The sequence below is a fragment of the Miniopterus schreibersii genome (assembly GCF_964146895.1).
Source record: "Miniopterus schreibersii genome assembly, chromosome: 7".
In the NCBI taxonomy this organism is placed as follows: domain Eukaryota; kingdom Metazoa; phylum Chordata; class Mammalia; order Chiroptera; family Miniopteridae; genus Miniopterus; species Miniopterus schreibersii.
In genome coordinates this window covers 8682584-8970941 of record NC_138108.1, presented here as the reverse complement: position 1 = coordinate 8970941, position 288358 = coordinate 8682584, and the positions used below count along the sequence as shown (strand labels likewise).

Here is a 288358-nt window from a genome sequence, read left to right as displayed (position 1 = left end):
GGGCCACTCCTGCCCCACACCTGCCGCACCCGGGGTCAGCGAGGCCCCTGCGGTGCGGCCCAGGGGGTGGGGGTTGCAAAGGGAAAAGACACAGCTCCTGTCCTCAGGGAGTGGACAGTCCACTGTGGAGGAAAAGAAAAGTATATAAATAAACACAGTGCAGGGAAGCACATCAGAGATGTCTGAAGGAGGCTTTTCGCCAAAGTGCCTGGAAATCAGGAGGAAATGGTATTTGCACACAAGCCGGGTCCTTCGAGTGCATTGCAGAACCCCCCCTTGCACAGTTGTCTTCAGCACCTGCCGATACCCTGTAACCGTAAACTCAACCCGGTTCCAGTGCTTTCCTAAGAGCCAGCCTCGGCTGAAAAACTGGCCGTTTCACTTGGCGATCGCTGTTCAGCCGTACAGCTCGTTGTTTATCCTGCCCCTTCTCTCATTTGGCCAGGTGCCCCTGTGGTCTGGGTCGGGGTGGCAGTGTGCCTTCTCCTGGGGGAAACAGGCCACCGGGTCCTCAGCTTGCTCTGGATTCTGACCACGGCACCTGGGGGTGACTCCCACTTATATTGATTGGAGACGTGATGCTTCTCCAGCAACTTTTCAATCACCCAGGTAAGTTCTTTTTTTAAAATTATTAACAAAAACTTTCCGTTACAGTTTATATTCAGTATTATTCTAATTAGTTTCAGGTGTACAGGAAAAAATGGTTAGGAAATCATGTACTTTACAGAGTAGTCGCCTCTCCCCTCCATGTGTCAAGCCTCCCACCCCACACATAACTGTTATGATATTATTGACTGTGTTCCCTATGCTGTGATCTACGTCTCCACGACCATTACCTAACTACCAATTTGTACCAATAATCTCTTTACCTTTTCCACTCAGCCCTCTGACAACTGTCAGCCTGTTCTCTGTACCCATGAGTCACCCAGATAACTTCTAAACCTCCTAAAAAGTTATGACTTTTCTGTGTACTTTATGTCCACAAATGAGGCTGGAGGGTCTTTCTCCCCCACCCACCACCCTATTTCCACCCTTCTTCATCTCAAGTCAGGGAGAACTCTGAGCCGGCCCCCCTCCGTGTCCCTCCCTAGACTGCTCCCTCCCCTTCTCCGCATTCTTTGCTGGTTGCCGAATCTCTCTCCACCCAGCCTTCAGCGCTGGGTCCTCGGGACTTGCTCCTAGGCCCTCTGTCTGCCCCTGAGACCTCCAGGCTTGTCCAGCTATTTCCCTGGATTCATTCTCCATTGCTTTCCCCTCATTTGTAAAAACTGAGGCATAACTTGCATTAAAGTGCACACCTCTTAACTACGCAGTGTGGTGAATTTTAATTATGTGGGTGTACACCCACATAGCCACCACCTAGACCAAGAGGAGAACATTCCCAGCCCCCAGGAAAGCCCCTTCATGACCCCCTCAGTCAGAACCCCACAGGGGGCCTCTATTCTGACCTCTATCACCATAGATTACCTTTGCCTAGTTTTAAACTTCGAATGAATGGAATCATATGGTATTTACTCCCTTTTTTTGTTTCTTTCCCTGAACATTATGCCTGTGAGGTTTACTCATGTGCTGTGCATTGGTAGCTTGTTCTTTTCATTGACATGTAGGATTCTGTTATAATAATATTTCAGAATGTATGTAGTCATCCTACTGTTGATGGACATTGAGGCTGTTCTCAGTTTGGGCCTGTTCCAAATAGATCCGCTAAGAGCATTCTTTTGGTGGACATAAGAATTCTTGGGCATATGCCCAGGGGTGGGTCATAGAAGACATATATTTAGCTCTTGTAGGTGTCACCACACACTTTCCCAAAGTGATTGTACAGATATTTATATGCTCTCCAGGAGTGTAAGAGTATTTCATGTACCTCTTATTCTCACCAACACTAAGGACTGTCACATTTTTAATTTTATCCATTCTGGCGGCTATGTAGTAATATTTCACTTGCTTTAATCTGCATTTCCCAGGTGATTAATGGTGTTGAATGCACTTTCATACATTTGTTGGCCATTTTGATATCTTTTGGGGCATGCTTGCTTACACCTTTTACCTGCTTTTTAATTGAGTTATTTGTTTTTATTTGAGTTGTAGTTTTTCTTTAATACACATTTTGGATATAAAGGTCTGTTGCTTTTTAAATAAAATCCACAATCATCAAAATGCTCTTTAGGCACTGCCTACGACTTCAGCCTGGTCTTGCACCATTTTCTCTCTCTCTTTGCTTCCTCTCTGACCTTCCTCTACAGCCCTTCCTGCCTCAGGACCTTTGCATTTGCTGTCCAATATGGTCCATTCTACTGTTGGTAAACATTTAGGTTCTTTTCCTAAACAACTAGTCTTTCCATCTCCTGTTAACCAGCCAAATCGTACTAACCCTCAAGGTCTCAGCTTAAACTTTACTTCCTCCCAAACTAAGTTAAATCTTCTAGTTCTATATTCTCATCCCACCTGTACATAATCTTCATATTATTTATTGCAAGTTTCAACAATCATTTATACAATTCTTTGGTAGAACTGCCTTCCCAGTTCTGCTGGAAACTTCCAGAGGGTCAGGAGTGAGCCTGTTTTGCTTCCTCTTGTATCCACACCACTTACAACGGTGCTAGGCATATAGAAATCACTCAGCAAACATTTTTAAGAAGATTTGAAAATGAGAACATGAACAAAACGATATTTGATCTCAGCTCTGTCGGGATCCACAGTTTGGGTTAATTATCTTTTTTACCAAGAAGCTTGCATTGCTGCTGGAAACTGTACAGGGAGCAAAATCTCTAAAACTGTGCGTGGGTCAGAGACTCTCTGATCCTGAGTGCGAGATCATGTGTGAGTGATGATGCCACCAGCAGAGCTAGGGCATGGAGGGCATGGGAGAATGCCAAGTGGGGGAGGTGAGGGTGAGGAGAGGGTGCTGTGGTTGGAGTGGGAATGGGAGGGGGAGGTCAGGAAGGAGAGAGAGAGAGAGAGAGAAGGAAAACATTGTAGATATGATAAAAATCTCAAGCCACCTCAGTTGCTCCCCATCGATGGCAGTGTCCTGTGAGCATGAGGTCTCATACAGGCCATGAGGAGAATTCCAGAGTGTACAGTTGCACTTGGATAAAAATATAAATAACACCAAGTTTGCTGACTATAATGGCTTGGGAATTCAAAGATATTTTGAGGATTTTAAGATGATCTCAGGCAGTAATGAATCTTTGGGGGTTAAAACACAGCCCAGGGCCCTTTGAGTCCACTGGTACTTGAAGTTGGGGGAGGTGGTTTCCCTGGAGGGGAACAGTGTCCACAGCAGAGTGCCCAGAGCCCTGGTGTTCGGTATAATGTGGTTGAACTGTTGTACTCCTAGACTGACACAGCGCGATTTGAGCAGAGATGGGACCTTGTGGTCTCAGGGAATATAAATTTTTGTTAGGAACCAATGGATCAGTTTGTGCACCAAGCATACTCATGAATACTGCATCTTGAAAATGTATTTACTGCTACTTTTCTGATGGGAATAGATGCTTTTCTAATTAGTAAAATATACATGTATTAAGAACATCACCGGGTGCATTGCTTTCTGCCATTTAGATAGTTTTTGGAATGAAGCAATAGGAAATGCACAACCTTGCTCCTGTGGGAGGGTTTTGGAAATTCTCTGGTGCTAAGGTTCGTCTTTTATAACAACCATCTCAGTTTGGTGAACATGGAGAATGTTTAGGGCTCAAGATGTGCTCGTGGGATGTTGACCAGATGAGGAGATGGTGTTCCTGGGAGAGTTTGTGAGTAGACGAGGGTCTCCTTGCAGCGAGTGGGAAAACCATGGTGGATGCCTGGTCTCATGACCCCAGGAAGGCCTAAGTTTTACCCCTAAGGTTCTTCGTGGATAGTGGCTCCCGGGGAACAACCCTCGCCTCATTATGTGTCTAGGTCTCTGTAACTAGGCTTTCTCCTTTGTATACCACTGAATTCTCCAAAAAACCACGGAAAGTTTTAGGCCTATGATTGAAAACAATATACCGTTTTGTCATAGTACAGAAGGTAGAATTTAGGGGCAAATGTTGTTTTAAATAGAATAGTGTTATTCTTTTTTAGTGATTTGATTTGAGATGGTCAGAAGGTTATTTGTGGACAGGCAGCTTAATTTGTAGTTACCTAGCAGCTGGTCTCCATCTAGGTCATGCTGTAAAAGCTCCGTGGGGCAGCCTGACCCAACAGAACTGCTCTCCAGCCACTGCGAATGCTTGTGTCCCTCTGGGAGCCACGCTGCTCCTCCCCCATCTGTGAGGCTAGTCCCATGAGACTTGTTCTCACCCGGGAGGCTCTGATGTGGCGTCTACGATGCTCAAAGGCTTCTGGGACAAACCCCAGCCCAGCTCTAGCCCCTTTGCCTAATGCAGCCCTGAAGAGTGTGCCGTGTCCCACCTGGGGTGCTGAGGGAGGTGGCTCTTCTCTGCCCTGCACTAAGAACCTCCCCATTTCCTTCCCTTTGTGCCTAAGGGTGTGGTGAATAGCCTGAGACCCCTCTCCCTCTCTTTAAAAAAATACTAGCTATTATTTTTTTAACAGCTCTATTGACATACAAAAACTTGCACAGGCTTAATGTGTGCAATTTGATGAGGTTGGACATATGCATACAAAAGTATAAAACTCGATTTTAAAGGTAAATACAAAGATAGTTAGAATACGGCATAGTGTAAAAGTCGTATGTTAAACACTATTAATTTTAGTGTAAAAGTTAAAAGACAAAAGAATTAAGAATACCCATAACTTCAAAAATCGATTAGTGGAGAGACAATAAAAAAGCTGTAAATTATGGCATCGGTTCCCCTCTCTGTCACTCAGGTCTGCCCAGCCTGTGTTCACAGAGTGGGGCACACTCTCTCCGCAGGAAAAGGCCCTTCTCTCAGCTTCGTCTGAAGCACTGGGCCTCTTTCATCTTTTACTAAACAGATTACAGATACAAGTTGCCTTAAAAAAAGATTCAGAAGTGAGGACCGAAAAACCAAAACAAGCAAAAGGAAACAAGACAAGATACTACAAGACAAATCTGTGGTCGTTTCTTGAGTGCAGCATGTTTTTATTTCTGGTCTATGGCTTAAACGTTAATTTAAGGGATTTTTTTAAAAGCTTAAAATAAATCTCTTTGTTGTAAGAATAAAGAGAATTTCCCATATAAATTAAAATGAAAAACTCAGAAAAGGAGGCAACATTACCAGCTAGCTTTCTCCCATTGGCTACACCACCGACATCTTCGAGCCCCAGGATCTCAGACGGAACAACTTCTGACAGTCTCTTCGTCTCAAGTCCCGTTTCTGCATGTCCTGCGCTGGGTACAATCGCTTTGATTTCCGCACAGCATCCGGCAGAACCGAGCGCAGCCCCAGTGCCTCGCACAAGCAACTCCCCTTGTGACAGACTCGCTGCTTTTTTCATCTTGTCCTGCTCTTACTTTGTCCTCTGACCCTCGAAGGTAGACTGGCCTGTGCGGAAACCCTGCATCTCTGTGCTCTGAAGTCAGGGAGAGCGAAGGAGTCCCGAGACCATGACCAGGTGGCCTTCAAGGGAATCAGGCTGGATTTGGACTAAAATGAAGATTTTTAAGACGTGGAAGCCTTGTTTATCTACTGGGACTCAGATTTTACAAATGTCACAGTCAGTAGACATCTTCTGATCTCCAGAAGCGCATGTTGTAAGTTCTGGGTCACTCACCTTCCCACGGCGTCCTGAGTTTTCCCAGAACCTTTGCTGCTCTCAGCGAGCCTTAATGAAAACCACTTCCTCTGGATGCCTGCCCCTGTCTCCTGCTCCTTGCCGTCTTCCCAGCTGCCCTTTTATAGTACTCCCACTGTCGTCACTGTCCCCACCGCTTCCTCTCTCTCCACCTGCTCGCTTAAGAACTTGACCTCGCCTAATTGCCTCTTCAGGGAGGGGAGCAGGGTGGAGAAATACTCGTCTCAGTCATGCTTCTCTGGGGGACTGCTAGGAGCTCTGAGAGCTTCACCCAGGAGGACATCGGCTTTGACTGGCCCTCTCTCAGCAAAATGCTTTAAACAAAAGCCCTTGCACAGAGCTAGGGCCACTGTGCATGGGGGCCTGGGAGCTCTTTCCCAGTGGCCAGGGGAAGGCCTCCCCCCATGGAGCGATGACCTTCTCTTGAAGCTAACCTGTGCCTCTGAGTCTCTGCGACCTTGACCTTTCGTGGTTGCCCTCCTTGGCTAGCTGGCCTGCAGCTCGAGCATCTGATGGATGTGTATAAAGGTTCTACTCATTGCCCTGCCGCCCACCTTTGCCCCTTGCGGGGGCAGTGTATCGGTGCTGAGGAGGAGAGAGAGCTCTGGGGGCCTGAAGGGAATCGTGGATGACTAGCTGTGTGACTTGGGGCACCTTAATTAGTGGCTCTGTGTCTCACCTACCACCTCTGCAAAAAAACCAGTCCCCTCCCCACTTAAAAAAACAAACCAGTTCCCCCCCATTTTTAAGTTTTAGAAATACATGATAAAAAGTTCTTTTGACTTTGGTGGCTTACTTTCCTCATTATTGCCCCCCTACTGTGTATGTACGAACCACTCATTCATACCTATATTTTTATTTGGCTAACTTCTAGGGATTGCAAATCTTCACTGTTACTGTAAAAGAAATTTGAAGGTGGTGGACAAGGGGAGGGGCAGGGAAGGAGGCCTTTCCTGGTGGGCAGAAGAAAAGCACAATTGGAGCAAGGTCAAGACTTCCGTAGTTCAGAGTTCATATTATCAGCCCAGAGGTTTTCCAGGACATACCAGCAGTTCTCATGTCTCCTATCCTGTGTCTCCTCATGGTTCTTTGAGATTTAATTTTGATCAGTGAGTTTACCTCAGGTCACACGCTTTTGTATTCTAAGCAAAGGCTGCCACAGGGAAAAGAAAACCGAGGATTCCCTTTTAGATTTTCAAGGTATCTGGGATTTGCAAAAAGGTCAAGCTTGTCTTTCTTTGATACTGCTTTTCACGTGGGTAAGCTCTGTGGTCTGTGGGGCTCTGGTCTATACTGCACAGCTGACTTGCAAGGGAGACTCTATCCATGAGGGAGGCCAGGAGAATTTCACAGGCCCGGACAGTCTGCGGGCAGACAGCTCTTTCTTTGGACTTCCTCTGTGCGGCCCATTTCACTGCTGGACAGGATATGCGGATGTGAGATTTGCTGTTGGCCTGGCATTTGCACTGTAGCAAAGAAATGGCAGCCGTGAGTCTTCTGGGCGTTGGAGGAACTAGCCCGAAAGAACTGACTCTGCCTTGGGATGAACCCTCAGCTCCTGACCCTGCAGACCACATGAGGACAAGGGGAAAGACCTTGGCACGTGAAGCTTTATTGCAGCTTATATTATTACTAGAAGAGCTGTAGGCCAGGAGGGTATCTGGTTCTTGCTCGTGAACTTGAGGGTATGTGCTAACCTTATTTATGTTGTAATGTCAATGATTCCTTGACTTTGTGAGGGGAAGTTTCCCTCATAAAGGGAACCTTCTGCGAGTGCAAGTTATACATGTTACTTAAGTTTTCTGCTTTCTGGGAAAAGCTCATGGCTCCCACTAAGCTGATAAGCTCTTTTGATATGTACATGTCATTCCCCTTCTATGTCTAAATCTTTGAATTTGATGGGGTCTTAAGAAATGTAACTTCATACACTGTAGAACCCTTATAGCCTTTTATATTCTTAGGACCATACAATACTTATATCCTATCGTTAGGTAAAGATACCTAAAGTTATATCCTATTCGATTTTGGATATTTTCTATGGCTTTGCCTGATTTGAGACCAGAACCCTTTGGATCATTCTACTATTATTCCTCTTTGAGTTAAAAACTGCTTTTTAACTGATGTATTTACATTTACTATTTCTGTTCTTTGCTGATACACTTAATGAATCAGTTACATAAACATGGTTGAACAAGACTCAACGGAAATACATTGGAGTATTTCACTCCTTTCAGAATGTTTTATATTAACTTTTTCTCACTTTGTGTACAAGTATCCTTCTAAAACACTCTGTTTCTCAGACCCCTTTGGGAATCTGATAAGCTACTGACCCCCTCTCTAGAAAAATATACACATACATGCCATTTTTCCTGGTTCTTAATCACTGGTCATTACTGGATCATATTAATTTTTAGTCTGTGCTTCACTGTTGGTTGTATTTCTATCTTCTGATGGCCATAGTTTCTCATTAATTTGTACATTCTCTCAATCACTTTTTCTTTCTTTCAATGTGATATCGCAGGACTATAACAGTTTTGAGCACAGTGTCATGGGCACATGAAGTACTAAACAACCAAGTCTACTCCAGGATCAGATACGTTTGAAAAGAGGCAGCAATGACCTTGGAGCTAAAAACTGAGAAATGAACTGAAGTTTCCCAGGCAGACTGAATGGAGGAAAAGACTCCTAGTTATATAGGACAGCATGTACAAGGGCAAGGGATGGTGGAAAACTTGGTGTAAGTTCGGTGGGAAGGGGCAGGGTAGTAGAGAAGTTTGGGAGTGTGGTTGGAGCAGTAAAGAGCAGAGTAAATATCAGCAAGAATGCATATAAGGAATGCATATAAATGCATTTTATATTTAACTTCCAGGGTCATTAAATCAATAGATGTTTCTATTCTTTGGTTTGGATGTTCCTCAGTGCCTGGGGGTTTCCTGGTTGAACTGAAGGCAAGAATGGCCTCAACCAATAATGGTAAATTTATCTCTGAAGATTCAGCCTCAAACCTTTTGTGGGACTAATTGTCCAATCTTAATTCAGGATAGCTTGAAGTTTAATTTCATATTCTACATGGGTTGTCATCATCATCACCATCAATGACAACCCACCACCACCTCCAACACTCACTTTGTGTGGAGGAGTTTAGCTCAAGCTGAGGACAAGATAATTTTGAATAAAGATAAGCAAAGAAAACACACAATTCTTGACTTAGGATGCAGATATTCTCTTGTCTGATTCCATATTACAGTATAAGGGAAAAATGTTATCTTGGAACTGAATGACAAGATGAAACCCTCTTCTCCAAACCCACGGCCCCGCCTTACTTCAGGCCCTCATTACCTCTGGCTGGGACTTTTCAGTTCCTCCTCACTAGTCTTCCTGCCTCTGATCACCAGCACCATAGCCAGAGGGATTAAAAAAATTTCTTTTTAAATTTTCACCTGAGGATATTTTTTTCATTGCTTTTCAGAGAGAGCAGGATGGGGGTGGAGGGGAGGGATGGTGGAGTGGGAGAAAGAGAGAGAAACATCGATGTGAGAGAGACACATCTATTGGTTGCCTCTGGCTCGCACACCGATCAGGGCCGGGGATTGAGCCTGCAACCGAGGTACATGCCCTTGGCCGTAATCGAACCCTGGACCCTTCAGTCTGTAGGCTGACTCTCTAACCACCGAGCAAGACTGGCTAGGGCCAGAGGGATTTTTTAATATGCAAATTTGATCATGATGCTTTGTAGCTTAAAACACTCCAGTTTCTTTAATTTCCATGATCCAATGTCCAGACATCTAAACACAGAGCACAACGCTCTTAGCCCTGCCTTCTACCTACTTGCATGGCCTCATTCTAATATTGTTGTTGAATACAGTCTCCTGAATACATAAGTTATTTTTCATCTTCTCATGTTTTAAGACAATTTTTCTTTATCCTGATAAGCTCTTTTTTTTTTTTTTTTGACTGCATAGAAAATTCGTATTCATCCCTCAAGAGCCAGCTCAGATGCTACCCCTTGCAAGAAGCTTTCCTCAATATCTCTGGGAACAATTTAAAAGTTTATTCCACTGTATTCCAACAATGTCTTGCTCCTATCTGTATAAACACCGTAAGGCACGCAAGCAAGTTATTATAACACTAGGATTCCAAGGGTAGCAGGGTTAGTACTCCATTTACCTTGATATCTTCTGCACAGAGCTGGCTACAGAGTTGGTGTTTAATAGCTATTGAAAGAATGAAAACACATGTTCTTTAAGAAAATCTCTAAGGATAAACACTAAAAGTTTATTTTTGTGATGAGAAAGTTATACTTTTTTCCCCCCTCCTGAGAATTCTCTTCCCATTTACTGTGGTGAGAATGGGCTGGAGGCTAAGAGCAGAGCTATGCAGGACAAAGAGAGGGAGGAGATTGGGAGATTAACGTATGGAGATGGACATTTGAGACAGGAGGGAAGTGAAAGCAAGGCTGTACCTCTTTATACTAGTACATCAGGTTCAGGGCCAGGGGGAAGACTCCCCATGGATTTTCAGAAAGTGGGCTGGGGTTCCCAGTCTGACGTGTGGTGGGGCCATGTCTGCCTGTCCCTCCTTCTGAGGGAAGAGAGGAGAACATGGGAGGTCTCTCTGGACAAAGTTCAGAAGGAACTTGGGCTTCCACACTCCAGCTGTCTCTCCACTCTGTTTATTTTCCTTTTTGTGCTCTCTTCCAGCACTTAGGAACCTTCCCTTTCAGCCTGTTTCACTGAGTTCACTGGAACACATAACCTTTGCAACCCCAAAGGGCCTATGGGGCCCATTCAGGCTTCCTTTACTCCCAATCCAAGAGCTGAATATTAATTGTCTTCCCTGACGACGCGTTTTGCTTAAGAACTACGTGTCCCATGTCTTGGTTGTGCTCAGTAGCCATATGGAAATTTGTTGGCTTCTCTAGTGGAGGAAGGACTGGGTGGTCATCCATGTGGGTGGCACTATTGACGTGCCTAAACTGGGGAAGCAGGTTTAGATGACAATTGTTAAGCGCTGTGTCTTTTTACCCTTTATATATGAATACAGTCTGGAAAAGGAACTCTTGGAGCACTCTCTAGCTTAAAGAAGAGAAGGTCGTGGTAGAGACGAGGGCACCTGGAGCCTGGCCACCCACATCATTGACAATGATCTTTCAGGAAGTTGTGCTCCTGTGTTTAGCTCTGAAGGCAGAAGCTACCTCACTCACGGTAGATTCTGCTTGGAAAGGGGCCGAAGGCTTAGAGTGGTTTTTTCTGTTCAGGAATATTCAGACCAATTGCTCTCTTTCAGAGCCATGGCTCCAAAGGGCCAGAGGAGAGGAAAGGGTCTAATCCCTCCCCTGAAACAGGCATATGGGTGGAACTGGTTAATGAGAATGTGCAGAGTAGATGTGCTCAGTAAACCAAGAGCATTAGCATCAGGAAGTATAGCTGGTGGGGAGACGTGCTTCTGAGAGGAGGGACCAGGGAGGGATACAAGGGGACAGTGGATGAAGGCAGCAGTAAGATGCCTGTAGTTGCATTTTAGGGACTAACAGACAGTAAGTAGTTCTCTTCCAACCGCCAGCTGACAGTTGCCTGCTTGTCTATCTAGCTCCACGAGTACCTGCGACTCCGCTCCCCCAGGGTGTTCATCTTGGTGCAATTGTCCCTATTTGCCCTTTCCTAGGAATGCCTCAGCCTGCTACCCACAAATGGAACATAAGAAATGAATATTAAAACATTCCAATGTATGGTTTATCCACCTGGTTGCTAGGTTCAAAATCTCCAGTTAGTAGGACATTTTGACCCGAGCGTATTCTACTTACCTGGTCTAACTTGCTACCTATAGACAAAGGTTATGTTTTCCTATGGGCTTTAGTACTTCAGAAGCTGGAACTCAATGGAAACACTCCACACATGCACATATCCGCATTTTTATGGTTACGGCTGTTATGGTGGAAAAGTAGGTAATATGCATTTGTTCATATAATATTTGTTGAGCACCTTTGTGAGCCAGTTTCTCTGCTAGGAGCTGGAATGTAGCAGGAATAAGTCAGAGGGTCTTTACCCTCATGAGGCTCAAAACTAATATAACATTAGGTAATAAATGGAAATCTCTATTTTCTCTCCAATACAACATTTCAACTGACTTTTGTTTCCTCTTTTCTTCTCTGACACAGGAGTCCTGTGGGCCCTGGCACCTCTACGATCTAGAGTAGATGCACCGAGGCACAGTCCGGGACATGCACCTCGACACCGACTCATGTCTGCCAGGTGAGTGGATGAACCAGTGGTGTCTCAGGGGCTTCCGTTTCCACAGCTGTGTAAGGACAGTCAGCTGACACCCGCCCTAGCTGCGAGGGCCATTCTGTTGACTTCCAGTGTTGCTGCCGCTCTAGAAAGCATCTGTGATGTCTGTGCCCTTTTGTGTTTCATGATGTCTGTCCAATGTCCCTGGATGTGGTGGGAGGGCCACCTGGTCAGAGGGGACCAGCTCTGCCTCAGGGTGGAATCCTGGCTGCTCCCTGCCTCTTGTTTACAAAGCTCAGTCTACTCAGCCTCAGATGAGAGGAGAGCTCCAGTCAGTCCTGCTGGCTGCCCTAGTTCCCTCTGCAGAGAGTTCTGGTAATTTTCCTCTGTGAGCAAAGGGGCTGGTTGCCAGCTGCAGTCTGAGGGCCCTCTGCGTTCCGGCCAGTGTCAGCTGATGAAACAAGGGCTTTTGATTTCCTTCTCCGTGTTGTCTCTGACGAGGAACCACCAGGGAAATGCAGCTGAAAACTTTCAGGCTGTCCAGGCAGCTGAGGAATATATCACAGAGACGGGAATATTAGACTTACTAAATCCCAGAGCCCGAATCACAGTGGCTCCTCATGCTTATGCAGGTGTCGTGCCCCTGGGGATGTGCGAGTGTGCTCCCTTATGTGCGTTTCCCCGACGTTTGTATCAGACGGGAAAGGTTCACACCCCCTTTGCATTAGTGTTATTTTTCTGGATGAAAAGCAAAAGCAGCATCCAGCTCTTGGCCAAACAGAGTTTCTCTCCTGCACATTTTTAGGGCAGGGTTTTGTGGAGAATCTGGGCACTCCATCTTTTCTTTTTTAGATTCCTATATTCCAATTATTGTGGGGACACTTCCTCTTGGAAAAACGTAGTGGCTTTAGGATGTCTAGCACTTCACACGCCAGTAGATGCACTACCCTTCAACCTTCTAGCGTATTTCACCACAGCAACTATGCGTGTGTGTGTTTTAACAATACAGTCTATCTTACATAGGGAAAGTGTCATTTCTCTCATCATTAAGACTTCAATTCTTCCTCTCTTTGCTAAATATTGTAATAAAGTGAATATTACTTCTCTAAGGAGATTGGATTCTTGTGCTTATTTACCTTAAAGGACCTACCAGGCGCTGAGAAATGGCTCTGTGTGAGCCTTCTGAAACCAGCAGGGCCAACCTTAAATAGATTTATTTCTGATTCTCAGCTTTCTCCTATGATGGAAGGGGGCATGGGGTTCAGTAAACACTGCCAAAAATCTTTCAATTGTGGACACATCTACACGTATACGCAGTTTAAATACATTTGTCAATTTGTTCCATTGATTTAAATTAGTAAAATATACACGGAGACAATGAAATATACACTTAGATTGATTCCTCCACATTATGGTGGCTGGAATGGAACCAGCCATTTCATGGTAGTGGCCACAGCGGGCATCGTATAGCCTAAAGCCATTCAATCGGTCAGTTATGGTGACATTACATTTCTAAGCTGTTCAAACAACAAAATAATACTGCTTTTAGGAGTTATCAGGGGATCATTTTATCACAGCCTGTTGGGATCTGTAAGCAAAAACCCTGAGAAATCCTGTCACCTGAAGGAACATAGTGTCCCTCTCTCATAGTCAGCTGAGGTGCCGGTGGGATCGTTCAGCTCAGCGATATGCAATCGTTCTGTTTCCGTGACACTCTCGTCTCAGGAGCTGCACTTGTTGCCATACCTTACTGGTAACCATGGCAACAGACACAGTGCTGACAAGCTCTGTGCCTACTGTTATCAGAGATGCCACCGTCTTGTCAACGACAATTAATTGGGATTTTTCCCTGGGATTTGTCAGGCAATTGACATCAGCATCTCCAGGGTTCAGATAAAGACATTTTGGATGTGCAAAAAACCAGACTTCATTTTAAAATCACGCCATTTACTCTGAGGGGATCGCTCAGGAGGCAAATACAAATGAGGACGCATCAGTCTGGTCTTCCTCTCTCCTTTCAAAAGAAGGGAACTTGTCGATGTGTCTGTGGGTGACATCTGAGCCTATGGCCTTAGACGTATCCGTGGGTGAAACTGCTACTTATTTTCTTGCAAGATTTAGAGAGAAAACATCCCAGAAAAAATTTTCAATAGTGATATAATATTTTGGACAGCCCTCAAGATGGCTTTTTCTCAGCTTTTCTAATGAGTTGTTTGCAGTTTTATTTCTCCAGGGTTTGTGGTAAAAAGTGGTCTGGTTATCTTGACTTTCAAACTCTACTTAATGGTATTTTGATGTGTCAGAAATCCTTAGGCAAGGAAATATGGCTTCGAAAGAGCTCTGTTTTCTGGTGTATTTAGTACCGTGATAGGGTAATGAGAAAAGCTTATCTTGGTTCCTGTTGTGAAAAGCTCAGAGGTCCCCAGAAAGAAATTCAGCAGATTCCTGGTTACTAACCACTTATTGAGTACCCATATGTACCTTGAATAGTGCTAGGTACTTTTACATTTTTTTCCTTACTCAAAAATTTAGTGTCTTTATTAAGGTAAAAAACAACAACAACAACTTTTAAAATACACTTGAATATATAGAGGGTGTCCCAAAAAGTGTATGTACACTTTGAATAATTATTAATTCCAATGGGTTAAATCTGAAAAGAAAGAAACATCAATTGAGCTATCAGCTGTTAAAGTGTGCATACATTTCTGGGGACACCCTGTATACTGTACTTCTTGATCCAACGAGATAATTAACAAAGGGTAAAAAAGAAAAAAGGACTTCACTTCATGGAATCTGAATAGAATCGGATTCAGAAAAACAAAGAAACATAGAAACAGTTCATCAAATGTTTGGATGGTCTACTTTGGTCAACTCTGGGCCCCTTACACCTAAGACTTTCTCTGTTAATGTGAGAGGCTATTTATTTCACCACGTCTTCAAGGTGGGAGTTTTTTCAAAGATGTTTGTTTCCTGGAGATTGGACTTTACTCAACTGAGTTCTTGCTCTAGGAAATTACTACAAGGCCAGTGATTAATTAAAACCTTGAAACCTCAGGCTCTACTTATCAAGTGAAACCTGATTTCTCCTGGAGCTTAGAGTCAGAGTGAGAAGAAATCAGGCATTGGGCTTCATTATTCCCATACCGATAGACACTCTGAAATGTCATTGTTTTCTACTGTAGAAATTTCCAGAAAATGACTCCTAGACTGGAAGCAATAGAATGTTGGGTTTGAAGCTGGAAGTCAGATTTGATCTTGCCCTACCCTGCCCTCTCTTTGTGACGTGGGTCAGATTATATCACCTCTTTCTCATTTTCTTTCTTTCCTTATAAATATATCTTTATTGATTTCAGAGAGAGGAAGGGAGAGGGAGAGAGAGAGAGATAGAAACATCAGTGATGAGAGAGTCATTGATCGGCTGCCTCCTGCAGGCCCCCTGCTGGAGATCGAGGAACCTGCAACCCAGGCATGTGCCCTGACCGGGAGTCAAACCATGATCTCCTGGATCCTAGGTCGATGCTCAACCGCTGAGCCATGCAGGCCGGGCACCTCTTTCTCGTTTTCTAATCTTAGATTGAAACATGTAAGAATTAGGTTGATCTAAATTTAAAAGGAGATTAAGTACAAGATTTCTGTAAATTCTAAAATGCTTTTGGAAAATGCACGATTGTGTAAAACTCACAAACTCATTATTGGGAAGAATTAGAAAATGTGATCTTGGGGTCAGAAAGGGGGCCAAGTGGTTGGTATTGGTGTAGATTTTTTTGCAATGCATTTGTGGGTAAGATACGTGCAATGCAGTCAATTTCTGTTGCTTGCAACCAACACACCCTGATTGATTTAAGCAGTTTCCAGCTTCCCAGCCCCCACCAGTGTTTTAGGATGTATGGCAGGTCAGTAGCTGATCACAGAGAAATTTTGAATGTTTATTTTAGAGAATGAAACTCCCTACACTTTCCTTACAAGCAGACCATGTGGTCTCACTACTTTAGTCATAGACTGAGATGTCTGGAAATTGAGTGTTCCTCTTTATGACTCAGTTTTACATTTTGCTGCCCATGACTCCTTGAGAAGTCCCACTCAGAATGCTGCTGAGAAGATGTGAATATAATACCAATCATCCTGTAGACTCTTGAGAACAAAGACATAGTCTGATTTAAAAAAAAAGATCCTTAATGCCATAGCCCCATCTCTTGCTGTGGTGTTGCCCTCCACCATCCTTTCTTAGCCCCACTAACTTCTCCACCAGCTTCATCTCGTGCTGCTTACTTGGAACACTCCAGTGTTTGCTTCGGATGAGTGCTAATTGAACCACGCTCCTCATTTTTTCTCATGAATCCTGGGGGAAGTTCCATTTTTCTCCCCAAGGGAAAATAAAAACACGGCAGAAGACTGAAGTAGCTATTATATAAACAAGAGAGAAATCATAGGACAGATTTCTGTGGCCTTTGTGCAAAAGGAAAGCGGACGGAGAAGAGCAACTGGAGTCCGGGGCTATCCACGTGGACTAGTCTTTGCCAGCGGTAGCACCGCATGAGAAAAAAGGAGGGCTTGTCTCAGGAGCAAGTGCTCCCTGTGAAGTCGCTGAGGAAGGACCTGTTATCACCGACCTTCATGGCCTAAAGAAACTAAAAATGGTACAAATTCGAGAGGATCTGTCTGAAAATCAATATGATCTTCAACAGTTCGATTCTCTCTCATTGGTCGATAATGAGAATAAGTGTATTTAGCAGATAGAAAATAAGCATAAACTCGGGGAGTGAAATATGCCCTCTGGCTTCAAGGCCAGCGTCGTACCCTTTGGTGCTTTGAGAATCATCTACTAAGTCTCACTCCCGGCTGCTCTTCCCATCATGCACCTTATTCGAACCCTTATCATTCCTGACAATTTTCTATGGTCTCTCCTCTCCTGGTTTCGCCCCTCCTCTATCTCTCCTCTCTCCTCCCAGAATAAGCAAGACATGGTCATGTCAGTCACCTGTTTGAAGACCTTTGAGGCCACTCCTCAGTCAACAGGATCAAGTTAGAATCTTACCCATGACAAGATTCTACCCATGTGGTCTCCACACGCTTTCCCAACCTCATCGTTTGCTACTCACTCCCCCTTTTCCCCTACACTGGTCTCCTTGCTGCTCTATAAGCTTGTCACGTACTTCAAGGCCTCTGAGACCTTGCCCATGCTTCTTTCATTTTGGTCTTTTTCTCAAACTTCCTCCAGAGAAATGTCTTAAAGACCAACATTGATGTCAAAATCTCTGCCCAGTAGAATCTATTGCCTTTTCCTCTGTGCAGAACTCTTTATATAGATACCACACACATGGCACATACATTATATCAGTGCATCCAACAGAAACATAACATGGGCCAAATGTATAATTAAAATTTCCCAGTAGGGAAAAAGGTAAAAAACTATGCATAGTTAATTTTAATAACATATTTTACTTAAACCAATATATCAAAAAATATCATTTCGGCATATAATCAGTGTAAAACTTATTAAGGAGATATAACAAATTCTTTGAAATCTGGAGCATGTCATACATGTGCAGCACACCTCAGTTTAGAACAAGTACATTTCAAATGCTCAGTAGTGACTTGTGGCCAGGGCTACTGTACTGGACAGTCAACATTATGTTATAGATCATCATACCCTTGTCTCTCCTGTGGTTCAGTGATGCATTTCTTCAGGAGTATGCGTTATTCATTCATCTTTTGATATCTCATATATAGTTTCATGCAAGGGACATAGCAGCTGAATGTATGCTGAATAGAAGAATAATTTTTAAAAGTCTTGGAAATCTACAGATGTTGGTATCACAGATAAACTATTCTATTTTATTTTTTGTCAAATTCCCTTTGTGGTCTCAGGTCAGGCTATCAGAGAATATTCAACAATTTCCTTCAATCAATTGCCAAATGGTCAATGAGGCGGTGGGAAGATTAGTGGCATTGTTCAAATTCTATTTGGCTATGGTGAAATTATCATAAGAATTCAACTATATTATGACTGCAAATTATTAGGTTGTAATTGTGCATCTTTTGGGTATTTTTCTCATGACACTGACCTGAATGAATGACCCATGCACACAGGATCTAACCAGTCATGGGAGGCATCCCTGAACGTATTTAGACAAGATGAGAATGGAAAGGAAAGGAGATTGGTTAACTCCAAAATTCAAATGTTATTTGGTTACATTCTCTGAACTCCGGTAGCATTTATAACCCATACCAGGTAACATGCGAACACCATGATCCAGTGGGTAGAGGGTCACAGGAAAACCTGTGGAATCTCTGAGAGCAGTGTTCACACACCACTGGCGGCCTGTTCTTTAATCCCACGCTGTCACAACCTCCCCAGTATGAGAGGGGTAGAGTCCGTGGTGGAGACTCTTGTGATTTTGGGATGAAATTACACAATACAAATACTGTAACATGCATCTAATGTATTATAAACAACTTCTCTTCTTTCCAGAATAGAGTTCTTAAGAATTATTTAATGACTCAAACTACAAATGATCGCATCTAAAATCATGATCCAAAACACATGGTTCTGCATGCCTTAGCTAAAATAAAATCCCATTTCTGTCCACTGGCAGATAACATTTGGATGACACTCTAGTCATGTCTGTCACTATATTCACCACTCCATTTTGACTTTCTCAGGGTTTTTACGTTTTAATCTGACATACCATCTGCTCATTGATTCGAAAGAAAACCTTTTGTGTCAAACTATTAACGTCATCACTTGCACTATGATTCACATCAGCCTTGGAAACAATGAAAACTAGTCTAGCTAATAATTTGGAGGGTGTCTGTTATTTTTCAACATATAGACATGACTGTGAACAGTTTTATTTATGTTGTAGAAGAATCAATAGCTGTAGTCAAAGGGAAGTAAGTTAAAAATAGGCAACATTAGAATTTTGGCTCCCTTCTCTCTTCTCTCTGTGGAAGAAATCCTGGATGCTGAGAGCCAGACTAGACAGGGTCTTGGTGGACAATATCTAGTCATGTGCGCCAGTTGTGCCTCCAGCTGTGCAAGAATATAATTACCTTGGCAGGTCTCAAGGCCTAACAGAGCAAACTCATTCATGTGCTGGGGAAAGAAATAGCCCAACATGGAATAATAATGTCATTTTTCAGGCCATTTTAAATCTCATCATTAAAGCAATAATGTAGCCAATATTTAAAAAATTAAAAGTTCAAATTCAGCCCAATTATTTAAGGATATATTTTAAAATTTTAATTTATTTTTTATTTAAGTATAGTTGGTGTACAATCTTATCTTGGTTACATTAGTTTCAGGTGTACAACATAGTGATATGACATCTCCATACTTTACAATGGGATCGCTCCACTAATTCAGTAATCACCATGTGAACTCATCACAATATTATTGACTGTGTTCCCCTTCCCCTTTTCATCCCTTCCCTTCTGGTAACCATCCCTTTGGTCTCTGTTTCTATGAGTCTTCTTTTGTTTTGTTTTGTTTGTTTATTTTGTTTTTAGATTCCACATATAAGTGAAACCATATGGTATTTATCTTTCTCTGCCTGACTTACTTCATTTAGCATAATACTCTCTAGATCCATCTATGTTGTTGCAAATGGTAAGACTTCATTTTTAATTGCTGTATAATATTCCATTGCATATATGTACCACCTCTTCTTTATCCATTCATCTCTTGATGGACACCTAGGTTGCTTCCATATCTTGGCTATTGTAAATATTGCTGCAATGAGCAAAGGGGTGCATATATCTTTTCCAGTTAGTGTTCTTGTTTCCCTAGGATAAATACCCAGATATGGAATTGAAGCATGTATGCTTTAGTAAGGCTTTTTTTTTTTTCTCTAGACTTAGACATTAATAATATGAGTGAAATTTGGGACTTGTCTAAAATATAAATCAAAATCTAAAGGTGATAGAGCATGTGGTGTTTGAAGGACTATCCCACATGTCCCCCTGCCAGGACAGCTCTCATGGTTTGTTGGAGAAACGCTGCCGGTTCCATAGTGTGTCCCTGCCTTGCTTTCGTCCTTCCTCTGGACATCCCATCATGTGGTGCTGAGTGGAGGTGGAGGCAGGGGTTCTGGTGTCAGACAGACCTGGGCTGTTTATGCAGCTTCATCATCTGAAGACTCTGGGATTCTGGACACAATAATACTATTTGTTCAAAATATGTCTGCAAATTCTATGACATTTCTCCATCAAAAGGTGGATCTAATTCCCCTTGAATGTGGAGTGACCAACTTCCAACTGATAGAATGCACTGGAATATTCCACACGACTTCTAAAGACTTTTCTTTCTATTGGCCTTTATTCTTTTCAGTTGTGTGTACACATACCACCTCAAATTAATGGTAAGCATTCAAATTTGAATATTTTAAAGGAATTTGAAGAATAGCAAATTTAGGTTAGTTTCTTTTCTAAGAGCTTAACAAGGGGAAAATTTCTACTTCCTCATTACAGGCTACTAACTTTGGGCTACTTATTAGACCACCAACAATGGTTGGTGTGGTTAATTTGGAACAGCATGAAACTAAAACAACTTTTTTTGGGGATTCTCTTTGACTTGGCTAATTTCCAGGACATAACGTACCCCTGTGGTCAAGGTCAAGTATCGAACACAATAATAGTTTGCTCCCAATTTTAGAAAAGCTAATAACAAAATTAAAACTTACTAAGCATATGAAATAGGGAGTAGTGATTTTCTCTGACAAGGCATATATTTAGATAATGATTTAGCCTTGGGTTCCTTTAAATCAAACATTCTCATAGGAGCTGGTTCTGCCCTCTAGGGAGAATTTTGAGTGTGACAATAATTGAAGTAGTGTTACTGGCATTTAGTAGGGAATTGGTGGTGCCTGACTGTCTCAAAGGCCAATAGTCTTGCACAAGTGACTGGTCTCTCGGCCTTCACCATTGTCAAATGTCCAATGGGACATTCATGTAGGTGTAAAACCTGTTTTCAATGAGTTGAGCCTAGAATCTAACTCTATTTTACATATAAACACAATGTTGATTTTGGGGTGGTTGGTTATGTAGCAATGGAAAACTGGAACAGGCTTTGTTGGTATTTGCAAAGCCCTTTCTTTGATGGAATTAGACTTGTTCTGTGCCCTCACCTTGCTCTCCAGGTCTTATTAGGGTGAGAGGTGTCACTCTTCACTCTGGCAAGACCACTTGAGTGTGCTGGACTGATGCCTTCCCTTGGAGCTTTGTTTATCAGGCCTCACTGATTTATAACTTGCTAACTGGAGGAGTTGTAGTTGCCAGCCCAATACAGAAAGTGTGCAGGGGTACATTGTAAGGTGAAGTTGGTTAAAGGACACGGGAGTAGAGAAGCCTGTATTTGCTTCACTGCCTGGTGAGTCTACATAGCACACTCTGCATCTCCAAGGGTTCTTTAAATCTTCTCCTTCTCCCACAAATTCCTGGCACGTTTGGACAAATGCCAACTAGTGCAATTCTAGGCAGACCAGGGCTGGGATTTCAAGTCTCCTCCAGTGATCTTTCTGCAAGCTTCCCAGCTCTGACACAAGCGAACGTAATGAGCAGGTTATCATTGTCCTCGATACAGTCAAGTGACCAAGAAGGACAGTCCTGGTTCACAAGTAGGCCCTGAGCACCCGGCTGCATCCTGGTGGAAGACACTGGGCAAGGTGCCAAAGGTCATAAGTACTTTATGTGACCTGCTTTTCAACAATCAACCTAGAAGGCAGAATGAACAAATATTGTGGTGGTGGATGACGCATCTTGTCTTCTTTGAAAGCACTTTCCTGTGTCAACTTTCACGTATTTCCTTTCCAAACGGTAGCCCTGTACAAAGATCTCTTCCTCACCCAGAGTTCAGTTACAACCAAGCTGAGAGGAGGTTGGGTGGTCATGGGAGTTACGATTTTCTAAAAAATTATGAGCGAACACATCTTGCAGCAGCCCATTGTTTGCAAGAGCCATGGGCTGGGAGCCTGGAGACAGTTTTCAGTCCTGGCCCAACCACTAACTTGCTCAGTGGATGTGGGTGTGTTGCTATGCCTCAGTTTCTTTCTTGGTAATGGAAAGGATTGACTAGATGGATGGTTTTCATAATATAATCTTTGGAGCCCAAGTGTTTGTCAGAGGAACCCTAGGGGGTACCATAGAGAAGAGGGGCAGTGGTGGAGGGGCTCCAGGACCCCCAACTCGGTGTTAATTGCAGCAGCTCAGAATTTGCCTACTTGCTTTATTTGATTTTTCTGTGAGCTCTCTTTAGAAATATGGACTCCAGGATACTATGCAGCTATAAAAATGAAGGATCGCTTACTCTTTGAGACAGCATGGTGGGACCTGGAGAGCATTATGCTAAGCAAAACAAGCCAGGCAGAGAAAGACAAGTGTCACATGATGTTACTCATACATAGAATCTAATGAACAAAATAAACCAATGAACAAAATAGAACCAGAGACATAGAAGCATGGAACAGACTGACAAAGCTCACAGGGAAGACTGGGGTGGGTGGGGAGAGATTAACATAAGAATTTATATGCATATATGCATAACCCACGGACACAGACAGTAGTGGGGTGAAGGCCTGGAGAAGGGGTACAAGGTACAAGGGATCAATGAGGGAAAAGGGGGGACATCTGTAATACTTTCAACATTAAAGACAAATTAAAAAAAAAGGAAAGAAAAGAAATATGGGCTCCAGGGCTGAAAAAGTGTTTGAAAAGCACTGGGCTTTGCTTTAAGTCAGGCTGGAGCTTCAGGTCCCTGAGCTAGTGTCTGGAGCCCCTGGAATGAACTTTTGGTGATTCTCCTGAATTTAAATGCAATGAGAACGTCATAAGCATTTAATTCATTGGTCCTCCTTCTCTGCAGCTAAGAACCGGAGGTTCAGGTGAGCAGATGGGGGCTGAATAGTAAATACTGGACCACGGTAAGGCCACTATTTAATTTAAATAAACACAGCTGAGCAAGCGGAGGGCTTTAAGCCAGGGCTGTATTTACAGCAGCCATTTCCTCAGTGGGTCATGTGCCAAATGAATTCAATGGCTCTTTGACTTTTTTCCCTTCTGATTTTAACTATGACCTGTTTGACTAAGTTGATGAAATCGAATGAAAAGCCCAGTCATAAAAAACTGGGGAACCTTTTTGTAAAGGGTATTTTGTAGCTAAGCCTTTCATTATTGAGTGGGGTAGAACAGAGGGTCTAGGGACTTCTGGAAATTTAAAACAGAATGACTTGTGTATTTTAATAGTCTCTGCATTTTTTTTTATCCCACTTAAGAAAGGGTAGAAATCATTTTGGGGTTGTTATGTTGACACACTCTGGCTGCTGTAACTTGGCCAACTCAACAGAATCATCCATAGTGGCTCCTGTGGGTTTTCCTGGGACTGACCTGAGTTAGACTGTTGCTGTTTCTTAGGTGAGAGCCCTGCTACCACAGCCTTGGGAACTGCAATCTCATCATTTAATGAATAAACAGAGCATGCAGACAGGGCCTCTGTGTAATTTACTGGCTTTGGATATATTTTTATGTTTTTGAGATGCTTCTCATTTGATTTATGTGTTAGTAATAATGCAAGCTTCTGTAACAGCTGAAACCCTAAACCTCAGTGGCTTACCACAATAAAAGGGATTGCTCACTCCTATAAAGTTTAAAGTGGGTTTGGCATCCTGCCTTCCATGTGGTGTTTCAAGGATCCACCTCCCTTCCACCTTGCAGATAAGGCACACGGGCTTCTTACCCAACCTAGCTGTGACATCCATCACTTTTGTTCATGCTCCATTGATGAGAACCGACCCTCCCAAGTGCAAGACAGAATATCACCCTGGGTTGGCAGCCCTTTCCCCCAAAAAACTATACAATGGAAAGAAAGCACAAGTTTTGGTGGACAGCTAGTTATCTGGGCTACAACCGGCAGCAAAAAACTAAGGGATGTTGGGTGATTATCAACTAATCGTGAAATTTTGACTACTTAAGTCCCAAACGGTCAAGTTGATGGTACTTTTGACCTTAGTCAAAGCAAGAGGAAAAATGCCTAAGGAAAGGACACATTCTGAGGTTTGTAGAAATGTCCTACCCATCCAACTTGGAATTACTTTGGGTAAAAACTCACCTTTGTGAGCAGCAGGAGAATGTATGCAAGCGAAGGCCAGTCTCTTCCATGTAGATCCAAGGAATCCCTCTATCTGTGCCTTGGAGATTTTTCTAGGGAATGAAATTGTTGGATTAGATCTGATACCTACATCCTGGTGATATGAGTTTCATTTCTCATGTTATTGAAACTGTTGAGATGAACGTATCTGTCTTCAGTGAGATTGATTTAATCGTGGTTCTTCAGGAAAGACATAGACATAGACTAATTTTCCTCTGAAAATTAGTCAGAGGAAATGGGGAGCTAAATGTTTGCTTTAAAAAAATGAATCTTGGCCTTGTTTCCAAACACTTAAATGTAAAATATGCATCATTTAACCACAACTTCAGTGCTAAGAGCAAACATGAAGCAGATGGTTAAATGGCATGTATCTTAAAGTTTTAATCCCAAACAACCTACACAGGCAATTTTCAAATAAGAATAAGCCTGTTAAGTTTTCCTAAATATGAATTTTAAGAATTATTATTTGATCAGTCTCAGATCTAATTTTTCTAAGAATAAATTTTCTCTCCCACTACTTCATGTCCTTGTTAAAACAGGAGAGATTTGTGATGCACAACTGTTGACAGATAAGATACTCTATGCAGTTAGTTGTGTCTTCTCCATGGGCCAGTGAGGAAGAGGGTCAGACCTCACTCAGCCGCAGGGCAGCTTGTTTATAATAAACATACTATTTATTTACTTTTTTTATATTTCTGAAGCTCTTCACTCTTGGGATTTTTTTTTTTTAAGTCTTTTTTTTTTTAAACATATCTTTATTGATTTCAGAGAGAGGAAAGGAGAGGGAGAGAGAGATAGAAACATCAATGATGAGAGTCATTGATCGGCCGCCTCCTGCACGCCCCCTGCTGGGGATCGAGCCCACAACCGGGGCATGTGCCCTGACCGGGCATTGAACCCTGATCGCCTGGATCCTAGGTCGATGCTCAACCACTGAGCCATGCCCAGCCGGGCACTCTTGGGATTTTTAAAGGAAGGACTGGAACCTTAACTCCTCTCTGACCTCTTCATTTCAAGTGGCATCATGGTGCAAGAAATCAGCAGAGTACTGGGGTCAGAGTCACCTGGGCTTGACTTGGGTGTCTGCTACCCAATAGTTTTCTGAACATAGGTGCTCTGTGCCTCAGTTATCTCATCTGTAAGATGGGTCATTGTAAGGATTAAATAAGGTAGTTGATGAAAAGCTCTTGACACATAATAATAATTCTATCATCAATCTATTTATCAATCATCTATCTATAATCCATCTCTCAACTAATCTACCCATCTATCCTATCCAGTCTCTGTTACATATACATGTAAAATATGGATCATATGCAGATGGGTAGACAGTGAGAAAGACAGAACGGAGATAGAGAGGGAAGAGGCAGTGGGAGAGGTGTTTCAATTCCTTCAGAGTCACTTTGACTTAGTTTTCTGGGGGGGAGAGGTTATAAAATATTTCAGGCGTACACAAAGTTATAGTAATATTATTGCACATACGTATGTATTCACCATCCAGCTGAAGAAACAGAACCAGAGAGTCAACAGAGCCCCCTTCATATCCTTTGCTAATCTCCCCCCTTCTCAGACATAAGCACCAGCTTGATGGGCTGATCACTACTGTGCAAGTGTTTATACTTTTTCTATTAAGTCTGTATACAGCAACAACTTACAGTATTTTCCACATGTTTTTAAGCTTCAAATAACTGACATAATACTGTATATATTTCTGCAATTTGCTTTTGATGTCTCTTATTTTTAAGATTTATGTGTTGAAACATGAATCTCTACTATATTCATTTTAACTGCCGTGTACTATTCCAGGTGTTTTCCTTTTTTTTGTTTTTGTTTTTCCTGGTGGAGTTTCTTTCTCCAGGCTTCCCTCCTCCTGCTTTAGTCCCTTTGTTCTTCTTTTCAATATTTCTCCTCATATCCCACCAATGAGATGCTGCATCCAGATAGAGGACCAAAGAAGCCATGCTTGATTTATGGTTGACCTCTGAGAGTTCTTTGTTCTGGTCTCCCTGATGGATAAACAGCATTTGATATGGCTTAAAAACACATCATTCACCTATCAGGCATAAAATATTCTAAATAACATATGCAAAAGCTATCCTCACCCCTGAGGAGGGATCCAAATGGATATTGTGCACATTGTGTGACAATAAAAAACAATGACAATAAAAAACAATGCTTAAACAGCCTTCTCTAAATGACCTTCTTTGCTAGGATAAACCCTTATAAAAGCTCTCAGGATGCTTTCAATCTCCAATTTCCCTCTCTCCTCTTTGCTTGAGGGAAAGAATGTAGGTAGAAGTCACTCACATGTTGTTTCCTTTATCATCTTTTAAAAATATTACATTTGATACATATGAAAATGATGATGTATGTATCCATTATAAAGAAATAACATTCATTATGAATGTTATGAAGCTATCAGTCATCTTGAGAACTAGAACATACATCAACATGCATCAACCCATAGGCTCCACACTGGAACATCCTGGAGCGGAAGATATTTAAGATATTTCTTAGCTCTTGTCTTGAGCTTCTGTACTTCGGTGAGGATGTGAAGTATCAGGGAGCAGGTATAGGAAGAACCCTTCTGTTTTTGCCTGAAATTGTAAATTGCAGAAGACCAGACGTGAGCCCAGTTAATGACGCTGGAAATTTAAATCTGTGAAGATACACTTAGGAGACTGTTTAATTCACTTCTTCTCTTTGAGCCTCAGATGTCTTGTCTCTAAACGGAAAGGGCTGAGATGATCTCTGAGGTCCCTTCTATGTGTTGAATAAAACACATGTTTCTGTAAGTTCTCAATGGCTCCAGTAAGGTAGTAACAGTCTGCAGAAAACTTACACTCATCGGCTGGGGGCATGAAAGCATCACCGGCTGCTGTGTCCAGTTACAGAATGTACTTCCTTGGGTGCCCTTTGAGGGAGTGATCAAAGTCCACTCTTTTCCCTAAGCATTCCAGGAACTTGTGTCTTTCTTCCCTGCGAATGAATCGTAGAATCATGCCACTGGATCTCATCCAAACCTCAGGCCAATCCAAGCCATTCATTGTCTTTGAACTCAGATACCCCCCCCCCCCATGTCTAGTTACTGAGTCAAGATTATGGCCTCTTTCAGACTATGAGTATGTTTAAGAAGAGGCAGGAGAGCTTTGAGCTTTGAGGAGGGCAGGCAGCCGCTGAATGTTGACTTCAAATATTTGGTGGCTGTCATGTTGAAGATGGAGGTTTGTTCAGGTGTGGGCATGACCTTAGTCCTTTGTGTCCAGCAGGTTGCAGTATGCAAGGAAACTTAGACTCCCTCTCTCCCTCTCTGTCTGTCTCCGTCTCCCTCTCTTTCCCTATTATAGTCCAGTGCAGAAGGCTATGCCTGAAAAGAGACCACACGGTGTAGTAGTTAGGCCCAAACACTCTGGGATCAAAATCTCAGATCTGGTTCCAATGCCAGCTCAGCAATGTATTAGCTGTGTAATCTAGGGCAGGCTACTTAAGCCACTCTATGCCTCAGTTTCCTTATCTGCATAATGGGGATGATAATTGAGGCTACCTCATAGAATTTTTAGAGAGATTAAATCAGATATAATTTATAAAGTGCTTAGAACAGCCCCTGAGACACTTTAGGCATCACAAGTATTTGTTAAATATCAGGTGAAAAAAATGTTTGAATAGTAAATAACGAAGATCAGTTCATGGCAACTTTACCGGGCATTCTTTAATTTCTGGAGTTCTGGGCTCTTCCATTCTAGTCAATTTTGGATGATGTCCAGGAAGAACTTGCCTACAGCGACATCCCCCTGAGACAACGCCAGTGTCCTAGAGGGTCTGAAGATCTTACTAAGCACAGCAGAACACCCAGGCCTGTTTTATTCCCAGTGCTAAGAATGCTAACAAGCAGGAGTCTAGGAAGGGTGACTCAGGGTATTAGGAGGGATGAGCGCAGCAAGAGTTCCCAGACACAGCTTTTCAGAAAAGGTTTCTGGGAAAACCAAAACCAGGGCTGGCATCGGGGGCACATTTTGCAACGCTCTGCCAGTCCTGCAGCCTGGCTCACCCATGTCTTGTTTTGCTCTGGTCCTTACTGTCTACGCAGGGAAGGGATAACCGTGTGGATTATGGGACATTCTGGGTATCCTGAGACAATTAATTATCCTGCTCTTGACATGCCTGAAACACAGAGAGATTATGCAACTCAGCCGGTCACGTAGCACAGCGAGGCCGAGCTGGGTCAGATCTGCGGCCTCCAGATTCACGTGTAGCCTGATGAGATTCACTGCCGTGCTGCTATCCCAGCAGGGACTTTGTTTAGTCACAGAAGCTGCTCACATAATTTCAGAAATGTGTGGCCAGGGAATCCCAGGTCATCTGGTGAAAATGACATTACCAGGAAATTAAAACAAAGTTTCTGGAGGAAGCTGTGCGTCAGGATCAAGTAGAGGGAAAAAAATCAAAACAGAACCAGAAATCAGCTGTGTATATAAACAAAAGCATTACTACTTTGCTGATACCTTCTAGAACACATTAAGGTTGGTGCAGCCTCCAATATTTAAGATAGCACGAATGCAGAAGCAGCAAGTTGTAATTGCAGGTTTGCATTGATGTTTGCATAACAGACCACTTAGGAATGCACTTAAAAATAGTTTTGTAAAGGCTCAAATGAAGTTGGGAAAATACCCGTCTTTTATTTCCTATTCCTTCCTGGTTCCCAGTGAGCGGGAAAGAAGGTGGTGGAAAGAGAATGGGGTCTGGAATTGTACAGACCTAGGTTTGAATTCTTCCTCTGCCACTAAAAGTATGACCTTGAGCAATTTGCTTAGCCTGTTTGACCTTCAGTTTCCTCATTTACAGAATGGTTATAATACTGACCTCACAAGATTGAAGTAAGCAAAGCCTCTACCAAGTGCCTGGTACATAATAGACACTCAGTTAGGTCTGGACTGTAGCGTATCTCAGGCTCATGTAAAATGCAAGGGTAGACAGATATGTCCACAGAACAGAAAAGCTCAGAAATAAATCTGCACATATGTGGTTAATTGATTTTGCAAAGATTCCAAGATTATTCAGTGGAACAAGGACAGTCTTTTCAACAAGTGGTGCTGGAACAATTGGACTTCCACGGGCAACAAATAAGTGAACCTTGACCCATGTCTTGCATCACATGTAAAAAATAATTTGAAATGTACTATAGTCCTAATTGTATGAGCTAAAGCTGTAAAACGTCTCAGAGAAAATTCGGACAAAATCACTGTGACATTGGGTTAGACAAAAATGTCTTAGGATACTGAAAGCATAAACCATAAAAGTTTTTGATAAATTGAACTTCATTAGTATAAACAAACGTTTGTTTTTCAAAAGACGCTGTTAAGGAAAGGCAAATGCAAGGCACAGACTAGGAGACAGTATTTGTAAAAGGCCTCTATTTCTTCAGCATTGCCGTCTCCCGAAACTGTTGCCCGGAGTAGATGTGGTTAATAATTTGTGTGTGTCTCCATCCCCCCCAGGAATGCACTTTCTAGATGCTGTTCCCGCCTTCCTCACTACTTATGCTATCTTCTCTGCCATGCCTCTCATAATCCCGTCATGAGTGGGGCTGGAGGGAAGATGGAGCTCTGTGTTTTGACACTGCAAGCCCACGCCTTCAACTGCATCCCTGGCAAAGCAGAAAGGAACAACAATGAGAAAAGTCTGGAGACAGGCATATGCCCATTAAGAAGCAGCCTGAAGCCCGTGGTAGCAACAGGACACTCTCAGCAATGACAGCGAAAAGCATAGACTGAGCATACGCGTACTGCCAGGCACACGCCTGAGTGCTGCACTTGCATCATTTCATTTAACTGTGGAAGAAACATCCACGCGCGGAGCCAGCACAGAGTCCCAGAGGCAGCAGGGTCGCCAGGCAGGCGGCCAGCAGAGTTTCATTCGGGCTGTCCCTGCCTTGATACCTGCAATGGGCTTTGTTCTTCCCATGTCTCTGAAGTGCTTTATCCCCTGGACTTCATTTTGGATTCATCCATGTCATGCCTTGTCTTGGGACTGTTGGCTCAATTTAGGGGATTTCTCTTGTTCGAGAATTCAGCCTCTGTTTGGCTTCCTGGCACCAAGCTTTGCTTGCTCCTTAATTCTGGTAACCCCTTCCCCCACCCTATCTCTGCTTCCTCTAGGCTTCTATTTTCAGTGCTTGAACATCCCTGGTGATTGTGAATCTCATATGTCCCCAGATACATAATCAACAATATTGGGATCAACCATCAATAGGCATCACCACGCTCATAGGTCTCTCTTTTCTATGGAAGTCTTCAGATACTTAAGATAAATACAGATTGGAAAGGTCACATCTACCTTTGCCAAGATAGTTGTGCAGCTTTTTAAGTATTAATATAACCGTGAGGATGTCTTTTTTGGTGAGCAGATTTCCCATGTATGGGTGGTCTTGGTGTTGGATTGTCAGCAGCTGATACCTTGGAGCCAGCTGGGGACTTATGGGTGAGCCCAGATCTTAAGAGGAGTGTACCAGTGGGGACCACAGCAGGAGGCGCTCATCACCCCGCTCTTTGCACAGGTATCCTAAAAGAATTCGGGCCAGGTGCTAACCCAAGTGGGTTCATGTAGCAGCACTGGAAGTCCCAGGGCCTGGGCTACATATGTTCCTGGTGGGACAGAAGGATGTTGCCAGGCTTCTGCTCAGCTTCAATTTAACAACAGCTGAACCACAAGAGAAGCTTTCTCTAGAGCTGATTCCCCAAGATAGTCTGACTGCAGTTTATGGGCCACAGACAACTGGGGGCAGAGCAATATTCCCAGTTTACTTCAACTTAACATGAGAGGCTCTCAGAATAAACATCCCGGGAAGCAGATGAACTGACATCAAAGACTTCAATTCCTTTTCCAATTTTGATCACAGCAACCCTTTCCACACAGGTCTACAGAGGTTTTCAAAGCTTGAACTGTGCTCAGCTGCTCCTCCTGTGACCTGCTGGAGAGGCAAAGAGATGTGTGAATGGTCTGTGTGTGATGCTGCGAAGAGCACAGTGCCCGCAGAGCTGGAGTGAAACCAACCACAGTGTCTTCACAGTAACCGGTTTCCACTTCACGCAGACTACTGAAAAAAATCTAAAAGATTATATATATATATATATATGGTGTCCCCAAAAATGTATACATACCTTAACAGCTGATAACTCACTTAATTTTGAAAATGAACTGTATATTAATAAACAAGGACTTTATAATCATTCAAAATGTGTGTACATTTTTTGGGGGGTAGCCTGTATATATATATATTTAATTATAAAAGTGGATTAATGAGCTGCTTGCTGCGGAAGACAGGCAGGAGCTCTCTGTGTTTCTCAAGGGCGAGCCTGCACCAGCAGCCTTACGCCTCAGTGTCATTAAGCTGAGGGGCCACACAGCTCTTGTAATTCTTTGTGATGAAGCCCCCCCAGGCCTAACCATTTTGCACCCCAGGAATCAGAGGTGTGGAAAGGTTCGGCGAAGGTTGAAAAATTTGAACCGCTGGCGGAAGAACAGAGGCTTAAGCTCTAGCTTCTTCACAGGAAATCCTGCACTTGCTTCCAACTGTCTTACATCCAGATGGTGGGTCTTTGTCTTTGAAAACCTGCAGAGGGGGCGTCAGGGTTATTCCCCAGGAGGGAGAGGAAACTGAGCTCATTTTCAGTGAGAGAGGCCTTTGGGGAACAGCGCTAACCAGGCAGGCTCCTTTCCCGTCTCCTGGCTCATTTTCGTGGCCACCTGAAAACTTTGGCTGGGCGCTGGGAGCCAGGAGCCATGCGCCCGGCTCCCAGCCTCTCTCTTTTCACAGCTGCACAGCCGGGGAGCTGCCGCAGCGCTCGGAGTTCACTGCTCGCTCTGCCAGGCCGACCTCTGTTGTAAATTTTCCTCCCAGGACACGTGACGATGCGTTTCTAGACTATATATCCCGGCTGCAGCCGCCCAGCTGTCAGAGCGCGAGCCCGTGAGCAGGACGCCCTTGGACTTGGCCTGCTGGGGAGTCAGGGCCTCGGACGCCTTTGCCAGACTTTGGTAAGTCAGCGATGCTCCTTGGCTTCAGAAATACCCCAAAGAAGGCTACTTCTCGCAACCAGTGGGCGAAGTTTTCCTTTCCTTTTTTAAAATATCTTGCTCTAAGGGAACTTTGTTTTTGAATTAAAAACAGTTTTACGTTGGAGAAGCAAAATGCAAACTTTCTCTTTTCTGCTCAGTTCCAAACACTTTCTCAGGGATTACGAGGCTATTTATTTTCTCTGTGCTTCCTTGTCTAACACTGATCCCCCCCCCTTTGCTTTTTAAAATAAGCAATGCTTTTTTGCACGCTCGCTCTATGAATTGCAAATACCGTGGATGTGACTAGACTAAAAAAATGAGAGTCCTTCTTATACCCTCCCTCTCCCTGCCTTCCCCCCCTGCACCCACCCCTGGGCTGTCGGTGGGACCCCCGCCTGCCCTTTCTGCGCGCGCCCCGAAGCGCCTGGACGGGGTCCTCCGGGCCGACGGGGGGCGCTCACCGGCGGCTCTCTCCGCAGGCCCGGCTGCGCGCAGCGCTCCGATGCTGGAGATGGAGCCCCTCAACAGCACGCACCCCAGCACCGCGGCGCCCGTCACCCCGCTGGAGTCCCACAGCCCCGGCGGGGCCGGCGGCCACGGGAACGAGTACTTCTACATCCTCGTGGTCATGTCCTTCTACGGCGTGTTCCTGCTGGGCATCATGCTGGGCTACATGAAGTCCAAGCGGCGGGAGAAGAAGGCCAGCCTCCTGCTGCTGTACAAGGACGAGGAGCGGCTGTGGGGCGAGGCCATGAAGCCGCTGCCCACGGGGCCGGGCCTGAGGCCGGCGCAGGTGCCCGTGATGCTGAACATGCTGCAGGAGAGCGTGGCGCCCGCCCTGTCCTGCACCCTCTGCTCCATGGAGGGCGACAGCGTGAGCTCCGAGTCCTCCTCGCCCGACGCGCCCCTCACCATCCAGGAGGAGGGGGCCGACGACGAGCTGGGGGAGACCTCCGAGACGCCCCTGAACGAAAGCAGCGAGGGCTCCTCGGAGAACATCCATCAGAATTCCTAGCACCCCCCGGGCCTCTGGAGGTGGCCCCGTCCGCCGGCTCCCCTAGAGAGAGGAAGGACACGTTCCGTGTCTGGGTTCACTGTGGCAGTGCAGCTGCCGCTTTGAAGGGACCCTCGGCCAGCCCCCTGAAGGGGGGACGCTGGGGGACCCGGCTCAGCCGGAGCCAGCAGCAGCCAGGAGTCCGAGACGTGCCTGTGGTGTGAACCCGCCGCTGCAGAAGCTCCGAAGACGTGCAGCGCGTGCATTTCCTTGGGGCCTGGGGCTCGGGGGCCCTGCTCAGAATTTGGCAGGTCCGGGGTCTTGCTCTCGTGCTCTCACTGGATGCCCTGGGTAACCCCTGCAGCCCCTGCCCACTCCCAGGGCTGCCCAGTGCCCAGGACATGCTGGGAAGCCAGCTGTGGTTTGCTAACTTGCCTAGAGCTTTGTTCTTCTAGACCTGACTGGCTGTAAGTACCTCCGCCGGGTGCCTGTGGTATGAGTTGGCCAGGTACAGTGCTTCTGGTCTTTTGGGTTGGGAGGGGGCCGTTTAGAGGAAGACTTTCCACGGGAGAAAGCTGGAGATTTGAACCCGGCCCATTTGCATATCGTAAGGGGGTGGGGGGGGAGGAAATGCAACCTTTAAATTTGTTAACATTGGCTGGGATTATAAAACATGACCCTTTCTCTAACCTATGACCTTGAACTCTGACCTGGGACCATCCAGCATTCCATGCTGGCATGAAGTTTTTCCAGTTGGAAGGGCTTCTCCAGAATCTAACCTGCCCTCCTAATGGCGGTGCAGGGGGCTCTTCCTGATCTTTCCAGAAGGGGTACTGGTGGGGTTGAACCAAGCTAGCAGTTAGCTCTGTTGCTGCTCATTTCCCAGCCTGGTTTTCGGAGCTGGGAGGGGACATAATGTGGGCCTCGGTGCTATGGCCTTTCGTTACGTAGCTGAGACCTAGAAGGGCAGACTCAGGCAGCAATCGCATAAAGCTGGGGTCCAAGTTCTGTTTCCTGATCCCAAGCCCTGACACTGGTTTGCTGTGTGGTCCTGGGCATGTCATCAAGAGGTTTACCGCCTCCATGAGACTCCTGATGATCTGCATCCCCAGGGGGCTGGGAGGATGTCTTCAGATTTTAAGACTCTGATAAATCCTGCATGGCCTGGTGTGAGGAAGCTTGGACACAATATTTCCCCCTTGAGCAGTCAGTCTGAGAAAGGATCTGCTTATTTAAAGGAGCAGTTGGAGACTAGGAACTGGGAAATTCAGGGCAAATCACCAACTCATCTAGGCTGCAGACATCGTGTTTTACTCTGCAAAGCTCTCTGGGCGCTGGAATGTTAACCCTCCGGCTAGGGGAACGAGAAACCCAAAAGGAAATAAATGCTCAGGAATGCTGCCGACCTCCCGTGTATTCCTGCGGGCCATGGCTTTGCAGCAGACCCTCAGGGCACTCGAACGCCAGGAGGAAGAGAAACACACCAAAGGTCAAATTTGATTCTAGTAAAAACAAAAAACTTCTTTTTTAAATTAAAACAAACATACTCTCCCTCGTTTGGAGACAGCAATAACTACTTGTTCCCACGGAAGGGTTAACAGTGTAGGAGCTGGTCTATCAGCTCTCCTTAGCACAGTGCTAGGGGAAATTTATGTTTGGGGGCGGGGGGAAGGGGGCCTCTGTTCACTTTAAAATTCAGAGTGTGGATTTACTCCAAAGGGGGCTGTTTAAGGTGAAAGAAGCCAAGTTAAGTTGGCCCCTTGCCTGGAATCACTTGAATTCTGCAACTTGACTGCGACGGACATGTGCGTGGTCACATTTTCCATTGCTTCATCCTGAAGTTTGGTGCAAATCTAGTTGCGCCTATTAAACAGTGATGTATATACTTCCTTCTTGTTCTGTGAAGTTGTATAAAATTGTTCTCTGTATTTAACAGTTTGTCATGTTCACGATATTTTTTAATTTAAATAAACAAACACATTTCCCTGAGGAAGTTCTGAGTTCTTTCTTTGACTCTGCAGCATAATTACTAGTTTCTGAGACATGCCAGGCACATTCTCCCAGCCATCTCCGGATCTGATCCGGGTCCTTTTCCAAGTTAAGACTCCCACGAAGACATATTTTATTCCTGCCTTAATCACGCACTGAACAGGGCTGGGCTTTTCCGTCTTGTGACATGCTTTGCAATGAATGAAAAACAAGTTGCAGAGAGTCTTACATCAATTTCGCTTTTTAAATTTGATGGCCGTGGGGGCCTTTGAACTTGAACCTGAAACTGCTACAAAGATGTTGCTCCAAATTTGGTTGCCAGAATGCGTTTGGTTTGCGTGTCAGCTTGGCAAGTATTATTCGCACGTGGCCGCAGCGGCACACACTGATGGGCAGGAGTTGCTGTATATATAGCAACACAAACTTAGGAAAATGCTGGAGCACAAAGGCTGTGATTTGGGGCGGCGCCTTCCTTTTCCCCCCGTCACCTCGGCACGAAGACTGGCTTTCTAAGCTCTTCCCACCTGGTCTGGTTGGAGCTCTGGCCCACAGGCTTTATTATTTTATTTACACAGTCAGAGGTGCTAAAGAAAAATGCCCTGAGCCAGTGACCCATTTTGAAGCAAGCAGATGATACAGAACATCCTTACTTTTATGTTTCTCTGTGTCCTGTGAGTTTGGCTTTTCTGATTCAAGTAAATGTTTCTATTAGGTGCACAAATAACTGTCTCCCTAAAGGATTTTTCTGGCAAAGGTACAGGGGAGCCTGGATCCTTCCTGAAACACATCAAGGATCTTCATCCATCAGTTGGTACTTTGACAATGTAAGACTACAAGATATTTAAAAGACAAGAAAGGCCTTCAATTTATCCCAGTTTATTCTTGGTAAGGAAATAGTTAAGGAAAACATTTTTACCATGGGCGGAAGAAGAGGGAATTCTAAACTCTAATTGTCCTAAAAATATGCAGAGTACACTATGTCGTTTTAATGGAATATTTGTTTTCTTTAAAAAAACACACACAAAACTTCTAAGCAGAACCTAAGGCCCAAGGGGTTTAATCTGTGTGGATTTACTCATGCATGTGAAAAACAGAGAAGGGAATTTGGCTCCGTGCACCTAGGCTATTAGAAACATATTTTAAAGCACTTAAATGTTAGGGATGAGGTAAATGGCTCATCCATGCTGTTCTAATTACACCTTTGTACGTCAAAGTCAGGCAGGGATGCTGTAGAGAAAACTTTCAGGGACAGAATCATGGGATCCAAACTACCCGGAAAGGCTGAAGTTGGGCCAAGGAATGAGAGCTCTTGGCTCATGGCTCTGGTTGGAGAGTAGACGCCGTGGTACATTCGAGAGCTGCAATTGGAAAGTTTTGTGGTCAGGCAGGGACTTCCAGGGCTCAGCCGAAGGTCATTTATCATCCTATAAAATGCTGCCCTGATCCTAGACGTTGTGGAACAGACAGAGCATTGAGCTTACAATGCAACTGATACTACAGGTGTAGGCCCAGCACATATTTGCTCCATGGCCTTACCTCAAACCTGGGCGTTGAGCTGCAGAAAATCACATGGCGTATCATGGGTCAAGGTCAGGAGGTGGCCTCTAGGGCTGGAGGGAGGCATATCAGCTGATGAGCAGGGGAATGGGTCGGGCAGGTGAGGGACCTCAGGAAGGAAGGCAGCGGGTTTAGTAGAGGCTCAGCCTTGCCATGTCTAGCTTTCTAGACTACCTCTGCTATTGCTTTGCTCTGTAGCTCTTTCAAAATGAGAGGACATGCTGGCCTTCCTCTTCAGGGACTTGTTAATGAGAAGAAGGGTCAGACATTGAGATACTGAGCTCTGCTTGAACCTAAAGGCAAAGCAGCTTCAGGCCTCTGCTTTGTAAAATGTGTCCTGGGCATTCGTCTGCAAATAAGTCACCAAGACCTCCTCTTCCGTGGACGGTCTCCTCAGGAGACAGTGATGTTTAGGAAAAAGATATGATTTGTTAAAGGAGAAGGGTCATAAGAGAGAAAACCACTGTTCACGTCTGACTTTCTCCATTTCTGAAGTGTTTCCTCCCACACAGGAAGGAACTGTTTGGGATGGGAGCTGTTACTATGGAGATAACCAGCCAAGGTCCATGGCCCCACAGCACTGGATTAGAGTGACTTTATGAAGTTGGGATTTGGTCCTCGGCTCAGGCGACGAGCTTTGAGCCCACGCAGCCTCCACTGTGACATGGAGGAGGAACGCAGGTCAGCACACTGCCCTCCTTTTGTCGGGGACAAACCCTTCTTTCTTCTCCTTGCACCTACCCTACCCCATGCAATACAGGACTAAGCTTTCGTTCTCTCTGTTCTAGGAATTTATTTTTTTACCTTTTATTTTGTTGCTAGGAAACACAATCAAAGAATTCACATCAACAACTGTACTCTTTCCCTGTCCTGAATGATTTTGCACCTCTTGTTCAAAGATGGTGAGTGGCATGTTCTCTCTTGTCTTAGTTCTGGCTGCTATAGCGAAGTACCGTAGACTGGCTGTCTCATAAACAACGTGCATGTATTTCCCACACTTTCGGAGGCTGTAAGCCTGAGATCAGGGCTCCAGCATCGTTGGGCTCTGGAGAGGGCCCCTTCCTCCTTGTAGAGGGTTTTCTTCTAATTGTATCCTCATGTGGCAGAAAGAGAGCAAACTAGCTCTCTGGCCTCTTCTTGCAAGAGCACTAATCTCATTCATGAGGGCTCCACTTTCATGACCTAATTACTTTCCGAAGGCCCATCTTCAAATACCACCACACTGGGAATTAGATTTCAACATATGAATTTCAGGGGGACACAGATTTTCAGGCCATAACATCTCTTTTCCCAATGTCCCTCCCTTGTTTCCTCTCTCACTTCCTTTTCTTACCCAAAAGGAATAAAAATAACAGTAGCTACAATGCATATTTTTTAGCCATTTATGACATGCCAAGCACATACTACATCCAATCATTACAACCCTGTGCTTCGAGCTTCTACTTTCTTCTAGGCACTTCTAGGTGCTGGGAAAAACAACACCTGCCCAACTCCAAAGAGGTCATAGTCTTCATATAGACAAATTCCAATAAAAATAATTCTATATCTGGTCAATTTATAACATTAGTTGAGTATTTCTATGTGCAGGGCCCTCTGGCTCTAGAATGATGTAAGAATATGTGGTCTTTGAACAGTTGAGGACACCGTGATGTGATTAACTGAACAAAATATGTTGTTTACCTAATGTTTGCTTTGCTCTGTGATAGGTGCTTTCACTTTAATTATCACTTTTTCTTTATTATTGAAAGTATTACAGATAGCCCCCCCCCCCCCCATTGAATCCCTCCACCAGGCATACAAGCCTCCCCCAAGGAAACTCTAAGCTAGGTCTCTAATATTGTTAATGCAGATATGAAAGTTGAGGTTCAAGGGGATGGTTGCTGGCCAATGAAATGAATGATCAGGGTTTCAATGTAGGTCTTCTGATATCAAATCTTTATATCAGAATCTCCTTACATCATTAAGAAGCAGAGAGCCAAAGATGTGGAATCTAGACCTGTTCCAGACATTAGGCAGCTCTGTGACATGCATATGTTGCTCAGTCTTTCTGGGTATGTTTTCTCACTGGTAAAACTGGAGATAATAAGAGCTTCTCTACGGACCTCCAAATGTTGTCAGAATTGTTTATGAAGCAGCTGAAAAAATAAAAAAAGTCTTTGTCATTGATAGGGAGCTTTGTGTAGACATTTCTAGCATTCACCAATCTCAAGTATTTCCAGTGCTCAACCCCTTCTCCTGTCCCTCCTCCCATACCACCAGGGGTCAGGCAGGGATAGGACTCCTTGTGGCTGATATAAACTGAGCGGAAATGATGTATGTTACATATGAGCTGAGTCAGTGAAAAGCCCATGTATGATTCTCTAGTCACCCTCTCTACCTGCATGTCACCAATGAGACCATATGGTCAAGATGGTATAAATAATAGACACAGCCCGTGTCAGCCTGAAATAGTGAGATACTGCGTGGAAGGTAATTGTTCTGGAGAGCTGCCCAAACCTGCAGCTGGCTTTGCACGAAGCAATAATAATCTAAGTGATGGTAAATATTGAGAAGTTGGGGGTTTTGTTGCGGCAGCGTAACCTCAACCATCAGATTTATACAGAGTGGGACCACATTAGAGAGACACAGAATATTGGAAGGTGCCCACTAGATCATTAACCCAACTCCTCTGCTTAATAATGGGAAATTAAGGCTCAGAGTAGTTAAGTGACTTGTTCAAAGTCATGTTGGGAGACAGGAGCAGAGCTGGGGTTGCAACTCAGGTCTCCTGGCATCTGGCTCAAGGCCTCCATGGGCACATGGCTGTATAGGCCTCTGCCAAGGCTTAGTGAAAATAAATGACCTAGAGCATCTTCTCCCTTGAGCCTCTCACCTTGGGCTTCTCTGAGCGGCATTGAGTCACTGGTGCTCTCTAGTTACGGCTCCATGAGCCTTGCTGAGAAGTGGCTTCTTTTTTTCCTGGACAGACCCTGGCACTTACTGCCCTTTGTGGGGGGTCGGATCTGAGTGGGCAGAAGTAAACACATTCCCCTAAAGCAGTGCCCTTTGACATCACTGGGAATTTAATAGAAGGGAAGAAGCTATAAATAGGAGGAAAGAAAGATTCAAACAGGGTTGAACATAGTTGTTCTGCATGCAGCTCACTGGCTTTTGGTTTTCAGTTTTATTTGTTTGCATGTGTTGGCTTAGCTCCAGTGCCAGAGAGGGTCATAGGCAGAATGCTTTCAGGACTGATGTCCCTAGGTATCAGGTAAAGACCTTTGAAGGTCAACGCTGGAGATTCAGCTCTAGACCGAGGTCTCAGATGATGCAGAAACCAACAGACACAGCACTGACCGTTATTTTCATATTCTTAGCCCTGATATGGAAGGAACGGTCTCTCTCTCATCTGTCTTTTTTCACTCAGAACTTCTGCCAAAGCCCTGGGCATGGTGCTTGGATGGAGGGATTCTGTTTCTTTTTCAAACTGTTCTCCTTTTTTGCACTCCCATCATAGTGTCTTCATGCCTCGACTACAGCAGAAGTTATACTCTTTCCCTATATGGTTATAAACCTCCTGAAAGTCAGAACCATATATATTATTTCTGTAGTTAGGGCTTACTTTGGGCTGGAATGCCTCTGGACTCTCTCTCATTATGTTCTTTTCTTTGTATTTTATATTTTCTGTTTGGGTGATCTCAAATCTCTATTAACTCATATGTAAATATTTATAACAAATACTTATTTAGTGCTTACCATGTGCCAGACTTTGTTCTCATGCTATTTGATTCACACGACAAGTTACGAGATAGGAAGGGATTTTTTAAGCCCATTCTAAATGCGAGGGAAGAGAGGGACACAGACGTTAAGAACACTGACTAGGTTTACACAGCTAGTTAGCAGCAAAACTGGGATTTGAACCCGGCAATCTGGCTCCAGAGTCGATACACCCAACTGCCCACTGTGCTGCCTCTGTGTCTCCAAGCCCCAATCATTCAGCTCTAGCCTAGACTTTTCTCATGAGAACCTGTGCCTGTGGCTATATCCGCCCGATGTCCCTCAAGCACTTTGAATTTCTGACATCAAAACTCAAACTCTTTATCTTTCCTGCAGAACCTCTCCCCCAACTTATATTTTGCAGGTGTCAGAAACGTGGGTAGAACCCGAGCTTTTCTCCTTCCCTTAGGTCACCAGGCTCTCTCTGTGATCTCACTCCATTAACGTGTTCGTTATTTAACCCCAAAAGTATTTCATTGATCAGAAAAATACTGAGGCCCAGAGAAGTGTTGGAACAGGAAAAGAGAACATGATCAGAGTTGTGCTTCCTTAAATAAAAAATTAATATTTCGATGGAGTGCACAAGGCGCTGGTTGTACAAGGATAAAAACCGAGTCTCTGTTATCATGGGGCTTATAATTTCCCCCATTTTGTAAGATGAACTGAAGACAATAGAGGAGGGAGGTAAAGAAAGTAGGATTTTGGTGACAGGTGAGAAGTGGCTGGACTGGGGCAATGGCAGGTGAAATGAAGACCTAGAAGCGAGAAATATGGCTGAGTTGAGATCGAAAAGATTTCACAGCGAGGTGGACAACAGAGAATGGTGAAGAGGGGGGGATGAAAGGGGACCCTAAGGTTTGAGTCTGCATAATTGAGAGGGTGTAGGGGCACACAATAAAAATGGGTAGTGAATCCTTGAAAGGATTTATTGTATTGTGCATTTTGAGTTGGAGGTATTGACATGATATCCAGAAAGCATTTGGAAAATCAGTATGGAAGCTTTTGAGAGAAGTTGGAGCTAGAGACTAGACTTGGGAGCCATGCACATGAGATACACGGACTTGAAACCTGCGGCATGGCTGAAACAGCCACGGAGAAGTGGGAATAGAGGAGAGCAAAGGGCAGCCCTTCAGGGACCAGCTACTTCTTGGGGGTTAGAAGAGGAAAGGCAGAAGGAACAGGAACAGGCCAAGAGCAAAAGTCAGGATGGCAGAGTGCCCAGGAGCCAAGCAAACAGAGGTTTTCCAGAAGCAGGAGCTCAACCACAGGGAGATGGAGAAAGCAGCTTCCTTTCGATGACTTGCAGGCGATTAGTATCTATAAATTGCAGACTATGGAGAGAGGTGGGATGAAGATGCTACAAGTACAGAAGCCTACAGGGCCACCCTCACTATCGACTAACTCGGGGGGTTTGGCTGTGAAAAGCACAGGATGGTGTGGTTAACTCAAGGAGCTGGAACAACTCAGAGCTCGTGTTCATTTTTACTTGCCATGACTTACTACTCAGTTAAGGCTGCAAGCTTGCTTTCGCTCCCTTTGGTAGTAAGGCACGCCTTATTTTTTTTCTGTGTGTGCTTCTGTAGGGGTTGATGTTTTCCCAGGTGGATCTCCATTAAAGATGCCCAAGGAGGGTGTCAAGGCAGCCTGGAGAAGATGTGCTAGGAGGCAGATTCAGGGAGGTTGAAGTGATACAACATTTTCTTGCTCAGTGCAGACAATAGGACACAAATATTTTGCTGCCAAATCTCTGCCTTTCTGTGATTTTCTCTTCAGGTTATTTAAAGAAACACCAAAGATAACAGGGCGACCTAAGTTTCGCACTTCTCCAAAGTTATGTTTATTCAGGAACTTAATTTTTGTAGGTGCTTGAAAACTACGTGGGTGTATGGTTTTATATACTGGTGCTTTTTTATATAGGAAATATCATAATGAAGTCAAGATGTTATTATATCAGAGTATGTGTAATTTCTGGGTGTTGAAAAAATGGTAAAAGTATTTTATGTATATTAGTTATGACTTAAATGACTTTTAAAAATTCAGGTTTCTGAATAAGTGACTGGCTAATGTGAAAAAACATTTCTGGTGGCAAGTGGATATCTCTACAGGATTCATGGTCTCGTTGTGGCCTTCCACCATAATAAAGCACAACACCGAGAATAACTCACTGGGTCATGAAGAGGCATATGCCATTCCTGCAAAATCACACACACACACACACACGATGGAGAGGAGGGTGGCTTTAGGCTACCCAGAGGCAGATGTTATAGACCAGAGAAATGATGCTGCACCAGGACCCACAGGTGAATTTGGGCTAGTTCGATTCTCTTTGTAATTTAATGAAAGGCTTTGTTTTGCGGCTATAATGGTTAGACATTTGGACTTTGAGATACTTGGAAAAACCAGAAGGCTAAAGGCATATTACTGTAGTTCAATTAAAAAGATAAAAAGAGACAACAGAACAGTGGTTACCAGAAGGGAAAGGGGGTACAGGGAGGGTAAATTGGGTAAAGAGGCCAAATACATGGCAACCAAGGAAACCAGGCTTTGGGTGGTGAAAACACAATAGGGTATACAGATGTTTAACTAGAAAGTTGTATAACTGAAATTTATTTAATGTGATCAACCAATGTCACCTCAATAAATTTGATTTTAAAAAATTAAAATGTAAAGAAGAAGGATCTCTTACCCTTTGGGACAGTGTGGATGGACCTGGAGAATATTACGCTAAGCGAAATAAGCCAGGCAGAGAAAGACAAACATCACATGATCGCGCTTATATGTGGAATCTAATAAACTGATGAACAGAATAGATTCAGTGACATAGAAGCATGGGACAGACTGATGAATCTCAGAGGGAAGGTGGGGGCGTGTGGGGAGAGATTAACCAAATAATTTACATGCATATATGCATAACCCATGGACACAGACAATAGTGTGCGGAAGGCCTGAGGTGGGGAGTGGGTGAGGGGTGGAAGAGGTCAAGGGGGAAAAAGGGGACATTTGTAATATTTTCAACAAAAGATAAAGTTTAAAAAAATGTAATTTTGTCTTCAGATAAAACAAATGATACTGTTAAAATGAAAACAAAAACCAGGGGGAAATCTAAAACTGGCATGTGAATGTCAAATGTTTGTATTTTACTAGTGGAATCCCTATTTTTAAAAAATATGTTTTTATTGATTTTAGAGAGAGAGGGAGAGAGATAGAGAAAGAAACATCATTGTGAGAGAGAATCCCTATTTTTAATAGAAAGTGGGGTTTAATTTTACTTCAGGGATTAAGTTTTAAAATCAGAGTGTAAGGCAAAATTATCCTTCAAAGCCCCTTAATTGCTCTTAAAATGTAAACTTCTGTGGTTTCTCAGAGTGGCCTCCCTGTCCCTGGATAGTACAGTCTAAGGGGGACTTTGAGCAGAAGGGCTTAGGGGGACCCCCCACCCTCACGCACACACACACACACACACACACACGCACACTCTTGAATTCCCATATGTGTAATGTTCCTGGATTTTGCTATAAAATAGATGAGTAATTTCTCTGTGTTGTGGTTGTTTTTTGTCCTGAAAGCAATCCATCTTGCTGGCCTATGCTGCTCCCTAAGTAAGAGACACTGTATATCAGCCACAGTATTTTTTTTTACAAGAGAATATATAATTCAATTTATTTAGAAATATATATGTCACAAACCAACTGTTTAAAAACTCACCACAGAGTTTTCTTTTTTAAATTAAATTTATTCAGGCGACATTAACTGATTAATAGAATTATATAGGTTTCAAGTGTATGGTTCTATGATACATCACCTGTATACTGGTTGTGTATTCACCGCCCAAGGTCAAACTCCTTCGACCCCCTTTACTGTCTCCCGCCACTCACTTTTTCCTTTGGCAACGACTATAGTGTTGTCTGTGTCTGTGAGTTTTTATCTGTTCGTTTTCTGTGTGTTGTTGGTTCATCTGTGGTTTCAGTTTTATATCCCACGTGAATGAAATACGGTTCTTGCCTTTTTCTGTCTGACTTCTTTTGCTCACATATTCCTGGTTACAGAGAAAAATAGGCCACCTTTTTTTTAGGGTTGGATATGTTAAGTATCTAACAGTGATGACGAGATGGTACCTTCAAAGGGATTGGAAACGTATTTTAATTAAAAAAAAAAAGTCATTAATTTTGTGTGCCAAGGGGCTTACTATTGAACAAATTCAAGTGAATTTAGTTTTTATGGAAAGAGTCAACCAATTCCTGTCTTTTTCTTTTCCTTTTTAATGGAAGTTTCCATTCCAGCCCTGGTTGGAATTCATTTGTCAGGTTCATACTCTGTCTTATCTACCAAATCTTCTCCAGCTCCATGGTGACAGACAACACAGCGAGGGAAAACATTTTGGGCCCAAGTTTGGGAACAGTGGCCTTAGATGAATTCACTCTAAGCACAGTTCTAGATTTTAGAGTGCATGTTGTCGTTAAAAAAATGTAACCCTCATTTTTTTTTAGCCCCTTACACTGTTAGTCAAAATGTCATGATAAAAAACGATTTGACGTCTAAAGAATATTTTCAGTTTTTTAACTGTGTGATTTGTAAAACTGGAGCATCTCGATAGGCTGTGGGCAAGAAATCTGGAAAGAGCCCTGGCAGGTGCGCACCCAGGGCCGGGCGCGGGGCCCGCGCCGGGTCGGGGCCACCCTGGGTCCCAGATCCGACCCCCGGGGGGAGCGCGGAGGCAGCCGGCCAACGTCTGTCTCTCTCCCCCTCGCTCTAAAAATCAATAAAAAATCCAAATCTTCGGTGATGATTTTAAAAAATTAAAAAAAAGAAACCTGAAAACGAAGATTGTTAGGAGAAGTTTGAAAACTGTTATTTAAAATATTATTTGTTTTGTTTTTCTTTATTTTTAATTGAAAACCTTTCTGGCTTACCAGTCAACTTTATTTCTTCCCCAGTATTGTTGAGATATCATTGCCATGTAACATTGTGTAAGTTTAAGGTGTACAACGCAATGATTTGATTTGCATATACGTAGTGAAATGATTACTAAATATAGTTAACATCCATCACCTTTGTTCTTCACTCAGTCACAAGTGGAGGCGACAAGGGTCAACTTGTAAAATCAAGTTCCAGGTTTTAGAGATAAGCATAAAATAGATGCTTTCCAATTAGTTAGATGAGTTAATACACATATAATTCTTAGAATAATGCCTCATATATGGTAAATACTCATAATAGGTAGTTACTGTTACTATTATGTTTATGTTTACATTACTACAAAAAATACTTATTATTGTATTTTAATTTCCATAAATTATAATATTCTATTATACCAGGAACTGTGCTGGCTTATTACAGTTTACTTTGTAAACATTCTCTTTGTTCAAAGAACATGAAACCTTAAGATGCTCAGTTTTTAGTGCCTGGGACTCATTGTGAGTCTAGAATTTCAACTGAATTTTACTGTCACCATTTCAACATGCGTATGGAGAAACAATGTATTTAAAGTTCACGTTTATTCAGATTCTCAACCCAAGTTCAACCAGTGATCACTCTTTGGGTAGCCTCTATGTGCTAGGATTTGGGGGTACAGAGCTTATGGTGTTGAACTTAGGTAGTTTACAATAAAAGTGGAGGAGAGAGGTGTATAAACAAATACATGGCCTGTGATGGGATCAGAGCAGAGAGCAGCCTGGAGAGGTGGCGAGAGTCTCTCCAGGGCAGATGACATTTGATCAAGGTATTAAAGGCTGAATAGGAGTTGCCTCAATTTCTTTATCTGTACCCAGTTGGACAGGAATTCTTCATGCTCCAAACTTCCATGATTTTAATGCTCTAGATCCCACTTGGTCAATAATGAGGGACATTGGCATTGGGCCTTTGCATTTTGTTTTTTGCAGAAGAGCTTATCTGCACAAGACTAAGCCTCTCAGTCCACAGCAGAAGCATCAGACGACTGTTCAGCTGTTCTGCTGTCCTGCCAAATAGCTGAGCTTTTAGATTTAGGGACGAAGAATTCACACAACTGGCTGCATGTTTCACTTTTCATCAGGATATTTTGGCATTAAGTAGAAAATAGCCATGGATAGATTTCAGGAATTTGAGTGATTTGGATTGAGTATAGAGAAAATAATAGCTTAGATTCTGATTTGAAGTGAAGCTCAATTATTCTGGGCCAAAAATTAGCCTTTCTTCTTCCAAGTGGTCTAAGATGCTCATTAGCTCTGGCTTTGGTCCTGGGGTATTTTTGTAATGAAGTCTGCTGGAAGGTTGCAGGACAGATGGAGTTGCCATCCTTTATGGGGCTGTAGAGGAGAGCAGAGCTGAGTTAGAAGCAGGAAGTAAAAAAATTCAATGAGTAGAAAGGACCAAATGTCACCTGAGTGATTGTATCATTGGGCCAACCTCTGCCTCAACATTTCCTTGTTAATTGTAGTGGTACTTTTTTTAAACCAGCCTTATTGAGGTAAAATGCACGCATTTTATAAGTGAAAAGTTCTTATAGTTTTGACAAATTTCTGCACCCAAGAAACCATCACATAATCAAGATATAGACTACCACCATCAGCCAAAAAAACTGGATTTCTTCACAGCCCTTCTCCATCCTACACGCCAAACTTAGCCACTGATTTTTATTTAATCACTGTAGATTAGACGTGCCTAGTCTAGAATTTCATATAAGCGGAATCAGACAGTAGACTCCTTTGAGTTTGTCTTCTATCACTCAGCATGTTTTTGAGATTCATCCATATTGTTGAATATATCAGTAGTTCTTTCCTTTTAATTGCTGATTAGTATTTCTATGTATGTAGTACCACAATTCGTTTACCTGTTCATGGACACTTGGGCTCTTTCCAAGTTTGGGCACTTTTGACTGAAGCTGCTGTAAACATTCATGTGTGAGTCTTGGTGTAGACATATATTTTCATTTCTCTTTTTAAGTACTTCAGAGTGAAATTGCTGGGTCATATGTGGTAATGATATGTTGTAACTTTACAAAAAAATGCCAAACTGCTTTCCAAAATGGCCATATTGTTCTGTATCCCCACGAGCAATATTTAAGAATTCCAGTTGCTCTGCATCTTTGCTAACCTAGTCTTTGAAATTTTAGCGTTTCAAATAGGTGTGTAGTGATTTTACATTGTTGTTTTACTGTGCATTTCCCTGATGATTAATGATTTGGGCAACATTTCATGTGCTTAGTGGCCGTTTGTGGAGTGCCTGTTCCTGCCTTTCCTGCAGTGGCTTTGAAGTTTTTACATGATCCCATGTGGTTCAATGAATGGGCCGTGGGGCTTGCACGCTGGGTGGCTGGGTTCTGCCTAAGGTTATTTTGAAAACAAGGTTCCAAGGTTAAAAGAAAAAATTGAAAAACATTGGTTTAAAGCAAAATTGGAAAGGAGATAAATTTGACTTTTGGTGTTTCCATTCATTTTTTTCTTCAAGGGTCTGTGCAGTAAGTAGGAAAGTTCTATGCTGGGCCTTGTGGGGAGAATAAGACTTAGCGCTAAGGCCTCTGAGTTCCTGGAAGCCTTGCAGAAGAGAGAAACCTGCCCTGGCGCTTGAGTCACAGAGATAGGAGTTTACATCCAGATTCAACCACTTGTTAGCTATGCAAACTCGGATTCAGGTATTACCGCCTTAGAGCCTGTAGTTTCATCACTGTAAAAGAATACAGCTATTATAGTAATGTTGTCATGGGAATAATACTACCTGACCAACAGGTTTTTCTGAGGGCAAATGAGAGAATAAATGTAAAGTGTGTAGAAGCGGGCCCAGCACACAGTAGCTGTGCGTCAGATGTTTTCCTTTTCTGTCCCCCCATGCCTCCGTCGCTCTGCTCTCCTCTCTTTATTTTAAGATCGCACGACTTTTCACTGCGGAGCTCCATCCTTCCCACCCTCAGGGCTCTGGACTTAGAGGAATCCCTCCTCCATTCCAGTGGCGCCTCTCACAGAGTAGCCCATCTAACCAAACGTAACTTCTGTTAAGGTGGTGATTGTTGGGAGTGTTTCAGACTTTGATTAGGTATCTAGTCTAATGAGTGGGAACAGGGAACAGTGAGTAATGGGAGAATTTGAGGCTGGGGAAGGCTGATTAGGGTAGGTACTGTTTTTGGTATGGCTGACCTTTCCCAGAACCCCATAAATCACATTACATAAGTTGTTTTCTCCAGGGAGTTTGCCTGCATTTGGATATTTTCAATTAGCTGATTCCTTTCAAAAAAATTTCCCCCTGTTTTATGAGGTTTTTCCCACCATCTCCTAGCAGGCCAGATCCCTATGAATGACTTTATAAGCCAAGCAACGGTTCTTCACTCAATGCCTTGTTTTTCTCCAAATCTGTAGTTTTGCCATGCTCCAACACTCATTGCTCGCTTGTGATTTAGTGGCACATTTCATAAGAATTTAAAGCTTCTAACAACGCTGTAATTATCTGTAATTGTAACAAAACCCTGACTGAGGAGGCTGACCTAAAATAGGTCCTCTGGATTATACTTTGGGAAACCAGCTAGCATTTAGGCCAACAAATCTTCAAGGGCAATTTGGATGGCAATGAGCTCTACCTCAAAGATTGTACAACTATAAAATAATACAGTATTATGTATGGAAGGGCCTTTGCGATCAGTTTGTCTAACCCCATGTCCAGGTTTTAGGTATATTATTGTGAAAAGGAATTTCTTTTAAAGCAGTGTCTTTGTTTAAAAAAAATTTATTTTATTTTTTAAAAAATATATCTTTATTGATTTCAGAGAGAGGAAAAGAGAGGGAGAGAGAGATAGAAACATCAGTGATGACAGTCATTGATCGAGCCCACACCCTGGGCATGTGCCCTGACCGGGAATCGAACCCCGATCGCCTGGATCCCAGGTCGACACTCAACCGCTGAGCCACGCCTGGCTGGTCGAAAAGGAATTTCTTGATGAATGTTGATCTGTCTTGTTGGTGATGATGTTGACCTAAATATCACTGCTGCTAACCATGTTTAGAGATAGGTGATTCGTTAATTTTTTTGGATGTCACTTTGCATAATTAAATTCACAATCCCTGATTCTGGTGACTGTTTAGTTTTAACTTGCCTTATTTTTCTGTTGTTTGGGAGCCAGAGAGCTCTGCAGAATATTAACATTATGCAAATGAAATCATGTTACCCACAATACAACTCAGGTCCTGATGTGAGCTAGCTCCTTCCTTGTCAAATTATCTTTAGGGACAAGTAAACAAATGACTGAAAAAAATGTTTGTAGCTAATGAGATAGCTGTTCATGAATGGCTTCTTACTCTGAAACTTTAGCCACTTTACAAACAACAAAAAGATGTTTTTCTAGATGACCGAAAAAGATTGCCTCCAAACAGGGTAGCTGGACTGGTATCCTTCCAAGTTATCTCAAGTGAATATTCCTGGAAAACTCACTCAGCTCTGTTCTGAGAATGAAAAGTTATAAGGGAAAGGGAAAGAGAGTTTGGCACTGTCTGTTCTTAGCTGTCGCATTGGGCAACTTTTTGTGGACCACCTCAAAGAATCTTTGAAAAATTAAAATGCCTTCCTAAATGGTATACACCTCCACCCACCGGACACAATTCGTCAATATCAAATCCTTCTTGGGGAAACAGGAGGCAACTTAGGAAAGCAGCAATGGGCCAGTTGTGGTGACTTGGAACCGGACAGCAGGAGAGTGTTGGGAAGGAGGAAGATTTACCATCCAAGTGCTAGGAGTGTGGAAAGAGGATTACATTTTTAAGAAAATTTAAACATCATTTTTTCAATACTCAGAAACAGTAAAAGAGGAACTTCAGCTGTGCACACGTGTCCAATTTGGATTCGCTGAGCATTCCGGCTGCAGCCTCCGCCCGGAGTCCCTCTAACCCATCCAGCCCCTCATGGGCTCACGCGGCCGGCGGAGGCTGAACCATCCCCTCGGGGTAGGCGCCTGGCCTGTCGTGGAGGATGCGGCCCTTCCCCACGGGGCCGGGCTGCATGCTAGTGGTTTCACATTGTGTGAGACGCTGGAGAGCCCTCGGAAGGAGGTTCTGTGAAGGCAGGCGCTTTAACATGGAGCCAGTCATGAAAACAAGCCTCAGAATATGAGGAAATTTACTGGAAAGAACCCTCATTAGATTAGCTTATAAAGTGGAATCAAGCATGGTTGTCATTTAACCAAAGAGCGTAAAAGAGAGAAGCACAAAGTATCTTTTAAACCCTAAAACTTGGAGAGGCTAAATTGAAAGAATTTTTGAGGGGAGGGGAGATTATAAAGTGAGTATTGAGTATTGCTCACAAAACTTCAGGAGGCCTGGCTGACAGGATAAAGATTTCCTTTTGGGATTTGTGTTGACATCGACTTTATTTAATTAATTAATTAATTAATTAATTTATTTATTTATTTTAAAGGAAAAGCCTAGAGGGCTGGTTAAAACTCCCATTGCTGGGTCCCACTTCCCAAGTTTATGAATCAGTGGGTCTGGAGTTGGGTCTGAGAACTTGTACTTCTAACATGTCCCAAGATAATGGTGCTGCTGCTGCTGAGTGTGGACCACACTTTGAGAACCAGTTGTTGGCCCATTCCTTCACTTTAGAGAAGCGAAACTCAGAAAGGCTCGATTATATTATCTTCACAATAGGAGCAGAGTTACATGGTTAGGTCTGGTCAAACCAGGACCCTAAGTCTCTGGATGTCAATTCCATAAGCATTCAATAGAAAAGGTAGTTCTAGAGAAAACAAAACAAAACACCAGTATTTTCAAAACAGGAATCATTGACTTCTAATCTGAACCTTAGGACTCAAATGTATGGGAACCAATGGCAACAATACATTTTAGGCCAGCAAATATGTTCAGTAGAACAGGAGAGTGGATTTAGTTTGAGGCAAAGGCTAGAGCAGAGCTAGGGGAGGGTCTTAGGACCTGCAATTCTCTATGAGTTATATTTTTAAGAATAATTTGCTTATTTATTTATTGGATGTCTCCCCCAACTAGAATGTAAGCTCCCAATTAGCAAAAATTTGTATCTAATTTCCTTGTAGCACCTCCAGCTTACCGTGCCTGGTAACACGGCCAGAACTCAATCAGTATTTGTTGAGTGGGAGTTGTTTCTGTTTTCTATTGCTGTTTTACAACTACCTCAACACTTTGTGGCTTAGAACAAACAATAATGTCTTATTTCTCGTATTTCTGCAATCTAGGCCGGGCTCTTCTGGATGGTTATTCTGGAGGGGTCTGCTGGGCTAGAATGTCTAAGAAGGTTTCTTTATTCCAAAATCTGGTGCATTGCTTGAGGTGGCCAAAGGAGCTGGGAGCCATCCCCCGACCCTCGCCCGTCCCTCATTCTTGCTCCCATTCTCAGCAGCTTGGGCTTCCTCATAACAAAGTGGTTTCAGAGCAGTTGAACTTTTTTTACATGGTGGCTTCTCAGACAACAGAAGCTACCTGTTCCCTTAAGGCCTGAACTCAGATGCCCCAGAATAATATCACTTCTGCCATATTGGTCAAGAGCAAGTCATAAGGCCAGCCCAGCTGGAAGGGAGGGAGAAAGGGTCTCTACTTCTGGATGAGTGGACCAGCGTGCATGCAGGAAGGGAAGGAAATGATGGAGCAATCCTTGGAGACTATCTCCCATAAGAATGTTCTTGAATGATTTCAAGAATATATATTTTATTTCTCAGTTAGATTACACTCACCTTAAATCCTGGGACAATGTATTTTCTCTATATTTTTTACTCCCACCTACTGCTCTGTAAATACCATGACTCGACAAATAGGTATCGGTAAGCTAGTATTAGCATAAAAAGTCCGAGGTTGAGCAAGTGTGGAGAGAGTAACTGATCTTTTTAAATGGGAGAGAATCCAGGATACAGGAAAACAAGATGGAGATTCTTTTAGGGGAGCTGTGAGTTTCTATGCTGTCTTGACTTTTAGGGAACAATATACATCTTTAAAATTTCCTTCCTTTCCTCTCTTATTTCTTCCTTTTTATTCTTTGCTAGGTAACTGATCTCCAGTTTCAGAGGAGAAATGAGGGGATGAGCTCACGGGGCTGGGCCACCTCTGCATGTGTTACCATGGTGACAGGAGGAGCTCTTCCTACAGCTCCAGCCTGCAGGCACTTCTTTTAAAAACCCAAGGCTTCCTTTGTTTTTCATCAATTCTGGACGCTGGCATTTGATTGTCACACAGCCTCTTTCTTGAATTGTATTTCAAAGATTAATGGTTTGTGAAAGATCATTCAAGGTTTAGATTTCCATCAAGAGACTCATAAAGTAAGCATGTAAAATAGAGCTCTGGAAACAGAGCATGGTTCCTGCGGATCTTAAAATGAATCTAAAGTTGTTTACATGCGGATCTTTATACACTGGGAAATAAAATGGTCCAGCTTTTGCATCGGAGTGCATACAGCCTTTGGGCTCAGGGTTACCAATGCCCTTTCGTTATATGTTCTAGGAAGTCCTTTACCTAGTCTCTGGTGGGCACCCATGGGTCGTAAATGTTAAAAAGGCAAGAGGTGCAGCGGGAAGGACTAGTTCCCGCCCTGTCCTGTGGTTGGGAGATGTCAGATGCTGGGTTCCAAGGCTTTTGCTTCACCTCAGAGGTTTTGATTGTCTAGGTCTCCTGAACAGAATATACTTGTCATGAGAGCAGGCACTGGGTGCTGGAGTAGCATGAGGGAGACTCACTCATCCTTGCTGGGGGAACACAGAGGGGCGAGAGGAAGATATCAAGAGAAGCTTCTTTCTGGGAGCTGAATCTGAAAGGCTGAGTAAGAGTCCTTCCATCTTGGCAATTTCCTACGATGTTTTAGATTTGGGTTTAGTCTACCAGGAGCCCATGATTTCAAGAGAGTTTGCCTTTGTTTATTTTCATACTTAAGTCAGAGCTGTGATTGAGCCTACATATATGATGAACAGGTGCCAAAACACCACCTTGTTCGACACCTAGTTAAGGTGTTGAAAGTAGACAGACTATAGTTTCTAGCACTTTCTATCACTTAAAAAATTAATTAATTAATTAAAAATTTTTAGTTGACATACAATATTATATTGGTATCAGGTGTACTTTTATATACCTTATGAAGTGATCACCATGATAAGTCTAGTAATCATCTGTCACTGTACAACATTATTAAGATATTATTGACTATATTCTCTGAGCTGTATATTACATTTCATGACTATTTTATAACTGAGAGTTTGTACTCCTTAATCCCCTTTACCGTTTTTACCCATTCCCCCACCTCCTCCCCTGTGGCAACTCTCAGTTTGTTTTCTGTATCTGTGAGTCTATTTCTGTTTTGTTTTCAGATTCCACATATAAGTGAAATCATATGGTATTTGTCTTTGTCTGACTTATTTCTCTTACCATAGTACTCTCTAGGTCCATCCATGCTGTCACAAATGGCAAGATTTCATTCCATTACTTTTTGATTGTGTAACCTTGGGCAAGGCACTTAGTTCCTCCTAAACTTGGTTTCATTGTAATAAAAATGGGCTAGTGTGCACTCACGACCCTGGAGTGTGAGCATCACTATAGCTTAAGACTCACTGTATCCAGCTTCTCACCCCCTAGGCCCTTAGGAAGTATTGCTGAGGAAGAGGGAAATGAGCTACTTGTTTGGGGTAAAGAGTTGGGAGGCCCGAATTCTAGTCCTGGTTCTGCTACTGTCCTCCTACGTGTCTTTAATCAAGCCCTTGAACTCTTCAGGGCCTCAGTCTCCTCATCTTTAAAATGAGTCTATCAAACAAGGTGATCTCCACGGCCCTCCCCAGCTCTGATGCACTAAGTATGGTCTCATGGCTTCTGTCTCTGCTCAGAATTAGCCAATTTCTTCCACCACCTCTGCCACCACCTTTCCTTTCAAATGCCTTTTAATTTTTTCTCTTTGAAGTCGGTCCTCACTTTGGATTTCAGTTGAGTTGGAAAATATACATGGGTCATTTTTCTTCTCAGTTGTGACAACTAACATCTTGGACATCAATCTGTGAGTAAACCAGATTTCTAGGTAGAAGAATAACAACAATTTGTGTCAAAGACTAACCATCGCAATTTCTCCTACCTACTTAAGAATCTCAGCTTCGTCCTGCCTCAGGGCCTTTGCACACCCTGTTCCTCTTGGCACTCTCTAGAAGAGCACTCATTCCTCTGCAACAATTGTGCTTCTGTTTTGTTTAGTAATCATCTGTCTCCTGCTGGCAGAGCATTTGCCCCATGAGGGCAGGGACCTTGTCTGCCTCATTCATTTCCACACCTACAGCACCTGAACAGTATCCCCCTTGGCCAGAACTCAGTTTAGGCACTGACCCTGTGTTCCTAACCACTGCCTTACACTGCCGTTACAAATGAGAAATGCAGGCAGCCATAAGAGAGAGGACCCCGAGGGCACTGGCTCCAAGCCGGGCTTGCCAATAGCTAACTGCTAGTGAGCTGTGATTTAACTTCTCTGGACCTCATACTACGCATTTTTAAAATCCTGTGATGAGTTGGATTACTAAACTAACACCTCACATGTGCGGAGCCGTTTTTCTGTGCCAGGCGCTTGTCCAACATTTTGCAGGCTTGACCTTATTTAGTCGTCACACCAGCCCTTTGAGGTAGGGTCTATGGTTGTCTCCCTTTACAGAGGAACCCGAGACTGAGAGAGAAAATCCTGCCCCTGTTAGTCTGCTAGGGCTCCCATAACAAAATACATAGACTGGGGGACTTCAACAACAGATATTTATTTTCTTGCAGTTCTGGAGGCTGGAAGTTGAAGATTAAGGTGTCACAGGCTTGGTTTCTCTTGAGACCTCTGTCTTTGGCTTCCAGATGACCACCTTCTGTCCTCACATGGTCTTTCCTCTCTGCACACATATGCCCGGTGTCTCTTCCTCTTCTTATAAGAACACCTGTCCTATTGGATTAAGGCCCATTCTGATGAGCTCATTGAACTGTGATTACCTCTTTGAAGGCCCTATTTCCCAACCGTCACAGTGGGGGCTAGGGTTTCAACATGAGAATTTGAGGAGAGGGTCACAATTCTGTCTGCAATGCTGTCCAAAGCCATTCACCTCATAAGCCATGGAGACATTATTTGAATGTAGGCCCCATGCCCATGTCCCTAACCACTCTGTACAGCCACGAGGGTGTCTCCCCAACTGCCATCCATGAAGTTTGGAAGAGCTGGAGCCCTCGCCTTCATCTCTGAGGGTGGGTATCGGGAAGGGGAGGGCGGGTGGCTGAGGACTGCAGCCTTGAGGAATGACTCTTGGATGTGCTCGGGCTGGGCAATGACGTCAATGCTGCCATGTCCCATTACTCACCGCGTGTCCGACAGGAAAATGACCCTTCGCAGGAGTTACTGGGCGCTGCAATCAGCCAGAAACCTCTCCCCACCTCTCCTACAATTACTGGAGGGCATATTTCACTTTCGTTCTCTCCTGCGTGAAGTGGCAGTCACCCGGGCGACAAAGGCTGGGAAAGCTTAAAGTGGCGGAGCTGGTACAGGCAGGAGGGTCTCATCGGAGCCCGTCCCCTGGGCTGACAGAAGGAGCGAGGGCTACACACAGGGCCCAGGGTGTCAGATCTTCCAGTCACGCTCGCTGGACGGCTGAGCCGCTGGGCTGTCCTTGTCACTTCTTCAGTAACGTCCTCTGAGCAGCTACTAGGCACCAGGTACCCTGCGAGGAGGGGGTGATTTCTGTCCGCTTTAGCAGATGAGCTCAACATCTAAATAATTAATCACACCGCAGGGCGATGCATACTCCCTGAGTACCACTGAAGGAACATTCCAGAAACCCAGATAATAATTTTAACGATATCACCTCCCTTCTCCTTCTGCTCCCATCCCTCTTGCTCTTCCTCCCATCACCCCCCCTCTTTCCATCTGCTGCGCTAGCACTTGCTAGACGTGGTCCCACTTCAGCCTCATCAGATCCACATAAGGTGCTTCTCGCTGTCACCACCGTTCTGTATATAGAGCCAGGCGACCGCACAGTCCAAAGGGGGTAAGGCTGGCGCAGCTCCGTTCCTCCGGGCAGCGCCCGCGCTCTGTGGGTGGGCCGCGCCTGGGCTGCTGGGGAGAAGGCTCCTCGATGACACCGCGAGCAGTTCCCTAGCTCCCTGTTTCGCTTCGATTCTTTAGAACTTCAGCCCCATCCCGAACTCCTCTCTGACCTGCATCCCTAGCCCAGGACACCTATGAGTCCATCATCCTGTAAAGAGAGTCTTTACGTGCGATTCTGCCTTAGTGAGAGCTGCCTTTATGTCACGTCACACGAGGTCAGCGGCTCACTCTCAGGACTCCTTTCCAAACGCAGTGTCGAGGCTTCATGCAGGCTGCTCAGGGAGGGGTGCGCAGTAGGGTGGGGGGCTTTGGCGTTAGCTGTTGGTTGTGAGATGCTGTAACTACCAGCTTCTTGAGCTCTGTCTCCTACTACTATGGCCAATCTCATATAAGGACTTTGCTCTTTTCTTTGCACTTGGAAATATTTAGAATTGTTCAAATCCTTTACTGTGTGAGATAGACGTCTTGCAAGGTGCTGGGGCTCCGTTTACATGGCATCATTCCTTCTCTTGATCATTTGAGCATGAAAGCAAGATGTTTTGGGGCAGAGAAGAAGATGGATCAGTCTCACAAATTCAAATTTGTGGTAATCCTCAGTAGACTGCTTAAATAGGACGTCAAACATTTTTTTGGAGTTCTCTATGTATTTTGTGAGTCTAAGGGTGTCTGGCTTTAACCAAAGTCTCGCCCATTATGTTTAGAAAGTAAATGTCAGAAAAATTTAAATCAATTTAAATGTAAGAAACTTAAGAGGATTATAGCTGTTCTTTGGTTTCAGGAAAATTAGCTTTCCAAAAAAGTTTTTTAGATTGACTGCATTTTTAAGAACACTAAAAATTAAATTGATCAAAATATTGAAAAACCTTATGTAAGCCAAATAGCAAGTATTAAAATATATATTTTAATTCCATAATCAACATTCTAAAATTTCATAACATATCAATTTTGTATATGTTCACTTATATTTAAATATATTTTGAAAATAGATATTCAAGCTATAAAAGTCTATAATACACTTTACAATCTATTGATTTAAATTATGTTTAAACATTTGTTTTTAGAAGTAAGCATTATTTTTCTGTCTAGAAAATAGTTATAAAGTTCTATCAAGACTCAGACTTGAGCTAATTGTTCACATTTAAAGCCAATATACATTATTAAAAAGTGAAGAAGAAACAGTTAAGAAAATAAAATCAGTTCTATTCCATTTTGGAACATGTAATACCAGATAACGATAACAAGAATAAAAATCACATATGGCTCTGTTATTTGTAGAAAATGTTGTGGAAAACAGGATAAAAGAAAATATTTTACATGCACTCCCAAAATGAAACTCATCGCCAGTGATAAATAACTGACTGAAGTGAAAAGCAGTTTAACTGGGATGATTCGCCAAGATGGTCAAAGGGAGATGTTACTTGGTGCAGTCCCTCCATGCACTAAACTAATAGCTACTGACTTCAGAAACTTGTGGAAAGAACCGTACAAATGGTTTTCAAATACAGTTTCCATTGTTGGAAGTATTTGAATGGTTTTAAGCATGGAATTTAATTTGTAAACATTCTGTAGCTTTTCCCCATCAGCTCTGAGCACAAGAGAAAGCCGTTGCTTACCAGTTGGGAGGGCTGCATCGTTGAAGGCCCGTCGGATTTCCCATGCGGGGGGGGGGTGTGTGTCTGGGGGGGGAAGTCAATGCTTCCCTGGCTTGTTAGAACTTTCAAAGCCCTTATGCATTTGGTGCTGAGCATCCAGACATGGTCATTTTGTGAACCAGAGAAGAGGGCTTCTTGGAATATGTCTGGGAGCTGTGGAAATATAATAGGTCGTAACACAGCAGTATGGCTGCCATTACCACTGTGTGTGGGGGGAGAGTGTGTACGGAAAACATTCCCTTAGCAGTTAGCACTTGGATTCTTCTTAGGGAGAAAACCGTCTCTGTTTATAATAACACTCTGCTAAGACATTCAGGAGAGCAGGTGCAAAAGAGCCCGAGGTCAATAAAATAAAGCCAAAGCAATAAAAGAGACAGTGAAAGTGCACAGAACAAGAGAATAAAAATTGTTCTGCTCTCAGAGGAGCAGAGCGAGTCTGCGTGCCGCAGGGGGGAGCTGGCCAGTGGAAATGCACCATAGGCAAGTGGTTTGATGTTTAAATAACTTGGGAGTGGGGATGCCTCATTTTTTAATGGGTTGTCTGTATTTCTGTTTATATTTCTTGTATCCCTTTACCATCCCCATTTCTTTTAGAAATTGGGAAAACGTAGGAAGGGTTGAGTTTTACATCTAGGTCCATGAAAGGGGCAGGTGGGGGGGGGGGAAGGATATGAAATGACAAAATGATCCATCAACCGAGCAAGCCAAAGTTAGTGCCAGAAGCTCCTCCAGGAGTTTGTAGAAATTATGGAAGATGGGTGTGGACTTGCATAGGGTTTAGAATTGGAATTTTGATGTAATCTTATATAGATCTCATGAAACATAGAAGTACCACCTGAATCTTGGTTACATACAAAAAGGAAAGCAGATCCTAAATGGATAACAAAACAGCAGTGATCCATTTATTAAAGAAATATCCTTTTGACATTAACTTTTAATAGCAGGATATTAGCATGAGAAGAGACTGCCCAGATACTCTTCCCTAATGTATTAATATTTTGCCAAGGAGGAAACAGGTCCAGAGAGATGAAATCCTTAGCCAGATACCCTAAGTTAAGAAATAAGTACACTCGAAACAAGTTTTGTATCATGAAATTGTAAAATATTGCCTCAAGAGGAAAACTGCCAGTATCCTAAAATGTATCTGGCATAGAAAGGAGAGACATCATTAATCCACAGAATGATTTGTCCTGCTAAGTCGGCAGGAGGAAACTCACTTTCTGTTCCCACATATCCTTCTGGCAGATCCAATTCCTTTGGCTGAATTGCATTTTCTTGGGACACTTAATATCTCATTACAGGTGAGAAAGCTGATAAGAGCTGCATCCATTCATTTCTGGTGTTAGGGCTGACTGGGGATCTGTATGCGCAGCCAGAGCCGAAATGGACTTTCCAGAAACATGAAGTACAAAAATCAATTCCAGGTTCATGATTAATTTTGTCAACCTCTTTTTTTTAGGATTGCTTTTTTTGGAAGAAAAAATACACAGTAAACTTAAAGACAACATCACATTCTGATGACCAAATTACTCTTTAGAGATACTAAAAATGTGCTTTATTGTATATATTCTATAAAATATATCAAAATATATATTTGTCAGGATTCCCTAGAAAAACAGAACCAGTAGAATATATGTATATATTCTATTAAATATTATGTAAATATATACTTACAGATATAACATAAATATATATATACTTATATATGTATGAATTCTACTATTACATATATATGTAAAGAGATTTATTATAAGGAATTGGATCATGTAGTTATGGAGCCTGACAAGTCCCAAGATCTGTATTCAGCTAACTGGAGACCCAGGAGAAGTGATAATGCACTTCCAGTAGAAAGGCTAGCAGGCTCCAACCCAGGAAGAGCTGATGTTTCAATCTGAGTCCAAAAGCAGAGAAATAAATGATGTCCCAAGTCAAAGAGAGTCAGGCTGGAGGAAAGCTCTCTTACTTGCAGGCAGGTCAGCACTTTTGTCTGTTCACGCCTTCAACTGATTGGACGAGGCCCCCCTACATCAGGGAGGGCAATCTGTTTTACTCAGTCTACTGATTTAAATGTTAATCTCATCAATAAACACTCTCCCAGACACCCACAAAATGTCTGACCCAATGTCTGGGTGCTCTGTGGCCCAGTCAAGTTGACACATAAAATTGATCCTTGTAGAATTATTCACAAAAGTCAAGATATGGAGACAATTTAAGTGTTTGTCAACAGATAAATGAAGATCATATATATATATATATATATATATATGAAATATATAAGAAAGAAAGATATTTTGCTATTTGTGACAACATGGATGAACCTCAAAGGCATTATGGGAAGTGAAAAATGCCCGAGAAAGACAAATACGGTATAATGTCACTTATATGTGGAATCTAAAAAGCTGAATTCATAGAAAGAGAGGCTAGAACGATGGTAACCAGAGGCTGGGGGTGGAGCAAATGGGGAGATGTTGGTCAAAGAGTACAAACTTTCAGTTATAAGATGAATAACTTCTGGGGATCTAAAATATAGCATAATATTAGAGTTAATGTATTATAGACTTGAAAGTAGTTAAGAGAGTAGATCTTCAATGTTCTCATCACACACAAAAATAAATGGTAATTATGTGAATGATGCAGGTGTTAGCTAACACTATGGTGGCAATCATTTTGCAATGTATAAGTTTAACAAATCAACATGTACACCTTAAACTTAAACAATGTTATATGTCAATTATATATCAATAAAGCTGGAAAATGACCTTGTTTAGGCAGAACTTTAAAAATACCTAATTATGAGCCTCTATCAGGAGAGGCAGCCAGCATCCAGAGAGGCTGCCAGTAGAGGGGGAGGCCGCTCCTGCAGGGGGAGGCAGGTCCTACCCTGGGCGGCTGGACTGGGCTGTGACAGGCATCTACACGGCCATTTCCAGGGTAGATGCAGCTTCTGAAAGAACAGCGTCTCCTGGGCGACCTAGGACCTTGCAGAGGAAGGAGGGACCGGTGAGGAAAGGAGAGAGCCACCGTGCCCTAGGTGCCGCCCCCGGTGCCAAGCGTGGGGAGATTCTGCGGGCACTTGCCGCATGCTGAGGGCTGGGGTGGTGAGCGCCACTCCTCTCCCGGGGGATCCTAGCCCTGGGGGAAATCGGCCAACCAGTCGGTGGGCCCTGAGGCCTGCTCGGGCCCACCCTGGCGGCAGCACAGCTCAAACCACGCTGTGACAGCCCGCATCCCCTGTCCCCCTGCCGCACTCCTCTTTCCATGACCCCCCGCGTCCCCCTCTGTCCCAGGCCCTGTGGAACCCCAGGCTCCAGGCCTCGCTCAGCCCTCCCGGGCTTGCCCGTGGCCCTCCGGCCATGCCCTGCGGGCCCCCCATCTCACCGGCTTCTTCCCTCTGTCGTGAGGAGCCCCGGGCGGGCCGCTTTCCAGAGCCTATTCCCGCTCTGCGGGGCGGCCCAGGCGGATCCGAAGCTGGTGGTGCAGGTGCTGAAAGTGGCACCCGGGGTGCCCGGGGCAGCGTGGACAGTGCTCACGGGTCACATGCGAGGATCCTGCGCTCTCGCTCCTGGGAACCAGCTCTACAGACACATTCGCAGAAACGTACGAATGCACGCGTGCGGTGGCACTGAGCACGGCTGGTGACAAGCACTGGACATGGCACAACTGCCTGGCGCGCAGGGCTGAGTGAGACGAGCAGGGGGCTCCGCGGCCGATAGAGGCAGGGTGAGCCCCTGGGCACGGCCTGGGCATGTGTCCACCACACTGCGCGGTGGAAAAGTTGCAAAAGAGGAGCTCCACGTATTTTCTGTAAAGAAGTTAGAAAGTGTGTGTGTGTGTGTGTGTGTGTGTGTGTGTGTGTGTGTGTGTGTGTGTGTTTGTCAACATAGGAAACTATCGGAAAGGACAAGCCTTAGATTGCTGATAGCGTCCGTCTTAGAGGAGGGCGTCTAGGCCTGGGGGTAATGGTCCCTTTTAATGTCACCTATCTGTATTGTTTGAATTTCTTACTGTGTGTATTGCTTATATAATTTAAAAAAACAATAATTTTTTGGAATGAGATAAAAAAAACCTGTTTAGGCATTTAGAAAAGTATATCACTCCCTAGGAAATTTCAAATAGTTTATTGATTTAAAAATTTGAATGTAACTACGGGTTTTCTTTCCCTCCCCCTCCTCCTTCTCCTCACACGGGCAAATTGAAATAGAAGATGTGACATCCATAATGTAATTTTAACCCATTCCAAATAAGTCAGATAATTATTTTACCTTTAACAAAAAAATAAAACACCTAATTATTTTCCCATCCATGTCTGGTTCGAGGAACTTGCTTCTTTTACTGGGTGAAATTTCTAGGTTATAATGCATCTGTGATTTGTGAAAAGGCTATTCCATAAGATTTGAAACATGACAGGACCCATTCTTTAGAAAGGTTTTCAGACTGTAATGATCTGAGAATTATTTTTCTGTTCTTTACTCAAAATCTATGAAGCTAAATACAAAAACATACAACTGGTTATTATTCTACCCAACTCTGTTCATGGATTTTTGTCTCTCTTTTTCCTTCTGGGCACCATTCTCAGGTGGACGCTGCTCTTCTGCTTATCCCAGACTTTTAACCCCCCTTCTACCTTGAACCCCGCTGGCTTCTCAAGTGTTTCCAACTTTTTTTTGTTCTCGTTGAGCCTTTCATCCACCTCTGGTCCCCTCTTGCTCAGGAATGACATCATTTCCTAATTTCTGAGATGGGCAAAGCTGACGGGCGTTCCCCAGCCCCTCCTTCAGCCCAGAGGAGCCAGTGTGGCCAGTCCTTTCTGTGCCCTTCCTTCCCAGAGAGAGGACTTCTCCCCCTCTCTGGTGAGCGCCTCCTGTGCTCGCATCTCTTCTGCCCTGTGTCCCTCATGGCCACTCTTCCGTTACTGCTCCCACTGCACTGAATTCTCTTGACACTAACGGTGTTCTCTTGGGCCCCTTACCCTCAGTCATGTGGGTGAGTCCACACCTGTGCCCCCTGTTACAGGGATAGCCAGCTTGACACCTGCCGCAAACCCAAGTCACCACGTCTCTCCTTGTCCTCTCTACTTAACCATCTCCTCCCCCTTCTCTTAGAGTTTCTATTTCGATCGGTAGCACTGACATCATTCCCGTAACCCAAGCGGGAAACGCTCCCTCCCTTATTCATACTGTTCTCCTCAGTCATAGCCCCAGTCCACCACTTGACTTGACTTAACATTCACAATGTTTCTCTGTCCAGCAACTTATTTTCATCCCGTTGCCTTAATTTCAGCTCACATTTTCTCTTCCTGGAATATAGCCACACTCTGGGCCTCTTTGTCTCTCCATGGTGTTGCTGGAAACAGAATATGGGACCACCCAGTGCAAGCCACAGGGACCTGGAGGAAGCACTTTGGTTATGAAACACACTACAAGGGAGAGGACTTCCACCTACTGAGTGTCCATTTGGCTCTGGGTTCTCTAGACAAAAAATAGGTCCAGGGTCTTTGAATCCTAGAAGAGCTGGCCATTTCCCTCAAGACAGGGCTGAACAACTATAAATTCAGACTCCAATGGGGCACCAGAATTGTGGTAAAAAGTTCTTTTGCAAGTTATGATATTGGAACAGAAGCATCAAATTGGCATTATGGGCTAGTTTTTACTTTTGTAATGTTTTGTCCTTACTTTATGGTTTAGTACAATTATAATTTGGAACGATGTTGATGGTGGAGATGGCGGTTGATAGGAAACATACTCTTCTCAGTACTTAGGGCCTCTGAAGGTCTTAAGCTGACCTTGCCTTGAGGACAGCTCAGATTGCCATGGTGACTAGTTCAGGAAGGATCCCATGACATCATCAGCCATGAGCATTTCCAATACTGGGGCTCTAGTTTTAAACCCAGACCACCCAACTAAACTCCACCTTCCTACTTCTGGGAAGTTTCCTGTCTGGTTGTTTTATTTCCTTACTATTGGCCCCAATCTAATAGTCTGAGCTTAAAACTTTTAACCTAAAAGAGAGGTATCTGGAACTACTTCCCTGTCTCATAGAAGGGTCCTTAGACACCAAATAAATTCATAGTTTCAAGCTAGTTGATTGGGAGGGACACAGGCATTTTGATTGCCAATAGAATTTGAGTCCAAGGCCCAAACCCAATAACACTCTTGAACTTTCCCCCAGTGCTGCTGAAAGTCACTTGCTTCAACATTTATTTATAAAGGGACATTTCTGGTGAGCTTCCTGAAACAAAGCGTCTGATCTCAGGTGACTCCCTGTTTCCATCTCCTAGAGTAGAAGCTGCTGCAGCAGGTCTCAGAAGGAGTGAGAAGGCTGGTTTAATTGTACCCTAGCGCCTATTTTATTCTTGAGAAAACAAACATTTGTGTTGTTGAGTCTGTGATTTTCCATCTGGCTTTGACTTTGGTCTGCTGACTTCTTTGACTCCACCCTTGACTGGAAGGAGGGCCTCATGGGACATGCATATCAGAATTATGCTAACAAGGCTGCTGAGTGCCAGTTTGCCTGCCCAAGACACCACACTCTACAAATCCTGCTGGGCAGATTGACAAAACCCAGTTCCCATTCAGTCCTTGGAGAATGTAAAGAAAAAAACAAAACTACCTTGGTATATTAAACACATTTCCACATGACTCAGAAAAATGGTTTGGCCAAAAAATCATTTGGTTTATTTAAAAATTCCATTGTCTTATCACTGTGTGAGGATTTGACACTGGCAGCTACATGGATGTCTTACATGCTTTTGGTGTGTCTTTGAAACATGAAGAAGATAAGCCAATTCCTTGAAATTGGCTAACAAAAAATTTTAAAAATGTAAATATTTATGATGATTATTTTTTAATATTTGATTACCTTCCCCGAGATTCTACCAGATTTGTATAAAGGAATGGAAAGCAGAATGATTGTGAAGCACCAATGGCCTGAAACTTTCAGACTTTCTGTAGACAAGTGTCAGAGAGTTTGCTTCCATAAGAAATGTAGGTTGGGCTCTGATTTTTATAGTTATCAGGGGACCTATATTTTAGATAAAAGTTGGAATATTATTTTCAAGAGAGAATTTAAAGTACTTAACTGTGGCCAAAAATATCTCAATAGAATATTTTTTCAAATAAATTTATACTTTTCCAAGGTATTAATAGAAGAAATGGTCAAGATCAGAATGAGCTATCATATGCTGACTACATAAAATGAAACTTTTTCATTGATATAATTGGTTTAAAAGAAGAAAACTGAAGGCCTTAGAATGTAAGAGGATAATGGGTTTTTTAATCTATGTCTTAGATTACAAAATCCATGCATGCGCCCCTGAACCCTAACCACTTCCACAAGGTAGCTCCATTACTCTCCAGTTTTCATACTAAAAGGTATCAAAGGTAATGTTTTGGGGGGCCTGTTCTCATAAAAGATTAATAACAATGTATGAATAACATTTAGATTATGCTATCTCTTTAAAAACTCTGAAATAATTTCAAAGTGAAATTTTTTTCCCTTGAAATCTTGTCTAAAAATAGCTAATTTGCTTCCTAAGTCTATTTTCATAAACACTAGAAAGTGTACTATATAACCTTGCTGATATTATGTTTTAACTTGGGGTTTAACAAAGCATTTACATATTTGTGAATATATCTTTGTAGTTTGTAGAGCTTGAGAAATTAATTTACTTCCTTTTAGTTTAATGAATAACTCTCTAAAACTATTCATGCATGGATGGAATGAAATGGAAGACCTTTTCTCTAGGTGGAGAAGTCTTTGAAGATAAATAGAAAACTGGAAATGAAAGATTTGAGCATTCGTACTAGTTCCAATAATAGTCTTGTCTCATGATAGTAAACATCTGAGAGGCATGACTGAGGGCCACTGTTACATTTCAGACAATGAATGTCAGAACCTCAATGTTAACAATCATTTCCTCTGTGTTGGAGGTTTTAAAATGTACAAGATTTGGTTGATATTACCAGTAATTACTTTTATTGAAAATTGGCGAGGCTCTAGGCTCTGCTTAGGCTTCCTCCACTGTTCTCCATTAAGCCACTGAACCACACTTCGAGGGAGGTGTCCCTAACCATCAAGCTAAAGGTGGGGAGAGGGGCTGGCCCAAGGTCACACGACAGGTGCATGGCAAGACTGGAATTTCCTCTTGACTTTGCATTTGAAGAGCCTCAGAGATGGTGGAGAGGATGGCTTCAGAGTACTTCAAAAAGGCATCATTAGGTTAGGTTATAGGGAAACTGAGGCAAGTTCAATTATGTTACCTAGAGTCCTCAGTGTAATTAATTGGTGATATTTGCCTTTTAGCCAAATGCTGTTTCTTTTGGATAACTGGTTGTCAGACTGCTCTATACAAGTCTTGAATTCTGTGGATTATCTCTAGGGGATCCTGAAAAGAAGTGAGAGCCATGGTTGACCTGAGGGGTTTTGTATCCACAGGGGTTTGAACGAGGTTCAATAGAGAAAACTCCTACCTCAGTGCTGGACCAGAGTTGATGCCCGTAGTTGAATCGAGCTGCTGCGTCACCTTCGGAAGCCTATCCAAGGACTTGGGGTGGTGAAGGCGTGGCAGAGTACAAAGTGCTATGATAGGTTTGCTTTCTTTTATCTTTTTAAAATGATATTTAACTTAAACTTTATTAAAATATTTACATATAGATTTTACCAATAAAGATTAAATACATATATGCAAGACTGCCCTTGGGTTAATGAATCAAACCCAAGTTATCATTGCACCCATGTAGAAAGTGGTGAATTCTAAGGTGAGTGATAAAGGTGCCCCCCCCTTTAATTTATTACTTTTACCACAAAACTAAAGGTTCATATATTTTTCTTACATGTACAACAGAACTACTTATTTTTAAAATCAGTATTGGTCAATGGTAATAATAATTCAGTGGTTCGGGTTAAAGTTTATAGGCAGTAAGCCTGGCTTCAGTTTTTGCAAACTTCTCAAGTCCTATGTGATTTGGAACCATTCTAGAATATATTTTCATAATTTTTTCTTGTTATCGAATCTATTGGGGTGACACTGGTTAACTAAATTATACAGGTTTCAGATGCACAGTTCCACAACACATCATAGTGTATTGTGTGTTTACCACCCAAGTCAAGTCTCCTTCCATCGCCGTTTCTCTGCCCCATACCATCCACCTGCCCCCAGCAGTCGCCACACTGTTGTTCATGTCCGTGAGTTTCTTCTCTTTTTTCCTTTGTGCTCAATCCCTCCATGTACCCTCGGCCCCCTAACACTTCCCCCCACAGTCGACAGCTGTCAGCCTGCTCTCTAATTGTGAGTGTGTCTCTAAGTTTGCTTTCATTTGGACTTTGGGAAAAGGGCTTCATGTAGAGTCCTTTTTAGAGAGTTTGTTTTCAGGAGAACCTAGAGCCCTAGTGAGAAGCCACATTTACCTGTAAAATGGCTACGCTTTCTGAACTTCAAGGGCACCGTCACTGAACCTTTTGATAAAGCAATGAGCAAACTCCTTCCACACTTCCTTCTGTGATGTCTTTCTCCCTCTCCTGGGATAAGGCCTGATTAATCCAACTGGTGGGATGGGCAAAGGGAAGCATGCGACACACAGTGCTCAGGCCCCCAAAGGCTCTTTCCTTCAGAGCTGCTTCCCGTAGCCTACTCTCCTTGTACAAGGTTCACCAAGGCAGGACCTTGTGGGAATGGGGCAGGCAGGTGTCCAGCTCTTCCTTCTCTCCCTGGGTCATTAGGCTCATCTGGGAAGGGGGACAGGAGGGAGAAGGGAGCTTCTATTGGCCCCAGGCTTAAGCTAAGACCAGGCATAGAGCTGGTATTTGAATCATGATTTGACTGGATTTTTCTGTCTACTTGTACATTGGCCCAGAAACCATAGGGCTGAGAAATGTTCAGAAACAGACTCTTAAATACCACATGCATGAACTCACACTTACCTAGTTTGTTTTCATAATTTCACATAGTGTTGTGCTACTTGGTGTACAAAACAGTGATGGTCCCTGCCCTCAAGAGCCTGGCAGGCACATTTCAAGGTATCATGGGCCTTAAGCACCCTCTTCTGACTCTGGATGCACAGTGTTCCACTGCTAGTCTATGGAGAGGAAATTTCCTCCAGTTCAGTACTGTACATTCCCCCAAGATCTTCTGAAGCATTTGGACTGAAGCCCAGCACTCTTGGGGAAATCACTTGGTCATTCTGTCCAAGCCTCCCTCCCAAACATGTGGCAGTCAAGGAGAATATTCCTTTTATGATCTTGAGTCAACGTGGAGTAAAACCAGCTCCGGCTATAAGAGGAGGCTGCAGGCAGGGCAAATAAATCACCTGCAGAGCAGACAGTTGGCCTCCCCTCCCCAGGCCCTGGTGGGCCCCTGGCTAGGCTGCCAAGCTGTTGAAGGACAGAGAAAACCAGCTGATCACTGAGCAACTGGGTGGCCCCCTCAGGTTACAAGAGGGGACCAAGCCTTCCCTGTCCTTTCTTCACCCCACACAAAAGTCCAGTGGTGAATGGTTATTACTGTCTCTTGTCTCCATTCCCCTGCCTGCCAGTATCATCTGTTTTGGGAAAGGCATTCACAAACACAGCTGGCAGCTTCATTTTGAGAATGAATTTTCTACTTTCCTAAGAAGAAAACAAAGTCTAACGGTAGCTTCTGAACCTTGCAATGACCAATCAGTATTTACCATTTCATTATTAAGTGGTTAGAAGAACAGGTCCCTCAGACCTGCATTCAAGTCTGCATTTCAGGGAAAGCTTTCTTTTGGTTGGGACAGGTGGCCCTGGTGCAGGAGAAGAGCCTTATTGGTAATGACCTATGAGAATTCTAGACTGATGTCCAGTTAGGAAGACTGACCAGGTGATCCCTTGCTCTGGGCTGGCTCCTGGCACTGTCCCTGATTGCCACAGTCATCCTGTTTGAGTGGAATCTTCTCGGGCTGTTAAAGACTTGTCCTCTTTTTTTCATCAACAGACTGGCCCTCTGAGAAGAGAAAATAAGATTTGGAGTTCATGATGTGATAGAAAGAGTACTAGGCAGAACTCAGGGGTCCTGGTTCTAGTTCTGACTTGGTCATTAGCTGAAGGGCTTTAGTGAAGTCAGTTTTCATCTGTATCTCTGTTCGCCTATCAGTACCACTAGCTTTTGGAACAAGCGCACCTCTATTTCCTCTCCAGCCTCACCCTCTAGGGTTTATGAGTGCTCTAGCTTGTAAAGGGAAAGGCAAGAACACTAAATGCGAGGCTTTGAGACGGACACTTGACTCTGTGCTCTCCTTTGATCTTCAGGCAACACCATTCCAGTTTTGCAGATGAACTAACCGAGGCTCAGAGAGGTTAAGGAACTTGTGTAGTGTCACATAACTGATGCATTAATGAACAGACTTTTTGTTGCAAGTGTCATAAAATCAAAGTTAAGCTAGTTCAATAAAAAAAGAGAACTCACTGGCTCTTATAGTGAGAGGTTTCTAAGGCCCCTGGCTTGGTTAGATCCAGGGGTTTGAAGATGTGGTCAAACACTGACTTCTCTCCATCTCTCAGCTCCTTTTCCTTTGTGCTGGTTTCATTCTTGGGTTTCATGTGGTAACAGTAGGACTGCAACAGCTCCAGCCCTCACATCCAGCACTCACAACTGGGGTAACTAACCACTCGGGTTTTCCCGGGATCGAGGGTGTTCCCTGGACAGTAGACTTTCAATTTTAAAGTCAAGAAAGTCCCAAGCAAACTGTCACTTGTTGGCGCCTGGTAGCAGGTTAGCTTCAAGTTTAGCTGGATAAGCATGCTTATTTGAGTAGCTCTCACACACTATTCTGACTTGCTCAGACCCACTGTCCTAGACCGGTGGCCATCCCTAAACCGGTGCCCCACAGCCAGGGGAATGCAGGCGTGCCGACTGGCTTAGGTTTGGGGAGAGCCCTGCGCGCACCACATGCATTGGAGGTGGTGGAGGGGAGGAGCCCCGAAAGAAAACAGGGATTGTGATCAGGAACGGGATTGAAGCGTCCTGTGGAGGTGAATAGAAATGACCCCTCTGCTGGTAAATGGCAAGATCAAGTTTCAGACATGCCCCCCTTTCCCCCCCAAGAACCACAGGGAGGTGGAGGACTCCAAGAGACGCTGGGGCCCCTTGCCAGGCAGCGTCAAGAAAGAACACAAGGCAGAGTTAGAGAATGGTGATTCTGACGCAAGAACTTTGGGAGTTCTTGGCTTCATGGCCTTTGACTAGAGAACAGATCCATTCATTTCCTGGCCCCTACACCACAGTAGGATTTATGGTGGTGGGATGCTGGGGTGTGTTGTGTTGGGGGTGCCTGGCTGGATCTTACTATGTGAACATATTGGCAGTGAAACCGAGTAGGGCTGAACTCGGTGCATCCATTCTGCAACTGGGAGGCTCCGATTCATCGCCAAGGGCAGAACCAAGCCTATTTCTTTCGGAAATACAGTTTCCTCAAAGGGAGATGGACATCTGCCTGGAAGACTGATCCCCAAAGGAATTTAACAGATGCCTTCTCTGCACTACCAGCGTGAGGGCCCTGGCTGCTAATTCCACCTTTAATTAAAGCTTCCAGCAGCACTCACTGGAGAGCTACTAGGCTAAAAGGAAAGATTATTTTTGGCTCTCATACTTCCTGTTTTAGGAGAAAATTGTGTTCCAGAAAGACCTACAAAGAGGGGAAAAACTGCTAACATAATCACATGGAAGACAGGAGAGAAATTTCACACTGAAATTTTTACTTCAAGTGAGAGAAAAAGTGTGAAAATTGTTATACCGGTGATGATAGAAACATGCTGTAATCAGGAAACAGAAATATGTTCTACTTAAAAAGACCTAATGCTAGAGGTGTCCTGTATGGTTTCAGGGCCAAGTTCATCTTCTTGCGTACAGAAAATTTTTAGGAGTGTTACTAACAGGAATGAGTCTCCAGCAAATGATTATTCAAAACTTTCCTTGTATTGGAACCCCTAAAAACTAGAGTAAGTGACCTGTAATGAATTTCAATGGACATGTCTTGTTTCTTGCCCGCCCAGCATCTGTTCTCTCTTTTGCAGCAGCCCATATATGCTGGTGGCCAACTCTGCCTGACACCAAAGATGCTGAGAGACGCAGTTCTCATGGTATTACTTAAGCACCAGGATCTGGCCGCGCCTGAAGTGGATGGGCTTTTCAGAGGTATGAGTCAATAGATTCCCTGTTTTGCTTAAGCCAACCTGCTTTGGTCTTGGGTCACTTGCAAATAAAAGAGTCCTAATGAACTGATGATGAGAGTATAGTTAACCATATCATTTATTTAGAACTCTGCTGTCTAATTGACTGCCAATGTGCAACAAAGATTACTGCAAACTGAGTAGGAGGAAACTCTGAAGAGCCAAAAGCAGTGTCTCATAATATATGCTAAAGATTTTGTGATGGGCTCCATGGCAAGTCTTTTATTTAAGATTGCATGTGAAGTAAGAATCAGGATGCTCTGAGCAGTTTTGCTATTTAGTTTTCAAACCTACAGCAGATCAGGAGCAAATCTCAAGGCAAGGAGGGAGCCACTCCAAGGCAGGGAGAGAGAAGTGAGGAGCAGCCTAACTACTGGAGTAGCCTAACATGGAAAGAGCCAGAGCAACGATAGGGTTCCCAAACTCAGCAAAGGTTTAAAAAGGTCCTGTATTACACGGATATTCTTGATAATACCCGAGTCACCAGGAAAAATTGCTGGCTGTGTCACATTTGGAATCTAATGAGCAAAATAAACTGAGGAACAAAACAGAAACAGAGGGATGGATACATGGAGCAAATTGACAGCTGTCAGAGGGGAGGGGGTGGGGGGACTGATGAAAGAAGGCGAAAGGATCAGCCAAAAAGCATATATACACGACCCACAGACAACAGTGTGGTGATGACCAGAGGGAAGGGGGGGTGGGGGCTGGATGGAGGGGGTCACAGAGAGGGAAATAATGACATCTGTAATAGTGTCAACAATAAAAATAAAGAGAAAAAAGATGAGAAGCCCATCACACATTTTTAGAGAGAGTTCCTAATGTCTTCTTTTTTAAAAAGAAATTTTGGTTGTAAAAGGATACATTTCACTAACTGGCTCTTGCTAGTGTTTTTCACTAGCTCTCCACCAAGACTGACTTCCTGAGGGTAATGAGTAGCCTAGAAATGCTTTCGCATTGATTTAAAAGTAATGGTGCCTGAGAGCTTTGACAGTTTACCGCTAAGTGGGGCAGATTGTTTCCTGAGTTTTCTCCCCTTCAGTTAAGCGATAAGATGATTTGTGTCGGTGGTGAGGGAGAGAAAGACATGCCAACATGGTAACCAAGCTGAGCAGGTCACACTCAAAGGGAGGGGACACGTGTGCCAGCTCTTTGAGCACTTGTTTTAGGTGTAATACTGGGGTTGATAAGTAGATATTCTCTGGGCTTCCTTTAAACTCAAAGGATCTATAATTGCATGCTTGGTTTAAATTTTTTTAAGTAACCATTTAGTTTTAAGTAGTATCCCATTGAATAAGTCTATTTCCTCAAGTTTGGGTTTTAGAATGCATATGGTACCATGACATTCTTTTGAAAGTCATTTCAGCCATAGATAATGGTTTTGAGGACCTACCAGCCTGTTTTTCAGAATGGCTACACCGTTTTGCATCCCTGCCAGCTGTGTTTAAGAACTCCAGTTTCTCTACATCTTTTCCAACACTTGTGATTGTCCCTTTGACCACAGTCATCCTAGCGCAGGTGAAGAGACAGCTTCTTGTTTCCATTTTCATTTCCTTGCCAGCCAGTGCTTTTGAAGACCTTTTCATGTGCTTACTGGCCATTTGCATATCTTCTCTGGAGAAATGCCTGGTCAGGTCATTTTAATTGAGTTATTTATCTTTTTGTTATTGAAATTTTAGTTCTTTATATGTTTTGGATACAAGTCTCTTATCAGATATATGATTTGCAAATATTTTCTCCCATTCTGTGGGTTGTTTTTACACTTTCTTGATGGTATTTTTTGCAGCACTCCATGACATTTTATAGCCTCCATGACCTCAGAATTTTATTTACCCATTTATTTATTCATTCAAAAATTCACTGTGGTGATGAGCCCAGTCTTGATTGATTTACTTTCTTGACTTATGAGGTGGAGGATTTTCTGTGGCATGAACCAAACTTAATTGAAGACATACTAGAGAATATGTGTTTTCACTGATTAAATAATATAATCCTTATTTAAAGGGATCTTGTGCATTGAGGCATAAGGCCATTCCTGACAACTCACTTGCAAGAGAATGTGGCTTTGGAAAACATGTCAAGAAATCAATATCCTTTTAAATAGTGACTTCAGTATTGCCTATATTCCAATGACAGATTAATACACTCTCAGAAAGCATTTAATTTAAAAGGTTTGTGTTCACTTTCCACTCCACACACATCACTCCTTTCATCTTAAAAAACAACAATAAAAATACTCCAAAACAACTTGCCTCATTTCCTTTGGGAAGGTCTGGATCGATCAGAACACTCTCAGTTAAACTGCACTCACTATATTCTGTTCAACTGGTAAGTGCAAATAGTTAAGCGATGCTTAGTTTGCTCACTCAATGAGAGAAACAAAGTGTGTGACGACACTGAGTTAGTGGTGCCTTTTTCTTTGACTTGCAATCTTTGGCTTACAGCTGGCCTCAAATTCCTCATTTGTATCATGAATATAACAATACTTACCTTGTAAAGTTTTAAGGAAGATTCACTATGTGTACATGCTGTGATCAGTGCCGTCTTAGAGTAGGTGCTCAATTAATGTTTATTAACTTTTATCTTTTCTTGAATTTGGGCACAAAGGGGCAGACCTTGAGAATGTGCCTAAATAAATTCAATTGAAAAACAACTGTGGATCAGGCATGTCTATACCAAGAGAGAACATTGCTAGTGTTTGCTCCTTGAGGATTGGGTGAGGGTGGAGATATGCAGTAAGATATGCTTCGAAATGCCAGATTCTGACTCAGACCACAGCTTGCCTGGTGCCCCATGGGTGGTCAGTGGAGATACAACAGATCAGAGGGCTGGCTCTGGCCCCTGGCTCCCTGTGTGATCTCTCCAGGAACGTCTGCTTTATGGGAAGAAGCAGATCTAATGGCTTAAGAAAAGATCAGGGTCAGATGGGAAAAAATGAAGTTGCTTAAGCCCTGGGCTTAAATTCGTTTTCTTAAAAAGGCACGTGGTGTACTTAATAGCATTTTTCAGAGGAATGTAATTCCTGGACAATGGTGTGACTGTCTGGGGTGTGCTCCTGAGTCAAGATGGGTTGTGTGGCTTGAAATAAAGGCAGAGTCTTCAGATCAGGTGGAGTGAATGGGGAAGTTGTTGTTCGTGTTTTATGATTCATGACCTTGCTCAGCTCTGGGTGACTCTTTCTGATTCGAATGTCTTTTCTCATTCGCAGACCTGCAGACAGAGCGTGTTCCATGTGATTGAGCTTCATGCCTACTGTTTCTAGTAGTGTTTCAGATTACACAGCTAAAGTGCTTCAACGGGAGGTTTTCCTTTCTGGGCTTTTCTCATCTTTAATGCCCTAGGTACAACAAGCTTCTCATTTTTATACGGAAAGCTGAGGAAATATTCATTTTTCCTCAGAGACTTCCTCTAAAAATACCATGGGATCTGAGATGTAGGTGCACTGTTATTTATAGTTTTCCCTGGTTAAGTGTTTATCATGGAAGGACAGAAGAGTTTATTGTCTTTCCTGTTGTGAATTTTATGTGTGCATGGGGTCCATAGCTAAAGCATATTGCCTTGGCGACAAGGAACAGGTCTTTTAGCTTTATTTTATTCACAACTTCCACATGACCTCAGTGCCTTACAGACCGATTGCTGGGAGGTTCAATCTGCATTGAGAAATTTTCTGTTTCCAGTGTTATACTGAGGTCTATGAATGAAGGAGGTAGTTGGACCCGCTTACTTCTATTGACTCCATCCATTTAATTACTCAGAAATATTCATTAATTTGTTTAATGAAGATTGAGGCCCCGATGAGCCAGGTGCTCTGTTGAAAGCTTTGGGGGGTGGGGGGGAGTGGTGAGCAAGGCAGACATGATCCCTACACTCACGGGACTTAAGTTATAGTTAATGTCATATAAACAATGAGGTTCATATGATGTTAAAAAAATATTTTACATGTACAGTTGCAAGGCACCCTCAAATTTTGATTATATTTTGAGGTTATTATCCACTTTCCCCTTTGTACCTTGCTTATACCATTGGGTCTGTAAATTACTCCCCACCCAATATCCAATCTAATTTTTTTCAATGCATTTCTGACATTTAACTAAAATGTTGGATTTTCATAAAAGGGTAAGATATGCTGTCAAAACTTTTTCTATTGAATTTTATTGGGATACTACAATGGTAGGTAATTACTATACCATCTCATTTGAAACATGGAGAATATTTCTCTACTTTTTTTTAGAGCTTCCTGTGAAAGTCAAGAATGCTATGCAAACTTGATTTCATGGGCCTGTGCACTGCCGGAGGAAAGAGGTCCAAAGGGAAACATAATCTGTAGCAGAAAAAACACCATGGAGATGAAAAAAACAAGTATCGAGACACTTGAAAAGAAGGAACGGGTCCTAGCCTGCCGAACAGCTCTGAAGACCGGAAAACACCAAGGGTTAGCATAGCCGAAAATACTTACAAACATATTTTAGTTTTGAGAAATGGCTCATAGGAGATTTAGTGGCTGTGAAAAGCCCCCTTTCATTTCACATAGGAAGGGGACTTAAAATAGCCCATTTATAGCACTGGGAAATCTCATCCCCATGGGTCTCAGTTTACTTGAGCTCAACTAGCAGTTGGAGAAAACCTGCCCAGGGCAGGCACAGTGCTCCGGATGGAGACAGGAAGCCGGAGACGCAGACCCCAGCCCGGAGTGACTTTCAGTCCATTGTGGAAGCAGATGTCTGAGCAGGAAGCTTCTTGATACTGTGATAAGACCTGTGATGCAGGCAAGCCCAGGGGGCCATGGCTGGCCTGGAGGGTAGGCGTGGAGCCTGGTAGGGGGATGTGGGGAGAGGTATCATAGAAATATATCTGGAGCAGTGACACCTAGGCTGAGTCTCCAAAGACTGGATAATGAGAAGCCTTTGTCAATGAACTAGTATTTTCATTATAAACCATTTTTTGAAAAAAAAGGGTAAGGACTTCTATGAAATGATGCACATAATGTTGAAACTTTCAAAGCTGAATACTAAATGCAGTAATCACATCCCAGGTCTGCTGATAACTCCCTTGCCAAAGAGCAGAGGCAAAACCATTGAAAAATGCATGTAGTAATTTACCTGCAAGTATGTTCATATAGATTCTGCCAACTGGATTCCTGAGTAGCATGTTCTCCCCAGACGGGGGCCTGGTAATCAACAAACTAAGGTAGTTTCCTAATCAAAGAGTCCTGTTGCCAGAGCTCCTTCTTGTTGCCAAGTGACCAGAATCATCTTTGTGAGAGTAACTGCACTTTTGACTTTCTTCACTCGGAGACCTGTTTCAGGTTCACAAGCTTCCATGGGGTTAAGTTAGGATAGCTAGGAAAATAGGTGGTGATTCCATTAACCCTTTCTCAGATGGTATTAATTATTCAAGCCTCATCAGGAATCACCAGTTTGTTTCATTCATAAACCCTGTTGCTGATAAGATGGAATTAATTGCTTTTCATCCTCAGGAAATAAAATAAATCATGTCTAAGTCAACAGTGGTGTAAACTCATGACCCCTTCCTGGTTGGGAAACTTTCCCCTTCAGAGAAATGCTTTAGCGGCACACGGTGGTTTTGGGAATGGGAAGTAGGGGTCTCTTGGCTCTCTGAAAGTGCACTGTTCTGAGAAATACTCAAAAATAATTGAATTTCTGAATAAGTCTTTCACAACATTTAAACAACTTAAGAATTTGGGGATTTTCTTCATAATGCTCTTATGATAGAAGATTCTCTATTCACACTTCTCTCCATCCTTTCACTTCTGCCAAAAAAGGGGGTGGTGGTGGAAATGACCGAGAAAGAAGAGTTTCCCATCACCATCGAGCATATTGAACTGCCTTTTATTCAGTCATCAAGTTCATGTTCATTTTGGAAACACCAGTGTTGGGGCAATGGTATGGCTTGGAAGGGCTTCAGGCCCATTGGAATCTTCATCAGACCCACTCCAAATAAGTATACATTATAAATAAAAACCGAGTGCTTGCTATGCACACAAAGCTTCAAAAGGAGCATCCTTACTACCGTAGTGCCCACCCTCTGTGTGCCAGTCAGCACTTTAGAAATTCTAGCACACATTTGCAGAGAGCAGCTGTGCCCTATGTCTTTGGAGCCTAGGGCAGGTGCAGTGACTTGAATAAGAGACAACTGTTTTCAATCAGCCTGGCATGATGCTTTAATTTCGTACTTTGCCAGGGTTCCCTTTAGAGTAGTCTAAATCCTATTAAGCTGTCATGGGGTGTATTTCTGGGTTTCTTTTCTCAGTTTTTCTTATTTTGAGAGAGTTGGCACAGGACCCAAGTCAAGACATATGAGTCCAATCCGTAATCCTGCTGTTCTTACTCAACTCATTAGGGTCTGCTGAAGCCAGCTCGAGCTTCCTGTCCCTGCAGAATGACAATGTTGAGCAGCGTGTAGATATGACTTGGACATGCTGAGGGGAAATCCCATTCACATATTTTAGACGGCTTCCTATAACCACTGGCAGGCAGAATTAGAGGTCAATGCCCTTGTCCTTTCAGCCCATGTGGCTTTGCTGCACACTCAAACATAACTTAGACTCATGTCTTCACTGTCTCTATCTGAAAAGCTGTTTGCTTTTGTTCTCACCGGGTGTTATGAATCAGATGCTTGTGTGCGTCTTTCCCCCTCCTCCAAATTCATATGGTGAAGCCCTAGCCTCTAAAGTGATGATGTTCGGAGGTGGGGCCTTTGGGAGGTAAGCAGGTTCATGAGGTGGAGACCTAATGATTGGATTTGTGTCCTCATAAAAATAAGACCAGAACTGTCTCTCCCCCGTGTGAAGGTTCAGTAAGCGCAGTAAGAAGGCTGCTGTCGGCAAGCCAGGAAGAGGGGCCTCACCAAGAAATGAATTTGCCGGGACCTTGATCGCTTACTTCTCAGCCTCCAGAACTGTGAGAAAATAAATTTATGTTATTTAAGCCACCCAGTCAGTCTCTGGCATTTTGTTACAGCAGCCTGAGCAAACCGAGACAAGCGGCATTGCTATTAGCACCTTCATTGTAGGACCCCGTTGGAAGACCCAATTCGTGGTATAGTACAAAACGAAAGACCTGAACTTCTCAGTCAAGGAGCTTACAATATTTATTCATAATATACATAAAGTTTTAATAAGACTAAAATTCATTTCCTGTGCTTATATAAAAAGGTATTTTTAGAGTTGTAGAAAGTCGATTTACTTACTATCTACTGTGTTACTGAATTAAATATAATGATATCAAAATATTTCAGGGGACTTCTCATTCGCCTTCCTTAAAGAAAGAAACATCTACATGGGAATAAAAGTGTATTTATTCCATCCAATTTTTACTATTTTAAAGTTTTAAATCTGTCTTCGCGAGTTGAAATTGCCAAATAAATTGTTTCAGAATAGGCTGAAAAATCACCCTCAGTTGCCTTTGTATTTTATATACATTTGCTGAAAAACTACTGGGACAAATTATCGTAGTAGAATCTTGTTTTCGTTTCATCAGTATTGTAGCAAGATGATACTGTTGTCCTCAGTCAATTGGGGAGTAGAGGACACACTGGACATGTAATTTAAGATTTTTCTTACAAACCATTAAACTCCGGTTTGAGCTGTCACAGGAAGGCCAGGCTGGAAATATTACACAGTAGCTCAGTCCCTCCACATGGAAAAGTACACGAAGTCTCAATACGTGCGACTGCAATAGCTCCTTGGCTCCAGTTCAGAAAGCAGGCTTGCCAGCCTCCCGGTGCCTCTTCTCAAATATAAAAATGGACCCTCTCCATGTTCACACACTTCCTTCGGCTCAGTTGTGTTGACAGTTCTGCCAGTGATGACTTGTCCTCATGAGAGTTGTGAGAGGTGACACTTAGAGACTTACTTTGTAAGTGATCTTTTTTCAGCTTAATTATGCCAGTAGGTCTTTTCTGTAAATTAACTGCTAAGTTAAAACCTGGGCACAGCTGAGTTTCCATAGTCATTCAGTAATCCATTTGCTCATGTGTCAACTTGATTCGTCCAGCCGAATATTTATTGAATGACTACCTGGTGCCCAGCACTGTGTTAAGCCCAGGAGAGGACAGTACAGCAGACAGTTCTGACAAAGATCTTGGGAAAATCAATCCTCTTATTATTTGGGTGGCCTGACCATGTGACTTGGTGCCTGCCTACGGGAAAATGACACATTCCCAGATGTTACCATGTGATTTGTTTTGACCCATAAAACGGGCAAAAGTGACACACATCATTTTTATCTGGAAGCTTTAAGTACAGAGTCTTGGTCAGCCATCTCTTCCTCTATATTCCCTCTTTTGTGGGCCCAACAATGTCCCCAACATGGACTGCTCCTGCCATTTAGGTCCAGGAGTGGGGGCAGGGAGGAACAGATGGGAGCTGACAGCTGATGGCCAAGGGATCATTCGTGAGCTTTTTGGACTCATTTCACCTTGCCCAGCCCGACCTGCGCAGTGTGTTACTGTCGCAGGTGCACACTGTGGCTACGGCACTGCCTCTGGCTCTGCGACTGACATCTGAAAGGTCACTCCTGGTACGCTCCCACCCTGTCCAGGCCCATCAGAGCCTGCGTCATCCATTCAGACAGGTTCTTTGCCTTTTGAAACTTTCCCAAGTGAGCCCTGAGTGCTGCAGCTCCCAGTACTCACGGGTTGCTCTGCTGTGCTCTGAGGGAGGAGCGGGAACCTGCGGTGAAGGGGGTGCGGAGAGGGCCAGGGAGGCGGAGCGCCGCTGGGAAGAGCTAAAGGAGTTGCTTCACGGGCTGCATCTGCAGGGACTTCTGCTCGAGTCTTGCCCCAGATGTCACAGCCCACAGCTGCTTCCAATCACTAGATGCACGCATTTCCTGTCCAAGCCAAATAATGAAAACGAAGAGGCACACACCACCAGAAGCCTCATCTCCCTTCCCCTCCCCTCCGCGTCTCCAGAGTTTTATTTCTGAATTTAAAACAAACACATTTGGAAAGATGTAGATTTTCAGTTTGCAAAAAACAAGATGCTTTTTAGAAATTATTTTATTTTCTGAAAAAAAGAGCTCCTCCTGGACTCCAAAGTGACTCCTGAATTGGTGGTGAATTGTTCCATCGACAGTGGGTGCTGGCCTCAGGATGCAGTGCTGCCCGGGCTGTGCTCTGGCCTGGTCTCCAGGGGGAGGGAGGGGCTGAGGAGCCCTGGAGGGAAGCGGAAAGCCTGAGGCCAAGGCGCTCTGGTTTTTAACCTCTATCATCCTTTAGCCCACGGGTTTGGTGCAAACAGGATTAATTCAGTCACTCTACAAATATTTACTAAGCACCTACTGTGTGTCATGCTCTTTCTAGATGCTGGATATAGTGGGTTATTTATTTATTTATTTCTCTCTGGCTTCTCAATGAACACACAAAACACACTGCCACTTTTTTTTTTTTTTTTAAATGCTCTCATCAGAATTATATTGAGGTTCCTTAAGAATCCAATTCATCTTTAAGATGACCACCAACCTGCTTTGGATGGTTGAGTTTCCAAGGAAATGGATTCTGATACTGAACTTGGTACACACACAGTTTATCGGGGAGAGTGTCTACAGCAATGCCTGTGAGAAAGTGAGGGATGTGGGATTGGGCAGAGGGAGAAGTTGGGCTGTGATACAGCAGCTACGGAGGCTCAGCCACTCCACTGGAGCTGAGGAGCCGAGGAGCCGAGGAGCCGAGGAGCCGAGGAGCCGAGGAGCCGAGGAGCCGAGGAGCCGAGGAGCCGAGGAGCCGAGGAGCCGAGGAGCCGAGGAGCCGAGGAGCCGAGGAGCCGAGATGGCTCTTTGATATTCCGCTTTGGGGTAAGAGGGTTTCTCTTCTCCTCCTTCCCAACATCTACCAGTGGGTGGAGGTGGGTGGCTCCGGGTAGGGGAATGGAACCTCAGAAGAGGCTCCCTTTGCTGGAGGGCAATTCCAAAGTTCCCCTCGGGTCAGCAGCCGTCACTTCCAGGAGCTGGCAGGCGAGTGCCTCCATCCCTAGGGCACCCTGGGCAGCCCCGCGCAGCAACTACTACAGATGGGATCAAGGCAGGATCATTCCTTACCACCGTTTTCCATAAAGGATCTGCCTGAGTCAAGCTTGTGAGCTGGTAGAACTTGCTTGTCTTCAACCCTCACATTCTCACTTTATATCTTTCCCTGGTGTTCTCATTTTACTCACTGAGAAGCCAGTGATCAGGTGAAAAATTCTTTTCAAAACGTATTGATTTTTGAATTTGCTTGGAGGAGGAGACTATCATCCTGGGAGAACGTGCCTGTACTAATGCTTCAAAGAAACAATGTTTATGTCTAGACTGCACTTTAGCGGTTATAAAATCCACACGCATGTTGGTTATCCTTCCCAGAAATGCTGTGTTAACCAGGTGGGTGTGCCACACACACAGCACTGAGGCAGGAAGAAGTGAAAGGTCATGTCCAAGGTGCCCCAAGTGCTGCACGCAGGACTTGAGCCCAACCCAAGCACGTTCCACTACTGCAGGTAGCCGCTAAATTCCAGGCACTCAGCAGGTGGGCAGGGGAGAGACTGCAGGGCCAGGAGGCCTTTCTGCCCAACCTTGACCTTGTTTTTAGGTTGCAGGGTTACTTAGGTACAAGGCCACTTTCTAAGCTATGTGGGTTTGCTTTCTTCTTTCTTATTCTCTGGAAATAAATGTCCATATTTGACTTTTAATTTTTTTAGATTTAAAGGCGTTTTATTTTTTACTTAAAAATTTGTCACATGCTATTCATTCTCTGGGTGTATAGACATGCTGTAGATCCAAAGGCAATAGTATTGACTTATATAGTCTTCCAATACTTTTCTAATTTTTACAGCCCATCTTGGATGGGTTCAGTGGATGGAAGCCACCAAGACCATTCCTCTTTAAGATAAGAAACTCTCAGATATGTGTCTCTGAATGTCTTTGGAATTAAGTGATCCATGTGGTAATGAATTTTCTTTGTAGATATTCAACTAGCATCACAGTATCTCCACATCAGGGACTCAGCACCAAGAATTTATTTTGAGGAAAACTAGGTAGATCTGATGGCTTTTAAACTAAGATTCTTTTTCAACTTTGAGATTCTGCATTTCTTTCTTTTTTTAAATTTAAATTTTTTATTTTATTTTTAAGTTTCTTTTTCTTTATTGTTGAAAATGTTACAGATGTCCCCTTTTTATCCCCACTGAACTTATCCCCTCCACCCTGCATCCATCCCACCCCCAGGCTTTCCCCAAACCAATGTCTGTGTCCATGGGTTATGCTTATAAACATATAAGTCCTTTAATTAATCTCTCCCCACCCACAATCCCCTCCTCACCTTCCTTCTGAGATTCCTCAATCTGTTCCATGCTTCTATGTCTCTGGATCTATTTTGCTCATCAGTTTATTTTGTTTCTATTTTTGAGAATGTCCCACGTGCACTTGAGCAGAATGTATATTCTGCAGCTTTGGAGTAGAATGTTCTGTAAATGTCAGTTAAATCCATCTGATCTAGTGTGTCATTAAGGTCACTGTTTCCTTGTTGATTTTTTGTCTGGAAGACCTATCCAGTGAAGTGAGTGGGGTGTTAAAGTCCCCGAGTATGACTGTATTGCTGTCAATCTCTCCCTTAAAGTCCTCTAGAAGTTTTTAAAATGAATTTAGGTGCTCCTATGTTGGGTGCATATATGTTTATCAGGGTTATATCCTCTGGTTGGATTGATCCCTTTAGTATTATGTAATGACCTTTCTTGTCTCTTGTTATGGTTTTCATTTTGAAGTCTATTTTGTCTGATATGAGTATTGCTACTCCAGATTTTTTTTTCATTTCCATTTCCATGGAAATTTTTTTCCATCCCTTCACTCTCATCCTGTGGGAGTCTTTTGTTCTGAGGTGGGTCTCTTGTAGACAGCATAAATTTGGGTTATGTTTTTTATCCACCTTATATTTCTTTATTGGGACATTTAATCCATTTACATTTAAGGTTATTATTGAAAGATACTTATCTACTGCCATTTTGTTTATTTATGCCTATGTTTCTCATTCTCTTTATTTCTACTTCTAATTATAGCAGTCCCTTTAACATTTCCTGTAATGCTCTTTTTGTAGTGATAAAGTCTTTAGCCTTTTTTTTTTTTTTTGGTCTGGGAAGCTCTTTATTTCACCATCTATCTTGACTGATAATCTTGCTGGATAGAGTAGTCTTGGTTTCAGATCCTTATTTTGCATTACCTTGAATACTTCATGCCATTCCCTTCTGGCCTGTAGAGTTTCTGATGAGAAGTCAGCTGACAGCCTTATGGGAGCTCCTTTGTAGGTAACAGATTGCTTTTCTCTAGTTGCTTTTAAGATTCTCTCTTTGTTTTGAATTCTGGGCATTTTAATTATGATGTATCTGGACGTGGGCCTCTTTGGTTTCTTCTTGCTTAGGACTCTCTGTGCCTCCTGAACTTGTGTGACTTTTTCCTTGACCAGGTTAGGGATGTTTTCTGCCATTATTTCATTAAACAGGTTCTCTAACCCCTGCTTACTTTAGACCTCTTCTGGCGAATACTGTTACGTTTTATGCTGTCCCTCAGCTCCCTTAGACTGTCCTCCTGTTTTTTAATTGTTTTTGTTTTTGGGTCTCTGATTGAGTGATTTTTTTCTATCCTGTCTTCTAATTCACTGATCCAATAATCAGCTTCCTCTACTCTGCTGTTTATTCCTTCCAACGTATTCTTTATTTCTGCTATGTCATTCCTCACTTATGACTGGCCATTTTTCATAGTTTCCATATCTTTTTTCTTGCCGTTGAGCATCCTTACAATCGGTATTCTGAACTCTGTATCTAAGAGATTACTTATCTCCTTTTCATTTAGCTCTTTTTCTGGAGACTTCTCTTGTTCTTTCATTTGGGGCTTGTTTTTTGGTCTCCCCATTTGGGCTACTTTTTTTGGGTTTGCTTTCAAGTGCTAGGACTCTCAGTCTTTTTGGAGGGTCTCTGGTACAGGCCAATGTCAGATGCAGTTTGTGACTGGCCCTGAGTACCCTGTTTGGAGCTATCAAACACCCTAGGCTTGAGGTCTCCACTGCTGGGGCTGGATGCATTTGGACATTACCAAGAGGCACACTAAAGTCTGCTTTTCTAAGGCCCGGGTCCCGAAGCAGATCAGGCAGACTCAAAGCACCCTGAGACCCGCCTCTGCGTGCAGACTGATTAATCTGATTCTCTTAATGAGCCTCAGGCTGTAGAAGCTCCACAGGGTGGGGTGGTTGGTTATTATCAGTCTTTTAACAAGCCTCAGGCTGTAGAAACTCCTCTGGGCAGGGCGAGAGGCTCTCCAGCAGGGTGGGGCAATTGCTTCCCCCCCTCAGGCAAAAGCCGAAAATTCACTGCCTGAGAAAGACGTCCACCACAGTCTGGGGGAATGACTTGGCACAAGAATCCAGATAGGCATCCCCTGATCTCACTCTCCAGAGCCCACCACCCTAGACTCTCCCCACACAGCTCCAGTCCACTCTGCCCACCCTCTGCTGGAGCCCAAGGTGAGTGGCTGCGCATGAAACCTTGTGCATTGACTCTTTACAAGGGGATTGCAGTTCCAGCCGCCTCTCCCTGGCAGACAAAAACCAGTCTGATTTTCCCAGGCAGATGCTATGTGGGCACCTTTCTCAGTTCTGATGCTCTGGGCTGGGGAACCCAGGTTGGGATTTAGACCCCAGAGTCCTCAGTGGGACCCCCACAGCTGAGATCTCCCTCAGGATCCTCAGCTGCTGCCTGTGGGAGCCCGGCCAGCCCTCTCGTGTCTCCACAGTTCCTCCCAGTCTCTGTGCGGCCTCCCCTTTTCCTCCTGGGCTATGAGGGTGCTCTCCAGCTCGTCTTCAGTTGGTTTTCAGGATGGTTTTTCTGTGTTTTAGTTGTAATTCCAGATTGGTCCCGGGAGAGTGTCAGTGTAGCTTCCACTCAGTCCTCCGCCATCTTGGATCTCCCCATATTTGATTTTTACTAACAATATGAATTTTGGGTCATTGGAAATATAGTGTTCATTGATGGAATGATTAGGTTGATCCATTTAACAAAAATGTATTGATTAAAGATTATGTGCCAGGAGAATCCCCAAAACTGAATACAAACGTGCTCTGTTTTACCTCTTCCACTTGACGTTTTTAAGTCAGTTGTCTGTTTCACAAAATCATAGAAGAAAACCAATAACATCAAACATTCTTATAATCAGAAATTACTTGACAACACATCTCACTGGTTTCAGTTTCCTCCTCTGAAGGATTTGGATGAGGGGATAAGATTGGGTAGGTAGAGGTGGGCACACCTGAACATCTTAAATTCACTTTGCAATGAAATAAAATCTCTTAAAACCTAAAGGCAGCTGAAAATTTCCAAACGAGTATATGTCATTTGGAATTTTAGATGAATTTCAGCAGAAGCTGATATGTGCATTGAGATCACAAAGGGACATCCATCTACAGGACACAGAATCACCAGTTATTGGTTTAGATATTTTTCCTAATGTATGATGGGATTGGCCACTTACATTCTGACATTCTATCCAATCAAAATGAAAACAGAATCTAAATGAAAATATTAACAGTACCACTTCTATGTCTCAATATCTTTAGCAAATCTTGTCATATTGAACTAATCCTGGGAACAGAAACTTCTAGTAAGTGCTTCTTTTGGGAGCTTTGCAGGTAAAAAGTGTTTCAAAAAGGCCAAATCATCTCTATAGCATCCATGAAGCCAAGACATGAGGTCTATATAGATACAAGGAGATATTTTCATTCACTCAAATTCATGGTTGCTCACCAAGAGAAAAGTGGGGTTGGAACAAACTTCTGGAAGATCTTCATGCTATGAGGAGGGGCAAGGGGGAACAAGAGCTCTTAGGCGACAGGAACTATACAGCAGGAACTGGAAGATGAGTGACAGCGCCTCATGCTGATGAGAGAGCTCCATGGGGAATGAGACAAGCAGTTGCTACGTGGTGAAAAGTTTTTGGGAAGAGGAGAGATGTTTAGAGAGGATTTTTATAAGGTTTAAATGTGTTGTGTCCCCCCCCCCCCCTAAAATCTACAGCAAAGCGCAGTGTTACTTTTTAAAGTCTTTTGATGACAAATGGAAGTGAACTAATGGCTGTCTCTCCAGCCAGAGGCACACCTAGAGAACATCTGGGATTGGTGGCATTATGTGCTCATTGGAGAAGGGATATCTACACACCAGTGGGTTTACATGGTCACCTCAGTGCTGGGGAGATGGGTTTTGAAATGCAAGAACAAGCCAAAGATTGAGGAGTCAGAGCCACTAATCCAATCCTCCCAGTTTATTGGTAAGAAAACTGAGGGGCAGAAAAGTTAGCTTCCCCAGTAGCTGACTGACAGGTGCAGAGCTGGAACAGAACTCAGAATCCTGAAATCCTGACTGTTACTCCTCTAGTGTTTTTCTCACATTCACTAAACACACACTTTTCTTTGAGAAAGAGAGAATTAATTTAGCCTAGGAAAAACTGATGAAGGAATTTCTTCTCTATGCAACCATGAGAAAGGTGATTTATAGATAATATGTATATAGAATTTCCTGATGCATTATGAAGGTATTTGCTCTACAAGGGAATCTTGAAAATTCAAATTACAAAGAATGCTTTGCACGGAAAATCCACAGATTGTTAAGGCCTGAAATTCCTCTCTAGTCTTCTTTTGCATCATCTCAAGATGCTTGGCCTTGATGTTCTGAGACGCCACTGCACGTTTATATTGCTGCGTAATGGCATCTGGATCCTTTGATATTTAAACTTGATCCAGTACAGTTAGATTTTATTCCTGGGGATTTAGCTACTGACCTAGATAAGCATCTTGACCATGTAAATGACTTTTTGGCCCCAAATTTAACCAGAACTAAGTTAGTTCTTTCTAATTGAATGTGTTTGTATAGTGGAACAGCTGGCCTGAAATTAGTGACAGGACTTCCATGTCCCATTCCTCTAGTCTTCCAGGGGTCTACAATATGACCTTACCCACCCTCACAACAGCCTCACAACAGTGAACTAAGCTAATATTTAAAGAATTTATTAGGAAACTTTCTTGGGGGAAATATGTTTTCTGACAGATAGAAGTAATTTATGTGTCTTCAAATTTATTTTGTAGATGAGCCCACAGAGAGAGGTGGTATTGATAAATGAGATAGACAATACCATCTCGCTTCTTTATTCATTAGATTCACAGTTTTTCATTATGTCACTCTGGGAATGTGATGAGCTCTTCTGAATGGTAGAGCTCAAGACATTTTACCATCAAAAGAATACTGGCAGGAAACCCCACTTTTCAGATCCTCTGTCTCCCACTCTTTCATTGGTACAGAAATGGTAAAATCTTCCCAAGTCACCCAGCCAGATCTCAGAGTCTTAGGATGGAAAAACCTACAAATTATCTTAGCAGGTTTTTCCAGATGAAGTAGACTGTAGTACCTTTAATCACAGGCGTGTCTTTTTAAGATGGAATCTGAATCATTCCTTTAGAAAATGTCTCCTTTCCATGAAGCTCCCGGAGTAGTCAGAGATCCTGAGAACTTGCTGGAATCCAGGATTGCTCTCCATTGTGGGCCATGTTATGAATACGTGTCCAAGTCTCAGAGTTATTTACTCAAAACGCTAGTGAAATATAGTCTATTAACTAATAAAAGATGGGATTTTAATCACAGGCTGAGGAAAGTTTATCAACTTAACCTGTAGACGCGTTCATGGTTGAAGATCTGGTGGTTACCCCTGAACAAGTTACCAAGACCACAGGTATTAAACAGTTGCTGAGATGTGGACCCGTATTCCCATCGCATGCCTCTCCACCCTAATTCCAAGCCGAAATCTCAGATGATGACTTAGTGTTTAACCCAGCACCTTTATGAAAGCAAAGGTACTTTTGAAGGGCCCAGATACCCTAAGAATTATTTAGAAAATAGCCATGTGGAAGAAGAAATCATAAGAGATGAACATTTTCTTGCTCAGTGGAACACTTCTTTGTGGCCTCCTCACTTCCACTTCATCTCTTTTATGTCTGCACCACAATACTCATTAAGAACTGTCCTTCCTGCATTCCTAGCCCTCAGTTGGGTGGGGTTGTTACCACCCTTAGCCAACAACTGAGTGGCTAAAGCAAAGGGCTCTTCCCTGACCACCATGGACCACACCTCAAGGACAGACCCATGTACGTGTAAATCTTTGTCTGGGCTCTGCTGTAGCAGAATGTGGAAATGGTTGATCACCAAGTTTTCCTGATAATCATTACGATGCATTTGCATAGGGTTTAAATTTCATTTCTAATTGTGAGTTATTTCAGATACTTAGCTAGCCATAAAGTGATTTTCAATCACTTCATATTTAATTAACATTTGGTTTCTAATTTATTCTAGTAGAGAGCCTATATTCAGACAATTAATTACTTGCATAAAGGACTCTAGACTAGTGTGTGAAATATCAAAGTTTAGAGGTTTTCTAGTTAAAAAAAAAAGATTATAATTACCTCATCAACTTTGCAGCAAATCTGAGCAGAGAGACCAGCTGGTTGTCAGAAGTTCCAGCAGCAGAATCTCTCAAATTTCTCATTTCCCAAAACTCATAAATGAAAATCTTACATGAAGAACAAAAGCATTAAAACATAGGCCAAAACATTAAAAGAACAGAATATATGAGACGGATCTTTCATCAATTAAAGCTACAATCGCAACTTCCAGGGAAATGAATTCCAGTCTTTAAAACAAGAACACCGTGGCCTTGCTCACATTTATAATAGAAATTAATGCTCAGAAAGGAGGGCTACAAAGCAAACTTTGCAAATTAATTATTATAAAAAACTGCACAGTGTTCTCAACTTTGCCCTCAACTTCTTCAAGGATGGTTTCTGAATTCTCTCACCTTGATAAAGATATTTTTCCATCTTTATTTTTTTTTAGTGTAATAATAATATTATAATTACAAAGTAACTATAGAACCCTGTACACTCTTATAGATGTCTAGAACTGTGTATCGTCTTAAATATAGCCTTAGTCTACTTGCTGCTCTATTATCTCACTTCTTTTGTTTTGTATACTTTAGATAGAAAATATTTATTGTGGAATAATTTCTTCTATCTTTTATAACTGATTAAATGCACCACCTGAAGCCATCCCTCTAAAGACTAAGTATCTGTCCTAGCTGGTTTGGCTCAGTGGTTAGAGTGTCAGCCCACTGACTGCAGGGTCCCAGGTTCAATTGTGACCAAGGGCACTTACCATAGTTGCAGCCTCGATCCCCAGCCCTGGTCCAGGCGAGTGCAGGAGGCAGCCAATGGATGTGCCTCTCTCACATCGATGTCTCTCTCTCCCTCCCTTTCACTCTCTGAAAAGCAATGGAAAAAAATATCCTCGGGTGAGCATTAAAATAAATAAATAAATAAATAAATAAATAAATAAATAAATAAATAAATAAAGATTGAGCATCTGACCCTCGATCAAAGCCCAGAAATACAAGAAAACATGCAATGAATCTGATAAAAAATGGCTTCACATGCTAATTTATTTCTCTGTCATAGCTGTCTGTAGTGAAACTAACCAGAAAAAATTCAAATATTTTCTTCTTATAAAGAATTTCTTTTTTTCTTTTTACCTTAAGTTCCAAGGTTAAAAAAAGAACTTCAGTATCTTTACCATGAGAATCTCAATTCATTGTACAAATGATGAATTGTCACGTACTAAGGATTTCCTGTAGAAGAAAACATCATATAAAAGATGATCTTTAGTGTTAGAGATAGTGTAATAGTGGAAGGAAATAATTGACCACCCTTGACCTTGGGAGGCTCTTAAACTCTCTGAGTATCAGTTTCATCATCTGTTAAAATGGGGATTTCCATAAAAAGGGACCTGTGAGGACTGGTCCATGAAACAGAGTCGGTACTTAGTACATTAGTTTCCATCTCCTTCTTTAAGCTTCTCAAGCCTTTTGCTCTCATTTAACCCGTCGCTGCTGTATCTGGGAAGTTTTCAGAAGAAGAATCGAGTAATCGGCAGCCCACAGAACTTAACCCCCACAGCATTACTTCTGTTAATACACAGGGTACAATGAAAACCACGGTGACATATTCCTCACCTGCTAAGAGTGGCCAAGTGACTTGCCCAGACCACTAGGACTTGTGGGGATGTGGAGCAGCAGGAACCCCCAGCGATGGGAGTGAAAGTTGACACAATGACTTGGGGGAGTATTTCTTCTTCTTCTGTCTTACTTTCCCTAAGGTCAAGATGTTCAACTTCAGGGAAAATAGTTTTAAAATAATAAAAGTAGATAAATGTAAATACTTTTGAGAGTAAACTGCTACAGGCAGAAGTAGAGTTTTGAACAGGCAGACAATGTAGGCTTTCCTTATATAGCAAATATTAATTCTGTAAAATGTCATTTTTTTTTTTTACAGTTACAACAGGGTTTGACATTGGGAAGTAGGTGTCTCCACATTGACCTACTTCCCATGGTGTAAGACACAAGCTCGGGGTTTACCCATAGACCCTGCCCTCAAGCTCCTCCTCCCAGGCTTCATGTAGGACCACGGCAGAAAGTGCCGCCTGTCTTTCATGCACCATGGCATCGAGACCTGCTTAGGTTATTTCTGTTCATGGTTCAGGGTCCGGGAGTATCCTCGAAGGACTTCCCTCGGCTGGGCGGTTTCTGTAGCAGCCTTGGTGGTGACGCGGTGGTTCTGGGTGTTGAGAAGGTTCTGTAGGAGCGGGAAGCAGGCTGTCTGGGGAAGTCATGACTTGGAGCAGCTCCCTGCACCTTCGCTGGAGGCAGGACGCTGGTGCCAACGTGTGGGTTGAGTGTGCCCTCACTTGACAGGCACTGAGGAGTGGCCACGCATTCCTACGGAAGACCCTCTTTCACAGAAATTCTTCTAAATTAGTTATGTCTTGGCGTTATCTTCTAATAGCCAAAAAAAGCCACATGAAGAATATGTTGACTTTATTAGTTATGCAGTAACTAATGTCTTACAGAGAAATACAAATAACATCACAATTTTATAACGTCAGGTTCTCAAACATGAAAACATCTGATGTTCAAGAGCAGAAACTAATGGGCTGCTGGTGAGAACATAAATTGGTTAAATTGCTTTTGGAAACAATTCTGCATTGTTTTGTAAAAATTAAAATTTTACATGGTATTTTCACCCAGAATTTCAACTTTCAGGTGTGTAACCAAGAAACTCTTGTGCACATGCACTTCTTGATGCATATATAATACTTTTCATAGCAGAATTATTCCAAACACCTAAAAACTGAAAACATGCCAAGTGTTCCTCAACACTAGAATATATAGATAACATCTATATATTCTAGAGAGCAGATTCCTCTTCAGCAATAAAAATGAATGAACCATGACCACATACACCAATATAGTTATGTTTAAAGGCATGATTGAAAAGCAAAGTAGAAATGCAGTTTATATTAAGTTAAAAAATAGGGAAACTTTTTCAGCGTATTGTTTTAGGAGAATGGTAAATTATAGTGGAAAGCATGATATAATAAACACAAAACTCAAAACAGATTGGGAAGTGAAGAGGGGTGAGAAGAAGCACAAGTTGTTTACTGTATACCTTTTTCCTTAAAATTTTGTGGTATATGCATTATACAGGGTGGGCAAGAGTTGACTTACAGATGTGGGAGAGATTCTCACTATTTCTATCACAGAATTGCATTGTATAACCTGAAAAAATCCTTCTGGCCCTCCAACCAGTCAGTCTCTTTATACAGTCACTTTAAGCCCCAGCTTTATTGGGATATAATCAATATATAGCATTGTGTTTTTATACATTTATATATTGTAAAAGAATGACCATCACCATGACATCACATAATTACCATTTCATTTTATTATTTTATTTTATTTTTGTATCTTTATTGATTTCAGAGAGAGGAAAGGAGAGGGAGAGAGAGAGACAGAAACATCAGTATTGAGAGAGTCATTGATCAAGCCTGCAACCAGGCATGTGCCCTGACCGGGAATCGAACCCCGATCTCCTGGATCCTAGGTCGACGCTCAACTGCTGAGCCACGCCCTGCCGGGCCCATTTCATTTTAGTGGTAAGAACATTTAAGGTCTACTCTCTTAGCAGCATTCAAGTATATGATACACTAGTATTATTCCCTGTAATTACCATGCTGTATACTAGGCCCCCCCTAGAACTTGTTAATCTTATAACTGGAGGTTTTTACCCTTTGACCAATATCTCCACATTTCCCACACCCTCAGCTCCTGAAAACCATCACTTCTATTCTCTGAGTTTAGCTTTTTTAGATTCCACATATAAGTGGTATCATACAGCACTTGTTTTTCTCTGACATTTCACTCAGCATATATAGTCATTTTTAAGAACAACTTCCAGTAATCAAAAGTTATTAAATAGAAATTAAATGTTTACCTGGAGCTCTTTAAAAAATTAAAGAGAATCCAGATTATAACTAAGAGGAAAAATGCTCCTTGCTTACCTCCTCTATTGTCTCATAAACTTTGACATATAACTGGCCAACTGGGCCCCTAAGTACAAAGTGCCCCTAGCAGATCCGACCCTGCATTGGTATTTCCTTTCTCTCCCCATTTCTCCTCTCTATGTTGAAAAATAGACCAGCTACGTAGAATATGTTTTCAATATCTTTTTCTTTTTCTACTTGCTGATGTAGTTTGTATAAGACTGAGATTTTCTCTTTGTTGTTGAAACCTCCTAGACCTAGTGTCTTCTAGGAGTTGGTTTCTACCAAATTTATTTGATTGCTTCTGGTTTCTGACTATCCAATTTTTTGGTTTCTGGTTTCTTTCGGTTTACCTATCTCTAGGTCTCCGGATCTATTTTTCTATTTCTTCTTAAGTCAATTCCAATAATTAATGTTTTAAATTATTTTTATTTCATTTAAGATTTGTAAAGCACTATAGTTTTTCATAGTAACCCCATTATTTAAAAATTGTCTGCTGTATCTGAGTTTTGACCCATTTTTCAGTCTAATATTGTGTCTCTTTCCCCTTGATCAGTTTTACCAGAGGTTTTCTTAAGTTATAACTTTAAAAAAAATGCTCCTAGTTTTAGATGATAAATACTATTTTTTATTTACTTTCTATTTCATTTATTTTTGCTACTGTGTTCATTTCTTTTCTTCTACTTCATTTTTCTGTTCTTTTTTTAGTTTCTTGATTCAAATGTTTAGGTCAGTGATCTTTAAAACTTAAAATATCTATATAGAAAAAAAGTCTCTGAGTTCTGTTTTTAAGTTTAGAAATGGTTAGAGGCATTTTTCTTTAATTCAAGCATGTTATAAACAGTTGTGGCAAGGAGACAGGAAAATATCAACCAGTATTACAGATATTAGAAGTTGTACTACATTTTTATAGTGGATTAGAAATAAAAACAGGCTCTGCAGTAAAACAATTTGAAAAAAAATTTTAATCTTTTATATATAATGTCAGTGGAGAGAGAACTTTGAAGCAAGAGAGGCAGGGAAACCTAACAGAGGAATCTATTCCATAGTATAAACACTGGGGTCTAATCAGATTAAATACTACTTGGGAACTCAGTTGCGTAGCTAGCTATGAAGCTGTTTGTTTAAGTCACCAGGTCGTGAATTCAGCTTCTCTTACATAACAGTGTAGGACATGCTACAGCACAGCATCTGAATAAATAAAGGACTTTGGCTGTTTTTATGTCATTTAAAAATCTTCCTATACACAAGATTGTCTTCATGAAACTCCATGACCAGGTTTCTGGGTTTTGCTCCTGATACGGAAAGGGAATTCAGAAAATCTACATTTCAGAAATATTGCTTGCCAATGAATTTAAGAAGCCAGGTTTGCCACCCGTCTCTGCCAAACGACCCCTTGGTGGCAGGACGTACCTGCTCTCACCCCGAGACAGCGAAGGCCAGTGATTCAGTGGCTGTGGCAGCCCTGGGAGACGAGCAGGCGAGGCTGACGAGAAACGGGGTGCGACCAGCACTGAGGAAAGGGGTGCGACCAGCATGGTAAGAGCCTGGGCACACCAGCCACACTCATGTCTCTGACGGGCCTCGGCACAGGCACGGAGGGTGGGTCTGGCAGCGTTAGGGACAAAGGAAAGCCGATTTCTTGACATGAATACCCTTGGTGACAAACCTGGAGAACAGAACAGTCTAAACAGGGGATAACAAAAATGGTCAGCGTCCTATTACAAGAGAGAATACTTACTCGTGAGCACCCCCTGGGGTCCTGTGGGAAGCTGAGAGGAAGCAGGCGGCCCTTTTCTGTGCCAGGCTCCTGTGGCATGGGGGAAGCCTAGACAACATATTTTGAGGGCCAGGATGCCTGCAATAGGAGGGGAAGAAATAATTATAATAATAATGATAACGTCCAGCTACTGAGCATAAAACTTACATTCCTTAAGCAATTTAATTTCATTTGACTCTCTCAGTAGATAAACCAACGAAGTAGGGAAAATTCTTAACCTTGCTCTTGCAGATCACGTACCTTATAAAGTCTGCTTAGTTCGCTCAGGGTCACATAGTAAAACGCAGTATCGTTATTTGAACTTGATTTCTGCTTTGGAAGATGAGAGCTGGCTCTGCCTCGGTAGGCTGTGCTGAGTATTGGGGCCAGGAAGGATGCAGGAGCCCAGAAAACCTTGGGGCTGCTCACTGCTACTTTAAGGGCAGTTTTTGAGTGTAGGACATTGGAGGACACCATGACGCTGGCTTTTCTGGAAAGGGGTTCAGCAGTGAAACGGTCATGGTGAAATGAGAAGGATTTAAGGTGCTCGAAAAAGCCGGGGAAAGGAAGTGTGAGCAGCAGCAGCTCTAAGCCTAATCAGTGGGGACAGGATGCATATAATGTGCTGCAACCATTATGTGTGAGCCTCATTCTGTGAGGCCAGTCCAAAACATCCCAAGAAAGCTACACATTAATATCTTTTATGATGATAGACGCAGAAACACTCAACAAAATACTAAAAAACTAAATCATGACCACGTGGGATTTATCCTAGAAATGCAAGGTTGGCTTAACATTCCATGATCAAAGAGACTAATACACTATATTGATAGAATAAAGGGCAAAACCCACATTATAATCTCCATAGATACAGGGAAAGCATTTGAAAAAGCCCAGGGCACCATCAGGATGAAAACACTGAACAAACTAGAAACAGAAGGGAACTTCCTCACGCTAAGGGAATCTATGAAAGACCCACAACTAGCCTGGTACTTACTGGTGGAAGAACTGGACGCTTCCTCTCTAGGGTCAGGAACCAGACAAGGATGTCTGTTCTTGACATTTCTATTCAAATGTCAAGATTCTGGTCAGGACAATTGACAATAAAATGTTACAAAAGGCATTTATATTGGAAAGGAAGAAATAAAACTATTTCTATTTGCAGATGGCATTATCTTATGCATAGGAAATCCTTAGAAAACCACTAAAAATAATGATAAATGCTAAACTGGTTCCACAAGGTTGTACAATATAATATCAGTATATAAAAATTAACTGCATTTCCACACAGTGGCAATGAACAAACAATAAAATTAAGAAAACAAATTCATCTGCAGTGACATTAATAGGAAGCAAAACTCATACTCTGAAAACTAGAAAACATTGTTGGAATAAATTAGAGAAAGCCTAAATAAATGAAACTTGATATCCTATGTTTATAGTTGAGAGACTAATATTAAGATGGCAATACTCTCCAAATTGATTTATAGATGCAGCACAATTTTATCAAAATACCAGCTAGCTCTTTTTTTTTACAAAAATTGACAAGGCTATCCTAATATTTATATGGAAATATAAGCTAACCACAATAGCCAAAACAATCTTAAAAATGGAGAACAAAGTTGGAGGACTCACTCTTTGTGATTTCAAAAGTTACTACAAAGCTACAGTGACCAGAATAATATGTTACTGGTATAAGGATAGACATACAGATCAATGCAACACTGAGAGCAAAAGAAATAAATCCTTAGATTTCTGGTCAATTTGTTTTTGACAAGGGTGTCAAGAAAATTCAATAGGGGAGAATAGTCTTTCAACAGATGCTGGAATAACTGGATATCTACATGCAAAAAAACAAAGTAGGACTGCTTCCTTACACAATACACAAAAATGAACTCAAGATGGATCATAGACCAAATGTAAGAGCTAAACTACAAAACCCATCAAGAAAAGTATAGGAGTAAATCTTTATGATCTTGGGTTAGGGAAAACCTTTTAAAATATGACACTAAAAGTACAACTGAAAAAGAAAAAGATAAATTGGATTTCATAAAATTAAAAACTTTGGTGTGTCAAAAGATACAATCAAGAAAGCGAAAAGGCAACTCACAGAATAAGAGAAAATATTAGAAAATCATTTACCTGATAAGAAATCTGTATCTAGAATATATAAAAAGCCTCTTGCAATTCAATAAGAGAAAGAAAAGAAACCCAATTAAAACCGAGTTGAAGGATTTGAATAGAATCCTTTGCACAAGAAGATATATAAATCACAAGAAACCACAAGAAGATATATAAGTGGGTAATAAAGCCATGGAAAAATGCTGAAGGTTATTACTCATTAGAGAAGTGCAAATCAAAACCACATGAGATACCACTTAGCACTCGCTAGAATGGCTGTAATAAAAAAGTCAGATGATTAGGAACTGCTGGAAAGAGTGTGGAGAAATTTGAACTCTTATACTCTGTTGATAGGAATGTAAAACAGTGGAGTTGTTTTGGAAAACAGTCTGTTTCTAAAAAGGTTAAACACGAAGTTACCATATGACTCAACTATTCCACTCCTAAGTGTATACCCAGGAGAAATGAACACATGCGCTCACACAAAATCTTGTACATTAATATTCGGAGCAGCATTATTTCTAAGAAGTGTGGAAACAACTCAGTGTCATCGATCGGTGAATGAATGAACAAATGTGGTATATCCATACAACGGAATATTATTTGGTAATTAAAAGTAATACATGCTAAGATCTGAGTGAACCTTGTGGAAGAAGCCCATCAGAGAAGACCTCATGCTGTATGATTCCACTCAGAGGAAATGTTCATGACAGGTAAATCTGTAGAGACAGAAAGTAAATGATTGGTTCTTAGGAAAGGGGCCTTGGGAGGAAATGGGAAGTGACTGCCAAAGGGTTATTTCTGAGGTGATATAGATACTTTAAAATCGACTGTGGTGATGATTGCACGTGTCTCTGAATTGAAAACCATGGGATGGTTGAATGGTTTTGCATGTGGATCAGGTCTCCAGAAATTTGTTACTGAAAAAAATGGTTAGAACCTGGAAAAGACTGACCGTGGCTCTGAGGGGGCGAGGAGAGAGCCTAGAAGGAAGACGCAGGTGGTGTGGGCTGCAGGATAAAGTGACCCCCCCGGAGAGGGCTCGGGGTCCCCAGGGCAAGGAGAAGCGGCATCAAAGAGGGGACCTCAGAGCTCAGCACCGTGAGAGGAGCTTTAGGCGCGTGCACCTGCGGGCTCTTAGCAAGGCCGTGGGCTGGGCATTGTTATCTGCAGTTTCTGATGAGGGCAGACAGTCTCAACAAGGTCGAGTGGCTCACCCTGAATGACGCAGCCAGCAAGAGATGCACTCGGTACTTAAGTGCCCGGGACGCCCCACCAGGACCAGGCTCCAGTGGCTGCTCTCAGACCAGCCCCTGGCTCCTCCTCATTAAGCGGGCAAATCGCTTGAGAAAGAGAAGGAGCCTTGAGAGGCCTGACTTTCATCAGGGGACTGGGGTGGGGGGAAAAGGGAGGTAGCAGCGAGGCCCAAATAGCACCAGGGGTCCTCAAGCCAGCTTTCATTTTTTGCTGCTCTTTTCTGGGGTCACTTTTTTTTGTTTTTTTTTTCCCCCAGAGAGGGAGAGGAAGGGAGAGGGAGAGAAACATTGATCGGCCGCCTCCCATACACACCCTTACCAGGAATCAAACTCGCAACGTTTTTGGTGTACTGGATGGTGCTCCAACCAACTGAGCCACCTGGCTAGGGCTTTGGGATCAGTTTTATAACCAAGGGAAAGTGCCATAGTGTATACTCATCAGAAAGCAGAGGGCCTCTGGATGTTTCCTGGAGAACACGTCTAAAGCCAGTTTGACTAAAGAGTTAAATGCCACAATTTGGAATTTACAACAGGAGAAATTGAGATTCGGATCGAAAGAACGTCCAGAACCAGAAGAACTCATCAAAGTCGAATGGGCTTGTTGCTTTCCTTACTGCGACATTTCCAAACCCTCACTTTTTATGGCTAAGTTTTGTATCACAACTGCAAAGAAAGACATGCAGAAGCTTAAATATTTGTTAAATCTTTCTATGGATCTTTTGGCCTGTTTTCTGGTATAGACTCAGTGTTTATCCTATTGTCCAGAAACTAGCACAATGCCTGGTCCCTAATAAAGTGACTGGAACTTGGTAAGAGCTTAATAAATATTTATAGATTGAATGTGATGGGGAAAACATTTATATTCACCTGTTCTTATATTCTTTCTCTCACTGCCTTTGAAATTCCACTTAGCCTTTTTATGTTCAAAATGATTTTGCAAGACCTCAAATTGAAATCATTCATCTTTTATTTTGCTGATTAAAATTAATCATCTCGTTAAAAAAAACACACCAACAGCAAGACCAGAAAGATGAAGAGTTGTGAAATAAGAGCACAGAAACTGTCATTGGATGGCTGCCTTTGGAAACTGAAGTCAGTAGACAGATTGTTTTGGCTTCTTAATGTTGAAACGTTTTTAAGGCTGTTTTTATTATGTTTAAATGTTTCCATCAGCCATGACAGTGATTTGCAAAAAGTACACCTCCTTCCAACACTTGTCACCAGCCAGTTCTGCCAGCAAACCCAACTTGCAGAGCATTCTGGCTTTTCAGCCACCCAGGAAGGAAAGTTTCCTACCCTGGTGGTTCTCACTAATGGCACCGTGGGGTACAAAGATGGAAAAAGGGGGTGTTTTCTACCCTCAGGATGGCATGACCTAGGAGAGAGAGTCCCTCATTTCCACATTTATTTTCTAATCCATTCAGTTGACTTTTCAACTGAGAATCACGACAAAGGTCAATGACGAAGCAATTTTCCTATCTAATTCAATCAGTGTCAAGAAGATTTGTTAATATGCTGAACTCAACTTCCTCTCCTCTGGGAGGGTGAAGAGTTTTCAATAAAAGGAGGCACTAGGGGTTTTTCCTAAGGGGACACTGGGTCTCTAGACAGCTCCCTCAGATGGATTGATCTGCTCAGGGGCTCCTTGACTGATTGTAACCCGTCCTTCTTCTGCAAAGAGAGGCTCTCTCAGTACATACTGGGGCTCTCTCAGCAGTGCATATCTTTCCTGCTGCCCCATGTGGCCAAGTAACAAAGTTCTAGAGAAAAACATAATGTATAACACCAATTTTTTAAAAAAAATCACTATGAAGAGAATTGAAGTTCACTATGAAGACTTTCCCAATTACAGTGCCATCTTTTCCTTTCCATGGGTAACTACTGGTGTTTATCACTGCCGTGTATAATTTTGTGGTTTTGCTGTATTTTCCCTTAGGTATTATTTTATAGTCTTAAGAGTTTCAAATAAAGGCACTGGATCATAAGAACTGTACCATAATTTGCTGTTTGGCTGACAATCGTGTTTGTGAGGCTTGCTCATGGTGATGCACGCGCCTCTCTCTTATTCGTTTCATTACTGCTCCTTCCTCCTCTTGATGGACATTTTGCTTCGCATAATCATTCTTTTGTATGGCACCCTCTTTTTGTTTTGTAGATGCAATATCTTCTATTACGACCTTGAGAATATTAACTATACTTTTGAAGTTCTCTTCTAGTTGGACTATTAACTATCTTTTCTGTTGTTTTTTTCTTTCACATTTGTGTATTTCCTCAAATATCTGGTGATCTGTTTATATTTAAGTGCCAGGCCTACAAAACTGATTTGCAGTTCTATGTACTTGAGTAGAGCTAATGGACTGCAGGGTTATTTATTGGTTAACTTGTGCTTTTATAGGGGATATTTATCTAGGGACATCCAGGTTTTCTGGAGAAGGATCCTCCATTATCTGCCTTGGAATCCGGAAATATACTGGGAATAGGATGGATATCCTGATATATATCTTGGGATATACTGGAAACAGGATAAATATACTGGTATATATTGGGAGAAAGGTGGATATCAGGGGATATACTGAGAGCAGAGTGCAAAGAACTGTCTTTCCACTCTGTGTTAGTTTTTAAGGGTACAGGCTTTGGTGTTTCCCTGGATTTACAAACTTATCACTATCCTTTTTAGGGCCATGTGAAAGTTAAAGAACAATATGCGCCTCAGTTTCCTCATCTGTAAAGTAGAACTAAATCAGTAATACCCAGAAAGCTTTTATGAGAATAAAGAGATACTTAGAAGTTGTAAAACATACTCATTAAAGACCTTAAGGTGGAAAAGAAACTTCAGGTATTCAGAAAAATCCTCAAAAGCTAAAGACCAAATCCTCAAAGTTTTAGAGAAGGCGCATGCCCCAGTTCCCCCATAGGACCACAGTCATGAATGTGTAACTATGATACACACACAGACACATGCATGCACACGCACACATGCACACACCCCCCTGGCAACAGGGAGAAGCAGTGCTCGAATAAACCTCAGAAAACTCTGAAATTTGCTTCTGTAATTAAAACTACTCCTGTAACAAGCCCTGATGAGTACTGAATCTCTCTCCTCTAGGGTGGCCGGGAATCATTGATCAGCCTGTTTCAGTATCAGATTATGCTCTCAGAGCCTCGTCACTGAGGCCTCTGAGCAATGAGCTCCCCTAGAAATAATGACCATGGTGGCTGCCCACCTACAGTAAATGGACCCACGATTTCTTCCCAGAAAATGTCTATTTACTGAAATTAACTCCTCCGCTTTCCCATCCCTAACCTTTGAGTAATTGTAAATAGATCAAATTGGAGTATAGTCGTCCCTCAGTATTCTCGGGGCATTGGATCCAGGATTGCCTGGGGGTGCCCAGGTCCTTTGAAAATGGCATAGCATTTGTGTATAACCCATGCCCATTGAGTATGATGTCGGCTGTAGGTTTTTCATACAGGGCCTTTATTATGTTGAGGTATGATCCCTCTATTCCCACCTTGCTCAGAGTTTTTTTTTTTTTTAATCACAAATGGGTGCTGGATTTGTCGAATGCTTTTTCTGTATCTATTGATATGATCATGTGATTTTTATCTTTCATTTTATTTATTTGATGTATCACATTTATTGATTTGTGAATATTGTACCAGCCTTGCATCCCTGGAATAAACACCACTTGGTTGTGGTGTATGATCTTTTTAATGTATTGCTGGATCTGGTTTTCTAATATTCTGTTGAGGATTTTAGCATCTATGCTCATCAGGGATATTGGCCTATAAGTTTCTTTCTTTGTAGTGTCTTTATCTGGTTTTGGAGTTAGGATAATGCTGGCCTCATAAAAAGAGCTTGGGAGTCTTCCCTCCTCTTGGACTTTCTGGAACAGTTGGAGGACAGGTGTTAGTTCTTCTTTGACGGTTTGGTAATATTTGCCTGTGAAGTCAGCCAATCCAGGATTTTGTTTATTGGGAGTTTTTTGATTACTGCTCCAATTTCATCAGGCTATTCAGGTTTTCTGGTTCAGTTTTGGAAGATTGTGTGTTCCTAGGAATTTGTCTTTTGCCCAGGTCGTCCAATATGTTGGCACATAGTTGCGCATTGTATTTTCTTACAATCCTTTGTATTTCTGTGCTGTCCGTTGTTACTTTGCCTCTTCCATTTCTGATTTTATTTATTTGGGTCCTCTCTGTTTCTTGGTGAATCTGGCTAAAGGTTCATCAGTCTTGTTTACCTTTTTAAAGAACCAACTATTGGTATTAGTCTTTCGTATTGTTCTTTAAGACTCTATGTCAGTTATTTCTGACCTTTATTATTTTCTTCCTTCTGCTTACTCTGGACATTTCTTGTTCTTTCTCTAGTTCTTCTAGGTGTAGGGTTAGATTGCTTATTTCAGATTTTCCTTTCTTGAGGTAGGCCTGTAATGCTATGAACTTCCCTCTCAGGACTGCTTCCACTGATTCCTGTAGATTTTGGGTTGTTGTGTGTTCATTTGCGTTTGTTTCCAGGTAATTTTTTTTCCTTCTTTGATCTCCTTGGTAACCCATTCATTGTTTAATAACATGCCGTTTGGTCTCTGTGTGTTTGAGGTTTTTTTTAAAATTGTAGTTGATTTCTAGTTTCATGCCATTGTGATCCAAGAAGATGCTTGGTATGATTTAAACTGTCTTGAATTTGTTAAGACTTATTTTTTGTCCTAACATGTGGTCTACCTTTAATAATGTTTCATGTGCACTTGGGAAGAATGTATATTCTGCTGTTTCGGGATGAAATGTCCTGTATGTATCAATTAAATCTATCTGATCCAGTTTTTCGTTTAAGGTCGTTGTTTCCTTGTTGATTTTTTGTCTGGAAGATCTACCCAGTGATGACAGTGGGGCGTTAAAGTCCTCTACTATGGCTGTATTCCTGCCAATCTCTCCCTCAAAGTCCAGCAAGAATTTTAAAAATATATTTGGGTTATGTCTCTCTCTGTCTCTCCCTCATTTTCTTCTTTTTAAAGCAGTCCCTTTAACATTTCTTCCAATGCTGGTTTGGTGAAAATAAACTCCGTTAGCCTTTTTGTTTTTGGTCTGGGAAGCTCTTTATTCAGCTTCTTCTGGACTTTTGAATTAATTGAAAACTTACATTTCCTTTATTGTTTAAACCAATATGGAGTTTTTGTTCAGCTGTGCATTCAGGAGCATTAGTTTGGTCCTGCAACCAATGGATCACTAATTGATTCAGTTACTTCATGTAACTTTGAGTCGTTTCAAGAACGAAATCACATAAGACAATTTATTTAAAGTGTGCAGTACAGTGTTTCATTAAACCTAAAATACCATTGATTGTAAGACACATCACTATTTTGTGATATATCTTCCATTAGACACAGAACACAAGCTGATGGTTGCCAAAGGGGAGAGGTCGAGGAATGAAGCTAAATTTTAAAATAAAAAGAGAAAGAAAAAAGCACTGTCAAATTGTGATCTAATGATTTGTTGTCATTTGGACTTTTTGATTTAAACACATTAGGAATGCTTTTAGACTTATTTAAATGTAGGCTTTTATGACTTACAGGAATTATTTTGTAAACAAAAAGGAAAACGTAAGCAAAATAAATTGGCGAAGGCAACACCTGAAACTTCACATCTACAGCCATACTATTTGGGATCACTTTTCAGCTCTGAGCTGCGGAAGCCGAGTCTGACTCTGCCAGCAAGAGCGTTGGTGAAACGGTGTTTCTGAAAAAGGTGCTTTGTTGTCCCCAGAACTACCCTCTGAACCATAATTCGCGATGGACATGCGCAGGTGAGATAGTTCCATCAAGCTTCTTCTGCCTGTCCAACAGTCATCATAAGGTCCCTACTGATTTCAGAGATATAAAACATAATTTTGATAATTATATTAGTCTTATAAGCACTGGATTAAACTTTTGTCTTGATTCGAAACTTTCTCACAACACTGAGTTACACAACTTTTATGTACGTGATATTATAGGAATCTGACTTGCATTTGTAATATAGCATTTGCATTTGGTTTGCTTTTTTTACTGCTCTTTTTCAGAGATGAATTAAAAACTAAATGCAATTATATTTATATTTGTGTTCACCCATCTATACACACTTTATGGGAGACTAAGTGTTTCTGAAACTGGAAACTTTTTGTGAGTGCTGTTTAATTTTTTGCATTTAAAGATCATCACTCAAAAGAGCACATTGTCATTTGACTTGAAAAGGTCAACATTTAAGATAGGACTCTTCATTCACATTCAGCTTCACGTATAGTTGGAGTTGAAGTTTAGCTGCACATTTGAGAAATGTCAGGGAAAGTTCTGCCCAAAATGTCACCCTCATGCATTCGCCCCAAGCCTTGAAATTTCATCCTTGAGGTTCATTCCTCCGGGCTCAGGCATAACCTCTCTTTGCATCTCTCATTAAAATGCTCAGGTATCATGTTATTAGGTTAAGAAACGAAATTCTGTGGGTCTGCCAGATTCCATAATACAGGTTTTAGGCAAATTTTTTAAAAAATAGACTTTTAAACTTAAAAAAAAGTTTTTTACTATGCTCATATTTTGAATATATTTGTAGATAGAGCGAATGGCAAGTCAGAAGGTTAGCGACTGGCTGAGGAAGCTACCAGCCAACAGAAACGTTATTAGGTTACATTCCCAACCGTCTACACCGCGCTGAAGGTTGCCATGCATATAACCCTGTGCATTCTGCCATGTAAGTGCAGATACTGGGGCCCCAGCTGGAATATTCCTGTGCCTCTGGGGCGAGGCGAGGGGGCGGCTGAGAGCCCCAGTCTGCCCTGGGCCTGGGCCGGGGCGGCGCAAACGAAGGGGCATCTCGCAGGGGGCGCAGCAAGCACCGCGGGCCCTTCGCTCACCTCCTGCTCTGCTTCGCTCGGAAGCTTCTCATCTCCCCCCTCCCAAGCATGTCACTGCTCTTCTGAACCTTTTCTCTTTCTTGCCTCTTAATTGTACAGTCTTCCGAAGGAAAAAAGAATAATTTCAGATAAAAGGATGGCACCTGTGAAAGGTGGCCCCCCAAGCTGCAGCCTTTATGACATAACTTTCTTCAGATGCATCTCTTGCTACTTTGGTGGGTAACCAATAAACTCTATCCTATTTATATTTTTGTACAGATCTGGCTGTTTACAGGATGTTTGCCTGATTAATGAGCAGGGAAGGTTGAAAAACGAAAATATACCAGTGATGACAAGACAATGGCACCCAAAAGCGCCTGTGAGGACATGGATGTAAAGGTCAGGCTGTTCTAAGAACCCTAAATGTGTCCTAGAGGACATTCCACCTTTAATGGAAAGGTGACCTTCAAACAAAGTGACCTTAGGCCTTGGCTTGGATGAATAGTTTTGATATAAATAGTTTTGATACAGCCTTGATGTGAACAAGGCCTTTTCTCTGTGATTGATTAGTGCTTCTCCAAATGGAATGCGCTATTATTTGAATATATATTATTAGTGTTTCCTGCTTGAAAGAAATAAAAGAAATAAGCGTTATGCACAAGAGCGTTTAACATATAAGCTGGGTCATTCTTATTCAGATATTTTCTTTAACATATTGGTTAAGATAAAGGGTTCTGGAGTCAGGCAGCCTGGGATCAAATTCTGGTTCCACAACTAACGGGATATTTGGCCAAGTTGCTCAATGTATCTATTGAGCTTCACTTCTATAAAATGGGAAGCAAACAATGCCAGTGTCATGAGGCTGCTGTGAAGGGAAAATGGGATGATGCACGTAAACACAGTAAGCGCTCAGGAAAGGGAGCTCTTGAGAGAAGTCTTCCACCCAGAAGAGGGCCTTTACCCAACCATGCTGACACCCCGATCTCAGACTTTCAGCCTCCAGAACCTTGAGAAATAAATTTCTGTTGTTCATAAGCTACCAACCTATGGTATGTTGTTATAACAGCCTGAATAAACTAAGGTAACATGAAACAATTCACTAGTGTCTGTCTCCAAATTAAGCCCATATATTTTTGTGGAAATGTTGATTGAAGAGTTACAACATTATATTTTTTCTTGGAAGAGCTTTTTATAAATTAGAAGCCACATTTAGGATCTAGATCTTCCATTAACAGTTCTTGTAATACATTTTCTAATATGACAGTGTCCTGTATACTCACATTCATGTTTCATAGGAAATGTAATAGCTATTAGTTAGCTCTGTTTAAGGTCAAAAGAGCAAGTGAGTATATCTAGCAAGAATATAGGTGTGATTTGGCAGCCTATATTTATTTTTCTACTGAAATAGTTTACTCAAGATTTCTCCCGGAATCCATGCTTCTTGAACAAGTAACAGGAATTTTGACCTTCCTCCCTCCCAGCCTCCCTCTTTCTCAATACCCAAAACCTTTCTCTCTCTCTCTCTCTCTCTCTCTCTCTCATTCATATTAGAATACTTAAAAGACTTTAGAGAAACATTTTCCAAGAAAGTGTACTGGGAAATATATATTCAATGTCTTTCATGGGTCATGGAAATTGTGCTATTTTAAGAGTGACAGCTGTCAGAGGGGAGGGGGGGCTGGAGGAAAGAAAGTGAAGGGTTTATCCAAAGGCCATACATGCATAACCCATAGATACAGGCGACAGTGTGGTGAAGGCCAGGGGTGGGTGGTGGGGGCTGCATGGAGGTGGGCAAAGGGGGGAAAATGGGGGTATTTGTAACAGTGCCAACAATAAAAAAAGTTATATGGCTTCTCTTTGCAAATGTAGAACTAATAGATGGAGGTTCAGTGCCTCATTTGGAATATCTGGCAGGTTTGTGAAAGTTGTTATGGGCTACAGCTCTTCTCTCATCTATTTTAGTCTTCAAGGCAGCATATTATCACAATCTTTACCTGGTTTCTCTTCTTCAGTTTAGACAGTTTCTAGAATTAATTTCATTTCTGTTGTCTAGGGTGATAAGACTTGGCCTGACTTCTATTATTGTTCATCTCTTAGTTGCTTTTAGCTAAGAGACATCTGGTCTAATTTGGTAAAGGAGCTGGGAGTGGGCTGGAATACATCTCTGTTCTTACTTCTGGTTTTTGTTTTTGTTTTGTTTTGTTATTGGGACCCCACAGCAACAGTGTGGCTAAGAGCATGGACTTTGGTAGCAGAGAGGCCTGGGTTTGAATCCTGGCTTTATTATTTGGGTAAGTTATTTCATATTTCTTTATTTCAGTTTTAGCACTCAGTAACTATGAGCTCCTATCATCAATGCAAAACAGCCCCCCCCCCCAAACTTATCCTAAGTAAACTCCACCAGGCTGTCAGCCACCTGGAAGACACTGCTTTATTCCTAGGACACTGCACAGGGTAATGTACATAGTAGGAGAATGGAAAATCTTGGTTGGACGTTTTATAGTCAATTTTGGAGAAAATAATAGTTCATAAAAACATATTTCCAAATTTATTTTCTTTCTTACCCTTAAGTTAGTGCCAAGAAAAGTCTGACAAATGGTGAAGGCAGGGTTCCAGGGGAAGCTCCAGGCGGGGGGACTCAGTTTGTCTGGTTCCCTCCTAGATGACCATCCCTAAACAGTACATCATCAGCAGGGGGTGGAGAGATACCTGTTGACTAATTGGCTTTGCAGGCAATGAGCTAGACATAATTGTTAGCCTAAAGTTAGTTGTGGACAAGGTTTTTGTTTGTTTGTTTTTACTTTTTAGTTTTTTTAAATAGAAAATGTAAATATTTTAACACAAATGGCATGCTGTTCTTTTCCAGAGACATGTTAACAGATGAAACAGAGTAGTAACTGAAGCAGTATAGCGTAATATACTGTGGAAGTATGCCTTCATATGTATCAATACTATTAATTTTTGAATCTTATACTAATTCTATAAACTCATAAGAATAACAGTTTCCCCAAATTGGGAATATTTAACTCTCTTAGTTTGAGTTTTCTCATCTATAAAATGAGATGCTTGAAATTCTAGAATTTTAGGAAAATAAAGCAAGGGCAAGTGGACCCTGGCATCAGGATAAACTGAAAGCCAAATTTAGAAATTAGTGCTTTTGGAATACCACCATTCTCCTAAAAGTGATTAGGTTTGAGGCACATCTCTGAGTTTTGTTAGCGAGGCCACTTGAAAACAAACACAGAAAATGTGTAGCTGGGTCTCTCATCTGTTCTACAAAACTAATAACGCTTAACTTACCTCAAAGGAATATTGTGTAGGATTGCTAATGAATGTCAGTAATGAGTTTTAGAGCTACCAGTGAGTGCTGCATTAATGTTAATTATTTGCTGGAAATAATTTGATTCAGATGCATTCTGGCTCTTAGTGTTTCAGCATCCAATTGTCCCCAGAACTTCAATTCTAGACTTCTTCTAAGTGGGTCAAGTTAGGCCTTTAAAGAAATTGAAGTCTTCAGCAATGCACATCCCTCTGAGGTTCTGCCATCACACATTAAACATGGTGAAGGGCAGGGTGCTGGTTTGGGAGCCCAGAATCTTGCTTTTGGGTTCAGTTCTTCAACTGTATCATCCTGGGCTACACTCAGCCTCCTGAAGCTTCAATTTCCTTATTCACAAAATAAGAGAAGTAGACAAGACCTTTTAGTCACCCACAGCTTTGACGTCCATGACCAACTTTAGCTTGGCTTTACTCTGGGCTCCTGTAGTTTAAGAGATTTTAAAATTCTCATCTATGGGAAAGAGAAAACTGCCACACAATGTTTTTAGACTCTACTATTGTATCCGGTAACTATTAAATATTCAATATATAGAAGTACTTGTGGATCTATTGGGCCTGGTATTTTTTTTTTTTTAAGAATAACACATGTTTATTCAAAAATGGGTAATTAGCAGTCTCCTCCATCCCTTAATGCCTCTTTCTCTCCGTTTGAACAAAAATGACACAGATGGGAAAGTAGGGAATGGGAAGTAAGAGGGACACTAGGATTGGCCACCAGGTTCTCTAACCTGTTTCCCTGGGCTAACATTCCCTAGAGCAGGGGAGGCAAACAAGCTCCACCTGACAGTGTGCCACGGAGGACCAGGCCAACATGGCCAGGTGGCTGCAGTTGGCTCACCTGAGTTCTTCTTTTATGCAGGCCCAATACCCCTTAGATGTTTTCGTTAGTGACATAGTAATATTATGGCGCATCCACACTCCCAGTGAACAGCAGCAGCAAACACAAAGCAAACGAAACCATCCTCCACTTACTGAGATGCTGTGGGAGGGTGAAGATGAGAATAGAAAGTACCTACAGTGATTCGAAAGTAAATGCCAGCCTGGGCCTGCTGAGTCCTCCTGCACGCCCTTGCGGTGCTGCTATTCTGCTTAATGCTTGGTTCTGTTTCTAATTTACAGCGCGCTTGACGCAGGGAATCCTTAAGTATTATTGCTCATCTAAAACAAGCACATTTTGTGCCAGACTAGTGGAAAGGAATATGGGTTTTATTGAGTTTATTATGTGCCTACACGTTGAGGGAAGGCAGGCTACTAAAAATTATGGCTGGTAAATATTTTCCATTTGTTTTCAAGTCTCCAATAAGTGGTACAACACTTCAGGGCTCAAGAAAATTTTCCATTTGGATAATATGTCCCTTGCACCAAAACTCCACTTTCCAATTCAATTGAGGTCAAGAATGGTGATAAAAATGTTAGTATGGATCTCTTATAACAGATCGCAATGAACAGAAAAGCAGGCTGGACTTGGTAATGCAAAATAAAGTGTTAAACTGAGGAATGCTATGAAGAAATGTGATAAGCCTTTTTAATGTATTTAAAATTTATTTCCACCTATTTCTGAAATGAATTTGAGGTGACTGTGTTACTAAAAATTCCGAGCTGCTGTTGAAATTCATGATAATTTGGTTAATGGAAACTTAAGGGGCTAAAACTGTCATTATTTGGTAAGGATTTGTAAGTTCTTTCATTGCTCCTTAATTTTTACATAGTTTTCATCAACACTGATGGTTCAGAAAATGAGTGCAGGTACTCTTGAGACCTGCAGTTTTGAGAAAGCAGATTCCAAAGCATTGGTATTGAGTTTGTATAAAAAAGTGTGCACTTGCGTGACTATGACCATCCTGGGTTATTTAAATTTTAAAAGTTCAGCAAATATCTCCTAGCATCTCAATTTTATGAAGAGGCAATGAAAAAGAGGCTGAAATTTTTTCAGGGATTTTAAAATTCTCATCTTGTCATTTTAGTGGTTAGGATAGTACAGAATGATAGGAATATTATTGTATTAACTCAAAAATAAACTTTTAAAAAACATTTCAGCATCTTTTAAATGAGGGTGCATCTTATAGTGTTTTACAATTGTTGTCAATCAAGAGACAGAGTTTTCATGACTTGCATATGAGCAAATGTAGTTGGTGAAATAACAACTGCAGTCCCTGGAGGCTACCATTAACAGACTGTTTATAGGCCATTTGATTGAGGACCTGAATCCTAGTTACTGTGTGAAAACTTTCAGTTGACAACTTGGTAAGATGAAGGAAGTACCAACAACAAAGCTTTCAGGATAGATGTCAGAGGACTGGCAGAAAATCCAGAGATAGAAGTGAGTCCTTGAGAGTGTTGTGTTACCAACAAGCTAAGTTGAACATTTCAGAAGGTTGAGCTCTGAGTGGGGAGGCATTTTAGGGATATCTTAACCAATTTATTTCCCTTACATTTTATTTCACTTATACACATATGTGAGCATAAGGATAATATATAATACACATTTATACTTATAAGTATAGAGTAATGGTGGCCAAGGACTTAGGTGTTGAGTAGTTTCACTAAGGAAGGGAGGTCTGAGCTGAAAGAGGCCATGGAGAAGAGCCTATCTTACCCTCTTCATTAAACATTGAAGGTTCTTTGTTTTCTGATAGTATTTCTTCACTCATTTTCTAAAACGGAACTTTTGTTTTCTCCACTGGTCATTGCCCCAGTGGTAGGTTTGGAGACAGACACATGGCCCTAACGAGCTGTCACTGATGGCTAGAGTCATCAGGGAGAATGCCCCTATTCTGGTGGAGCTAAGTGTGTGTTGGGTTATTAGTGGCTGTAGTGCTTGCCAAGTGGTAAAAGTTTCTCTAGTAGTGAGAGAGACTGAGATCTGGTGACATCTGAGACCTTGATCCCACTGTACCTGAGCCTCTTGCACTTTTGGACTTCTTATGGGAACCATGATTGTTATCAACAATAGTGATTCCCGTTGCTCCCTAGACACTATGGGATTCAGAGGCAATGTCGCTAGGCCCTTGGCCAAAGGCCTTCTGTGGTTATTATATGAGGACTTCTCACATATCTTCCATGGTTTACCATTGCTGATTGGAATTTTATTTATTTTAGTTTCTCATCCAGCAAATGGAATCTCTTATTTTCCTCTCTAACTTATGTATCCTTAGTACCAGTGTAATGATTGTAAAGATCCCCAAAAGACCTTGGAAAATTAAATTAGGCCCCTATGCAAAATTTCAAGCTCAATTAAGAAGGACCTAGAAATCCAATTCCTTTACAGTCTCTTGCTTTCCCTAAAATGATATTTTTCTGCTTAAGAGGTAAGTTGGCTTCACATCTAAAAGCTGTTAATGTGAGAGAGCGTTTAGAAGAGGTCAGGAGGAAAGATGGGTTACTAGAAGGATGATTCTCTGTGCTTGTTTCCTGCTTTGCCTTCTCTCTGTTTTTCAGCATCACCATGCTACACAGTTATAACTCAAGAGTTTATAGAAATAACCCTTCAAAACAATTGTCTCCAAAATAACAGAGTGAAAACATCTTTCCCTTTATGACAAAAATCAAGGGTATCCAAAAAGCAACACTGTAGTATTGCTCTTCTTGGTTTATATCCAAAAGAAAAAGCAGAAAATCTTGAAGGGATATGTGCACACCCATATATGTTACAGCATTATTAACAATAGCCAAGGAGTAGAAATAACTTAAGTGCCCATCAAAAGAGGAGTGGATAAGGGAAATGTGGCATAGCCCGGCCAGGCATGGCTCAGCGGTGGAACATCGGCCTAGGATCCAGGAGATCAGGGTTCGATTCCTGGTCAGGGAACATACCCAGGTTGTGGGCTTGATCCCCAGTGGGGGGCGTGCAGGAGGCAGCCGATCAATGACTCTCTCATCATTGATGTTTCTCTCTCTCTCCCTTCCTCTCTCTGAAATCAATAGAAGCATATATTTTAAAAAGAAAACAAAAGAAAATGTGGCATATACATGCAATGGAATGTTACCCAGCCTTTAAAAAGGACATTTTGTCATGTGCCACCACATGGATGAACCTTGAGGGCAATATGCGTAGAGAAATGAATCAGTTACAAAAAAGACTGCATGATTATACTTATATAAAGTATCTAAAGTAGCCAAATTCATAGAAGCAGAGTAGAATGGTGGTTGTCAGGAGCTGAGGGGAGGGAGTTGTTTTATGGGTCCAGAATTTCTGTTTTGCAAGATGTAAAGGTCTAGAAATCTGCTGCACAACAAAGCTAATTCACTACACGCTAAAAAATGGTGAAGATGCTAAAGTATCTGCCACATATGTTTATCACAATAAAAAAGATTTTTTCTCTCAAATAAAAAAACAAAACAAAACACGAAACAAAGCAATACTGGCGTGCTCCCATGGTCTGCAGGAAGCACCTGTGCCTGGGGGCTCAGTGTCCCTGAGTCAGAAACCCCATCTGGGGGGTGGGGCACTAAAGCTGGAAGGCTGCTCAATTATGCTCCTTTATGAACCTCTTCCTCTCATTTTTGATTTGCTTGGTTTGTTGGAGCACAGCCACACACATCTGTTTGTATCCTCTCTGGCTGCTTTCAAACTACAATGGTGGAGTTGTGTAGTTGTGACAGAGACCAAATGGCCTGCAAAGCTGGCCCTTTAAGAAAAAGTTTGCTGACTGTTATGGGACGAGTTGTGTTCCCCTAAAATCTACATGTTTAAGTAATAACCCCAATACCTCAGAATATGACTATATTTGGAAATAGGATCTTAAAGAGGTAATTAAGTTAAAATGATGTCACTAGAATGAGCCTTAATTACAAATGACAGGTGTCCTTATAAGAAGAAGAAATTTCGACAGAGACACATGGAGAGAAGACCATGTAAAGACACAAGGAGAGGACTGCCATCTACATGCCAAGGGGAGAGGCCTCAGAAGGAACCAGCCTTGCCAGCACCTTGATCCCAGACTATTAGCCTCCAGAACTGTGAGAAAAGAAATTTCTGTTGTTGAAGTCATCCAGTCTGTGGTCTTTGTTGTGACAACCCTAGCAAACGAATTCACCAACCCATAGAAAGTCTTTTGTCTTCCAGTGTTTTCCAATGTCAGCCTCGTAGTTAATATCTCGTCACTTATTTTCTCATAACAGAACTTGTTTTCTGTTTGTTTTCTCTTATGAGGGAGCCATAGTTACATCTGACCTTAACAACCTAACTAGGTAAAGGCTGGCTTCTTTATGGCCATTTCACATGTTAAGAAGATGATACCTAAGCAGCTTAATATTTTTAAAATTTGCAATGTCGCCTAGTGGGACATTGCCTCCTCTCCCCCCCAAAAAGGGTATGTTCAGGTCTTAATCCCTAGAACATGTAAATGTGAGCTTATTTGGTTAAAGAGTTTTTGCAGATTCATTAAGTTAAGAATTTTGAGATGAGATCATCCTGACTTGTCTGTGTGGGCCCTATATCCGATGACAAGTGCCCTTATGAGAGACACACAGAGAAGATACTCAAAAGAGGAGGCAATATGATTGTAGTCAGGAATTTAGAGTGATATGGCCATAAGCCAAGAATACCTGGAGCCAACAGAAGCTGGAAAAGGCAGAAAATGAATTCTCTGTGAGAGCCTTTGGAGAGAGTGCAACCCTGTCGACACCTTGAGCTTGGATTTCTGGCCTGCAGGACTGCAAGAGAATTCTTTCCTGTTGTTGTAAGCCATTTGTCATGGCAGCCCTAGGAAACTAATTCAAACCTTGATGAGATGACATCCAAGGTGTGTATGTAAATGTTGTCAAGCGTAGTACATGCTATATTTATTATGATCTGGTTTAAACAGAGAGACAATAGCATAGCTAAGGGATTGGTTTGGTCTTGAACTGATCTCTTCTTTCTCTGAATTTTTGTTGCTTGGATGATAAGCCTTTACATGATCAATATGTATTGCAATTTTCAAAGGGTTTTCAATGATATACTCCCTCACCTGAGGGATTGCCATGCATAGTCTGTAGGGATAGATAGAGGAAGCATGGTTATTCTTAACCCACTGATGTAAGAACTGAAGTTTGGGTTAATAATTTACACAAATGATTGAGACCCAGACTTACTGATTACCAGTGGATGTCCTTTCCACTCCCACCATGGTGCCTGTAGGCCAGTCTTCCTGATGCAAATGACTGGCCCCACAGACCTCCAGGGAAACAGGGTCTGGACTACAGTGTTATCTACTCATGGTCTCCTCGATTAACCACCAATACAAAGCTATATTTCCCATTCCATCAGATGGGAGTTTTTGTTTTGGAAAAGCACACAGAAATGAAAATATTTTTATAATGTAAAATTTCAGACCCAGAGGCCATTAAGTTGAGTGTTTTGTCTCTGTGAGTTTAAGTGAACTGTTGGGAATGAGAATGGGTCGTCTCCTTGGCATGAACCTCAAAAGTTGAGTCAAACTCTACTATTTCATATCCAGCTTTCCTTAGTTGTTGCTATAAGCCTAGCAGAGAAAACAGATATGAAACTTTTATCTTATATCAAACACAATAATAAACATGTTTGAGTGTTTCTTTTGTGCACATATTTTCTCATTAGCTTTCAGAATAACTCTGTATGTAAGCACTGGCATTCCTTTGAATGAAAAATATTGAGGCTTAGAGAGGTTAAGACACTTGTCCAGGTCACAGAGCTATGAGTGTTGGAGCCAGGATCCAAAGCCCAGGCCACTTGATTCCAGAGCCTCAGGTAATAAACACACTCTACCTGGTGGGACCAAAGTGCCATTGACCCATCCCTAGTGGTCATGGCTATAATCATACCTGTGTGGATTTGGTGCCTCCCTTTGGCTCACCGTTTGTCACACGCAAAGCAGCTGTGTTTTGGCAGCTCTAGGCTGCTGGGCTACTGGATCCCTGACCCAATATTGACTGTCATATTTTCCTATCTGATTTCACTGCTTTACACAAGGCTATTACTTAGTGTGTAACAATATGGGAGTTTAAACAGAGCTCTGACTTTTGGGAAATAAATATCAGCTAGAATAATCATTTGGTATCCCTCAAGGCTTTACAGCTACTGAAATGTTAGGTGCAATGAGCTTCTGGGCAAAGGACAAAAGAGCAAAATCTGTGGATTTTATAAAAGTTCCCCAAAGGATGGATGCTATAAATGAGCCAGCCCAGCCCTGCTTTGGCTCATGCCTTCCTGGATCGTTTGCACGGTTTTAAGTGCATCTGCTTTGGTGGACAGTTAGTGAGGATTTAACTTCGCTGTCAATTTGGGCAGTTATTTAAGCTGCAAGCACAGCTCACTGACCCACTTCCCCATCACTACATCTAGAACATGGAACAGAGAACTGACCGAGTCACACTTGGTCTGAAGGAGGGAGGAGTGGAAGAAAGAACATGTAATTCAATGAATTTCATTTTTCTGGGGCTTCTTGGTAGAGGAAACTTTTCACATCTGGGCTGCCAGGAGAAAAATTGTTTGGGCTTATCCTGATATTTAATATAAATATAAACCCTTCAGGCAATTGTACAACATTAGCTGGAATGTACAAAAGTACCAACAAGAGCATTTCGAACATTCCATTCATATCTTTCCATCCATGGCACCTCTGGATTTCCACCAAAGCCATTTCTACAAGGGTCTCCTCATGTTTTCTTATCAGTATCTTAGGACTTTCTACATGAACATTTTATATGCTTTTTGGATATTATTAAAAGATGAATTTTTCCCATGTCTACCAGGATCTCCTGTGTAAATATTGTAGATGGGCCAAGAATTACTGATAGCGTTTATAGGCCTTTTGAGTGAAGTGGTTATACTTATGCCTTAAAATATTTTTCCCATCATTTGTAAGTCTCTAGACTTGATGGCAACTATTCTCAAAGTCAATATCAAAAATTACAGAGCTGTGTTGAAACAACATGACAATAAGCTATAGAATACATCTCCGCACCGTGGAGGGGCAGGCGTCATGAGAATAGCTATGATCCAACATACTCACTTAATTATCTTTCTTATTCTTTGTGTTAAATCTATTGTGAGAATTTTCTCCCTATTAATATTGGTCAAGGCTCTTAAACAAAAATGTCTGTTGGGCATTTTTAATTAGCTATTTTTGTTCTTCAACAATCTATGGAAACACAAAGAAACGCCCTTAAGCTACCATACTTTTAAAGATTTTTAATGAATTTATTATCTCTCAGAAGTTAACTTCTGTAATAGGAACTTAAAAGGCCATGTCGGGAACTTATAAAACTCTAAGAAAGCCTATTAATTACAGGAGGTTCGGATAATTTATAGTGAGAAATGCTAAGTAGCAAAAAAATAAAAAAAATTACTTTTAAATTTATGTTCCGCTCATTCTGACATCTAGAAAAATTCTTAATAAGATTTATTATTTTGTATTTAGGTGGTTGATATATTCTGCAGATAAATTTTCAGATAGGGCATTCAGGGTTCGGAATTCTGTAGTTTTATGGCTTTGCTTACAGGGTATAGTCAGTGGTCCTTTGGAGTGAGCAAGTCAGTGCCGTGAAGTCCTTTAGACTCGGGTTGCATAGGGGCTTTGTAGCTGGGGAGCCCCTGGTGCCTGCACTGGCATTTAGAGTGCATGTTTCCAGAGGACTTGATGTCATTTTTATCTCGGTCTAACTTTTGGCTGTGGTCACTGATTAGAATCACTTCCTTTACACATCAGGCTGCAGGTTTATGGAGACTCGCTTTGCCTGAGGTGGTTGATGAGACCTTGCCAGCTCCAGTGATTATCTTGACTGACTGTCTTGACTGGTGTCCCTCTTCTTCCTTGGCTGCCCAATCTCATGGCCTTTCCTCGAGTTGCGTGTGAAAGGCAGGGAACATTGTCTCCAGACAGCAGTGGTAAAATGTATAGATGCTACTGAAAGGAAAGGGAAGATCTGGAGAATCTGTTTTTTCCCTTAAAAACTCTATTGAGATGATCATTTTGCTTATGAATTGGGGGAAGTGTAGCAGAGAGATGGAGTCAGTGATGGGGCAGGAAGAGAAGAGGTGAGCAGAGGCCAGCCTTTGGTGACCTCCTGGCCCCCTGTGAAGACTGACCCTGAGGAAGGGTGCTCCATGGTGATATTTTCAGTAGGGAGGCCATCAGAACACAGGCTCATAGGTGAAGTGTTTGAGGGATGAAAGGTGTAATAAAGGTAGAGCAAGGAATCCACTTTCTCTACTCCACCATTATGCCTGAAAGAACCTTGCAAATAGAATTACTGGATTATAAAGCCCGTGGGCCTCCAGCCAGCACTAATTTTAAGCATATTTTCCAAGCTTTATTTGGGAGCATTTGTGTACTAGGCCAACAGTTCACAGCAACTCTGTTATTTGTAATAGTCCATTTTAAGTCTTGGGTACTCTGCTAAGCAAATCATGTTTTAATGTTGGCTTATAAAGAATAAACACTGGAATCTACTCTGTTGGCTTAATATAGCTTCAGCTTAGCATAGACTTCACTGTTTCTGAAACTGCTGTCTTCCCCTAACTCCACTGATGTTGTAAGCTCAGTTTTTGGATATAGGAACATCATCTGTGGTTGTGAATTGTTTATCTACAATCCTTCAAAGGGTTTTACACTCACCATGTTAGGCATATCTGTATTTGAACCATATAAGCAATAAGAGGGATTGGGCTTGGCTTGCCAGTATGGGGTTGATTAGGGTTTTTTTTTTTGACATTATTTAGAGCAATGCTGGCATCTCAGAAGACTGATGGTTGAGGGTAAAGATGATGAGCTGAACTTTGACTTAAATTCTAGGCCATGGGTTCAGCATAGGCAGGCTTGGAATTCAGGAGAGAGTCCAGGGATGGGCCAAGAAAGTTGAGACTCATTCTCCTGAGAGTGCATGCTATTGCCTTAAGTGTGCTGAGATTTATCAGTTGGGAAAAAACAAAGTAATTGCTTAAACAAAATAGAAGTTATGTCTCTCTCATGCCATAAAGAAAGGGCTGATGGTTGTTAGTCTGGGGTCTAGTACAGCGGCTCTGCAAAGCAGTGACCCAGAATCTTTCCAGCTCATGGCCCCTTATCACTAAGGTATGTCCCTTATTTGTCTTTATGGTCTAAGGTAGTTGCTAGAGCTGTGGCCATCACGTCTGAATTCTTGAAAACAGGAAAGGCACATATATTTGCTTCCAGGAAGTTTCACATTTCATCTTATCTCGAATTGACTCAAACTTGGGAGCCTACAGGGGAGGCTGACAAATGTAGTGCTTTGGCTGGGTAACAATAGTAGATCTGAGTCATCAATTAGAAGTTGGAAGTTTCATTAGTAAGAAAGAAGGAGAGAAAGTGGATATTGGGAGTCATTTTTCAGTGTATCAGTATCTGCCATAAGGGTCCTGAAGGAGAGGATATAGGGAGGTGAGGGCAGCCCAAAGCGGAGAGGAGGGTTTTCTTGAGAAGGACATGTTAATTGTGTTGCCAAGTGGGGAGAGAAGTCTAGGAGGATAGGAGCCAAGAAAAAGTCACTGGATTTCATGTTGTTGGATGATTTTATACTTTAGCAGAGTTTAGTTTTAATTCTTTGGGGCCTTGTTGAAACAGCAAACAAAGCACAAACCCATTGACTCCTGGAGCTTACTGTTTATTTAGGTGGACAGGAAACCCACCCATGACCAAACAAATATATGATAGAATTCTTCACATGCAACTAAAGCAGGAAGACAAAAGAATTACTGGTGTGCCAGCTTGGAGGGAATGGTCAGGAAAGCTCTCTTAGGAGAGGTGACATTTGAACAGAGACCTGAAGGAAGCAGGGGATAGACTCAAGCAAATATTTAGCAGTTGAATGTTACAGGCAGAGGACAGCAAAGGGAAAAGCACCAGGGTGCAGTGTGCTTGGGATATTACAAAAACCAAAGGAGGTCATGTGGCCAGAAGGGAGTGATCAATGGGAAGAGCTTTAGGAAATAAGTCAGAGTAATACAAAGGCTGTTCAGAGCATAATAAAATATTATTCTAAGAACAATGGGCAGCCGTTAGAGAGTTGAGTGTAGGAGTGTGACATTTTATGATGTAGATTTTAAATGACTTTCTTTGATGATTGTATGGAACATGGACAACAAGGGAGCAAGAGTGAAGCAGGGAGACCAGTCAGGTCTTTGCTACTGCAAAGATCCAGGTGAGTCATAATGGCACCTTAGATCTGAATTGTTGAAGGAAGTGGTTGGATCTAGAAGGTATTTTGAATGTAGATAAAGCAATGTTTGCTGGAGGATTTTATGTGGGGTATGAAAGAAAGAGAGAAGTCAAAGATATTTCCAAAGCTTATTTTTTAAATTTTTGTCTTGGAAAATGGGGGGATAGAGTTGCTATTTGCTGAGATGTTAGTGAGCTGGTTTTGGGAAGGGAAGCAAGACTAATGATAGAGACAAATATGCATTGGGATCTTTAAACAACAGTAAAAGATCAGGAGTTCTGTATTTGAAATTCCATGTGGGTATTTATGCCAGAAACCGTACTTATAATGATTTATACAATTAAACATTGACTAATGCTCTGGATTCTTTGGCAGCCAGGAAAACAAACAAAACAAAATATAATGACTTATATAACATTTATTGTCTGATAAACAAAGCACATAATTTTTCTAAGCAAGTCAAAAAATTTTAGCACGTTATTCTAAGAGATTTGTATTTCCTGGGCTTACAATTAACCACTTAATTGAAAAATCTCTTAAATGGCAATTTTACACAACTTTTAAACTCATTTTTTCTATGTGTTTTTCTATTTTACTGTGACCATTTCATGTTCCAAATCTACTTATAATTTTGGTATTATGTTCATTTTTGTTCTGGAAAGACATTTATATGGGGTGTAAAGAAAATATAGTAGCTCTTTGCAGCTCAACTTATACTAGGAGAGAACTGACTCGAGAGGAAGAATAAATGATTGGCATACCTCATATCCTTTAAATAAAAATTATGTCAATGAGGTTTTTAGAAGCAACTGGGTAACATTTAATTTGAAATTAAGCTCCTTGGAAGGTATTGAAAGTTTTGGTATGTTGTGCCGTTAACAAAAAAGAATGGCGGCAAATGGCATTTTGGTAGCTATTCATATGAAGAATTTGTTGAGTTCCTACAATTGTCTGGCACTGTTCTAGACATTTGGGATACATCAGAGAATAAAATAGACACCAATTGCTGCCCTTATGGGTCTATATTTTAAAAACTAAAGATCCAGACTTGCTTCATGGCCAGATGGATGACAGCTAGAGGCTGTGGGAAGATGGACTAATTAGTTAAGAGAGGAAAGGTCTTTAAACTTCATTCATTTGTTCATTCATTCAGTTACATTTAGTAAGTGATTTCTAATAAATCAGGCACTGACCCAGACTGAGATGGATGAGTCAAGCCATGAGACAGACAGTCATCAGAAAGAGAAGCTGATGGACCAATGTGCATAAGTACAGGGGCCAAAAAGTGAAAGTTAATGTGGACAAATATTTGTTTAAAATTAATGAATATCCTGCTATTTAGAGTCCTTCAAAAATGTGAGTTTCAGGCATGTGATGATGTCCTCCTTACTGGGACTATTCACACAGAAGCATCTGATAAGAACAAATTGGAAATTCACTAAAAATTTCAACTTCAGGCTTATTCATTCCTGTGATCCTGCCTACCCGACTAAATGTCCAATGTATGTGAAACTCTGGAGCCCTGTGGGCTGTGAGTTTGGACTTGAGACTAACAGCGTATCCTGAAGGAAAGGGCCTAGAAATAAGGAAGAGACCCTTGGGCAATAGGTTATTGGCCAGGACACCATTGAGCCCTCATTCTCATGATGCCTGGCTGAACAGGGTGGTTTTGGAAGCCACCCTTACAGACAAAAGTGGAGGAGAGAGCTGGTCTTTGACACCGATTTTCAGTATTTGTGCATCTCTGGTCTGTGTCAGGACCATTTTCTGCCTGACTCTTGCCTGCAGTGTTAAGATTGGCTTAAGATGGGTGTTAAATACAGGAGTTTTCAAAGCCCTTTAGTTGCTCATGTTGATTTGATATGTTTTGATAGGTTGCTCACTGTGATGTACAGTGACATTCAAGTACTCGAAGCCTAAAGGCGAGTAGAAAAATAACAACTTTTTTGAGAGGGTGATCATTCCTAAGACTTATTTATCTTGTAGATAGTGCGGACGCTACTTCTCTCATCTTACTAATAGTTTCCCTCTCAGAACTGCAGCCCTCACAAAAGTCATTGTTGTGGGACCCATGACTCTCAATCTACAATCCCTTGGGACATAGGACCTGGGCATCCTGCTCTTGACACTACATGCTTATACAAAATATTAAATTTGCATTTGCAAACATGTTTCTGGCTTCTACACAGTTTGAAGTAATAGTTCAGAACAACTTTTTTGAATTGAATAAGCAGACATATGGAACAAAATATTTTTTAAAGTATCTGGTTGAAAGCACAGGAGACTTTCCAAGAGAGAGGAGGGCCAAGATACGAGAGAGCAAAAAATCCCAGAAAGGTACCTGATAATTCCAGAGGAGATGATAGAGAAATTAGAAAACTGAGAATAACTTTTGAATGTTCAATAGAATGACCGCCAAAAAATTGGATGCCAGGGCCTGTCAAGGAGAAAAAACCCTGATAAATTACCAAAGCTTTTGTTGGTACTTTAAAGGGCTACATGCTGAGGAGGAGAAGGAGCTGGAAATGAACTAGCACTCATAGGAGCTGGGGCACATCTCTGTGACTGCATTTGAACTTCAATAACCAGGTAAGAGGTACCTAAGGAGTTAACAATCAGGTGAGTAGTTATCGTAAAGAAGGAAGAATGAATTAGTATTCTATTTCTTGGTATCGGTGGCTGTCACCATGTAGCAGTCCATTGAACTGCAGGCTTAGGATTTGTGTATTTTTCTCCAAATGCATGTTATAGTTTACTTTTTAAAAATTTAAGGAATTTTCAATTTTCCAGGGGAAGATTTACTTTGAAGTCACCCTGAGAACTGTTAAAACTTAAATACCTTCGTTCCCCAAGCTTTTTATCTCATACTCTGCCTTGCGGATGAGAGAGAGTGGTGCAAAATTTGAATTCTTTTAAGAAATATGTATGTTTTTATTGATTTCAGAGAGAGGAAGGGAGAGGGAGAGAGAGAGAAACATCAGTGAGAGAGAGTCACTGATCGGCTGCCTCCTGCACGCCCCCTACTGGGGATCGAACCCGCAACCTGGGCCTGTGCCCCGACTGGGAATCGAACTGTGATCTCCTGGTTCATGGGTTGATGCTCAACCACTGAGCCCCACCGGCAGGGCAAATTTGAATTCTTGCCTCCATCCGTAGTTTGTAGATTCAATTATCATTCGGGATTTTTTCTTTCAGATAATTTTTTGCTTATTTTTCTAATCATACACTGTAAATTATAGGCAAATAAAAGCTCGTTTTCTCTGCTTACGTGTATGTCTTCATTGCCAATTGCTTCTGAACCAGCCAACTGTGGTAGAACTCATTTAAATGTGTTTATCATTAAAGAGAACCCAGACAAGCTTTTTTTCCTTCCCTGCAAACTGATGATTTGTTTCCTTGCGAAGTTAGAAAACATACTTTCTCTGCTAGAAGGCCAAGTCCATAATAAAAAGTAGAAAACATTCTTTAGCCAACCTTTCACAAAGCATTTTCCCTACCAAGGCATATGTTGGCGATCATTTTTCTTGAATCTATTTGCTTGATCATCTGAATCCAGAGGGATCAGTGGGATGAGTCCCATGGTGGGAGGACATTGTGATTATTTAGGTCTGTGATCAGAAACTCAAGTCAGAAGCTTGAGAGGAAAAGATGCCTGAAATCAAGTTTTTCTTTTCAGGGCAGCGGCTGACTTTGACTTCTCTCTAGTGGTACTTCTTCCTGGTTCCTTGGAACTTTTAATTTTTCAATCCAAATTCATGGTGATGAAGGGACCATGAAAATACATGAGGCTAGATTGCACTGTCAGTAAGCATCCTTAATGCACTGTAGGCAGGTGTTAAATGGTCCATGTTTGCATTGTAAACTACTTCAAGAATGTTCCTCACACATAAGAATAGCACTTGAAGAGATTATCTAGACAGCCATCTTTCTGGGTTTTGCTGGGACTGCACGAAGCCAGAATTCCAATTCTTTTAACAGTCCCATTGATAGACTTGAATAACCTTCAAATCAGGGCCGGCAGATTGCCATAATGCTGGGCCTTTCACTGAGATTGTTTGGCCTATAGCCACCCTGCCTGCCTAATTCCAGCCTGGCTCCCCAAACCATGTGTCCTGGCCCTCTGGCTTAGTCTGGAGCTTTTCTTTTCTGGGACTCATATCTGGAGGCCCTTCTTATCCAAAGTTTGGTCTAAAAACCACCAGATCTATCTGGGAACTTTTTGGAAATGCTGAAACTGGGCCCTGCCAGGCACCCACCGAGAAGAGCCTGCTTCATAACAAGGTTCCAGGTGGTCTCCATGTGATGAAGATGCAGAAGTACTTCTCTAGATGAAAGTCTCCCAGAACGCAGGACTAGAAAGACACATTCAGCAGCCTTGCATCAATCTTCAGGTTTTTAAATGCCGTTAGTTGCTCTGAAAGATGAAGAGATCCAATATCAGGTATTTTTTGTTGCTTCAGTCACTCACTGGCTAAGTAAAAAAATAACTTTTAGCCACTCTTTTAGGAATTGGAACTAGAACATATTTGACAAATTAAACAGGGAACGCAGGTATATATTTTACATTTAGTTCCATTTTCTGGAATTTGCCAAAGGATTATTATGTGATTCTAGATTTAAAAATATATATATTGGTTGAGGCTCTGCTGTGGAGAGTTAGTTGTAATTTATGTAGGGAATAAAATTATTTTATATCGCTGGTGAAAAAAAGTGTTTACAAGAGAAAATAGACATAATAACAGGTAACACTTATTAGTGCCTCTTATTATAACTATAATTATTATGGTAATTGTGACATTATTATATACCAGATATATAGTGACTCCCCTATGAGGTAGGTATTATATTTATCACCTATTTACAGATGAGGAGTCTGAGGGTCATAGTGGTTAAGTATCTTTCCACCCAATCAAGAAGTATCAGGGACAGGATTCAAATCCAAAGAATCTGGGCCCAGTGTTCATCACTTTAGAACCACTGTATTATGTTGTCTCTCAGCTGTGGGAATCTAAATGTTTTAAGTTTCTATCAAAGGAATTCCAAGAGTGGTAGCAATTTTAGTTTCAGAGCTTACAGCCGTTGTGGATGTTTTAGATGTGCCAACTTCTGACTTCAGCTACTGGATGGGCCCAGGCCAGCTCAGATGCACCTTGTGGTGCTGTGTCCCACCTCAGGTGTGCACTGAACATCTCTCGACTGCACTCCAGGGCTTTGCCAATGACTGCCAGGCCTGGGAGCCAGGACAGCCTGTAAATGCAGGTTTGATGACCCTTAAGCAGTCTTCGACCAGTGGGGTCCAGGAAGCATCCTCCCTTCCCCCATGATCCAGTTCTGGAAGACGTTCTGTTTGCGTCTCACAGACACGGTACCTACAGTGGTGAGATCGATAGCGCACCTTTCCGGTGACCTCCTTTCTTGTCTCTCACTCTCCTCTCTCCTTCCTGGGGCCACCTCTCAGATCAACTGCTTGTACTTGAGTCTTGGTCTCAGGCTTGGCTTTGGAGACTAAGGAGGCAGCTCAAATGGCTACAGAGATCAGGTAGATGATGGAAACAGTTGAAGAGAGCCAGTTAAATTTCTACACACACACTTGTTCAATGAACACACAGAAATCATTTCAGCTTCTATAGATATGTTCTCATTCAATTTGTCTATAAATGTATCGCCATCTTGATTTAGTTTTAATTTTCCCATTTTTGGTAGAGACATAGGTAGAAGAAATATTCACTTTCATGTTCACTTATAGAAAAACAGTTGTGCAAGGGTGATAAAAAACAGCAGAGCTACTTCATTGTTGTCATTTATGAATGTGGGCCCAGCTTTGCCAGAACTTTCCATTTTAAAGAAAAGCTAAAAGCCCTGTGAGTTGGTGAATGTTTAAGTGTTGACAACTCATTCAAATTATTTAAAAAAAAACACACAAAAAAACACTTTGGAGGCAAAACTAAGGTTGCTAAGCTAGAGATCAATAATATAATTTTCATTTCATTACAACCTTGACATACTAATCTTGAATAGTTACTTTTCCAGTTCTTAAACCCTTCTTTCTGGAACTGGGCAATACTTTGTTAACTTATTCTTATAAAAGAGGAAATGGGTTTGCACCCAAGCATAATAACATTGTACTTCTTCAAGTAATATTGTGTATTGAGACATTTTAGTAATCCATGTTGGCCTCAGTTTCCCCCTGGTCAGCGTTAGGGTGTCTGACTTTACTTTAAGAGGCATTCAGTACATGAAGGCTCTGGAAAAACATGGACAGGTCAACCGTGGGCTTGGCCAGTGAAAGTTCCCTGTGAGTCAACAACATCTTGTTCTGATACCATTTTCCTGAAGGCAGGACATTTCACACGGTCTCCTGCTGCTCCGCGGAATCTGGGACGCCAGTTTTCTTGAAGCAATGCCTCGTTATGTAAGGGAAACCACGGGGAGGCAGAGACAGGAAGCATTCTTCACAGGAGGTTACTTTGAGGACCCAAAGCTGGTCTCTAGGAGGGTCACGATTTTACTTGATTTCATCTGCGATGCTTAATCAGGACCAGAGTTTCAGGGACCTCCAGAGACTCCATTATTTCTGTAAACTTCTTGAGTCTGAACTCTCAATCCTTGTGAGTCTGCTGTACCTTCACCAGATACTTCCATGGCTCCCAGTTCCTTCCCCACCTAGTCTTCTTCCAGTTTCCTCTCAGTCACTGGCATCACTGTCCAACCCAATTTCACCAAACCCCAAACCTAGAAGCCACCCGACAGCCCTCACTATGGCTCTTGTAGCCAACGCTCCTAAATTCCTAGGACTCTGATCCCAAGTAGCTCTTGAATCTTTCTGTCATATCCACTGCCACTTCCATCTGTAGGTGACCAGTGTCTTGTCAAAAGGTTTCCCATACCACACCTGCCCAGCTAAATGCTGCTATAACTAACTGCCACAGACTAGGTGGCTTAAATGACAGACACTTATTTTTCACAGTTCTGGAGGCTGGGAAGTCAAGAACCAACTTGCCTTCTTGCTGTGTCCTCTCACGGTGGAGAGAGAGCTCTGGTGTTTCTTCCTCCGTTTATAAGGACACTAATACTGTCATGGGGGCTCCACCTCATGCCCTCATCAAAACCTAATGACTTCCCAAAGGCCCCACCTCCTAACCCTATTACGTTGGGGGTTAAAACTCAGGTGAATCTGGGGGTGACACAAACATTCAATCCATAACAGTGATCTTAATGAAAATTGGATCATATCACCTGCTTCCTACCTCACTATCCCACATGACCCATGGCCAGGGCCATCTCCAGCCTCCATACCCTCTCCATGTCAGGTATGGTGCTCTCATCTCATTGGCTTCTCTCAGTTTTTATAAATTTCATTTGCCCTGCAACCCAGGTTGCAGGGTTATTGCTACAGTTATTGGTTATATTTTCAAGTTCACTCTTCTCAGAGATGACAAAGCTGATTATGAGTCCTAAAGCCCAGAAGAATAATTGTTGCTGGAAGATTCAGATTTCTGTTTACACTATGACGTACAGGCCTAATGAGAGATGTGAAATTCTGCAGCTTCTCTGCTTTTGCAAAGTACATTTAAAAAAAATATATATATCTTTATTGATTTCAGAGAGAGGAAAGGAGAGGGAGAGAGAGAGAAACATCGATGATGAGAGAGTCATTGATTGGCTGCAGCCCACAACCAGGGCATGTGCCCTGACCGGGAATCGAACCCCGATCGCCTGGATCCTAGGTCGATGCTCAACCACTGAGCCACGCCCGGCCGGGCGCAAAGTACATTTTTTATGAAAATATATTTCATGGTCCGAAGCCTCGTTTACTCCTGACTGGCTCTAAACTTCATGAGTCTGATGTCAGCTGTGTTGCAGGAGGGGGGCTCTTCTGGGAGAACTTTCCCCTTCAGATGAAATGTGAGATGAGCATGGGCTGTGAAAAAGAGATCACAAAGACTGAATTTCTCGCCTGGAACCAGAATTCTTAGAACATGTGCGTCAGGTGGCAGCAGTCTGCACTTCACGGTGAAGGACAGTGTCAGTGCGGTCACTTCTGGGACTTTGAAGGAAACCCTTCCCGCGAAGAGGAAGGTGATAAGCCGAGCAGGCCCCTAGTTGCTATGCAAATTTCAGAGTCTGCCTTGGAGCTGTTTCCCACTGATAAGCTACTTCATTGTTCTCAAGTTCCCACTGAAAGGAAAATATTCAAGTGCAGTCAACAAAATTGATGATCTGACTGACTAAAGCTCAGGGAGGTGGGGTCTGCAGCTGAGCCTCTTGCCTCCCTGGCCGGTGCCCAGGCCCCGCTCTCCCTCTTCACTTTTACCCCCTTCCACTCCCTATAAGGATCTTCTTCAGTCAGTTTGTTGTCTTTAGTATTCTGGGAACATCTCTTATTCTTTCCTGCCTGTTCCCTCTCCACACTGTTCCTCCTGCCTGGGGCACAATCGATGATTTCTCCTTAGAGGTGCAGATACAGCTGGGGGACAGGCACTTTTTCCAGGTGATGGGCAGACCAATATGAAGGAGACATCATTCCCCTCAAGGTATTCACACCCCAGTGAAATCCAAAATCATTGCATTGGCTTCTGCCCTGTCACCCCTTCGTTTGCTAAATTTCCATTCTAAACCTTTCCGTTTCTAGCTACTAGTTCTTATTGTCTTAGAAGTGTTCCCCAAACTCTTTTGGCTCCTTTCATGAAGTTGAACAAATATATGCCTTACTGATGGAGATTTTTTAATCTTTTTTCTATAGATGTAATCTTTTGTAAGATTATTTAAATTTAAAACAAAAAGTTTTATCACTGTTTCAAATAGCAAACCAACATTACTTGCCTGAAATAAAAAGTTTATGAAGACTATAAAACAACCCAAAACATTATTATTAAATCTAGTGAGAAGCAAAAGAATGTTCATAGCAGCCTTGTTCTTAAAGCAAAAACTGGAGACAACCCAAGTGTCTATAATGTTATAATAGATGATAAATTATGGTGCTTTTGCACAATAGGATATATACAGTAACAAAAAAGAGCAACCTATTATAACTCCACTAGATGACTTTCACAGACATAATGATGAATGAACGGAGCTAGAGGATGCGCTAAATGATTCTATTCCTATGAAAATCGGGAGCAGGGATCGAAGCCCCAGCTTGCTTTGTCAACAGAGAACAGGAAGGGAAGATCAGCAACATTTTCAAGATTCTTCATCACATCTTACCCCCTACTAAAATGCAAATGCCATAGAGCAGGAGTCCTACCTGCTTTGTTCAGTGCTGCATCCCCAGCGAATGGTACCCTGGGGTGGTACCCTGTCCGTGATACCAACACAGTAAACATTTGAATCAATGAATGGATTTCTTTTGTCCAGAAGTCTCTGCAAAGTCCTCATGTTGGATCTGTTTCAGCTGGGAAAGCATTGGGCACCCTTATTTCACATTTGCTGGGATCTGAACTGAAGGGCCTCCAGGACTCCCTTGGTTTCCTGGGTGTGTCTGCAGCTCTCTACAGCCCTTGAGTTCCTCCATCATTTGTCATCTCCAAACTCCTTTCCCCAAGTAGCCACTTGGGACAGAAGAATAGTTGGACTTTTACCACCAGCACTTTCTTCCATTTTGAATATACAGAGCTCTTATATTGAGACACGTCCAAGCGTTGCTGAAATTCTAGCCTTTTGAAATTGAGTGTTCTCCTGAGAAAGAACCACATGGCCAGATGCATCTCTGGGTTGGAAGACATATGGTATTCTTTTGGCTCTGCTGGCTTTTTGCTTTGTAGAAAGATAAGCCCCTTTCCACAGAGAGGAAACACTCATGACATTTCAGAATGAAAACAAAACCGTAATATGCATGAATAAGCTTTGTAGTGCTCCTTTTTCCTTTGAAATTTTCTTGTATAAGAAACTCAAGGCAAGCAGACACACACTAGCATCAAGATGATGATTTAAAAAATCCTACTCTGATCAAGGCTATTATATGGGAATGATGGCAGCTCTGCATCTCCTCACTCTGTGCAGTAGCATCAAGAATCACATCTTACTTATTAGGAGATAAGAGTGACATTAAATCCTCATGAGTATGAAGATGATTTCCAAAGTAATAGAAAGAAAATTTAAAAATTAGTTATGAGTGTCTCCCAGTTTACAAACCTTCTGGAAGCTCCTCCCTGAATGTCAGGTTAGAAATGCAGCCTGAGCTCGTGTCTTGACATGAAGGTGACAAGGTCGCAATAGGGGTCTCAGGCTCCAAAAGGTTAAGAAAACTGTCTGACCAATCCACTCAGGAATAAGGGGATTTTTGGAAGTTGGGACACAACGTTGAAGAAAGGGAGTCATGGGCTGAGAAATAGTTGGTTTTATTGCCAGTTTTAAAGATTCCCAAATAATGCCAGCTAAGTCTCTGCCCTCTTTTTTTCCCCTTTCTAGCCTTTCCTCTTCCTATATCTCATGGGATCTAAGGGGAACCTTTATATATTTTACATGATGTCATTAAAATGTACCAGAAGGCCAAATGTACCTATATGCCAATGAGAGATGGAGAACTTCAAGAAATTTTCAGATTTAGGTTCTATTCACTGAAATACCAGGTAAAATATGAAATTATTGCCATATCTTTTTGTCCCTGTAAATTCTATTCCTTCTTTCCTAGGCCTGGCTCTTGTAACCTGCCCTGAAGATTTGGATTGATCTTGTTCTCTCTGTTAAGCTTATTTCCAAGGTACCTTAAATTCCACATTTCCTTGTTACTAAGATGTTCATTAAGCACAAGAAATGTCACTGATTTTATAGTAGAGGGTGGTGGATCACTAGTACTAAAGGTACACATTGACATGGATTGTAAAATACCTTTAGACTTTAGAAACGGGAAAATATGAAAAATATCTTAGACTAGATAAAATATGTTAATGCTCTTGTTAGGAAAATTGCCTTTTAATGGGAGAATTTAAGCTTTGTTGGTGTGTGAGAAGGAATGATAGATATTGTCACGTGGGGTGGGAACCCTTCTTTCTGCCCCACCTATCATTTGTCCCCTCCCACCTTCATTTCTTGTAAGACTCGTCTGGGGTGCATGACTCCTTTATTATCTTATGAAATTAATAGGTTGTCAAGCTCTTAAACCCTCTTGGAGCAACAACACTTAAAGAAAAGTGATAAAGCCAGATTTAAAACACAATCTTTATTTTTAAATTCCAGCAAACATATGTCCTGTTAAATTCCTTTCCTTTTCCCCAAACAAGTCTCAGTGAAAAAGTATTATATGGTAATTGCCATATTTATAAAGGTCATAGGTTTCAATACATCTGCAGAGGGAAGGTTGTGGGAGGGTATAATTGAAGCATTCTTTAGACAAATCAACATTTATCAAGTTACCTACTCTTGGTTTTTATATCGTACAATAAATGGATGATTTGATAAAAGTAATGTCAGTGCAGAGCAAACTCTAAAATGTAGAAAAAAATATAAATGCAAAAGATTCTTTGAGGAGTATGGCAGCCAGTGGCATTTGTAGTCAAATAAATTCAACGACACGATACATTTAAAGCACTGAACTTCATGTCTGTGAGAGAAATGTGTCCAATGAATGTTACTACATCAAAGTCAGACATTGTTCTGATGTCATAACACGCAGAGAAAGACTGGAAATAGTCATCCTCCCAGCCATTTGGTCTAAAAGACATTGAAGTTTCACAGCTTTGACCAGACAAACATAGTTGGATTAAAAAAGAAATGATGTCATTAAAAATATTATATGTGTATGAATTCAGAGATAAGAGTTCATCACAGCTCTGGCAATGGCTTAATACTCTCAGGAGGAAGTACAGGTCTCCCTTCTAGATAATGAACTAGAAGAAAGAGCCTTTACAGAATGTCTTTACTACTTCAACATTTCACACCCAAGAGTCCAAGAGAAATATTGGTAAATCCAGGTCTTTTGATTTTCAAAATGATGTCCTTTCCAGTCTGGAACAAATTATATATGAAAAGCTCACTCCTGTCGGTTGAAGGATGGTGTGCTTTTAATAGGAATTCAGTGCTTGGGAGAGGGTGCGACATGGCTCACTGAGCTCTTATTGGATCCTGTGGAGGCAGGAAGTTGATCTGATAGAAGTACCAGGGGAAGCGCTGGGGAAGCGTGGAGAGCTACTGAGTCAGGGTGGGCAGGGACACTGGGCTCCAGAGACAGGAATGAGGCACCCCATTGGGAGAGAAGCAATGGAAGGGCAGATGGAAGAAAGCTGATGATTGCCATTTTGCATAATCAGCCCTGTTCACACCTCTCTGTACATAATATATACATGTAAGCAGATATGACAAACATTGCCATTCTATAATTATTCTTTAGTATTCTCAATTTGTAACCTTGGAGGTGACATATTTAAAGCTAGCAGATTTTAAGATCTTCCATCAACATAATCCCATGCTGGTGTGGCTCTGAGCCTGGCCTTAGGAAGCTGTATGACTTGCTGCCTGGGTTACCATTCATCTGCAAGAAAACCCCACACTGCTTAATGGCAATTTGTTCCCAGACGCCTGCAGTGTGATAATTCTTTTTAGCTATGCTTCATTTCAGCTTCTTGGGAGCACTAACCATCCCTCAAAACACACATTAAAGCTTTACTTGCAGTTAGAAAATGAGAAACAGAATCCCCATTAAGTTTACAGCAGCCTTAGAGCAAAGACTTAGATTTCCAGGCCCAGGGGCTCATTCTCAGGAATGTTTGATGTAACATTGTCATTCCAGAATTAAAGACCAGCAGGCAAACACTAGAACAGTGGTTGTCAAAGGAGGCCAGGGGACGATTTTGCTTCCGGGAGACATTTGGCTATTATGGAAACATATTTGATGGTTACAACTTTGGGACACGGGCTACCAGCATCTTGTGGGTAGAGGCCAGGGATGCTGCTAAAAATCCTGCAATGTCAACATGGTCCCCCCACAACAAAGAATTGCCTACCCCAAAAGGTCAATATTGCCAAGGATAAGAAATCTTGCAGTGGAGCCTTTATTTGAAAAGGTATGGTTTATCAAATTCCAGCATTTATAATCATGTGAATGACATGAGAGCAGCTGACTTTGTTTTTTCTTCACTACCAAGTTCAAGACCAGTGCATGACACAGAGCAGGTTCTCAGAAATGTTAGTCGTATGAATGAAAGAATGATTGTTGTAGAACTCTTCCCCTTTCCTTTTCTTTTGACAATTTCTTTTTTTTAATGTAAGACTACTTCTAACTCCTTGTGACTTTCATTTCCTGTGTTACAAGGAACAGCATATTGAGTTTAATTCAAGAACTAAAAGTCCATGGAAAAGGTGCTGAATAGCAAGCTGGAAGGAATCTGGACATTTTAAAGAGAGTGCTTGGGCTTCCATTGATCTTCCAGACAAAAGTCAGGTTTAGGACTTGGAAGTGAAAGAGCTTGTGCACCAGGTGACAGCATGTATGGTAGTGCTTTGTATGTTAGAGACAGGCATCTTCATCTTAGTTTCTTGCATCTTAGTTTCTTGCAACACTCTGGTTGGAAGTTTAGACAAAATTCCTGGTTTGCTAAAAGGTACCAGATTCTCTGAAATGATGATTTCCTAAGTGGCAGTGTTGTATTTCTTGACTTTGTAATTCTACTTTCTTAAGAAATTTTCTTGAGAAAATGATCATGTGTTCAGTAGATATCTATACAGAAGAGAAAAGGTTATGAGAGAAAAGCCGTCATGAATGGGATTAGTGTCTGAGTAAGGGACCCCAGAAAGCCCCCTCATCTCTTCTGCCATATGCAGACGTGTAGATACAGGGAGAAGACCACATGTGAGCCAGAAAGAAGGCTCACCAGACACCAAATCCATCGGCACCTGGAGCTTGGACTTCCCAGAACTTCAGAACTGTGAGAGAGAAATGTCTGTTGTTTCAGCCACCAAATCTATGATCATCTTATTTACCAGTCCAAACCGAGGTGGTTGGCCAATGTTAATGTTGATATGAGTGATCCAGTAGAGAAGTCGCCATTGGCGATATGAGAGGGAAGGAGTATTTGTGAGTCTTTGAAAACATAGAGAAAGACGGGATCCATGGTGTTCCTGGAGGAGTGGCCCAGTGTTGAGACCAGTGATATTTTATCCAACAGGGAAGGAAAAAAAATCACAAGAAAAGATGTGAGATGAGGAATTTTGCTGATGGGCAGATGAAAGCATTGCCTTTATCTTTAAATTAGTAAAGTATGAGGCAAGGCAATTGGCTGTCTATTTTCCTTAAGTGGCAAGAAAAAAAAAAAAGAATTAATCTGAAATAGTTGCCTTTCAGAACCAAGTGAGGAAGTACTAATTGTGCAGAAAAATCCACCAGGCCTGGGAACCCTTAACTAGTCCTAATTTTAAACTGATTTATAGGGCACTTTTCAAATTAAAAAAAGAAATCCTCATTTTCTTCTGTTCAAAGGGTTGCTTAAGATTTCTTTTCTTGAAACATGCAGTTTAATCTTTGTAACATTATTTTCCAAAGGCATTTTGGAAGTCTTTTTTTTCCCCATAGATGGAAAGTTTCTTGAACCCCTATTTATCTTTAAAAAGTCTCCTTTCATGATAATACAGAACGGAGAGAGAAAAAAAAATACTCCCTGAAAAACCAGACCAGTGTTCACTCAAGAAAAGTGATCCGCTTGTTTAATCCTTTATGCAGCATCAGTCAACGAATTGGAAAATGTAGCTAGGTCGAGCTTAATATGCTAATATGCTTTAAACAGTACTATAGAAAAAGATAAAATCTATTTTCTCTGTTATTTCAACAGCAAGACACAATTTTATTTTTAAAACATGTTTTTATGAATTGATTTTAGAAACAGAGGAAGGCAGAGGGAGGGAGAGAGAAACTTCAATGTGAGAGAGAAATAGCGATCAGTTGCCTCCTGTACGAGCCCCAACCAGGGATCGAACCTGTAGCCTGAGCGTGTGTCCTGACTGGGAATTGAACCAGTGACCTTTCAGTGCATGGGACAGTGCTCAACCAACTGAGCCACACCAGCCAGGGACACAATTTTATTTTTTTAAAATTTGGTATCAGATAAGATACATATTGCTGTAAATAATACAAAGCTAAAATACAGTGTTTTAATACACTGAACTTAATATAGTCAGTTGCATCTGTGTAGTAGCCTGACGTTGGAAGAGTGAGTACAAACAACCACACCAACTTTGAACCTGAGTATTGCACATTTTTCTTTCAAATGTGGCTAATATAATCCTGCAGAATCCTTGCTAGAAGTTGGTCATTGCCCTTTCTGAATCACCAAGAAACTTTGAAGTCATGGTCAGGTCAGGGCCTGGTCTTCTGTCTCATCTCCAGACCAAGTACCCTGGATTTTCACCCACTAAGGATGAAATCCATAGTGTCAACATCCTAAATTCAGTAGTTTCTTGATGGAAGAACATTGGCCAGGACCTACATAGAGGTCAACCCAGAACTAAAATTAGAAGCATTCTATTGATTTTTGAGTTTTAAAAAATTATTTATTTATTTATTTATTTATTTATTTATTTATTGGTGAACCAGACAGTGGGTAACTTTCAGGCCATCTGAGACAGTAATCCAGGTAAAGAATTCCAAATAAAGTTGCTCAGAAGCAAGTTCTTGATGTTAAACTCTTAATTTCCTGGAAGTTTTAGGAACTATACTTAGGGTCTGTGTAGGGAACATGAATTACCTTTTGTGGAAGACGGCTCCACTGTGTCCACAGAAGTAATCAATATATGTCCAGAACTAGCACCTGCCATTCTAATCTCCATATGCAAGTTCCCATTTTAAAACTTTCAAGCTGTGCTGAAGACCAGGATCATTTTATGTTTATTGTTCTAGCTATTATTGATGCAGGGTACAGGTAGTTTCAGTTTCCTTCCTGGTACAGCAAGTCCCAGGAGCGTTTTACTCATAAGATTAGAGAAAGTTAACACTAACACTTAGACTTTTCTATTACCATTGTAGGTGGTTCTTTTCTACCAAGCCAGTGGGTGGAATGCTATTTTCTCTAATGGAAATGCTTATAAAAATTTGGGTGACTTTCTATGTTTTGGGCTATTAATCTGTGCTTTTATTGTAGCATTAAGTATTCATTTAAAAAAGAAAACAAAGAATAAAATAGAAAATGATGATTGCCTAGAAATCTTTGACACAGCTACCACCTTCCCTATAAAATATTACAAATGATGAAAAGTCATGATCTATCTATCTTAGTCCATTCCAGTTGCTGTACCAGAATACCACAGACTTGGGGGAGGGAGGCTTATAAACAACAGATTTATTTATCACAGTTCTGGAGGTTGTGAAATCTAAGATAAAGGCTCCAGAAGACTGGGTGTCTGGTGAGAGCCCACTTCCTGGGTCATAGGTGGCAGTCTTCCCTTTGTGTCCCTGTATGGTGGGAGGGGCAGAGGAGCCCTCAGTGACCTCTTATAAAAGGGCACTAATCCCATTCATGAGGGCTCCTCCCTCATGACCTAACCACCTCTCAAAGGCCCAACCTCCAAACACCATTGGGGATTGGGTTCCAACATATCGATTTGAAGGAAATACATTTAGTCTGTAGCAATTACCAAAAAAATGAGACAAAGAGCCAACCAATTACCATAACCTGGGTGAATTTCCTATTCTCTCCAAGGTCACTGGAACTAGTTGGAGTAAATACAGTCACCAGAGACACAGGAGGCTGCAGAAAGGTGTGAAGCTATTCTGTCCTGCTCTTGTCTTAACGTCACAGTCCTTCACCCACCAGAAGCCCAGGCAGCTTTGCCCAGTGACTATGTTTTGTGGGAGGTGGAAGGTGTGTTCTCACAGCCTGTTGGTACTTGGTACCTATATATTTGGAACTCTTCTTGGCAGTCAGAATGGCAAAAAGCACATGACATCCTGAGATACGTGGTCCCTACAGGTGAAGCACTCTCAGTACAGAGAATATAGGAAGGACCTACAGGATCATAAAGGTGGAAAATCTTGATTTTTCTGTTCTTCATTGACTCAGTGATTAGAGAATCAAGGCATGTGGGTGAAAGATGACATCCTCAGCATTTCACAAGACAGGATTGCTGATTATTAGGTAACCGAACTAAATCTTTCATGACATTTCTATAGCATTAGGTGTATACTTTGGTTTATTTGGATTTATTGGAAATGAACCATTTCCACTAGTTTTTTAAATTTGTTACTACATAACTACCTGTAGTGTTGACACATAATTTCCAAAACTGTCTACCATATGTTCCCTCCCTCCCTCCCTCCCTCCCTCCCTCCCTCCCTCCCTCCCTCCCTCCCTCCCTCCCTCCCTCCCTCCTTCCTTCCTCCCTCCCTCAATACTAGAAATAGAGAAAGTTCATACCAGTTGTTCAATGGGTAGGAAGACCTGGCCCCTTTATTCTGTGAATATTCAACTCCTCTGCAGAGTCTAGGGATTGTCTGAGACCAACTTCTTTAAGTACCGCGGCATTAAAATCCTTGGACCCTCTTTTATGTCTGTCATCAGGTTCCCACCTAGCCCACAGAGGAAAGAGCCCTGCAATGGCCCTATTGCTGGCACCCTGGGACTCCACCTATTTGTTGGCCCCAGCAGGAGAAATGAACGGTTAGAGCTAGATTAGGCCAAAGAATCATGGGAAACAGTAAGCTTCTCTTTCCAGAGTCCTTTTCTCAAGAAAAAAAGACCAGTGAGAATATTTATTTCACGATCACAATGCATACCTCACACAATTCGTGGAAGGCTCTATTGGATTGGCATCCTCTTAACTACGTTCATTATCTGTATCCACATTTCATTAACATAATGATGACTGGTGTTCACAGTGGTACCCTTGAGCCACTATGAGATACTGAAGGACTTACAATATTACTAAAAAAGTCAAATTACACTCAGCACAAGCTTTAGAGTTTATGCTATTGAAATACTTTGAAATGGAAGAGTTTACTGGTTATTTCTATATTAGGTCAAGTGAAGTTATTCTAAACCTTACATAATAACACAGAATATATTTCAAAGGTGTTTTTTTCTCTCTCCAAAACATGATTGCAAAATTCAGCAAGTTAAAATTCAAGCTGATAATAGTTTATTTTGCTTTTTATCCAAATGGATTTTTCTTCTCTTGCTCTGTGACTTTCTTCTATTGAAGAGAAAAGGTTCTGTTTTTTGACTATCTTAGTAGATACAATTTTGTGCCTTAAGGGTTGAGATTTGAGACTCTCTCAGCTTTAATTTTTCTCTCTTAAGAGATTGATGACAGGAGATAAAATGTGAGCAATATGAATCTAGAACACCACTTTACGGCAATGGACTATTAGAGAATTTATTACGCTATGGAATCTGCAATTCTTGGCACGAGAGCATGTACACAGTTGGTTTCACAATGTCCTTTTGCTACTTAATAGCTTCAAGCAAAGACGTAGTCTAGTTTCATAAAGTGTTATTCTCAAGTACGGAGGCTTTCAAATGTTGTGTATCTCATTTATTATAGATTTGCTTTGCTTCTATTTTTCAGGCCCTTTCTAAAAAGTATTTTTGTATTGGGAAATTAGAAAAATGATTTCTGACTTGTGTTTCAGGCTGGTAAATACATGTTTTTGATATTTTGGTAATGATTTATCATAATAGAAAGATAGCCTTAGATACCGACTCCTCTTAATTTCTTTTTTCTATTCTAGTCCTTTCTCTTAAACTGGAAACATACATTCAACAGTCTATTAGGCTTCTCTACTGGGATATCCTAAATGTTGCATGTCCAAGTGGAACCGTTTATTTCTGATCTGTAGGAGTTTAATGATATATTCTCCCCCCAAAGTTATATCTACTTAGAACTAAGAAAGTGACCTAGAATAAAAGACTTTGAAAATGTAATTAAGGCAATGACTTTTAGATGAGATCATCCTGGATTAGGATGGACCCTAAATACAATGACAAGTATGTTTATAAGTGACAGAAGAAAATAGCACAGAGACAAGGGGGAAAGGCCGTCTGAAAGTGAAAATAGGTTTTGGGGTTATGCTGCCACAGGACAAGGACATGGGGGGCCATCAGAAATTGGAGCAAAGAAGGAGTCTTCCCTAGAGCCCTTGGAGGGAAGGTGGCCTTGCCAAAACTTTGACTTCAGACAGCTGGCCTCCATAACTGTGAAAAAAATCTGTTTCTGATGTTTTTAAGCTACCTGGTTTATGATCATTTGTCACTGGAGTCCCAGGAAACTAATACCCTGCCCTTTCCAAAGCCTGTTACTTCTTAACCTTCCAAATTCAAGTGGATGACAACTCCATTCCCAAAATGTTGACACCATCCATGACTTCTCTGCATCTCACATCTAAATTCCAGTGTATTAGCTAATCTTACTGGTTTTACCTTCCAACTCTCGCTGAAATCCAGCTCCTTCTCACCACCACCATCACCATAACCCCGGCTCAGGACACTTTCTTCCTTTGCCCAGATCTCAGCAGTAGCTGCCTAGGTGGCCATCCTGGTTCCACCTTTGCCACTCCCTTACCTAGAGTAGATTCTTCATAACAGCAGCCAAGGCGATTCTTTTAAGGCAAAGTTAAGCCGCTCCTCTGCGCAAAATCCTTTATGCGATGGATGTCCATGTCACTGAGGGTTACAGCTGAAGAACCTGCCAATCTCTCTGACCTGCCATCTCCCAGTGACACTCAGCCAACTTCTCTATCAATCTCTTCTACCCACCTCTACCCTGGCTCTCTCTCCCTCTCTCTCTCCCTCTCTCTCTCTCCCCACCTCCAGTTACACTCACTGGCTTCTTCGCTTGTCATCTCACTTTAGAGCTTTTGCCTCCTGCCTGGTATGTTTTGCATGATTTGCCCATTTCTTCATGTCTCTGCTCAAATGTCACCTGAGGCTTTCTTTGACTCCTCTATAGAAATAGGCCCCATCACTCTCTGTCCCCTTGGCTCAGCTCAGTCTTCTTCATAGCAGTGATCGTGACCTGGCATGCCACTTGTTTATTTTCTATCCCCCACTGTCCCCCACCCCCGGCCCTCTTAATGTTTGTAAAGTGCACAGAATAGGGCCTGCCACGTAGTAGGTGCTCAGTAAATACCAAGCACGACTATGCACTCCTTTGTATAAGATGCCAGGATTACTCCTGAGTACACTGCATGCTCCCCTTCCAAGAAACCCTGAGCACAGGGGAAGCTACTATCAGGGAAACAAAACATCACCATGTGGTGACAAGTGTGCACGGTGCCAGGAAAGCCCAGGGCCCGAGCCTTGCTCCATCTCGGGTGATCACGGCGGGCTTGTGAGGGTGGAGGGCCAAGCTGAACCGAAGGACAAACTGCGCTTAGTAGGTGAAAACTTAGGAGCGAAAGTATTCCAGGCACAGGGCTGGGCCGGGTGTCTGACACGGGAGAGGGGCCGAGAGCACGAGAGAGCGCTGGCCTTAGGGGAGACTCCAGCCTCCTGCAGACTAAAGGGCACCCCGGGGGGCGGGGGGATGGGAGACACATTTTTATTAGCACACTTTTTTGCAGCTTTTAACTGTATTCATCTTGCAGCCTAATTCAGTTTCTGCACTTCATTTTCTTCACTTTCAGAAACCCTCCGGTTTGATTTTCTAGTGTATCTACAAAGCTTGCACGGCTCCTTAAGTCACTGAAACACACTTCTAATCTCTGTCGTGCTTTTGTCCTGTTTTGTAGGCAACTGACCCTAATTCTCACATGAGTAAACATAAAGCACCTTATTGTTACCCTAGCCCCAGCTTGAAGACACCTATGGCTTCGGAAGGGGTTTCATAGGCCACAGAATTCTACCATATTTCTGCTGATTTTTGGACAATTAACTGAGATAAGTTTAAATAAACAGTACTTTGCTCAAACTAATTTATCCAGAGGTTGTTCATCTGACCATTTAGTGATAATTAATTATTAGAGAACCAAGCCATCTCCTTCCCAGTCTGCATTCATGTAAAATATTTATTTTTTACTACAGTTTGTTTCTTGTTCTCTCTCTCTCTTTCTCGGTTTCTTTTTGCTGTGTAAGTACATTAGCATCAAAATAGCTCAATTTTAGATTTGAATTTTGATTCTTTATAAAGAGTTTATGATTAATGATTAGAATTGGATGTAATACTATGAATAATCTTTACAGTGATTCAACTTGACTCATTTTCTAAATAATGTTTTCTTTAGTTGCAGTACAATTTAAGTTGATAAACTTGCTTTTACTAAAGTGAAACAGGCTGCCTTTATTTATTTTCATGGATTTTGTCAGTTTTTAAAAATATATCATGTCAAAACATGATATTTTAAGCTGTGGGAAGTCTTTAGTGTCATAATTAATAATGAAAATAACAGATATTTCACAAGTTTATCACCAAATGTTCTCAAACTCTTTTCCTTCCTTGGTGTATGCTGCCACCAGATGGGGGCAGAGTGATGCAGTGAGCATGGTGAAGATCACTCTTCAGAAGCAACATGGTGGAAACCCGGTTGAATAGTTTTCTGTTTATAATGCAAGATGTTTTGTTTTGCAATTTTTAAAAAAATAAGGGCAATCAAATATAATAAAAAATAACTACTCAGAGCAAAGAAAAAGTATTCTCCTACTCAGAGGTCACATCTGCTTTGACCAATATGGTTGTGTGGCTCCATGTTAGTAGTAACTATGGTTCAAGGTCCTCAGAAGGTCTGTAGGCATTGGAATCTAAGCTTTGGTGCTTAACAGTCCACCATCTCCTGCTACTTAACAGTTTCAGACTTAGCTTTCCTCATAAATGGGCTTAATAATGGTTCCTATTTCACAATGTGTTGCAAGAGCAGAATGAAGTAATGCTCATAAAGCATAGAACACAGAGTAAATATACAGCGTATGCTAGTTATTATTGTTCGAATGGGTTCTGTGGTCAACAACCTTTCCTTCTCCCCTCAAGCTTCTAAACCCTCTTGGAAACTAGCTTTTATAATTCAACCAAATTAGGTCCATTAAAGCTTTGTGGCAAGTAATGGTCTTCAATGTTATACAAAGAAAATTATGTTTCTATCTTTGGGTCTATTATGTATCAGAAGATTTTAAATATGATCCCCCAGTTAAAAAACAAAAATGAAACAGAAACACTTAACTTTAGGTATTCATTTGCTATCAACTACTTCTCAGGCAACTGTAGGTAGTGAACTGCCACGGGAATTTATTACTTGCCAGAGAGCAGTGATTCTCCATAGCAGCCTACATGAGGCGGGCAGTGAACTAATGAAAAGTTTCATGTACAGAGCTAAAGTCAATTTGTATTTTTCTTTGATTTATTTTTGGTCATATATTGAGTAACTATGTAATTTGTCACCCATACTGCGGCACTTCTGAGAGCAAAAGGATGTGCTAAAATAATTGAAATTATATTATTTTCACATATTTATTTATGGACCAAAAAATTAACTATTATATTGCTTAACTAATAAAATGGTCTTTTCAAAGCTTATTTTCACCACACTAAGTCTAGCAACCATCTGTCACCATAAAAAGTTGTTACAATATTATTGACCACATGTCTTTTGCTATAAACTACATTTCCATGGCCATTAATTGACTCTTTAAATAAATGTTATTTATTGATACCTTGATTGACTCAATTTTCAAGTGAGAAAATATTATGTCCACAGAGTGATATATCCCAACATCAACAAATACATTTATCAGATCATCATTTTGGGCCAGAATCTTCTTAAATAAATACAGATGTTTATTTATTTATTTAAATTTATCTTTATTGTTGAGAGTATTACAGGTGTCCCACTTTTTCCCCCCAACTGACCCCCTCCTCCTAGCTCCCACCCCCTCCCCAGGCCTTCACCCCGTTATTGACTGTGTCCATGGGTTATGCATATAACTTCTTTGGTTAATCTCTTTCCACCCTCCACCCCCCTTCCCTCTTCCCTCTCAAATATGATCATCTGTTACATGCGTCAATGTCTCTGGATCTATTTAGTTCATCAGATTGTTTTGTTCATTAGCTTCTTCTTAAAGAAGACCCTTCAACTTTTCCTGTAGTGCTGGTCTGGTGGTGATGAACTTCTTTAGCTTTTTCTTATCTCAGACGCTCTTTATCTGACCTTCAATTCTAAATGATAGCTTTGCTGGGAAGAGCAATCTTGGTTGTAGTTCCATGTTTTTCATCACTTTGAATATTTCTTGCCACTCCCTTCTGGCCTGCAAAGTTTCTGTTGAGAAATCAGCTGACAGTCATATTGGTGCTCCCTTGTAGGTAACTAATTGCTTTTCTCTTGCTGCTTTTAAGATTCTCTCTTTGTCTTTAACCTTTGGCATTTTAATTCTGATGTGTCTTGCTGTGGGCCTCTTTGGGTTCCTCTTGTTTGGGACCCTCTGTGCTTCCTGGACTTGTAAGTCTATTTCTTTCCCCAGGTAGGGGAAGTTTTCTGTCATTATTTTTTCAAATAGGTTTTCAATTTCTTGCTCTTTTTTCCCCTTCTGGCACCCCAATAATATGAAATGTTGGGCCCTTGAAGTTGTCCCAGAGGCTCCTTATGCTATCTTCATAGTTCTGGATTCCTTTTTCTTTTTGCTCTTCTGGTTGGGTGTTTTTTGTTTCTTCATGTTCCAAACTGCTGATTTGATTCTCAGCGTCCTCTACTGTTGATTCCCTGTAAATTATTCTTCATTTCAGTTTGTGTAGCCTTCATTTCAAATTGGTACTTTATTATGTTATCGATTTTCTCAGTTATTTCCCTAATAGTCTGCTTAAACATCCCTATAAACAAAATTCTGAACTCTGTATCTGTTAGGTTGCTTGGATCTATTTTATTTAGTTCCTCTTCTAGAGATTTCTTCTGTTCTTTCCTTTGTGACATGTTTCTTTGCCTCCGCATTTTGGCTGCTTCCAGGTGTTTTCTATGTATTAGGTAGAGCTGCTGTGTCTCCTGGAATTTGTAGAGTGGCTTTGTGTAGTAGGTGTCCTGTAGGTCCAGTGGCTCAGCCTCCCCAGTCCCCTGAGCTGGGCCTTCTAGGTGCCTCCCTGTGTGGGCTGTGTGCACTGTCTTGTTGTAGTTGAGCCTTGGTTGCTGTTGGCGTCCCTGGGAGGAACTGACCCCCAGACTGATCAGCTGTGAGGACCCGCTGCAGCTACAGCCAGAGAGCTGCTGTGCTGGAGACACCCCTGTGGAGCAGGATTTGCTTCAATGGAGCTTTGGTGTTCATCAAGTGCACCCCTTGAGTGTCTCACTCGTGGATGTGGTAGGGTTGTAATCCAGTGTGGTCGAGTCTGACCACCAGGTGCACTGTCTCTGGGGCCTCCCGGGAGGTGCAAAGTCAGCCTGTGCCAGTGCCTTGCCCAGGGCCACCCAGCATGAGCTACACAGCAAACCATAGTTGGCTGCTACTTGTGCTGGGCTTGGCGGTGCCCAGGAGAGGCCCAGCTATGAGCCAATGCAGCTGCCGCTAGTGCCAGGCCTGGGGCCGCTTATCAAGCCGTGTGGGGCCCACTGCTGCTTGTTTGAGAGATTTTAGGAAAGTCCTAAGCATGAGGCTCGAGAGGCCCCTCGCACAGAAAAGTCCCTGGCAATGGCCCGGATGAGCTACAGGTGGGGAGGGGCGGGGCCTCCGGGAATCACGGGGCGGGGCCAAAGGCGTGAGTCAGGTGCTGGCGACTCAAACATGGCGCCTGCCTGCCGGCTGTGCGGGAGGACTCGCCACAGGAGCCATGGCCTCCGCCAGCCCTTCTGCCCGGGAGGAAGCCGCCCCTCCGCCTCTCGCCCGGATCTCAGGCAGGTCAGTTCCTCCCCGAGTGTCCCGGGTCCCTTCAGGCTGCTGCCCGGCGCTGGGCTCAGAGGGAGCGTCCGAGTGAGTCCGCGCCGGGCCCTTTAAGAAGAGCTACTGGGGCTCCCGCAGCCTCCGCGACCCTCAGGACAGTCCCCGCTGGTTTCACAGCCCGGAGTTTTGGGGACGTCTCTTCCCGGCCCTGGAGCCCTGGGCTGGGGGCTGCTGTGGGGCTGGGACCCCTCCCTCCTCCGGGAAACCCCCACTGCTGAGGTTCCCTCCGGGGTTTACCCCGCGGCACCGGGTGTGGCCCGCGGCCTCGTCTCCAGGATCCAGCCCCGACCCGCCGGCGTCCCCGCCCCTCCTCCCGGTCTCGGTGCTTCCTCAGCTCCCTCTTTGTGGGGCTTCTGTGCAGCCGGATCTCAGGAGGCTCTGAGTGATGATGGTTCTGTGTTTTAGTTGTGATTTTGATGTGGCTGCGGGAGGTGGCTGGGACCGTGGTTACCTGCGCTCCATCTTGTTTCTCTCCTCAATACAGATAACTTTTATAGTAAATTCTGACATAGAGTAGATTTGAGTCTTATAGTTGTTATGTGGCCCATGTTACTCCGACAGCCCCCCCAAGGTGGGTGGGTGGTCGGTACAGAAAAGCATTCTGTACAAGCTACATTGTGAATTTTCATACGAAATAGAAATTTGGTTTAATGCATTAAGCATGCACTTTTTCTTTTTTTTTTAGTTCATTATCTACTAAAAGGGTTTAATGTAAAATACTAAAAGAAAATCAAACCATAAAATAGTTGCTGATTTATATCACTAAGCAAACTAACAAAACTGCCCTATTAGAGCCATCAGAAGATTATGTACGCTCTATGGCAGGACTGCTCAGGCTCTGTTTCCTACATTTATTTTGTGTTCATTTATAATTTCCCACATTGCCCACTAACTGTCCATCTGGTAGTTTCCTGCATCTCACAGGCTACAGAACAGGCCTCAGCAAAACCAACTGGCACACCCAATGGCTGACAGGGGAAACAGCACCCAATGCTCCCACCACCATCTGTGTCCAGTGTGTGTTGCTTGAGCAGCGCTATGGCATCACTGAGTGTCCTTGAGTGGGAGGCATTGGTCGTATTGTGTCTGGGTGTGGTTAGGAGAGGAGGGGTGGGTTATCACTGGTTGTCTTTCAGATTTACTACCTGTTCAACTGAGCATCCCTCTCATACTGCTAGACGACACCCAGGCAGAAGCTACAAGTTTAGGGTAGAGTTCTACTCTGAACTCTAGCTCAAATTCAAAATTCATCCTAGCTTAGTGCAATACAAACAAAAACATTAGGGAGAAATGCTGAACACAACAGGACTTTGGGACCACAGAGTTAACCAGGGGTGTGTCAGACAACCACAGTATGTGGCCATGCCACATGTAAGGGATTTTATCCACACAACTCTCTTGCCTCCCTCTAGCTCCTATTAGCCCATGTCTCCTAAATGCCTTTTCATTTTAAGGAGAGTGACTTGGCTCCTTCTCTCTTTCCCTTAGCTTTTTACAATCAATAAAACCCAGCTTCTTCCCAGCTTAATGATGTAGAGCTTCGATTTACAGGTTTTATGATGGCTTTAACTCAGCCTTTACAGATTTTTTTTTTTTTTACTCAAAAAAAAAAAAAAAAAGAATTTAAAATCACAGCATTGGAAAATCACTCTAAAAATAGCAATGTACTTAGATTTTTAGCATGTTCACTACAGGTACATTTATATGTTACTCAAAGAAGGTAGAATTAGTAGTAAGATGAAAGAGGAAAGAGTAAGAAAGATGTGAGCTCTTCTATCACCGAAAATCCTATTTTAAAGTTGGCTGTACCTCAGACAAAGCCAGTTTCATGGCACTGAATTGATTTGCTCTTATGTTTTTTGAAAATGTTTTATATAGTTCAGTGTATTGTTTTTTTCCCAACTACATTGTAAACTCTTTTTGAGGGCCTTTTATCACGTTAGTATTACTCCATAGATTTTAGTATAGTTCCTGTATTTATTTAGTCCCTATATTTATTGAATGAACAGTCAATAAATTCTCACTGACTGCTTTTACCTGTAAAGAGAATCTATTCATTTTTTTTTTATTGAATTCTCATCATCTTTGAGTCCCAGTCAGTGAGCAGAGAAATGAGCCAGAAGTTTAGCCTGTGAAATGAGGAACATGGCAAGAAGGAAGCGATGCATTTTCAACAAAATAAATGAGATTGATTAGGCTTATTCCCCATGGCAATTCAACTTTTTCATTGAATTACAATTTAAAACAGCAAAGTCCACAATCTTAACTTTACACTATGACTTTTCACAAATGTACACATCCATGTAATCAACAAAGTCAAGATGTGGCTCATTTCTAGCATCCAGACGCCCAGTTCTTCTACCTCCCAATCAATATCCATCCTCATAAAATCAACACCATTCTGACTTCTTGCACCATAGATTCATTTATCTGTCTATGGACTTTAAATAAAGGCAGTCACATGGTATCTATTCTTTGTTGTCTGGCTTCTTAAAGTCAAATTTCTAATTGAATTATAACATGGCAGTAAAGTGTTGGTGGAATTTTTACTAAATGAATCCATACAATTAACCAGCAACCAGGTCAAGAATAACATATTACCAGTGCTACAGGATCCCCCATCATGGCTCTTCTAGCTAGTTCTTTGATGTCAAGACTAACCACTGTCTTGACATCTGAAACCATAGATTAGTCTTGCCTATGTTTGAACTTTATATAAATGGAATCATAAAGTATGTACACTTCTGTGTTTGGCTTCTTTCACCCCAAATTATGTTCAGTAGATTCATTTATGTTGATTTATATAATTGTTGTTTTTCTTTTAAATCTCTGTTTGGTATTTCATTATATGAATATATCATCATTTTTAAAAAAATCTACTTTTGGGGACACCTTTGGATTGCTTTTAGTTTGGTGCTATTATGAATAACTCTGCTACAAATATTCTTCTTGTTCATGCCTTTTTATGATCATATGTGGGCATTTCTGTTAAATATATGCCTAGGAGTGGAATTGTACATGTTCATGTTTGGGATCTACTACTGGTTTTCCAAAATAATTATTAATTTACATTGGCATTATATGAAAGATTGATTGTTCTGCATTCTTGCCAACACTACACAGTGATGTGCTGATAAATTGGTCTTTGGGGGGAAAGAAGCTCTGATTTGTAGTGTTTGCCAATTTTTGTGGTGTAAATACTCCTACTGTAGTCAGTTTCAAAAACGATTTCATATAAAAATTAGCCTCTGGTCTCACTCTACCATGTCTCTCTGTGGAAAGCAGAATAATGTCTCTCTAAAGAGACCCATACCCTTATTATGGGAACCTGAGAATATGTTACCTTATATAGCAAAAGTGAGTTTGTAGATGTGATTAAGGTTAAGGACCTTGAAATGGGGAGATGGTTTTGGATTGCTTAGGTGAGTTAAAACTAATCACAAGAGTCCCTGAAAATGGAAAACCTTTTCCAGTTGAGGTCAGAGGGATATGTAACTAAGGAAGATAGGTCAGAGGGAGATGCGATATTCCTGGAAAAGGCAAGAGAACAGATGCTTTTCCAGAACCTCCAGAAAAGAGCACAGTCCTGCTGCCAGCACTTTGATTTCAGCCCAGTGAGACCCATGTTGGTCTTCTGATTCTCAAAATGGTAGGATAATAAATTTGAGTTGTGTTAAGCCACTAAATTTGTCACAGCAGCGATAGGAAATTAATACACTCTCTAATTAGACTGCATGTATCTACCTACATAATCTAGCCCGGGCCTCTCCTCTGTGCAAAGCAGGCACTATATCAATGATTTTGTAATCTTGTCTGGTGTGGATCATAAAGCTCTTTTATTTAAACATGATTTTTTAACCAAAAAGTATGTTTTATGTTTCAGTAAAATAGAAGTGGTAGCAGTCTATGTTTTTGTGCATTGTCAAGATAACATAAACATGTTTTGGGAATCTGAATTTAAATTCTTTCTTGATTCTTAAATGAATTTGTTTTTCTCCATTTTGCTTGAATTAATGCTGCCAACAAAAATACACATGTCTGACCTTGCAGAAAATGTGTTTCTATTAACTTCTTCCAATTTCATAGTTATCCCTATGTCCTGGCAATTCTTTCACAAGGGCTGACATAGGAGAACGGACTTTGCTCTCAGGATGGGAACACGGCCTGTAGGGGTCAGGAAGGCACATGGTGGCAGTTTGGCTGAGTTGTTTAAATGTTGTGTCAGGTTCCCTACTCAGCCAGTTTCAGCCTGAATATCAGAGGCAGGGGTAAAAATTATAATGGGAGAACTTTCTATGATGAGAGAGTACAGTGCTTATGAGCAGAGCCGTGAAATAGCCAGCGTCTCTGTGGGGAAGAGACCACTGCACATGTCCAAGAAAGCGAGCAATGTTTTCCCGCTGTGAAAATTACAGTGCTGAGCCCTAGTCCAGGTTCACCGGGTATTTCTCAGCAGCAGAGGCATATTGGAAGAAGGGGATAACATGTTATTACCTCCACAAGAGCCTGATAGGAGTTCTAGCCAATTTTCCTCCCTCCATTTTCCATCCTCAAGGATGGCAGGTAATACGCTGTAGCCTTAGGAAATGAGACCAAGGCATCAGGTGCTTTCAGTGGCTACTTTCTTGCTCTTTTCTCCTGCTAATGTTCTTTTGTCTCCTGCTCTTTTAATAGCATCTTGTCACATTTAGCTCTTAGTGAAGAAATACAAGCCCCACAAAACAGAAAAAGCAGGTGGCTGAAACCAATGACCCTGAGTAACAACGTTAATTTTCAGAAGAGTGCTGCCCTAGGACCGCTGGTCATATAGCCAGGTTTACTGCATATGTTGATGAATTACTTAGTGATCAGCTAAGTATCATTAAAGAACAGTAGAGATATAACTCAGCAGCACCACACACTTATTTTTTTTTCTCTGTTTTCCATTTCAAGGGGAAGAAATGACCATAAACGAACTTGTATTGACATAGTATTTTTTATAATTCTCTTTAAAGCCACTCTCGAAGTCTGCTATAGTGTTGGTCCAAACTCAGAATAACTCACCAGATAGCACGTTGTATGTACTTGGAGATTTAGAGTCAAAATAACAGTCCTGAGCCTCTTATAAAATCTCCAAATAAACAGCAGAGCTTGACATTTTCTCCATACTCATGTGCAAAAAGGCAGTAATGACGTGTAGTTCATTTTAGGGAGGTATTTTTCAATACAAGTGGAATTAAAGATGGTACCTATTTCAGTAAAATTTCCTATTACATGCTCTGCTTCTCAGGCTAAAAACTTTGGAGATAGCCTTGCTTTCTCTCTTTTCCATGTACCCCACATCAGGCCCATTAGCCCACCTCACTGATCGACCTTCAAACTAGATTTTGAGTCCAATTATGTCCTGTCACCTGCAGTAGGCAGTCCTCAGACCCACCCACCACCGTGCCCCACTTCCAATACTGCAGAACCTCCCGACAGGTCCCTCACTCCCACGTTTCTCTGCTACTCTCCACAGCAGCCAGCGTGACCCTTTGCAACGGAAGTAAGTTCATGTCACACCTCTGCTCAAGACTCTCGCTTTTGCTCAGAGTAAAACCCCAAGTCCTTGTCCTATCCTGAAGGGCGTACAAGATCGGCTCTCATCTCTTTCCCAATCACGCCCTCTGCTCCAGCCACACCGGCTTCCTTGGAGGTAGGTTCCTCCCTTGAGATCTTTGCACTTGACTGTGAATGAAAGAGGCCTGATAAGCTAATGATGCACAATTCACAGAAATAAAGTCAGATAACTTTCAGTTAACAAGACGCATCAACTCAATAGAAAATACCATTCTCCAAATTCATTGAGGTTTTATGCTACTAGAAAATTTCTTAAATAATTTTGTATTTTCCTTAGAAAATCAACCCTGATATGGCAGATAAACTTTAGCTCCTTGGAAGAAAAATGCCATGTTAGCAACATCTTGGGACTAGGTAGCCTGACAATTCCTTGTATTCCTCAAACTTGGCTGGTCTTGTTACTTGTTTGGCCAATAGGATATGATGGAAGTGATGCTTCACTTCTATGTAGGCCTTAAGAGACTTTGAAGGCCTCCATTTTTTGTCTCTTAGGAGCTAGTTACCATCTAGAGTTTAGACTAGATTATTGAGTGATGACTGTCCACAGGAGAGGACATGTGAAGGAGAACTGAGTTAGCCTACATGACAGTCAACACCAAGGCACCAATATGTGAGTGAGACCATCTTGGATCTTCCAGCACCAGTTGAGCTATCCCAGCCAGTGCCACAAGAAGAGAGAGGCTGATTTTGGAATATGTTCAGCTAATTCTGCCTTAATTAAAGGGAAATCTGAATATCAAATTATTTAATTCCTATTGCTTAAAGAAATTACACTCCTGTACCATTTGTAGAAGAGAGTGAAAGGAGAAATTCAGGCCAGGGAAGATTATCAGGAAATCTAACAATCCAATGATGAAGCCCCATAAAGATTAAGACACCAGTCTAGGTCAGTGACTTTCAACCGGTGAGCCACAAGACTTTTTAACACATGCAATGCCTGACCGTTTAGTCAGGGGCCCTGACCTCTTTTCCCTTAGACTGTGAAATAAAAAAATGACACCAGACAACACAACAATAGCTGTTTGGTATGAATGAATCAAAATTATACCTATTTTTGATTGTCAGATAGGCCAAAAATATATTTTTTGGTGTGTTGCAGAATTTTAGTAATTAGTTTGTGTGTGCCATGAGATGGGAAAGGTTGAAAATCGCTGGTCCAGAGAATTCCTATTTCTTTTTAATCATATGTTTATTTTTGAGATTCTGTGAAGTGCACCTAAGCTAGTTGTTGAAATTAAATTGGATCCAGACATGTAAAAAGCTGTGTGCATCTTAGAGAGATTACTGTACCGTGAGCAGGTTTACTCTATTGATCCTGTTTTATTACTTTCCAAATCGAAAACCATGCTCTTGTCAATCATGTGAGAGAAAGGAAAGCAAAATCCAGGCAGTTGTTTTAGTTTGTTCAGAGTAAGAGAAAATAATCCACAATGAAAATAACCTTTTAAGTAAGTTTTGTTACCGGTTCAATGTGTTTTTGCTGTTATTTTTCTCCAAAAAAAGAAAGACTATAAATTTGATCATAGGAAAGAGTACTGATTCTCTTAATAAATATGCACCTATTATCAAAATGTTATTACCTGTGAGCAATTATTTTGTATAAGCTTAAGGTCAAAGATTAGTTTTTAATTTATAAAGCAGTATTTCTGTTGGTCTTCAGGTACAAATGTGTTCTTTACATTGTGGATAGTTTTTGAATTTTATTAGTGTTGTAAAACCTACACTCAGGCCAGGAAGAGTGGCTGATTGCCCTCCCAACCACTAGGCAGCCTTGGAGAAAAATTCAGAACCTTGAGCTTGAAATGAGAGAGTAAAGAGGATTGGAAATGATAAGCTAAGTCCAGATGAAACTAAAACTAGTTTGGAGTGAGATAATCCTCACTTTTCAAACAATCAGGGCTCCACCGGGGGTTTTTAGCCACCCTTTACCAAATCCCTGTTACACATTGTTTTGCGTCAAACACACAATCATAAAATGCGGAGAGTGGTTTCCTTAAGGAGCTTACAGTCTGATTGGGAAAATGTGAGACACCCTCTTCTTTTGTTTCTCTCTTTTATGTGTGTGTCCCAAATGTCAACATGAGTAGTTCAGACACCAGAAGAAAGTAGATTTTAGAGAGTAAGGCTTGTGGTGGCCTGAGTGCTTATGAGTGAGGTTTCAGAAAGGTTAGGTGAGAAAAAAGTAGAAAAATGCACAGCTTTTTAGACCGAAAATAGAATAGATTTGGCTATAGCAGTTTTTCCTAAGGAAAAAGTGGTAAAAATCATTAAAACAGTGGATGGACTTGTTCTTGACAACCATGAGCAACTACTGAATGGTTGGAAGGGGGTGTGATATGAGCAATACATAATTTAATGAAATAATAATATATTTCTATCTACTTTATATATAATTTTAACAAAGTAATAACAGATATAATAAATAGGATTTATCCTGTGCTTACTATGTCCTGGGCACTGCTTCCCATTTATTATTTCATACATTGCTTCCCATTCATTTATTTAGTCAGACGCCAGTCCTAGTGGCTGTTATTCACAATATCCCATTTCATGAATGAGAAATGGGAACTTGCAGGGAGATTTCTTCAGTGGGGATACACATAAAAGATGGGAAAAAGAAGATGCTGAGGAAGGGAAACTGAGGCAGGAGCTGGTAAGACAGCCAGACAAAGGCAACCAGCTGCTGAGTTTAGATGCAGACTGTGGTATCTGACAAATTTTGTTGAATGTCAAGGGAAATTTCCAAGTTAAACATTTAATGTATATAGAAAAATATAAGGTACTTTCCTCTCTTCACAAAAAGGGGCAACAATTCTCCTTTATAGAGTAAAATGGAACCTCAGAAAGATTTTCTATACCGTTGACAGAGCAGCACGAACCCCACATTTCTTCAGGCTCTGAAGTTGTCCCTCAGTTTTCATTCCAGAAACAGCACTTTTGTCCGCCATCACCCACCACAAACAAATCTAACATTTTGTAAAGTGATAGTTTTTTAGATTAAAAATTGAAGAAAGTTTTATTATCTTATATTTATATATGTTTTCCAGACAAAATAGTATTTTTAAAAATTTATTTATAAAATATTTAAGACATGCCAAGGAGTATTGAGAGGTATCGCAGACAACCATGTACCACGATTCAGATCTCTTACATTATCTTTTGCCGTGCTTTCTTTGTCACTTTTTAGTTTTGTCTTTGACAGCTTCATGGTGTTTTAGTTGGCATATTTCACAGGTAGCTGTACATTTTTAAAGTGTACCAGCTGTTAATTTTTGTCATACATAGACAACAATGAAGCCATCACTGTGGTTAAGATAGTGAGAATTCCCATCACCCATGTATATCATTTTCTAAAGAAGTAAAATATTCCCAACATAGTTCAAGCTCCAGTTGTTTGCTCTCATCTATTCCTCCCCAGAGGTCATCACTATCTGAAGGTATCTTTCTGAGGTGTTTGTCTTTTTTTAAACCCATTATGTATCTACAGATAATTTATAGACATGTTGAATAATGTATTTTCTCCAATTTTGCATGACTCTAGGTATCAGGGATATATAATCTTTCTGTTAGGATAGTACATAGTGGGTGTATCCTTTTATATGAAATTGTATAAACCAAAGGAGCAGATAAGTCAGAGAAACTGTTTGTCGGCAGTAAAACTAGGGCATGGGCCCAGATTTCTAGATTTATATTACATTGGTTTTTATACTGGAATAGTGGGAACAAGCTCCAATACCACCTCTTCATTAAGTGAAAAAACATTAGTGGTAATATGGCCTGAAGTGAGAGAACTCTATGTAGAGCCCTGGTAAGTAGAGACATACCTGGAGAGATGATTGCTTGAGCCAACTGGTTGCAGCTGCCAAAGCTTTTTATAGAGTTCTTGTGGCCGCCTATGGAAGTCTTCATTAACAATCCAGAATTCTTAAAAATTGGGTTTCCACATGGGCTTGGTGGACCATCTAACTTTACCTTTTAGAAGATTTTTAGAAGAAGGAGAAACAAAATGAGCCTTATGGTTGGTTCTTCAGTGGAAAAGTAGGAGGAGCTGTCCGCGGTATCAGACGAATAAGCATTTCTTTCCCATGACAGAGGTTCTCCAACCTAGGATATAGCAATCTAGGGACCCAGTCAGCCAGGGTTAAAAATGGATGGGAGGAAATCAGGGAGATGGGTAAAAATGGATGGAGGCAACTGAAGTTTCAGAGGGTGTTGTGTGGACTTCTTTCACCTTGCAATGTGTCACCTAGATATTTGTTTCACTTTGTTATTTAATAGAGAAAACATAATAATTTCTTACTAAAGAACTTTAGGAGAATTTTCCAGTACAAAAACAAAAGAAGAATTTCCAAGTTCCCTGGAAATAAATGCCAATGGCAGCCCTTTTTCTACTTAATTTCTGCTGCTTATTTCAAGTGGCTTCCAGTCTCTTCCCTTAATTAGGTTCGGTTAAGATAGCCCTCATGGACAATTCAGTACATTGGCCATAATTATTGAATTAGTGACTCACAGACACAATTAGAAAGAAATTAAGGCAGCCGCCTGACTCTTGTTAAGGTTCTAATTGATTCTGGTTATTGAAGTTGTCCCAATTAAATTAGTGACGTCCACCTCAAACTTAACATTCCCTGACAATACTAAAGTGACTTTTATTTATACAAAAACTGTTCTTGTTAACATTGGGCGGAGAAAATAATCTCTAGCTCTTAAATGCACATATGTAAAAAGTGCAAGTCTTTTTTTATTTTTTGGTAATGATTTAGATTCTCAACATAGAATTCTTCCTGCTCTAGAAGAAATCGTATCGTGAATCCCAGAAGCGAAAAGTTGGAGGTGACCTTAACGATCTATCTCAGCCAAGAGCACTCTATTGTATTATTCCCCTTCAAACTTAAACTTCAACGCTTTCTCTAAAGAAACTTCTGTGGAAGTTTATTTAACCTTTGGGAAGATCTAATGCTGACAAATTGTTTTCTATACTAGGTTCACTCATGCATTTAACAAATATTCAGTGTGTACCTATTATTTTTCAAAGATTGTGTCAGGGCACTGTATATACAGGGGTAAATGAAAGGCCCTGTGCTGTAAAGGAAATTAAAACAGGAACTGAAATTCTGTATTTTTCACCCGATAGTCCTTGACCTGCCCTGTGGACTATACGCACAGCTCCTTGGAGAGCTAAAGATCACTGTTTTCTGCCTGTAGATTCTTTTCTTCCCCTAGATAAGTACTCATTTAGAAAAAAAATCTCATATGAGATGATTTCAAGTCCTTTTGCTATCTGTGATTCTCCCTTGAACACCTTAGTTTCTCTCTACCCACTTTTGAAGGGTTACGCTGAGTATTAAGCGTGATTTAACAACAGGACAATGGTTAGTTTTGCTTATGTTCTCCCTAAAAGAGCTTTGAAAAACTGTGTACTCATCTGAACATTTTTAGGTAGACACCTAAAACTTTTTCATCATAAGTATAAATAGTATAAATAGTGGATGTAACTTCCAGTATATTGAAGACTTTGATTTTAAAAATAAAAGTGTTACATCATTCTTTTTAATGTATCCAAAGGGACATAAGCAGCAAGGTGATTTAATACCCACCATGATCCACTTTCAAAATACACACATACATTTTTTATTTGTTGATAATTTAGACTCTCTCTTATTTGTCCTTAAAGCCATACTTTTATTTCCTTGCCCACCCCCAAATTTTATCCTAATGTAATATGGTATTTTACTTAATATCATATATTAATGACATGAATTCTTTCCTGCAATAATGAAATCAATTTAATTTTTTGTTTCTTGTAATGATAAGAATTTGGGTTAAAATTTTAGTGAATATATAATAAAATAATAATGTTAGCATATCATTTATCAAAGCATAAAAGTATTATAAATTTTGATAAATGATTAGTAAACAAAATAGTATTTATTGTAAATACTTTTTTTTTCTTTTTTTTAAAAATTTTATTATTGTTTAAAATATTACAGATGTCCCTTTTTCTCCCCAATGACCCGTTCCACCCCGTTCCTTCCCCCTCCCCAGTCCCTCTCCCCACCATTGTCCATGTCCTTGGGTTGTGTATATATGCACATAAATTCTTTGGTGAGGGAGGGCATGTGAATGAATTGCCTTTGATTGAATGATTTCTGTCTTTTTGTGTTCTTTTATTTTTTTTCTCTGAAGTGTTTTAAACCAAAACTATAGGTGAGTGAGAGCTATGGCTTCCTTTAATAACATAGAGAAATGATGGGGAATGGGAGTGGTAGAGAAAAATCTTGGCCATGTCCCCTTTCAAAGAGAACAGATTTAGGAAAGGAATAAATATGGATGGTGATGATCTGCTTTAATATCTTCCTCCTGTTGGGGTCAAACCCAGTTGGAAGCCATTTCAACAAGGAATAGTGATGCAGCTCCCAGGGGTTAGCTGACTGAGACCCAGAGAGGAAAGAGAAGTGGTCTTAAGAGAAGGGATCTTAAAAGAGGGACAAATGAAATGCGAGCTGAGGGCACATCTTCACAGACATCACAAGTGTATGGAAGATGATTAGGCAACTTTGTCACTGAGGGTGAATCTGTGTTTCCTCAGTTGAGTATCCCTGTATTTGCTTTAAATGCTGAAAATTCCAAACAAATAAGAGCCAGAAGGTGCTGACATCCACAGTGCCCACAGTATTAACTGACACTGAGAATTCAGAAGAGCTGAAACTCGGTCTTACTGAGATGGGTGGTTAAATCCTGAACCAACTCCTGAGGTTCTAAACCAGATCAAACCCTAGGGAGTCTAGTCTTGTTCTGGCTGATGGAGCTGAACGGGGTGGTCGGATCGTCTCACATGAGTAGGGCCCATGGCTAAGCTGGAGCTAGAAGTTCCAGGTCATCTGACTGTTTTTGGAGCAAATTTTTATGCCATTTATCTGCTTGAGCCCAGAATTTTCCCAGTCTTTCCAGGTATGGAGGTCCAGGGATTACCAAGGACAGGACCAAGACCATCTTCACTTGATTGAATTATTTTTCTCTATACCTAGGCACAAGCAAAATTGAGTAGGAAATGTAAATTACATTTTCCTACAATTCTTAGAATTAAGTTTTATGTTTTGATCATTGAAAGCATATTGTGAAACTTCTCTGAGCAAATGTTTTAATACCAATCCATATAAAGTTCTAGATTTCTGAAATAAACCTTATCATTGTGTTTAAAAACCAAGGGGATTGATAATAAATATTTATGAGATCCTAATAGGCATGCAGGAAAAATATTTTATCAGAAACAAAAAGTTTTCCATTCACCCTGATAGAGAGGAGAGTCTTCTTTTGGGCATTAGCATTTACATGAAGTAAACTCAGATTTGCAACCATCTCCAAAAAGTATCATTGTCTGACCAAGTCTGAGAGTTTTGGCCAAAAAGAACTTGCTAACTCGAACAGATATTTCTTACATATTTCACTAAATTCAATTAATTTTTTATTACCCTCTTGTTTTGCAGAGCTGAGATGGTCTCAGAGCTATTATGCCTACTGGTTAAATTGGGGAATTAAAGTTTCTCTGATTCAACATCCTCTAGGCATTCCCTTGGCAGCGGATGCACAGCCAGTGTTCCATGGTGAGTTAACATATAAGTTATGCTTTATCAATTAGTCTTGCTGTATTTGTTCCTCTTGTGAGCATGGAAAATATTTCCCAAACTCATTGGTAACTTCTCAAGACACCACTGTCCCCATCTTGGCAGGGCAGACTGATTTTCCTGTGTGTATTAAAGATCCGAGTGATGTGAAAGGGGGACGTCCTAGCTCTATCTCTAAAAGTGTTATTTTATTAATCTGCTCATGAAAAAATCACTTAAAAATGCCATCATGTACTATCTTGAGAGTCTATACTGAATGTCATTATTCAATTTGACTCTTGGATGCCTTTGCCCAAATGAAGAATTTGATTTTCTACATTTACAAATAAGCTAAAAGAAGGCAAATCCAACCATCCCTTTTATATAAACTTTCATCAATTCTATGTAAGTGTGATGGGCTAGGCATCTGCACACATTTGGTCGCCAGCTGACTGGTCTCTGACATGCATTCATATATCTGAATCCCAATCACTGTGTTGGATGAGAAATGTTGCTTCTGAACACTTTTAAACAAATCTGAGCTGTTTTAAAGAAAACATTTTTTGAAAAAAATAAAAAATACTATTCATACTCATAGCCGATCAGCTGAGCTTGGTGTAATTTTTGCTAAAAGTAAGAATATTTTTATAAATAGAAACCTAGGCTTTGTTCGAATTTACTCTGTGGGTAATAATGAATATACAAGTTTTGCGGTTAATGGAAAGGTAAAACAGTCTTGCCCAGCTTCTGGGCTGCCAGGGGGGCCGGAGCGAGCAGCTGCCGCTCTGTCCGGGCTTGAGACCTTTCTGTTGGGGAGCTTTGCCGCCAGCTAGGGGGTCCATGCTCTTCACCCCCCCCCCAGAGGTCTCTCTCCTTAGCCTTGCTGTGGGTTAGACCCTGAGCTTCCCAAAGACTCATGTACAGTGTAGATGTGTCCCTAGGGGGCGGCATGCTGAGCTGTTAGCTCACTGTCTGTCACACAATTAACCCAGTGAATAGTCATCACCCACCAGAGCCCAGGGAAGACAGGACCCGTGTCTGTAGGTTTGGTGTGAAGAATGGTGAGAAGAGTAAGGAAGACAGAAAGTTCAACACGTAAGAATAGAGTCTCTACGGGGAACGTGGGCCTTGGCGGACAGTTCCTAAGAAATCACATTGTGTACCAACGCCTCCTACAGCGCCTGTGAAGGCTCGGCCCAGCGAAGGTGTCTGCCTGCCTTCTGTCTCACTGTTTCTTCGGTGTCCCAAGAAGACGGCATGCCTTTAATCATCCACTGGGGGGCCGCGGCATTTTCATGCCAATTTTAGTGTATCATCTCACGATGGTTGGTAATTTTTAAGCCCTGTGTTATTTCTCACTTTTCTACAGCAGCTTTCCTGAAGCCATCAGCTTCCCATGACAGCCTGCAAGGGCACCTGCTTGTTAATTTTAAACTTTCAATAGATGGAAAGGCCAGAGCTTAGGATCAAGGGGTTTGCCTGAGGAGGACAGGTTATCACTTGTTTCTACCGTCACGTGGGGTCCAGTGGGCCTATTTGTCTTGTGGATCTTTACCAGGCTCACGACTTAATGAGCTGAGTGTACAGTAGCTCAGGGAAAACACCCCCCGGAGAGAATGAGTTGTTGCTGTTGTAGGCCACAGGCACGCTCAGGGCTGAGGCAGGATGCCGGGGATCCACGCACTGGTGCTGTCCCCTACAGTGACTGCATTACTGCAACTTTCCTTTTTTTAACTGCTTAACGTCACTATAGAATAAGAGCGTTAAACGGTTACTTGTTATGACAATGCGTATGGCTAGATATAAAAGGCAGCCCTTTCCCAAATCCCCCGCCTCACACTTGTCACAGCACATTGCACCCCATAGGAACTCACTATGTGTCCTTCGTGCTGAAGGAGTGAGTCTTACATGAGCTTTCAGAGTTTGTCCTTGGGGTGCCCTCCTAAGTGATGCTCCGTCGGAATGTACCACTGTAGCCCTGGCAGTTGCTGAGGGCCTGTGCCCATTCTGATTGGACTGGAGTCCTTTCAGTGCCCATAATATACTGTTATAAAATACTTTTCATGTCACTGTCACCACTTCTTCCCAGACAGTCAAGGTAAGCCCACAAAAATCTGCTTTTCTCATGTACTGATTCTCTTTTAAGCCACTTCTCCACAAAAATCGATGTGTCTTGTGACCCATTGTGACTCTAACTCATCCTGAGATGCCAGTGGCATCTGTGATACTTCACCAAGGATACGAACAGTGGAGATACAATGCCTGAATCCAAAGACTTCAGTCATTAATGGTAGGTGACGATGTTAGGCACAATAGCAGGTGACAAGAAATACTTCTTTGGTTTCAAAGATTTCTCCTAGCCCTTCCAATCAACCAGGTCAGCAAGGTCCTAATTTCCAGGATACTAAACCAGGTCATCTCCCCTCTCTCACTGGGGTTCCAGTGACCCAACCCCTATTCAGCATTAGAAGATGGAATACTATGACCGCAGTGACCAGAAACTGCAGGTGGCTTTGCAGGTGGAGACAGGAGGAACCATCATCAATATTATAGACTAAAAAGATCAGACCTGAGGTCTAACGCTTGCATCAAGAGCATATTCTTTAAACTTAGAAGATTTAAACTCTGTGAAACCTGAAGTCTCCTGACACCGCCAGCTGCCTTCATGGCTCTGCACCGTGAACTTCAGCCCTCCCATCACTATTAAGTTCAGGCAGAGGAGCATGTATGATTAACTTGGGAATGGCTATCTGGGGATTCCTAGATAGAAAAGAGGCCTGTTTTTAAAATTCACACATTTTAAACAAACCATGAGTACTCAGGTTGAACTCAGTGGATGGCATTTCTAGAGTTGCAGGCTCTTGAAAATGAGGGAGAGAGGTCCTGGTTAGCTTCCTATTGCAAATGGTCTAAACAATATATAAAGTGAGTATTGCTGTTAACACATCAGAGGGCTATGTAGTCTTTGTTGATTAGCTGGGTGGCAGAAGCTTTGGTAGGTATGGGAGAGCCTCCAGCAATTACATTAATCCCAAAAGTTTAGTGACACAGGGTCCCAAAGTGTAGGACAGACCTCCTTATATTGCCATGGGACACCTGGGAGCTAGCTCTGGAGCAGCTCCTGGAGAGAAGCAGAAAACTGATAATCCTCAGGCTTGACCCAAGTGAGGAGAGCTTGTAATGAAAGGTGCGTCTGTCATTAGTTCCCTACACGCGCGTTTTCTTCATCAGAAGTCCTCTGCTCACTGCTTTCTGAGGCCATTTCTGATTAGGTTCAAGCTTCCCACCCCCATATCTACATGCCACATTCTCAACCACAGCAAACTCGATTCTTCTCTCTCGCTGTCCAGTGCCAAAGTCCACTTCCAACATGATGGGTGGCCTCTGGAAACCTCACCAGCCCAGTTTGCAGCAGTGACTCCCTCCTCTCAAACATTATACTTACGCCTCTACTACACACTCCATTTTATTACTGCATCTCCTAAACTTTCGTTATTCTTGTAACACTTTTATAATTGTTGCCGTATCAATGCACCATCTGGGGCAGTAGTTACTTAAAAAATTAAATTGGACTCATTTTTTAGAAATTTAAATGAAGTAATTTTAAAGAAAACATTTTACCACCACTGAAAATAGAAAAACATTTCACTTGCCATAAACAGAGGGTATCCATGGAAATAAATACACCGGAAGCCAAACAATGTGATTACATTCTAACTACACTGGGCCAGCCTGGGGTCTCTCCGCCTTAGGCCCCTCCTCTTCGTGGGCAGAGAGACTACCCAAGGATGCGAAGGATGTGAAGGGTGCCCTACAGTGAAACTGAGGCTCTCCTGCAAGTGGCCAGAAGGACGGAAAGCAGAGTGGTCCCTGATTTGATGGTGTTTAGCAGTCTCTTCTTACACAGCCTGAGATCACCCCACACTCCACAGAGTACCTATCCCATGCCTTGAGACCCTCATCTTACAATGGATCGCCCTGCATTGCCAGTTATATTTAGACATGTGTTTTAAGCTCCCCACTCATTACAAAGTTCCTTGATTTTAAGACTGGAACTAAAGATCTTGGTTTCCCTTACTACCAGCAAGTTTCTTGATCCTAAGCATTAGTTAATTAGCATGAGAGCTGATTAGAAAGGTAAGTAGGTAAAAAATACCCCGATACTCCTTACAGTGATTCTGCTTCAGTTAGCAAGCACCGAGCAGCTCTTCTGTGGAAGGTGCCAGTTGGGTGCTGGCAACGCGAGTACTGGACATACATTGGGGAATAAGTTGGAAAGGAGGAAAGAAAGACATACTGACAATAGTAAGATGAACACATCTTGTGAAATAGATCCGTTTGGGGGTTTGACATATGGTTCAAATCTTATTTTATTGCTAACTGTACTAAGCTAAATCCAGAGGAAATTACTTCACCAGAATGGGAAAAAAATAGACCGTTAGATTTTAAAAGGTCACTGGGCATTTTATTTGGTTTACTGGATAGTGTGAAAAATATTGTTCACTTGGGCATCTTTCTTTGGGGCCCTGGCATGGGGAAACTGCAGCCTATTACGGCATGTGTGATCATAAAAAGGGATTTATTTGGAAATAAACAGTGTGTGGAGAGATTCCTTAAGCCATTTTTTAGCTGGGCTGTGTTTTTCCAGCTATAAATGAAGAACTCCCAGATTGCAGGGTCACAAAAGTGGCAAACACGTGCACAGTGCTTGCTTACAAATACATTTCCAGTGCTCTCAACTTACACTCATGACTTGAATGCTTATAACAATCCTATGAGTTCTCTGTTGCTGCCTGGATGAACTACCACAAACTGAGCTTAAAACAATACTTTTTAAAAAAAAATTATTGATTTTAGAGAGAGAGGTAGGAAGAGAGGGGATCTAGCGTACAACCTTGGCATATTGAGATGATGCTCTCACGAACTGAACCACTACTGTAGGTTGAAAGTCTTACTTAGATATCACGGGGCTGAACATCAGAGGCTGCAGAGCTGCATTCCTTTCTGGAGGCTCAAAGGGAAAATCTGCTTCCTTGCTCACTTGGGTTTTGGCAGAATTGTCTTCAGATGTAGGACTGAGGCCTCCGTGTCCTTGTTGGTTATTGGTTTAGGACTGTGCCTACTTCCAGAGGCCAGCCCCATTCCTTGGTTCTGGCTCTCTTCCTCCATCTTAAAACTTTGAATCTCTTCTGCTTTTTAGCCATTACATCTCTCTGCCCTACTCTTCTGTCTCCCTCTTCTGCTTTTAAGGACGCACGGGATTAAATTGGACCCTCCCAGAGAGTCCAGGATAATCTTCCCATCACAGGGTCCTTAATCTTCATCACATCTGAAAAGTAATATAATCACCAATTCTGGGGTTTCGGCTGTGCACATCTGGGGCGGGGGCATTATTCTATCAGACACGGTAAAGTACAGTGTTACCACTATTCTGCAAGCCGGCCTGCCCTCTGAAGTAATGAGAGAACAGCAACCCGGGCAGGGCTCTCCTGCTCTTACTTCCCACATGGCTCCCGGTGATGGCCCTGCCTTGGCACTTGCCGCTTGTGTAATCCCCTAACTCTGAACGTGGCAGGGACCCAGTACCTTGCTTCTGACAACAGCATTTGGCCCCAGTAATGAGACGTCACATCTATGATTATGTTACAGAAGGTTTTTACCTCTCTCTCACTAGCAGACTCTCTCCCCTGCCTTCTTGGCTTATATCTCCCATGAAGCAGGCTGCCATGTTGGAGAAACCCACTGGGACAGGGACCGGGGGTGGCCTCTGGGCACGAGCCTGCAGGGAACCTGGGCATGCCAACAACCACCTGAGCTTGGAAGTGCATCCTTCCCCGGCCAAGCCTTGAGATGACCCCTTGTTTACAGCCTGTGAGAGATCCTGAAAGAGAGGACCCAGGTGAGCCGTGCCCAGATCCCTGGCCCACAAAAACGCAGGGATAATCCACGAGTAAGCCACCAAGGCTTGGGTTACTTGTTATACAACAGTAGGCTCTCGATGTGCGCTGGGGGAACGACTGAGAAGTCTGGAGCCCGGAGGTTTGTATGACACTGTAGTTGGCCGTAGCTAAGCGACCAGGGCCGTTCAAACATACACACCCTGGGGGGATTCTAGTGAGGACCCCTAGGAGTTATTCCACAGCCTCGTTTCTTCCTCCGACGCTTAGAGCAGAGCATCTCCACGGAGGGGCCGGGACCCGATTCAGCAGCTTTCCGCAGCAGGCTGCTGCCGGCCCTGCTTGTCCCCAGGCACCCGTTTTTCAGGGAAGGCTGTGTGGCCAGGAGGACACGGCAGCGCTGCCAGCTCGGTTCCTGCTGCCTTTATTTTCCCTGCCGTGCCTCGGGCCACCCCCTCCCTGTCCTGTGGGGAGGAGCGGGATGGCATCAGGGAAGGGCGGTTCTGAGGCTCTCCCCGGGATGGAGAGAGCTCTGGGTCCCTGCTCTTCATATGCTTGTGGGCCGTGCAAAGGGGAAGATCAGCGCGTCAAAATCGGGATGCACCGTGCCCGCGGGAGCGCACGCTCAGAGTCAGGGCTGGGGGCGGGGGGAACATCAGTTGCCGCTTTCGGTGAGACGGTTCTTGAATCACCAGCTGATATTGTGATTTTGCTTACTGTCACTAGAATGTAATAACCTTGAAATCGAGGGCCCGTCCTTTTTCCCTGGTATCATCCTCAGAGCTCGGCCTAGAATAGGAGCTCAGTAAACATTTGCTAAATGAGAAACTGAAAAAAAAGAAAGACAGTCCTTGAAACAGAGGGCTACAGCATGTGAAAAGTTCAGCTGGAATTCTGGCTTAGGATTTCTTTCCAGCTGGGCTTACTCTTGAATGGTTAAATGATTCGACGCAGTAAAGTGGCTGAAGGACTAATTGGAGGAGTGGCTAGGTGCCCAGCCCCATGTAAAGATCTGAGGACACATGTTTAATCATTTATAACACCCCACCAGGAGTTCCACTGGCTGCGAACGCAGAGCAGAAGCGAGCATCCAAGCAGAGGTCATTAGACACGTCCTCCAGCGACGCGGCAAGTCACCGGTTTGTTCCCAGACCCTCGGCTCTCACACAGCCTGTTTTCGCCCGTTTGAAACTCACCAACCTCCCCTCTGGCCTCCGAAGCTATAGAGAGAGGGACCAGATTACTCAAACTCAAGGAGACATATTCCAAAACTAAAAATACAAGACAAATTCAGCAACATGGGTCTGGTGTTATCTGATTTTTTTTTTTTAAACTATGTTTTTTGTTTGAGTCATCTCAGAGTACTGTGATGATGGTAGGCATAGCATTTTCCCTGAGGAACATTTTTCCCTTGTTCAATTATTTTCACCCTTATACACAATTTTTTTTTCTTGTATTTTACCAGAAAAGTAGATGTGGGAGCATGCATTAAGTCCCTCAGGAAACAGCATCCCTTTGGGCTGCTGCTATGCCGGCCAGCTGTCCTCCCCTGGCTGAGCAGACCTCGTCCAGCTGGGGAACAGCTCAGGAAAAGCTTCATCCTAAAAAACAGGGTTCAGGACAAATGCGATTCCTGGCTTTATCCGGGAGAGTCAGGGACGTCATGTCTTCATCTTCAAGATGTCTGCACCACCCTGAGGACTGGCATCTTCAAAGCTGCTGCCACAGTCCTACAAGTAGGGACGAAGGGAGCCATGGACTCATCCGCCTCCTGTCTGCAGCACACCATGGGGCCTAGCGGAGTTGTCGAGAGCATGAATTGTGAAGCCCGACTGTCTGCTTCAAGTTCTGGTCCAACCACTTGTTAACGGCGTGGTCTCGTGTGACTTGCCCTCAGACGTGATATTGACAGCGTCCTCCTAGGAGGTTAATAGAAAGAAAAATACATATGAAGTGCCTAGGACTGTGCCTGACACAGGTTAGGCATTCAATTCCTGTCGGTGATTACTATTGTTATTTAATTTTAGGCCCACAGCAGCTTAGTGATTGGTCATCTTAGGACCAGAAATGGTAAACGCAAGTAACTCGTTCAAGAAGAAATTCAGCTAAAATGGAAGGAGACAACATTCTGAACTGTCATTTTCAGAGAAACATAGAAAACATTTGATTCTTTTAAGAGAAATGTGCTTTTTTCTCAGAATGGTTTCAGTTTTCTGTATTATTGGAAGTAACAAGCAAGAGCTTGGGAAGAAGGCCAAGAAAATTTTTGTTTTGCTTTTATTCGAAGACTGTTCAGGCTTATATTTTATTTCATTCGTTTATTTTTTAAAATCATCCTTAACTAGTAAGTCAAAAGCAAAGTGTATCATGGCTTTAGCAATCTTAATTGCTTCTGGTTCTGACCTACCTGTTGAAGAGCGTTGTGTTTAATCTTCTGCAGGCTTTTGGGCCTTTAAAAGTGCCGTGCGTAAGGCACTCCCCTCCCACCGTCCCGCTAGAGCCCTGGCCTCACACTGGCATCATGCGCACACCTGCTCCACAAATCATCCCAAACTGTTGAGTGGTGCAGGACGCAGCCAAGAGGCCCTGCGTGGCAACGGAGAAGTGTTGACTCTGCTTTCCATTTCCCTTGACAGATCCTGCTCTGCCTGAAAGTCAACTGAACTAAAAAATATATTAAAGAACTTGAAGAATTGCATAAATAAAAATAATGGATTACCTAAGTAAAACCCAAGGAAGAATGACACCAGGAACCTATGTAATCAGGACTGTATGCAAGAGAGAGGCTAGAAGGGTGCTTTTAAGACGAAAGTTGTTTTTCTAACTTTATTTTTATTGTCGACACTATTACAGATGTCTCCATGCCCCCCCGCCCTCACCCTTCACCAACCTCCACCCAGCCCCGCTCCCCCTTCCCTCTAAACATCACCACACTGTCGTCTGTGTCTGCTGGTTATGTATGTATGCTCTTTGGCTGATCCCTTCGCCTTCTTTCATTGGTCCCCCGCCCTTTCCCCTTTCCCCTCTGACAGCTGTAAGTCTGTTCCATGTATCCACGCCTCTGTTTCTATTTTGTTTGTCAGTTTATTTTGTTCATTAGATTCCACATATAAGTGAGATCATATGGTATTTGTCTTTCTCTGACCAGCTTATTTCATTTAGTTTTGCTATAAATCACCATTTCCTTGAGAGGGAGAAAGATTGATTCTTTCTATCCCTTGGTAACAGGCATTTCTATATCCATCCATTTTCTTGTTGTATTCTGTTAGTCCCTATAGGGTTTAAATGTGGGTAACTCAGGTCTTTTTGTTTTTTCCCTTGTTAAACAAGAAACAATGCTGCTCTTAAACATAAACATTTAAGAAGTACCATAAAGTAGAGCTGATAATTTGTTCCTGAGTAGAACAAAGAAGGGTTGAGATAACTAGCAAGTGTGGTTTATTTTTTGTATGTGTGATTTAAAAAAAAAATTATGGTAAAATTCACATAATATAAAATTTACCATATTAACCATTTTAAAGTATAAGATTCAGTGATATTTAGTACATTCATAATGTTGAGCAACCATCACCACTGTCAAGTTCCAGAACATTTCATCACTTCAGAGAAAGCCCATACCCATTAAGCAGTCATTTCCCATTTCCCCTGCCCTCAGCCCCTGGCAACCACCAATCTCTTTTCTTTCTCTGTAGATTTGCTGTTATTTATTTATTTTGTTATTTATTTATTTTGTATTGTTCAAAATATTACAGATGTGCCGTTTTTCCCCCATTGACCCGTTCCACCCCACGCCTATTCCCCACCCCAGGCCTTCACACTATTGTCTGTCTCCAAGGGTTATGCATATGTGCATATAAATTATTTGGTTAATCTCACCCCACCCACCCCCACCTTCCCCCTGAGATTCGTCTGCTTCTATGTCACTGGATCTATTTTGTTCATCAGTTTATTATGTTCTTTAGATTCCTTTCAGATAGTGTAGTGTTTTCAGGGTTCACCCATTTTGTAGCATGCACCATATTTTATGGCTAATAATACTCCATTATACAGCACTTGGCGTATCCACTTGTCAGCTGATAGACATGTGGATTGTCCCCACCTTCTGGCTATTGTGAATTTGCTGCTACGTATATTTGTGTACAAGATTTTTTTTGAGCACCTGTTTTCAGTTCTTTTGGGTACGTACTCCAGAGTGGAATTTCTGGGTCATGTGGCAATTCTTTGTTTATCTTATTGAGAAGCTGCCAAACTGCTTTCCATAGTGATTGTACCATTTTACAGTGCATCTAGCAAGCTTTCAAAAAATCTTAAGAGGACAATTTATGAAATTTAAGACTATACCTACACCCGAAATTATGTGTATTTCCTAAGGACATATAGATGTCTAAGATATAGCTAAAACCATGGATCAGTAGAATGTAGGCATTCTAGCTGTAAGAACAAGATCTTCAGGAGTGAAATAAAACTAATTCATCAGACTCCATACTGTCCTTGTTGAACATGTCAGCCATGGTCAAGATCAGCCAAGTCTTTTCTGTCTGATTTTCAATCACTTAGCAATTTTCTGATGCCTGATAGAATTTCCTAGGCATCTAGTTGTCTGGAAAGCCAGGAAAGGGGATGCTGCTGAGATATGGACACAAACATGCCATTCCTAGAAAAGTGTCCATATCTCCCATTTGATTTATCTCTAAGTCTCTTGTGATATGGGTTATTATAAATCAGGCACCCAGAGCTTAGTCAACCATCATCTCCAAGTAAACTGCCAAATCACAGATGGTTTCTTTTTTCCCCTGTCATGTTTTAATGTGTGAGAAATCAGTAGCTTCTTAGATACTATGAAATGAAGTGATTTGAGAAAGAAATGCTCATATTTTTGATCCAAAGCCTCAGTGACCCCATTAAATTTTACTGAATTTGTGAGACAAAAGACCTACTCTGGCTTAATATGGTCTATCATGTGGGTTATTTGCAAAGACCTGTTACCCATTCTAACATTACACACACACACACACACACACACACACACACACACACACACACACACATTAAAACCAGACATTTTCATTTTCAGTGAACTATTTAATGAACCAGATAAGAATAATCTCTGACATGAAACTAGTATTTGATTTTCTAAAGTCACTAACAATAACTGCAGTCTTTGGGAAAACCCAGGGTTCCATGGAAGAACAGAAGCTTTGGGATATAGACCTGGGCTGAATTTCTAGTTGCATTAGTTACCAGCTGTGGGCTCTGGGGCTGTTTACCTAACTTCCCTGAGTTTGTTTCTTTTACCTGGAAAATGGAGATAAAAATCCCTGCCTGATGAGATTCAGGTTAGGAATAAATGAGACCATGCATGTCCAAGGAGAAACATGATGCTTGGCATATGTTAGGAAAGCAAAAACACTATTTGCCTTCTAGATATTTCTTCCTATTTTCTATCTTTAATTCCTAATACATTTGTCTGTTGTACTATTGCCTCATGTCCTTAATAGCTCCTTAGAAGATATGAGAAGCCAGTAGTTATATGGCTCAGAGAAGCAATTTTCAAGCTGTGAGCCGTAGGAGTTCTCTGGAGGTGAGGGGGTGGAGATGGGGCCTTGGAGGGAAAGAAAGCATCACATTAACAAGTGAAGCTTTGCTTGTCTCCAGTGGCTTTGTTGGGGAAAATGTTGCCCTGGGCTTCATAGAGCATTTGAATTGGGAACCCCTGGAGATGCAATTCTTAGCCAAAAGCATTAGTGCTTGAAGGGGGCAATTTCCCACACTGAGTCTCTCTATTTGCAGATATGTTTTGAGATGGGCTTAGAGGTGAGGATGTTCAGTTGAAGACAACAGTAAGTAGTGACCTCAGAGTCAACCTTGATCAGACAGAATGTCCATGCAAAGTGGGATGCATAAAATCAAAAGAAACTCAAGTATTTGAAAACAACCATGATGAATTTTGAAGTAGCTTTAAATTCTGAGTATGAAAAGGGACACTTGCTCGCATTCCCAATCATTCTGCCATTTTATATGCTGTCTGTTTGTTGGTATGTTTTCCTTTTTTGGTGATTAGAACATCATTTCAGTTTTTATTCCCCTTAACCAGGTAGAAGAAGAGAGATCAAAGGTGATCGGTCTTTCATCCTTCTGTCAACTGGAAAATAATGTCCTGGAGATTTAATAGAACAAATTGAAAATCTTGTTAACTTTTCTCTCTATGGCTTTGGAAACATTCCCATTCTGTCCTTTGCATAATTGTATTGTAGACATTTTGTGTACCCTTTACCTTATAAAAAGAGGGACTTTTGTACCCTTTGAAAATGTAATGAAAACATTAAATAGCAATAGACTTATCAAATCAGCCTGACAGCGAGTCTGACTGGGGTATCCTAAGCCTAAAAAGAATTCATCTGTGGCCTTTGGAAAAAACATGTGCCCTCTTTCTTCACCATAACGTCCTCTGGGGAGGGCCCTGCCCACCTTAGTACCTGTCATAGAAGTTTTCCCACCTCCTTTCTAAAGGCTCCCCTGTATCAAGGGGTATTGACTATTCTTTGCTGCTCTTTCATTGTTATTTTTTCTCTGCCATTTCAAAGTTATATAACCTGTGTTTTCCCAGTTCTTTAAAAAGATGATATTTTTATAGTTTTAACCCTTTTCTACCTTTGTAGGAAATCCAGATCCCTAAAAACAAACCACTCTGTCTAGTTGTTTCTGGGAATTTCTAGGTGGTGTTCCATGTATAGCCACAAACCAGTGGAATTCACCACTCCCTTCCCAGCTTGTAGCCTCCTCTCTGTTTTCGCTGGACTGTGTGTCTGCACTCTAGGTGGGGAAGGTTCTTCACCTTGTTCCCCGAACACTTGGAAGGATCGGGTGGGCAGCAGCCATATCTATTCCTTAAAAACCAACGTTCCATCCTGATGAGGCCACTGTTCTGGGCCTGCCATCTACTTTGAATCAGGGGTGTGTGTGTGTGATTGTACTAGTGATAGTGGGTATGGCAAAGCAACACTTGGGATATGGTTATCTGTGGGGTTTTTTGGGGGGTGGGCACTTTTGATCATTTGCATTTGTGTAATGTTTCATATTTGGGATACTTTTTTTATAGCTTTTCCCTTATAAACTTATGTGTAATAAGGAAGAAAAGCATAAGCTTCCTCATTACGAAATGAACATAATTTTTTTTGGAAACCAAAACCAGAACACTAGCTGGAAAACCATACAAAGTCTGGTCAGAGAGATTGATCATGAAAGATTAAGGGAGCAAAAACAGGTGGTGATGAGACCTGTACTAGTCAGAGTTGGGGAAGGAACCCAGGTGGCACATTTAAACGATGTAATTTGAGAAGATTTAATAAAAGGCCTATTTGCAGAGGACCAGGCAAGCTTTAAGGAAACAACGTTCAGTGAAATGCCTCGGGGCTGGTAAGACTGAAGAGCAGCCAACGCCACCAGCTCTGAGGGGCAAATGGGCGAAGCATGACTGGACCCTGGAAAGAGCAGCTGCATGGAAAGGGCCTCTGACAGGAGCTGGCCTTTGATAAAGAGATACAGGCAGCCCACAGTGACTAAGCCAGAGGAAAACAAGAACTGAATGCTGTCACCTCACTCTCCTTCCCACCTCTGGTCTTCTGCCAGTGTCTCCAGAACAATCAGAAAAATTGAAGGGAAGACAAGAGAGCCCATTGATCAACCCATATGGGTCAACCTCCAGGGCATGGAGCATAAATGAGGAGGAAAAGGGTTGTCAACAGAAGAGACTTAGCCGAGACATTTCTCGTCCATTCTATAAGAGTGGCAGACCTTAAAGGAGACCTTAGTCATAGACTGTCAGAGAAGTGAAGGGATCCCAACTGGGAAATGCTCACAACAGAAAGCCTTCATTATAAACCATTATAAACATCTACACTTCCGAGGCACTCAGTCGTCTACAATGCAGTTACAGATGTTTTCCACTGAATATTCACGAAAAAGGTAGGATATAACAAGGTTCAGAAATTACTTTTCCCACTTTACAGATAATGAACCTAAAGCAAAGGGTTTAAGTCATGTGCCCCCCAAAAGACACAGGCTGGCCTTTCAATTTTTGAACTTCTCGTCAATGCTTTTTGCTTTTGATTTCTATTTATACTTTACGGCACCATTCCCACGGGGCAGAAATACAAATTTACTGGAAATTCTCAACCATCTAAATTTCAAAAAGTACATATAAACAGAGAAGGCTTGCCCTTGTATCAAGGTCAGTTTCAGGGCACCCAGGCATCCGTAAGGAAGACGACCAGAATCCACAACTCGGAGGACAAGGCAGGCCTTCCCTGCAGATCTGGCGTAGGTGGGAAGCAAAGGGAAAGAGCTGCAGCGCACGGCCCAGAGCAAAACCTCAGCAATTCCTGCTTCCCAACCCTCCCCTCAGAACTGTCCACATCTCTCATTTGTCCCTGCGGCCAAGCAAGGCAACCAAACACCCCTCCTCCCCGTGCGGCACCAAGGGGTGAGGGCTTTGGTGATGTCTGGTAAACGTTTAATAGTTTGTCTGTGTCACATGGCAAATGATCGTTAATACCACCCATGGCTTTTTACACCTCTGGAGGGCTTGCTGAGTTCATTCTCACTGCCCGTGTGTGTGTGTGTGTGTGTGTCTGTGCCTGTGCGTGTGCATGTGTGAGCGTGCACACATTTCTCCTAATTCTCAGGATCGGAAATTATTGTTCTTTTCCCTTTTCTCCCTTATACAAGCATCAGTAAGTAGCTGAAGCTCAATGTGAACTGGTAGAAATACCAAACATTTTCGTCCTAATCAAATCACTGTATAAAATCCATTTAAAATGTCAGCTTACTATCCAATGGCAGCTGTGTAAAGAAATTACAAGAAGTGCTTGTATTTTCCTTTTTTCCCTTCATTTTTGCTTTTTACTTCAAGAGTTGGCCAAAATTTTGGCATACATTTTATCAGCCAAAGAGACATTTAGTCACCAGGCAAATACTGCACAACTCACTGAGGAGTATGGGAAGGTTTTAATATGTTGCTTTATTAATTTCAATATGTATTCTGCTCATGTTTTAAGAATAACACTTGCTTTACCAATTTCATACTGCCAAGAAGAATCTTCCAAAGAAAACTATAGAGGCATGTCTTTTATTGAGGAAGAGAATGCATGTGAAACAATTTGAAAACTAACAAGTAATTCCTAGGAAGGAGTACCATGCAGCCATAAAAACCATGAAGATTATTTTCTATATGAGCCAACTTTAAAATATCACATACACACTCACACACATACACACATCACTAAAAGGAAATATAGAATGTTATAAATAGTGTTTCATACTGATATTTATTTATTGTACATTCCAAATTTCCTATATGTATTTTACAATTACAAAAATGAACATCACTTATTTTTTTGAACAAAAAGTATAAAGCTCTATTCTGAAGACTAATTCCAAACCCAGTAATGATTGTTGGGCATGCAAGTAGCCAGACCATCTCACACTGAGAGACAGTGCTTAAAATAGTCCTGGCAGAATTGAAAGGAGGAACAATTCCTGCTTCTGGAAGGAACACTATAATTGAGATGGTTGAAGAGGAAAGGTGAGTGAGCACAGTATAGGGACATCAAAATGCTGTGTTTTATGGTTGTTTGATATAGAACAGATGGCATTATACAGCTCAAAATATATTCTGATGGCTTACCACTAAACACCCAACCTCTACTCTTGTGCACCTCAATATGACAGCTTTAGCTGTCATATACTTAAGGGTGTCATATACTATCTAGAGCTGTGTATATATGTGTGTGTGTGTGTGTGTGTATAAAGCATTTGGGTTTAAAGCCTCTGCTTGTGTGTATATCATAGATTTACCTACAAGAGCAATTAATTCCTCATTTTATTAGAAAAAATGGTCTGATTTCACAGGGTTTTAACTAGTAGTGTAAACAATAGTGCTTAAAATCTGGGATGATGACAGAACGTGACTCAGACTGTAAAATGTTTACCCTAGGCTACCCTATAGGAAGTCAAGTATTTATGGTTAAGGCTACATAGATTTGATGAAGAATCTTAGATGAGTGATTGGCTTTGTATAAATCTCCTTAGGACATTTATACTTTAGTTGAACACACTGAAATTCTTAAGAGACTGACCCATGACCACACAACTAATTAGTGACAAACAAATCACTATATGTAGTGCCTGGTCTTTTTAGTCTTTTTATATCTGGATATTTATTTTAATTGCCATTGATTGAAGTGCTTCTAAAAATAGATCTTAGATATTTGGGGCTTATGGCTTTAATGGGGAAAAAATTCAGGGAACATGAGAACTCTTAAGGGATCCAGACTCTTTGCTTTACAGGACATGAGCATGCTCAGGCTCAGTATGGCCTAGGGGAGCCCAGGGTCCCCCTCTTGTCCTTCTTTGGTAACTAGAAGGCTCAGAGAGATATCAAATGGGTGCCCTACCTCTTTAAGCCTAGACCCAAGTGGGGCTGAAGAGAGTCTCCGTTCCCGGGCGATGGGAGGGTGGGAGCTGGCTGTGACACGCCCTTCTATGGGAGAGTTTTGTGGAGACTCCCCTGCTCCCAAGACCCTGATAGCAGCTGCCCCTGACCCCTCTTCCTCCTGAACGCTGATGGCCTGAGCCTTTCCTTGATTCTGGGAGCTAGTAAGTATCCTCCCACTAAATGCATTTATTTCTCTTAAAAGACTCCAGAGTTGGTTTCTGTGCCTCTCAACAGAGACCCTAATTGACATATGCAGAGGTTCCCAGTGTTCCGGGCAGCTGGGTAGCACAAACCACCTCTAGGTTATAAGGGCCTGATTTAGACACTTTTATTCTACTTCTTCTTTATTAGAAAATGACCTTTGAGACATACTTCATAATTAATCCTTTATGGTCTTTGCTTTGCCCTAATATCATAACATTTCTGATTCATTCCTGGGATAACAGGTCAGATCGACACTTCAGTATGAAGAGTTTTATCCTTAACAGAAAATGTAACCCAATTAACTTCTCTGGGCACCGTGTTCTCATCTCTCTCAACAGAATTTTCTCTTAACCTCAAAAATTGTTTATCAGGTTATTTCAATACTTTATGTCCTTTTCTTCAGGACGAATAATTCACCATTCTTTTTAATTGTCTGGAGTTAATGTTTCTGTACAGAGTTGCCATAGCAAGTGTTTGATAAATATTTGTTGGTTGATTAATCCCTTATTAACAGCTAAATAAATTCTGGGCAACTCAAAACAGATGAATATTTACAACTACAGCAGTGAGTGATGGGACTGGTATGTCACAAATTCTATTAGATTCTGCCCTGAGTCACACCCTGTACACTTAATTCTGGAAATAAGGTAGAAATGAATGCAATCAATCTCACTCCGGCCATTTAAGAAAACATCATATATACATTTTACTCACATATGGATCTCAATCAAACTAGAGAGTGATTTAGTTGCTTTTATTATCTCTTGTTGATTGTCTAATTTTCTATTTGCTGTGTAATTATGTACATGGCACCTGGGATGATAATTATACTAAGCATTATTGGTTAAATTCTAGAGAGATCATAGAAAGATATTGAGCCCTAGCTGGTTTTGCTCAGTGGTTAGAGCATCGGCTCTCAAACTGAAGGGTCCCAGGTTTGATTCTGGCCAAGGGCACGGCACGTACCTCAGTTGCAGGCTCGATCCATTTGGGGCAAGTGTGGGAGGCAACCAATCGATGTCTCTCTTATATTGATGTTTCTCTCTCTCTGTCTCCCTTCCACTCTCTCTGAAAAAGCAGTGGAAAAAATATATTCTGATGAGGATTAAAAAAGAAAGATACTGACATTGTAGAGTTCTGTAAGTTTAACAGTATGCAAAATCTATAATAAATAAATATTTTTAGATCTAAAAGTGTGATAGTTCTGTATTTATTTGGTTTTGTTGACTATAAATCACAGCCTGGAAAAGAGGCATTACTTCTTTTAATTTGCTGACAATTTTCCTGAATAAATTACAGCTCATTCTTCTCTTATCCCAAATATCATATTATTTGCAATTTGAGAAGCAATCATTAAGTGTACTATCCATGCATTATTCATGTCTGGACATGGAATCACTAACACGTAGCTTAGTGTCTCTCAAATAGTAGGCATTCAATAAAAAGTGACTAAGAAGTGGCCCCTTGATCAATAAGGACTTATAAGGAAAATTAGGTAACTAAACAAATAACTATTATACATTGATTATTATCCTTGGAGAGAGAATGGATATTTGGGTATTTCAGAGAGAGGAAATATCATGTGTACCAGCAAAGAATGCAGAGGGGTTAAGGTTATTATACTCAGAAAATCGTAAATAGACAACTTGCATAGGGACATGGGATAAGTAGGTAGAGAGTAATGCAAGAGATCAGAATGGAAAAGCAGGCTCAGACCTACTGCAGAGGACTTGGTATCTAGAATAACACATTGTGCACCAAGTTTAGTTGCAATGAGCAATGACTGGACATGTCTTAAGAAGGTTTTTTTGCACCAGTATGTAAGATGACCTACTGTAAGTAGAGATAAAAAACCAAGAAAGCATTTGAAAGATACTACAGCAGTTGAATAAAGATGTCATAAGAATCTGAAGAGGAATGGAAAAAAGAAAAAATTGAAGAGATATGGTGGAAACAGGTTTTGTAAGACTTAGCATGTGGCTGAATCTGGGCAAAGCAAGAAGGAGTGAAACATAACGCCAAAGCTGGGGCTCCAAGAGCCTGGAATTGGTGGTATCACTAAGAGAAACAGGGCAGGACCTGTTCTCAGGTCAACTGTGGACATGTGTTAAAACACATAACACATGTAGGAGAAGCGCAGCGTCACATGGTGGTTAAAAGTTAAGAGAGAGGTTGCTAGTGTCAATCATCCTGAATTTAAAATCTTCACTCCACTGCTTGCTGATTATGTATGTGGCTCAGTTTCTCTAAACTTCCAACGTCTTTATCTGAAAAATAGGGATAGTAATAGCATTTCCCCAATAGGGTTACTGTGGGCATGAAATTAATTTCTTCTTGTTTTTGTTTGTTTGTTTGTTTTTCACACACAGGAGGTACACAATAAATATTAGCTTAAAAAATGATAATGCAGAAAAGATAGAGCTAATGTCTACTTTACAGAAGAGGGGTGTGATGATGAAATTAGATGATATCTGGCACACATAGAGAAATGTCTACAAATGCTTATGGCAGGGAGGAGAAGTCATCAGGAAAATGCATTATAATTAGTTGAGATCTTAATCCACAAGTGTTCATCCTGCATTTTTCTCACTCTCCCGTTACAGCAAACAGACACACTTTAACATTTCCTTTTCCTCAGGTTCTTTTTTTCAGGGCAGAAATCAAATACTGCTTGAATTCTGTTTCTCGACCTTTATTGCAAAAAGCTCAAGTTAGTTGAAGAGATAATGTTGACTGTCCTAGAGAAAGAACAAATAGAGGGATTAAATGTTTTTGAGGTCAAGAAAATAATAAAATGAAAGCTTTTGTTCCTCATATTTGGAAGAGTTGAAAGTGGATGGCCCTGCAGAGAGTTGGGGATCGAGAGCTGTAAACTGTCAGCACTTTGGGGTAGAGGGCAGGGTTTGCCTGAGGATGTAGGACCTACACTGCAGGTATCCAGACTTTCTAAATATTGCTCTTCCCCAGGTGTAGCCCGGCAACAGCATTGCTGCTCAACCTGGTCTGATACAGAGAGCATTCAGATAGCATCTAGCACTGCCCAACGACAGATGGTTGGAGAGGGTTTCAGTGATTTGAGATTGTGCCCTGTCTCCATGAAGAGAGAAATGGCAATAACAACTGAGACTGATTACCTGGGAGCTCAGAGTAAGCTTCAGGTGGCTTCATGAAGAGAAATCTAGAAATGTCATAATTTCTTTCACCCATGGATTTTTAGTGTCAAGTCCATACCCACAGCACAGTCACGTGGGGATTGTAAACTTGAAAGTCAAGAAGAAGAATGGGACTAAATGTAAAAATGAAAATTATCTGCACAGAGGTAGAGTGGAAGGTGCAGGGAAGAATGAGACTCTTTAGGGGAAGTACATAGAGAGAAGGGTTCCAAGGAGGGAACTGGGGGTGGGGGATCCACGATGTTGAGAGGGAAGGTTGGTTAGAAACTGCAGATAACACTGTGTTGTGAAAGCCATGTTTAGGGGTGGGGATGTCCACGAAAATTATGCTGCACAGAGTTTGGTGTAGACAGAGACAGGTCCATTAGAGCTGGAATTTAAGAGGCTGTGGGATTACTTTCTGTGCCAGCACACACATATTGACTGTACTATCAACCAAGTTGTGTTCATTAATTCATAAACAACATCCAAGTGGAAGGAAGTTTCTCATAAGAAGATTATGGAAAGTATTAAAGAGCCTGAGTTCATTAATTGACTGGAGAAATGTCCAAATAAGCAGGATTAGTATACCCAGATGAATACGTAAATTGTGTTCAGAAAAGTGGGAAAATGTGTGTGAATGATAATTGAAACTTCTAGAAGACATCTATGCATTTTATTTTAGTTTTGTTGTCCGAAAATAATCTCTACATGATGTCGATTCTTTTAAATTTATTGAGCCTTATTTTATGGCCCAAAATAAGGTCTATATTGGTGAAAGTACATAGAATGTGTATTCTGCTTTTGTTGAGTATAGTGCTCTGTAAACATCAATATGGTCATGATAGTCAATAATGTTGATTACAGGCTTTTTTGTCTAGTAACTATATAAAGTACTGAGCAATAGGCGTTAAAGTTTCCAACTATAGTCACACAACTGTTTATTTATCTCCCTAATTTGTCCATTTTTGATTCATACATGTATAGTAAGGGTGTTTTTAAGTTCATACACATTTAAGGTTTTTAGGTTTATAAATAATTAACCCTTTTCATCATTAGGACTAATTCTCTTTATATTTTGTATCTTTTTCCTGAAGACTTTTATCTCATATTAACATAGCCCCTGATTCTTCTGCATCTTACTGTTTGCCTGCTACACGGCATATTTAGGATGTGCGGACCATATACACATGTGTTCCGCCTACCTGTGTCTTTATATTTAAAGTACCTCTTCTAGACAGCACATAGTCGCCTTGCTTTATGATTAATTCTGAGTATCTCCACCTTTTAATTAGAGTGTTTAAGTCCATTAACATTTATTGTTTGGTGGCTTGTTATTTGTTTTTAGTCATCACTTCTCTTTTCTATTGCTTGTCCCTCTTTTCCTGACTTCTGTATTGTGTGAGTTTTTTTAGAATTTCATTTTAACTCATCTACTGGCTTTTATCCACATTTGGTCAATGCATTTTAAAGGTTTTATGCATTTGAAATAATATATAACCAAAGCAATATTTATGGTTATATTTACTCTTAAGGACTTATTAGAATTCTAAATATCATTTCAATCTGTATAATTTTAGAAACGTGGAAAATTTACATGGTGCCAGAAGAGAAAAACAGAAATGATAAAAGGGTTGGAACTAGAACCAACGAAGAAAAATGAGCAGACATAATTTGGCCTGAAGAAGAGAAAACTCAGAGATAACATTTGCCTTTAAATAGATGAAGTGCTTTCATGTGGTGACCAGCTGTTTTAATCTCTACTCCAAAGAGAAGAAAATAGGATTAATTATAACAAGGTGGACTTTATGGTTGCCAAGGGAAAATAAAATCTGTACTAGCTCTGCAAATGTGCCATGATGCTACAGTTACTGAGAATGTTAAATAACCTATTTATCTCAATGTCTTTAAGAAAGCATCCTGTATGTCCTTGATCTCTGTCTTCCTGCCCTCATTCCTACAGAAAGCCCACCATCAATTTGCCCCTGATTGTTTGCAATTAGATGTGGATTACCTAGATGCAGGGGATTAAATTATATTAGGGACTTACTAAAATATATAATTTTGAAATCAGATCAGCAAGAGTTATTCTCGACTTGATTTGTTTGAGGAAAGGCCTCTGGCCCTGGTCAGTGCGGCTCGCTTGGCTGGAGTACCATCCCGTACACTGAAAGGTCTGGGTGGGGTTCCCTGCCAGGGCACATACCCAGGCTGCAGGCTTGATCCCCGAGCAGGGCCCTGCGGGAGGCAACCAGTCAATGTTTCACTCTCACATGGCTGCTTCTCTCTCTCTCTCTCCCTTTCCCTTCCACTCTAAAATCAATAAAAGCATGTCCTCGAGTGAGAAAGGAAAAAAAAATAAAGGAGAAACTTCTGAAATAAATCGCAATATTATTCAAGGGTAAGGTTGCAGATTTAGCAAATAAAAACACTGGGTGCCCAGTTAAATTTGAATTTCAGATAAACAGTGAATTATTTTTAGCATAAATATGTCCCAGGCAATACCAGAACATATATGAAAACGCTGTTTACATGAAATTCAGATTGAAGTGGCCATGCTATTAAGGGATAAATAAATAAATAGTTATAAGAGCACTTGATACTTGAAATAATTTTTCTATGTAGGGGTAAGGAATGAGATGTTTTTGTCATGTATTTGGGTGTTTCTCTGAACTAACTAGATACGTTTGTGACTTTACCAGATATATGGGAGCTGTGTCCCTGATGTAGTGAGCAGTTCTAATAATATTTTCACCTTTACCTGTCACTGGAACATCTACAACCATTTACCAAGAGGAACATGGTTCTAGAATATTTTCTATCAGGTTGTATTGATAGAGATCATGCGCCTGTGTTTTCTCAGCCTCCTGTTTATAAAGTTTCAGACATTTATGTTGTAGAAGTCACTACCTGAAGTATGGATATTGTGATAGTCTCTAAAGATGACTGCTATCAGTTATTTCCCTCTACTTCTTAAATCAGGAGGATAATTTCCTTCCCCTTGAATCTAGGCTGCTCTTAGTGACTCTTAACAAGTAACAGGCATCAGACATGACATTCTAATACGTGTGAGACCAGGTCATAAGAAGACTTGTAGCTTCTACCCAAACCTCTTAGAATGCTTGGTGTTGGGACACTCTCTCTCAGAACCTCAGTGTCATGCTGTGAGAAATTAAGCCACATTCAGTGATCTAAAGCTTGCCATTGGACTCTCAGGCCACAGCCAGCATCACATGACATTTACTTAAGTGTCACATCCTGGATATTGACAATGACTTTCCTCGACCAAGCTTTAGTCAGGGTCTTCTGAGCCCTCTTCTAGACTAGGCTTTGACCTTGGCCCCATCCTTGCCAGGCCTGCACAGCCTAGTTTTGTTTTGTTTTGTTTTGTGTGTGTGTGTTGTTGTTATTTTTAATTAATTTTTAGAGAGAGGAGGAAAGGGGGAGAGAGAGAAACACTGATTTTGTTGTTCCACTTACTTATGATTTCATTGGTTGATTCTTGTGTCCTGACTGACAGGGGATCAAACCGGCAAACTTGGTGTGTTGGGACAGTGCTCTAACCAACTGCACTATCCATCCAGGGTGAGACCTGTATAGCCCAGTTTTAACAAGAATCCTGATATAAGACAGTTTAGAGAGAATCCTCCCACCTTTGATATCTGAGGACTCTTGATATCTAATCAGATTCCTCCTCCCCCACCCTTGATATCTTGTTGCTCTGACATTGTCCTCAGCAAGACTCCTCTATGTCTGTCCCCCTACTTTTGGTGTTTCCTTTTAGTAATTTTTCACTCACCAGCCCCTACCCACCAACTTGCTACTTGGCTACAAATCCCCATGCGTTCTTGTTGTGCTTGGAATTGAGCTTAACTATCTCCTGAGGTCTCTTTCCCCTCCTGCCATAGTTTCTTCAATCTGATTTTACTCCTTTAAGTATGATGAGGCTCTGCTAGCATTTTCACCACGTTACCTAATTTAATCGTCTTAATAAATATATGATGCTGCTATTACTGTCCCTGTTTTACTAAAGAGGAAACCGAAGTCTAACGAAGTTAAGAAATTTACTCAGTGTTCACAAGATTTAAATCCATGTCTTCTTATTTTCAATTCTAGGCTCTTTTCCAGGAAACTCTGACAAGACACAAATAATAAACTGAAATACGAATCTAAAAATCTAAAAGTATCCTCCCCACTTTCTGAATTTTGGGGCCATTACTGTCCTGAGATGTGAATATTGTTTTACTTTTGAGAAATTCACATTGGAAGAGATTTGGTGTTTTCAGAGGTGCTTTTTTCCCCCACACAATAAAAACCTCACTTAGATTGAATTTCACTCTGGAGATGATAGTATTGGATTCTTCAAGTTTCAGTTTTGGGTTTTGTTTTAATGAGATATGCCTTTGCAGAGGGAACATGAAACCCAGAGAGGAGAGTGCCTCAGTCCAGGTCTCGGCATAGGTGATGGTAGAGAAGCTGCTTTAACCCTTGTCGTCTGACCCCTACCCCAGAAGCCTTCCTACCTCTCCAGACGTCTTAGACTAATGACTGGAATTTGGCAATATACATGGGGATTCACAATTAAAGGGGCGTGAGCACGGGGGTGGCTGAGGGGTAGAAAGGGGGGGAAAAGGGGACATCTGTAATTCTATCAACAATAAAGATAAATTTAAAAAAACCCATAATACAAAAAAATGCATATATGTGATACAATGTGTCTAATATATGATTTCTATAGAAAAAGAATATGGAAGATATAACATAAGTGTTAACAGCGATTAAAAAAAAAGTGCTTCTAATACGTGTTAAATCAAGAGAGTGCTTTGTAACTGCAAGAGACAAAGGAAAGTCCCAGGAAGAGGCATCAGGTGTAGGCAGCCTCAAAAACGCAGCACTTGAGCCCTGGCCGGGTGGCTCAGCTGGTTGGAGGATCATCTCATACCCCAAAAGGTTGTGGGTTTGATTCTTGGTCAGGGAATCTACCTAGCTTGTGGGTTTGATCCCCAGTTGGGGCGTGTATGGAAACCATCCGGTCAATGCTTCTCTCACATCAATGTTTCTCTCTCTCTCCTCTCTCTTTCACTTCCTCTCTCTCTAAAATCAATTAAACATATCCTCTGGTGAGGATTTAAAAACCCCACAGTACTTGACACTCCATTTGTCACTTCTCATCCTCAGGTCTTAATGAGATGGATAATCTGGAGCAGTGATGTCTAATGGGATGTTCTCCATTGACGAAAATGTTTTCTATAGAATTAGCACCATCCGACACGGCGGCCATTGGCCACCTTTGGTTACTGAATGCTCAGAATGTGGTTGCTGCGACTAAAGAATTAAATTTTAAATTCTGTTGAATTTTAATTAATTTAAATTTAAATATCCCCGTGTGACTAGTGGGTACCATGCTGGACAGCACAGAGGATCTGGATCACAGGGGAAAGAGGCAGCAGCCTCCTTCCTAGGCCGCCGGGTTTCTGCTGTGTTGAGAGTCATGCTGCTCACAGTAACACATGCCCTTGGGTTTGAATCTTAAAACCTAACTCAAGTTTTCTTGCATTTTCTTTGAAATGAAGTTTCACTCAATAGACTAGAAAGAAAAAACAACTAATAGTGGTGTATCTTTAGAAGCTTGTTCCTCCCTCTTTGCCCCACCCCTCTCTATCCAAGAGCAAAGGAAATGGGCTGGGAGTAAGGTTGTCAGAGAAAATACAGGATGCCCAGTTAAATTTAAGATAAATAACACTGTTTTTTTGGTATAGATATGTCCCCCATGCAATATTTGGGATGTATTATACTCAAACATTATTTGTTGTTTATCTGAAATTCAAGTTTAATTGGGCATCTTATATTTTTAGTTGCTAAATCTGGCAGCCCTAGCTGGGCGAGGGGCACCAGATCAGCTTTTGGGTGATGGTTTGTGCTCTCTGCGCAATGAAGAGAGGAGCAGTGCCCACTGGTGTCAGGGGAAGTCTGAGGGTCTCTAAGCTGATGGGCAAAGTAGACAAACTGCTCATCCTCAGAGGACAGCAAAGTGCAGACTGTGCACAAAGCTCCTCCGAGTAAGAATGGTTTTTTCTGCTCAGCTGAATAGACCCAAAGTGTTGTCAGTGAGATCTGAAAGCTTCGAGAATGACCACAAAATTCTTAGTCTCGTGTACGCCTATCCAGGTCAAGAAATAAAAGGTAGTCAGCTCCCCAGAAGTGCCCCTCATCCCTTCTTTCGGTCTCTACCCCTTGCTCCTCAAAGATGACAGCTATGCTGACCCTGAGACCCAGTCAGCCCCAGCATTAGCTGTGCTTCTGCCAGGGGAGAGCACATTTCTGAACCCAAGGCAAGGTCCTTTGGGCCCAGAGGTTGAGATAAGGTTCACTGGGATGTGTACCAAGGAAGTGGCAGAGATATTTGTGCAGTGTTCATGCCGACCCTCTTCTCCAACTAGGAAAGCAAAAACTCGGTATGTTGAAATATGCTACAAAGATTTTTCAAATCTGGTTCATAACTTGAGGTCATAAGCTTTTATCTTTTCTCCAAAAAAAGGAGTTGACTATTTACTGTTGAATCACACATTACAATCATCCTGTCAAAAACCCACTTGTTAATATAACATTCACTTAAGCTGAGTGATTAAATCCTAATAAATCAAGACCCCCTTCCCTCAAAGTATATTCTTAGCTTTACTTAACATTGTAATCATCTAGCTAGCACAGTGTTGCTGGTTGGATTTAAAAGGAATACGTCATAGTTATGATAACAGTTTCATGGAAAGTTTTCTACCCCTCCACCCCCACCCATCACAACAACAGAAATGAAAAATGTAATATTTAGGCACATATGAGATAAAGTACAATATTTTTATTTGTTGCCATATCTTGCACTATGATCATGGTTTTAATAACTTTCTAGATGAATCACTGAGAAGAGCATTGACATAGTTTCAGTCCACATTTCCAAAACTATATTTTCTCCCTTCTAGACCTTAATTTCCTTCCCTAGCCTTTGCCAGTAAGGAAAGATTGTCAATAATTTTATTAGCTCTCACAGACAAAAGGCGGAAAGAATATCTTATGGCCTGTAAACAGTGTCAAAGCTATGATGTGATCCAGTTAATAACTTGTTAAATTACTCTTAGAATATATTTCCCTGTCACCTTCAATATCAAATTCTTCTGCTTCTAAGCAGTATCATGGAATGTTATAGTAATTTAACTAAAAAACTTTACCCATCAGAATTTTTACTTCACTGCTATTTCTTAGAATGAAGAGAACTTAGTAGCCACTAGAGTGACCACTCCACCAGGGCAGGACCTTTGGTCAGTTTTCTTCCCTGGTATCATACATACCTAGAAATGGCTGCCCAGTACTAGTCCTCAGTAAGTACATCTTGATGAACAAATAAATGAAATTATAGAACTGTAGAATATTAGAGACTAGATGAATTTCAGAATTAGTAGGGGTAGTGTCTGTCTTTGTCTAAATGCATCACTTAAATTAGATGTAGATTGTAAGGAGTGTATTTACCTGTGGGAACAGACGTCCAGGGACCATGCTTTATCACCTTCTTCCTCTACTCTGCTTTTACCTTGGCTGAAATATGACAAGAGGATTTTAACAACAAGTTCCACATACCAAATACCCTTTTAGTTTAGACAGCTGTACTTAAAATCCCTGTGATGTAATGTCACAAGCCCATGGATTGCAGCTTTTAGCTAATCCATCTGGCACTTTAGAACCAGATAATTGCCCAGCTTTCACAGAAAGGTCAGAAAATGTCCCTGATTTAGAGAGTATATTTGAAGGGAATGGTGCTAGCTTACCCTCAAAGAAGACTTCTGTCTAGAATAGTATTTTTGTTTAATGAAATGTTAAACATTATTCAAAATAGACTAATAAACATCTTTATTTTGCCTTTAAATATGGAATTTAAAATATTTACATGCTTAATTATAGCTTTAATTTAGTGGTTGCTATTGCCCTTCAAGAATATAATTCTAAATATTAAAAAAAGAGTAGTGAAAAAATAATTCTGTTAGCTTTAGTTTTCAAACTGGAAATATTAAGTGACACCCACACCATTTCTTGAAAGCATTATTCTGGTCATAAATTCATGCAGATTCCATTAGTTTAGCTGGAGTCACTGCAGGTCTTTATGATTGGATTACAACTACAAGAGCAGATTAACAGTATCTCAATGACGTTGTATAGCTATGTTTTATTAAGGCATTTGACAAATAGAGGTTTCAAGGGGAGAATAAGACATTTACTAGAGGGTAGGCAGAGTCACAGTTTTAAGAGAGAGAGTTGGGTTTAGAGAGCTAGCTGACGACCTGATATCGAATTCCTCCGACTTTCTTAATTACATCACTAATTATTGGGAATGGTGGTAGTGATGGTAATGATGTGCCCAGCTCAAAAACTCTCCCAGCCTCATTGCAGATAAGTGTGATTAACATCTAAATTCTGCTTAACAAGATATTGAACAAGATATTGATAGGGTTGGAACTTTTTGGGTTGGGCACTGGGGAAAGATTGCTTTTAAAAGGCACTAACTTGGCTGGCAGGCACCTTCCATCCCTTGCTCTTCTAGTTCTTTTTACTTGAAACGAGAGCATGGGTTGGTCTATTTATAACCACAAGGAGATAAATACAGGCAAAGATAATGGAGTTGGAAGAGAGGAAGAGCCTGGATCCCTGATTCCATCGTAGAACTATTGTGACAGCCCTGACCAGCCTCTTCCAGATTGTCAGTGACATGAGAAAAAGACAACTTTTCACTATTTTAAAGGTTCTGGTTTCTGTAACCAGGAGCTGAATATAATTTCTAAGTAGTAAGGAGATATACTTAAAAAATAAAATACAGAAGTACCTATTTTTTTTTTTTAACATAAATTACAAAGAGTAAGACTAAATCTCCTTGGCTATCAGGGAAAAGTAGATCATAAAAGGAAATCTTTAAAAATTTCAGGAAAAATTAAATTCCAGGTTGTGTGATCCTTGAGAACACAGACTGTTCTTTATATTTTTATTTTATTTTCTCTAGTGTCCCAACACAAAGGAAGGCACACTGAAATTTATGGTTGCCAATGATTTCTGTTTGCCTGGGATTATACCAGTTTTAATACTGAAAGTCCCTAACTTCAGGAGACTCTTCATCCTCAGGGAAACTGGGGCTGCTGGTCACCCTACTGAACGTACTCAGTCCATTTTGTGGAATGAATGAGCAAAGCGAGAGCGAAGTCTGCAGATTGTGCCACAGGACCCTGCCCTCTGCCTGCCCTCTTCCAAGGATTTATTAATTACCTGAGTGAGGATATTAATGGGACCAAATTCAAATCTGTAGAAAACAAAAAGTTGGAAGAGAGAGCAGATACTTTGGAACTGAAATTCCATGATGTTTTTACACACAAGATAGTGGACAAAATATTACTAGAGAACTGGGGGTTAGTGTTGTTTTATAGCAGCTCCTATGAAAAATAGTGTATATGGGTGGAGGGAGTTGGTTAATGAATAGCTTTGTTCATTCAATAATAGGATGTGGCGCCCCCAAAAGCTAAAACATTCTTAGGTTTCATAGATGGAAATGATAATAAGGCCTAGGCAAGAGAGGGGACAACGCCTCATCCCCACAGATGGACCTTTGTGTCCCATGCTGGGCGACGTGCTGTAAGTGTCCTGTCAGCTGAGAAAACTTCTCTCCAGAGGACACTAACCAGGTAGGTTAGAGAAACTGATTTATGGCATTTGAGTAGCTGTCATAGAACCTAGGGTGGGTTAGGGTTAGGAGAAAACTTCAGAGGGACAGAATAAGGCTGATCAGGTTCGTCCAAGGTTTCTTTTACGACACTCCAAGTTTTCTAATGCTGCTCTAAGTTACATAAAACTTACTGGCTTAGAACAATATAAATTTGTTAACGTTTGGTGCTGGAGATCAGAAATCTGACATGAATATCACTGGGCTAAAGTCAAGGTGTTGGCAGGGTTGCATTCCTTCTGGATTCTCTCTCTAGAGGAGACATCATGTTCTTGCTTTTTTCTAGATTCAGGAGACTTCTCACATTCCTTGGCTCATGGGCCCCTTCCCCTGTCTACAAATTCAGCAACGTATCATCTCTCTCTCCCCGTTTCCTTCATTCTCTGGCCATCCTCTTCTGCCTTCTTCCTCTCGTTTTAAGGTCCTTATGATTATATTGGGATCACTTAAGTAATTAAAAATAATCTTCTTATCTGCTGATTAGCAACCTTAATTTCATTTACAACTTTAATTTTCCTTTGCTACATAACATAACATATTGATACATCTTGGGTATTAGAAAGTTGCTCTTTTGGGGAGTAGGAGGTGATTATTCTGCCTACCACACTATGCCTGTTCTTTGTATTTACAGATACAGATTTACAACCAATTGGGTTAAAATGAAAAATGTGAGTGCAGCAAACTACTTGAGGTAGAAAGTTCCCTATCACTGTAAGTATTGAGCTGTAAACTTGATTAGCAAGTGTATTCTAGTATTGTGTTACCAATACAGTAGCTATTTGCCACATGTGGCTATTTAAATATTAATTTTAATTAACTAATTATTTCCTCAGTTGCACTAGCCACATTTTTAGGGCTTAACAGCCATGTGCAGATATAGAATATTTCTATCATTATAGAAAGTCTTTTTTCGGTTCTGTTCTAGGCTTTCTACTCAATGTGTGGTTCAGAGACCAACATATCACCTGGACTCTATATCCACATTGAAGTTTTCAACACATTACCTAGAGACGATCCAAACATCAGACAAAATATATGAAATTCTAAGGTGTCTTTCCTAGATTCTTTCTTTTGAAAAGTGTTTTTCCTCCTGATTATAATCTCAAAGTAAATTTGGTTACATTAGTCTTGATGATTTTTCATTTCCTCATTTGCTTTATTGTGAATGTGCAGTATGCTCTGCAGAGAATTGACATTTTTTAATGAAAAAAATTACCTCAAATTGGAGCAAATGAAAACACGTGAGAGAATATTCTACATCAGTGGTCATCCTCCTTATGTACCTGATGGCACAGAGACTTAGAAATACTAACATACTCACCCGAGAAAACATCTCTGTGTCAGTTACTATTGTTAAGTAGTAAATTAACACAATACATAGTAGTTTAAATAACCATTTCATTTGATGATTTTGTGCACTGGGAATGCAGCAAGGATGCAGCTTAGCAGTTGTGTCCTGGGGTCTTTCATGTGGTTGAAGTTAGATATCAGCTGGCGGCGCAGTCACCTGAAGGCTCCACTCAGCTGGACATCCAAGGTCGCTCGCTCACGTCACTGGGAATGGAGGCTGGCTGTGGGCTAGAGTGTGGGCACTTGATGTCATCAGTATTTGGTCTCCGTTTAGAGGGACTTCTTACAGAGTGGATAATTTTACTCAAAGTAAGGGTCTCAACAGAATCAAATGGAGACTGAATGACATTTTCTGACCTAACCTTAAAAGTTACACGCAGTCACTACCACTACAGACTATTTTTCACTGAAGGCAGCAGAAACTAGCAGAGATGGGGCATAAACCTTGCCACTTAATAGGAGACATCAAACGATTTTCAGACATGTTTAAAGCTAACACCACATCAATAAGTGGAATTTGAGCCCAGGAATTTTAATTACAGAACCAGCACTCTTAACCAATGTGCATATTATGTTTTACATTGTTTTAGAAAAGGCAAGGATATCCCTCTGCATTTCCTTTAGTTACTGTTAAGAAAAAAGTAAAATCAGTTAGTCTTTTAAAAACCATACAAAAATGTAAGGAAGCCCTAACAAAAATCAATACTTCTCCCCAGAGTCAGCCTTAGGAAACTTGCAGAGATGAGGTGTTTCTGGCTTGTCCTCCTTGGCTGCGCCTCTGCCCACGTTCTGTCTGTTTCTCTCTCCCCCTCTTAGTGTTCTCTCCAGCTCTGCTATTCTCTTTGCCACAAACGCTCTCTGGCCCATTCTACAGGGCCTATTTCCTTTCCTGAAGGTTTCGTTGAATATTTGCCATTCAATTATGCAAATTGCAGGTGGCATATCTCCTGGGCATACCTGCACTTTAATGAGCACGAACGAAAAGATTCTAAAGGTGAATTGCCCGACACTACGGGGGTAGTAGTGGAGGTTGGTGTAGGACCTTCAGCAACTCCCTTAACTTCTTCTTATTTCTCTCATCTATAAAATGAGAAGACTAGACTAAGGTGTCTTTCTTGACTCAAATATTATGATTCCACACTGGAACCTTTTGGGCAAATAGAGATCGTATAGTCCCTCAGGACACAGCCTCAAAGTCCTTTAAACCTTATCACCGCGTCATGCCAATTTAAGCCAGAGACAAAATGACTCATATGCAAGCAGTCACTTGAGCACTTTTTTCATGACTCATTTTTGATAATTAAGCTCTTCGGGAAAATTCAGCTCAGGAGCTTCTTCTCCGTCCAATGAATAGCTCCTTTGTGTTCCTAATAACTATTGCTATTTAAAACAAGATTAAAAAATTGCCCTATCAAATTGGCTACCCATTTTTTTAATGTTCTTTCTGTTTTAGATGAGAGGCACCTTGTCTTTCATTGTTTTAATTTGAGAGGGGAGGGAGTTAAGGTCAAATTCAATGCGTTTTTTTCATTTAATGGGAGAAAAACCTCATGAGTACATTTCTTTCCATTTTTGTAAAATGAGCTTTGAGTCACAGAATCATTTCTGAAGGACGTCTATCCTGCGAAACTTGGCTTTCTTCACGGTATATGTCATGTAAGCAGGCCACATTCATGTTAATGCTAGAATAGAGATGATCATAGTGACCATTTATTTAACATCTATAAGGACCAGATACTGAGCTTTGTACTTTTCATTCAACTCTCTCAAAGGCAAATGGGAAGTATTGAGGCCAGGATTTTCTCCCCTGTCTGTTTGACTCAATATCTCAAAGTTATACTGAGAAATATTCTTTTCAAGTTGGCCCTGGAGATAATATTACAGATTAGGATTGTGCTGTGGGTTGCTTTGTGAATTGTTTATATTTCAGAGGCACTGGTTTTATCTCGCATCAGGGGTAATAAAATTCCTTATCTTTGGTCTGTCTTTTGATCAATATTTTTATATATGTGCCCAAGGTGGCTTGGTACTGTTGAATTCTAATAAAAGAGTCCAGATCCCCTGAGGAAAGAAAGTTTAATAAGAACTGGTAACCTGAGCCCTACAATGATTAATGAATTCATGCCAACCTTAGTTTCCTCTGTCAATAAACTAATATTCTTCAGGCATTCTACAGAGAAGAAGAAACAGTGTTTTAGTGGGCAAACAAGAATGAATTGAAATTGGAAAAAAATGGGAGACAGCAACAAAAACAGACATCATCCCCCAAAGCCTTCTGGGTAAAAAAAGTGAACACGCTGGAGTCTACATGGCAACTAGGGGAACTCAGCCTAAACACTTGCTTAGGACAACTGCTGACAATACAAGTAAAAGCAAGATCAGAGCACAACCTAGGAAGTGATTGGAGTATCCAATCTGGTAATAGCTGACTCTCAGTATCTTTAATATCAAAAGAGATATATGAATTAAGCTTTCAATTTAAGGTGTGACAGTCATCTACAAGTTAACACGTAACTACACAGAGTCTAAAAACACTAACCAATGGCAAATAGTAAGTCAAAAGTAAACATAATCCCTTAAAAACAAAAATAACCCTTAAAATCATGCTTTGCTATGGTAATAAAAAGATAGCTGGTCATCCTTTTGCCTCATGCTAGGTTTTGGATTATAATGTTTCTTAACAGTGGGAAACAAAACAAAAAGAACGTGGAAATTATGAAACAATTGTCTTTCAGCCCTTCTCAGGACACAGGGAGGATTTGGCTGTGTCCATTGACCTCTCTGAAGCTGATCACCTGCCTCAGGCCTTTCTGCAGCCAGGGTGGCTCCAGAAATTCCGTCCACCAGGGCGGCCACTTACAAGTTCTAGCCTGAGAGAGGAGCTGAGTTCTCAGTTCTCAAATCCTCAAACTTTCTGGATGCCATTGCCTCCTTTGCCTGGGGCTAACAACAAGGTGTGAGGTAGGGGCAGGGGGCAGAGCCCCTTCTCCTCAACTCTCACCAGCATCTAACACTCCATTTCCTCCTCTGATCTAAAAGAGTATTTTGTTTTTCTTGGGCTGAGAGGGAGGGTTGAAGAGGAAGGAGGGAAATGAAAACTGGCTCAACAAGAATTCATTCAGTATCTGTCTTCCATAGAGCCTCTGTAACCAGGCTGAAGCTTTTAAACTGTCATCTTACACATGACACTTTTGTTCTTGGGTCTGGCAAACCCTGTTGGGAGAGGTCTGAGTTAGGACAGCAACCTGTCATACCAATCAAATGTCATGTCTAGATAGCTTGGTTACATAAACTATGTGTGCCTTCTATATAATGTAATGTTATATAATACTGAAATTCACATTGTAGAAGAATATTGAATGATGTGTGAGGTGAATTTTAATTCTGAAAAATATATGTTATATGCAATATAAACACAGAAAACATCTATCAACAAACTCTTAGTGATTATCTCTAATGGTGAGATTATTCATGGCTTTAATTTTATTCTAATTTTTATTTTTAGCATTTCCAAAATGTCCTTATGAATATGCATTACTTCTACGATAAAAGAAATTCGACAGAAAATAGTGCTAAATGAGCCGTGGCATTTTCTGACCCCCAGGGGCTCGTGATTAGGAGACATTATTCTCTTGAGACCCTGTGGGAGGCGGGCTCCATTATGGGGCTGATTCAGGAGCCCCTGGGCCTCCTCCAGGCTCAAAACTGAGTAAACCCTAGGTTATTTCTGACTAGAGTGTTCTTTGAACAGCAGCTGGGGGTGGAGGGTAGCTCAGAACAGGAAGGAAACCCCAACGCAATATTGTGAGTGCTAAGTAAATAATGAAACAACTCCTGACTGCATTACATTAGACTTTATAATGCCATCTGTCAGCATTTTCCAAATATAACAAATTAAAGGCTGTGGAAGAATTAGACTGAAAGTTTTCAAAAAGGAATCATCAAAGATAAATGGTAAGTGTGGAAATAAGATGATTCCAAAGTGCATGGCCTCAGGAGGTTCTAGAGCATATCACAGAAATGGTAGCAAAATGTGGAGTCTAGAAGCCTGGCATATATATTACAAAGCGTTCTCCACAACCGTGTTACCTTAAAGAGCAAACGCACGTGGACATCTAGCGGACAGGGTCCTTCCCGAGTCCCTCCTCGCTGTGCCACCGTCTTGCCCTTTCTTCTGATAATTAGACTTATGCCTGGAAATTGTCTAAGATGATGTTGAAGTGATTTCTGACTTAGTCTAGAAAAAGTTCTGAAGGGCATTCTTAGGATCCTGTCTAAGAACATTAGCAATGTCATCTTGTGACGGGCCAATGGTGTCATGTTCCTCAGCCTTTCTCACTGCACTAGGCCTGCTCTCTGGGAGTCTGTGGCTTCTCTCTGTGACAACTTAAGGATATCCATTAATGCCATATTCTTCAATTTCCTTAAGAATCCATTTGGGAATTCTTTTAGAAAATTATACAAAACCTCTTTGCACATAGTGTTTTTAGGGTGAAACATCTTTTGGATAATAAGTTTTTGGTAGTAGGAGTATCACTAAACAAATTAGACTTGACGTCAAGGTACAAAATTGTTTCTCACACCAACTTGGACGAGTCTTTTTACCTCTATTAATCCCTGTTGTCTTAGTCCTAAATGGAAAAAATAATTTCTGCATTCTTTGGACTGCCATGCAATTAAGTGAGAAGTTTAGTGAAGCATTTAACAAACATCAAACCCTCTGTTCCATTTATTATTCATGCTGCAAAATATTTTTCTGGATTATTTCTGAAACCCCATTTTTTCCAACTTACTGGAAGTACGTTATCAAGTTTTATTCCTCAAGGTCTGCTGAAGAGATTACCCTATGCATTTAATCTTCACAAATAGATAGATTGTGACAAAATTTTCTACCCATCATTAGCTTTCCAGGTCATCGTTCTATTTTAATAGTTTATCTTCATGTAGGGATTCTTCTATTCCCCATGATAAAGCCAGAGCCCTTTTGGGAGATAATGAGAAAGATTTCTATACTCTGACTATTTCCAGTTTGGAAGGACACAGAGATGATGAACTGAACCGTGTTCTCGGTTCCTAACTGCAGCTTCTTTATTTAGCTGAGAGAATAAATTTATCTTAAATGGTTAACTTACATGTCTCTTTCTTAAGCCACATAGAATATAAAATCTCTACTTTTTGAAAAAAAATATAATAAACACTCTACCTGGTTACTTTTTAAATTAATTACTCTATTTAAAAAATCAACACAAGAATTTCATGCTAAGTAGATGACTTGGAATAATGGTTTTATTGCCTCTGCTGTAATGCTGCTGCTGGTTTATCTATTTTTGCAGAATTTATCACTTACATGTTTCAGTGTTGCTATGGCTATCCCAGCTTCTTCCCTTTGCTCTGTTAGCAATGAATATTTTAAAGACCTTGTGCCTGATACTTGTAATGATGGTTTTTTCTACTTCATGGTACGAAGCTAGAATCAATATCTCTTTTCTTCCACTTGAGTTACTTATGAGAATATATGCTCTCACTGATGCAAAGCCTAAATGAAGTCTTATTGTAGATAAATCAGAATTTCAGTGCAGACAGAAATGAGACCCTCAGAAATAAGTCCCTCTCATGAGATTAGGAGATGTTGAGTTTTGGTTTCCCCCAACTACCCCTTGATGATAATCTGCCCCTTAACTCTTCCTAGTGTGACCCTCTTACCCTTCTCTTCTTTCATCTGTCTTGGGCCAGAAACCTGTGACTCTTCTTTTATCCAAGGTCTCACCTTAAATGGAAGAAAATAAAGAGCTTACACTTGTGTCTGACAGTGGGAGACCTCAAAAGGAAAGAGCTCAGCCCACAGGGATGGGTCACACATTATGAATTATCAGTAATTATAGAAGGGAAAGGAAGGAGATACATGAAATCATTCCTACTACTTGTAGAACCACACTGTCTTGCTAAGTCTAATCCTAGTGGGATGATCATTGTTACAACAATCAATGTTTACACGGAAGTCAGTGGTGTAAAGAATAAAAATTGGAAGCTGGGGTAGATGTTGTGTATCTATGACCTCTGGTGTGACTCTGAACTTTCAGTTTGCTCTCTAGGTGCTCTGGGGCCTGGGACATGTGTGACCTTTGTGGTTTAAAGAGAAAGTTCTCCCAAGGGCATGAGTCAAGGAGGCTACAAATAGAACTACAAATGGATATTCCTTCTCCAACTATTCATTTGAAAATATACAAACAAGTTCTAAGTTTCTAAAGGGAATAGTTTAACAGTTTTTCATGGGTGATAACATGCCTTTGAACTTTCTTGAACTAACTTTAGTATTTCTCAAAGACTTTGCACCCTCTGCTAACCTCCAAGCTGAGATTGGTTTGACGGGCATGCATCTTCTTTCACTGCATGTGACTTCACCAAAGGCAGAGCAGCATCTTAGATTGGTGTCACTGCGCTTGGCAGTGTGTCTGCCAAACACTGGTGCTCAGTAAATGCTTATTGAATTGAAAGTGACCATTTTACCCTCTTGGATGGCTTGAGGCACAAACAGACCTGTAACCTGATGACAGACCCTGAGTGAGGCTTCTGCGGTCTGGAGCAAAGCATCAGTGTGAGCTACTTCCAGATTCCCAGCATGAGGACTGACTTATAAATTGGAAGCATTATTTTATTCTGGTCAATATTCATGGCTGCCATTAGCGGCTCATTTCTTCTGTCAAAATACCTGGGAAGAAGTAGTAATAAATGAGAGCATTTATGTTTATTCCTTAATAAGCCATCTTGTTCCCAAAAGGACATGGAGTGACTTACAGAAATATTTATACAATATCTGTCTATTTTAAAGACGTGTCCTAAGTGGAGCACATGGAAGACAGACGCTTTGCCAAGGAACAAAATGAGCAAAGAACAGACTCCCATGGTCTGGTCTCCAGCGGTCGTTTTTAGTGGTTCAGTGTAATTAGCAGCAGGGTTCGGAGTGGGGGTCTGGTCACAGCACAAGTAGAAGAGACAGAAGGAAGGACGGTGCACAGAGGTCCTAGAAATGAGGCCTAGAGATGGCGCGGCGAATGCTGGCGAAATCAGACTCAGCGAGTAGGCTCTGAGCAAGAGAATGCGTGAGATCATCGGATTTGTGTTTTTGGAAAGATCATTTCAGCACGAAAAAAGGTGTTTTGGAGAGAGAGAAAACCGGCTGCAGTAAGACCCCCAAACTGAAAAGATTTACATCAGCCTATATGGGGACGAATTGAGGAAACATCACCAGAAGTGAAAAGGAGCCGGCGAGTCTAAGGGTTTTAAAGAAGGGTGACTCCTCCAGCCTTGGCGGCCAATGCAGAATTCCCTGGAGAAGGGGACGCGCACACGACCGCACGGCTTCCAGCTTTGAGGCGGATGTAGTGTCCCGCACCCAGATTAGGAGAATTAGGAAAAAGAGCAACTCAGGTTCTTTTTGTTGTTTCTATTTTGTGTGTGTGTGTGTTTTGTTTTGAGCAAGACAGTTTCAAAAGTGTGGAGTTTCCTGAAGTGGGAGAGAATGGAGAGCATAGTAATTAAAAATATTTCAAGTCAATAGGGCAGAGGAACCAGAAGTCATCACTTATACTCTACCGTTCAATGCTGTGCTGAACCTTGGTTTTTAGGGTGGGTTTAAGAAGTTCCTACAAAGTATCATCAGCCTGGTGTCTATAACGAGCACATGTAGACCTGATCACACTCACCTGCTCTCTGCGGAATCAAGAAAAGAGCAATAGTCCGGCCGGGCGTGGCTCAGTGGTTGAATGTCGACCTGGGATCCAGGCGATCGGGGTTTGATTACTGCTCAGGGCACATGCCTGGGTTGCGGGCTCGATCAATGACTCTCTCATCATTGATGTTTCTCTCTCTCTCTCTCCCTCTCCTTTCCTCTCTCTAAAATAAATAAAGATATATTAAATAAATAAACAAACTAATTAATTAATTAATTAATTAAAAGAAAAGAGCAATAAATGCTGTGAACACTAGTATTGGGATCCCCGGGTCTGGGCCAAGGGGGCCTGGGGTGCCAAACCCCATGCACTCAGCAATGACAAACAGGAAAGAAATAGAAGGCATTGTCCTTGTCTCCAGTGATAGAGTTCTGACCCTTTCAGGCTTATCTAGGTGAAGAAACTCAGCGTCTCCTTTAAGTTACAAGACCAGAGAGTAAAAGATTAAAAGAAAGAATAAACTGTGCCTTCAATAAGTGCTGTAGAAGTTCTGTGGAGGGTGCAGGGCAGCCTGATCTAGGAAAACTATATGAGCGTGACAAACACTCATCACTCCCTTGCCTGTGTTGTGTTGAGGCAAGGAAAGAGCCTGATGACTTTCAAGGAAGGACAAAAATAATCCAGGTAATATTTGTGAAAAATATAAATTTTAAAGCCCCTACGAACGTTTAGGGTTATTTCTTCATTATTGCTAATAACAGTGCTCATCATAATTAAAGAGTATTTAGGTGCACCATCAGAGCCAACAAAGAAAACAGTGGCTGTCAGCTCCTCCAAGGGTTGGGCATGTAGAAATGGAAGGGGTCCAGTCATAGTCCTGTCTTTCCTGCTGGAGCAGCCGTAAAGCTTCCTCATGTGGAATGTTTCTGTCTGAGAGATGGTGAGCCCAGAGCCGTGAATCCCTGGGCTGAGCCAGGCCTCAAGAAAAACATTCCCTTTTGACTTTTCAGTTACATAAACCGATGAAGTTCCTTGTTTTGCTTCATCTAGCCTGCGTTGTCTTTCTGTTTTTCCATCGCTTGAAACCTAATGAACCCTGACTATTGCATAAAAAGGGACATGGTTGAGGGAAGAGAAAGTAATATTGTTCTAAGTTCCTACTGCAATGTGCTGGGCATAGAAGTAGACACTATCATTGCATTCATTAATATATGTTCTTTCTTTTTGAGGATAGAGAAGAGAAAGCTAGGTGATTGTGATTTGCCTAATATCCCACTCCATATCTAATACACCGTGTTGCAATTATATTGCATATATATGTGTCTATGTACGAATTAAATTTGAAGAATTTAAGCAATAGTGAGAACTATTGTATAAAAAAATTAAAAACAGACTGAGGTGGAGAGAAAAGTGGAGTCTGAAAGGGACTTCACAAGCAGTCCAGAGCTGTCCAGAGTCCTGACTCGTCCAGACATCCCTGACCATCCATACTTAAATAAGCTCCCCTTCTTCCTACACCACAACCCTGTTCCCCCTCACCCATCTAACACCTACTTCTCTACTTCTTCCAATGAAAGTTGTGATCTCTATTAGACTGGTTTATGCAAAATGGTTTGGAGTCATCGAGACCTTAGTTCAATTTTCAGTACTTCTGCTGAGTCATATAACTTTGAACAAGCCACAAGACTCAATTTCCTTATCTATAAATGAGTAATGAATTAGGATTCGCAGTAACTGGAACAAAGAAGAAACACAGACACATCTTAGTTTCCGCCTCACCTTTCTCACTTATGGAATAGAACTGGAAAAGGGAAAAATATATTTATTGGCAGAATTCTTTTTTGAAATGGTATTTGCTGGAACAAAAAAATTTACCTATAGGTATTTTCAGCCGTGTATTAGAAGTGTCCATTTTCACTGACAAAAGCTTTGTCTTCATGAGGTGAAGATTTGGGCAGCCTTCTACATAGACTTCCACAGATTTATGGAAGGAATTATTCCATCTCATCTTAATACAACTGACTTTGGATAGCAATTGGAGAATCTCCCATCCTATCCTGTCTCTTACTTGGTAACATTTTCATTTACAAAAATAGAAGCAAGACAAACTGGATCATTCCTGATAATTTATTTTTTCTTCCTGCAGGGATGGCAACAGTTGGCAGCTGGGAAATGGGCAAAATATTTTCTCTAATTTAAACCACAAATATAATCAGGTAGAGAATGTAGATGATAATTTGAGCTTTCAAAATATGTATTCAAATCAGACATTAGCTTGACAATATGATTTGCACTTTTGGGGTTTTATATAGAGCAGCTAAATGCAAGACCCAGGTTCTATACACCTGAGCAGAGAGGCAGGTTCTGAGAGGGCAAAAAACATGTGGACTAAAGGTCTGCTTGCTCTCCTACTTACCAGTTTAGCTGAATGCTGGTTGGTCTGTGAACATAAAGCACATTTCTCTTATATATTTATATTTTCCTTCAAAACAAAATAGCAGTGCATTATCTAACTGTTGGCTTTCCTCTTTGATTTGTTTGACCTTCCTATTACCTCATGTAAGAAAACACATGCATTTTACTAGATTTCTTTATCATGCCATGTTGGGTAATGCTATATATATTTTTTAAATCCAAAACCAAAATTATTTTGAAACAGTGAAGAAACACCATCTGTAACAAGTGAAATCATAATAACTATTTTTTTTTTCCTGTTCTCAAAGCACATCAATGTTCTATAAAGAAGGGAACATGATTAGTTTCAGGCTGAGCCTGACTGTGCCAAATAAGTATGCTAATTTTGTTGGCTGGGCTGGAAAACCCTGAAATCAAAGATTTACGCAGGGATTTGCAAATGACAGACTACTTACGTACAGCCATATCTTTATACTCCAACCACTTGTGCATTTAGTGGAGTTGGATTCCAGAGAAGAATAAAGAAAGAAAGTCATCAATAAAGTCAATAAAGAGATGGAGAGAGGCTTGGGGGCAAATGTTGAACCTATCCTTGCTTTAAAATTCGTTGAATTTTTGGATGAGTCTACAATGAGAAATAAGAAACGTTATAGTGATCATTGACATGTGTCCAGCAGGTTACGATTTTCAAAGCACCGTCACATTATTAACCTCGTGCGCTTCTCACAACATCCCTAAAGGTGTGACGATGTGGTTGTTACATTTGATAAACCAGAAACTTGAAGCTCAAATGAGTTAAAAGGTGGAAGCAGCTTTCAATGAAGACTTTACAGAGGGGGCTTTGGTGTGCTGTGCAACTCCATCACAGGGAGAGGAGGGCAGGCGCCCCTTTCACCTTAAGCCAAGGAAGGGAGACAGCTTCAAGAGCACCGCTCAGGGCGTTTAACATTGACTTAGGAGGACACAGGTAGTGGTGTTTCCCCTTTAGATGGGGAAAGGTGAGGGCCGGGCTGGAGTTGGCTGAGTGAAGAGAGAAGGCTACATTTGGGGTGAGCTATCCTAATGAATGTAGACCAGAGATGCACGATTTTCTCCCACCAGATATTAATCCCTAGAACAGAGCTGCCCAGGGTTGTCCTAGATTGAACTTGTGCAGAGGAGATGACCTGGAAGAGTGTGACTCCAACAAAAGAGGTACGGGTGCTGCAAGTCCTGGGTGATAAGGGGGAGAGTAGCCAGCTTGAGAAGACACTGCCTACATTGAGGGAAGGGCAGTCAGGGGTCTTGGGTGAAAGTGCCCATGTTGTGAGTGTGGGAAGGGAAGGGGCAGCAAGCAATGGGAACAGGGGTCAATGACGTCGCACCTACAAAAATCCTGTTAGACAATTTTTCTTCAGTTTTATCCTTAACAAATGCCAAGTAACTTACAACGCACTCCTGGTTGATGTCAATAACCAACTAGGATGTTGTAATCTCCAACCCATCTTGGAACCTTCCATGGAGAGATCAAATTTTCTCAGCAGCAGCGATGATCATCTTCTAATGAGAAAGACTGCACAGTCCAACGAAAAGCGGGCTTGAATTCTGACCCGTCCACTAATTGTTCATATAACTGAGGGCAATTCACGTGTCTTCATGGTTTAAAATTCTTCTCTTTGTAAAATAAAGATTTGAAGAAAAATGTTATGTAAGATATCTTCCCATTCTAATTATAAGATTTGGTGAGAAACCATAGAAATTTGGACTCCACATTCAAAATTCACAATAATTTTCCAAAACTACTGCCTGCTTTTACTCTGGGGGGGGGGGGGAGGGGAGAAGGGGGGGAGGGGAGAAGGGGGGGGAAGATTTGCCAAGTAAAATTATCATGTAAACTAAGATTTAAAGAAAATCAACTAAGTTTCAAGATTTTGCAAGTTCCAATATATGTACAAAATGGTTACGCCCATTGAATATTCTATTGGGCAAATCCTAGTTACAGTGCAATGTAAAAGAAAGAAACCAATTTTCTCTCTCTGATGCTCTGTAATGTAACCTTTGTATCAATTCTGATCAGTCTCTCTTGAAGACCAAGTAAAATTTCAAAGTGATTTTATTTCCATTTCCTATTCAGAAAGATTTCTCCTTGTATTATTGAAATGTATCTGATTTTCTTCCAATTGAATTGGAAATGACATATCAAGGTAAAGCAATTCTGAAGCCTTTGAAAAGTGAAAGTATTTTTTCATATGTGATGGGGAATATCAGGCAGGAGAATGTCAAAGGTACTAAAACAATGTGTATTTCTAAGGAGACTGATGGGAACTTTCAACATCCTTGAGAAAATAAGTCTTGATATTTCTTTACCTCTTTGAACGGAAACTAATGCTCAGAGAGCTTGACTTTCTGAGGATCAAACAATAACTCCGTCAAAGCCTGAGCTGGAACTCAGAGCTTGGCTCCCTCATCATTTTTCAGTTCCTTTCCCACTTGCTCCTTTGATAGAGGCTGGTGCAGCTTGTGTTCAGTTGAATTTCTTGCTTCTAGAAAGCGCAGCAGGAAGCAGCCTGTCAATAGCACCAGGTCTCCTTGAAATCGATGGAGACTGTGGGCTTCCAGCTAAAATACTGTTCTTGTGTCAAACCACATGAAATAAGCACTTTTCTTAAATAAATGTGAACTCTGCCTTTTGTAGCAGCAAGGACTATTCAAGATATCAAATGAAATCAGCAAATTCTCTGGGGAAGGAGAAAGGAAGTTGGCATTCTCTTCAAAAGCAAAATTGGACCATTTCACTAAATAGGACATCAGCCATGAAAAGCCAATTTGGTCTACATGGAGCAACATCATTGCTTGAGTCACTGTCTTCTAATAACTCTTGTCTTTTTTTTTTCTTTCCATTTTTTGTGTTTTATTATTTTTATTTTCTTTGGGGGTTTTGAGAATTTTGCTGTAAAGGTGGAAATGAGAGTAGAAGAAATTAAATGGCTGCTCCTTTATTGGGCACCTAGCTGGCAGTGCTCCCTGCTCTGCATTCCATGGCTCTCCTTTTTGCCATTGTGGGTCCTTCCTTCCCCCCTTCCTTCCTTCTTCCTTCCTTCCTTCCTTCCTTCCTTCCTTCCTTCCTTCCTTCCTTCCTTCCTTCCTTCCTCCTTCCTTCCTTCCTTCCTTCCTTCCTTCCTCCCTCCCTCCCTCCCTCCCTCCCTCCCTCCCTCCCTCCCTCCCTCCCTCCCTCCCTCCCTCCCTCCCTTCCTTCCTTCCTTCCTTCCTTCCTTCCTTCCTTCCTCCCTTCCTTCCTTCCCTCCTTCCCGATGGTAATCCTGATCCCCTGATCAGAGGCAAACTTCTTGAGGATGCCCTGACTCCCTTTTTTCTCCCCTCATTGTCTTCTCCTAATGCCAATTCTGTCTTTTCCCCAAAGACTTCACAGATCTGCTACAGGAACTAGAGGCTTTTAACAAACTAAAAACAACACAAATAACTGTGGTGGGGCTGCACTGTGTGCTAAATACTGAGTGGAAAATGGGCAGAAGTGGACAACATGTGTGGCTCATGCACAAGAAACACTCCTGGCCGCTTGGCCTGGGGCACCCTACAGGGAAGACAACTGAAAACTGTACACCTGAGAACCTTCGACTTGGAGGAATTTGGAGATGAACTGTCACACCGTCACATCTAAGAGATGACAACAGTGAGACCCAGTAGTTAAGTGCCAGGTGAAGGCAGCGCCTTGACTATGAGTCAGGGTCTTCTGTCTCCCAGACCAGCGCCCTTTGCATCCCTAGCTGTCATGGTGAGCTGTGCTTCAGGGCACCAGAGGAGGGCTGCACCATGGGCGGGCTACAGGGTCTGGTGCATTTTCTGTGCATCTGTCATTCATTGTAATTTATTGCCAAGAGTAATTTTCAGATATTCTCTTTAATTAAGGGTACCCCAAACGCAGTTCCATCCATGGAGCAATTTCACCTTCGAGAAATATCTTGTGGTTTTCATTTTGTTCTGATTTATATAATCGTCCACCAGGAAACAGTGTTTGTTTCCTTTTTCTAAGATACTGTGCCCTCTGGAGTCCTTTCTCTGATGATCACCAAATCCCTTCCAAAATCTCCCCCCCGCACCCCCTTTTTTGCCTCTTAATTTCTTTAGTCAACTATATTTTTTAAAAATGGTATGAACAGGTATTTCAACTTTTGGCTAAATGTTAGCCTTTGACCGTCTGTGTATATTTGATCCAAGGCTTCCTGCCCCCTTGAGGACTTTGGGGGGTGGAGATGAGCACTCCAAAGAATGTGGCATTGTGTAACTCCTCCGTGAGATCTGGCTCCCCAGCCGCCAGCCTGCCCCCAGCACAACCCCTCAGAAATGTGGACCAAGACAGATGGAGCAGATGAGGAAATTATGATGAAAGGCATTTTTGTAGCCTAGAAAAACTGGAAAATGTTGAACCATGAAACATATACAGAGATCATTTTTTCCAAAATCAAGACCAGAACACATGACTCGACATGCTCATTGTTTGACAAAAGGAAGAAGTAGTTAAAATTAGGACTTTCCCAGAGAACCCTGTTTGAGAGGTCATTGTACTCACAGGTTAGAGACCAAAGGGGAACCAAACTTGCAGGCAGTGAATCCTGTAGCACTTCTCAAGTGCTCATGTGCACACAAATCACTGGGCATGGTGCTAAGAATGCAGATTTTGATTTTGTAGGTCAGGGTAGTGCCTGAGATTGTGGGTCTCTAACAGGCCCCCTCAGATGATGCTGATCTGAGGACCCCACTTTGAAACCAAGGCCCTCAGGGGCATGTCTTCCTTGCCTTTGTATTTCTGGCATCTCATAGGGGAACAACTAAAAATAAAGATTTGGTAAACTAAGTTTCAGGCACTTTGCATGCATACTATTTAATCTCAATAGTATTATAGTATAGGTGTTATACCTTGTTTTATTGGTGGGTAAACATAAGCTCAAGCACAAAGTAATCAAGATCTCTCAGTGATTCCAAAGGTAACTAGACATCGCTGGCATTCAGGACTCAAAATTTGTCAGTGCAAGGAGCATCTTTCTTTCCAACCCATGTTTTTAATCTGTCAGGGTGAAATTGGGAAGATACTATACTTAAGAGCAGGGACTCTGGAGCCAGTCAGGCTGGTCTAAATCCCAATCTCAATCCTTACTAACTATGCAACTTGAGCAAGCTTGTTATCCACAGCAAAGTCCACTGTACTCTGTGAAATGGGAATAATAGTGGTCCTTTCCTCATAGGGATGTTATGAAAATTAAATGACTTACACATAGTAAGACAATTAAAACAGTTCTCAGAACACATCGTATGACAAAGCATAGCTTATGCCGTAGACCCAGTAAAGAGTTAATGATCTATTTCCCAGAGACGAGTATATACAGTGCTTTTAAAGATGACACTTTTTCTCAGAAATGTGTCCTAGAATTTCTTGTGGCTTGCAGCTAGTAGATTGATTTGTTCTATAAGAAAAGTTCATCCCTCTATTGCAGTGCCCCAAATCAAAGTGAATCCATCTCCACTTGAAAAATAAACTAGCTTTCTTTCACTGGATATTTAATAATATACTCAGAACATGATTAGAGAGTTATTGTCAAAGGGGATATGAAAATTCTCATAGAAACCCTTTTTGAGAACATAGCACATACTTGCTTAAGGACCTCTCTACTATTTTTTCTTTTTCTTTTTAGAACAAGTAGGGCATACTAAGCTCTTTCTTCTAAGTCTTTTGTCTCTGGCAAGAGGCACATTTTATATATCCACCCACTGGCTCTTAATGACATGCAGAAAAGAATGATTCACCCAAGTCAACATTTTAATATTATTGAAATATCTCCCTTAGTTCCCAACACAATTTTCAAAACATGTGAGTCAATGAGAACAAAGGGCATCAAACTGTCTTTGCTAAATCATTTTCTATTTCTCTCCCTCTACTCAAATTCCCTCTGATCTGTAGCTTATTACCCAGCAAGAAGACAAATGATATTCCTCGTTAATCAATCTCAATCCATTATCATTTAGTAATATCCACCACTGGCTACAGAATGGCCACATTTGAGCCTATTTAGTTGGTCTTTCCTGGATTCTACTGTACTTTAGCTAAGTACAAAAAGTGACATTGAATGAACTTCACCCCAAGATTTTCACTTAATCTGATGAATCTTGGCCTCATTTGGAAATGATCACGTCTATCTCAAGACACAGTGTGTATTCATGATAAGGGGCTGGATGATTCAAAATGTCGATGACCAGTGGGCCCTGATTCTTTGATGTCCAGCCTTTGAAAATGCAAACAAGTCAGAGGGGGGTTTCAAAAGAAGTGCAGCAAGGCCGGTTTCTTTAATTTAGCCACTCAGCACCAGGAGATACAGTCTTTCTGCCTCCTGCTGCTGATCAGCTTGTGCCCCAAGCTTAAGGGCTTTTAAATATTTCAATACTCCTCTTCTGGCTTCCTGCCCTGCAGATTGTCAATAGAAGGCTCTAGTTAACAATTAATTAGCATGGTCACACAGGACTGAAGGGGTACTGGACTAGTCTGAAAGAAAAGCAGCCGGGAGCAAGAAAACCTTGTAAAACTGGACTCTGGTGTGGCCACTGCTCTCTCTGTGAAGGGGCTTTGGCAAGCCAAGAAAGAATTTGCTTGCTTTCGCGCCTTCCTTTCCCTCTGCTCCCTTACTTCCTTCCTCCACTCCTCTTTCCTCTTTCTCTCCCTCTTTCTAAATGATGGTAAGATATTCTTTTCTTAATTGGCAAATGTCTTATCCAGTGAAAAATACCAAACAAGGAGTTTAATAGAATTTGATTTTTTTATCAACATTCTGTGTCATCCCAAGCAAGTCACTTTTTGAGGCTAAGAGTTTTATGTGTAAATAAAGGAGTTGAATTAGCCTCTGTGGTATGTTCTAAATCTGAAAGGTTATTACTCAGAACAAGCTGGTCACAAGGACAAATGTGATATGTTAATACTCTAGGGGGACCCTATTAAATAAGCCATGACCATCTCCCAGAGGAAAAGCAGGCCTTGCCCTCGCTTGTACGTTGTCACAGACGACAGTGAGGAGCACAGCCAAACTGATCAAAGCCTTGGATGCACGCCCCGGCCACGCTGGGGAGCTCAGCCGAACTAGGCTTTGCTTTACTGCATCAGAAGTCACAACTAGCTGTATGGACTATCATTCATTCATTCACTAAAATTCATCTGCCTTACTGTATGCTGACCTGTGCCAGGGATACAGGGCAAATCAAACATTACTCTTAATGCATTTGATAGTATTTCTCAATGAAATTTGGATTCAAATTGTTCTAGCAACTTTCCTGACTCTTCTTTTACTTTCAGTCTATAGAATTCTGTGTATTGTGAGAATAACACAACATAGAACATATTACAACATTTTGTACCCAAAACTTTTAGAACTGGAAAGACTTTCGTGTCCCATAAGGAAGATTAGCTTTCTTCTTTTTATCTACCAAGCCCTTAGCAAAGGCTAAGGCATTAGTTCAATTAACAAATATTTATTAACACTACATGCCAGCTACTGTGCTGAGTATTATTTGATTAATTTTTGATTTGTTGAACTGCATTAAGGTATAATAAATTGTGCATATTTCAAGTACAAGGTTTGATGAGACTTGGGATGTGTATATGCCATGTAGCCCCCAACACAGTCAACATATAGGCTATTTATTTAACCCAAACAGCCCTCTCATAACTCTGTGATTAATTACTATCTCTTCATCCCCATCCTCTGTTCGAAGAACCGCTAATATAAATTCTTTCACTATAGATAACTTTCACTTGTCCTAATACTTCATAACAATGAAATCTATAGTATGTACTAGTCGATTTTGTATTTCTTTAGCTCAATATAATGCCTGTGAAATTCATCCATGTTGTTTCACATATGAGCAATTTGTTCATTTTTATTGCTGAGAAGTGTCCATTGTATAAACATACCACAATTTGTCTATCCATTTATCTGTTGAGAGACATTGGGTTGTTTCCAGTTTAGGATAATAATAAGGTAACAATTAATATGCATGTACAAGCCTTCTTGCACACATACGTTTCCATTTCTCTGGAGCAAATACCTAGAAGTGAAAATTCTGGGTCATAGGGCAACTTATGTTTAGCTTTTTAAGAAATAGTTGCAGTTCCTCAACAATAGTTTTATCATTTATACTACTGCCAGATATGATAAGATTTCCAGATGTTTCACATCTTCACCAATATTTGATATTGTTTTATATATATATATATAATTTATCTTTATTGTTGAGAGTATTATAGGTGTCCCACTTTTTTCCCCCCAATGACCCCCTCTACCTCGCTCCCACCCCCTCCCCAGGCCTTCACTCTGTCATTATCTGTGTCCATGGGTTATGCATATATGCATATAACTTCTTTGGTTAATCTCTTCCCACCCCCCACCCCCCTTCCCTCTGAAATATGATCATCTATTACATGCGTCAATGTCTCTGGATCTGTTTAGTTCATCAGATTCTTTTGTTCATTAGCTTCTTCTTAAAGAAGACCCTTCAACATTTCCTGTAGTGCTAGTGTGGTAGTGATGAATTCCTTTAGCTTTTCCTTGTCTGAGAAGCTCTTTATCTCACCTTCAGTTCTAAATGATAGCTTTGCTGGGTAGAGCAATCTTGGTTGTAGTTCCTTGATTTTAATCACTTTGAATATTTCTTACCACCCCCTTCTGAGCTGCAAAGTTTCTGTTGAGAAATCAGCTGACAGTCATATGGGTGCTCCCTTGTAGGTAACTAACTGCTTTTGTCTTGCTACTTTTAAGATTCTCTCTTTGTCTTTAACCTTTGGCATTTTAATTCTGATGTGTCTTGCAGTGGGCCTCTTTGGGTTCCTCTTGTTTGGGACCCTCTGTGCTTCCTGGACTTGCAAGTCTATTTTTTTCCCCAGGTAGGGGAAGTTTTCTGTCATTATTTTTTCAAATAGGTTTTCAATTTCTTGCTCTCTTTCCTTTCCTTCTGGTACCCCAATAATATGAATGTTGGGCCCTTGAAGTTGTCCCAGAGGCTCCTTATGCTATCTTCATAGTTCTGGATTCTTTTTTCTTTTTGCTCTTCTGGTTGAGTTTTTTTGTTTCTTCATGTTCCAAATTGCTGATTTGATTCTCAGAGTCCTCTACTCTACTGTTGATTCCCTGTAAGTTATTCTTCATTTCAGTTTGTGTAGCCTTCATTTCAAATTGGTACTTTATTATATCATCGATTTTATCAATTATTTTCATCATACTCTTACTAATATCCTTGAGCATCCTTATAACCAATATTCTGAACTCTGTATGTGTTAGCTTGCTTGGATCTATTTCATTTAGTTCCTTTTCTAGAGATTTCTTCTGTTCTTTCCTTTGTGACATGTTTCTTTCCCTCCGCATTTTGGCTGCTTCCAGGTGTTTGTTTCTATGTATTGGGTAGAGCTGCTATGTCTCCTGGAATTTGTAGAGTGGCTTTGTGTAGTAGGTGTCCTGTAGGGTCCAGTGGCTCAGCCTCCCCAGTCCCCTGAGCTGGGCCTTCTAGGTGCTCCCCTGTGAGGGCTGTGTGCACTGTCCTGTTGTAGTTGAGCCTTGGTTGCTGTTGGCGTCACTGGGAGGAATTGACCCCCCAGGCCAATCGGCTGTGAGGACCAGCTGCAACTACAGCAGGAGAGCTGCTGTGCTGGAGACACCCCTATGGAGCAGGATTTACTTCAGTGGGGCTTTGGTGTTCACCAAGTGCGCCCCTTGAGTGTGTCCCTCGTGGATGTGGAAGGGTTGTAATCCAGCGTGGTCAAGTCTGACCACCAGGTGCACTGTCCCTGGGGCCTCCTGGGAGGTGCAAAGTCAGCCTGTGCCAGTGCCTTGCCCAGGGCCACCCAGCATGAGCTACACAGCAAACCATAGTTGGCTGCTACTTGTGCTGGGCCTGGAGGTGCCCAGGAGAGGCCAAGCTATGAGCCAGTGCAGCTGCCGCTAGTGCCAGGCCTGGGGCCACTTATCAAGCTGTATGGGGCCCGCTGCTGCTTGTTTGAGACACTCTAGGAAAGTCCCAAGCATGAGGCTCGAGAGGCCACTTATAGAAAAGCCCCTGGAAATGGGCCGGATGAGCTGCAGGTGGGGGGGCGGGGCCTCCGGGAATCACGGGGCGGGGCCAAAGGTGAGAGTCAGGTGCTGGCGATTCAAATGTGGCGCCTGCCTGCCGGCTGTGTGCGGGGAGGACTCGCCACAGGAGCAACAGCCTCCGCCAGCCCTTCTGCCCGGGAGGAAGCCGCTCTCCGCCTCTCGCCCGGATCTCAGGCAGGTTAGTTCCCCCCGAGTGTCCCGGGTCCTTTCAGGCTGCTCCCGGCGCTGGGCTCAGAGGGAGCGTCCGAGTGAGTCCGTGCGCTTGTGGGGACGCCTCTTCCGGGCCCTGGAGCCCTGGGCTGGGGGCCTGCTGTGGGGCTGGGACCTCTCGCTCCTCCGGGAAACCCCCACTGCTGAGATTCCCTCCCTGGTTTCAACCACGGCACCGGGTGTGGGCCCGAGGCCAGTCTCCGGAATCCAGCCCCAATCCACCTGCGTCTCTGCCCCTCCTCCCTTCTCTGTGCTGCTTCAGTTCCCTGGCTGTGGGGCTTCTGTTCAGCAGGATCTCAGGAGGCTCTGAGTGATGGTGGTTCTGTGTTTTAGTTGTGATTTTGATGTGGTTGTGGGAGGCGGCGGGTGCAGCTATTACCTACGCCACTGTCTTGTTTCTTGCCCCCTAAATATTTTAAGTTTTATCCATTCTAATGTGTGTGACATGCTTGCTTATTGTGGTTACAGTATGCACTTTTCTAATTACAAGTGATGCTGAGTATCGTGTCGTGTCCTTAATAACCATTTATATAATTTATTTTGTAAAGAGTATTCACAAAACAAACTTTTGAGTTGTAAGAGTTCTTAATACAGTCTGGATGCAAGGTCTTTGTGAGATATATGTATTGCAAATATTTTCTTCTAATTTGTGTCTTGCCTTTCTTTTTTTTTTTTTTTTTTTTACTTTATTGTTGAGACCATTACAGATGCCCCCCTTTTAACCCCACTGATCCCCTCCACCCCACATCCATCCCACCCCCAGGCCCTCCCCACACCAAAGTCCATGTCCATGGGTCATGCCCATAAACATACAAGTTCCCTGATTAATCTCTCCCCACCCACACCCCCCTCCCTGCCTTCCCTTTGAGATCCCTCAGTTTGCTGCAAGCTTCTGTGTTACTGGATCCACTTTGTTCATCAGTTTATTTTGTTTATTATATTCCACGTATAAGCGAGATCATTTGGTACTTGTCCTCCGACTGGCTCATTTCACTTAGCATAATGCTCTCTAGTTCCCTCCATGCTGTGCCAACGGCCAAAAGGTCCTCTTCACAGCCGCATAGTGCTCCATGGTGTGAATGTGCTACAGCTGTTTCATCCACTCATCTACTGATGGGCACTTGGGCTGTTTCCAGATCTTAGCTATAGGGAATTGCGCGGCTATGAACATAGGGGTGCATAAGTTCTTTGCGATTGGTGTTTGGGGTTCCTTAGGATATATTCCTAGGAGTGGGGTCACTGGGTCAAACAGGTCAATTTTGAATCTTTTGAGGAAACTCCATACTGCTTTCCACAGTGGCTGCCCCCGTCTGCATTCCCCCCAGCAGTGCACTGGGGCTCCCCTTTCTCCACACCCTCGCCAGCCCTTGTAGTTCGTTGACTTGTTGATGGAGCCACTCTGACAGGTGTGAAGTGGTACCTCACTGTGGTTTTAATTTGCATCTCTGATGATTAGCAAAGCTGAGCATTTTTTCATATGTCTCTCAGCCATTTGTATGTCCTCTTTGGAGAAGTGTCTATTTAGGTCCACTGACCATTTTTTAATTGGATCGTTTGTCTTCCTTTTATTAACTTGTATAAGTTCCTTATATATTTTGTATATTAAACCTTTATTCGATGTGTCATTGGCAAATATGTTCTCCCATACAGTGGGCCCCCTTTTCGTTCTGTTGATGGTTTCCTTTGCTGTGCAGAAGCTTTTTATTTTGATTTAGTCCCATGTGTTTATTTTCTCCTTAGTTCCTCTTGCCCTAGGAGATGTATCAGCACACACATTGCTACGAGAGATGTCTGAGATTGTGCTGCCTGTGTTTTCCTCTAGGATTTTTATGGTTTCACGTCTTACACTTAAGCCTTTTATCCATTTTGAATTTACTTTTGTGTATGGTGTAAGTTGGTGGTCCAGTTTCATTTTTTTGTGTGTATCTGTCCAATTTTCCCAACACCATTTATTGAAGAGACTGTCTTTACTCCATTGTATGTTCTTGCCTCCTTTGTTAAATGTTAATTGACCATAATGGCATGGGTCAATTTCTGGGTTCTCTGTTCTGTTCCACTGATCAATATGTCTGTTCCTGTGCCAGTACCAGGCTGTTTTGATTACAGTGGCTTTGTAGTATAACTTGATATCTGGTATTGTGATCCCTCCAACTTTGTTCTTTCTCAAGAATGCTGTGGCTATTTGGGGTGTTTTTTGGTTCCATATAAATTTTCAAAGTGTTTGTTCTAGATCTGTGAAATATGCTGTTGGTATTTTAATAGGGATTGCATTGAATTTATAGATTGCTTTGGGTAATATGGACATTTTAATGATGTTAATTCTTCCAATCTATGAAAATGGTATATTTTTCCATTTATTTATATCTTCTATTTCTTTTTTCAGTGTCCTATAGTTTTCTGAGTACAGGTCTTTTACATCTTTGGTTAAGTTTATTCCTAGGTATCTTATTTTTTTAGTTGCAATGGTAAATGGGATTGTTTTTTAGTTTCTCTTTCTGAGAGTTTATTATTGGTGCATAGAAATGCCATCGATTTCTGGGTGTTAATTTTGTATCCTGCTACCTTGCTGAATTCATTTATTAAATCTAGTAGTTTTCTGGTGGAGTCTTTAGGATTCTCTATGTACAATATCATGTCATCTGCAAATAATGACAGTTTTGTTTCCTCCATTCCAATTTGGATGCCTTTTATGTTTTCTTCTTGTCTAATCACTGTGGCTAGGACTTCCAGTCCTATGTTGAATAAGAGCGGTGAAAGTGGACACCCTTGTCTTGTTCCTGTTCTTGGTTTTAGTTTTTGCCCATTGAGTATGATGTTGACTGTAGGTTTGTCATATATGGCCGTTATTATGTTGAGGTATGATCCCTCTATTCCCACTTTGCTGAGAGTTTTTATCAAAAATGGGTGTTGGATTTTATCAAATGCTTTTTCTGCATCTATTGATAAGATCATGTGATTTTTACTTTCAATTTGTTTATGTGATGTATCATGTTTATTGATTTGCAAATATTTTACCAGCCTTGCATCCCTGGGGTTTATGCCCCAGAGTCCTCAGTGGGAACCCCCACAGCTGAGATATCCTTCTGGGCCTTCAGCTGCTGCCTGTGGGAGCCCAGCCAGCCCTCTCGTGCCCACAACTTCCTACCAGTCTCCTTGCAGTCTCCACTTTTCTTCTTTGGTTATGAGGGTGTTTCCAGCTTGTCTTCAGTTGGTTTTCAGGATGGTGTTCAGGGTGTTTTTTTCTATGTTTTAGTTGTAAATACAGATTAGTCCTGGGAGAGTGTCAGGGTAGCTTCCACTTGGTCTGCCGCCATTCATATAGATGCTCGCCTTTCTATTTCTTGATAGTTTGTGTGTGTGTGTGTGTGTGTGTGTGTGTGTGTGTTGGTTTGTTTTTTGTTTTTTGATGAGCAGTAGATTTCACTTTTGACAAAATCCAACTTAGGAATTTTTCTTTGTTTCTATGTTTAGTGCGTTTATTGTTTATCTATACCTGCCTTCATCAAGATTACAGATTTTTTTGATGTTTCTTTTAGAAGGTTTATACTGTAGCTTTTACTTCTAAGTCTATGATTCATCTTGAATTAATTTTTGTGTATGAGTAGAGGTTGAGGCTCTTGTTTTCCTTGAGGGATATTTGGTGGTTGTATCACCATTTGTTGAAGAGATTTTTCTTTCCTCATTGAATTGCTTTGACAGTTTTGTCAAAATCAATTAATCATGGGTGTGTGGATCTATTTCTGGACTGTTGATTTTGTTCTATTGACCTGATTGTATAACCTAATGAAAATACCACACTTCCTTGACTCTTGAGACTTTATCGTAAGTCTTGAAATCATATAGTATAAGCTCCACACATTTGAATATAAAATTTTGGGTTGATATTTTTTTCTTTCAGTGTTTTAAAGTTGTAATTCTATTATTATTTTTTATATTATATTTATGATGAGAAGTTGGCCTTAATTCAAATAATCTTTGATCTCTAAGTAATATGTCATGTTTTTCCTGGCTGATTTCAGAATTGTTTTGTTTAGATAGAATACATATAATTTAAAAGTATATTTAAATATATATATATTTCTCTTTAGTGTCCCAATTATAGAGAAATGGATGAATGCAGTATATCTTTACATGTGTTGACTTTCTGGATTGATTGCTAAGTTCTTTCAGTAAAAATATAATCTTAAAATTGACATTCGGAAAGCCTCAACAAAATTACTGAAAATGTCCTGTAAGATTTTGGCTCTCTTGTTAAACTGGAATCTGTTGAAATGCCTAAGTTGTGTTTGTAGAAGCTTTGAGAGCAATTTTTGAAGAAATTTTAAAATTTAGATTCTTAAGATGTAGCAGAAAACATATTGGTATTTATTTGAATCACTTACTTTAAGTAAACTAGACCAGAAAATTACATTCATAGCATTTTTAACGATTTAGTGAAAATTAGATATTCTTGAAATTATATCATTTGTCTCATTCTCCCGAATCAAATGTCTCCATTTAGTGACCTGTTTAATGTTTACAAATAAATGCATTTTCTAAATATGCATGAGACTATATTTACTCAAGTATATATATTTACATTTTCAGTTTCATTATAACAGCATTAAAAATGTATTTTTGGATTCCTCGCCATTTTTATAGGGAACAGTTAATGACAAGGCCAAGGTTAAGCTTTTTAAGGCCTTCCCAGCACAGTATTGATTGACTGTGGACACTTGATATGAGTACTGTTTTTAGTAGCTCCCACAAAGTTCCTCTTTAAAATTAAGCTTCAGCATCAGCATGATTTGTAGAGCAACTTAGGTCTGTGTAAGAACTCAAGGGCACCATACATAATAAATTCCCTTAAATTGTTCTTCAATATTTTCTCCCCAAGCAAAGTTATAGCTCTAGCTTTCAAATAAATTGATTCATTGGCTGGATCTGGGTGGAATTTTACTTATGTCTTCTCGTTAGATCTGAGAGGTTTTTGACAGGTTCCTTGGGAAATGAATGGACACTTCCTATAATGGTGTGAATATGTCTTGAGGTAGCCAGATCTTTGACAAGAGGCTTTTTTTTATTACCTGTTGTGTTAACTAAGGGAAACTTTCTGAAAAGAAGCCAGACTGAGCACTCACAAACAGCTTCGTATACCAATAGCCCTGTGAGCAGCGGTATCTAGAAAGATGCCTGGAGAGCTAAAGAACTTTGGCAAAGGTTCTCTTGAGAACATACTTTATAAGATATTTTTATTCATTAGAGATATGTCTTCAATCTTGTAATTGTGGCCATTTCTCAGGGGTTATTGTAAATTGTGACGAATCCTTGACTAAAGTTGATATAAATTTGGATTTCACAGCCACACAAATAACCAAGATCTCTGAATGCTAGGTTACATGAAGGGCTACACTGATCACTGGACCTCACTTGAATGGATTTGAGAGGTGTACTTTCTCAAGGCTTACTTGAGTTTTGGAAGTCACATGCTGTATCACTGACTCTATAACCCACACAAAGGCTAATAGTGTGAATTCATCTGAGGATATTCTGGAAACTGCAATTCCAATAGGAGACACTTATCATGTTGACAGAGTTTTATGGTCAGGTGTTGTGGATGAGTTGGTAGTAAACCACAATCTTCTTTTCTCTGACACATATTCATGTATAATTTGAGCCTTTTCTTGCAGAAATATTAAAGACAAATTATATTGCTGTTGACATTTACCATTGCAGGGGGAGGAGGTCCTTTATAAACTTTCTTTTCACTTATTGATGGAGCTTTATTTTTACCTTTCTCCCCCCCAAAATAGACTTTTATTTTTTAGAATAGTCTGAGGATCACAGAAAAATTGACCAGAAACTATAGTGAGTTCTCATATACCTCCTCACCTCTGTGAACTTTTATAAAGGTAACTTCTATTTTTTAAATATTTTAAGATTCAAAGGAAGTTTGAAAATAGTGCAGAAAGTTCTCACATACCTTTCACCCAGCTTCTCTTAATGATAGTGTGTTACATATCCATAACCATTGTACATTATTAAAACTAGGAAATTGATGTTGGTACAATATTGTTAACTGCGGTACAGAACTTATTTCACCAGCTTTTGCATGTACTCTTTAAAAAATAGTGTTTAGTCCTATGTTTAATTTATTTCATGTATAGATTTAAGTAATCTTCAACATGGTCAGGGTATAGAACTATTCCATCACCCCCTACACACACACACCCTTTCCTCACAGTGTTTTCCCAGCCTTAACACTTGGCAACCACTAATCCCTTTTCCATCACTACAATTTTGTCACTTTGAGAAGGCTTTATAAATGGAATCATACAATATATAACTCTTTGAGACTGACTTCTTGCACTAAATATAATATCCTTGAGATTTATCGAAGTGTCGTGCGTATTAGCAGTTTTTCATGTTTGTTACTGAGTATGAGTTCATTGTGTAGACATACCACAATTTATTTATTTGTTCATCCATTGAAGAACATTTGACCGATTGCTAGTTTTTGGATGAATGTCGCTATGAACATTTATGTGCAGTATTTTTTGTGTAAGCCTATGTTTTTATTTCTTTAAGATAAATACTCAAGAGTGTGATTATCGGGTTGTATGGTAAGTGTATGCTTTGTTTTTTAAGAAACTGCTAAATTATTTTCCAAGGTGTCTGTACCTCTTGTACCCCCAGCAACAATGAGGGATGTAGTTTCTTGTCAGTGTTTGTTGCTTTTAATTTTACTTTTTATTTAGCATTTTGTATTTTAGCCATTCTAGCAGGTGTGCATTGGTATCGCCTTGGGGTTTCAGTCTGCATTTCCCTAATAGTTAAGGAGGTTGAGTACATTTCCATGCACTGATTTTACCATCTGTGTGTCTTCTTGGGGGTTGGGCCTGTTCTGGATTCTCTATTCTCTTCTGTCGATTTGTGTGTCTGTCCCTCTGCCAATACCACACTGTCTCAATTATACAGTTTTATAAGCCCCAAAACCAGGTAATATGATCCCTTCAAATTTATTCTTTTTCATTGTTTTTTGTCTTTCTTATTCCTTTTTATTTTCATATAAATTTTAGAGTAATGTTGTTTATCTCTACAAAGAATCCTTCTGGAATTTTGATAGGAATTGTGTTAAGCCTATACATCAATTTGGGGATAACTGAAATATGTACTGCGTTGAGTCCCCCAATGTATGAACCAGTATGTCTGTCTCTCCAAATGGGTATAGATCTTTGGTTTCCTAGATTAACATTTTGTAGCTAATCACCCATTCTAACATACAATCTAATACACATTCTCCTTATAATCAGAACGGCGGCTCTGCGGCTTCTATCCCAGTCTCAGGCTTAAGCTCCTTTTCTTCTGGTCTTTCTATTAGTGTGCAGGACTCCAGCCCCTCAGGCCATCCTTTGGAAGCCTGGCTACCTCTCTAGGAGTTTTATATTGACCAGGGGACTCTGAGGTCCTCGTACCAAGAAGAAAGTGCAGGACCCCTGCTGTCTTTGCCATGTTAGGGAAATTAACCTTTCTTTGGTTCAGTCCCTCCCCAGTGCAAACATTGAGCTATAATCTCTCACTTTTGGCTTATCCTGCAAAATATCCCCTCTCTGAGCCCCTGGAAGCCTTTACCGGTCTCTCTTTCCTGGAAGTTGAGGTGGGGAAAGCAGCTACTGATACCAGTTATGTTTTTCTTCCATTTTACCTCCTAATAAAAATAAATTTTGACCATGTCCTGTATGGTGTAAGGAGAGCTAGTGAAGATTCCCCCCAGAATGTAACCACATGGCAGGGCTCTACTCTATAAATAAAGCTGCCTTCACCAGGATGGGACTCTGAACAATGCCTGATGGTTCTTTTGAGATGTGCTTCTTAGATGCTTCCACAAATTCATCAGTCAGGGCCTGGTTTTAAGTAAAGCATGACAGTGACGTAACTCCTATGCCTGCAGGCTGGCAGCCAACAGCAGGCTTCTGTGCAGGCCTCTTTAGATTTTCTTTAAGGTTAAAACCTGTAAATCAGAATATGAATTCCAGCAAGTGGACTCACTGACCCTAAACTCTTTACTATTCTAAAGCAGTCAGTTCATAGGTCGAGAATAGACATGTTCCTACCAATACTGATGCGACCTTTTTGAAGGAAAGACTATATATATGGCAAAAGAAATTCGTATCACAGGAAATTATGATGAAAGGTGATTTCTCTGAAAATCTCATTTCAAACTTCATCATTTCACTCTTTTGGTTTTACTTAAAACATTTTTTTCTAGGCAAAGGCAAAAAGATGTACAAAGTCTATTTGAAATTTGCCACAATGTTATGAAAATTGGAAATTTTGAATCATTTCCCATCGAACAGTTGGAGGACTTGGTGCTCTTCTGATAGAAATGAGACATCTTTTTTATTAAAGTACTTTTGATGAAAGGGCCTTCAGATGTCAATTCGATGTACTCAAAGTAACATATAACCATGTGAAAATGTTTTGCTAACATCATTGTGTTTGTGGACCTTGGTACAGCTGTGCCCTTGGTATTACTATAACAACACGAAGGCTTCTGCTCTTAGCTCTGCGAGCATGTGATTGTGTTTGTGTATTTTCATGGCTAACCGGAGTGAACATGCATAACTCTCTATAAAGTTCAGCCTTGAAGGGTGCAGAAGCTGAAGGTCGGGAATCGTAACGTTAAATGCCTCACTTTAAAGATGAAGAAATGGACAGCCGTGGAAGGAAAGTGATGTGACTAAGTCAGTTTTCAAGCCTAGGGTGTGGCAAGAACCCTGAGCCACCAGGGAAAGGCGTACATTGTACAATAATTATGAATGTAGAGAGTCACATTTATAAAACATGTATTTGATGGGCAGAATTATGATGTAAGACTATATACTATAGGTAGGCAAGTGTTGTACATATGCACTGGCTTTCAAGCAATGTCAGGAAATGTGATAAGCCGGATATTCACAGGAAGGTAGAACGTGCTGCTAGGTTGCTAGTAGGTGTTAAATGCCGCAGAAGTGGTAGTTTATCTTAAATTTTTAAAAAATGCTTCTTTCCTGAATACATCCTACTGACTTGTGAGCCATTCATGTGAGTTGATCCTGTTTCGGAATGGCTTCCCCAGATATCCTTCTTGTCCCTTTGACTTAAACTTAAAATAGAGAAGGAAATCTAGAAGTGCCACCCTTTCTAGATATTATAGATCAGGGCTGCTCGTGCCCACTAAAGAATAAACCTCGTCCCACCTCTGGCCTCTACTCAGTGTTTTATCAGCAGGCACAGGGCCTTTCGACACTTCTTTGTTCTGATACGGCTACTTTTTTGCCAAGGACGTTGTGAGGAGGTTGTTTGGACTCAGCTACAAGAACATTTCAGTCTGGCTCTAAAATCACTTTAACAAAAGAGTCGTAATACACACTCAGCCCTAACTCATATTCTAGTCTACTGATTCCTTAAATTAGGTTCTTAAACTAAATAAAGCATAAAATTTCTGACAGCAACGCTCCGTGACAAATGGCTTGGGTGTGGACCTGTGGCGTATAAGGTTCTTACTCCTTGCAGTCCTAGGTTGCTCAAGCAGTGACAGGGCATCCCAGTTTTAGATGCTGGTATAAAGACATCTCTTCTCACCTCTCCTTTCTGAATCCAACCAAAAGCAAACCGAAGAGAGACAAAATATTTCTTCATTAATATATGAAGCACCTATAACCCCAAACCACACAGATGCAGGCGGACAGCTAAAGGAATCAGAGTGAGGGGACGAGCCACCTGCAGTTGCGGATTTGGAGCAGAGACTCTGACTTCAGCAGAGACCACGGAGAGGCCTGAGAATTTCCCTGCACCCTGTGGACATCTTGCAGGGGCAAGAGAGGTGGGGCTGCAAGAAGAGCAATGAAGGCATGGCATCATTTCAAGAAGACTGATGGTGTGGCAGGAGAGTGCAGAAACAGCGGGTCCGGGCTGATAAGGCTTGTCGCACGCTGAGTCTAAGCGAGGAAGACTACCAGCCCCCAGTAGAATTAAGCTCCCTGGTGAAGACTGGTAGTGAGAAAGTGTTCAGATCAATGAGCGGAGTCTAGGACACCAGCACCCTCCCGTTCCTCCCTAACTCCACTCTCCTAAAAACAGGCTCTACAGCAAAAACCTCCTCATTCAAACATGAGCCGCAATAATTAAAAACAAAACAAAACCGCTTAGGATTTAAGAAAAAAATACATTTCAAGAAAAGAGAAAGTAGACAAAGCAAAAGCAGACTAAGATACACATTAGAATTACCTGAAGTGATTAAAATTTATAATAAATAGGTCTCTGTGGAATCAGATTAAAAAAATATAGCTTCTCTAAAAACAAGAGTTTCTAGAAAGGCTCAAAGGAGAAATAATAGTAGAAGGAGATTGTGTGAACTTGCAGATCACAGAAACAATTTGCATAAAATAGAGATTATTATTTCTAGGAGGTTTGGTAAAACTTATCCGTAAAAATTCCTGTCTATTTGGTGCCTTTCCCTAATGAAGCAGGGGTTTTGTTTTGCTTACCTCTGGATCCATTCAGGTTGTCCAGGGTTCTTGGGCTACTTATACATCTCCTATCTTTTGATATATGTTAATTTTGATGTTATTTATTTAGTGCTATATATTTCATAATTTTCATGATGATTTCTTATTTAACTAATGAATTATTTAGGACTGTGGAGATTTTTTTAGTATAGAAACATATAGCTATTTTTTTTCAATTTCTCTCTTTTCTAGATTTCTAGATGTATTTTATTGTGGTTAGAGAATGGGGTCCATGCAGTACTAGATTTGTTGTTATTAAGAATATTTTAATGACCTAGTGTATAGATAATCTTTTTAATGCCTTTTTTTGCGGGGGTGTTGGGGGAGGAAGGAGGCAATGGCATGAACCTATCTCTATCTCTGTCTCTCCTCCCTCCCTCCCTCCCTCCCTCCCTCCCTCCCTCCCTCCCTCCCTCCCTCCCTCCCTTCCTCCCTCCCTCCCTCCCTTCCTCCCTCCAGTTTTTGAAGACATTATGGTCCTGAAATCAACTGATTTTAAAACATGGGCTAGAGCGGAGATAAATGGTGATGGAAGGAGACTTGACTTGGGGTGGTGAACACACAATACAGTGTGCAGATGGTGTGTTGTATGTAGAATTGTGCACCTGGAACCTGTATAATTTTGTTAACCAGTCACCCCAATAAATTCAATAAAAAGGAAAACAAAAAACAAAGGGCTACTAAGGAACACTGCTATAGCATTCCTTACTTTCTTTTAAAAAAAAAATTCTATTTAGTTAAACACATAAAACCCTTGGCACTTGTTAACCTAGAGACTTTCAGCTTTTCTATAAATGTTGCTTCTCAGAATTGTCCATCTCAAAACCAGAAGGGAGCGAGAACTTGAACGTGGAAGGAGAGCGTCTGCAGACACACTTCCAGTGTCTAATGATAAGGCCCATTGTGTGATCTTGCATTGGAACTACTCCGTGCACAACTCCCAAAATGCCATCCTATGCGTATACAATTCACATGGGAGTCTATACGGTTTACTGCAAAAATTCAGAGAAATGATATGGCAGCTTTCCTATAGATCAGTCATTAAATAAATTCTGTCCATCAATCTTTTTTCCCATTTCTAATGAGCACCATTTCCTAAAGTTGTGTTTTATTATATTTTCTTCATAGACAGAATAGTGATTTAATGATTTTGCTAGTGCCAATTTATAATTGACAATTTGCTATGAAAGCTACCACAGTTGTCTTTGGTTTTGATTTATGGTAGATCCAGAATTAATCTTTGGTTCAGAGCTTTATTGCATTTGAACTGAGCTGCAGCTCACCCCACTGCAACTTCATGGAAATACCTTGTTTTAAAGGCTTTCAGAAAATGGGGGTGGGGTGGGGGCTGGGAACCACTGTATACATCTAGCAGTGCTTTCCCCCAAAAATATATTGTATGAAAACAGAGAGAAAAGCATGCCAAGAATCTTTAGCACATACTTCTATTTTTATTACAATGGCAAAGTACTTATCAGATAAATTGAAAAGCATAAGAATACTCACAACATTGAAACGCACATCCAAGGGAAGGAAAGTGATGGCCAGAGGGTAATGCTCAAAGGTGGGGAGAGGTCAGGGATGCCTGCTCTGCACCCTTTATTTGGTAATAAAATGGAGTTTTTACATTTTGAAGCAGCTGCTTTATGAGGTCAAGATAAAATGATTGCACTAAAATGTCACTGCTGTCAAAATGTCATGTCAGAATGACCTAGTCAGCATGTCTTGCTGCATGTCACACTGCTCTGGTTTCAAGATTTCACTATGTCAACCTCGAATATCACATGCTCCTGATAAAAGCAAAACCTGTCTCACATATACCACCTTGGTCTTTAGCATCCCTGGTCATCCTTCCTACTGAAGTCACTCTTGGATCTCTAGAAATTGTCCAAATATCCAATATTGGTTAACTGTTCTTATCAGTAACAACAAAATTAGCAAATATGTGAAGCCCATACCATGTGCCAGACACTGTTTTAAGCGTTTCACATGGACACATTAATTTCATGCTGTTCAAGTCCTATGAGGAGGCACTATTTTGACTCCAATTTTTTTAATGGAAAACACTGTTTATTTGAAAACTATGAGACATCGAATATGAAATATAGTTGACATTGATTGTCGCTAGCACTTTTCCCAAAGCCACCCATGGGTCTTGGATGCACGTGCATGCAGCACAGAAAAGATGATTGTTCGAGGACTCCCGATGCCTGGAGGACAGACTGTTAAAAGAATTTGTCTCCCACGATAGCTCTGGAGTGGACCCAAGGCCCATTGCTGTCCGTGACCACAGACATTCAGTTAACCTTCCTCCTGATGTCCAGACTCTGAGCTTTTGAGAATCCATATACTGGTGACTGAATCTTGGCTTCAAGATAGGATGACCTGGCTAAATTGGGGCAGGCCAGCAGCGCCTCCCATATATTTGGTCCCTTTTGATAGAAAGTCTAATTAAAAATTATACACGTGCTCAGCTATTTCCTCTGCAAGTCCCTTCCTCTTTCCAAGACTTTCCTGATAAAGGGGGAAACTGGACCCAAGAAGGATGAACATTCAGTGTCTCTATGTTTCTAGTCTTGACAGTTGTCACCCAAGGATACTATATGGCTGCCAAATAGAACTTTTCTTAAGCTGAATAGTTAATGAGTTCAATTTTAAAGGTGAGGAAACTGAGGCAGAAAGAGTTTTGAGTGGTATTTTTCCTAAGATCACAGTTAATATACAGTGAAACTGAGACACACTCATAATTCTGGCTTCAGAACCTGGGCTTTTAGGCACCTTTGAAAGTGAAGTGTATGAACTGCGCTGAACTCTACATACACTGCGGAACAGTTCAAGCGATTCCTGTCCCATCCACACACCAGCTCACTTTTGCTCAGTGACATTAGATGAATCTCTGGTGTAGGCACATTTTCCCCCTCAGATTATTCGTAATACTATAGATGATTCTGAGGTAGGTTGGTGTTATGGACTGAATTTATTCCTCCAGAACTCTCATATTGAAGCCATAATGCACAGTCCCTTAGAATGTGACTGTATTTGAAGAGAGGACCTTTAAAGAGGAAATTCAGGTTAAGTGAGGTCAGGGGGTGGCTTCTAATCCAACCTGACTGGTGTTCTTATAAGACAAGGAGGTCAGGACATACAGAGAGATATCAGGAATGTGCTCACACAGAGAAAAAATGGTCACATGAAGACACAGCAAGAAGGTGGCCATCTGCAAGCCAAGGAGAGGGGCCTCAAGAGAAACCAAACCTGCCAACACCTCGATCTTGGACTGCCAACCTTCAGAAGTGTGAGAAAATAAATATCAACTGTTGAAGCCATCCAGTCTGTGGCAGCCTTAGCAGACAAATAAAACTGGTAAACCTATTTGGACGTATATAGATGCACTTTGAATGTCTTACAAAATGTACTTTTTAATTTTTTAGTTTCAGAGATGCAATCCATAAAAGTGAGTTTCTCAGGCAACTGGTAAATGAGGCTGGTGCTTTCTGCCTGATGATTTTGACTGAGTGGTGCATGTGAGCGTAAGCATGTGCGTATTGTCTGTATAAAGTTCTAACAGCAGCCATTATTCTAGTTCAGGGACTGGCTTCCGATATGTGTAGTAGTGGATACATGTATTGGGTGGGTAATATTGACATTTGTGAACAAAAATTGCATAAGCTGTTTAAAATAAAACCTGGTTCCATTTCGCTTGTGAATCTTGATGGTTGACTTAGCTAATTAGACAGTTTATGTCAGTGTTTTATTTTAACAAAAATAAAGTATATACATGCAACAGTGAGATGTGTTTTATTTTTTTCAGAGAAGCACCAATTGTAAATGCACTTAAATTGATATGACCCATAAAAATTTGGTGACAATTAAGTAAACTTTTTTTCTACTAAAACAAGATTTTCCAAAGTATATGATTTCTATCTAGTCAATATACTTTTAGTTTGACTAGGAATATTTTGATATCCAATGTAAAATGCTAAGAAGAAAACTATTATATTTGGAAATTGTGTTTCTTATCACTAAACATATCTGTAGTTAAATTAATGTCGAGTCTTTATTTTTTGAAAAGTTAAAAATAACTTTTTATATTTAAAAATTCTGTGCCTTTGAATAATAAAGAAAATCATATACCTTATCATACCAAGAGACCACTCAGTATTATATGGGCTATAGTACCTAAATTATAAATAAATGCTCTAAAGTGAGACTTCTGTTATTAAAACTTCAGATGAAATCTGTTATAAACAAAAGTTCTGGACTTGTGATTTTAAATTAACTAGGTATTTCTTTATCTCTCCATACTGTTAGTTATGTTAGTTTCTAACATAAAATTAGCAATAAAAAGCTGATAATAAATTAGTATTGCTACTTACGAGGAGAATTTAATAACATTTAATAGCTATGAGTTTTTATACTCTTTAGCCCAGAAATTTCTATTTATCCTTGCATATACCAAAAAAATTTTAAGAAATATATGTACAAGTATTTACAATGCAACCTTATTTATAATACTAAAAATTCCATTAATATGGGACTAGGAGAATGAATTAGCATGCAACCAAATGGAAGAATACTAATAACTGTCAAAAATTTGGCATAAAAAATTTGAAATACTATGTCCCCGTCAAAAAATTAGGTGGTGCTTTGAAAATATTCCCAAGAGCAACTGAAAAGAGCAAAATGCAAAACTTTTTGTACGGTTTGAGTCCTTTTGTATAAATTTTTACAAGGCAGCGTTCTAGACAGGTGTGTATATGCTGGGAGGTGCCTATGATATTGGTTCCTTTTCCTGCACTTGGTCAGGAGGCTTCACCAGGACATTTTTCGGGGAGGAAGGCTGAAGGCAGAGAGAGGGAGGCTGTCTCTGCTTGGTGCCTGCCTTCCCATGTCTTTGAATTTCTAACCAAGCACATAAACTCTACAGAATTAGAGCTAACGAGCCACCGTGTATATTTCTTTTCAGAAACTTTTTTTTATGTTTGACAAAAACAGTGTAGAACTCAAATGTTCTCTCTCAAACACACAAAAGACACGTATGTGAGGCGTGGTAATTAGCTGGATGGGGGGAACCCTTTCACAATGTTAATATACATCACATAACCAAGGGGTGCACTTTAAATATCCTTCACTTGCATTTATCAGTGACATCTCCAAAAAGCTGAGAAAGCAAACGGAAAAAAAGTAGATCCATTATTTTTAACACGTAGTTTGCCATGAAAAGATTCTTCCTGTCCTGCCATTCAAATCATATCCAGAACGTTTCATTTGCTTCTTTCAAACTGAGGTAGCATCCGCTACCAGCGTCAACGGCCTTTCTTCTTTTTGGACACTAGAGGGAGATTAGAAATGAGATAAGATCCATGGAAGAACCGAAGTGGCTCCTGGAGACCCGTGGCTGAGGCTCCTGACTGCCACTGGGAACCTCCGTGGGGCTAAAGCACTGCTGCCCCCGTGGCCGACGTTGCGGATGTATTCCCAAGAGCTCGTGTGTAAATTGAATCATATTTTAAGTTCTCCTGGGGAGACTGTTATTGAGAAGAGCCCTACTGTGAATTGTCTTTAATAAAAATGAAGCCTTCATAAAACAGAAAATCACTTCCAGTTTATCATTAGATGCAAAGAACCTAGTATTTTATTATCTTATTTAAGGGCAGATATTGTAAACTTGAGGTGTGATTATATTGTTACCATCAGTTTTGTAAGCCTTACAAAATATAGGTACTAAATAAATGCTTAATAGTCCAGTTCTCCCAGGCTAATGGAATAAATAGTTACTGTGTCTGTTTTTTTCCTACTAACCTGATTGATTGATTTTTTGAATTAATTTCTTTCCACAGGTATCAGCATAGCTATTAGTACCCTGTAGGGTCCTACAGAAAGTTCTTTTTACAAACTTCTTGTTATTTTATTAAATTTATTGGGGTGACATTGGTTAATAAAATTATATAGGTCTCAAGTGTACAAATCTATAATACATCATCTATATGTTTCATGTGCTAATATAAATAACTGACTGAATCCTCCCAGTCAGCCCTCTGCCTTCATCTATTCAGTCAACAATTTCTTTTGAGTGTTTTCTATACATCAGGCATGGTAATTGTCACTGGTGATAAAACAAATACCTCAAAAGTTTTACAATCTAGTGGGAACAGACAAGAACCAAATAAGCATATAAATATACAATGATATGATCAGAAAATGTGAGCATAATAGGCAAAAAATTAAGTATTATATGTTAAACATTAGGAATAAATATCTGCTCCTTCTGTACTTCTGAGTATACATATGTTAGACTTCCCCACCCTCTTGAAGTCACGCATGATCAACATTCTGGCTGGAAAAGTGAGTAAAATAGCTATGTGACTGCCACTGAAAGATTGCTGGTATTAGACTCTCTAGCCTTTCTCCCTTGATGTGGCAATCAGGTGAGCACATGTTGACGTGGAGGCATCATGAGACAGGAGGAGACTGAGCCATCACAGAGAAGGTGTCTTAGCTGAAAAGTTGCCTGGACCTTACCTGAAAAATGTATGTGAGTAAAAACGATAACTTTTGTTGTTTAGAGTCAATAAAAACTTGGAGCTGTTTGTCACATAGCGTAGCCAAGCCTGTGCTGACTGACACATGGGAGAGTGAGGGGGGAGTGCTCCTCAGTTAGGATGGTTAGGGAAGGGCTTCCTGACCAAGTAGCAATAACAATGCAGGTATTGTTATTTGGAGGTGAAGTTGAGTCTAGGAGGTTTAGCCATGGAGACGAATGGTTCTTAAATACCCAATGGGCCCACTGCTTCAGAATCATTGGAGTACACCTGTCAGAGGCATAGATCGCTTGGCCTCACCCCGACTTGTTGAATTAGTTTCTCCAGGAGGTGGCCTCAGGATTCTATAATATTAATAAGCTCCCCAGATTATTCTGATGCATTGAAAGCATTTAATTAAGCTTCAAGCCCTTGATTATTTACATTTCTGACATATGTAATATGAAATATAAAATTTTTATTATATACTTCTCAATCATTTTCTTACTCTAAAAGGGGGAAAATAAAAGGGAAGACCACGTTTTGATTTTCATCAAAACAATTTTTCTTCCTGTAGTTCTGAGACGATATGATTTCATATGTGTCTGTCTTAGTTTTTTGGAATCAACTTTGTCTTCACATCATAGTAACATGAAAAACAAATTTTTGTGTTTGACTTATCCTGACAGGATCAAACTGCGGCATAAACAATGGCATTTTGGGAAAGAGAAACATTGAGGTTGTCCAAAATGGTTTTGCCGTTTGAATCTAAAAACAATGAAGCCCGTTTATTGAGCGATGATCATGTGCCAACATCACCCTGCACGGTCACATGTGCATCTCAGTGACGTTTTGTTTTCAGAAAAGCATTGGAGCTTTAAAATTTTTGCTCTTTTCCTGTCAATGATATACTAAGAAAAAAATTATTTTAAAAACTACATTTTTAGGGTGAATTAAATAATTTAACCAAGGTGCTGTTAAATGGTTATTGAGCGATTGTGGATTTGGGGCCTTCATCCTAGTGTCTTTTTATGTACATGGAGACTGAACCTGCATTCAAGGTTCTAAGTTTGGGACTAAACAAGGGAAGCTGGTGCCGGGGGAGCAGTTACCACAGACAGTTACTTAGTAAGGCTGCCCGTATTGGGTGTTTCTTGCTTTTCAAAGCAAAATATCAAGGATGTAACAAACTTAAGTCACATTGCAATTATTCTATAGCAATCCATTGTCCATTAAAATGGACAGTGAATATACACAGGGCAGACTGATCATGTATGTTCTCTCCGCTCCATCCCAGAGCCCCCCTCGCTAACACTCGGTACCGTTTTATGCCTGTACACAAAGACAAAAGAACAGGAAAAAATCCTGTTGGCTGCAAATAATAGAAGAGAATTTGATAGCGGTAAATCCTGTTTCCAGCTACCGCAGAGACACTGTGTATACGTGTGTATTCCTCGGCCCCGCAGCTCCATCCCTGGTGACCCCCGTATTCCTCCAGCAGAGACCATTCTATGTGGACCTATTTCCCTAGTCCAGGGCCTTTGAAAAAATATAAGTGGTAACTTGGAAAGGCACGAATGCTGACAATTCAAAGGTCCTTTAAATTCTGTCTGGCCTTTGGGTTAAATAATAACATTTGTTCAATTATTATTATTGTTAAAATCGCCACCCGAGGGAGCTCATCTATCCCCTTCATCTAGAGACCAACAGGCTCCAAAGTAACAATGGCTTTTCTTGTGATTTCTGTATTACAAATATATCATATAATTTCTGCCTGGGATAAATGTTGGAGTGTTTATTTAGATTTATGCTATTCTAGTTGCCTCAGAGAGCAGCAGAGAAAGTTTAATCAACCACAAATTTGTTCTCCAATTTATCACCTCCTCACAACGTCCCCCTATTGAAAACCAGAGCAAAAACTAATCTAGCTGGAGAATCACATTTTCCACATGAACCTCTCTGCAACCCTGAGATTAATTCTCTTTCATATGCTCTGATTTAAATTTTATTACATTTTTCTGAAAAAGCATCATCACATTAGAATTTTCTAGGCTCTTTGAGTCAAAATACAGAGGAAGGATCTTCAGAGAAAAATGCCTGGCTGGTAGGTACCTGATAAGTCATTTGAATGAAATCAGGAAATTGCTAATCATTAGGGATACAGTTTCAGGAATGTAAGATGAATAAGTTCGAGCCCTGGCTGGGTAGCTCAGTTGGTCAGAGCATCGTCCTGATACGCCAAGGTTGTGAGTTCAGTCGCCCATCAGGGCAATGAATGCTTAAGTGGAACAACAAATCGATGTTTATCTCTCTCTCTCCCTTCCTTTCTCTCTTTAAAAATCAATCAATAAATAAAATTTTTAAAAATATGAATAAGTTCTAGGATCTGCTGTACAACACTATTCCCATATTTTGGGATATTATATTGTACACTTAGAAGTCCACTAAGGGGGTAAATCTCATTTTAGTATTTTTATCAAAATAAAATGAAAACTAAAATTAAAAAAGGAAGCCTTAGATATCCCAAACTGAAGTCACTTTCTGTAGTGACATAAAATAAATCTGTCTTTGATATTAATAGTAGATGTAAATGGGGAAAGAAAAGATCTTAGAACCCTTATTCACCAATGACTTAATCTATAACTAAAAAAAAAAAAGAAATCAATCTTTTATGTATGGAAGTAAATGATCTCTGAAAGTAAACTAAAAGTCGGTCTTGGGAGATTATATTTTAGTTTTCTTTTAGTACCTAATTCTCAAAAGCAAAAATCTGATTTATTTGTGCTCCCTTAACTGCCAGTGGCAAATGTATGCTCTTTAGGAAGCAGGCCTATTTTAATGTTTTTGAAAGCTCAATAAGTCCATTCTGCCTGTAAATATTTGAATACTGTAAATGTCTGGTGCTCAGCAGAAGGAGGGATACACTATTTCATTATTTCCTCCATTTTCATAGAGCTGGTGACCATGGCAACCAGGTGCTACAAACTGACCCCGCTGGAGACTACATTTACGGCTTTATCTAAATTGCCACTGGAAACACACAAGCTTTATAGATTTATTAAATTGCCTTAGATTGTAGGCATTTTCTTGAAGGAGTTCCAAATGGGAGAAATGGCTTGTTTTTATCCAAAGAAGTAGAATTATGTTTGCACGGTTCACTGCAGGTAATATTTGTACACAACTTGAAGTTTTAAAAAACCAGGGAAGGAGATTTGTAGGTGTATAAGACAGATGGATCACATATGGGTATCTCTGCTCCATCCCAGAACCCCTTTCAATAACAGTAAAAGGATATAAAGTGCACAATTTTGTTCCTTTATACAAAGACAAGAGAGCAGGAGAAGGGATGACAGCAGGCCAGACTGTCACCAGAATTTTGAAGGCTGGAAAATAGATGGATGAGTCATAACTGATTTAGCAGAGCAGAGATGCTGAAATCCAACCGTCTGCTGGGGAAGGAGGGAATGACAGTAATAGGTAGGCTGATTCATGCCGTAGAATCCTCAAAGGCACAGTGAGTGAAGGCACTAGAATCTTCCAAATGAAGCCCAGGATGTGGAGTGAAGATGAAAACACTGTGGTTGGTTGAGTACTCATATTCCAAAAAAATTCACACCCCAGACACTGAATTAGGTAGCTCTTCTGGAAAGGGAAGCTGAGGGAGCAGTGGGTCACAGGATTGAAAACAGGGTAATGAATGAAATTTTGACTACCAAAGAGCTAGACACCTCGCCCCCCTGCCCTGCCGCCTCTCAGGTATGTACCAACCAGGCTGGCTATAGGATGAGACTGCAATTTTAAATTATCAACCTCATAATAGTGTCAATGTTAAACTAGGTAGACATATTCATTGCTAAAATATAAGAATAAATGATGAGTGTCAGGAAGGAGCTGCTTTGAATCCGTGCCTGTGCCTTGAACTGTGTAGATTATGTATGTGGTATATAGTTAAAATTTTAATGTCTGTTCCACCACGGTAAGTTATGCAAATCTGACAGCATGTTCTTGGACTTACCCTGTTACTTTGGTATTAGGGCTAGAGAGACTTGAAGTAACTCTGCATCAGAAAAAGACCTACGAATAATGAAGACCAGGCATCCTCCAGGGCAGACCAAGATGTAGCAAGACAGATCCTGCTACCTACAACTGCCATATTATTTATTATATACGCTCTTTCTGTCTAGTCCCTCCAGGAGGCAAAAGGACAGGGGACTTGGGAGCAGCCTTGGAGGAAGATAGAAGCATTATTGGAATCCCGAACCTTGGCCCTACCTAGAGAGAGGTGCGCAACTTTGGGGATGGGATGACCTCCGGCCTCCCTGCAAGCTAAGAGAGGCTGTATTAATTTTCTATCACTGTTGTGACAACCTACCACAAGCCTAGTAATTTAAAACCACACTGGTAGAAGGGGAGCTTTCCTGGGCCTCTTATAAGGGCACTAATCTCATTCATGAGGGCTCCCCACTCTCGACCTAATCAACTCCCAAAAGGTCTCATCTCCTAATACCATCATCTTTCAGGTTAAGATGTCAACACAGGGATTCTGAGGGGACAGATTCAGATCATAGCCCCTCAGTAGCAGTGGGGTCATTCTAAGTCCACTGGTTACTGCCTGCCTGCTGGACTTAGCAGCTGAAATCTGCAGCGTGAGGGCTCGTGGTTTGTCATCTCTGTTTGGTACCATGTCTTCTCTGCTGACTCAGCCCGCCCTGAGGCTGGGTGATGCTTTCACCCTGAGGTCTGGTTGATTCTGGCCTAGGTGACACCCCACAGTCTTTGGCACAGATTCATTTTGACCCCAGCACAATGACTGGTCTGGGAGGCTACTACCCAGCACCATCAGCTGTCTTGTATCTCCCCAGGGAGGGCTGAAACTTTTGGAAGCCCCCCTCTACTGTCACTGAGGACTCAGGAGAGAGCTCGGGGGTTCGACTCAGAACTTCCCTCTGATCCAGCAGCTCATGTTGCTAATCTTATGGCCTCTTTCTGTCCTCTAGTCAGTGCTGGGGTCTCCTCCTAGAAACTGAAATATGAATCAGGACAAGGCCCTCTGGTTTCCATTTTCCTTTCATTCTATTTAACAACATCCTCCAACGGCAGAAAGGAAGCGGCACCGCATAAGGAAGGGATCATGGCCCTCGTGGAAAATTATTTACAAAATTGGCCATTGGTGTTCCCCTTCATTCTCCTTTGTAATGTGACTTCAAAGTCCTTCCGTCAAGACGCGGGGTTATCTTTCTCTACGCCTCGAATCTGGGCTGGCCTTGCGAGTTGCTTGACCACTAAGGCGCAGCAGAAGTGATGCCGTGTCATTTCCGACTGTAAGGCTCAGAAGGCCCGGTGTACCTCCGTCCCCCAGGTACACGGCCAGCACCTGTGAACACGCCCGGGCTAGCCGGCTGCGGGCAGGGAGGTGCTGGGAGACAGACGAGGCCGCTCTAGACCCGCCAGTCTGTCAGCCCCAGGCTCGGGAGTGAGCCCACGCAAGACTAGAACTACCTCGCTGAGCTCTATCAGATTAGATGACAGGCAGAGTCAGGAACTAAATAAATTATTGTTGTTTTAAGAGCAAATTCGAGACGGCTTATTCCGTAGCAAATGCTAATTCATCCCTCACTGTCTCCGTCTTTCCGCACTTCCCCGGGACAAAGGGGCAGGTTTTCCCACCCACTCCCTTTCAGTCGTGGGCTGTACTTAAGTTTTTCACTGATCGCCATTCATCTTCCTGGGAGCACGAGGCCTCGCCGTGCAGCCTTAATGGCAGAATCAATCTTGTCTCCGCACTGGAAGGAACTCTGTGATCTGATCTGTCAGGCCTAGTTCATATTATGTTAATGATATCTAAAGGAATTTTAAAATTACTTTCTTTTTCTATGAAGCCTGGCTTCTAAGACAATTTTGTTGTTGCAGACTCAAAAATTCTACTTTGTATGCAAGCGTTGGATGACTCTTTTTTCTCTGTTTCCCTGCCTTAGCGCACGCAACCCTCCCGGGGCAAGCGAGCGCCCTAGAAAGACGGGCGATGGGGGAAGAGAGTCTCACTGACATGAGCACAGAAAGAAAACGTTAAACTATGATTAAAACCATTGTCTTCCTAACACGTGTGATCTAGGTTTCCTCAAGGCAGTGAGGCACGTCTTATGTTCCCCATTCATAGGAGAGGATTGGAATTCAGGGGCTTCTGTGTCTAGATGGAAGATACCATGGCCGGGCCAGTGTTGCTCAGTGGTTGAGCGTAGACCCATGACCCAGGAGGTCACGGTTCCATTCCTGGTCAGGGCACATGCCCAGGTTTTGGGCTTGATCCCCCGTAGGGGACGTGCTGGAGCTTATCTTGTTCGCCTACCTCTTTCAAATACTTGTCGCTAGGCCATTGCATAACTGGAAAGTGAATTTGTTGCTTGATGGTTATGCTGTTATAGGAGCCTGTTCTTCTGGGTTCTTCTAGGTCCCTGAGTTCTATTTGCCTTTGGGGCCTTAAGTTGTAAGTTTCTTTCTCCCCTCCTTCTACCATTTTTCTGCTGATGTTCCCTCTGATGACACCCTTGTCTAACACTTCATAGCTGTGTCGTTGGTTGGAGTGCATGCCTGGGAGCAAGGAAAAACAGGTTCCATTTGTTTAACTGTTTGTTCTGAACAGCTAGAATTTGTTCAGTGGTCCCTTTGTGCATCTATGTGTCATGTAAATACAAAGATGTGATGCCATTTCTGTTGAGTCTGTACGAGGCAAACACTTTCAGAAACCTGAGCTACTCAAAGGAAGAAACTGTAGAATTACTGAAATTCAGTAACCCTTTCTTTCCAGAGTAAACCTGACATTTTTCTCTTACATTGGGTTGTTTAACTATAGCAGAAGCTGTGAGTGTCCTCTCTGCTCGCTCCTCAGGCCAAGGTCCCTGGGTGTGCGACGTTGCTCAGAGTGAACATGGGGAAGATCAGAAGCTGGGGGAGCCAAAGCCCAGGGTGACCCTCAAGCACTGACATAAATTCCCTAGCTCCCTCATTTCCTAAAAAGAGATATTCAGGTATTTTTTAAATGATCCCCCAGAAGGACCCCAGTAGGACTGAGCCCCAAGTGTCCAAAGCAGTGATGCACTGATTAATCCACCCTTTAATGAGATTTTCCCTTTCCCTTTATTACTTAGTCTCTCCCCAAATAAACTCCTTGCATCCAAAGCCTTGTCTTAGGATCTCCTTTTGGTAAAACCAAAATTATTCCAGTTTGTCCAAATGATTAGAAAACAGCAAAAGCTGTGCATTCTAACAAACTACTCACTATTCATGCATTAGTAGGTTGTTGACCAGGATTGTGAATCTTGTTAAGAGAAAGGAACCAACTTTATGGCGCCGATCTGTATGTGCTTGGAAGTTGCCTCATACACGTAGTTTTATTTGTTCTTAATGGTACTTTCCTCATGGAGTCAAGGGAAGAATTAGACAAGTTAATGTATATAAAGTATTTAGAATAGTGCCTTGCCATTATTACTATTATTTACTTTTTATACACAAACAAATGAAGGCTCAAAGATGTGAACTATGTTTCTCAAGGCAGTGGATGGGAATTCCAACCCAACTCTGCCTAATTCAAAAGCCCATCACACTCTGCATGCTGCCTCCTGCTTCAGTTATGGCCCAACCCATCCACGACTATTGAAAAGAATAATTAATTTACAAATGTAAACCCCTTTTCTCTGAAATATATGCCTAGGCTCCTTTCAGTATTAAAATAATACCCTGTCTTCATTGAAATAGGCTGGCACCCTCCCCCGAACCATCACTCAACAGGTTTTTTTTAAGGTTTCTACTATAAAAGAGCAGCCTTCCCCAGATTCCCCACTGGCAGGGATATCTGTTACAATGTCAAATCTCTAAGGGAAGAAAATTGATCTATCTCTATATCTGTCTCCTATCCTAACAAAATCCAATTATGGCAGCAATAGCTGCTCATCTGCTTACTATCAAGGCCAGCCAGTACTGAACTTTCAAGATGACAGATGATTCACGTGTCCCCACATCATCATTCCAACAGGGCCCTTCTTTCTGGCTAACTTTTAGTCAAATTATGATTAATTATTCTGAAGATATTGCAATTTCTACCAAAACTTATTTGTATATTTTATGAACAGACAGCACACAACCAATTGATCTGATACAATGATCTGAAGGTCCTCTTTTTTCCCATGTTGGTGGTAAATTTTTAATTTTTGTTTAGAGACTGCTAGAAGAAGAATTAATCCTATATCCTTAACCCAAAGGGTCTCTCTTCTCTCTGGGATTGTTGTCATTGATTAAACCCAATACTTTCAGAGGAAAGGAATACATACGTAGCTAGCCTTGGGGTCTAGCTTTGGGATCATAGTGATATTGATACTCAAGTAATTTTTATTATAAAATAATACTGGCTTGTTACAGAGCATTTGGAAAATACAGATTGTCAAAAGAAATAATCGATGGGGTAGAGGCGGGGGGGGGGAGGGTAGGAGGGTTAATCACCTATAATCCCATCATCAAAACCTATTCACAGTCTGATATGCCCCAGTCAACATGTTAATGCATTTTTAGTATAACAGTCACTCTATGCATTTTTAGTGGAACAATCACTCTAAATTTTGTATATTTTTATTTAACTCAACTTTGTATCATGAACACATTTGTTACATATTCTTTAAAACATAATTTTGAATGTATTTGCAAGATTTAATTGAATAGACATGGTTTACTCAATAATTAGCCTATGGTTGGACATTTTGGTGGTTGCCAAGTTTTTGGTATAAATAATGATGTGAATTTTCTATATTTAGGATTGTTTTATTAGGCTTAAATCTTTAAAATAGAATTACTAAACTAAAGGAATACACAAGTTTAAGCCTTTTGATAAATATTGCCAACTTGACAACTCTATTTGTATATACTCGAGCTCTAGTTTTGGCAAAATTTTCAAGTTGGCAGTATGTCTAATGTTTCTTTCAAAACTCTTATCCTCTGCCTGTCTCTTTCTCTGTTGTTTCTTCCCTCTACATTTCCCACCTTAACTCAGTCCATCTTTTTGCCCCCAGTTGCCCACTGACATCAGACCAATCTCTGGTTTCTCCTCCATCCCCAGTTCCCTACGTCATCTCTTTCCTGATTCTGTTACCAGTCCTGGATTTTCTTCCCTTGAAAACTTGCTCTCCCTGGGTATTTGTCATTATATGACCTCAGGTATTACTCCTATCAGATTTTTACATTTTAAAAAATAACTTCTACATCTTAACACAAAGTAATAAGAAATATGGGAATTGTACACTTTGTGGTCAAAATTGTAGAAAAGAATTTAGGACGAGAATCTCTCTGATGGTGTCATTTATATTCTGCTACATAGAAAGTTGCCCGATCTGTCTATTGATTATGAGACGTAACCTTCTTTTCAACAGGTTGATGTATATTGATGTTGTTTCTTATGGTTTCTCTTCTTACAGGTGCACATCAGTAGCATTTAAGCTAATAGAAATTCTGATTCTTCAGGTGGGAGACTGAGATGTAGAAGGTAGAATATTATGAGTCCCTTTTCCCTTTGTAGTTTGTCAAGAATAGTCAATGACTGATGTGGCTGTAAAATTATCTGGACCAGCTTTGATTCATAATGTACTATTGATGGACTTCTAAACTTGCTCAAATGTCAGGGAACCAGTTGGTGGCTATTAGTATTTCCCAGCAACAACTCATTTTTTGTTTCTCTCAACATGGAGAAGAAAATAAGAACAGGAAAATATCGAGTCAACCTTTGAAATGTGTTCTTATGCAGCAAAAGTCACTTCTAGTACAAGGAAGGGGAAAAAAAAATCACACTAAAATGTTAGGGTAAATTTCAGACCATAACATTTGTCAGTTAGACTACGATTAGAAATGATTTCCCTGTCTATTCTCTAATCTAAACTGTTTTTTGATCAGTTTACAAACTAAAATGTTAAATGATATGGAAGTCCATATTCAACTGTAAATCACGTCATTAAAGATGGAAAATCGTGCGCTTATCTGATCTAGTTGCTAAGCACCCACTCTTTCTGACTCAAGGGCCCACGTAGTTCATAGATCGGAGGCGTCAGCTGCGCTTTGATATAGCAGTTTGGGGGAACAGAGATACTAACCTGCTGTTAATGGGTGAGGGGAAAACTGTCCCAAGATTCTAAGGTGGCTCCAACAAATGAGGCGAGGAAAATCTATTCCACATTAAAAGATTATGAGGCGGCAGCCCATCTGGAACCATGTGGAACCTGTATTGAGCTGCCAAAGGATATTTCAAGCATAAAATGTTCATATCCTCCCCGTGCTGTGAGATTAGGTTTTCCCCTTCTCGAGTCCCACCCAACATTTAAATAGAACCAAAAATGAGCAGGTTGTTTAATCTATCAAAAAAATTTTCTGCAGAAATCTATGCATGTAGCTGCACATAAGGTAGGGAATCATAGTGGTCTCAGTATGGGTCTGGAGCCTTAACTCATAATCATCACCAGCTCTGTGACCTCAGGCTGATCCATAAGCTTTCTAGGCATCAGTCTCTCCCTCTTGTAAAGGAGGCTCCCTCATGAGTGAAGATTAAAAAAGATATAAAGTATGGGAAGCCTTTGGCCCAGTAGTTGGGTCATAATAGGTAGGTAATATTCTTATTACTACTATTCCTTTCTGGAGGCCCTTGATCTCAACTTAAAGCATTTTCTATTTAATTCAGTTTGTCTCCCTAAACTCAGGCAGGAGTGTTATAAAGAGGATACTATACATATTTGCTCTATGCAGAAACCTGTGCTTTGGACACAACATGCTACTGTCCAGGAATATCAAAAGAGTTCAAAAATGAGCAGGTAATTTCAGATACTTTAAAAAGAAGGGTAGTGTGGTAGCTGAGAGCTGTGTTTCTAGAATTACATAGAGCTGAAGTTAAATTCTTACTTTGCCACTTGGGCAGGTTACTTTACTCCCTCCCTGGTGCTTCAGTTTCCTCACCTGAAAAAGAGGGATTGGCACATACCTTATTATGTCTTGTTAGAATGTATGAAATAATTTACCCAAGTTGTGTAAAGCTTGGGACCTGGGATATAATAAGTTCACCAAAAATGTTAGTCATTTTTATATTAGGAATACAAGGAGTGGAAGGGGGGAATTTAAACAAATAGAACTATTTGAAAGAATTGCTAATGGCTGTCTATCAACTGGAGGATTTTGCAATGTAAAGTCGTCATGCTTTTAATCTGTTTATAAATATTTTGCCACTTTAGATTCTTGTATATTTGGCTTATTGTAGAAGCATCCCATCTTGGGAAGGTCTGTTTTAACATAAAAATTATAAATACTGTTTAAACCAAAAGCTTTTACATATATTTTATCCACTGAATTGTCACATAACTGCTATTATTTTAAAGAGCACCAATATAATCACCCAAACATGTATAAACTCATTTATTTTCCATTTTTTGCTCCAGTGTCTCCTATTTTTTGAAGAAAATTGAACTCATATTATCTACCAGTTCCTTCTGTTTCCAAGAGTCTTTGATTTTAACTTTCAATTCTCACAAAAAGGAATAAATTATGACATTTTCAGATGAATTCTGCTTATGAACTAGCAATTACTTCAATGTTTATTGTTTGTTATTGCTAGAACCACTGAATTCTCTCTTTATTCTCTCTCTACCATCCACTTTAAATTCACATTCTCTCTGTCAGTCCAATCTGTCAATGTTTCTACTGATAAAAATTTCTAAAGAAACTTGTGGGTTTCCTGTGTATGTTCCTGGGTAACAGTTTTTCCTCCATTTACCTTTCTCAAATTTTACTATGAGCAGCAAGAAGACACAAGGCCACATCTTCAATGCATTTCTTAGAAAACTCCTCAGTTTCATCATTTACAAGTTCTGCTTTCCACTAAACTGAAGGGCACAATTCTGCTAAGGTTAGTCCACTAGATAACAAAAATAATCTTTCCTCCAGGTCCAGTAATATGTTCCACATTTTCTTCTACATGTTCACTAGCAGAGTCATTAACATCCATATATGTATTTCCAGTCTGTTTAAGGCAACCTAGACTTTTTGTATCATGCTTCTCAAAATTCTTTCAGCCTCTTCCCACTGCCTAATTCCAAAGCCACGTCCACATTTTTAGGTATTTGTTACAGCAGCACCCCACACTCAATACCGATTTATTCATTTTGGTTTCTTGCTGTTATAACACATTCCCACCAACGTAGTGACTTCACAATGCAAATTTAACAGCTTGCAGTTCTGTTTCTCAGAAAACTGACATGTCTCACCAGGCTAAAAATCAATGCACCAGCAAGCCTCCTTTTCTGGAGGCTTTCATGGGGAATCTATTTTCTTACCGTTTCTGGATTCTAGCAACTCAGGACCCCCTTCCTCCCTCTTCAATGCCAGCGATGAGAGCTGAACACGTCTCGCATTGCATCACTCTGACCTTGCTTCTGCCGTGGCGCCTCCTTCTCTGACTCTGACCCTGACTCTGACTCTTCTGCCTTACACTTAATTATCCAAATAGTTTCATTCCTGACAGCTGATACACTCTATTCTTGTGAAGAACTAAGTGAGATGGAGTTGAAGGGTCAATTTAGCCAAGCCCCAGCTCCCTGGGCCTGTGGGGAGGCACAGAGGGTGTTTTCAGTAGACAAATGAAGGTACCAAAGAAATCTCCCATGCTTGTCTCTTCTCTTGAATCTCTGTTCTAGTTTCCTGAGACACGTAGCCTTTGTCTATTAAGACAATTTACGTATCATCAGCAGCTGTGTGTGTGTGTGTGTGTGTGTGTGTGTGTGTGTGTGTGTGTAATTCAGAGTTCAGGGACATTTTGAGAGAGGAATTAAAAAGCTAAATCTTGCCTAGCAGTCAGAGTAAAAATTCTGATTCTTTGGAGAAACACACTTACTGGGTTTCTTGAAAGGTCAATCCTAGGCAAATGCTAAATTTAAGAGAATGAATCTCAATTATTTTTATAATTACCTGAATCCTTTCTCTCTAGAGATAGTTTGATATACTTAAATTTTTCTTCATCTATATAGTTTCCCACTCCTCCTAGGGGAATGGTGGATGCGTATTGTAATTTTGATAGGTTAAGAGAAAAATATTATTTTTCTAAAATGCCTTGAATTTCTTTTGTTCTACTCTACTTGAAACACTTAAAAACAATGGACTTTAAAAGCCAGTATGGTATTAAAGAGTTACCTGTAATGCAAAAGTCCATAAATTCAGAATGTTAGGTTCAGAATGTGTGATAGTCAGCTGGAACCAAATGTGTCATACAGGTTCTAGTGAGTTAGCCAATTTAGACGCTATTTTTCACCAACCATAATTTTGTGTTCTGACCTAGTATGTTATAAATAAATTTGGTAATGTTATAAGATGTTGATTAAATGAAAGAATCATAATATTTATCGTGCGTGTGAATAACATCATAAATTATTCACGTGGAGTCAGCAGTTATTTCTTAGTTGTCAAAGCTTTAATAAATCACTCAATCTTTTAATCTACAACAGGTTACTACATTGTTCTGTAGTAGTGTCTGACAAGTTTCCACCTACTCTTCTAATTCTAAGCAAGTCAACTTACATTTATAATTATGTCACATTCTCATTTTAAGCATCTTTTTTTTAAACTTTATTTGAGACCATTACAGATGTCCCCCGTTTAACCCCACTGATCACCTCCACCCCACATCCATCTCATTTTAAGCATCTGTTAAAAATATCACCAATGTGAGGAAATACATGAGCACTGATAATGCAATCTGGATTTACCTTACACCTCTCGTTGCAGTTTATCTTACTAAACTGCAGGTAAACTGCTTTGAGAGATTTTTACTGATGGGCCGAGATTAATAAAATGCATTCCTGGGATGGAGGTGCTGTCTATATTTTCTACCCTTATCTCATTAGCACTTTGATTTGTTTTGATTAGTGAGGGCAACTCATTTCTCTCTTGCCTGTGTTTCTGTCTACATGAAAATCTAGAAAGAGAGCCTTGAGGGGTTCCCAGTGAAGGCATTTAATCTTGGCGCTTGCAGACTCACAGAAGTCATTTTGAGGAAATTATCAAGATTCCTTTCCTTGAATTTCTGCACTTTCCCTTTTGCTTTTAAATGCCTATCTATCTTAAATTTGTCACAAAATGGCCCAGGACAGTTTTACATTCCTCATGGACTGGAGAGAGTAGAAAATCCTTACTCTGTAAATTTATTTTACTGCCATATAACCACTGCCAAACTTGTAAATAAGCATACCCTAGATCCAGCTCTGGCTCTTGAAAATGAATTTCTGCTACTCAACACTTTTAGACTTTTGGACTATTGGATAAAAACATTGGTCTGCTTGCCCACAGAAACATTACAGCCCTAAGTTAATTATCTTGTAGCAAAGGGTATTGTGTAGAAGTTTTAGAATTGCTTCATTGATTTTAGCCATTAGGAATTTTCTACAAAGAACTCAATAAGTGCCTAGAAACTGGAGATCTGAGTCAGGGTGGGAAACTGCCATTTGACATTCTTGTAAAAAGAACAGATTTTCCACTTGCATGAGAAACACATTTTGGGAGAATCTGGTCTGAGCTATTTAAAATGCAGTTCCAGGTGGCCCGAAGAACTCAGCCACCACAGTTTAGCTAATTCATTAATCTTATTTGGCTGTAAACTGCAGACTTCAGTTGCTCAATAGACTTTACTTGGTTGTTCAACAAATATTGCTACATATTTATGCAACCATGTTAACTATATTAATCACTACTGAGATGTAAGTCCAAGACCATAACTTTAGGATAATAATTTACCAAAATAAATATATTAAAATAAATATGTAAATAAATAAGGAATTTATATTTTTTGTGGCTTCTATTTTAAATTCTTAAGCACCAATAGTCAGCTGACCTGAGGGCCAAAAGTACAAAACAAAATACATTAGCATCAAAGGACTTGCCCATCAAAATGGTTTATAGTTGCCTTTGTTGCATCTACAATAAAGACCAGTAATTCCTGAATTATATTTTGGTGACTTAAATGGTCTTTTGAACCACAAAGTGAGTGTTTTCGATTTCAACCCAAGAGTAGCATGTTGGTGTTAAAGAACACTGCCCAAAGGAGAATTAAGTATAATAATCAATATTCAGTTCTGGCAAGAGCATGGAAAGACTAATACTATCTTAAGTAGTAGTGGAAATTTAAATCCATTAAAAATATATAAAAATGTATTTCTGGAAAACAATTTAGCAATGTCTGATGAGATCCTTGACAGGGTTCATATTCTTGGATTCAGTAATGCCTCTTTAGGAGTTGTATCGTCATGGAATAAATTCAAATGGTCAAAGATTTATGTATAAACCTATTTGATGTCATCATAGTATTATTTATAACATGGGAAAAATGAAAAACAACATAAATATTGAAGAGTTAAAGAGAGATTAAGTAAATTATGGTATATCTGTGTATTGGAATGTGATACAGTTACCAGATAACATACTTAAAAAGGAATCAACAAAATAAAAATGCTCAAGATATAGCATTAAATTAAAAATCAAAATAGATAATCGTATTTTTAGTGTGATCTCAATTTTGTGAACTATACACTGGGAAAATATATAAATGTTAGAGGATGTTTTCTTAGACTGAGTTCCTAGAGACAGACTGCCCGCACAAAGTTTATTGGGGTGTGCTCTCAAATACACCCACATGGAAATGAAGGAAACAGGATAGGTTTGAGTGAGAAGCTGACCTGAAATGTGATTGCAAAGTATACTTTCTGTCAACCCATAGGGTGTTTTAGATCTGGAAAGGCCCTTCAGAGTCACTCTGAAGTTACATAGTGGAGACAGAACTTTGTACAACTGATCAACTAGTCATTGGCTTGGGCTACCCCCAGAAAGTGATGTAACTTCACCAAAGCAATTTCTGGCAGCTGAGTACAATTTTCAGTGAGAGGCAAAACCAGCAGCCATATTCCCAATAAGTGGGACATGGGTATATAGTCTTAAAGAAGGCATCTGGGCAGATTACCACAGTATCTATCACAGGTGGTCATTTCTAAGAGTGAGAGTGATACCAATAATTTCTATTTCTCCCATTTTCTCTTTAAGAATGCACTTTGATGCCCTCTAATTTTCAGCATGATTTAGTTGTACACTCAAAAAATGATCATTGAATCTTAATAAAAAATACTAAAGTATCAGGTCTTTGCATTTGGAGCTCTCGTTTGAATCTCCTTAGTTCTATAAAACACTGGAATAAAAGAGAATCAGAGTCTGGCTTAGTTATCTTTACCAGGTGCTATTTGCATAATGATAGAAATTGCTTTCTTTTTCATAAACAAGAATGACATTTATGAAATATAAAAATGAAATTGTTACATTTGTGTTTTTAATGACTAAATATTTTATGACTAAATAGTTTCAAATACCATTATAAAGCTTTTCACCACTTTCATCTGAGAGCAATCAGTTGACTATCCATTCAAGATTTTGGCCAATAGCCATGAAGATGAATGGATCTGAGATGGATTTGAAGAGTGAATTCGAGATGTCCTCCCACTCTACTGTCCTCCTGCTCCCAATATCTCAGCCTCAATCCCTCCTTCTTGATATTTTCCAAAAATACTTGTGTATCAATATCACCCTTCACTGGACTTTTATGTCATTTAGGTACACAATCCTGTAGCCAAAACTGAAAATAGACTGGTCATCTGCCTGATAAACCAGGCAAGGAATTTGAAAAATGAAGGAAGGGCAATAAAACAGTGAACACATTTTTTTTCCATTCCACCTGATGCCACTAAGGGTGAGTCCTGACTGAGAAGACACAGTATCTTGTATCCTGACATGAGCTATTGAAGAATGTTATTATTTGAGTGGGAGATAATGAAAAATTCTGAATTAGCAATTAGAATGAAAGCCACCTATACTGACCCTTACCCCGTTTCTATTTTCCTGAGGGACAGGTAGCAACAGGGACTTTGTTGGGAGGCATGGGAAGGCAATGATGAGAACAGGCAAGGCGAGCCCAATTTGGGAGAGTGTGTCAGAATCTTTAGGACAGATGACAGTGTGATACATTCACCCTTCCAGAAGACTGCCACCAACCCCACTTTTGAGTGATTCTAAGTAGCAGCAACAATCAGAGATGAAAAAATAGCATATCTGAAAATGATCCTTGATTCTTACATTGTTTTTTCTCTCTCAATATTTCTAAGGACAAATGTTCTACATATGGGCAAGTGTCTCTTGGTCTAATCTCCTACTGAGGGGAGGAAACCTCTCAGCCCCAACATAGGTAATATTGGTTTGATCCCCTCGCACTCCAGAGGACATCTTACAGCATCAGGAGCCAAACACTGAGGGTAAACAACTGGTCTGCCCTGTAGTGGAAGACAGTCTCCCTAACCTCATGTGATTCCATCTCTTTTCTTAGTGGAACTGAATGCTGCCTGATCAGTGTTTCTTTTTCTAAAAAATAATATACTATAGTGATTAGGATTAACCGTGAAGAACCACTCCTCTTGGTTTGCACTTTTATTTGTTATTTAGATGACATTTTAAGCCTGTTCTTCCTTGGAAAAATGTTATGTTGTATTGTGACATATGGAATAACCATTTCCAAAATGTCACACACTAGAAGAGAAAATTTAATGTTCTCAAGGACTCCTTTTATGTTGAATGGTAACCAAGGGACCTTCTACCCAAAACAAAATATCAATCTGATAATCCTGATCCTTACTACAAGGTGATATAGACAGGTTAGAGGAATTTAGGAGACTGAAAATTCACCAGCAAGATCCCAAGTAACTTTGCAGTCTTGTTACATATAAATCTCATTTACGAAGATTTGGCACTAGACACAGCAGAGTATTGTGCTCTTCTTGGATTTCTGACATCGTTTACCCATGAAATTTTAGACATTTTTGCATGCTCAAACAACCTAATGCAGCCTGGAGCCAAAACACTTTCCAAAAAGTAATTTCAGTGGAAGGACAATCTAATTCTGGGCAAACCTAAATGTCACAGGCTGGAATTACAAGCCTCTAAAATGAATAATAAAAAATTCAGTCACTATTGGTTGGCTATTTTATTTTTTTAGTTAAAGGCTTAAAAAGATGGAATTTTGAATGAGGTTGACAATTAATTTAGGATTTAGTAGATATACCCTGAAAAATATAGAAATGCTCAGTAGATGGCAGATCCAAAGGGTAAATTTTGGTGAATGAAAGATATTGATCTAATACTAAGGACTGTTAGAAGCCAAATGGATAAAGTATTTATGAATCAGATCATTAAAGTTGTTCTGTTATGATACCAGCTTTAGAAAAGCATTTTTAATTCAAATTATATTACAGTGAGGTCAAATGCCTCAGCTTTGTGGAAGCTGAGCTACAGATAGGGGACAAGAACTTGCATTCTGGTGATGTTTTATAGATCCCATGTGGCTTTCTGGAAAAAGAACAGGAAGGCAGAGAGGATACTGGTCAATTGCTTTGGGTCACAATCCCTGGGCTTGAGTCCCATTTTTGTCACCATGGCAAAAATGACTGGCTTATCATCAAACCCTATGCCCTCTTGGCACACAACTAGACTATATGTCCTGGCCACCCTTGCAGTTAAATGTGACCATAACCAACATGAACTATGAATACAAATGCTGTGCACCTCAGCCTTGTCCTTAACACTTGAGCTATTCTCCACATTCTCTTCCCTCCTGACTCTTTGAGACCAAGCTTGGTGACCTCGGAAGCCACATGCAAAAGATAGCGGAGCCACAACACAGAAAGAACCAGGGTCTTTGGATCACTGCTTGGAGGACAGCTTCCCCCTAATCAGGAATGCCCATTTTGGATTTCACATGAGAAAGAATGTTCTATTAAACTACTAAGATCTATAGGTTTGCCCTGTATAGAAGTTCACATGATCATAACCAATATGTCCAGCTTTTCCCTGACTTTGGTAAAATTACTTTACTATGCCTCAATATTTTCTCAGTAAAATAGAGATATGACTAATACTTACCTCAAAGAGTTGTTGGGAAAGTGCATGTAAAGTCTATTAACAATGCCTGACATGCAGTAAACTCACAACAAATGGTAGCTGTTATTAATCGTGCTTGTTGGCTGCCTAGTTTATGTTCAACAAGGTGCTAAACACTTGACATACATTAACCCTAAAAATGACACTTAACCCTAAAAATGACATTGTAATATAGACATTCTCATTCTCATTCTATCCATAAGAATAAATACAATGATAAAAACTTATTGGACAATGTCTACATGCTTAGTATTATTCCCAGCATTTTATAGGCTCCATTCTCACTGTGAGGTAGGCACTGTTATTATCTGCACTTTACAAATAAACAAGTAGAGACACTGAGCTTACTTTTCATTCTCAATCCCATACAGTGAGTAAGTGGCAGATCCAAGATTCAGCTCAGTAATTCTGACTCCAGAGCCCCCACTTTGAATACCTCTGGTAACTGAGGTCCCGGAAATACCTTATTAAGGTCAAGGGAAATACCGGATGTCCTATGTATGAGAACCCATGGCCTTAGAATCTGAGAGGTCAAATGAGAATTGACTGTACTTCCATCCATCCATCTTAACCAAGGGACCAATAAAACAAGTTTAAATCTCTTAAAGCAGAACTAGACCAGTGCTTTATAGTACCAGTCCTGTGGGTTTGGCTGGTATGGTGGTTAGCAAGTCAGTGTCATTATGCAATAGCTGTGTAATGTGACCAGCTCCAAATACTGATGTCACATAGAGTCATGTTTTAATCTTAGAACATGTTCCAAATTCCCACAAACTCTTGCTGTCAAGGAGATGGGGATGGCATTTGCCAAGGCCTTCGGTTTCTGTGAATCTTTGTGATGGGTGTCACTTTTAACCCAAATATTGCTAACAGACAATCACTCCAGCAGCAGGACTTGAAACAGGTACAATGAGACCAGACTTTTGCCTTCGGCATCTCAGTCATTTGGTCTAAGATGAATCATCATTCAGAGCCTACAAAGCAGCCTGGTTCCTGGATTTCTGGGGAGATTCTAGAACATTAGTGATGTTTAATAATTTAAGTGCAGATATTGCATGGACTGTAAGTGCCACCGATTAGCTGAGTATAACTTTTCTCATGAGAAATGTTTTGATGTTGCAACAGTGGTGAATCTCTGCCTTACAGCTCTTGCATAAAAGGTCCATTTTACTGGTAAATGTTTTTGCTCTCATAGAGGCAGAGAAGGTTTCCTTCTGTGGCAAACTCTGCATTTAAATTGCCCATCGAACATTACAGAATGACCGATTCATTGTCTAAAATATATGACTGAGTTTCATCATCCTGAGTGAGTTCATTATCTGCCTGCTGCTGAATCTCAGGGATAAAAATAGTATGAAGAATAGATGTGTTGAAATATAACACTATATTTTTCTGTTCGTGAGAAGTACAAATCATCCCATCAGTCCTTCACGATTTATACAGTAAAGAGACATTACTTTGTTATCAATTAAAAGTACAATCAAGCTCTAACTTAGACAGAGAACAGCTCCAGAAACTATCTTGGTCACACAAAACTGTATTTATTAAAGGATATATAAAAATTAAGGAAGTGGTACCTAGGGCCAAGATTTTATCAGTGTCTTTGTTTTATAAAATGAGGTTATGTACCAAATATACTTATTGTGCTTTTCTGTAACCTTTTACTATATGTTAAAAAACCCAAAGCACATAAATATAGGCTGTTGACAACTGTGATGTTTGCTTAGGGTGCTGCTGGGTATCCCCTTACAGTACACAATAGAAGCCTGGAGAGGAAACTTGTGCTCTGGGGCCTGCATAACCTTGGGCAGGTTACCCAGACTTTCTGTGCCTCAGTTTTCTCATCTGCAAAACATGGAAATAATATTATCTCCTGCATAATGTTGCTGTAACAATGAACCTAGTCATATATATGAGTGTAGAACATTACCTAGCCTATAACAAGTGCTTGATGAAGTTTGCAAAGGGAATCAGTGTTAGTTAGCTTGTCTTGGTTGAACACGCATTACTCTTTTTCAATGAAAAAAGTTAAGACTAGTTTCATTAAAAACTAATGCACTGATTAGAGAGGATGCTTTTGCTTCACAAAATGTGAAAGAGGTAATAGGATAATAATTTACCTTCCCTGAAAGAGTCCATATATGAAGGGAAATGAAAACCAAGATGGCAGAGAGGCCAATGTCTTCTATTTTCCACTTGTGGGTGTCCTGGAAGTGTTTTGAGGAAGGAGGAACAATCTAGAGATTATCCCCAAATTCTAACAATGATGATTAGTTTGAGCAAGATCCATGTTTAAATGCACCTTGTCTCTGGGAGAGTCATTAACATCTTACAGGAACTTATTTTACCTGCTCAGTTTGTGTGTGTGTGTGTGTTTTCGTTTTTGATTTTTAACTAACCTATTCAGAGAGTTAGTGTTGTCAAAGAATATGAACTATAAATTTGTATAGTGGGAATCTGGATGAAATAAACTATGGGAGAACATGTCAGTGTAGTACTTTGAGCTGTATGCCAGTTATCACTTGCTACTTTCAAGGCCTCTTCAAGGCTTACAATCATGAAACAACCATTAGCTGAGCTCCTATCTCTGTGGATGACTGAGTAGATTGAATTCATCTGAGTGATTCTTTTGGTCTAGTCTAGTTGTGGACATTTTTCAGTCCCTGTAGGTCACATTTCTAGGGCGTTGGCTGGGACAATTGGGCTAAATTCTCCATATGGACCCTCATCCTCACAGCAGGCTAGCCCAAGCTTGCTCAAATGAGGCCCACAGCAGTCCATGAGCAAGTGAAAGCATGAAACCTATTTTTGGTTCTAGACTGAGCATTGGGACAATGTTTCTTCCACAACATTCCTTTGTTAAAAGTGAGTTAGAAGATCAGCCCAGGTTCAAGGACTGAAGCAATAGAGTCCATCGCTAGATGGAAGGAGCTGCAAAGTCACATCTCAAAAAAAAGTGATGATAGAAGCAAGGACAGACTTTGTGGTCATTTTTGAAATCTACCACAGGCAGCCAATGTCATTTCTAAATCATGGAAAAGAGTGCTGAAGATTTAAAAAAAATGTTTTCCCAAAATAGGAGAGCATCAAAAGCCATTTTGCAAATTGGCTAAGAGCCTCATTACCTTAAAATATCCTTTATATTTTTCTGGCACCTGGTTGCATTCTGATGTCCAATATAAAGCAGGATTTTGTGTAAGTGGAATTATTGGTAAGACCATAACAAGCATGAATATATGGTTTACTCTAATTCAATCCATGTGACTGGAGAGTCAAGAAATCCTTAATTTTGCTGTGATTAAGGGAAATTAATAATTCTTTTAAAATATAAATAATAAATAATTTTCATAATGTTCTTGCTTCTCTCTGGTCAACTGTGAGAGACAACTTTCATAAACTACTCTCCACACCAGAGAGAGTTGAAAGGAGGGCAGCTTCAGTAATACCATATATTAATCTATTAACACAGTAAAATTACCTAAAGTAAGGACACATCTGCAATGGGCACCTTTAGAACCCTCACTTTTTGGGTTACATAATTGTATTATAAATCCTTACTAGGGTTTTTCAGTATTTTGGCAACCACATCTATCTGTCTAGAGACTATAAGGTCAAATCCTTTGAAAGAGGCCTCATGAACATACAAAGTTAAGGTAGCTGGTAGATGTTTTAACTGAGCCACATTAACACCTAAATAAAAACAAAAATAACACAAGACATATAGAAAAGATAACCTTCAAAGGTTTAGAAAATGCCAGGTGCTGTCAAATTAAATTGTATTGGAAAAATAAAAGCTAGAGATAGTCCAGAAAAATAGTAAGAGAAATCAACATTTGTTAAAGTCATTAGATATAATATTGATCTTAGAGTTGCCTGTGGATCTCTCTAGCATAATAAATGTAGATTAGATTCTCTTTGTCTCTTCAAGACAAAATATATAAAGAAAAAAATAGGAAAACTTTAGAAGTTTATCAAAGATGACATGAAAATAAGAGAGAAAAACAAGCTAGATGACTTAAAATCATAAAATGTGATAGCTGAAAAGCTTCACGGAGAGCAGATAATCTAATCCCTCATTTTAAAGTTAAAAATCAAATGCCCAGAGAAGTTACTTGTCCAAGTTTGCAGTTAATAGATATGACTCATCTGTTCACTAATAACTGATTTTACCCTACTTGCCTCGGGTCCTGATTGCAATTGCTAATTAAGTTCCTAGTCATGCTCATCAACTTTTATAATATTATCTTAACATATGTGAAATATTTTGAAATGGGTTTCTGAATATTTTAACAGATTAGAAGATGGTGAGCTCATGACTTGGGTAAAAGGCTTTCTTGAACTTCGGGTTTAAGTCTCAGTTCTCCTCATTACTGAGTTTTCGCAGATGAGGTTTGGCTAAGCTGGGCTACCAGGAGGCGCAGGAAAGGCCTCGGCGTGGGCAGACACGCGCGGGTGCATCTCTCTGCCCACTCGAGTGTTCACTCTGCCTCCAGCAGGCAGAGGAGCTATGGATTCAGGCAATCGCAGGAGCGAAGCGCCCCAACTCTCCATTTGTGTCCAGCATAGCCGGGCGCCCAGGGACGTTTCCTGGGAGCAGCTGAGCTGTCGGCCTGTGAGGACAAAGCCTCGCCCAGTAGGCAGAGAGGCCGCTGCGCACAGTAGGGCTGCCAGGGACCAGGCTCCCGGGCTGGCGCCTTCTCCGCCCTCAGGAAGGTGCCCACAGCTGTCCCCTGTGGCCCACAGTGATGCCAGGGGGAAGGGGGCTCGGACGGCTTTGGGAGGCGAGGGCAGTGGAAGGGGGTGAAGAGCGGGCACTTGGGGCGCTGGGAGGGGAGTCACGCGGGCAGAGGGAGAAACGGAGGTGCTGGAACAGTTGAGATGAGAGGATTCTGGGATGAAAAGTAATGTGAGCAGGAAGACTTCATGTAGTATGGTTATGGGTTATAAATTAGTCCCCTTTGTCATTATTTTTTAAATAAGTACATATATTTATTTATATTTCTTTATATATAGGGTAGGGCTAAAGTAGGTTTACAGTTGTTCATGTGGAAAATCACAATAAGTAATAAGTAATAATGCAACAATAAACTCTGTTTTGCATACTCACAACTGTAAACCTCCTTTGCCCCCGGGTATATGCAGTTTTATTACTTGCTTGATGAGAGCTCTTTGCATGTAAAGCCTTTCAGAGCCGGGCCTGTGGGGCCCTGACTTTTACTGGGCGACACCTCCCTGTCGCTCTCCCTGTCGCTCTCCCTGTCTCCACTCCCACTTCTAGAGCTGAGCTTCCTCCCCACAACCTCCTGCTGCTGGAAAGGCCACTCGCTCTGCCTCTGGGCCCAGCCTCAGCCCTGTAGGGTTGTGCCACACGCGCCTCTCTGTCGATGTGGAGAAATGAGAAGCAACTGCTCGATAGTACAGCTTAAAATAAGCACTTTCATAGAGAAAAATGGAAATGTGAGGCTTGGGGAGGAAACACATCTGTGGGAGACAAAGGAAGTGAGAAGTCTGGGAAGTGTTGCTACGATTAAATGCTGATTCTAAACCCGTTTGAACTTAAAAACTCTTTTCCTTTTTTCCTGAGTAATCACATGGCTCATATTCTGAATGTGTTGGCTGAGGCATTCTGCTTAAAATACACTTTGATTAATTCCAAGTTATTCAGCGTTAATCGGGTGTTGCTTCCAGGTGCCTGTGTGTTTTGTGTCTCCTGAAGTCACAAAGTTGAGTTCAAATGCTTCTGAGTAAAATCCTAAGTGAGCCGTGACTTTGGCTCTACCCACAGTTTACCAAACATCAAGGGCGATCGATACGTGAGCCTGGGTTGTTGAAGGGCAGGTAGGCAAGAAAAGAAAACTACTTCTCTAAAGATGCAAGAAATCCATCTCCGGGTGGAATTCTGTTTTAAACAGTCTGAGTGCTTCACGGCTTAGAGGCGGCAGCGTTAATGGGCTGTGGGGCTCACGGTGTGTCTCTGGGCGGCATGGAGCATGTAGGTTTCCTACTAGAATGACAGCCATTCTATTTTGGTAGAATGTTCTGGCAAAAATGTGCTGGGGAAGCCAAGATGTTTGTTATTACTGAAGGGAATTCCCAGTGAAGAAACAGCAAGAAGCAGTGAAAATAGCAGGATCTCGGCATGAGTGTCTGTGTCCAATTCTGATAGTACTTCTTACCTGTCATGTGTCCTGTACAGACTGAGTAACTGAAGTTCAGTTTTATGTTCTGTGTCACACATCGTGGATCCCTAAGCATTGACGACTGTTAACATTGTTTCAAGACAGGTCTTCAGTGCATAGAGCAATGGTTTGGAGTCATCTGGCTCTCCCATATGGACTGAGGTGTAGTGCATGACAGAGCTCACCTCATTGGAAGGGGGCACAATTTCTTGCCCCCCAAATAGGAATATCATGTCCAGCTTCTATGACAAACCATCCTGTGTTATAAGGATTGGAGGGGTGGTACTAGTGTTCAAAGGCACCATCTGAATAGGATCTGGCAAGGAGGAATCAGCTTCAGAGTCCAGAACTGGAGAGAGGCTGGGCTCAAACCCCTTGGCTCCATCCTTGCAGAGATGCAAATAGCAGTGAACTACCATCAATAATACTGAAATAAGCCTGTATGGTGCCAGGTGGGTACTAGACTTATTGGGGGATTGCTTCATAAGTTATATAAATGTCTAGCTACTATGCTGTACACCTGAAACTAATATAATACTGAATGTCAACTGTAATTGAAAAACAAAAAAATAAGGGGAAAAACTACAAAGAAAAATAGCAGTGAGCTGGGTCAGGAGCGGCCAAGAGCTCGAGGTAACCATGGAGCTTGAAGTCCATTTTATTCAAAGTATTTGTGTTTTGATCAGCTTCCAAAGTTGATGGTATCAACACCAAATACATAAGATCTATAAATTTATGTCTGAGCATGCCTCTGCTAGGCTTCTAACCCATGAAGTCTTCAAAGATCAGGTTTTACTTACCTCCTTTTTCCGTTTTGGCCATGCAATTTATTCAGTGGGATATGATAAAATATAAACTGAGTTCCATGGGCCAAAATAATTCTCTGTGTTGACGTTGTGCCATTTCAAACCTGTTCCTTCTAAATGATATTTTTTTGTTACTCTGTTTTTATATTTCTTCGCTGGACCATTTGTACTTGCCTCCTTAATCAAATCTGACTTGTTTGATATTTTTAAAGGGCAGTGTGCTCTTTTCATCATTTATACCCCTCCTGATCTAACTTTTTCAGTTATTTTAATCAAACAAAGGAGGTTCCCCTATTCCTTGCATTCATAGATTTACTTCCCATGAGCATCCTTCGTCGAGCTCCCCACTTGTTTCTTGGCATCTCCCTGCCTATCCCCCATTTATTCCTAAAATTACTTGGGAAAGATATCATCATCCTCTCATCAGTTATGCAAGCTGAAAGGCTTGAGTTCCATTTACTCAACCTTGGCTTTCAGTCTCCACATTTAATATATCATCAAAGTCTGTCCATTTTACTTGCTGAATATTGAAAAATAGCTTTATTGAGATATAAATCATGTACTATAAAATTATCCCTTTGAAGTGTACAATTAAGTAGTTGTTAGTATATTTGTAGAGTTGAACAACCATCACCATGCTCTATCCAGACCTTTTTATTACCCCAGTAAGCAAAAGTCCTGGCCGGACAGCTTCAAGAGGAGGTTTACCAAGCATTCAAAGAAGAACTAACACCTACCCTCCTCAAACTATTCCAAAAAATCCAAGAGGAAGGAAGACTTCAAAGCTCTTTTAACGATGTAGCATTAGCCTGATTCCAAAACCAGATAAAGACACTACAAAGAAAGACACTACAAAGACAGGCCAATATCCCTGATGAACATAGATGCCAAAACCCTCGACAAAATATTAGCAAATTGGATCCAGCAATATATTAAAAAGATTATTCACCATGACCAAGTGGGATTTATCCCAGGGATGCAAGGCTGGCACAATATTCATAAATTAATAAATGTGATACATCCCATAAACAAAATGACACAGATGGTTGTAATTTTAAATAGAGTGGTCAGGAAAGGCCTCGTGCACAAAAGAATGCTTGAGGGAAGATCTGAGGCAGTGAGATGCTGTGCCAAGTGGACATCCACGGGAGGAGTGGCCCAGGTAGAAAGGACTCTGACGTGGGAGGGTGTCTGCTGTGTTCTAGTGACAGTCAGAGACCTGTATGCTTATCGTTTAATACGTATTAAGTAACTTAATACGTATTAAATGATAAGAGTTCATTTGCTTCACTACCCTTGGTGGTGGTGTGGTTAGCTGAGCTTTAAGTACTTTTGTTAATTTATTTCAACCCTCTACTGGACCAAAAAGAATCTCTTTTCAGTATGTTCGAACTTATTCATACTCTGGCAATTTCTTCCTTTCTGTTATTTTTTTCCTTAGGGACACCTTCCTCAGGGGTGGGTCCCACTGCTCCAACTTCTCTCCTGGCCTCTGCACAGGTGTCATCTTAACCATCCACCTTGGAGCTCGGCTGGCCTTTCTCTTCCTTGGAGCCCCTGGTTTCTAAATTCCTTAGGTTCTTTTTAAATTTACTTTGTTAACTTCCTGAGGAACCTTTTCCACCTGACCAGCCACATCAAACAACTGATCTTTTAATAAAAAAATGTCTGAATTCTTCAATTCTTTATTGCATTTTCGTCTATTTAGTGCTATTATTCACTAGAATTGGTGGTTGGTGTGTGTTTTTCTTTTATATTAAGCACGGGATCACTCGGGTTAAAGGGTAGGTTAGCGTTCAATCCTGGGGTCTGTACCTGTTCCACACGCATAGAAATAGGCGGAGGGCGTGTTAAACTCGGGCGTCAGTACTCTACTGGATGTCACGTATGTACGTCGGACACAGATTCACGCATGAGCTCAGGACATCCCACCAAGATCTGCCGCTGGCCTGGTGTTTTCTTACTCAGAAAGGGCACCAACTCCAACCACTCTAAGAAGTCAGGAGCACTCTCAGCTAGTGTCTCCTCTTCGACCTCCCCATCCCAGCCTTTCCCTGCCTACATACCTCAAGTTCAACAGCCGCTTGCCATTTCCACTGCCTTCCTCCTCGGCCAGCCAAGGCCATCTCACTCCACCACTGCAAGAGCCTGCAGCTCGCTGGCGCCACTCTTTCCCTCTTCCAGTCGGTTCTCTACTCTAAGGCTGGAGGGTCTTTTTAAAACCCAAAGATTGAAGTACTTTGGGCTTCAAATTCTCCAATGAGTCTCCATGTCTCTATGAAAACAGTGCAAAGTGCCTGCCTCCCAAGGTCTGCAGACGTGCCTGCTTCCCTGGCTGTGTCTCGCATCACTTTCCCTCTTACTCTCTGCCTTCCCACTATACTCTGTTTTTGTTGGTGGTGATGTTGTTTTGTTCTCAAAACCTGTTTTCCCCTGTCCCAGGATCTTGGTGCATGCCTTTATGCCTCATTTGAAAGTTCTTTTTCTTACTCTTTCTTTGCTGCCCCCCCTTACCCACACATACCTCACCCCTACCCATCTAGGTTTCTCAAATTTCCCTTCATCTTGAACTCTCCTGACCCTGGGAAAGTCTCCAGACCAAGCTAATTTCCTCAGGTGTATGCCTCTCTGTCACACTGCACCTCTCCAGAGCACTTACTCTGTCAGGTTTCATGGGAGCAGAGGCTGTTTCAGCCTTCTTCCTCAGCCCAGCCCAGTTTTGGACACTTAGAAGTAGATTTTTAATAAATATTTATGGAAGAAAGGGAAGGAAAAGAAGAGGGGAAGAGCTCAGGGAGACAGGGAGGGAGAAACAAAGGAAGAGTGGGCAGATTTATTGCCTCATTTATTCACGGATAATTCTACCTGCTAACACATTAAATAAAATTTTCTGTGTTTTGTTCTGTGTGGCCACAATAAGGCTGATAACAAACAACCCCAAAATGCAAGTCTTACAGATCTTACGTATTTGTTTTCCTTGCTCGTGAGTTTGTGGGGTGGTTGGCACAGCTCTGCAGGGACTTCAGGTCATCTGAGCTTGATTGAAAAGTATAGATTGGGTTCACATCTGCTCCACATGACTATCATCCACGGTAACAGGGGTATGGTCTTATCACAGATCACAGAATGCCAAGAAGGCACGAAGAATTCCAAACAAGGATTCGATCTTGAACACTTAGCTTCTTATGCTATATCATAGTCATATTCTGAAACCTGCTAGTCTTAATTTCCTTTTGTTTCCATCTGCAGAAAATCACAGGAGAGTCAGTAACCTTGCTGACAGCCTCTCAACAGGTTGTTGTGGGGGAGAGCAACATGACTATGTTGGCCCATGACTAGGTCATCACTGTTATTATTATTCTTATCACTATCTGGTAAGAGGCTTGTTTTTTTATTGCTGTAGTATATTTTACATTACCAGTGTAATTGACCCTCTCAAAGTAAGTCACAGATGCCTAGTGTCTATTATGATTAGATAAATTCATGAATGATACATGAATAGCAGATTATTTAGGGAAGTTGGGACATCTTGACATGCACCTTACCCTTGAAGACAATAGGTAGAAGGAAAGCTAAACTCTTCCAGGCCCAGGGCCCTGTGGTTATTATATGAGATGGAGCATAGGTCTGGCTCACTGTGATAAAGTGCCTAAGTCTCATCTTCTTATTTTAAAAATAAGGAAGCCGAAATCCACAGCAGTTGAGTTATTGGTCCAATGGGGTGGTATTGGGATCAGAATGCAGTCTCCTGTCCCTGGGTTTTGTGACTTTGCATGAGTGACATGTGTTTGATGCACATGTGATGGATTGTGGTCATAAGGAGAAGATGGTGAAGCTTGTTGAGAAATTCATGGGTAAACCATGGAAACTGAAACAGTCCCAATAAATCAATTTAACTTTTCACTTCCATAATTTAGCATTTAATTGGTATGTGTCAGTAGAAGATGGAAACTAGATTATCAAATTGTCCTAAATCAAGGACATGTTTGCGAGTCTCTTTTATTTCTTTTTTAAAATTAATTTATTTATTCATTTTTATTGTTCAAAATATTACAGATGTCCCCCTTTTTCCCCATTGATCCTTTCTACCTAGTACCCACTCCCTTGCCCAGGCCTTCACCTCACTGTTATCTGACTCCTTTATTTCAGTGAGTTTTTAGGCCAAGTGGTCAACAGATGTCAGGTTTAAGTGTTAGATGATGAGGAGATGGGGGAAGGGGGAAGAAGAAGCACAGTATAATTTTTACATTAGCCAGGTCTTCACTGGACTGGTGAGAATATTTCTTTGTAACAAGAGCAGCAACAGAAGCTCTCTTAGCATTTTCAATCTCAGCCTTTTTCATTAGTCTGTAAGGAGAGACTTTATAAGTTGCTTTTATTTAATCCTAAGAGCATCCATAAAGGTGATTAGAATTTATCTTCATCATCATTTGAAAACACAGCATTTTCTAATCTAAAAGCATTGGGTTTATAAATGACCTGTGCTGTTATTGCTTTTAGAACAGCCACATTGTGGGTTAAATAGATGTTTGTGGGCTGGCTTGGATACAGAATCACGCTTTATGGTAGTGGTTTTCAATATCTTCTCTCACATGACTGATGATTCACAATTAGTCTTGTCTCAAGTCTAGGGCTGTGGAGAGATGGGAGAGGGAGGTGGAGTAGAACCATACACTTGGAATATGTTCTCAGTTTAAAATGTTTCCATTAATATAGCTTGAATCTTTGCCAACCATTGCTTTTTATCTTCAATTAAGCATAACAGATGACAAGGTATCAGTGATGATTGAACAAAGAACCCATGATATAAATGGAAAAACTATTTTCATGGACACGTGTGCTCTTGGTTGTGATTTGACGTTAAATAATATATTTAATTCATGTTTTCCATTAGTTGAATGTTACTATTTCCTATGAGAGAATTAAATATGTCAGTATTTCATGGTGTTTTACATAAAGCACTATGCCTTCCTGGTGCTCTACCACCTGACTTTAAGAATATTTTCTGTATTTAATTTTCTGTGAAATATTGTCTTTTGTATTCCAAATAACCAACTGAAAAATGAACCTTTGGAAGGTAATCTGTTTTATAATAATAAAACCACATGATACTTATTTGTGCTTCCTAGTTTCCAGATTTTTCACTTTCATTATGGCATTTGAGTTTTAATGACACTTCTCTCTATTAGGCAGGGTCTGTGATCCCCTTCCACTCTCCAGATGGGGAGAATAGAACAGAGAGAATTTAAGTGGATTTTTAAAGCTCACACAATTAGTAAGTGCCAGAGGTACAATTCAACTTCTTTTTTCTGATGCCAAATCCTGTGTTCATTTCCACCACTTATGTCATTATTCTATTTGCTATGATAGAAAATAATGAACAAGGTCCCAAGTACTATATAAAAAGCAACTCATGAAAAGAAATGGTAGCATATCAAAATCAACTTTTGAAATCATCAGATCCCTTTTAATTCTTGAGGGTCACCAAGCAATTGAAAGTAATTTCAACCTTGTTAGCATATTTTCTAGAAAGAAGAGCTATTAATACCACAAAACAGAAACAAAATATTGTAGTTCTAGTACAATCAAATACCATTGCAAAGAAACATTCTGTAAAACAATGCATTTTTCACATCTAGAGGGACTATGCAAAAAAATATTGCTTTGTTGCGTTTTTTAACAAGAAATTTTATCCAACAAATAATTCTGTTCAGCAGGAGCTTTCATGAATTCCTATTTATATAATAGTCATTCTACACTGGGGAAAAACTTGATTATTGTGTGTTTGAGGAAGAATAATCTGTTAAATTAAATTTTTATTCTTTACACTGTCTTAGGTTTATGATCAAAAAGAAATCACTCCACCCAGCTGGGCATCGCTCAGTGGTTGAGCATCGACCTATGATCCAGGAGATCGAGGTTCAATTCCCGGTCAGGGCACATGCCCGGGTTGCGGGTTTGATCCCCAGTCGGGGGCGTGCAGGAGGCAGCCGATCAATGACTCTCATCATTGATGTTTCTATCTCTCTCTCTTCCTCTCCCTTCCTCTCTCTGAAAAATAAATTAAAAAAAAGTCAATTGTCCTAAAAAAAATTTTTATTAAAAAAAAAGAAATCACTCCATCTCCTTTTATCTCTTTCCTCCCTAAAACAAGTGAAATAGTGATCATCTAAATAGCCAGCTCATGAAGAGATTCAGTTCTGATCCTCACTTTCACTTCCCAAAGGATTCAAAACACTTCTTTACTTTTTAAAATCATTACCATGGAAGCGGCATGAACACTGTTTACTTATAGTTCTTGGGCACTTATTTATGTAGAAGTGAATGCTTTAGAAAATCCTGTTCTTTCAAGACAATGTGGAGGCTTCTGTGGAATTCCCTATAAACACATCTGTACCTGTCAAGCCACAGCCTGGGAAACATTTACTAAGTCAGTCCAATGGTCTTGAGAATGAGCAACATTGGGTCTGTCACTTTTAAGGTTTGAGTCAACTAATATTTTCCCATACTTATTTATTCCAAGTGGCAAAGCTGTAATATTTGTACCTATTGTGAAAGCAATATCCTGCTTTAAAATTAAATCATCAACAAGCCTCTAAGGTAGAAAACTTCCTCCTCATGAAGAGATGGGAATATACTTCAATTCTTACTCCAGTTTAGATAACTTTCTCCCAAATAGGACAGCAGAGAAAACTTTATCTCTGCTGTAGCATCCACTTACTCCCCATTTCTGATGCCCATTTACTAATTATTATCAATATTAATATTAAATACAAAGAGAGAAATTGTAATGACTGACTTGCTAAAAGACAACCAATGTTAAATTAGAAGATACATTATTTGACATCATTCCATAGATGGTTAGATGACTTCAAAGAAGGTTTAAACAGGGAGATAAGAGGTCCCACCAGCTGGAAACTGAAGCCACAACAAAGGTGAGTCAACCACAGATTCCAGGTAACTAGAGGTGAAGAGGGAACCACCTGCAGATACTCTGGTCAGCAGAAGTTGGTGAGTGGGACATGGATCCTATAGAGAAAAGGCTTTGAGAGAAGATGATCGCACACAGATGATCTGTGTAAAAGGATGCCATACACAGAAGCCGGAAAAGATAAGACAACAGAGAGAAAAGTTCTGGGTGAATGAAGCTAGAACTTCCCTCCAGGCTTGTGGTGTCCCCGAGGAGTCTGGAAGATGGGCAGGCACCGAGGGGTTCCCATTACTGACATCTGATAGCATCACCTTTTTATTACACATGGTGATGAGAATCTTTAGAATCCTCACTGGCAGAAGAGCCCCAGATTGTTAACCAGATTTCTCGGTGGACTTATACTCACTTGACTACTGGCCAAGTGAAGGTATATGTGAAAGATCTTTGTAAACTGAACAACACCAGACATTTAGGATAATATTATTGCTATTAGGATGTCAATGCTATGGAAATCACTAGTACAGGGGTTGTGTGCAAAACTTGATTCTTCTGTCTTGTTTCTTAGTCTGTTGAACTCTTGAGAGACTCATCTCCATCTTGTGAAACTCTTATGCTGTTTCGGGCCCATTGAGAACATTGTGCCAGCTCAGCTCATTCCACTATCTCAATGATGCAGTGCAATCCTGTTGGTAGCAAATATCTAGGTTTCAGCATGGCTGTTGATGCAGTTTCTCAAAATATTTTCCTGAGCCACATAGAAAAACTTAGATTGGCAAAGTGACTTCTTACCCACTTGGAAAACATTACTGTCTAAGTTGCTTAATGTATTAATTTTAGTTCAGAAGTAGGTTTCTGTTGGCCTACCAGCAATAGCAAATCTTTATGGATTATCTACAAATGCCAGGGACTGTATTTAGTGCTTAGGATACAATAGTTAACAGAACAGATGTAGTCCCTACCCTCAAAGAGCTCAGAGGCTAATGAGAAGACAGACAATAGTAAGGAACAAACAGAGTAATTATAACATGTGGTAGAAGGACCAGGTTGTAAGGAAGAATTAGAGGGTAGGAACCTGGGAAGACAATTGTCTCATGGCAATATCTAAATGGCCATTTCTTCATAGTCACCATCATAAAGAATTCTACGCAATTATTTCTCCTGCTCAAGATTTAAAACCTGGAAGAAAATACCCAGTCAGTGAAGACTAGGTCATGTCCCCATTCCAGTGAAACATAAGGAAGAAGAATGCTCCTTAGGTGGAGGCACACAGAAGGAATTCTCCTCCCATCGACAGAGTGAGGGAAAGAGAGGTAACTCTCCAAAAAGAAATAGTGCTATTGGAATTGTAGGTTGGGCAGTCATTCAAAAAATGCCAAATACTCTATACATAGGAGGCATTTGTTGAATTTATTTAGGGCCTACTATAATTTTAATCCTGGAAGCCTCAGAAGTCAAAATTTTCTCTAGTTTTGACCCTGTGCCACCTTTTCTTGTTTATTATATAAGGGAATAGAGCCAAGATTTTCCCCCCAAAATGTTTCTCTTGTAGAAGGAGCTTGTCTTTGTAATCCTTGTCCCACTGTGAGTCAAGTGCCCCAGTTTCTATTTTAGATCATTATTTTAAAATCTGACTGCTTCAACGTACTAATGAGGCACTATTATCTGAGTGCTGTTTTTCAACTGCCCTGGTTTCTTCTTTCTATGACCACCGTCATCTCCTGGCCTAAATATTTTTTATACTTAATGATGCCTTTGTGTTTGTATCTTTGACTTTTTAACAAAGGAACTTAATGTGAAAATCAAATATATGTTTTTCTGGACTTGTAAGTTATAGCACAGGGCTAGAGCCACTAGAAAATTACCTCCCTTAGATTTAAAACAAATTATACATGAAGTTTAATCATTTATTCAATAGAATTCAGAATATAAAGGATCAATATAATATAAAAACACTTTTTTGTTGCTCCTCTGAATCATAATTAAGAATCAAAATTTCTTTCTCTTTAACTTATGTGTAAGAAGAAAAGACTGCAATTTCCAAAGCTAATGTCTCATGAATCGTGACTTCAGCCAGTTGGTTCAGCACCATGCAGGACTATGACTCATCTCTTGTCTTTATTGCATGCTGAGTTTCCTTAAGAAAATACAGTTGATAATGGAGTTCATTTGGGTAAAGGATTTGAGCACCAGCTTAATCTAAGACCAACGAGATCACTGTTTTTGTCAGCTCTCTTTTGTTTCCTAAGCATCTACTAATCAGAGGAAGATGGCTGATATTTCAATTGGCTCAATCAGCAGTTGCCTTTCCATGGAGAAACTGTTGGGGGCCAAATTTGATTAAGATTATTGATAGTCTCAATAATGTTAATTTTTTATTTAGCTTGATAGTCTGAACTAATAAGAATTCAATAAATGTTTCCACACCAGAAGGCATTTGTAATTTTTAATAACTATGATTTGAAGGAAGGAGTGGAAAGCATGTGCAGAATGAGCCCATGAATCAAGAAAACGACATACTCTTTGCTCTACGGTCTGTTTATATCCATCCTCATTCCAGAAAGCACGTGTGGTATCTCTGTGGTTATAACTATTAATCAGGAACCTTATACAGAAAGCATAATTGGAACCATTGATATTGTCTTTGGAAACAGGGATTAAAACTATTTATCAGAGCCAGTTAATTCCACAGAGAGGCAAATTTCCCAAAGACAGTTGTCTCAGACCTGGACAAGCTCCCGAAACTATATTAATGTCAGGATCCCATCAGCTTCTCTAAGATTTGGATTAGCAAGAAACCAGCAAAAGAAAACAATGCCCAACTTTCTCAATGCACATTCTCTAACCAGTCGCTTAAATAGATGGTATCTGAGTTACATCTTACAAATATAAAAATATACTATAGTATATTTTGACTTTCATCATATATAGATTAGTAATTATTCTAATTCTATTTATATGTGGAATGATTTTAATATAAAGAATTTTTGGACAATCAACTTATTTCTGCCTTCCCCATCCCACTTTAGTATTAAGATATCTGGTTCTGTCTCTGAGAACAATTTCCTGGTGATCTGTAGCAGCCAGATTTTACGTCATGGTGGCCAGTGGAGACTAAGATATATCAAAACACTTCAATAGGATTGCTCATCAAATGCATTAGCTGGAAAATGGCTCACCGTTGGTATTGTTTTGTTCTAACTACACTGTCAAAACATATCTTTCCCCATCTAATAGGAGTATATTTTGGGGTTCACTATTTCTGATAACTAACTGAATTCCTTGATTGTATCCCAAATTTAAAATCAGACAAGTGATGTTCTCTTGAAGGCAATTGAGGTTCCATGGAGACAAGTACTTGTAGGCATCACACCAACCAGCATTTAACTATTACTTTACAATTTCAATGCTTTTCACATGTATTATGCTATGTGATATTCTCAAATCACGTGAGATTATTCAAATTAGCCATCTTTTACTGACGATGGGTTGATGCTCAGATAACCAGGGCCAGGAATGTACATATTATGCACTTAGGTATAATCTCCTATTGAAAGAATCTGACGGCATGTTGGAATATTTGGGGGGGGAAGTCCCACGGGTGAGAGTGCTATGATAAAACATGCTCACTGCTATTCCTCAGTGAGATGGGTTGTTATTGCCCCTGTTGTATAGCTGAGTACATCTGAGTATGCATTTCGTTGTTGACTGGCACTCTGATTCATCTTGAGTCCTTAAACAATCACCATCCTTCCTGGAACTCCGTAGGAGGAGGTTAGAACAGATTAGGATGAAGCTTTCTCTCTGAGTTAAAATTCAGGACAGCCAGGGCCTGCCTAGATTGCGCCCTCGCATTTCCTTTCCTTCACCTCGTGCCGGTCAGGTGTACTTAGCTTATTAGCTTAGAATGAAGATGCTCAGATGACAGAGATCAAGAGGTGCTTTCCAGATCTGATAGAAAGTATTTTCATAGGCGGCAATTCTTCAAATCTATCTGCCAGTGTGTGGCAGGGCTGACCTCACTTTTGGTCTCTCTCGTACAGGCAGAACATGGTGACAGAAAGGTTGCAAATCTCTGGGTCAGAGGAAGGGTGTCTGACGCACGGTGTGATGGCTTGTCACCAAAAATAAGTGGCTTGGAGTGAAGGAACTCCATCTGCATTTCAGCTGAAGACACCTATTTGTATGTTCAGTTGCATTCGGAAAGCCTACCCTAGGGACCCAGCATGTCATCAGTATTGGATAACACACCACTGCTTGTTATTCTGAAGTGTCTCATCTGTAGGGGTCATTGGAAATGTAGGATTTAAGCAGACACTAGCAGCATCGGCTAACTGATGGTAAGAAACGACATTAGAAACAAAACAAGTAAAAATTTACAAAAATTTTAAATAACCACAATGCTCGGAAACTTGCAGGTAATTAGAAATTTGCTCTCAATTTCAGTCTACCTTGATCCCAGGAGTATATTGTCAGTGTAGCTAGTTATATTTTGGAATGGTTCACTGGTTATATTCATATAAAGGAACTCGATTTTGGATTTTAAAACATTTTTTGGAATGGTTCACTGGTTATATTAACATAAAGGAACAACCCCAGACCTAATGCACAATTCTATTAGATATGGCCAGTATTCTGAAATAGAACATCTAAAACTGGATGCCCCAATCCTAGCAAGCATATATAATGATATATTGCATTAGGTTTATAAAATTGATGTTCCTTAATACTAATGTTCCACACAAAGATCTCCTTTTGTGTTTGAAAATTAAGAGAATAGATCTTGGCAAAGGAGATTCACACGCATGAGATCTGTTGATTCACTTCAACATTTTGGGGGGGAAATTGTTTTCTGTTTGAGAAAGCACAGAGGCATCAGGGAACAGATTGTGGTGGTTTTAAACAGTTAATTAAATACACATGGTTCATCTAAGTTAGATTCAATTAATATTTCCATGGGTTTACATATGTTATGAATAGGAGTATTTTCAAAATAAAATGATAATTCCAGGCCTCCGGCTGATGGCTGATTCATCTTACTACATGGTTATGTCTTTTCAGTATAAACAATTAAGGAAGCACAAATAGCTTACCTTGTTTATAGTAAAAACCCCAGGGTGTATAGATGTCATTTAATCTGGGGTTGCTCAGATAATTCAACAGCCAGCAGAGTTCAAGAGTGTTAATGGATAGTATTGCAACAGCCGGGTTTAAAATCCTAACCCTCTCTGGAAGATGAAACTGGGCTGGCCAAGGAGGGAGGCACTGTGGGGAGAGGGCACCCAGTTGGTCCTTCCATCTGACCTTCACTGACATCTCAGAGGGTCATATCTGGTCCTGTGCCCAGTGACGTCTGCTGAATCCTAAAGTCTTGGGATATGAGGTTGCCTACTCACTGACTTTTGGTGTCTGTCACAAGGTGGGGAGTGGTCTAAAGTCATCTGCCCCATCTGCAGTACAGGTGTTCCCCTCCCCTGGCTTTCCTGCCAGGAGTCCCAATCTTACCAGCAAAGAAGCTCAGTTCACACTGCATTTAACTTGTGATAAGAAATGTTTCTCCAGAAGGAGCCTCTCTGTGGGTGTGTTACTTGCTGTTGAGTTGGCTCTGACCCCTGGTGACACTATGAACAAGTGATGTCCACAATATTCTTTCCTCAACAGCCCTGCTCAGCTCCTGTGGACTCATGCCTATGGTTTCTCTTATGGAGTCAATCTACCTCATATTTGGCCTTCCCCTTTCCTTGCTGCCTTCTATTTTTCCCAGCATTATTGTCTTTTCCTAAGAATCTTGCCTTCTCATGTGTCCAACGCAAGACAACTTCAGTTTTGTCATTTCTGCCTCCAGTGATGTTTCAGGCTTAGTTAATCTGCTTTAGGACCCACTTATTTGTCTTTCTGGTGGTCCAGGGTATCCATGGAGCTCTCCTCCAACACCATATTTCAAGTGAATTAATTTTTCCCTATCAGCCTTCTTCGCTGTCCATATTTGCCTCCATATGTAGTAACTGGGAACACAAGGGTATGGATGATCTTAGCCTTGGCCTCTGACCACACATCTTTGCTCTTAATGATTTTTCCGAATTCTTACATTGCTGTCTTTTCGAGTCTCAGCTTTCTCTTGGTTTCTTGGCTGCAGTCTCCATTTGAGTCGATCATTGAACCACGGAAAACAAAATCTTTAACAATTTCAGTGTCTTCATTGTCTGTGTTTAAGTTGTATATTTCTTCTGGAGTTGTGATTTTCATCTTCTTGATGTTCAAATGCAGATATGGAAGCCAGGGGTCCTGGTTTATGTGTTGGGCCTTGCCACTCATGATCTCTGAGACTCCAGCTCTGTAAATTCCCATCTTTAAGTAACAATGTTTACAAAGCTGGAGTCTCAGAAATCATGAGTGGCAAGGCCCAGCACATAAACCAGGACCCCTGACTTCCATATCTGTGCTTCCTTTAAGATTTCACCAGCTCTGTTGTTGCCAGCATTTCCCACTAACAGAGCAGTGAGTCAGGCAGACATCAGGCACCTATGTTTCCTTTGTTAACTGTCTGGTAATGATTCAAAACATCACCCCAAAAAAACCAATTCCTAACAGTGGAAGGACTGAGGGACAAAATCTTGATATGGCGTAGTAGGTTGGAATACCAGCCTTCCACCCTCATACAAACAGCCACCTTTTAAAAAATCATAATACTGAGGCATTAATAAATGCCAAGTCTTGGAAATTTCTGTTCATACTTTAAATTCTAAGCTTGGCTGCTTAATCACCTCTTTTTAGATTTAGTTTTTGACTGATGAAAGGTTGGTGATGGTGCATTTTGTTCAAGCAGCCTTAGTGGGTTGGATGCCATTTATCATCAGCAAGAAATTGGAAGAGAGATAGAGATAAAGAGAAAACTAATTGCCAAGTTTGACCTCATCATTTATATTTTCTATCATTAGTTGATAACTCAAGGAAGCACCACAGAAGTTACCAAAAGGTAACACATATACAGCTGTTAACACATCACATAGTATCTAAGATTCCCAATATTCCCGAATATTTTGTATTTCTTTTTTTTCTTCAGTTGGTGGCTTCTCTTTATTTTATTTTTCTATCCAGGTTTTCAAGATATAATTAACATGCAGCACTGTATAAGCTTAAGGTATAGAGCATAATGATTTGACTTACATATACTATGAAGTCATTACCATAATAATTTTAGTTAACAACATCATCTCATATAGATACAAAAAAATTATATTCTGATGCATATATATCAGCACTTCATCTACTCATCTGTCAATGGACACAGGTTATTTCTATGTCTTGGCCATTGTAAATGCTGCTGTGAACATGAGGCTACAGACATCTCTTCAACCTAGTGTTTTGCTTTCATTTGAATACACTATTTTCCATAATGGCCGTACCAATCTACATTCCCATGAACAGTGCACAAGGGTCCCCTTTTCTCCACAACCTTGCCAGCATTTATTATCTCTTGTCTTTTTGATGATGGCCCTGACTATCTTGTATTTTAATTAACATCTTTCAAATTATGCAAGTGATCATCAGAAAAGCCCAGCCAGATGCCCCCATCTTTCACTCCATTTAATTGTTGTTTTTGTAACTATGTTATTAAGTGCTTACTCTATGCCAAATGTTGTGAGACATTTTCATAATCTCTATAAAATCTCATCTAATCCTCACATCTGTCCTTTAAGATAAATATTATCCAATTTTTAAAAGAAGTAAAATAATTTTTTTTGATCTCACATAGTAATTAAGAATTTAAATTCAGACGTGGCTGATGCCAGGGGCTATCTTTTAGGCTAGTAAAAAACAGACCTGATAGCAATATAACCTCAGAATTATTACATTCTGGCATCATTATTTTCTTGACAAACACTTTTGTTGTTCTCATTGCCTTTCCCTGGATCTTCAGAACATTGCACTCTAGTTTCTTATTAATTTCCTGAGTAAGTAGAAGGTGGCATTTCCAGGACAAAGAACCGCTTCGTCGTTGCCAAAAGCCTGCTGTTGCATCATGATGTTAAGGATGTACCATTTTAAAAATAACCAAATGCTACTTGTGGCCCTGGAGAAAGGAGGACAGCTGTGTGTAACTGAGCGCCTTCTCTTGTACCCAGACACCATTTGCTTTCTGTTGTTTTCAATGAAGTTTTTCATTTCAGGCTCTAAAAATGCTTTACATTTAATATTTATCTGACCAGTGAATCAGAAAAACACGATAGGAAAACCATGATTCTTTGTTCTCCAGTCTCTTACAAACTAATGGCGTCTCAGCAATGAGGTTCAGTTATGCTGTGACATGAGAGTGTCCCCTTTGATGATCAGCCAGCTCTTAGGGTAAGTTATTGTGGTGAGACTTGGAGCACTCGGGGGATAGATCTTACCTCTTCTTGACCAGTCCTGGCTCCTCCCCAGAACATCTCTAATGGCATTTACACAAGTGGTTCAAGGCACTGGCAGAGAGACAGCTTGGGCCATGCGGGTCTTTGCCACAGCCAGCTGCTGCTGAGATAACAGGAGAAAACTTAGATGACCTTTTAGATATAACACCAAAGGCACAAGCCATGAAAGAAAGGATTACTAAGCTGGACTTCATTAAAATTAAAAATTTCTGCTTTGTAAAAGACAGTCAAGAGAATAAAAAGACAAGCCATAGACTGGGAGAAAATATTTGCAAAAGACACATCCAATAAGGAACTATTATTTAAACTATACAAAGAACTCTTAAAACTCAACAACAAGAAAACAAACAATAAACTTAAAAAATGGGCCAAAGACCTTAACAGATACCTCTCTAAAGAAGATATACAGATGGCAAACATTTATAAAAAGATGTTCCCCATCATATGTCATCAGGGAAATGCAAATTAAAATGACAATTAGATACCACTACACATCTATTAGAATGGCCAAAATCCAAAACAGTGACGACAACGAATGCTGGCGAAGATATGGAGCAACAGGAATTTTGATACATTGCTGGTGGGACTGCAAAATGGTGCTGTTGCTTTTAAAGAGAGTTGGGCAATTTGTTAAAAAAAACTAAACATACTCCTACCATATGATCCAACAATTATGCTCCGTGTTATTTTCCCAAAGGAGTTGAAAACTTACCTCTGCACAAACATCTGCACGCAGATGTTTATGGCATTTTTATTTACAATTGCCCAAACTTGAAAGCAACTAAAATATCCTTCAATATGTGATGGATAAAGTGTGGTCTATCTAGATAATGGAATAATGGAATATTAATTCAGTGCTAAAAAATAAATGAACTATCAAGCTGTGAAAAAACATGGAGGAATTTTACATGCATATTACTAATGAATGAAGCCAATCTGGAAAACGTACACAATTAATGATTCCATCTATTGGATGTTCTGGGAAAGGCCACACTATGGAGATGGTGAAAAAATCTGGGTTACCAGGGGATCGGGGTTGGGGAGAAATGAACAGGGGGCTCAAAGAGAATTTTTAGGGCAGTGAAACTACTTTGTATGATAATATAACGGTAGATATGTGTCATAAATTCAAGCCCATGGACTGTACAACACCACGAGTGAGCCCTAATGTACATTTTAGACTCTGGGTGATAATTTTTGCCAATGTAGTTTCATTAATTTTAACAAATGTGCCTCTCTGGTGGAGCGCATGGATAACGGGAGAGGCTACGCATGTGTGGGACAGAGGCTATGTGGGAAATCTCTATGCTGTCCTCTAATTTTGTTGTGACCTTTTAAAACTGCTCTAAAAGATAAAGTTTATTTTTTAAGTGTTTTATTGAAGATGATCATGATATCATTAGTATTTGTCTATCTGCTGCTGCTGGCCATTGCTTTATCCCCTTATAAGTGTTTCCTGCACAGCAGTGACATCCTAAGGGTTCATAATATTCTCCCAGGATCTCCAATTAGTTCAAAGAACCAATACGCTCTAACTGGACATGGGCAAGGAATCCCCACCATTTGCAGCGGCATCTTTCAGCCTCTCTGCCACTCTGACACCAGTAACAGATAACTTTCATAGCTTGCATGTGGCCAGACTTCTACAGATAAAGAACAGCAACCTCATTATACACCCAATATCTTTCTTTCCCATTAAGAAAGTAAGTGGGTGAAAGTAAATATAGCCTATCTATATTTCAAAAGGAAATAATTAAACAATTTTAACAATTATTAAGAGCAAATTACTTGTATCACTTTTGTGTTAGTAATATTAGGGTAAGATCATGGCTAGAGAGAATAAATTAAACTTTCCTGACCTGTAAGTTTGTTTCTTTCTAATTATGAAGCATAAAGTCTAATTTAATGATAATTTACTGCAATCCCATTGGTTCAGATTTTTTTCTACTTTCACTTTTGTCTCCTCTTCATGCTTCTATAATTATTTTAAAGGGCTTACTATATATTCATTTTATTATAAATAGAAGCTCTTTTTATTATAAGTAGAAGCTCTTTTTGAAAAAAAACTAGGATTTAAATTATATGTGACAAATGCATATGTTCTATAATCCTCTGGTTTCAGAGTCTAAGAGGTTCATTTACTATCATTGACTTACAATAAAAATCATGTTATCAAGCAGGAGAAATGGCTGAGTTAGAAATTTTCCATTCAGCATGTTTACTGTAGAGGAATATAAAATTGACCATGTTCAATTACTTTGAAAATAATGAAATGGAAATAATAATGTTTTTTCCCAAGAAGGGAAGGAGTAAAGTGCACATTTTTCACTGTGTTTATATTGCAGCTGTCACATGTGTCCCGTGTAGCTCCTAATGGAGCTTTAAAATTTTCCCTTGGTTCATCCCAGATGTCACACTTTTTAAAAATGCAGTATCTTTTCAATTAGAAGTGGCAGAAAACACCAAGTAGTAGCTTCATAGAGTACGAAGGTTTTTGCTTGCTTTCAAAATCTAAAAAATGGCAAGAAACTGGGATCAAATTAGGGGGAAATTTTTTCGTTTTTTACTATGTAAATAAAGATTGTAAGAAAAACAGCAGTCATAAATCATATGGCAAAGCGGGCTCGATTATTCTCTGTGGCAGATGGTTTGCAAATATAGGCCCAGGATCCTCACTCTTCCCTGTGTCCACACCCATTGCCGGGCGACTGTGAAGCTCCTCCCTCCACCGTCCGATTCCTCGGCCTCGGGGTGAACGGGAGAGAGACTGGAGGGACCAGGTGGCTGTGGAGACAGGGCAGGTTTGAGGAAGGGCGAGATCCGGGTTGAATTTCGTCATTGGAAGTGATCCTGCCTGGGAGGTGAGGTTAGGGTTAGAGCTGAGATCATCAGCATAACGTGGCTGGGGAATCTGGGCTGGCTTTTAACGTGCTCAGTCCACAGAATGTGGGAGAAGCCAAGAGGTACCAGTTCTGAGCAAGGCCTCCAAAGACTGAGCTCTCTGCCCTCCCTGCCGCCTCCCTGCCTTTGTCTGAGAAAGGGGCCCAAGGCAGCACACGGGTCAGAGCTGGGCTGTCCCGATGAGCTCTCCTAGACCTCGCCCTGTAGCGGCTGACCACAGGCACGAGGGAGCCTAGAGGTCTTTCCTCCTTGGCGGCACCAGGCTGATTGAGTCTCCTTTGCGCCAACAGTGGAGGAGACTCAGGAGCCACGCGTAGCTTTTGACTACGGAACTCAAAACCCTGGTTATAAACTAATGTGCTCGTGCGTGTTTCCACCCCTGCAGGTGAGCCTTCACGCTGAGAGGCTAACAGCACAGGGTCAGGAGCATGGCACTGCCTCCTAGGGGCTGCCTTCTTAAAGAGGTGATGATGATAGTAATGACGTCTTCCTCGAGGACCTGCTGAGGACCCTACTCTGTTCTTGGCTCCCCCCCTATCTAAGTAGCCCTTCTTTTGGATCCAAGGATTGCTAGTCTTCATCTCTGTGGCCTGATTCCCACAGCCCATCCTCTGGTACAGATGTTAATACACATATATTTCTCCCTTCTGGACAGGAACACACCCCCCCAGACACACACACCTTGATGATTCATGTCATCTGTGCTCCCAGTTGGGGCCCTAATCAAAAAATAAGTTTATTAAATGAATAATATCCCAGAGTCACTTTAGCAAAGAACCTACCAACCACGGGAGCCGCATTACCATTCTAGATAATTTTATCATCACCCAGTTTTGTAAGAAGGGTTTGAAATTTCATTTTCCAAAGATTTATGTTTGTTCATCATATCCACACAAGGATACCGGTACCCATATTGTAGGCTGAGGAAGCTATTTCAATTAAAATAAGATTATAGGGTATGTTTCAAGTGACTGGAAGCTAATTGTTAGCATTAAATCTTCAGGGAAAGACTAAAAATTAAAACGATTATTATTCAGATGTTTCCAAATACCCACCTCCGCCTATGTCTTATACAAGGCATAAGGCAAATATGTTTAGTTACGTGAGGCGTCCGTGGAGCTTCAGTCCTCGCCCGCTGCCCTCTTTGCTCCTGCTGAGGAGGCCGAGCTCAGGACACGCGTGGCTGTGGTTCACCCACCTGATCACGAGCCGAGTGCTTTCCTCAGTGAGCCCGACCGTCCATCCTGCCTCCGTGGATGGGACTGCAAACCAGGCCACGTCCCAGCTGACAGCCAGTTTCCAAATGAGGCCAAGAATATTTAGATGTGGTTACGGCTCTGACTTGGGATTTATCTCCCGGAGATGCCACGGTGCCTATTTAATTTCCTGACATTTTCAGACGTGGAGAAAGAATCCGGTTGATGAGTCACCAATATTAATGGGGTTTTGAATTCTATTTGCTCCAGCAGCTGCGTCTCCATTAGTCACTCCCACACACACAGAATTAGCAGGCAAAGCGCAGGGAGAGGCGGCGTGGACGGCCACTCAGCCGCCACTTGCATTACCCGCCTCGGCGCTGCTTCTAGGGGAGGGCAGCTGGTTTCCGTGCCTTGCACGTGTCTGTCTGAGAAGCTGAAAATAACTTGTTTAGATCCTGCCTTGATGGAGAGGGCTTCATTTGTTTGATGGATAGAAAACACCCCCAAGAGCTTCAATACTGTGAATCTGCTTAATCATAAGAGGGCAGAGAGTTCCATAATATTCCAATACTTACTGTTTTTCTGGTTTCTGGGTCTTATACGTCTACGTGCCCTGATAAGAACAGGAGAAAAATAAAGTGAAACATTTGTGTTTAGGGTAATAATTTTCATCTCACGAATAGTTGTACCCCTGCTACCTGTGAGGTTCTCCTGCTGCTAATATCCCAGTTTATTATAAAAGGCTATCCCCCAAGAACAGCCAAATGGAAGCGATGTGGAGGGCGAAGTATGGGAAAGGGGCACCGAGCTCCCATGCCCCCTCCAGGTACCCACTCTCCCAGCACCTTCACGTGTTTGGCAACCTCACAGCATTTTGGTTTCTCGTGTAGGTTTCATTACATAGGCACGACTGTAATGATTGATTAAGTCATCAGTCATTGGCTATCGATTCTACCTCCAGGGCCTCTTTCTTTCCCAGTCAGGGGTGTGTCCCTGAAAGTCCCAACTCTCTCTTCCTGGCTTGTTCCCCTGGCAACCAGGGGAAAGCATCCTTAGGTGCTTTCCGAAAGTCACCTCACAATGTCAGCCCAGTCGTGGTGGAAAGGGGTTTGGTGTGAATAGCAAGACATCATTTCCCCTTTATGGCTCTGAGGTGATTTCGGGGACTGAGGACAAGAGACCAAATATTATAACAAAATATTTTTATTACTCTTATCACTCAGGAAATTCTGAGGGTTTGGAGAGCTGTGAGCCAGGAATTGGACAAAGACCAAACTTATTTCTTATAGATCACAGTATCTCACACCTCCAGTAGTTCTTGGGTAAAGCCCGGGAATTTGTTGTTTAACAGGGGTGTTAGTGAACCTGATTAAGGCTGTCTATAGTGCAAACGCTGAGGACCACGGCCAGCCCCAGCGCAGTCTCTGGAGTCTGTCTTGACAGAAAAGGATGCCCCATTTCTTAGGCAACCCCCCACTAATCAATAAGAAAGCTGCTACCACCAGTGTAACTAAGAAAGGGGAACGTCACAGGGAAGAACCCAGGTTAAAAACTATATATCTCCACCCAGAATCCAAAGCACTTCCAGGAACCCCACTCGGGGAAAATGCAGAAAACAGATGAGCTGAGCCCTCAGATTGTATAAGGAGTGAATGTCCCACCCTCGGTTGACCTGAAGAGCTATGTTATCACCACCTTGTTCTGGGGGTTCCTAGTTTCCCTAGGATCTTGCTGGAAGTATATGATGACTTCTTGCTTTAGGTTGATTTCAAGGGCAAAAGACTGAAGTTTGAGAGCTCTTTGATTTCTTCCAGCTCCTGACATGAGCCTCTCCCAGAGGAGTCAGGAAGAATATTTTTCTTCTTTCAACTTCCTTGTGGAGAAGACAAAATCCTGGCAGCTCCTCTTGAATTCTGCCTTTGAAAGGAAAGGAACAGATGCATCTAAATATCACTCAGAGAACGTAGTATGGTTTCTGCTACCGATGCTGCCACCACCGTCTTGAAGAACCACATCTATGGAAGGATCCTGCATCCTTCCATAGCAATGAGGTCCTTCCCCTCCCCGGTGACTCAGGGCTGCAAGGTAGCTTGCAGTGGAAGGCTCAAGAGAGGTTAAACGGAATAATAGGTATGGGGCATATCAGAGCCCCTCACAACTGTAACTTTAGTCTAAGCAATTTGCATGCTGCCTCTTGTAACCTGGGCATGACCATTTCTTAAGAAGCCCACAGCCATTCATGCCTGCAGGCTCATGCACCGGATGCACTTCCCGATTGTAAGCCCTTCATATTAAGACTTCCAGGTTATAGAGAGCACAAACTCAACCAAAGTAAATAAGGTTTTTAAAACAGGTGTGTTCGGGGAGCATTTATTGCTTCAGACATGACTGTGCAGGGCTTTGAAGATGTCACTGGCTGACCCTGTCCCCCTCTGTTACACTGTGACATCCTCTGCTCTGCTTCTCTCTGTCAGTGAGCATCCTTCCACAGACAGGCTTTCTTAATGCAGAGGTAAGGATGTCTGCTGGTACCCACACAACTGCATGATTATAACTTCCAATACTAACCAAGAGAACCGATTATATTAAATTTCGATGAGAATGCTGATTAGCACTGCTTGAGCCCTGTACCTACCCCTGAATCAAACGCGGTGCCAGAGGCATGACTTTCCCTGACTATCAACCTTGAACTATGACCCAGCCTTGGTAGGAGACTGTGAGGGTGAGCAGGGGCAGAGGGAGTGAAAGGAGTGGGAGGGCAACTTGCAGAAACACAAAAACACCATCCACTCTACCTCTCTCCTTCTGCCATTCACTTCTCATTCGTGGACACTCAGCTCAAATGCAGCCTCCTCTGAGAAGCCTTTCAGAACTCCCTCAAGCAGAACAGAGTCTCTGTCTCTGGGTACTGACTATTCACAGATTGTTTACTTATCTGACACTCCCAAAGGCCAGACCTCTTTCAGGGCCAAAAACAAACCAAAGACATCAAATCTATCTTTGTATCTTGAGCACTTAGCATCTAGGGACACCTTATCTTGATATTCTGGTAAAGCACAAAAAGAAAAATAAACATTGTTCAGCAAGAAGCAGCAAAATCTGAGGTTTTTCCCCCAGCCAGAGCAAAACTTGTTTAGATGGGCCATCCATGCATCCACCTGTGAAACTTTCCCCAAACAGAATTGCCTGCAGGTCTTCTATTTTTCTATTTGAAATTTATTACAGGACTAAAGGGACCCATTTGCCTGTATATTTCAAAGCCCAATCAAGCTCTAATGGGAGTTTGCAGTCAAGAAAGTAAAGATTTATTTTTGAAGAAATGGCATCATTCCTGGAGTCACAGGTGAACTAGTGCTCCAAAACCTGGATCTCTGATGGCTTCCAGGTAGTAGGGGGGAATCATGAATCACAGTGACTAAAGAAGCTGGGATTGTGGGCTCCACTGATTGATTGAGGCCAGAACTGGGAGTATCCTGTGTCAGATCCCGATGTCAGCCATGGAGTCATTCTGTCTGCTTTCTTGAAAGTGGGGACCTTAAGGTCATCTGCTTTCATAGGCATGGAGCTAAAACATAACCAAAGTCAAGATGTTATCTTTAGCTTGGCCAAACTCTATTTCTGTGGTCAACAGACCTGAGGCTCTGTTCTTAAGACAGTTGATGTTGACCAGACTCTGCTATCCGAAAGGGTTAATCGTTGAGGAAGGGAGTGGACAGACAGAAAGGAGAAAGTAAATGTTAAAGAAATGGAGTTCCTGCATAGCTACAATTTATTTCTGATTTCTTGAAACATTTTTATTGGGGCTATAATTTATATACCCTAAAATTCATTCATCTTCAATGTACATTTCAATGATTTTTAGTAAACTATAGACATAAGCAACCATCATTATCCTCCAAGCTCAGAACATTTCCATAACCCCCAACACATCCCTTGTGTTCATAAGTGGTCACTCCCCTTCCCACTGCAGCCCAGGTGAGCATTAATCTACTTTCTGTCTCTATGGATTTGTCTTTTCTAGACCTTTTCTGTAAATGGATTCATACATATGTGCTCTTTTGTGTCTGCTTCTTTCACTTAGCGTAGTGTTGGTTCACTCATGTTGCATCATATACCAGTATTTTGTTCCTTTAAATTTCTGAATAGTATTCTGTTGCATGGATGTATCACACTTTGCCTGTCGAGCTTCGGGTCTTCTTAGCGCTTTATCCTGTGAAAGAGACAGGCAGCACATCCATGGAGAAAGGAGAGCAGAAGCAGTGATGGCCTTGGTGGCCTCAGGTTTCAACTTCTTAGCTTGTGAAGGTCAACACTCTCCTCCCAATTACCACGGCCCAGAAAAATGCTGCCATCCTACATAGGAAATACAGTCAATAATAGCTCTGTATAGTGTCAGATGGGTACTAGACTTATCAGAGTGATCACTTTATAACGTATATAAATGTTTCACCCCTATGCTGTACACCTGAAACTAATATAATATTGTATGTCAACTATAATTTTTAAAAAAATTTAATGCCACCACTCTTAATTACGGCTCATTCTGGCAGAGTGATGGAGACAGATGAGATCATGACAACAATAATAGCGGAGCCCAGCCCAGGGCCTTCTTGAAGGTGAGTGTTTTGAATGCAGAGTCCTTCAGATGCTACTGCAAAGAAGGATACAGTCGGTTTTCAGGAAAAGAATTTGGTATGAGCTCGAGACTTTTGCACATGTAACGAGAAGAGTATCCCCAATTCAATTTAAATTATAATTGCTCAGGAGAAGGTGACTGTATATTTTTAAAAATTCTGCAAGAGTCTTAGAAGGCTTTGGCGGTAAAAATTATAGAAAAGGAACAATTTTCTTTCATTTTCAAGGAAAAAATATATTCTTTTCTGTCCTAATTTTTCGAGAGTGTTCTTTCCTGACACACAAACACATGCAAATGCACAGACGCAGACACACATGCCCCTTTTTCTTTGTTTAAACATGCAAACATCTTTGACTTTCCATTCTTCACCAATTAGTGCCATTTAAGCTGAGCTCTGCTAATTAAATAAACAGTTAGCTCTGAGGTCACATTGTGGGAATAATGGGGGTTGGAGTGAAGAGAGGGTTAGAAAATTGGCTCACACATTATCTTCGATTTTATTTCTCAGCACGCACACAAAGGAGCTGTGCATCAGGGCACAAGAGATTACTCATGAAAGGAATGTACAGTGAAAGATAATGAAGGAGCTTTCAGGGAGCCATCCGTCTGCTGGCAGTTCCTGGAGGCCCCTGGACAGTCAGGACACGCCACGCTGAATGGAAGCAAGGTGACATTTAGAGAACATGGCTCATTGAAAAGAGCAAATGTATGCAAGCCAGGAAGAGAGTCTCGGGGAAAAATAAATATGCTACGCTAGCACCATTGTCGTAGCTGGAGAGTTTTCCCAGCTTTCAAAGCCCTTAGGCAGCCTGGGGACACTGCAGACAACCAGAATAATGGCTGCTGTTTATTGGAACAAGCAGGCCCCGCTGAGAGCAAGGCAGACTTCACAAGAAGGGCTTCAGAGATGTTTCCTTCTATTACTCATTTCATGGTCCACTACTTTTTTTCTGCATAGATTTCAGTGTGAAAGAACTGTGGATATTCTCTTAATTTAAAAAGTCAGTTTTGGAGAGGAAAGGTAATTACTGGGAAAAGACTGGACCTGTCATTATTTCATTAAAGAGAGCCAAGTTTCTAAATGTCAACCTCCTTATTTACACTTTAGAGAAAAGGTCCTGAGGAGGGCTGGATAATATGAGAAGATCCTTTATGATATGGAATCCCTCTCAAACCCCTGCATGTCCCCACATCTTTAACCCCAATTTCCTGCTAATGCCTCCATTACAGAAACAAAGAACAAAGTTCATTGAAGAAATTTCTTGGGGGGAAATGTCAAGAAAAGTCTTAATCTTCTGTGATGCTACCTATCAGTGATGACCATCATTAACATTTTATCTATAATATTCTAGACTTCTTTTTAGTAAACAAAAACGTGTACATATAAACGTAAATGTATATGCATCTATTTATAGATGCTTTTACAAATGAAACCACCTTGAAATACATTTTGTAATTTACTTTTCTTCCCTCAACAATAAAGCATGCACATAGTTCATATCACTGGATAGACATTTCCATTTTCATTCCCGTTAGCTATACTGTATTTTGTGGTATGATTACTCTGTAATTCATTTAATATATATCTTTATTGATTTCAGAGAGAGGAAAGGAAAGGGAGAGAGAGAGATAGAAACATCAATGATGAGAGAGTCATTGATCGAGCCCGCAACCCGGGCATGTGCCCTGACCGGGAATCGAACCCCGATCGCCTGGATCTTAGGTCGACGCTCAACCGCTGAGCAACGCCCCGCCGGGCCTCTGTAATTCATTTAATCTCAGAATAAGAAGAAAAGCCAAAAGCACAACTGCTGTAAATGATGAGTCCCAACTTCCACCGAAACTGCTCAAAATACAACCTGACACATGCATGCCGTACACATGCACATGGTTGCACCATGATGTAATGTGAGAGAAGGCTGCAGTGAGCCTGGGAGGCTGCAGAAATTCTGGAAAAATTATCCAGTGTACTGAGTGCTGGAAGTATTTCTCAAAACTTGCTAAGTGAAGCTCATTGTAAGTCAAAAAATATTTGTTGATTGGAAATAAATAAAGGAGAGGAGAACACAGATGATTCTTGCCTTGAGCTGGAGAACTCTGAGCTCAAGCGATTGTTAATCATGTCATCATGATAAGGGCACTTACAATTTCCAAAGACTGAGCACCTGAATTAACCTGAAATATAATTATATCACTTATAAATTATAGAGCACATATACTTACATGAGCAGAGGTTTAAGTTTCTTTTCCTTAAGTTCCTTTCTCCTAGGCCTGTGCGCCCATACACTCCCCTTGATCCCGGACGAAGCAATTAAGGAGGTGACACAGCTGTGGACAATGTACCATTGAGCAGGCGTGGTCAGGGCGACCCAACCAGGAGTCAACATATCACCTTATGGAGACATTGCCAGGTGACCAAGATGCATGGTCAGGCCGACCCAACCAGGAGTCGAGATAGCTTATGGAGACATCGCCAGGTTACCAAGAACAATAGCTGACGCCTGCGGACTTCCAGTACTGCACAATAGCTGCATTCCGTTCCCAGCCTCAGTTTACCCCATTTCCCTATATAGCCCTATCCCTCAGGCCACTCCTGAAGACAGGTTTGGGATGCTCGTGTGCTCCCTGTCTTCTCGGTTGGCCGGCCTTCTCAATAAACGCCTTAGATGACCCAACCCTGCCTCCGCTGAATTGGACACAGGGACAGGCCACCCGAACCCCACTGGGGTTTCCTGGTAATAATCGTACAACTGGAGTTAAAGTATAATTCTTTAGAATAAGGGCAAACAGAGGTGACTTGAAGTCCCAGAATATGCTAGAAGATTTAAAAAAACTCCTGTAAGACACAAAGAAAGCAACTCCTATGTCAATACTGTAAAAAGAAAATTGGGGAGAAGGTGAGAACCAGCTTCATGTGGACCAGCTGCAGTTAAGGATATAAAGTCTGAGTACTTGAATATCAAGTTGTAAGTTTGCGAGTGTTAATTGAGATTAGCTGCGCTTTCTGTACAGAAAGAAGTTCTCTGGCCCATCTATAAGTGCTTCTAGCATCAGTGAAAGGAATATATGGGATTGTCAGGCAAAGACTGCAATTTTTATTTTACAGAGAAGAATAGGCCTGTGGCTCTAGAGAGTGTATGCTGAGGGTAACTGCCAGTGAAACGAGCTGAAAACCCTTTAAGGTCCCTGTGCTAGGTGGAAAGAACAGATCCTTTGACCTGCATGCTTCCTTTTGTCTCAGCGCAGCTAACAGGGATCTCACTTTACAAGCAGTCAGTAGCAGGACTCCAACTGATTTTACATCATTGTTTAATTGCAAATGTCTGTCAGCCTTCAAACTGGAATATTCTTAAATGCACACACACTATGAACAGACTTCGGCTATGTTTCACTACAAACGCCAGTGGGAAAACCTTAGAGTGAGCCACCGCATCCTGTAGCACAGGTTTAACACAAGCTGAAGTTGCCTTCTGCTGTGTGGAAAGCAGCTGCTCTATGTCAAGTTCATCCGTTTTAATGTTTACTGATTGTAAGCCCCACTTAGCTGGTGGGCCTTTGCCATAGAAACTCTCCTAGCAACCAAGGTGAGCACAAGCAGAAAGACGGCAAACATTGGAAAGGACATCTGCAAAACACTGCTTGTCCTGAGAGCATCAGCTTCTGTGTGTCAGCCACTGGGGACATGAGTACTGGTTACGAAACTGAGGGTCCTCGGAATTCTGATTGCATTTAAACTGTCATTTTAAAACAATTTTTTTTTCTTCTCTCTCTGCACACTTCACTGACCAGAACTTAGTCTCTCACCTTGATGATCATTGACCCCTGAGGCAACAGAAGGCAAGAGCCTCACAAGGTTTAAGCCCCTGGCAGGCTAAACATAACATCTATTTTTTTATTAATTGGTTTTAGACAGGAAGGGAGAGGGAGAGAGAGAGAAACATCGATGTGAGAGGGAAACTTCAACCTTTCAGAGCACAGGACAGTGCTCAACCAACTGAGCCACACTGGCCAGGGCTAAAGGTAACACCTTAATCTAAGTTATGTTTCAGCCCCTGAGCCCTAAGACTGGATGGCCCTCTGGCTACCTCTCCTTGAACCTGGTTCTAGATGCTAGAGCTGACCTTGGAATTGTCCTCAAGACCCGAAGGATTGATTTATTACACTCATCTCACCTCTGACCAATAAGCTCCTAACAAGACCCCGAACCTCCAACCCATGGTGCCTTGTGATTTTTCGCTTTATCATAACATACACACCATCAGGAAGTTGGGTTATTTAGAGCATGAGCTCCCTGTCTCTGGATTGGCCAATTCTAATAAATTTTACTGGTGTACAGGATGACACTCCAACCAACTAAGCCACCCAGCTTGGGCAGGGCTTCTTTTTATTTTAAGACTGAATAATTGTTCATTGTATGGATATACGGCATTTCCCTTTCCCATTCTCTGTTGATGGACACTTGGGTTGTTTCCATGCTACTTTTTTGTATCTTAAAAACTGATAAAGCAAATGAAAATGGTCACCTAAAGGGGTGAGAGGAATAGAACAGAAATAAGAATTCTATGGGTATACCTCTTAAAATACCTTGAATTACATAAGTGCTTTACATATTCAAAAATAAAATTAAGCCCAGAAGGATGAAAAAATTCACAAGATGTCATCAGGCTGAATTGATCCCCTCATTCCACCACCAGTGACCTACGCAATGAACTGCAGTCTGAAGGACTTCATTGGTTTTCTGAGGTGCATTGTGAGGCTGTGAATGGAAAATATGTGCTTGAGGAAGGAAGACAAACTTAGAATTAGGTGAAACTAATTTCATTCACCTTCATAAAGGCTAATCACCAGTTACACTGTAATTAGCTGTTCAATTCTCTTACCTTCACAATGCACAGAGATATTAGTCATAAGTTTTTCATTCTGGCTTTGCACTTTTCCCCCAAAGAGATTTTGATCACAAACCATGTTCAAAAACGTATTATTCCGTTTCTAAGACTTCAGGAAACAAGGCCAGCTTTCTCCTCATTTCCGTCATCTGACTCACACACCGTGACCCCGAGGCAGCAACAGCAAGCACATTGGTGTCAGCAATTACCGGCTGACTCATCGGAGAGCACGCACGAGGAACCTCCTGAGCGTCGCTCCAGCAGGCACTCCAGCCTCAGTGGGACCATCTGTCCCGCACTCTCCAGGGTAGGAGCCCAGCCAGCCCGCCCTGTGTCCCTCACATTTCCACTCCGATGCCCCCCCAGAAGCAATTCCTAGCCCTCCGTGCTGCTGCGTTAGCAACCGAGCAAACACTCAACACGCTGCCTCTCAGCTGGACGGGCCATTCCTGGGTGGCCCTGCTCCCTCTGTGCTACCCCGAAAGCACCCCAAGCCCTAGGACAAAGATCCCCTACCCGTTGCGGTTCTTCACACGACAGTTCACAAAATACCACCGGGACTAAGAGTTTACCAATTTTTGTTTGAAAATAAATCTAGCCATTTGGCTTGCAAATCGGCCATAGAAAAAAATCACATAATCTCTCCCCATTTCGATATCCTCATTTGTGGAACCCCAACCAACAGGCTTTTTGCTAAGCGTTCAGTGGGATCCTGTCGGTGTGCTAGGTGCGCAGAGAAGCGTGCGGGCCCGCTCTCCCTATGCTCAGAAGAGGCAGCCCTTGTTTCTGCAGCTGATTGAAATCCTCTGCCCTGAGAACCTCCGTCTTCCACCCGCCACGAGCAACTGGGGACAGAAATGACCGCACAAGAGTGAAACAGGAACCCCTGCCACCTAAAACATCTCAGTGCCCTCCAGCTGAATAGTCTCTTTGGGGTAACAGAGCATATTTCAAGTCAACGCCGTCGAATCCTCCCACCCCACTTCTTTCCTGCGGGTGGGTTTCTAGGGAGCCGTGTGGTTGCGGGGAAGAAAGAGAGGAGATGCCGAGCTCTGGCGTTCCCTGACCTCTCTCCCCTGCAGAGTGGCCGGGCTGGTCTCGCCCAGGCTCCAGCTCTGCAGAGGGGCAGTGACAGGGTCCCTGGCTGGGGGCAGTCCTCCTACTGCTGCTCAAGTCTGCAGCTGACACATTTGTGATCTGTTTCTTTGGCTCAGTCAAGACCCGCCTTGCTCATTGCTTCAGTGTGCAGGTTTGCTGTGACACCTGGTTGTGCCTCTCATTTTTCTCTGTCCCTGGCAGCTCTACCCTTAGAAAATTCTTAGCTGTTCTCCTTACTACCAGTCATCTAAGGGTTTGTAGGAGGAGCTTCTGGGTCTCCCCCTGGAACTAAGTGCAGCTCCAGAAAGCTGGCTTTCCTATACTCCCTTTGTCCCAGTTTCTCTGGAGACGTAAACGCAGGTGGTCTAACTCCCAATACGTGGCTATACCACCATGAGGGTCGAGAGACACTTTAATTTAATAAGACCGAGCCAATAATTCAAGTTTCAAGAAGGGAGACAGAGACAAACATGAAGCAAATCACACAGGGTTTATTTACCAGTTCCCAATGGTTCTTGGCACCAGCAGGCCACCCGGAGGATCCGCTGAAAGACACACACGAGGTCTGGGGGTGCGGCCGCGACGGCGTCGGTCACTGCAGCCCTCTGGAAGTTCTCCTAGAGAGGTGCAGGGCAGAGCAAGGCAGGGTCAGCTTTCCCAGAGCTGGGGATGAAGTCTGTGGAGGGCAGACAAGCATCCAAAGATGTGGCCGAAAAGCCCCTGCTTTTAACAGCTGGGTTGAAGGTGTGGTGCGTCTTCAGTGTGTCTTATCGGGGTCCCACAGAGCGCGGGCCTGCTTGGAAGCCAGGGCTACAAAGTGTTAATCTTATCGTGGCAGCAGGCCTCACAGTTACACTCGGTCACACAAGATGAAGTTACTTATTTCAAATCTAATACACACATCAAACTTATATTCCTGACTCTAATACACACACAAATCTATTTCTATAACACCCTTGTTATGACATCATTCTCTTGAACAGAGGGGCCAACTGCACGGCAGTCTCCTCCCAAGGTTTCAAAGAGACAGTGGGACCAAAACCCCTGGAAGGGACATCACAATGTCATACCCTCTTTCCAGAAGCAGCATTCAACTTAACTTGCCTACTTTTCTGGGACCGTAAGGGTGAATGAGTAATGGGAAGAGACACTAGTTTTCTGATAAGAAAAGCTCCAAAGTAATGTTTTTGTTATATATGTAAAACATTTAGCACTGTGTCTGGCACAGGACATGCATTCAGTAAGTGCCAACTATTACTAATAATATTCTATATTTGCTCAAAGGAAGATACCTCCACCCTTTTTCAAAGTGGGTCAGGCTATCAAAAATCTATGTTCATAGGTCAGTTGAATTTTTTATTGTTGCTAAAGGGAAGCAGAGGGTCCATGTTTTTCTTATGAGTACTGGGGATGATTATTGATTCAAATGTATGCAGGATGTTTAATTCTATTTTCATATTGCCAGTAGCCCTATTGCCCCGGTTTCATGATGCAAATTAAATGAATTATATGTGAAAATCTCCCTGTGAAAAATATCTGCAATACTTATTAATTAATTAATTCACTTAACTAATATTTATGTAGCACCTATTACATGCCTGGAGATACATGAATAAAATATCATCTGATCCTTCTGAATGTAGGTCAAAGAGCTCATTATTTAATATATGAAGAGCTTTTACAAATCAGTAAGGAAGGTCAGAACACAAAACTTGACCAAGGATATGAAGATAGCTCTCAAATATACACTCACACATGGAAATACACACACAAGAGACCTATCAATATTTTTAAATATTTAATCCACTCAGTTAGTGGAATGCAAATTAAATTTCTAAGATACTTTATACTGTGTTATAATGAGACTTTTTCTGTTCTCAACTTTATTTGAAGCATGAAAACATTAGATTCAAAGGAGGCTATAATGTTAAAATTTCTAAATGATCAAGATCAGCCAACTCTTAAAGATTTTATCTATAATAAGGAGGTAAAGGAGCTAGAACATTGAAGATTGAGGGAAGATTTGGGAAGACTGTTTTTGAAAGCTCTTGATTTGCCGAATTCTACCCCTAAGGAGAGCAGTAAAGGAGCCCCAATCTCTGACCTTAGGTCTGGAGAGTTTCGGAGGGATCCTCAGAGCCTAGATGCTCATTCATCACATTTGTATTGAGTTGTGCAAGTTGCTACTGTGCTAAGTGCGGGAGATAGAGCAGTGGAGAAGGCCCATGAGACACCACCACTGTAGAATGTATGTCCTAAGAAATGACTGTTCAGCTGCGTAGTTTCATATGCTGATCACTCATTCATAAGGATTAGATTGGGGGGGGGGGCATTCCAAGCAAACTGTGGGTAAATCTATGCAAATTAAACATGTTAGCTCAACCCCTAGAGCAACCAGCTTCCAAAACCCCTGTAAGCAGAAAAGCTTCTGAGTGCTTGCTTTTGTGTTTTGTTTTGCTGTTTCTGAAAGGGACGTGCACTCAGCTAATCTTGTGCTTCTTCATCCCAAGTCCTGTTTATCAGATTGCTTTCGCAGTGAAAAAAGAAAGCTCTTCATTGCCGATGACTCGCATTTTTAAAAGATCAAAATAAAACTCTCAACAGAACGTCAGCATCTAGTCAGGCTTCCACAATTTCTTTTTTCCTACAACTTTCTTTTGGAGTTGATTTCCTCTGAGAAGCAGTCTTCTTAGCAATATTCAGCCTGTGCCCTACTGTCAGTGATGTCCGTGGAATTTAATGGGAAGGCAGCGAGCTCAGGGCTGGACGTCGCTGGCTTCCACTGCAGTCGCCAGCTTAGGCCTCCGTGTCAGGATATGACAGAGGGCATGGAGGGTGAGGCCCCAGGCAAAGAGGACAGGGCTTGGTTCATTGAGAAACTAGCTAGAGCCCATTTATTTCCATTTTTATTATTTCCATGGTCCATTTATTTCTTCTCCATGTGAGGCTGCGAAGGATGGCGTGGTTGTGACCACCGCCCCTTTCCAGTGGCTCCATATGGGGCAGTTGCCTGAAAAGGGCCCCCCAGCCCCCAGTGTCTGCCTCCCATTTCCTTCCTTCTTTATTCACAAAGGCTTTTTGCGAGACTCTTCCTCCCATCGAAGCATCCTTGAGGCCCTGTGGCCTAGCACACCTTGAGGGCCCTGCATCTTCCCCCAGGGCCGGGAAGAGCTAACAATACGTCTGCGACAAGTCCCCCATCAGCACCGTCCTGAAGAGGCCAAGGCCACCTGCGACATTTCATCTGAAGCCGTCAGCCCTGATTCTCAGCATCTCCGCTTTCAAAGAAGAAGACCGAGTGGGAAGAGGCGGGGATTCATTCTGATACCCAGGGATCTAAAACGCAAAAATAACAATTCGCAGGGAGAAGATGACTATACTCTCATCTCAGATGATCCTCACTTTATCACAGAACCTGTCTTCCATGGAGGGAAAGACGGATGAGGGGGGACAAAGAGAAGAGTGTCAGGGAGGTTAGCCGTGTGGGCCTGGGAAGGTTCTCTGTGTTTGCCTGGTATCTGCCCAGTGGTCACACCCAGCTCCCTCCGCCCTGGAAGGCAGGGGCTAAGCTCCATTTCACCTGTAGCAGCTGGTTAGTGATGCAGGAGGATGCACTGAGGCGGGAGGAAGAGCAGCTTTGCCAGAATCACTGACACTCTAGCGACAAGGAGGCACCGGCGACAGCGCCAGTGGCTGTCTTGGATCATGAGGTGATCGTGAGGCTGAAAACCATGTGATAAAAGAGGTGAAACAGGAAAAGAGAAGGGGGGGGCATTTTTCAAAATGCTGTGTATAAAATAATCTGATTTGTACTTTTAAAAACCATATGAATATGTTTTGACATAGCATATGATACTTGATGTATGCTTGTATGTATTCATGTGTATGTGAGAGATGATATATGGGGAAAAAATTAACAATAAGCCCCAAACTGTTACAAGTGTTTTCCCATGTTGGGAGGAATCCCATGTGATGAGCTATGGGAGAGTTTCTTTATTTTTCTTTCTGTTTTTACTATCAAATTGTTTTCATTAAAAAAAAAAATTATATATGTTATTTTTAAAATTTAAAAAGAATGTGTAGCCTTATATTTCAAATATAACTTTAATTCTGAATATTCACTTATATTCCTTCAAGAATTGTGACCTTGATAAAACGATATTAAAGCCAAAAGAGATCTCATGGCTTGTCCAGTCCCACCTTACAGTTCTACAGGTGCGCACTCATCGGCTTTGAAAGATGAATGACACGCCTCAACGAAACGCAGCTGCCTGCTGGAGTCGCCTGGAAGGAGAGCTAATTTCATGAAAAATCTAATGGATCTAGATGTTTTCTCATATATGTTATCCTAATTTCTTTATTTCAACCCTGCAAGAGACCCATAATATCTCTACCTTACAGATGAGGGAAGTAAAGTTTGGACAGTTTATGTAACTAATTTCCCTGGGGGCCTGCATCAGTTAAGGCAAGAGCCAGGATTCAAAATCTGATCTATCTGTTCCAGATTCTTTCCACATCATGATGTTGCCTCTTACACCGGCCCTGTGCAAAGCCTGGAAACAACAGCGAAGCCTGACAGCCCCCAAGTTAAATATTCCCCGTTATTTGTTTGCTGAGTGTCTCTACAACATCCGCCAGAGGGCTTCATCCCCAGGGACCCTGTCCCACTAGATTGCCCCTGTGGGCTGCTTGATTTAAGGTCGATCCCAAGTTGCCAAGGGGAGAATGTCAGTCGTTCCATGACTTGAAACCAGATAACATAAAATGTCAACGATGCATGACCAAAAGTCTCACAGAAAACAAGGAAACATTAATGAGACCGAGGCCAGGGATTTCAAAGTTTCAAGAAGCAAGATCCCCCACTGGGCTTCTGCCAATCAGTTAGCACTTGGTCATCAAGGGAAATAACAACTCCAGGACCACAGACAAGCTGATGACTTTCTCGGTGGATACCAATTGGTAGCAATACGAAGGCAACACAAGGCCTGAAGAAGGGATCTCAGAGCCCAAGGAGAAATGCAAGAAATTGTGAAATTTCTTAAATGTAGTTTGTTTTGTCACAGGCTTTCTTTTTCTATTTTTATCTCTGTGTAATTTTTTTTAAAGCTTTCTTTTCCCAAATCCTTACCCAAAATGTATACCAGAAGGTACATCAGGTTTCCTTTTGGTTTTGAGTTTCCACAGCATCGTTGCACACCCAGGAATCTCTTGCTCCAGGTTGAGAAGTTAGGTTCTCACTGAGGATAAATGTAATCTGACCACAAGGCATTTTGCAACGTGGCTCTTGCCTAGGCCTACATCCCGCCCCATCCCGCCCCACACACTCTCTAAGGGCCAGTCTCAATGGGCTGTTTGATATTCCTGTATTCCCGTAGCATGCCATTCCTCTCATTCCTCTGCACCCCTGCCTGGAATGCCCTTCTGCCTATCCATTGCCCAGCAGTCTGCTGCTTGCCTTCCAACAAAAGATCTCAGAGTGCCCCTCTGCTCTTCCCAGCTTTCCCAGATGTAACATAGGATTCCACGAGCAGTGCCTTGACCTAGTTTTGAAGTCATGGCTAAAAATTCAGTTCCTATTCCTGGGCAGTTTACCAAGCCCCCACCTCAACTGCTCTTATCAGACTCCTGGGCTACAATACTCACAACACCCAACTGCCAGAGCCCCTCACCCCCAGATATCCCAGACCCAGGGACGAACCCTTCTTTGGATCTGCAGAATTATTTATAATATCTCATCCCTAAGAAGCCCTTGGAAAACCTAGCTAACCCCACTCCAGTTGCCATACAGAAGGCACCTCATATAGTTCCAGCTCGCTGTTACCCTGTCCCCTGGTACAATACTCTGTGTGGCCACCTTCTCTTGTTTAGAGCTATAACAAAAAGTCTGCCTCTGAGTGCCTTTACGTTCTGTTCACCACCCAAAAGACCTATAATCATACTTAATATTATATAATTATGAAACACTAGATGGGTTAGGTGTGTTTTAAATGTCTAAAAAATTTTAAATGAACTATATAACATGAAAAAATCAGGCATCATTGAAAGAAAAATATGCTTAAATTAATATAATAATTGTAATTAACTGTTGAAACAGCAGATGAGATAGAGCTCAAGAAAGAATCAATGAACTGGAAGATAAATCTGAAGAACTTACCCTAATGAAGCACAGAGAGCCAAAAATAGCAAATATTCCTATGGTACTTTCCATGTTCAGGTATCGTACAAATCTCTCTAACAATATTAAATGTCTTTTCCTCCCATCAACCCTGTAAGTTAGATATTATTTTGTTCCCATTTTACAGATGGGAAAACTAAGAAAGAGAGAAATGAAATACTCTGCCCAAAGTCACACTACAAGTAGTGGCAAAGATAAAATTGGAACCCAGACGTTTAAACTCTGAAGTTTAGCATCTTAACCATTATGAGAATGAAAGAAAAAAAGAAACAATACTTTTGAAGAAAAAAACTTTTTGACATTTATCTATCTATTTGAAGTTTCACACATGAATAGGGGAGAGGTATATTTAGAGACAATTATCAGATTCAGAATACAGCAAGTCTCAAGCAGGATAAATAAAAATGATTCCACACTGATGTGACAAAAATAATTCATACATATTTTTTTAGAATGATTCTACCAGAATATCAGAATATTTCATCTTTATGCATGAATCACGGAGAAGTAAATTCCAAAGTTCCTTTGTCTAACACACAAAAATAACTAATGTATCCTCCAAGATTATAGGCATTAACATATATACTGTTGTTCATAACAACCAATCAATATACATAATATAATTGAC

At 41.2% G+C, this 288358-nt stretch overlaps 1 protein-coding gene across 1 annotated transcript; it reads left to right on the top strand.

Annotated features, from left to right (window-relative positions):
- Positions 1–31874: 31874 nt before the first annotated feature.
- On the top strand, positions 31875–35115 carry KCNE4 (potassium voltage-gated channel subfamily E regulatory subunit 4). Its single transcript, XM_081142495.1, has 2 exons — positions 31875–32109; positions 32610–35115. The coding sequence occupies exon 2, from the start codon at positions 32633–32635 to the stop codon at positions 33143–33145; it is 513 nt and encodes a 170-aa protein (XP_080998621.1). The 5' UTR covers positions 31875–32109; positions 32610–32632; the 3' UTR covers positions 33146–35115.
- Positions 35116–288358: the final 253243 nt, after the last annotated feature.

Excerpts from the sequence above, each read along its gene's own strand:
- KCNE4 (XM_081142495.1), top strand. The coding sequence starts at position 32,633 with ATGCTGGAGATGGAGCCCCTCAACAGCACGCACCCCAGCACCGCGGCG.